Raw genomic sequence first — 234,453 nt, forward strand, 5'->3', positions numbered from 1 at the left:
TCTTTGTGACAATGAATGTAATTATAGTCATTAACATGATTACATTTGCAGTCTCTTATTGTTAGCCCTTATAATTCATTTATAATGTTAAAATATTATTAAAAAACCCTGAGTAGAGTTCCAATTTGCATGATTCCATTACTGTACAGATGAAGTACATGGCACATTGAATTAGTTTCTTCATGACTGTTCTTGAGTTTTTCAAATAGCCTGTAATTTTCATTAAAAAATGTTTCGATGACTGTTTTCTTGGTCTGTTTTCATTTATGTCTACATACTGTATTTCTGAAAATTTGCTTCATTTCGTAGATTTGAATAATGAATTAATAAAATATTGCATGGTATCACGATCCTCCTTGGTATCATGAAACTTCAGCTGGTATGTGAAATACCTTCCACTTCTTAATAACAGGCTTCACTGTGCTAAAAAATTTTTGTATCCATCTCCTGCCTTGTGCCTGTCCACCACTTTATACCAGGAGATCTTTTGACAGTACCTTGCCACACATAGTTGTTCATTTGTTACAGTACCATGGACTGAAATGCTCCAGGAAAGCTCTCCTTTCCTAATTTAGTTAATCAAAATTATTTTTTTCCCAAGTTCATCAAACAACTGTGGTAAGTCGGAATCATTCAACAATCATGGTGAGTAATGGCTTCTTCTCATGTTATTGTCACTTGCACTGCTTGCCACATGTATAGTATAGTCTTCTCTGTCAGCGGTGAGGGATTCACATGTGATAAATACAGGGAAATAGTTAGGCTGACAGAGAAGATTTCAGAACTAGAGGCACACATCCAAACTTTAATTGAGGGTAGTAAGAATGTTAGGGCTTTTGATGTGACTAGCTTAGCGAGTTCTGTATATTGTTCGGTGCTGGTTGCAGAACTCCCACAGCAGGGCGACAGGGTGACTGTGAGGCGTGTTTTGTCCCGCATCGTCTCGCACAGCTCTTCTGTTCTGATCAAAACATTAAACAGGTTCTCCCCACTCAGTGATGCACCCACTGAGAAACCTGATGAAAGTGCCCTGTTTATTGGTGAGTTAGATAACTGTTAGCGTTATAACAACATAGTGTAAGTGTAACTGTAATTCAGTGCTGCAACAAAGACTACATGATGCTTTTATTTTTATTCTTTTGAACCAAGATGTTTATGTTATAAGCTTTACAATATATAGTATTACATCTCCATGTAAATGTTACATTCAAAGCTTTCCACATTAGCTACCAGATATTGATATGAAAAAAGAAAGAGAAAAATATTAAATTATATATATATAACAATAAAATTAAATACATAATATTAAATAAAGCAGAACAGTAAACAGAGAACAGTTCGGAAAACCTTTGTCCTGTTCGTCTTACCAATATCCCCCACAGAGGGAAGAGAGAGAATAATAATAACGTAATAAATAATAATGTCATTGACATGTTTTATGCAGACTTTCCATAGGCACAATTCAATTCAATTCACATTAATTGTCACAACACATTTTCTGCATTATATTTAGAACCTTTTATATTCATATTCATATCATATTAATGATTTTTATACAGTATCATCCCCTAAAACTACCATCACAGTAAACAATCTAAAGATCATGTCGTATAATTGATCTTTTTCAAAGCTGTATAATTATTATTATTATTTATTTTATTTTATTTCTGTACACCTACCACCACACAATACAATTCTGCATGTGCTTACATTTTTTATTAAATTTAGTTTTTAAGCGATCTGGATTATGACTACTATTTCATCATAAACCACATTTACCTTGTTATATTAGTGTAATATACATGCCACTGTACAAATTTGTATTCTGATAAATCATAAACAAGCACACATATACATAAACATATCAAGTTAAAAAGAGACATCTCTATTTTAAAGAATATGAAAATAAATAAATAAATAAAATATATAATTATATATGACGGCATGTTACTATCATGCTACTAAAGAAAAACATTCATTTTAAACAAGTATTCACCATTTAAGTTTATTGAACTTATAAAACACATCATAGTAACAAACATGTTACTAAAGCAAAGCAAATCATTTATCATACAGTCGTGGCCAAAAATATTGGGCCCTTTGGTAAATATGATCAAAAAAGGCTGTGAAAATTCATCTGCATTGTTAATCTTTTTGGTATTTTATTTAAAAAAATCACAAAAATATATCCTTTCATTGGATAATAAGAATTTAAAATGGGGGGAAATATCATTATGAAAAAAATGTTTTACTCTAATACACATTGGCCACAATTAATGGCCCCCTTTTATTCAGTACTTTTTGAAACCTCCATTTGCTTTCTCCTATAATGCCTGATGAGGTTAGAGAACACCTGACAAGAGATCAGAGACCATTCCTTCATCCAGAATCACTCCAGACCCTTTAGATTCCCAGCTCCATGTTGGTGCTTCTTCTCTTCAGTTCACTCCTCTCATTTTCCATAGGGTTCAGGTCGGAGGACTGGAATGGCTATAGCAGAAGCTTGGTTTTGAGCTCAGTGACCCATTTCTGTGTTGTTTTTGAGGTTTGTGTTTGGGTTATTGTACGGTTGGAATATCTAAACATGGCCCATTATAGGATTTCTAACAGAGTCAGTCATTTACAGATTTTTTATCTGTTGGTATTTGATAGAATCCATGATGCCATGTATCTAAACAAGATGTCCAGGACCTCCAGCAGAAATATAGGCCCACAACATCAAAAATACAGCAGTATATTTTATGTACACAAATGGGGTACTTTTTGTCTCTGTGTTCACCAAACCCATTTTGAGTGTTTGCTCATTTTTTTGTTTCATCTGATCATAGAAGCCATTTCCATTTAAAGTTCCAGTCATGGCTGATAACTGAATATGCTTTAGTTTTATTTTGAATGAGCTAGGAGAATTTTTCTTGTAACCCTCCCAAACAACATGTGTTGATGTAGGTTCTGTTTGACAATTTTTTAAAAGGTTTTCTGAACCAGAGACTAAACTATTTTCTGCAATTCTCCAGCTGTGACCCTTGGAGAGTCTTTAGCTACTCAAACTCTCCTTCTCACCGCACATTAGGATGATATAGACACACGTCCTCTTACAGGCAGTTTTGTAACATTTTCTGTTGATTGGAAACTCTTAATTATTGCCCTGATAGTGGAAATGGGAATTTTCACTGCTCTAGCTCTTTTCTTAAAGCTTCTTCACCAATTTGTGAAGCTCAATTATCTTTTGCTGCACATCAGAAATATATTCTTTGGTTTTTCTCATTGTGATTAAGGAAATTTGGGCTTTGTTTTCCCTGCTACATGTAGATCTGCATCTTGCTTGAAAAATGTGTCTATATTTGTACTTTGAATATAGAGAGAGCACTTATTGTTCGTACTTAATACGACTATTTTTTGTTATTTATTGTTTATTTCTATGTTAAATTTCTGAAAAATGTTCACCGACGTGACGTCTCTGTTCCCTCCTTCAGGGTTACATACCTAACCGAGACGTTCAGTTAGGAGGTCAAACGTTCTAGAAGCTCATAATTCATGTACAGTTCTAAGGTCTGAAGAGACTCACATGAAATCATACAGGAGAGAAGCCAGTCAGTTGAACAAAACCTTTTACAGAGCTTACTGTTGTGTTTTTACTGCATATGATAATTCATACTCAGAAAGTAGAACTGAAATTAAATATTTATTACAAGATGATTAGTTAAATAATTTTTTCCAGTCATGTATTTGGTCATTGAGAATTATTTTTTTTTAAATGTGTGAAAATCTTGTCTTGTCTCGTGTCTTGAGTTAAGTGTCGGCATTAATGATAATCAAACAACAAAAGACGAGGAGAAAAATCATTCCCTGCTCTTGACAGAATGGCATTTGTAGCTTTTATAAGAATTTATATAGTGTAAATTGATCCCTACCATCACATTTACATCTATACAAACAATAAATAAATTACTACTACTATGAAAGAGCACATTCACTTGATTCTACTCTCAAAATGCACCAGATTTATACATTTAAATTTAAACATTATATTTTAACTTGCTGCATTGAAAATTTTCCATTGAGTTCAATAAAATACCTTTTAACATTGGCACTTTAGTTGTTTAACACACTGAAATTTTTCAGAGCAGCGCTTAATTTAGAGGCTCCATTTTTTTAAGGTTATTATAAACATTGCCATTATATTCAGAAATAAATAAATAAATGTAAAATGGAAATTGTTTAATGTAAACGCAACCAAACAGCTCATGTCACACTCCACCATCTAACTGGAGACCTTTTTGATCTTTGGAGGCAAAAATCTTTTTGATTTACTGCATTAAAATCTTCAGTTTGCTCCAGTAAATTACATGAACTGAATGTCTTTTAACATTTGCACATTTTTGTAGAAGCAACTGAACATTTTCAAATGCGGGGACCTTAAATTTTATTTTGTTTCCATAATGTAAATGATAAAAATTAAACTTTCATATATTTCAACAATCAAGATATAATTTTGAGGTTTGACCTCCACATGTGTATCAGTGTCAGGTTTTGTATGGACAGCACTTCAATAAAATACTTTTTAACATTGCCAGTTTAGTTGTTTACCACACTGACATTTTTCAGCTTAGCACTTAATTTAGGGACTCCATTTTTATTATCAACATTGCCATTACATTCAGAAATAGCCAGAATATGCTCAGATCAAAATGTTGCTTGACACCCTTTAAAGACACATATGCTGACTTGCTGCATTGAAAAGGATTTTGTTAAAAAAAAAAACACTGAAAAAGAAACATAACTACAGCATTTTGAATGAAATGAAGTCAAACTTTATTTAAAGTCCACACACACTCCTAAACTGATGGTTTGTCACTTGCTTCTGCTGCACTCCTGACAACGGAAATGGTTTTCCAAGTGATAAACTATCAAGTTTGTCACCTAGAAAAAGCAGTGCCACAGGCTGATTGCCTGCGCTTGCCACGCTGCATTGAAGGCAGTCATTTCTGCAAAAGGATTCCCGACCAAGTATTAGATTTAGTGTCATAACTGAACATAATTATTTTGACAGGTTGATTGTTTTTTGTATTAAAAACACTTTTGCTTTTATTGGTCGGATGAACTATGCTAATTTTTTGAGATAGGAATTTTGGGGTTTTTCTGTTTTTAATTTTATACATTACATCTATGGAAATAAATACACTTTTAATCACAAAATGCTATATTTTTTGAGAAGGACCTGTATATGCGACCTTGCGCATTGAAAAGGATTTCCTGTTAAAAAAAAAAAACACTGAAAAGAACATAACTACGCACTTGCTTTTGCACTCCTGACAACGGTCAATGGTTTTCACAAGTGCTATCATAAACTATCAAGTTTGTCACCTAGAAAATCTTTACTTGTAATTTGCAACGCTTATGATGTCTCCAGAGGCTTGTTTTAGTATACATAGCAAAGCAAAACTTGCAAGGCAGATAGTCAGTTGCTGTTGACACATATGTTGCTTGTCTTTTTGGAATGATCTCCCCTTTTCCAGAGGATAGGACTGAACTATTATGATGGTAGTTTCCCATGTTCCTTACTTTTGTTAAAAAAAGATTACGCATGGTTGAGCCTTGCTTACATGACAGTGCCTTTGCAACTTCATCCTCTCTGGAATGTTTCTGTATCAGATGTCTTGTGATTTTTGCATAAGGCTTCTGACAGTAAAGACAGAAATTCTTTTTGTCATAGATGCGTTGATATGGCGTGTTTGAGGATACTTTCACTTTGATCATATTTTGTTGTTGAGATGCACAACCGTGGGCACATTCATCCATTCCCATCCTAGCCTTTGTAAGCGGTTTTCCTTGGATGGCTACCTTCTCTTGTGCTTGTTTTGTTTTGCTTTCCTTTTCTTCTTCTTCTTTGTCTTCTTCTTCCTCTGACATTTCCAGCAAAAGGTATACCTGTTGTTCTGTGTTGTTCTGCAATACATAAACATTACTTAAATTAATTTTCAATTAATAACAGTGCTATAATCTCTGTATTATTCAAAACCCCTGGGTATGTAAATAAACCCCTAATTACCATTTCACACTCAGATAATTCCTCTTCAGTGTGGGAATATGAATCTGTCACATCACTGCAAAGATTCTCTGGGATGTCCATCTCATCTTGTGCTTGAGAAAAGCAATTATCTATATGGGCTCTGTCCTGTAAATGAATAACAGTGTATGAATCCATGTAACACACCTGATTTAAGGTCTACTTTTTGTCTGACCCGTGTTTAACAATGCTATGCCTGGTGCTTAGAATAAACTGCCTATGGATACTTACTTTATTTCCATTCTTATTGCTGTAGCTCTTTGTGGTTCCAATTTGGTCAGACTGGTGATCGAAACCTGTAAATTCACACCAATATTTATATCCAGTAATTTAATGATTATTGTAAACTCTACAATACGTCTTTGCACATACTTTTGACTGCCTGAAGGCATTCCTCAATAGTAGGACGCTCTTCCGTTGATTTGCACAGCATTCTGCTTAAGAATTTTTTTTGTCTTTCATCACATTGAAGAGTGAAGTTACTCATTCTGACATTTAGAGATAGACCAATTGGATCCTTGGCGTAGGGTGTAGTTGTCTGATAAGGGTGTTGCCCATCCGTCAGGATGTAATGGACCAAGCATCCTGCTACCTATAAAATAGAAGATGAATTTATAACAATGTCTAGTCATGGCCACCTAACTAAACTGTATAACTGTATGGTGTAGAATTAATAAAATTAATTGTAATAATATTGTTATGAATGCTGATAATGACATGCAGGACAATTCAACAAGTGCTCTTTTTTGTAAAACTGATTTTAATTAGTCCTTTAATTAATCATTTTATTAATCATAGTTGTTACAGACTAAAATATTATCATTGCATACATTAAACCTGTTGACTTGCACCCCCTTTATTACCCAAACCCAGACCCAAATAAAAAAGATGTAATTCATAAAGTCTTTGGTCTTTTATTGTGAAGTGTTACACATAAAACTTAGAGGGTAACATTTAAAGGGTCCAGAATAATGCATTAGTTAAGTATTGATTAATAATTATCTTGTTCACAGTTAATCATTAATTAAGCAGGAAAACACTAGTAATTAATGATTAACTTAAGGATCCAGAATTGTGCATTAGTTAAGAATATTTATTGCTTAATAATTATTGCTTAACTAATGCATTATTTTGGATTACTAATACATTATTACCTTAAAATAAAGTGTTTCCCCTCTAAGTTTCACTTTACAATAAGTCAATTTTTATTTATAGAGCACAACATTAACACAACCATCATTGATCCGAAGTGCTTTACAATAAAAGGTTACTTAAAAAGCAATAGATATCAAAAATTAAAAGGGGTAAAAATTAAATATAAAATAAAATATGTATATATACACATAAAAAAAAAAAAAAACCTACATCAAAAGTACCGTACACAGCATCACTCAAATACAAGGGTGTAAAAATGAGGTTTGATTTAAAAACACAGAGCGATGGACAAACTGTTCCAAAGTTTAGGGGCAGCAACAGCAAAAACTCTATCACCTTTGGATTTACAGCAAGAACGATGGACAGATTAAAGAAGCTGGTTACAAGATCTTAATGACCTAGTGGTTGTATATGGCTGGATAAGATCACAGATATGATCCGGGGCTGACTTTTGCAATGCCTTGTATACACAAAGAAGGACCTTAAAATCAACTCTGATGCCATTTGTTAACATTAGGTTAATGCATTAACTAACATTAACTAACAATGAGCAATACATTTGTTAAAATATTTATTAAGCTTTGTTAACATTAGTTAATAAAAATACAACTGTTTATTGTTTGTTAATGTTAGCTCAGCTCCATTAAATAATATTTACTAATACATTATTAAAATCAAACATTGTATTTGTTAATTATGAAAGTAATGCTTACTAACATTAATAAACACTTTAAAAGTAATTTTCATGTTAACTAATGTAGTTAACTAATGTTAACCAATGACACCTTATGGAAAAGTGGTACTGTTTTATGAAATATTGTAAAGAACATTCCAACGCTGATTTTTTTTCTCACATATTCAAAGCTTCTATTTAATCAATTGTCCCTATTGTTTTGTAGTGCAAACTACATGCTCTCTCTCCCCCCTCAAACATTCACACCTCTAACAGGATAAACACACCTAACCAGCATTTTAGTTTAGCACATCATTAAATCATGCCATATATATATAGTATATACTAATGGCCAAAGTTTGGGATCAGTAAGATTATTTTAATGTTTTTAAAAGGAAAAGCTGAAATTTCAGCATCATTACTCCAGTCTTCAGTGTCATATGATCCTTCAGAAAAAAAAAAAAAATAATATGCTGATTTGATGTTTTATTATGATCAATTATTACTGGTACTCAGTCATGTTGAAAACATTTTTTTCCTGCTTCATAGACTTGTGGAAACTGTGATATATTGTACTTTTTAGCATTATTTAATGAAAATAAAGTTCAAAATTACAACATTTATTTAATAGTGTGTGTGTGTGTGTGTGTGTGTTGTGTGTTAATGTGTGTGTGGTGTGTGTGTGTGTGTGTGTGTGTGTGTGTGTGTGTGTGTGTGTGTGTGTGTGTGTGTGTGTGTGTGTGTAGCTATTGCTACAAATATACCTGTGCATCTTATGAATGGTTTTGTGGTCCAGGGTCATATGACCCTATCATATATATATGTCTTTACTTTTACTCTTGAACAATTTAATGTGAACATGATGAATACAAGCTTTTTAGTGGTACTTTTGAATACTACTGCATCACAGTTTCCACATAAATATGAAGCAGCCCAACGGTTTCCAATGCTGATAATAATAATAAATGTTTCTTGAGCATCAAATCAGCATATCAGAATGATTTCTGAAGATCATTTGACACTGAAGACTGGAGTAATGATGCTGAAAATTCAGCTTTACATCACTGGAATAAATTAATTTAAACTACATTCAATAAGAAATATGTTACTTTAAATTGTAATAATATTTCACAATTTTATAGTTTTCACTGTATTTTAAAAAAAAAATAAATGCAGCTTTGGTGAGCAGAATATTCTTCTTTTAAAAACATTTAAAATTGTACTGATCCCAAACTTTTGAGTGGTAATGCATGCATTTAACATTGTTTGTAACAAGTTTGCCAAGTTAATTACATTATTTTACATTAAAACTCAAAGTAAATTTGATCTACTAGAAATAAATAACAATTCAGTGCACTGGGGTCTTCTTGCAGGTTAACAAGTTTTACATTTTCAACCCTGACTTACCTGGATATCTGATTCTCTCTTGTATTTGTATTGCATGCCCCCAACATCTTCATAACTTGACCAAGAAAGAGATCCAGCTATTTGTGAGCGCAATGTGATTTGTGCCAGATCCAGTTTTATGCTTGTTCCAAAGTCTGCTATGTACAGTTTATTGTTGATATCTGTAAAGAAGTAAACATTTTTGTAAAAATTAGCACTTCCAGTTATCTTATCATGTATTTTAAATGGATTTTATTTATCTTTTAAATGCATATTACAGGGTAATCATATCCATGGCTAATCCACAGATTGTTCTTACCGAACAAAATGTTTTCAGGCTTCAGGTTTCTGTGCAAAATTCCATGTGAATGCAGTTCCTGAAGTCCGTGCAATAACTCCTGGCAGATCTCCAGTCTTCGATGCTTTGTCAGCCCTTTTCTCTCGGGAAAATCTTTGTTTTCAATCAGCTCCATTAGACTGTATTCACAAAGAGGAGAGACAAAATAGGCAAAGTATGTGTCTCCAACACCGCAATGGGTTTCAAAAGATGTTCTGCTTTAAAATTTTCTGAACACAGGAAATTAGCCATTTCCATTTCATTTTTGGAAATATGTTTGGCAACTCGTTTCACTGCAACTTTGCAGTTGTGAAAGAGTCCTGGGAAAATCTCAGCAGCATTGCATCCATTCGCAATCTTCATTTCTGTGTTGATAACAAGGTCATCAATTTTCATTATGTCAGGCTTTAGGTCAAGGTTTTCAAATGAATTCTTCCATCTTGATTCCTGTAAAAGGCATAAAAGCATTATGTAAATACAATTTTAATCATGTCAATCATGTCATGTTTTCACTTATAAAGTCAAATGAAGAAAGAAACCTCTATAAATTTACCTTGATCTCTCTGCACAAGGAAGTAATGGTTTCCTGAAAATCATTACATACATGTCAATATGTTGAGTATGGCAACATTATTTTATCAATAATAAAAAAAAAAAAACAAAATAAAAAAATTTGACTTGTTTTCTGGGTGTGAGGTTTCCTCCTCGCTTCATGAAATAACTCAGAAATATTAGTTAAAAATATCGAAATAGAAATTTACATACATGTCTCAGTGGGCAGTCAGGATCTTCATAGTCAAACATAATTTCATCTCCTGCATTGATTTTTGTGGTCGCAAATGCACACAAATGTGGCCTTTTCTGTTCATCAACTATCTGTTGGTCACAAACACATACACACACACAAATCAGCTTTTTAATTGTCACATATTCTGTACTAATATCAAATAATACTCTATTTAATATGGGGCTGTATGTTTAAATTAGTATAAGAATATAATACAAAGTCAAACTTACGATTTTGATTTTGCTGTTTGGCTTGATGTGATCATCATTTATGAATCTTCCAAGTCTTTCTGTGTCTTTACTGCCATCAACACTGCATGGAGAGAATATTTTAACAAAAAAAAAAAGTAATAATAATAACATATATATATATATAAAAAAAAAAAAGTAATAATAATAACATATATATATATATATAATATATATATATATATTCTAAAAGGAAAAAAAACAAAATATCTCACCAGTAAAAATGTCCCTGGAAGTATTTGGAATAGTGATATTTGGAAAGAGCCTCTCCTTCAGATCCAGCCATGTGTCTTCCAGCATACTCAAGCAGGAATTCTCCTGGCTCAATGTTTTTTCTGGCTATTACTCCATAACCTAATAAAGAGAGTATAAGTGAGAATACATAAATTTATTATACAAGTTTAATATGCGTCCCAGTTGTCTCTGAGTTCCAATGATTATCAATATTAAATATTTTATCAAGTATGATTACCAGTACATTACAGTCTTTATAATTGTGCATCAAAATAAATATACACTAAATATTCAAGTCACTGATTATCTATAATTTCTGTTGTTAAACAAGACCAGCGATTTTTTTCACACTGCACACTATGAACAAGTAATAACAATGCACAGTATCCTTCTTGAAATTCATAAGCTACTATGCTAAGTTTTTCATTAAGAATCTTAAATGATAACTTACCTTTCTCTTGACTCACAATTTTTTTCTGAAATATGTCTTTATCTTTCCCAGATGCAATGAATTTCAAAGCTTCCTTTTCAGGACAGACTCTTCTGGGTCTCATTTTCCTGTGAAATATTCAAGATTTTTTTTTATTTTTATTTTTTCCCAACAATTGGAAAACACTCTTGAGCAGAAAATAAAACTGCTTAGCAATCCACAGTTTACCGCCCCATCTGAAGAAGTACAAACTGAACTCAAGCAACTTAGGACTCAATTAGATTGTATCATAAACAAAAAAAACAAAGTTCTGTATACAGCAACTCAAATATGATGAGTTTCACCTCAGCAATAAAGCAGGCAAGTATTTGGCAAACATGTTACAATACAAAAAAGACAAATCACTTATCCCATCTATTCTGGACACTTCAGGCAAAACTATGCAGGATCCTCAAAAAAATCAATAACTCTTTTCACCATTTCTACAGTTCTTTGTACACTAACGGCACCCAACCTCTACAATCTGAAATTGACTCTTTTCTTAACAATCTGGACCTTCCCTCATTAACCACAGAACAAGCTAACTTTTTAGAACAATCCATCACCCCTGAAGAACTTATCAAAGCCTTACAAAGCATGCAACACAATAAATCACCTGGACCCCGCGGACTACCGGCAGAATTCTACAAACACTTTTGGGACATCTTATCTCCAACTTTTAACAAATTACTCACAGAAATCCAAACTACATGTACCATTCCCACACATATGAACACAGCGCTCATTACTGTTTTTTTGAAACCCAATAAGGACCCAACACATCCCTCTAGTTACCGCCCACTTTCATTAATCAACACTGATCTGAAAATTATCACAAAGACTCTAACTACCAGGGAAACAGTTTTGCATTCACTAATTCACCCAGACCAGACAAGCTTCATCAAAAATAGAAATGCAAAAGACAATATCCGCAGACTTTTTAATCTCATCAGCATTGCACAAGGACAGTCACAAAAAACTATAGTTGCATCACTAGATGGTTTTATTGAATTAGGCAAGTTATAATGTAAATTTTTATTCATATTCATTATTATGTTTGTTTTTGGATAGTAATTCATTAATTTGGTATCATCTATATACACTTCTCCAAGGGCCGCAGTCATCACAAATGGGATCACTTCACCAAGCTTCACTCTGCACCAAGGAACCAGACAGGGATGCCCACTCTCTCCATCCCTCTTTGCCATATTCATCGAACCACTCGCAGCAGCAATACGCAAAAACAATAAAATTAAAGGAATCCAAGTCAACAACTCTCAACACAAAATTAGTCTATATGCAGATGATTTACTATTATACTTACAAACTCCATCCCAATCACTTAACAAAGCATTCAATGTCATCAACAAATTCTCAAAAGTCTCTCACTACAAAATCAACTGGAATAAAAATCAACTCTACTTCCGCTATTAGGAGACGATGTGGACTCTGCAGCTCATGACCCCTCCCTTCCCCTCAACATGGGTAACATCAAGTATTTAGGCATATCAATTTCCCCCAAGCTGTCAGAGCTATACAACCTCAACTATGCCTCACTCCTCAAGAAAATAGAAGATGATTATAAACGATGGAACAAGCTCCCACTCACACTCATAGGCCGTATAGCAACAATCAAAATGAAGATACTCCCCCAGATCAATTACCTATTTTCAATGATCCCAATTACCCCGACAGACTATTGGTTCAAAAAAATAAATTCCCTCACCACTCACTTCTACTGGAAAAATAAAAAAACAAGGATAGCACTTACAACACTTCAAAACGCAAAACACTTAGGCGGACTTGAAGCACCAAATTTCATGCACTATTACCTGGCAAACCAATTACAATACCTATATAAATGGACTCAACAACAGACACATTCCGATCCATGGCTTGATCTTGAGCAATACTTGTGCTCCCCCAACTCAATCGCAGACCTCCCCTTTCTACCACAGTCAATCAAAAAACTAGACTTCTATCATAACTTTACAATAGCAACAACTCTGTCAGCCTGGTGGAAAACTAATAAAATCACCAAATCACCCCAAGCTCCAAGTAGGTTTACCCCAATCTGGCACAACCCTGACCTCCGTCTTTACAATAAACCAATCCACTTCCCCAAATGGCAACAAAATGACATCACCCACCTTCACCACGTATTTGAAAATCATAAATTTATGTCATTCCCCTCAATTGTCCAGAAATTCGGGATTTGGGAGAAACCAATTTCTCCACTACCAACAGCTTAAATTTTTAATTCAAAGTAAAATAACTCTAACTAACACCCTACAGCCTTCTAAAATAAGTTATAAGTTATTAGAGATAGGCAACCACCCAAGAAAACTTATATCTAAACTCTACAGCCTCATCACTTCATCTAACCCCACAATAACCCTGCCCAAGGGGAAGTGGGAAAGTGACCTCATACTATCCTCCGACCCAGATTTCTGGACGCAGATCTGCAGGAACACCTTTTCTATGACCACCAACACCAATTTACAACTCATACAATATAAAAACCATCCACAGAATCCACATCACTCAGAGTAAACTATTTAAAATGAAATTATCTGACACAGACATTTGCTCACAGTGTACCTCTGGGAGCACAGACACCTATCTCCACGCAACCTGGCTCTGCCAGCCTGTTCACTCTCTTGGGACGAACATTAACCAACACACTATCTTCGATCCTGGACTGCAGAGTCCCACTGTCTCCTGCACTTTGTCTCCTGGGAGACACTTCAGAAACCTCTATCCCTTCCAAATACAAAACCCCAGTTCTTGTCTCTCTAGCAATCGCTAAAAAAATAATCTTTCAAAACTGGAAATCAAAATCTTCTTGTCATTTTTCCCATTGGACTAACTTAATCACAGAATTCATTTTGACAGAAGAAACCATAGCTCATAAAAAGAACAATATATCTGCCTTTAAAAAAACCTGGAATCCTCTCATAACCTTTCTACAAATTCAACAGCTGATGTAAACCATGCTTTCCCACTCACCCCCTCTCCACCCCTCCCCTCCAACCATCCTTACCCCCCCCCCCTCCAATATATCTGCCTTAATAACACCTAACAGTCACACACTTACAGACATACCAATCTCACACTTATAACTCTTTCTCTGTCTGTCTGTCTGTCTGTCTATCTGTCTATCTGGCCGTGTGTCTGTCTGACCGTCTGTCTGTGTACCTCCCTGTCTCCCTGTTACGGCTTGTCACTCTTTATTATTTACAAATATATGATCTGTCTTATTTTGTTAAAAAAATCAAGATTTTTTTTTAGGGTACACTGCTTTTGCCAAGATGAAAAACAATATTTAAGAAACAACCATAAAAAAATAAATAAATAAAAAACAATAAATGAACAAATAAATACAGTAAAATAAATATATAAAAACAAATAAATAAGGAATAAAAACAGTATAAATAATTTATAAAATAATACATTAATTTTTTTTTTATGAGTGATTGTTTTTGTTTTTATAGGATTTTAATATTATCAGAATATAAATTCAGAATATGTAATTTACCTTTTCAGTCTTGAATGGAGAAAAAAAGTGAGATGAGAAATGGCCTTAGTAGGCTTTTTTGTATGTGGTATCTTGTAGGTAGATAAATATCCAATATAGGAATCTCAGAAAAGCAGTTTGTCCTCCAAAGTTGTAGTCTTTTATTTGGCAAAAAAAATGTAATATTTCAATGAAGATTCTGTCAGGAACCCAGAATATATATACAACCCTACCCAGCTATCAGGACCGTGATTGGATAAGACTCAGTTAGCCCCCATTACTGTTGGTACAGTCATGCAAATTGCAGTAGGATCAAATAGGGGCTTAACAATATGGGTAACTGATTGGTTTTAAATTTGGTTATACTTGGAAACATTTCAACTGGCATTAAATAATTACACACTTTTGCTGGTTGCATTCTGTCAAAACACAAACTTATAATTATTGGCAGATGAAACATAACAAATATTGAGAAAGAGAACTTAAATAAAAACATAAGACATAGTGTGAGTCGTCAGGTAGCAATAAAATGCATAAGAGAAGTGATAAAATATAAACTATTTTCCAACACCGTTGGCCATGAAAACTGAGTGAATGTTGCTTTGATGGCAGATAATAGCAAAAACAGAACAGACAATAACAGAGAGAAGACACAACTGGGACAAGGCAAATAGTCAATCTGCCTTCAAGGCAATGTAACAATTAAAATAAACAATTGAAATGTTAAATGTTTGTTTGTATACTTTGCAAAACAACACAGATGCATCAATAAATTGGTCCACCTCTGAGAAATAAGTGACTTGGGTATAAATCCTGCTTATCTAACCTTGCATGGGGGATGAGTTATTTTTAGGAAATAGAGTAATCTGTGGATTTGACAGCTGAATCATAGACTGAAACTACATATAACTATGAAGGAATCTTATCCTCAGTTAGCTTGTGAAGCTTATAGACATAGAAAGACACAGTACTGGTATATTGGGCTGGTTTGTACGTTTCTGTAAAATCAGCATAGAAAAGCATATTGCCAGCATATTGCCTAACTTACCTTTTCAGTCTTGAATGGAAAAAAGTGAGATGAGAAATGGCCTTAGTAGGCTTTTTTGTATGTGGTATCTTGTAGGTAGATAAATCTCCAATGTAGGAATCTTGAAAAGCAGTTTGTCCTCCAAAGTTGTAGTCTTTTATTAGACAAAACATATATATACATTTCAATGAAGATTCTGTTAGGAACCCAGAATATATATACAACCCTACCCAGCTATCTGGACCGTGATTGGATAAGACTCGTAATTGGATAAGACAGCAATCAGTTAGCCCCCATTACTGTTGGTACAGTCATGCAAATTGCAGTAGGATCAAATAGGGGCTTAACAATATGGGTAACTGATTGGTTTTAAATTTGGTTATACTTGGAAACATTTCAACTGGCATTAAATAATTACACACTTTTGCTGGTTGCTTTCTGTCAAAACACAAACTTATAATTGTGGCAGATGAAACATAATAAATATTGAGAAAGAAAACTTAAGTAAAAACATAAGACATAGTGTGACTCGTCAGGTAGAGATGCAATGCATAAGAGAAGTGATAAAATAAAAACAATTTCCCAACACTGTTGGCCATGCAAACTGAATGAATGTTGCTTTGATGGCAGATAATAGCAAAAACAGGACAGACAATAACAAAGAGAAGAAACAACTGACGCAAGGCACTTAGTCAATCTGCCTTCAAGGCAATGTAACAATTCAAGTAAACAATTGAAATGTTAAATGTTTGTTTGTATACTTGCAAAACAACACAGATGCATAAATAAATTGGAAGATGGCAGCTTCTTAATTTTATTTTCACTCAGAGATTGGATGGTTTATTAGTAAAATCTCTTGAATTTAGCCATCTTTGTTGCTTTATATGTCATTGGTGACAATTCAAAAATTAAAAAAAAAAAACTTTCTTGAAAAACTTTCTTCAAAGTATTGAAATATTCCAAATATAAGAAATATTGAAGATTTTATCACATCTTTTGAGATTTTTGTTTTTAACAAAATTATCTTTTGGTTTCCTTATTTTTATGGCCCTGAATGGTTCAGAGATCTCAGTGTGGCTCCATGATCAAGTTGATCTCTATACATTTTCAGTGGTCAAATACCAAATGTAGTGAGTCTGCATGCAGCCAATACTTTTTCTTTAAAAGCAGAATATCTGAAGAATTAATAATATTTAAAACAATTTTTAGTGGTCAAAAACTATATGTATGTCATTCTGCATACAGCTGGTTCTTACTATATTTAAAGGGAATGTCTAAAGAATGAATAATGTTGAAACTAGACTAGAAAGTAGCTTATTTCCCTGTATCAAAACTATTGCATATAACACACCTGTCTGAGTGCCATAAATGGTCAAGTTGAAGTAAATTAACTTGCTTTCAATAATCTGTTCATGGGATTCTATATTTGAATCAGTTTTAGGGATATTGGAAATAAGGAATTTTGGTCATTTTAACAGCTCCTAAAGATACAAAGAGTTCAAATATACAACACTGTAACTACATGTTTCCACATTGAGATCCCAATATCTCTGGAAGTAAACCATATACAGCCTTAAAGTTTATTAAGAACCAGGATCCTAAATTATTATAGATGTCTTTAATACTTCTTGAATTACATGCATTCAAACTTGTGGTATATATTCACTCTTCACTGTTAAAATTATTGACCCGCAATCGTTACCTTAAACTGTTAACACTTTAATCAGTCAATATTGGCAATATTTGGCAATATTTACCAGATGCATTGAAGGGTTCTACAAAATATTTTAGGCATTATACATACCACTGCATAGTATTTCAATTATAAAACAAGACAGAATCTTAGATATCGTATAAGTGATTTATTTGAGCACTAGAAAAATACAATAAGAATATGTTTTGAGTAATAACAAGAAATAATAAGAAAAATAAAAAGTAACTATGTATTCCAAGCACATCCTGTGTTTGCTAGACATACAGTAATTACACTGATAGTTACTGATACAGTCAGTAATCACATGTTGATGGCCGGTCATACAGATGGTAATCATACAGATGGCCGGCCATACAGTCAATAATCACACTCTATTCATAAGACCGCATTCACACTGATAGCTGTCATACAGATAGTAATCACACACTGATGTGCACTCATACAGATGGTAATCATGCAGATATAGCCACATTCCCCACAAAATACACAAACATATATGAAAAATGTTGAAAAAGAAGAAGAAAGAATTATTTGTACAAAAACCCAACCGCTAAGTTCCGCCCCCATCAGATGACAGGTGCATCACAGCGCACATCACGAGCCATGACAAGAGAGCACCAGAATTCAAATAAACAATATTCCGCTTATCTTTTACTTTTTTTTTTTTTTTTTTTTTTTTTTTGGTGGATGGTCTCATTATCTTTGTGACACTGTATGCTACAAAACCATGTTTTTTTTGAGCGCAAGTTAAAATTTACTCAGAGTAAAAATTACTTAGTTACATTTTAACAGTGGGGTTGAGGTTTAATTGGGGTAGGAATTGGTGTCAAACTCAGTTCCAGGAGGGCCACAGTCCTGCACAGTTTAGATATAACCTTAATTAAACACACCTGATCCAGCTAATCTAGTCATTTAGGCATTTTTGAAAACTACATGATATGTGTGCTGGAGCAGGCTTAGAACTAAACTCTGCAGGGCTACGGCCCTCCAGGAACTGAGTTTGACACCCCTGGGATAGGCCTATTAATCTCAAACTAGTTGTTTTTAATGAAATGAATCAGTTATTTAGAATAATAAGACTTTTGGGCTGTTACCAGGCAAATCAGTATCAACAAACTCATCTTTTCAATGCAGAGGAAATGCAGAAGCTTCATCGGAAGTGGCATTTAGATGTATTTACACAGTGTTTAGTGCAGGACAAGAATGCAATTAACCTGCAGTTACAAATGCATGAATAATGTTTTGATATACAAGACATAAAATGTTGAATACTCATTTGAAATTATAATAAATTAATTATTTAAAAAAATCAAAAGATACTTTAAATGTGAAATTAAAATGGCCAGTATGTGTCAGCAAGTCACTGTTAATAAGTGAGTCATTGCGACTGAACCGAATCATTTAAACGGTTGATTCATTCAGGAACGCAACACTGTCATGTTGCTCAGAGATGCAAAACTGTGCTTTGGTGGCAGTTTGGAATTATTTTTTGAAATAGAGCAAAAACAGGCAAAATGGTGTCTAAAACGCAAGTCTCTTAATTAACTTATTTACTGACCTGTTGTAAAAAATATATATATAATGTAATCATGATGATTTTTTTTTAGTTAAATTATTTAATTACCTGTTTTTGTGATTTTTATTTAATGTAATCATGATGATTTTATATATGACTATATGACTTATCTTCAATTTTGTGATCATTCTAAATGCATTTTACAAGACTGAATCACACAGTGAAAGAACGCACTATAAATGCACGCGCACATCATTAAAACAACAATTATGATATTATCGCAGATGATATATATCCCACACTCCGCACCACTGTCTTTTTGGCTAATTTGTGAAAAACCTCTTGCTAAAATGTCAAAGCTTCATTTTAACCACCAGTGCAACGATGCAATTATTTAGCTTACCTCTACATGCTTGCGAAGGGTTGATGTCTTGTCGGATTTTATAAGCTGCTAGTTTGGTCTCCCTAGGCAAGCACAGCTTACACTGCATAATAGAGCATGAATATTGCCAGCGGTTCAGTTCATTTCCTTCGAGTTCAACTTCAGCAGAATATGACGGGGTTTCGTTTTCAGCGGTGTCTGCACCATAACGCCTATTTTGTCCGTCTACATCTTTCTTGTGATTTTAGCGCCAGTTTGTTCTCCTGCCCATTATTTGCTGCAGTAGTTTCCAGTTGTTTCCAGGGTTTGTTTTTTTTTTTTTTTTTTTTTTTTATTTTTGTTATTGTTTTTAATGTTTAGCGAAGTACAATACTTCAAACAAAATATACTTAAGTAAAAGTAAAATTACAGATTTAAAAAATTACTTTAAAAAGTAGAAGTACACAAAAAAGTTACTCAATTACAGTAACGCGAGTAAATGTAATTCGTTACTTTCCACCTCTGATTATATTAATACTTATTAGAAGTAAATGAACAATACCTATCCATGCTTTAAAACTGGCTTTCAAAAATTCACTACAAGTATATATTACATTTATATGTTGTTGTTTTTTTTCAGTTTATTATTTTATTGCAAATGTTCAATTCAATGGCAGTATTTACCAGTGCCAGCTAAGGTACAAGCAACACATTTTACATATTTGGAGGTGGAGGAGGTTGATTGTAATTTGCATTACTGTGTCATCAGTAACTGGGCAATGATGGCTTATCTAGAAACCAGTCGCTTTGCAGATAGCTGGAGGAAGTTGTGATATATAATCACAGAACATTCACTCATTTTTAAAGTGAATCTGTCTGTTAGAACTTTCCTTTTTTGAAGGGGGAACATATCCTAAAACGTGAGGTAAGTTCTAAATTTTGTAATCAGTTATTCTACAAATGTTGCAACTACTGTCTTTCCTTTTTTTTAAGAAAAGTCAAGTCAACAGTTCACATTGTTCACTCTAAACAAGAATTTCACTTAATCAGAAAATTCAGTCCTCAAAAAAGGTATGCTGCTACTCAATATATTTTGAATATAAAATGTTTTGAATGCAATACATTTATGATTCTTGTTGATTGTGGCAATCTCATTTCAAAACAAGTAAAACTCTCAGTGTTAATGTATATTCATTTGAATATCTTTCAATTTTAAATTCAATTTGACTTTCATTTCAGGGATCAGCTTTAACGTTTAAACCAGTGAGTTTTGGCTGTCCATGTTAAAGACTGGCAATTTAACAATAAAATAAACATCATATAAACATACATTTTTCAGCAGTTATGGAACTTCCAAAGATTTGAGCCATAATTAATAATTTGTATTGTCATTTTTCTATCAGCTGCATGCAGAATCTGGATCGTTGGCGACAGTTACATTCGACGAGGTGAAAAGCGAGCAAGGGAAACCATGGGCACCAATCTTGGTGTGGCCTCCCAGGTCCAGTGGTTTGGCAGAGGAGGCATGTGTTGGGGTGACCTCCTTCCCTTCTTCCAACAGTGTCTTAAAGGAAGAACTGCTCCAGATGTGCTTGTGATTCACTGTGTGGGCAATCACCTTGGACATGTGAAAAGTGTGCTGCTTCTTAAAGCAATCAAAGGGGACCTACGTGACCTCCACAGACAGTTTCCCCAAATGAAGATTATGCTTTCTTCAATCAACCAGAGGCGCCACTGGAGGTATGCACCCATAGGAAAGGTGGACAAAGTCAGGAAGTTTGTGAACAATGTGATGGCCAAGTTTGCTCAGTGTGTTAATGGGAGCATTGTCCATTATCCACACATAGTGTTTGACAAGCCTGAGATATATTTAAATGATGAGGTTCATTTAAGCCCTAAGGGAAATTGTATTTTTTAACTGATATTATCCAGTGTCTGAGAGACCATAGACCATAAGCCTGATGCTGGATTGGTGCATGTTATGGGAAAGAAGGTCTCCTGTTTTTTTTTTTCTTTTTTTTTTTTTTTCTAAAAATGTAAAAAATGCTGAATGCTTTGACCATAGTATATTTTGAGCTTGCTATGTCAGTGTTGTAATTTTACATCACTGGGTCTAAGGGTCAGCAAAATTTGCCTGTGCACCTTGAATATTACATGGATTAATTCTTCTCAGCTGTTCCATGTGGGGAAAAAAATAGTAACAGAAACACAGAACATTGTTTTCATCATTCACAAGTTTTAAAGTTTTCTTTTTTACAATTTTGAGTTTCAACCCAAATTTAATGATAATAAAATAATATCAAGTATAATTAAGGACTATTTGTATCATTTCATTTATAAAATACACTTAAATGGACCTGCTTTCTTTTCTGGGCTTTGCTTGTATGTCCAAATATCTGTTTGCTGCAAGAAGGCCAGGTGATAATGCTCTGGAATGTGGATGCATTAGTGCATTAGCATATAAGTAGAGGGCACAATAAACTTGCCAGGCAGTACTGTGTGAATTGTGGAATGTGGGAATTCTTTTAGTTTTGTTGGTGTAAACTAAAGTGTAAGTTTGGTTCAGTGATGTTCAATAATATTTTTCACTTGCACAAAATCAGTTAATTTAGATGTTTCCATGTTTCCATGTTCCGTGTTAGGTCACCATTTTGTTCACTATTGCATGGTCATTTCTACGCAGGCTAAACTGTACATGCTAAACGAAAACTGCAACAGGTCTGAACCCGAACTGTACTACTAACTTAAAACGATTAAGAACACTACAATTAAAGCCTGTTAAATCGTTGATGCAACTTATAACAATTACATTTTCTGAACAAGGAATTTCGTTTTATTTTTGCGTGGCTTAACAGTTTTGAGTAAACTGTTCTATTTAAATTCTTAATTTTAAGTTTACTGAGTGACGTCACGCTGTTGCTCTAATCGACGTTCAGAAGAATCCATTCAACATGATGGATAATTTTTAGGAAATGCTGTTTTTACACAGAGCTGTAAAAAAGCACTTTCCCTAGTGCTTTTGAATGCGCATTTTGAATTCAATTTTAGCGTCACTGCTTATAGTATATTGTTAACGTCAAAGAAGGGCACTAATGTTAACGTTAGCCGGCATTTTGTCAGTAAACGCAGTCCTAACGTACGTTTTGAATGTCGCTGGTGTTAACTGCGATGTTTAGGGCTGCATTTCTCAAAAGCATTATGAGCTGATTATAAGTTGATTGTTGAGACCATTTGGTGGCAAATGTTTCTACGCTCACCTTAGCCATACAATGTTTTTTTTTTTTTTGAGAAATGCCCTGGTAAATGTGTTTTTTTTTTTTTTTTTTTTTGGTCTGTTTTTAAACAACTAGCTTCTAAGAGTATTAATCCAAAATTAGGTTTAAGCTAATACACAGACATGAATTTTGCAATGTATTAAATTTACAAAAGCAATCTACAAACTTGTAGTAAACCTTTACAAAACTTTCTTAAACTTGAAAACCCTTAGGCCGTGCCACATTAGACGGCACCTTGGGCAAATAGCCCGGCCTAGGATGTAGGATGGCTTTGATGTCACCTGGAGCAAACTCCAGGCACCAGTTAGATATAGAGAGCACCTGGAGATCTCCTACCCTCCTCAGACAGGTAATGGCCAACAAGAAAGCAACCTTTAGGGAAAGGTTCTTGGCCTCAGCCGACTCCAGCGGTTCGAAGGGGGCCTCAACCAACCCTTTGAGAACCACCGCCAGGTCCCAAGAGGGAACCCTGGTACGAGCCGCAGGTCTCATCCTCCAAGCCCCACGGAGGAAACGTACGACCAAGCTCTCTTCCACATAGATAGGGAACGAAGGCATCTGCGCGTAACCCTGATCATGCGAAACGGGTTTCCCCTCAGGGAGAACCCCTTGGTCTTCAACCACCACTTCAAGGGCCTCATGTGCAGGAGACCGAATGGAATGATATTGGATGCTGCTGCCATGAGACCTAACACTCTCTGAAAATGTTTTTCAGTGATGGCCTGGCCTAGCTTTATCCTGGTCACCGTGGCCAGGATGGATTCGATCCGTGCAGGAGACAACTGTGTCCGCATCGTGACCGAATCCCACACCACTCCCAGGAACATGGTTCTCTGGGCTGGTGCCAGCACACTCTTTTTCGTGTTGAGTCTCAACCCCAGGCTCTGGATGTGGGCAAGGACAACATCTCGATGCCGAACTGCCAGCTCTTGTGACTGGGCTAGAATCAGCTAGTCGTCAATGTAATTGAGGACCCTGTGAAAATGATGAAGCGGTGCTAGAGCTGCATTAATTTTTTTTGTTGTTGTAGGGGAGAGAGTTAGGCCGAATGGAAGAACCCGATATTGGTACGCCTCGCCCCCGAAAACGAACCTCAGGAACTTCCAGTAAGATGGAAGGATGGAAATGTGGAAGTATGCGTCCTTCAGATCTATCGTGACAAACCAATCCTCGGATTGAATTTGGTTCACGATGATGGGAATAGTGAGCATCTTGAACCTGAATCTCCTCAGAGACCGATTCAAGTGCCTAAGATCTATTATTGTACGCAACCCCCCCATCCTTCTTGGGAACTACGAAGTAGCGGCTGTAGAACTCGTTGTGTAAATCGGGAAAGAACGGTAAACCCCGATGATGAGGTTACTCTCTGTGCTGCAGGAAACGCTCGTACAACTTGCTTTTAATAAGCGTTTCCTGCCTCTCATGTGGCCAACTGATATTAAGACGGGCCACCACACGAGAGATAACCTCTACCAGCTCCTCATATGCGGGGGCATGGGGTGGCGAGTCATCCCCAAAATCCCCGCCCTCGATGCTGAGCACGTCGTCTTCCTCGGAAGCAGACAGCTCAAGCATCGGGCTCTCCACCCGTGCGGAAGAAGCCACGGGGTGGGCTTCCACGTGAAGGGGGAGAGCATTGGAACTGGCGGATGAATCGCGAGAGTGTGCCTCGGCAGTCTCGGGATCCTCCGCCAAATCCATCTGCGAGCCCCATGAAGAGCGTTGCCTGGCCATCCTCATTGAAAATGACCAGGCGGGAGCGCAGCACACGGATTGGTAATCTCTCACAATCCTCGAAAGCAGCTCCCTCGAGAGCTGCCTGTGTGTGCTGCGCTCCCAAACAGTGTACACACATATATGATGTGTGTCTCCACCCGTAATATAACATGTGCAGGGATGCACACACCTCATGTAACTGCTTGAGCTCGCCATGCTTATAATATATGCTTGTGACTGAGACAATACAACACCAAATAAGACAGACAAGAGACAGAGAGCACTTTGCTGAAGAACAAAAGCTATCTCTGTTGTGTGCCAGCGTCCTTTTGTAGCTTCCGCTTATGCCGTCACACATTACGTCATGAAACAACACCAATCAGGATTGGCTTAGTTTCATTCATACTTCAGAGGCGCTACGCTGAGGGGCATTTCCCCAAAGTGTCAATCGACGCAGTTCAAGGTTCCCTCGAAGAGGAACTAGGAAACAAACCGTGAGGCCCAGGAATTCCAATTACTTGGGAAAATAAGATAAGAATGGTGAAACTGCGGTAAACAAATTTAAACAGAAAGAATGAGCAAAGTCATGGAAACTGTATGGAAAAATTGTACTTGTTTCTTAGCGTAACGCAATGAAAAACTTTGTGGTGTACAGTTCACTACGGCGTGATGAGGCCTAGCGCCCATTAAACACACTGATAAAGTCAAGAAATCTTGCAGTTTTAGGCGAAAGAGTTAGAACAAGCATTTGTGTATGTGTTGTTAGGCTATATTATTCTCATTGTCATTATAAAGATTGGTATGTTTATATTCATTTCAACGTATTTCAGAACACTGTTGCAGATTTTGTCTTAGTAACATACAATACAATATTTTATGAAAAGATAACGCTATGGCCTGTTTGAGTAACACTCTAGTCTCTGACACTTTTACTGTCGAGTTTTCACCGCTTACAGGCACCCAACTAACCGAAACCTGTAATTCTATCATACACTGTAAAAAAATTTCCGGGATTTCACAGCATGCAACTGTAATATTTCACAGTAAATTACATTATTACGACTTTACAGGTTTTTACTGTGATATTCACAGTATAATACAGTATTCGGGAATTTTACTGTCAAAATAATGTAGGCGGAGCAGTTACAGGACAATACTGTGAATTCCGTCCCGCCTCTGCGCACCGTGTCTCTGACTGAGTTCTCTCATCTCCTCCATGTTCTCATCCGAGTCCAACGGATTCAGCGGTAAGTGCTGAAACATCAAATTAAATACTTTTTTTTTATATGATAGTGCATGTAATTTAAAAGTATTAACCAATTAGAGTTAGTTGTAGATTCTGTTGTCACATTGTTCGCAGTCAGCTTGTGTACACAAGATTTTGATTTTGTGGTTGACTTTTGTATGGGTACAAATATGTGATCTGAATGCTTCTATTTGAAAATCACATTTGGATAAAACCATCTGATAATGTAAATAAATTTGTATATTTAATCTGTTCACTGAAAATAAATTTACAATTTTTATTGTGATTTGTAAAAGATCCATTATTGTGTGCAAGGACATTTTAGTTAGCGTGATCGAACTGATTATGGACCATGGACCGACCGTGGACCGCCAGCAAACAGTAATTATAAACCAGCGGCTCGTCCGCGGACCGCTGTCAGAAAAGTGGCGGCTGCTGCTGGTGGTCCGCTGGGATAATGATGAGCCAAACGCCGGTGAACTGTGGCCGGCGTCCGCTGGCGGGCCACTAGTAGCCCATTGGTCTTATGTTAGCTGGGGGTTAGGTTTGAGCGTGCCAATTTTTTAAACCGTAAAAAGACGTTTGTTGCAGTAATTGTACTGTATTAAGTTTGTAGCTAACTGTAAGACATAAGCTAAGTAACCGGGTCATAATTTCTGGAAAAACATTGCTGTAGAGTGATGATTGTTCTGACTTTGATACTAATGATGTATTCATTTCATTTAAAGGATCTAAATGTACACATAAGGGTTGCCCCACTGCCTGAAGTCAACATAAATTCAGACCTGCTATCACTTCAGAATTGAATCATTTGGCTTTGAAAAAATGTTTTTTAAAAGGCCTATATTTGCAACTGTCTTGGTTTTAAAACAGAAAATTAATGGTCTATTATAAGAATGACAGATTTGTAATATCAAAACTGTTAAGTGATTAGTTATGTAACATTATGAATTATACAGCTTAGCAACTGTATTTACTTTTTACCCATAGGCTCAGCATTTAGAATTTATTCACCTTATTTTAAAAATAAAAATAATAAAAAAAAAAAAATATTAAAAAAATATTGACTTCCACACTCATCTGCTTCCAGCTATTTTTAGCTGTAAGCAGCATGTTTTGCTGCTTGAACTTGCAAATTGGTGTTGTCTTACCATATTATTTTAATGTATTATCTACATTATGAACACACTGGTTTGTAGTGCAAACAGTTTTTACATTTACTTGTTATTCTTCTCGTTATTTCCCTACAGTGGCTAATGAACCAGACGCTCGCAGATTCACAGAAAACGGCTTATGTCAGCATTGAAAAATAAGGTGGATTGCAATTATTTTAAGTAGTCATCTAAAACTCAGTAGTTAGAGTATGCCACCACATTACTCTTTTCACTCTAATTTCTTAAATAAGTAAATAAATCTTGATTTCTTTCCTGGACAGTAGGTAACAGTAACAATTTGTTTTTGTTTTAGGTGACACAGTGAAGTTGAGGGCATGGATGCTGACATTGGAGGGTCAAGCTGATTTCATCACTGGTCTGGTTGCCATTTTTGCTTGTTTTTGATTTAGGTTGTACAGTGTTGTTGATGTCAGTATGTGTTGTGTGTTGGAGAATAAGCATTTTTTAAAAGGATCCCGATCCTCCTTTCCTCTGCAAAAAGTACATATAAAATGATGAACACTGTTGTGTGCAAATGCTCTGCCTGGATAAATCAAGAAGCATGATCATCTGAACCTCTTTGCTGGAAAGTTTAGACAGGATTTATTAAACTGCAAAATAAATTTGTAAAATTGATTGTTTTGTATTTATTTGAATTGAACATATCTTTCCAGTGTTATAGGTTATTGATGGGTTAAAAGATCAAATTTAAAAATTACAGTATTTTATAATAAATTAACAATACATTATAAATTAAAAGTTTTTAATTAACAATACATTTTATAGTGAATTAAAAGCATATTACTGGCTACTGATTTGCATTACTATTTCAGTTTACACCGTAATTCTACAGCAGAATACTGCTAAATTGCAGTAATCTAATGGCATTAACTTCACAGCTAAATCAGTAATTCTACAGGAGCGTACTGCCAAATCACAGTATGGAATAAATACTGTGAAGTCACAGTATACAGCTGTCAATTCACAATTATTTAGTGTGAAAATGATACAGTAATTTACTGTGAAAGTAATGTAACTAGTTTACAGATATTTACTGTGAATTTACATAATGTAAATTACTGTGAAAGTCATGCAACTAGTAGCCAGTAATTTACTGTGAATTTACGGTCAGTGTTTTTACAGTGTAGAATAAAACAGTCAAAAGCATCCCGCATCTCGCTTAAATTAAGTACTTATCAACAGTGGTTTATTTATTGACATACTGTTTAGAGATGCATACAAAGAAAATAGCGCATCCATGACATCCATGACTTGTAATGTGTCATTTTGTACGTACTAGTTGTAACAGAGACTCACTTTTCATGTTGAAGCCTAGTGTTTTGCTGCTGTTCATTAATTCATGTAAACACACATTGCATGTTTAAAGACTGTACAAAAACAACCAAACAAAAATGAATACAGTAAGTAGAAAAAAGGTATTTACAGAGCTATATTGAAACTTACACCATAGTTTAGAAGAGCGGATTTCAGTATACTGATACATATTTCTGATGGGCAAATATTACCTTTTCAAGGGTATGTAGTTTAATGTTATGGTTCTTAATTGCGATCACATTACAACAAGATGACATAGTCCTTCTACCAAATCCGCCAAAAGTGTACAAACAGAAAAATGTAGCACTTGGTAGATGCTTATGCTAATAACCGATGGGGTATACACATAGACCTATGCTTTAATGTCAAGCGGAAATGTTGAAAGAAATTAGTAAGATGAGTGAGATGAGAACATTGTCGTCATCTTATGAGGAGGTGTTATTATTGTGTTGTTGTAAAGGAAAAGAAGGAAGTTTTTTGAAGCGTTTTTTATAAATATATATAAATGATTGATAGCGGGTTTAATTTTTATCTGAGCGTTATTTTCTTAGTGTTTGAGTTACATAGGGGTTTTGTGTGCACAAAATTCCTTTATTTTTTGTGTCTATCCTTTTCAAGAGTGTAAAACTTTAACAACCTCAAAGTTTACTGAATTTCTAGTTTTGAGCGCAATGGTGAGATGTGTTTCAGTTGAAAGTGTAAATCTGCACAAAAAAAAAAATAATAATATGCTAGATTTACTTAAAAATATACTGCATAATTTTTTGTGCCCCTTTTCTTAAGTAAATTTCATATGGAATTTTAAGCAGTGTTACCTTAAAATCTTTAGTCGGCAATATTTAAATATTTGAGTATCCCAATGAACAAATTTATTAGTTGGTGTAACACAATATTTTAAGTAGATTTTATCAATACATTTAAGTTTTTTCTACAATAAAAGTCTTGCTTAACCCATTATAAAATGTAAACTAATTTAGATTGATAATTTTAAGTTTTTGTATTTTACAAATACCTAGGTACTACTCAATACTTAAATTAGTTATATATTACAATGAGTGGAAGACATGACAGACAACTGGTGAATATTAAATGACTTCATTCATTGCAAAGACACTTGAGCAAGTTGTGTTCAACCAACTCTCTGTGTTTGAACAACCTCCTGGACAGCAACCAATCTGGCTTCAAAAGCGGCTACTCAACTGAGACTGCCCTGCTCTCGGTTACTGAAGCCCTGCGACTGGCAAGAGCAGCTTCCAAATCCTCAGTACTCATCTTGTTGGATCTGTCTGCTGCTTTTGACACAGTTAATCACCAGATTCTACTGTCCACCCCCATAAAGATGGGCATCTCTTGAAGCGCACTCCTGTGGTTTAAGTCCTACCTCTCAGATAGATCCTTCAGGGTGTCTTGGAGGGGTGAAGTTTCTAAGTCACAACTTCTTGCTACTGGGGCTCCTCAAGGCTCAGTACTTTGACCACTTCTCTTCTCCATCTACATGACGTCATTTGGATCGATCATTCAGCATGGCTTTTCCTATCACTGCTATGCTGATGACACTCAACTCTACTTCTCATTCCGATCCGGCGGTAGCTGCTCGCATTGCAGCCTGTCTGAGTGACATTTCTAGCTGGATGAATGACCATCACCTTCAGCTCAACCTTACTAAGACAGAACTGCTGGTGGTTCCAGCTAACCCATTGTTTCATCACAACTACTCTATACAGCTGGGTTCCTCAACCATAACTCCTTCCAGGACAGCCAGAAACCTAGGAGTTGTGATGGATGATCAGTTAAGCTTCACCGACCATATTGCTACAACGACCCGGTCCTGCAGATTTGCCTTATACAACATTAGGAAGATTAGACCCTTCCTGTCAGAGCAAGCCACCCAACTTCTTGTCCAAGCTCTTGTTCTCTCCAGACTGGACTATTGTAATGCTCTCCTGGCAGGCCTTCCTGCATGTACTATCAAGCCTCTACAACTGATCCAGAATGCAGCAGCAAGGGTTATCTTCAATGAGCCAAAAAAAGCTCACGTTACTCCTCTCTTCATCAGGTTACACTGGCTACCAGTAGCCGCACGCATCAGATTCAAGGTACTAATGCTTTCCTACAAGACGACCACTGGCACGTCACCAATATACCTAAACTCACTAGTTCAAACTTATGCACCCTCCAGAAGCTTGCGTTCTGCAAGTGAACGGTGCCTTGTGGTGCCATCCCAAAAAGGTTCAAAATCACTCTCACGGACCTTTTCCTGGACTGTGCCCAGCTGGTGGAATGACCTCCCAATTTCAATTCGAACAGCCGAGTCTTTACTCATTTTCAAATCTTTTTCACCAGCACTTGAACAACTAATACTAGCACTTACCTTTTCTTGTCAATCCTATTCTTGAAAAAAATAAAATAAAAAAAACAGCTACAGGTTCTGTGCTAGACTAACTGAGACTTGTCATAGCACTTGTATACTGTTGTTGTTCTCTTGTTGGTCTGATTGCTTCTATTGTTCTCATTTGTAAGTCGCTTTGAATAAAAGTGTCTGCTGAATGATTAATGTAAATGTAAATGTAAATGACTTATTTTTTTTTTACAAATACAACTTAAAATCTCTTAAAACATTTTTAAAAATGACAATACAGATACAGTAAATATACAGATTACTGAACAGTAAGTATCAATATGCTTTTTTTATATTTGTGGTGTTGTATGTTTATGTGTGTGTGTGTTTGTGTGTGAGTGGTATAAAGTGGAGTATGTTGTTTACACAATGTTTGTAGTGTTGTATGTGTGTGTGTTTGAGTGCAGTGAAGTGCTGAGTATGTAATGTGTGGTGTTGTATGCTTGTTGACTTGCATGTGTGAGTTTTGAAATGTTCTGTGGCATTAAAAATGCATTACAGTTTGTATCAATTGCTAACACACAGTTCATGAAACAATTCACCATTTTCTCACAACTATAAACACAATCCTAAACTACACACCAACTTGTGCAAACTTCAAACTTCCAGGTCAAAATCAAAACAGTTTGGTCGAAAACATGTTCTCTTTTGTCAGACTCAAACTTTGGCCACAGGTGATACACAAACCTGCCAAATACACAAACTACTTTGCCTAGAGAACACTAGTGAGATCAATTAAACACTGTTACGAAAACCTCCTTTTGGGAAATAAGAATCCTAAATAGATCCTAATATATCCTAAATATTTAAATGATAGATGATATGGATAGTAAAGATACTTTTATCATAAAATATATAAAATATAATTACAGCCGTTAGCTGTATAGGTGATAATTTTTTGCTTTTAAAAATAAACTTTTTTGCTTTTAAAAAGAGGTATTTTTGAACAGCTAAACAGAGGCCCTGCAAAATGTCTTTTCCACTCTGTTTCTGAAAATAGCATAGATATGTGTAAGGTAGCAGACCATAGCAGAAGTCAAATAATTACGATTTCACGGGTAGATTTGGTCCATTAGTGAAAACACCATTTGTGTTTACACACACTTTTTAAATAAAGCATAATATAGCCTAATGGCATTATAGGGCTCAGTTCTCGAAATACATACAAGCGTGTGAAACATCTCTAGGATGCATGGGTCCACAGAGGCATCTGCCCGAACCATCTTTAAGGACTGAATACAATCGAAGGTCTTTCTCTGAAAATATTTTTCTAAAAGATACATTACAGTTTTTTTCAACTGCTTACACACAAAATTATTACTTGTCACACAATTTCTAAAACCTGACACTTAAACACCAGAACCACACACTAAATCTGCAAAACCATACACTAATTTTTGGCCTTTTACTCAGTTTTCAATTTCATTAAACACTTTTTGCAAAACACAACACACAATTTTCTATTCAACACACAAAAATCTGACAGGAAGTTTCTTGATTTCCTTTTATAAACACAACCAATCAAAATGCCACACTAATTCATCAGCGCCTCACACTTGCAAACACTTGTTGCTTTACTTAACAACAACCAATCATAACTTAAGTAGTGGCCTATAAATAGGCTAAAGGTCAAGTAATAGCTTTTGGACAATGGATGCAAACAATGCAGACAGAGTAAGAGGAGTTGGAGGGAGAGCCAGAGGACGAGTTCGACTAAGAGGAGTTGGAATGGGAGCAAGGGGAGGAAGAGGACGAGTCAGAAATGGAGAAGGAAAAGGGACAAGAAGAGTGGTCTCAAATGAGATTAGGGCTACAGTAGTCGATCATGTGATAAACCATGGTTTAACAATGAGAGAGGCTGGACTGAGAGTCCAGCCTAATTTGAGTAGATTTACTGTGGCGGGTATAATTCGAACCTTTAGAAATGAGAACATGTATGTAACAATCTAATGTAATGTACACATGTTCTAATGTACACATAATAGCTTTTTTACCATAACAAACAGTAGGCCTATACTATAATAAATATATTTTACTGTAGTACCCTTGCATTCATTTACTACAGTGCATTGCATTGGTCACAGTTTGGTAAGGTATCAAACTGTACAATAAAATAGCCAACTTTCAGACAATCTGACCATATTGTTAAATATTATATATATTGTTACAGTTTATGGCACACACTTACTGTTCCTGAATCTTTTACAGAGTGGAAAGGCAAAGGATTCATGGTGGGCGAGGTAACATGTTCTCTGAAGTGCAGGAGACGGCTATTGTGAATTTGGTTTTGGCCAATAATGCTATTACAATCCGTGAAATACGCAACCATATCCTTAATGATGCCACAGTTTTTGCGAACATAAATGCTGTGAGTGCCTCAACAATACACCGCGTCCTCTAGAAAAATCAAATGAGAATAAAACAGCTGTACAGGGTCCCTTTTGAAAGGAACTGTGACAGAGAATCTTCGACATGACTTTGTGAATGTATGCATTTCTCCAATATATCAGACTTGCACCTACAAAACCAGGCTACTCGGTTGTGCATATACTGATCTACATATTCATTTGTCTTTTACAGAGAGTTTTGGAGATGGATGCCCATGCCATTGTCCATGAATACATTTATGTGGATGAGGTGGGCTTTACAGTTTTTCTCGATTGCTTACACACTATAAGCAGGCTTTTGAGCTAAAATTTTAAGACCATAACGCCATTTTTCAGAAAGCACACCCATTTTGCTGAACTATAAACACTATTCCCCTGCTTTAACACATGAGTCAGATTTGGTGAACTCTTACTGCAAAACTCCACACACAAATCCCTACATTTCTCAGTGCTTACACCATGTGGTCATTTAGAAAGCACTAGCATTTAATATTGTTCACTCAAGTCAGCATAACTTGAGCTCAATTAGCACACAGATACCCACGTGGAAACACTAAGAGTCAAAATTTATCACACACCAAATCAGAACCTTCAATAGATAGATAAAAGAGCCCCATTCAGTTCATTCAGTTTTGGAACAATGGATCCAGAGAGATGTGATTGAAAAGGTCAAGGACACCAGAGAGGAGGAGGAGGAGGAAGAGGATGAGCATGAGCAGTAAGGATTGAAGGAAGAGGTGAAGGAAGAGGAAGAGGATGAGGATGAGGGGTAAGGAGACAAGGAGCCTCAGATGAAATTTGTGCCACTAGTTGACCATGTCCTTGTCCATGGTATTACTATGAGGGAGGTTGGGCAATGAGTTCAGCCAAACTTAAGCTGCTTCACCATTGCCTCGATCATAAGAACATTCAGGGAGGAAAACAGGTAGATGTACCTCAGTGTACTCTACTGTAACTTTTGAGAGCTGTACTCTGTTACAACACATGCATCAAATTGCCTTACATACAGATAGAGTTTCTGTCTGCTTCCATTTTGTAAGAAGTACTTTTGTAAAATCAGTACTTCTATTTGTGTAGGACACAGGGATGATGGAATGGAAGAAGCCTGACTAGACATTACAGTTGATGTGTGACAGGGGTGGATCAGTCATGTGAGAGGATTTTACCCCCGCTGCCTGGCTAGGGCCAGTATAGCCTGTGATGTCTGTCCCAGACCAAAGATGTGATGCTGGGGCAGAATTTTTTGTTGTTGTTGTTGTTGTTTGGTTCATTGTACTGTACAGTACATTAAGGAATAGAAAACGTGCAAATGTATACACGTTCATCATGTGAAATGTTCCTTGAGGGGGAGAACCACAAGCAAGAACTTATTACTGGTTTTTGGTTTTGGTTTTTGTAGTATTGTTTTGAATTTATCTCACCAGGATGTAAGACTATGTTGTAGTGTGTGTGTTTTTGAGGGCTTGTGTGAGATGTCTGAGGGCAAAGTTTGTTTTTTCAGCAAGAGTGAATGGTTTTGAGTGTAGAGCTTCATTTTGAACTGAAAATAGGTTGTTAGGGTAATTGGGTGAGACGTTATGGATTTGTGTTTACTGTTTTGAGAATATGAGGCATAGTTTCAAGAAATGTGTTTAAGCAATCGAGAAAAACTGTAAAAGAAGAGAGTGGTGTGTTTTATAAGTTCAATAAACTTAAATGTTGAATACTTTTTTTAAATGAATGAATTGCTTTAGTAACATGATGTCATATATAATTATTTATTTCCATATTCTTTAACCTCTGGAGTCGGAGTGGGTTTTGGGGCACTGGAGATATTTTGGCATGCCCTGACATTTGTGTTCCCCTTCAGGAACTCGAGCTGCATCTGAAAACGCTATGGGAACGCCCTTCAGCGTGACCAGCTCTGAATAACATGTGTAATCAGTCCAATGAATGGGCGTGACGTCATAGGCGGGTGACGTAGTGATCAGGAAGCTATAAAAGCACGTGAGGTGAAACGAGCATCAGATTTCTGTCATTCAGTGAAGCTCTGTGTGTGTGTCAGTAACCATTACATGTCTGTCAGTCTTATTTACTGTTGATTGTTATACAAAAGTTGCACAACCACAACATGGCTAAAAAGGCTGATAGCAAGACAAAACATTTGGGCAAAGTAGATCGCATTTCAAGCTGTGTGTTCCTCCCTGCTCACGCTACATCACGAGCGAGGATACACACAGTTTGTGCGTGGTCTGCTTGGGAGTGGTTCTCGAGGGAGCTGACTGTCCACATTGTGAGCGTCTTCCCCTGTGACACTTCGCTCTTGGAGGGCTCTCACGGTGCTGGCCCCGCTTCCGCCGAGGCAGAGCGGCAGCTGCACTTGTGGGGTTTGCAGTTGGATCTGGTAGAGGGAATGGAGACGGGCGAGTACCTATCTTCTTCCTCAACTGCGAGATCCAGCGCCCGCTCTCTGGGATCGGAAGGACGCTTCGGCGCTACTCCCCCCTGGGAAGCGGACACGACGCTCCTCCTATCTGCCTCTGAGGAGGTGGATGTTGAGAGTGTCGATGATTTGCCCTCTCGGTCACCACAGTGTGAGGAGTTGTTGGAGGTGGTAACTCACGCTGAGGCCAAATTAAACATTGATTGGCCCAACGAGAAAAAAGCCTAACCGCAGAAGAGCAAATTAGATGAACGGTTTTTATGATCTCGGCCAACACCTCCACGCCGGAGCCTGCCTTTTTCCCCGATCTCCACACTGAGGTGTGGAGATCGTGGGCGAAACCATTCTCGGCCCGTTTATTTGTCCCCGCCTCTAATTATAATGGAAATGTGGCAGAGTTAGATGAGCATGGTTACAGATCAATGCCCTGGGTAGAACAGACGCTCGCAAGCTATCTGTCTCCCGATGCGGCATTATCATTAAAGGCTCCGGTCTTGCCCTCCAAGCCGCTGCAAACTACTTCAGCGCTGGTTGGCAAGGGGTACGCGGCAGCAGGTCAGGCTGATGCATGTCTGCATACGATGGCTGTGTTACTGGCATACCAGGCTGATCTGCTAAAAGAGCTAGATGAAGGCGAGGAAGTTATAGAGGAAAATATTTCTGAGCTGAGGAAAACTGCTGATTTAGCCCTCCGCGGCACCAAGGAGACCGCCCGCGTGATTGGCAGTCCATGGCAGCTCTGGTGGCAGCAGAAAGACATCTATGGTTGACCCTGTTGGATTTAAAAGAGAAAGACAGGGTCTTCCTTATGGACACCCCGCTTGTGCCTTCCCTTCTGGTCGTCATCAATTCCGTCGTCGACAGATACCAGGAGGCTCGTAAACAGGTGGCGGCGTTCCAGTGGTTCATCCCTCGCCATTCTCTAGCTCAGGGGGCTGCTGGGTGGGAGCAGCCCTGTCCGTGTACCAGCTCCTCATACAGGGAGGTGCAAAAAGTGATCATCGCCTCTCGTGCTTACTTTATAGTTCCAAAGAAGGATGGGGAGTTCTGTCCGATTTTAGATCTGCGTCAGTTAAACCGCTCAGTCATGAGACTGAAGTTCAAGATGCTCACCTTTTATGCAGGACGTGTCTCAGATCAGGTCCGAGGACTGGTTTGTCACGATAGATCTAAAAGATGCTTACTTTCATATCTCCAGGGGCGAAGCTTACCAGTATCGAGTTCTTCCTTTTGGCCTAGCACTCTCACCCCAAACTTTCACGAAATGTGTGGATGCTGCTCTGGCTCCACTGCGACTCCAGGGCATCCACATACTAAATTATATCGACGATTGGTTGATTTGGGCTCAATCAGAGCAGATGGTGGTTTGACATCGAGATGTCGTTCTCGCCCATATGAGAAAGTTGGGGTTAAGATTAAACGCCAAGAAAAGTGTGCTTTCTCCATTACAGAGGACCACTTATCTGGGCGTCGTGTGGGATTCACCACAATGCAGGCACGTCTGTCCCCTGCTCGTATCGAGTCGATCCTCACATCAGTCAGAAGTGTCAGAGAAGGCCAGTCACTCACTGTCAAGCAGTTTCAGAAACTATTGGGGTTAATGGCAGCTGCGTCCAACGTTTTACCTCTTGGCCTGCTGTACATGAGACCCCTACAGTGGTGACTCAAGACCAAGGGGTTCTCCCCGAGGGGAAACCCACTTCGCATGATCAAGGTCATGCGGCTATGCCTACGTGCCTTAGACATGTGGAGGAAGCCTTGGTTCTTGTCTCAGGGCCCGGTGCTGGGAGCTCCTTGTCGCCGTGTAACGCTAGCGACAGACGCGTCCCTCACCGGTTGGGGTGCGGTCATGAGTGGCCACCCTGCCCGCGGTCTGTAGAGTGGTCGCCATCTGACATGGCATAACAGCTGTCTAGAGATGCTAGCAGTATTTCGAGCATTGAATCATTTTCTCCCAGACCACCATGTGTTGGTGCGCACTGACAACACAGCGGTGGTCTCTTACATCAACCACCAAGGAGGTCTGCGTTCGTGACCCCTGTACAAGCTGGCGCGCCAGATCCTTGTGTGGTCCCAGGGCAAACTCCTTTCGATAAGAGCAGTACATATTCCTGGGCATATGAATATGGGAGCAGACATCCTGTCGAGGCAGGGGCCAAGGCCCGGGGAATGGAGGCTTCACCCAGAGGTGGTGAAGCAGATATGGACTATATTTGGTCAGGCTCAGGTGGATCTGTTTGTGACTCAGATGACATCGCACTCTCCCCTTTGGATCCTCTAGTTCATCCAGCTACTCTGGGACTGGACGCTATGGTACAGACTTGGCCAAGGATTCCCCCGATCGCTCTGCTCCCGGGAGTTCTGGCAAGAGTATGCCGGGACAGGGTCCGTCTTTTATTAGTAGCCCCATTCTGGCCGGGCTGAGCATGGTTCTCAGATCTGATCTCACTCCTCGACGGCTGTCCATGGGAGATTCCCATCAGGAGGGATCTCCTCTCACAGGTCGAGGGCACGATATTCCACCCCCACCCGGAGCTATGGAAGTTATGGGTGTGGCCCCTGAGGGGGCACATCTCATAGCTTCTAGTCTCTCAACCAAGGTTTTTGAGACCATCCTCCAATCCAGAGCTCCCTCAACGAGGAAACTGTATGCCTTGAAGTTAAAACTTTTTATTTTTTGTTGTGGTGTTTGTCAATTTGACCCAGTCAACTGCCCAGTTGGTACAATGCTGGAATTCCTGCAGTCCCGTTTCTCCGCAGGGTTGACTCACTCCATCCTGAAGGTCTACGTGGCGGCCATTGCGGCCTACCACGCCCCTCTCGGTGACCATTCAGTGAGCAGACACCCCCTAGTTTCACATTTCCTCCGTGGTGCGCTGAAGCTGAGGCCTCTGGTACGTTCTCGTGTCCCCACGTGGGACCTGGTTGTGGTGCTAGAAGCACTTTGTAAGCCTCCCTATGAGCCTATTGAAGAAATCGCTGATCGCTATCTCATGATTAAGACTGCCTTTCTTTTAGCTATTAGTTATCTAAAGAGAGTTGGGAATCTTCAGCCCCTCTCAGTGGCCCCTTCCTATTTAGACTTTGCGCCCGGCATGGCCAAAGTGTTTCTCTACCCTTGAGCGGGGTATATCCTGAAGGTTCCCTCAGTTATCCCACAGCCTATCGTACTGCAGGCCTTCAGTCCTCCTCCCTTCAGGGAACCAGACCAGCAGAAGCTAAACTGTATGTGCCCAGTCCAAGCACTGGACGCATACGTCCACAGAGCTGCCATGTGGAGAAAGGCAGACCAACTGCTTGTATGCTATGGTCCCCCTAAGAGAGGTCTTCCAGCCACAAAACAGACCCTTAGTCGGTGGATAGTGGATGCAATTACTACTGCCTATGAGTCCTCTGATCTCCCCTCACCATTGGGAGTCAAGGCTCACTCAACCCGCCTCCAAGGCCTTCTTGTCAGGTGTGTTCATGCAGGACATCTGCAACGCAGCTGGATGGTCCACGCCCCTCACATACATCAGATTTTATGGTTTAGATCTGCGAGCCACTTCCGGCTCTTCTGTTATCTTGTCTTAGCTGTGCTCCTTGTATACACTCTAGGCAGGGACTTGCAAGTCTGGCGACGTGGGCATTCTCATTCCCATAGCGTTTTCGGATGCAGCTCGAGTTCCTGAATGGGAACGTCCCAGGTTACGTATGTAACCATGGTTCCCCGAAGGGAACGAGACGCTGCGTCTCAAGGCCATACTTCCGGCATCCCTGCCAGAGTTCGCTTAATTCCTAGAAGCTGACACTCGTTCCACCTCACGTACTTTTATAGCTTCCTGGTCACTGCATCACCCGCCTATGACGTCACGCCCATTCATTGGACTGATTACACATGTTATTCAGAGCTGATCATGCTGAGGGGCGTTCCCATGGAGTTTTCGGACGCAGCGTCTCGGACCTGGGATGTTTTCCAGTATCTTAAACGTATTAATGGCTAAAGTCTGAATATACTGTATTCGGCATGAACGGGGCTACAAAAATATGTGAGCAGCATGAATGTACATGTCTGTGATTTTGAGAAAGCAGTGTTTATGCATGGTTAGTAAAAAAAAACTAAACTAAATAAAATGTGTTTAAAATGTGTTTTATAAGTTCAATAAACATAAGTAAATGTTGAATACATGATTAAAATATACGATAAATGATTTGCTTTGCTTTAGTAACATGTTTGTTACTATGATGTGTTTTATAAGTTCAATAAACTTTAATGGTGAATACTTATTTTAAACGAATGTTTTTCTTTAGAATCATGATAGTAACATGCTGTCATATATAATTATATATTTTATTTATTTATTTTCATATTCTTTAAAATAGAGATAAGACTTTTTTTAACTTGATATGTTTATGTATATGTGTGCTTCTTTATGATTTATCAGAATACAAAATTGTATAGTGGCATGTACTATATTACACTGATATAACAAGGTAAATGTGGTTTATGATGAAATTTCTTGAGTATTCATAATCCAGATCACTTAAAAACAAAATTTAATTTAAAATGTAAGCACATGCAGAATTTTATTGTGTGGTGGTAGGTGTACAGTAAAAAATAAATAATTATACAGCTTTTGAAATAGATCAGTTATACTACATGATCTTTAGAATGTTTACTGTGATGGTAGGTTTAGGGTTAGGGTTAGGGTTAGGGTTAGATGATACTGTATAAAAATCATTAATATGAAATAAATATGAATATAAATGGTTCTAAATATAATGTAGAATATGTGTTGCGACAATTAATGTGAATTGAATAGTTCCTATGGAAAGTCTGCATAAAACATGTCAATGACATTTCCGGACATGTCTGGGTCCCCAATAGCCCATATCATTCGGATGATTAAAACTAGTGTAAAAGAGAGAGAGAGAGAGAGGGGGTATTGGGAAAAAGAGAGACAGAAACTCTCAAAGAAAGAATTGTTCTTTCAACCTAAACCAAGCACAATTTTGGGGAATATTTCATTCATGGAGCGACCATTCCTGTGTTAGGAGGAAGACTTTGTCTCGCAGAAAAAAATGTAAGGGTAATTTTATTTATTTATTATTTTATTTTCAATTTATTAAATCAAGATTAAAGATCCATCTCTTTAACCTGGCATACACATAACACACAATCACTTTTCCTTAATTCAAATCCATTAAAGGATTTTTAGGCTGCATTAATTAGGTCAACCAGAAATGGGAACTCTTCCCATAAGACCCACTGTACTTGTTACATCGTAAGAAGAATGGTATCTAGAGACGACCTGAATGTCAGCAGAGACCATGTCAACTAGACTGAGCCTGGTTTCTCCCAAGGTTTTTTCTCCATTTATGTCACCAATGGATTTTCGGTTCATGCACTGTCCCTTTTGGCTTGCTTAGTTGGGGACACTGTTTCTGGCAACACTGTTGACTTGACTGCACAGACACTACTGGAAGAGAACCGAGCGATGACATCACTGAATCAACAATGAACTGACTTTAACTGATAAACTGACTGTTTTATATTGTCCTCTTGCATTTTTAGCACACATTTTTCCTGCACGGTTAAGCTGCTTTGAAAATCTCTATTGTATAAAGCACTATATAAAAAAAAGTTAAAGTTCAAATGGCTTTGTGTGCCATTGAGAAGGTGATTAGCTAAAACTCAGTGATTCTGTTTTTTTTGTTGTTGTTGTTGTTGTTGTTGTTGTTGTTGTTGTTTTATGACATGGTGTTATAGCTTTCACTTGGATGTTATAAGTTGCACTGAGTAAATAAAGCTGGATAAAACAAACACTATGTCTGTCTTCATTTCAGGCTGCAAAGCAACAAAATGTGGTTGTGGCTGATTCTTTTCTATACCCACAGTACATAGAAAATATACACTTACAATATAAAGAAATAACAATATACAGATTTACACAATATACATGTCACAAATCAGGGGCACAGAGAGAGGTTAGTGAAAAGACAGTGTTTATTGAATGAACAGGTTAAATGGATGAATGGTAGAAGAGAGTCACAGCAGTAGGAACTGTCCTGGGCAATATTGGGTTGGTTGACTGTGAGATGAGAGAAAGGAGAGTAGGATAGGAGGACAACGAGGGAGAAAAACAGGAGGATCATCTGAGGTTCTGGAGACAGTAAGCACAGGTTAGTTTGCAAGAGGTCTGGAAACAGTTCAGTGAGGTGAACGGTACACCGGATGCCAAAGTACTGAAGTGATGGTGGCTTTATACTGAGGAGGGTTATCAAGTGCAAGTGATCAGTACTCCGGCGATTGGGATTGGAGTGATTGGGACCAGGTGACGGTGATGATGGAGGTGGCTGTGACGGTGATTCCCTGACAATACACAGTATACACTATATACATAGAGTTATGTCTTCCTTGGCGGGAAGTGAATAGCATATTCACCATCTTTCACAGCATTGATCAGCTGTCCGCTACTGAAATTTGCATTTGCACGCACTACATAGTTAACCATGAATTCAAGATCAAAGCCTGAGTTGACAGAGAAAGTTAATGATTATTGCCATGGTACCACTGGTACAGCCCCCTGCGGTGCTGTGTCATCTGACCTACTCCAGGGGCGCTGTTTGGACCTTTTTATTGCGCCACAAGCCCCAGTGTTGATATTAACTGAAATTGACTATGTATCAGAATGGAAGTTGCTAAGACTGTAATTTATGAATTGGGAATCGAGTACAGAGCAGACATGACATGGCACTGACCAGACAAGGGTACAGTTTGTATACTAAAGATCACATGTAGTACATTGTGTACATGTTCAGCTAATGACAATTTTCAGAAACACCTAATGGTAATTGCTAATTTGCAAGTGAATTTCCTAAATTTAGCTTCAACTAAAACTTGAAGGGCAAGAACTTTATGCTTGTGCTTTAGCTCTGATGTGTAGAATAAAAATAACACTTTCAATCCCACAGAATGTATGAGTTTCCCAAACCACAATGATGAGATTTTCATTCTCAGGTTCCTTGTTGCCTTTGGCGATGATGAAAAAAGGAGCTCATTTTGAGTGGTGTTTTATAACAGTGAATATTGCACAGCATCCGACAGAAATACACAGCATGCTGAAAAAAACTCAAGCAGGCTGGGCATTTTTTATAGAAGAGTTAATAAATAATCACGCTAAAATATACCTTGTCAAATAAATAACAAAAACAGAGGACTCCTGCAGCAATGCATGATGCTGGAAAAAAATAAGTGCAGTAGAGCAGTACCTAATATGAAGTCCTTTTAACGCTTTATCACACCCTTAAAGGGGGTAAAATAAAATGACTAGACTCATTCAACTGTAAAAAAAATGGTACAGTAAGAAGTGCTCATATATCAGCTTTAATGCACCCTATATGGCTGTGAATCTGTGCCACAAACTGGTGCAATAAGCAGCTCTATATGAAATGTAAAATATGGTACGTTCAAAATATTGCTACAGTAAAATGTACACAAAATTTTCATTTCATCAAAGCAGTACCTCTAACAGCTAAGAAGCTTCTCTGTGTGCTTAAATACCCTCTCGCCAAGAAACTTTGCTACAGAATGCCACAAGACATCCAACTTGGAAACTTGGGGCAGATCAATCAACCCTGACCTCAGCATGAAGCATCATTTTGTTTAGATAACATTCTTCAGAAAATCTTCTATTATGTTTCCACAAAATAAAGAAAGTTATACATGTTTGAACCAACATTAGGGTTAGCAAAGGAAACAGAAATAAAATTTTTAGGTGAACTATACCTTTTTCCACTTACATTCACCTTTTTCAAAACAAGTGAAAGCTTTATAAAAATCACTAATGTATTTTATGACTACTGATGGATTTTATGCCATAGAATAAAACGTGAATATAAAAATACAAATTGAGCAGCACCATGGAAATAGATGACTTAAGGAAGCATTCTGTTTTTTTAAGTGGAGGTTCATTCAACAATTAGTAACAAACACACACAGATAAACTTGTTTCCAGCACTGCTGTTTGCAACTGAAACGTTTGCAACTGAAAGCTATATGACATTTCTCAGTAGCAAGGTAGTAGTGTTACTGTTTTTGAAGCAGGTACATTTACAGCTTGCTGCTGAACACTGTTGAGATACACAGACTCAGTTTACTCACAGCAAAGTTCTTTTTCGTTATTTGCTTAGGGGAAATGTTAATTTTCTACTATAGAGCAGCTCCCCAGTGTGTTTGTGCTTTTACTCGCATCTGACCTTGCACTGCTTCATGAAGCTTTAAAAACTCTGCAAAACATCATGGATTTTGGATTGCAATGAGAAGATATGTTATGCTGCTGAGTAGGGATGCACCAATACCAATACTGGTACCGGTATCGGGCCCGATACTGAGCTCTTGTAGTCGTACTCGTACTCGTACTCGTTAAAATGCCCCAATACCAAATGCCAATACCACACAGCATGTGATAAGTGCCATATTCAGACAAAGATAAAACCGACAACAGAAAAACAGACAGCAGAATGGAGTTATTAGAAATTAAGGAAGTCTACTAAGTATATGTATGCAATGAATATAATGTTAAACATTCTGATAAAGCACACTAAGTGAATTGAGCATGTGTATGCAATGAATATAATGTTAAACATTTTGATAAAGCACACTAAGTGAATTGAGCATGCAGTTCGGTCAGATATGTCAAAAACAAGTAAGTAAAACAATGCACAAGTAACTTAATGGTGGGGAGGGAGAGAGATAGAAAGAGAGACAATGCACAAGTAACTTAATGGGAGAGAGAGAGATAGAGAGAGGGAGAGAGAGAGAGAGAGATCACCCACACTTCTGTTGTGTGATCTTTGACGTTCACTCACTTTGCACACGCATCATTTGGATTAAAGCTAAATCTTAAAAATAAGAGCATTTATAGGGGCATTCACTATAAACATAATTTATTTTCAATCTTAAGCATACACGACTTTCTGGCGAAAGTGAATCTAGCAGCCTGTGTGAAATGCACTAGACTGTTACTGCTTGTCCCTCTCATTCTGCACCAGTACAAATACATGCACACGTTGTGCATGTTTTGCTAGCTTGAGTGGTTCTGCATTATATGACTGGCTTTGAAATATAAATCGCAGCACGTTTCAGATAAAAAAAACTAGCAGGTGCAGGACCCTATAGTTCATGTATGTAAGTGAGGATAGCAAAATAAAGTAAACTGTGACAAATCATATCCAAAAATTCTTCATACAGTGGACTACCAGTAAAACAGATACAAATTTGGGCTTTAAATGCCACTGTTGAAAAAAAAAAAATTCATTTTAATTGAAGGTTTGCATGAACCTAGATGACAGCATGCCCAGGAGACTACAGGCTGTCATTGAGGCTAAGGGTGACCCTACTAAGTATCGATTGTTGTGTAAATACTGTCATACTAACAGCTGTATGAATATTTTTTGGTTGATTGTAATCCATTACATACATTTCTACCAAAGTTAGCTAACATTATCAAGCTGAATTTGTTCTGACACAGTTTAAACGTACAGTATGGAATTTTTGGCCACCAGGGGTCACTCAATCAAAATAATAACAAAAGACGTACTTTGATGACGTCGGGAAAGAGCGTGGGCTCATGGGAGTTGTTGTTACTGTCAATGACAACCAGCCATGTAGCATCTCCAGCAGAAAACATGTTCACTGATGAGGTAATACATAATACAGAGTAAACGAGTGAACCAGCAATACGATGTTCATTGGAACACGCGCTCTGTCGCTCCCCACATTCCTCACTCATTCTAACTTAGTATTTTGACTATCACGTCTTTTCGAACTGAGAGATATATGAATTATGAGACCCCTATCAAATCAATATTCCATCTAGCTAGTAGTAATATATGTTAAAACACGGTCGCCTTTCATTAATAATTATAATTACGTTTATACTATGATATCGAACAAGATAGTGAACTGCATTTGAAGCTACTTTATCCAGCTAGATATAGAACAAATGTGGATTTACATTATACTACACATGAGAGCTAGTCCGTCTGCGTTTTACACAAGACATCATCGTTTCACAAAATATATGGATAGATTTAGTTAGCTGAATGGATGCATACCTGTTTATTAGAATGCAAGTGAGTTCGGCATCTCTTTGTAGATTCAGCTTGTCACGAAGCTCTCTCCATCTTGGAAATGCAACTCCAATATTTACCTTTGTCTTGTTTCTTCTCTTGTCCCAAAAACCTTCTCGGGTCATTTATTTCACCCGTTTGTTTGCGCTTCACAGAACGTGCAGGCAAAGCATAATCATGATCCATAACTAACGTAAGTGATTGATTGAGGTATAAATACTAATATAAACAATATAGATATAAAATATAATAATCTCGATCAAGGCTAGCTACTACTTTTTCTTCCTTGTCTGTTCTTTGCTTCTGTTGGCTCTGTGTTCACCTTTGTATTTGGCGGTTCCGCCGTGTTCTGCAGGAAGTTAGAGAAACTAGAGAGGTCAAAGGTTATATGACGCCATAGATGGGCGACAAAACGGAAATAAAGAAACGTGCCGTGTCTTCTAATTAAACTATAATTTTCTCCGGATTTGAAAGTTCGTGGAAACTGTCAAGATAATGTAAGTACACAACTAAAAAAAATATATAACATATATATAGTGATTTCTGCTATTTTTAAAGCAGAGAAATTACATATTGTGCCTTTAACTCTGAGTTCTTGTCATACTTTATTACCATCTTCTAAACTATAGAGAATAATATGTGATAATGTGAGAAATGTTAAAGGTGCCTGAATAAATTTAGTTTTGACTGTTTCTATTTATGGTTTTAATTTATCTTTTTGTTTTTATATATATTCTTTTGGTTTCTGTACCCAATATTTTAAAAATTTACAAAAGCAATAAAAATATTGGTATCGGTACTTGGTATCGGCCAGTACCAAAAATAAAAGTATCGGTATCGGGTGAGTACTGGAAAAAGTGGTATCGGTGCATCCCTACTGCTGAGTGAATAACACCAAATGCTACCTTATTGAATTATCAGATCTATATTTAAAAAGGCATGATGTCACTGCTGCATGCATGTGGAGACTACTCAACATGCAGTTTGCTAAGGAAACAAGTGTGTGCTGTGTACAGAGGGCACTGGAGAGAGAGACAGAGATTTAAAGTGAGGTGGACAAACAAGAAATTTATGAAAGTGTTTTCTTCTTCTTTATCTTCTTCTTCTTCTTCTTCTTCTTCTTCTTTTCCAACATCTTTAGTTCTTGCCCCACTCTTTGAAATAATGCTGTGTACCGCCTCCAGCAGAAATCCATTCATCTCCATCATGTTTTCCTCTTTTGTTAAGCCATTCTCTTCCATACAAAACATCCACTGTGATAAAGTACAGCAGTCCAGGTCTGGAAATAAACAAACCAGTGTGTACCTAAAAAAAAAAAAAAAGAAAAAGTGCAGTCTTACCTAGGACTCACTTCTCAATACAGTTTATTCTTTTAAAACATTCATTTTGTTCTCAAAGTTCTGCTTTTATATATAATGCAATATAGCAATATATATATTATGGTATTCATGAGGTTAAACAGTTTGTTTTTAAAAGGTTTTTCATTGTAGAGGGTTTCTTGCAGAAGCTGACATTTTTATCCATAGATTTTTTTAAATAATGAGGATTATTAGTAGTTTTTTGTCATAAAAACAATGTGAAGTTTTGAGTGTATTTTAGCACAAGATATAGAGCAAAAAAGTTTTATGGGATGTTTTATAAAGTATATGGTTGTTTATGGATGTGAATTAGTTAAGTGCTTGCAAAAGAGGTAAGTTGTGATAGTCTCAGCAGGTTGGGTGGAGATTGGCTGCTTGTTCTACCACAGAGGAACAAAGAGAGTGAAGGTTTTGGAGCATATAACATATTGAGGTAAGAGGGTTTATGTCCGGTGGCTGAAGGCCAATGTCAATGCCTCGAATACAGGAAGCCAGTGGACTGAGACCAATAGAGGTACGACATGGGCCTTGTTTGGTTGATTAAAAGACCAGATTATGTCTAATTATGTAGAAAGATTATTTGAAGACTTTTTTTTGCCATTTGCAATAAAGTAGGAAGTAGAGTGCAATTAATGTCTGATACATGCATAAACATACCAATAAAATTTTCATCTCATTTATGCTTCATTAAGTTTTTATGATTTACCAAACCCTTCCCTCTACACATACTCATGTACCTCTAACCACACCAGTCCAAAGCTATTAGATATACAAAGGAAGATGGCTGAGATATGTGAGGTGTGTCAGTGCCAAGGCTGACTTTGATGATAAATGTCTGAGGAACAAGTGTTGGAGGTTGTCTTTAGATTAAATAGGTATCTAAATAACAATGGAGAAAGCACAACGGCCATATTTATGTTGTCCTATTCCCAAGAGCGACCGTATCCGTCCAGTAATGGCTGCTAAATCAAGGCCCATAAATCCATATGATGTGACACGGCCCTGGAAAGGTGATGGCCAGTGTGTGGCCCATGCATTTCATTGACTTACACTTTAATAGGAAAACTCAGGGATCTTAGGGGCCGGAGAAGACAACAGCAATGGCATAAAACCTCAGGGAGTGTGAATACAGAGGAGACACATTATTGAGGGCTGATATCAACCAAAGTCATATTTAAATCATTTATTCCAATTTATTCCATATAAAAGCTTAGTCTGGTCTTTAGCTGAGAAAACTGAGTGACTACTGTATAATGCGAAAGAGGAGAAAGAATGCTGTTCAGTGGGTGTAATTTGCTCAATTCACAATGATACATGTAGTGTAGTAAAGCAATCAGCATGCAACCGACATCCACATAGATGCAGTTAGAGTTTGTCTTTGCTGTTTTGCTTTTATATATCTATTGGCAATTAAATAATACAAGCGTTCTCAACCAAACATTACAAAAGTTAATTGCCTTTTTAGCTAATTTATGGTTCCTAAACATATTCTTGGACTTATTTTTCAGAAACAAATTGTATTTGTTGCTTTCGCCCATACAAAGCATTCAATTTTGTGGTTGTCAAATGAATTATGTTTTGGAAAACTGCAATTTGAGAGCTAGTCATCATCCTGTACTACTCAACCGTCCCTTGTTTAGTATATACATTCTTCAAATCATTTATCTGTAAGACAGGTTGAAAGCTATCTTGGGTCTCCTTTCCAGGAAATGATCATCAATGTACAGTAGATGAGGTAAAAATCCCTGGTGTGTTATTAACCTGTGCGATAGCATTAGCATTTTCATTCAGTAACCAGTTGTAGCAGGAATAGTTTGAAGGAAATATATTCTGCTATTTTTATATTTCCCCCTAGTGGTCTCAGTTAGAACTACAGTGAATAACAGGACCAGTGTCGGGAAAGTGAATTACTTTTTTAGTTAAATTAAGTTTCCTCAATATACTCATGTTTTAGAAACAAATAGGGTTTATTTTATTATTTATGGTTATGCGTTGAATTGTTGGAAAACTGGAATATGAGAGCTAGTAACCGGTTCCGAAATATTTAATCCTTAGTTGCTTAGATATAGCCTTTAAAACATTTCTCCATAATTGGAAAATATCTTTACCTGCTTTTCCACCAAATGTTCATCTATGTAGCCTAGCACATTGTTTCAGCATGCATTAGCATTTCAATTCAGTAACGTGCTTTAAACAGGTGGATGGAGGGGACTGCTGTGCAAAATTCCCTGTACTTGATCAATGCAACATCAAGTAATCATAAGCCTGATTCATAAGCCTGCCATAAACATAACCTCATATCCTTCACTTAATCAGACTGTGGAAAGACATTTCATTTAGAAAGCCTTAAAGTAAAGGTCATCATTAATGTCAGAGAACTGATGTCTTGTTTGTGCATGTGTCTGTCTCTCAGGAGAGGATTACCGGAAAACATTACTAGGTCTAAAGGGCTAAGCAGCAAATACTTATTCAATATTGTAAATTAAATTTCAGCATTGAAAAATGTAGCACAGGAATTGGATTTTTAATACATTGCCATAACACTGAGAAACTCAGGCCTAACTTCAGTCATTTAAATGAAAGTATATTTATGCCTAAACATGCATGAAAATGTCTTGCCTTCAAGAAGAGAAAGAAAAATACAGATAAAAGAGCAATCAATTATAGCGCATAATGAATAGTTAGTACAGAACTCATGAATAAAAAGTGAAAAATAATTTTGCCTTGTGCCATAAACATGGTGATTTGCATATCCTCTTTTTCTGATGCCAGTTAGCCCAATGAGAGTGTCTGAGTTTGGCATCCGTTACAGTCTGTCAGTACAAATGTGTCAGTTGGCAGTGCCCAAGTGGCACGGTCGACACTCCCGCTGCCCTCTGACAATCCTGGCATCCTTCGTCTCAGCTCCCCAGGGCCCAGCTGTGTGTCAGTCGGCCTGTTTTCTGTTGTGTTACCCAAAATTCCATGCCAATATTTCTCAGGCTGTGCGTGCCTGAGATAATCAGCATGTTTCCACTGAATATTTCATTAATGGCTTTAGTAGAGCTCTTTTTTTGCCTCCTGAATACATTTGATTGTGTAATTTGGTACAAAAATATAATTATTCTTTCCCATAAACAAATTAATAATGTACTAATGGACAACAGCAATTTTGTTCAGAGAAAAAGCTTTTACATATCCTCTCACAAGCTTCATTCCTGTTTCAGGTTTAAATGACTAAATGAATAACCTTCTGGCTTCAAAGTCACCACTATAAATCAAAAACCAAAGCCTGTATTGGAACAAAACCAGTAAATGGACTGCATGTCATGTTGGCTAAATTAATTTGTCCTTTACCCACTATACTGTACATCTTTTCTTATTTGTAAGTCGCTCTGGATAAAAGCTGAATGACATGTAAATGACAAACACGTTTGATCCTCAGACTTCATGAGCGGTGCTTTTTGTTTGTTTGTTTTTCAATTTTACATGAAAACCTGTCCACTGAATCCTAAAATGTTGGGAATTTAACTTTTTCTTTTCACTTTTAATTAAGATCCACTGCCATAACCAATTGTATATTTAAAGCTTAGGATGTCTTTTGCCTTTGTCAAAGACTAAAATGAATAAAAACAAAATACTGGGGGAAAGAACATTGAAAGCCCTCTTCTGACCAAACCCAAAGTGGGACATTTTCATTTTGCATTTCAATTTTAGTTTCTTAATCAGTCAATCAAATTAAAAAATAAAACAAAATAATACATATCATGTTCACTTGCTAAATCAATTGTAATTAATAAATGATAGTTATTTAGAATAAAAATAAGAAAATATCATACATCAATGTATTGTTTGTGCTTTGGACATGAATAAAACCAAATTGTGTGGCTTTTTAGATTAGAGCTGTGCTGTTACTTTTTAATTTAATTTTATTATTATTAGTTGTTGTATTTATTTGAGTTTCCGATTAAGATTATGTTCACTCAGTTTAAATCAACCTCTCAAATCAGATCAGATCATTACACTGTAAGAGCAGTAAAACACCACTGAAGCACTAAAGAGCTGTGTGAAATATAACTGTCATCTGTTCAAGCTAACAGCTCATTTACAAAACAGATTAAAGTAGTTGGGACTGTTTAATGATGTTCATGTGAGGTATGTACACATAAAAAGAAAAGTTTTAAAATAATAGTTCACCCAAAATTAAAATATGCTGAATATTTACTCACCCTCAGGCCATCCAAGACGTAGAGGAGTTTGTTTGTGATGTTTTTATTAGCTGTTCTGACTCATTCTGATGGCACCCTCACTGCAAAGGCTCTGTTGGTGAGCAAGTGATGTAATGCTACATTTCTTAAAATCTGTTCTGATAAATAGCAAATTTTATTTCTGGATGAACTATTCTTTGAAAAAAGTGCAAACATAAAAAAGAGGATTACATCTTCCTCTGTGCAGTTGGTGCTCAGGGTAAAGTGTACTTGTGGGGTGTCAACGTGCTAATTAGATACAAGTTAACTCTTGGGACAGGCCTGTTGCTTCAGGCCTTTAAAATAATAATAATTGTATTTATTTTTAGGAAGATAAGAAATATGTCTAAAATGTTCTGGCACAAATGTTACAATTTCTTCTGAATATCCAAATGACTTCCCATGATCTTTGTGGGAAAGTCTGGTTAAAGCTACAGCTAATGAAGTACTAACATACGAACACGCAAATGGAGAGGACAGATACATTTTCTACCCATAGGGCAGGTCAGGCTGCACTCTACCTTATAAGATACTAGTGTGTGCTTTCAAACAGATGAATACATTTTAGAAATAACCATGACGGATAAACATTTGAGGGCAATTCCACCTTGGAAACTTCTTTCTGAAGGTACGCTCACTATGAAGCTAACAATCAATAGGTTTCTATTGATACATTATTTCGAAAGTTCAGTCTTTCTGGCTGTGGTCAGTGATGTCATGCTATCATTAAACAAATGCAGACACACCTTCAGTAAGGTTAGTTCACCAGCTCTTAGTACAGAGATGAGCCTGTGGCAGCTGTAGACAAGTTATCACCCGGAGCCTTATGTCTGATCAAAGTCAGGGGGATCGAGTGAGTATGGTATATAAAGTCAGATGAGCAAAAAGAGAACATATTCCTTGAGATGTCCTTTTAGAAAATCTTAAAAGGCCAAATGATGCACAGACAGGCAACTACTGAACTATGGGAAATCTTGCTTAAAATGCATATTATACTTGCCTATGAAAATTAATATCATAAAAAGAACACTACTATATGATGTTTTATTAACAATGTTCAGGAGGAGCACGATCAGATAATCAATCAGTCTGGCCCAGCTGGAGCTCATCAGCTAATCAAGCACAATACGGGTATATATATACAGCCAACTTACCTCTTTTCCATTACAGTTTTCCAGCATTCGGTTTTGCTCCTTTGGCCGTAATATCACAGACTCAACTTTTTCTGTACAATGACGAGACCCATACTGGGGATTTTTCGTATCCTCCTTCGCAACCGGCCAGACCTAGGCTCACTCCTTTTCCACCAGTCACTGCCGCCAAGCACCAGGCTTCATCGCAGCCGCTGCTCTGCTCGACCAGCCACACACTCTCCACAATGCCGAGGCTTAAGCTCCCCTCCACTGGCGAGACTTCCAACTTCTTCCCTGATATCCTCGTATCATTCGGCCATACCAATATCTCATCCGATCAGAAAGTGGATAGTGTTGAAAGCCTGAAGCAAACGCTGATTTATTCAGACGAACCATTGCGGAGGGTAAATAAAGTGGATCTGTACAATCTATTCATCACCCCGCAAATTAGCCAAGTCTGCCAATAGATCGAGCAAAGGTCCCAAACTAGCCTCGCTATTCACCACCATCGTCCAGCACAAGACCCGGCTCTCCTCGAGCTCTGGCCTCAAATGAGCCTGCGCCGTGCCCCAGTTCTCACCGCAGCAAAACCTCACTCGCTTCCCGCTTCAGCTTTACTTTTCACCGTGGCTCTTCCAGCCAAGTGCAGCATGTAGCCAGGCCTCCAGCTCTTGTAAACCAGGCTTAACAGCCACTAGCGCGAGGCTGCCTCCACTAGCGGCACACGCCGTGTTGCAAATCAAGTTTTTACGTAAAGATGCTAAAGGTAGGTTGTTTGTTGCTAAAAGTTTTTTAAACGATATGGTAACATTATGGATGTTGATGTCATTTTTGTAAAACTGCGTAGAACACACAATGAAATTACTCACATTCTCTGTATAAATTTTCACTAGCATTTTACCTGTATTTTAAATCACACATTGTACTCAGATCAGATGAAAAAGACTGTTGTTTTTAAGTCGACTTTTGTGATGAAAGTCAAGTCGAAGTCGACTAGTCGCTGATGACGTCATTAATGAACAAATAAGTCTGGAGCTGTGACAAACCTGTTGTGCACAGTTATGGCATATGACACAGCGCTGCCCACATGGCTATTGCTCCTATAATAGCTCATTTTAATCAGTTCTTTTGCCTTTGGGTCGTTTTATTTCTCACAGCTTTCTGCTCGTTCTAAATCAGTTATAGATAAAGTAGCACAGTAAAGATTACATTTATATGAATGCATTAGTGAGACCAATTGCATGTGTGAATTAATTCTACATTGCAGCGTCCCTCTAGTAGTAGTGACACTGTGGGATTTAGTTAAGAAATGCTTGAACTTTTCAGATTCTAAGCTATTTTGAGAAATCACAGAACAGTGTTGACAGTACATGTCCACGCTGAATGATTCTGTGCGTGGGCAACGTACAAGCTACTGTCTGTAACCTATGTATGTGCGTTTCAGTGCAGCAGCGCATTAGATTAGAACAGCGATTAACTTACCTGTACAATGAGCTGTTTAGATTGTGCGTCTCCTGTTCAATTTCAAGCATCCAGTAATATAATCACACATGTCTTGTGGAGCTTTCAGAGTATACGTTTATTTGTCATTTTAACTGTTGGAAACGAAGTGTAAATGTGGAAGTCCTTCAAAGATTTATTCTCTTGTCGTGCCCTCTATAGGACCAGCGACTAGTCGAAGTCAAGCTTAATGCGTCTAATGGACTAGTCCATTAGTCTGTGCAATCCCTAGTGCAAATGTAACCCCTCTCTCCTGGGTTCTCACCGCCACACCTCGTCCTTGCTCCGAGTGGGCCTCAAACCCATGTCTCCGGCATGGGAGGCGGACGCATTAACAAGGAGGCTAAATGACTGCAGCTACTAGCGTCAGTCGCTAGTGCATCTGTTGAGATCAGGGGAGTGAGGTTTACCTGCACACACCTACTCTCTGGCCTCCGTTACACAAACTAACAACTAAGGCGTATCATAAAGAAACTATTAAAAAACATTATTGAACAAGTGTAACTAGCAACCTAATTTGCATGCATTGTGCATACTGCTAGGCTCCTTTCTCCAAGTGTCTACCAGCTGATGTGCGACTTGGCTGGCTAGCTGTTTCAATAGCGGAAAAGCATGTCTTTTTGTCATTTTATCACTTATCAAAGTTTTCACTTCTAACCTCTCTTTCTTTTCAGTGGTCTCCAGGTCCCGTAACACACGCTAACGTGAGGCTGCTTCTGCTAGCTTCAGCATTTTCCCCCAAATATCACAAGCCAATGTGGCCTACAGCTACAGCCCCTGAAACAAGCGCAAAGCTGCTTACGCTCGCAACACATGCCCTCACATCTCAGTCTTTTCCTCCTGTTACTTCTAATCCTTTTCCTTTTCAGCAGCTTCCAGCTCCCATGAGGCTGCCTCTGCTAGCTGTGCAGGCTGCACAGGCTCTTCAGGATGTCAAAAAAACACCCCCTCCCTGTGGCCTACAGCAGCTGAAGGAAGCGTGAGGCTGTCTCCGCTTGCAACTCAGGCCCAAACAACTCAGGCTTTTCCTTCCATTTCTAATGACCACTAGCCTCCAGCATCCATAGCAGACACTAGCCCAGAGGCTGATTTAAATGTCAGGCTGCCTCTGCTGACAATTGCAGCCCATGCTCTTCTTCCTCATAGCTCCCTAATTCATTTAAAATTATGTTGTCTTCCAGATTAAGTTCCGGCTCCCCTCGAACTTCAAGATGCAGCAGCCCGTCAGCAAGTTTAGGCCGCGCTAAGGAGTCGGCTGCTCCTCATACTGCATTGCCTCACTCCTCTTCTCAACCAATCACGGTGGCACTTTCAGCTACAGTGCCGCACGCAATGTCGCCCCACTGGCGTGGCTCCCTAAACTCCTATCCTTCCCACTCCCTTTCTTCTACCTCTGGCGGCAGATGTTAACATGAGGCTGCCTCCGCTAGCCACTCAAGCTCAGCCACCTTACTCTTCTCCTTCCTCTACTCCTTTTCCCCATCAATGGCCAGCAGCCCCCGCTGCAGACATCCAAGCAGTGCATCATCAGCCAGCAATGCAAGCTTACTGGCCTCCTCCCTCATTTCCTTCTACCTCTTCCTTCGTGCTTCCCTAAGCACCAGAGGCTAATCCATGCATGGGGCTGCCTCTGCAAAGGTTACGGCCCCTCCTTATCTTCCTTCCATCCCTTCTCTCCAATCTGAAACCCAGTACACTTCATTCACAGCAGTCCGACTACCTACCCCACCGAATGCTGCAGCTCAGGTACCACCCACTGTGCCTAATGCCATCAAGTCTCAGATTCTCGCAGAAATTCAGAAGCACTGGCTCTGGAGGCAGACTCATTGCCAACCCAAGTACCTCAATATTCGCTACTCGTATTCCCATAACACATTCCTTAAAACCTTTCAACGCATCACTCAGTTCGATCCTCTGAGCAGTTTCACTCAGAACCACCAATCTCAACTAACTGCTTGGAGATGCTTCAAATCTTTCCACCTCTCATACAACCTTCCATTTCATGATTTCTCCCTCCTCATGATCACATCTTTCGTTTCTACCTTAACACCTGGAGGCAGAACGAGAGAAGAAGAATAAGAAAGAATGGAGAGGAAAGAAGGAGAAAAAAAGCCCTCCATGCCCAGTCCAAAGGTTATCTAAGCGGCATCCAATTATTCACTTAATGTACGGCGACCCCCAATTCTCAAACATCTCTTTTTATCAAAGGAATTCAGCGCTCTCATCCTCCAAGCCCAGACACTAGACAACCAATAACCTTAGACATTGTTTCTAAATGCATCCACATTCTCCGCACAGGGTACCACTCATTTCATACCGCTTGTACACTCGATGCAATGTTCATACTGCCTTTTTTGGTTTCCTGAGATGCCCTGAATTCACTATAACTTCCAAATTCAACCCCAAATTCCATCCAACCGTCTCCGACCTTTCCGTGCTCGACAATGAAACCATTTCCTATTTTATCAAACAAAGCAAATCAGATCAGGAAAAAAGAGATCACTACGTCTATATTTTCAACCTCCCGTCACCAATCCAACCATATCAGGCCCCTTTTTTCATACCTCTAATTTAGAAGCTCTCAGTCTACATCCCCTCTCGAACCCCTTTTGTCGATGCTCGTAACCACCCCATCACACATTTTTGGTTTCATAAACATCTAAAACTCACCCTCGTCCAAGCAGGTATACCCACAGAAAGATTTTCCAGCCACTCCTTCCAAATCGGGGCAGCAATGACAGCAGCTCAAAAAGGCCTCTCACAGCGACAGATCCAAAATCTCGGTCGATGGTCATCGGACGCCTTCAAGTGCCCCGCTTAATTTGATACTGCCGCTGCAGTGCCCCGCTCATATGATACTGCCGCCACAGTGCCCTGCTCATCTGATACTGCCATCGCAGTGCCCTGCTTTGTGATGTGACACCCTTTGCGCGCACACCACTTTTTTTCACAGCACGCATATTTTTGGGGGGCTACTCACAAGTTTCTGTCTGGCTGCTGTCTCATACCATTAGTTTCTTTTGGGGAGTTCTCTGGGTTCGGGCTCTATCCTGAGCTCGGAGCCCTCCCTTCAGACGGCACGTCAAATATGCTACTAATTGCTCTACCATATTATATGTTAGTGCAAACTCGTGAATCACTAATTTTAATCATTATTAAAGCAACACTCTAAAAAAATTGGGTTTTTCAGTGTTCTTTACACATATTAATAGTTTTATTTAGAACCAATTATTCTGAAGGGTCGTTTTATTCTAAATAATTATGTTAAAAGTTTAGGGACCATTATTTCACACCCTTTTTTTTTTTTTTTAATCTGTCAAAGAATCCTTTCAAATCCACCTCATTATTGATTTCCTTGAGTGTAATTTACATTTTTTTGGGTGAAATATTTTCTTTAATAGAGCACCTGGCCAAACTGTAGGTTTATCAGAGCAACCAAATGAGTTGCAAAGGATGGAAGACTGAAATATGGATAAACGAATTAGAGAGACAAAGAGAAAAATAAAGGGAACTTTTAGAGAGAGGAACAGATTTCTTCTTGGCAAACATGGTTGCCAAGATATCACACTACAGTAGTGCTTCTTACTGCTATGTGTTGAAATAACATGCATTCAGTAAATGGTGTGCATATGAGGCAAAAAAATAAAGTAAATTTTCTTTTGGACAAAAATAATTTTAAAGTATATTCCCTCCAGTAAGAATAATTCATAGTCATGTTAACTGACTGCCCCCAAATCCATTTTTATGGATTAATACAAATATAAACTAATTCTGAAATAATCCATCATATAATATAGAAAAGTCTATCTACATTCTACTTTTCAAGGCTGATACAAAACAAGCTCAGGCATCTACATGGATACAGATCACCTTTACAGCAAGAGTGTCCAATCCTGCTCCTGAAGGGCCAATGGCCCGCAGAGTTTAGCTCCAACTAGCCCAAAAACACCTGCCTAGAAATTTACAGGCTTTACACATTTACATAGTTCACAATTTGAGGGGACAGCCAGCCATGTCCAAAACCATAGTCGATCAAATGATTATCTTTCATGCAATGTAAACTGAGAAGTTTTTCAATATAGCTAATGACCATGTCTATTATGAAGCCATATGATTGATGTGACTGAAGAATAGAACAAAATTGAATTTAAATTAATTAAAAAATAAAAATAAAATTGTGCTTAACAGCCACCAGTCCCTGCATGCTTTTATTGTATGAAAAAGAGCAGCTTGGACATTCTGCTTAATTTTTCCTTTTATCATATGGGTCGGAAATAACATGATGACAGATTTTTCATTTTTAGTTGAAAATCCTAATCCTTTAAATTGTGAACAGAACAAAAAAACTGCAATGTGTTGCAAAGTAAACAGTCCCCACTTGATGGCTTCACCTGACCAGCCTGCAGTCAATGTGCAATTCTTGAATTCCTCTTTTATGCTGCATTTGGAATATTGAACATTCAGCGCTTGCTATCAAAGTACAAGCCTCAAGTCTCCAATCCACTTAATACCCTTGTGCCTGGCTTTGACATTTTCACTGATAAACAAAAAGCTTTGTTCTTTCTATTCTAAGCTTGTCAAAGCCTGAAATATTCCTTTTCAAAGAGGAGTGGCAATCAAAGTGTAGTACAGGAAGGTGATAAATTGATTGAACTGATATCTAGGCTTATGGCAGAGTGCAAGACCAGCATAGGACATGATGCCAAAGACTGGGTTGTGGCGACAGATTCTGGGTCCATATTCCTCGTATTCCTTCTTAGAGTGGCAGACTTGGAGGAACTCAGGCTATAATAAAAGAAAATGTACAAATATATTAATAATAATTTTTTTGACATAATTAAATATATTAGCTTTACCGCAGAAGCCAACATCGATCCACCAAACCACTTGGCATATCGCTGCATGTGATGAGATATCCTGCACCTACATGGGCTTGGGCTAAAAGGAGAATCAGATGTACAAAAAAGAAGCAAAACAAAAAAGACAGTAAACCTACCGAAATGCGAAGTGTATTAATGCTTATAGTATGTTATGTCAACTCCCAACTAATTCCAATACACACAACAATACACACAAATATTAGTTAATTTAATCATTTTTTAAATAATGTGATGGAAGGACCATGGATCAGTCTTCCATCACCACCACTGTATTTTATTGTGTTTTTCCTGTTATTATGTATTGTTGGTTTTAATAATATTTATTTAAAGTTCACATTTTATTTCCATGTTTTAGCAGAGTGGCCGTGGCCTTTTAACCTGAAGGGGAGTACTTATTTTATCTATTAATGGAAATGTTTATGTGCAAATCTATGATTTGTCTTATCTGTCCAGTTTTTTTTAATGGAACTATACTATATATATATATAATATATATATATATATATTATATATATATATATTGTTCTTAAGTCATTTATTGAATAGAATGCATAAGGCCAGAGTTAGTTTTTATGAAAACAGTGCATTCCAATTATTGATGCACAAAAAATGTGTGTGCATACAAGGCCACTGTCTCTAGTATGTATGAGAGCTAGTGGACAGGTTGTGTTTTGAGATCAAATAAAAAAGGTTATTAATAGGATTTTATGGAGGGGAGTTAGGACTGTGCAGTTTTTGTTTTTATTAATAACCTTTGATCAGGGTTTCTGTGGGTCTTGAAAAGGTCTTAAAATGCCCTGATTCACCCTTCCACAAATTAAGGTCTTAAAAAGCTTTTAAATCAGAGCAGAAAGTTTTAAATTCATGGCATTAAAGTCATGGCATTAAATGTTGCATGAATAACTAAAAATTAATATCTTACTCTGTTTTTTGTATCTAAACATTTCATCTAAACATCCTTAAATTAAGATAGATTTACTTGATATTCAAAACAAAAATAAACAACGTGTTTTCCCTTTTAATTAAGTTGATTTTTCTGAGCCTATTGGCAGATATTTGTTCTTGTTTTAATGACTCCTTAGATATTTTTATTTTGAGAACATATTGACGTACTGCGTTCCCTTCCATTTTTATTTACCCTTAAATTTCTTTACTTGGTCTAAAAAGGTCTTTAAAAAGTCTTGCATTGACCTTTAAAAAACCCTGCAGAAACCCTGTTTGTTTTAATTATGCTCTTGACACTGATTTTATTTGCACATTTTCCACATCTGTTTTTAATAAACCGCTATCATGTCCTTGTTCCATCCGAGTGGGATTCTCCCTTCGACCACTCGGATGCTTATAAGAATAACAGTGGAATATTTTTTTACAGTTTCAGAAAACTAAACGAATATGTCTCTCACCTCATCTGGCATCTTATTTGTTTGTTGAGTGATTTTGTTTTTGTGTTTTGTTGTGTGATGTTTTTATATATGTGTGTGATGCTGTAGTTTTTGGGGAGTATTTTTGAGAATTTTTTGAAGGGGTCTGTGTTGTTTTTTGTGTGTGAGCGTGAGGTGAGAAATTCTGAGATAGTAATGAGATCAGACCTTTATTCTGCCACCGCTGAGCTCCTCACTCCCGCTGAAGCCTGCGGTCTAAGTCCCGAAACATATTGGAGCCAACTGACTGGACTATGTTCTAATGCACACACCAACACACACACACACAATTCTGAAATATATGCCTTTTCATTATGTTCACCCAAAAGAACCATCTCTGAAATGAAAATAAACATCCCCGGGGAAAATGCAATACAGAAACAAGAAATACATTTAAAATTTGTCCACTTATTAAATAAATCTTCCAGTCTGCAGAATGTTTTAATAAGAAATTAAATCAGAATATTGCATTTTTCACTTACACTTCTGCAATAAACTAGTTACATTTTCGGTTAAGGCCAGCAGAGTTGCATGCTAGAAATAAATGACCATGGGCTGACTGAGGTCAGCGTATAACAGGATATCTGCAGGAGGAGTGTGTTTCATTACAGGGCTGAGGGATCAATCCTTACCTAACGAACTTGAGGAGATTTATCCTGCTTCTTGGATGGGAAATACCCGTTTCATCTAGAAAATTAAAGGTTGGCTTTTTCCATCTTTACTGATGATGAGTTTAAAGAGTGGATCTATTCCCTCTATTCTTTGGCAATATCAAGGCATTTAAGTTTCTTTACTATTTAATGCTGTTCAAAGGTGGAATAAATACACTGACGCTGCAATTTCAACTGCATAATTTTATACTAGCAGTTGAGGTGGGTCAGAGAAGGCCTAATTTAGTGTTGCTTTCATGCAGCGAATTTTGAGCAGGCACAAAGCAACCTTTACTCAGCTGTGCCTTAATACATTTTGTTTAAATTTTGTAAGGTCCTTTGCATGACCATCTATGTTTAAAGATGTGAGAAACAATCTTTCTAGGGACATATGAATGTCTTTTTCCCCCTCATGTATAATGAAAGCTCTGTGACAGTATGCAGTTTTTACAGTTCACAAATTTCACTTGTTGATATCTGCACAATCAATCCATGTACGCAATTCTACGCCAAGTACAAACCTATTTCCTATCCTTATGAAAGAGAACCGAGCCAATTAGAGTATATGAAAGTTGTGTGTCGTTGCACCAACACATTCTACAGGCAAACCCTAGGTCTTTCTCCTCCAAAGACCTCTTCACTTTTCTCCACCTAATCAATCCTTGATGAATACATTCACTGTTTTTAATCACTGAATGTCAGGCTTCAGAAGTAAAATGGCTTGAGAACAAAGTTTCATGTTTTATTTCTATAGCCATCCAAGACAATAAATACAACTGAAAACCTCCCCCTTGCCCGTGCTGGGAGAAATAAAGGTATTAAGGTTTGAACACATTATAAGAGTTGTTATTGTGTGTGTGCCAATGTAATTTTGAAGGTCGTGACATACAGCCAAGTATGGTAACCCATACTCGGAATTGGTGCTCTGCATTTAACCCATCCAAGTGCACACACACAGCAGTGAACACACACCCGGAGCAGTGGGCAGCTATATATCCAGTACCTGGGGAGCAACTGGGGGTTCAGTGTCAGGGAGATAAACACTTGTTTGCAGCAAAAAAATAGCACTTTCTATGTAAAATATGTCAATAAGCACCAATTCCAATTCCTTCAGTATAGTACACAGTGAAGCTTTCTTGATAGGAATCATTTCAGTGCACTGAATTTTTCAAGATACTATTTATTCAGTCAGGCTGTGAGTTGTGAGATATAGAAATGGATACTGAGGTTATTTTGTTCATCCCATTTGAAGGGATCAGTTAAATCTCTCTATTCTAGACAGTGGAAAGTAATTGTGAACTCAGTGGATAAACACTGACCCCTGCTGGACAAATAAAAGAACTGAGCCCATTCAATTTTGCTCTCAACAGTGAAGTCTGAACATTGTATTGTACAGGGCAGTGCTAACAAACTTACTGAAAACCCAGAAGTTGTGCTGATATATAGCTATAGGATAAAGCAATGTGATTTCTCTTAATGTAATGCAAATTTACCATGATACGAGTATAAATGCTCACTGGAGTTTAACACTCCTTTTCACTTAAGTTGAATAATCCTGAACAATCAAATAAAAATAAAGGGGTAAATTTACAATCCCCTCATCTTACATTACATAATGGTAATAGGAAATTATAGTTGTCTAAATCCACTGTATCTATTTTGGTATTAAAGGGATAGTTCATCCTTTACTCACCCTCATGTCATTCCAAAACTGTATTACATTCTTTCTTCTGTGGAACATAAAGAAGATACTTGAGAAATGTCATGTGGTCACCAAAATCAAAGTCAAACCAATGGTCACCAATATTCTGCTAAATAACTTCTTTTTTGTTCTGCACAAGAAAGAAACGCACAGATAACCTCATTTGAGCAAAGGATAGTGTTTCATAAACATTTCATGTTTGCACTTTGCTAGAATTATTTGCACTGTCAACTTATTAGAACCTGTAGAAATGTTGCTATAAGTACTACATTTTCTGTATCCTAAGTTAATTTAAAGCTGGACCCTCTTACTCACTTCTACATCCTTTGGGAAGCCTGAAGAACTTTGTCTTCATTCAACTTTTGGTCAACTGACTGAACGTAAACTTTGACTCCTGGTTAACACTCAAGATATCATTTATTAAAGCTGTGTTCATTTATGAAGATTATCAGGATGAACAAAATGTGTATGAATCATACACTTTTGTTGGTTTAAGGGCTTCTTGGTTTTTTTTTGTGTGAGGGAGGGTTGGCTTGGCTTGCAAATACATGTAATTGTCATATTGTTATTGATTTGGACCTTGTAAAGTGGTCTTCTGACATCGATAGGGCTGTTCTGAATGACTTCATCCACTACATCTGAGATGGGCTGCATGAAGTCTGGGTTGGCAAACTACAGAGTGAAAAGACCTTTTACTACAGAGTTTCCAAAGGTCATTCTGGGTATACATGTTGAATAATTCAGAGAGTGTGGTCTTTTTACCTCAGGGTGAAAAAATATCTCTGGTCCCAGAAAACGCTCATATCCAACATCTATTTGAAAATCATTTTTGCTGAAAGCATTGATTCCCTTGCATTTTATATCCATTTGCCAGGGTCCGCGTCATATTTGCTGAATTCCTTCACTATGTCTGGACATATGTAGCAATACCTTTCCTGAAAAAAATTAATAAATAAAAAATGCAATGATTAATGTAGGTAGTGTGGTATGTGAGTTGGATTTGCATATGAAGCATGCAGCAAGCATGACACTCTTGAGTTTCTTTTTAATCTAAAGGCTCATAGAACAACCTAGAGTATATAGAAAAAAACAAAAAATGGATGGCTAAGTTAGGGATAATGCACAGTCTTTTGGCTATTATAAAACACATCCAGATATGATAATCAGAACCTGAACACTGACTATACATTATCCCAGTTAGCCAACACATAATAAACACTGACATCAAATATTTATTTGAGTTGAAATTATTTCATCTTGCATGTATAGATTAGCAGAAAAAAAATAGATAGCTTTGAAATATGTTTACTCTACATTTTTTACAAAAAAGGATTTGATTACTCAATGTCACAATCCACCAATCAGAATGAAGCATTCCAGAGAAAGGAATATCATCTCTGCTGATGCTCACTTTAACAGCTTTTGCAGTCTCCAGTGACTGTTCTGGAGGAATGCCGATCTCTCTCTCTTAGCAGCTGTTGAATGATGTGAGTGATGTCTCTGCCTGCTATAGGGATGTGCTTTATACAGCTGCCAATCACATAACCTTCTGCCTGGCAAATAAAAAAGAAACAGACATCAACCATCTAAACTGTTGAGGAAAGCTCTAGCAACATTTATTTACAGATCTCACTTAATCTAATTCAATAAAAAGTGTGCGTTTTTGACTCATAAGTCTACTTTTTGAGGGCAGTGTATGCAAATGTTGTTTACCACTGGTATGGCATGAGTAACCCCATCACCACTATCAATCACGATTCCTGTTAGAGTTCGTTCTCCAACCTGTCTTGAAGTCCATGATGCGGCCAATGCCAAAATAGCCTGAAAAATGGCCACACGGGTAAATAAGTTGTTTTTTCCAACATATATCATGCAGAATGCAGGAATGTGTCTAGTGAATGATTTCCTAAGTTTACCTTGGGTAGATAAAGCATCGCAATTCAAAAAAAAATCAAAATATAAAAATATATAATATGAGAAATTGAAGAAATTTAAAATCTGATGAATTATGAACCCCTCTTGTGCTAAAAAAAAAAAAAAGTATAATTTGACCCAAATTAATGTATATTAATGTTCAAAATTAGCACAAAATAAAATTGTTTCCTTAAAGGTTTTTTTTTTTTTTTTTTTTTTACTTATTTAGATACTCAAGTATCTTATCGCTAAACGGGTAGCACTATTTGCATTTGGTGTAAATAGACTTTCCTGTTTTTTGTCTGCTCTCAAGGGTTTCTTACACTTATTTTCCATGTTGCAACAGACTGGAAATTGGAATCCTAGAAACTAACAACCAAAACCTTATTGACTTTTTGATGTGAAACTCAAATAGATTAAGAAACAGCAAATTCTCCCAGGTTGATTCAGAAGACGAGTCTTCAATTTCAAGTAAACCTCAAGTCTTAAATTTCATAGGTACTCATGTATTTCATATTTTAGTCTTTGACAAGCCACAGTAAACGTTTTCTTTATTTTCGTTTTCAATTTGACCCCATAACAATCCATGTAACAAATTTTACAGCCTTTTCAAAAGCATCTATATGTCAAAACTTTGCATGTACTGTACATTCATGAATACCCTAGAAATTAGAAAAAGTCAAGACCTTTCAAAAATAATTAAATTGTTTAATCCGTTTTTCAATGGAGTGTTGGTCAAATTTACCAGCAGCCCATTAAATTTGATTTAAATGTAAATTATTTGGCAGGCTAATATATTATATATTATTGTTCTTTCAAACACAGTTTTCTTTGTTTATGTCATCTGAGTTGACATATTTAAACATAAAAGTTTACCTGAACAGCAATATATAGTCCTGGGACGTTGAACGTTTCAAACATGATCTCAGCTAAGTATTCCCAGTTCTCTGGGGTATTTAGAGGAGGTTCTGTCTGAGGAGAAAATATTGCACTGCAACATCAGAATAAACAGACATAAAAGGTCTGCAGAATAAATGAAATGTGGTCTTTTGTAATGTAAAATATCAGGTGCATCTAAAGGAGCAGCGAGACAAAGGCACACATACAGAAGACACACTGGAAACACCCTGTTTGTGACATGAAAACACCGGTGAACTCTGGTATAGACAAAGCAGCATAATCTGTCATTATGCAAACAATAAATATTTGAATGGTAGCTTCAAATATGTATGGGCTTCCTCTGTTTCTCAGTGGGAATAGGTTTCACAAATCACTTTAAATTACTGTGCCAAACACTCCATAATCTCATCTTTAAGGTCTTAGAATGTACAGTTGACATACCATCAAGAAGTTGTGGTCCTCTGGTTCAGCTCTGAGATATTTAAATATGACCTGCTTCATGAACTTCTCCATGAGGTTTCTATATTATGGTCATGTTTGTTGGTGCCATGTATGATGTTGTTAAATGAATTTTTTATATGTATTTTTTTATTTCTATGTTGTTTGTTAATGTTGTCTGCTCTGCCCGACCAAACACACTTTTCAATAGGTAATCTCAAAGAAAAAGAACTTATGAAACATGATCATATGCAACAGTTATGAAATATGATGCCATCAGGCATATTAAAATGCATATTTTGGTAAGTGTGAGGCATATACTCTTCATATACACACATTTTAAGTGTTCTTTTTCCAATGTTCTTTTGGCCTTTTGATCTGTGTTCTCCAAAAACAAACTTCATGTTTTTGAAACAGGTTCTCTTGCACAATCTCCATTGAGTTTACATCATCTATTCTTCTTTATGATGTAAAAAAGATGGTCTGTCCCTGATGATCAAAGGCAACCCAACAGTATGATGCTATCACCCCTTGTGAAAAAGAAGTGTGCTTATAGTACTGGAAGTGTGCTTGTTGTTTACTTAAAGTTCTCTTGTTGTTGTTATTAAATTATATTGATATTGTTGGAAATTTTAGTGAAATTAAGGGGAGTTTAATTTAATTTATGTGTAGTGTACTTTCATTAAGTACACTATTAAAGGTTTACATTAAAGTGAATTTTAAATCATGTTTGATTAACATACTACAGCACATGGAAAGTTTTATTCTTTTATTGTTTTACTTTTAATTTTTTTTTAATTCATGTTCGATTGAAGCTGCTTTTAAACAATCTGTATTGTGTATATAGCACTATATAAATAAAGTTGACGTTTTCACAAGGGACCGTCAAACTCTGCTGCTGGTATGTTTCTAATACTCAACAATGATTTTAAAAAGCTCTATCACTAAATCTCTCCTCACACTGCAAGCTGAGCAATGGTTTCTTTTGTGCCTATCTTCCATACAGCTCAATATCATGTCAAGCCCTTGATATGGTTGACCCGGTGCCCCTTCACTCTGTTCTCAGTTATTGAACCCTGTAACTCCTTCAGAGTGATCCTTCAAGTCTCCTTGTTCAAGCTGGGGTTTAAAAGACAGCCTTTTCTAGGCAGCGTCTGAGTAGTTGTAGCTTTACACTTCATTATAACTGAACCACTGCTGCCCCATGACATTTCCAAACACTTTTGTACATTTCATGAAATCGTTGGACAAGTACAGTTTTTTTTTTCTTCTTGTACTGATGTACAGAATTTCCAGTTTTAACAGGACGTTTGGCATAAATATTGACATGATCGTCCCATTTACTACTTGCTAAGAAGTTTCTAATTTTATACTCAAAAACTGAATATAATCTGTACACCTAAAGGAGTACACTAGCATTTTCATATATCTGGGCCTAAGCCTTAACAAATATGCTTCCAGAGGTATAGACTGTACAGTGCCTATAAGCTTCAAATAACAGACTGGTAGGATTGATCAAAACTGATCACTATGGTTACACAATTGGTCTTATCGACAGCTCCATCTCCAAAGAAGAAATCAAGGTCATCCACCCCTTTCATGAGACAATAACTCTTCTTTTGATTTCGATCTCTGGCTGTGTCTTTTTATTTCATTGCATTAAATGAAATGACTACAATAAGATGATTTTTTTATTGTTGTTATTTTAATACGCAAAGCACATTCATATAAAATATGCTCAACATACATCTGAATATTTATCAGTTTCCTTTTACAAAAGCAACAATCAATAAGTGTTATGGAAGTATGCGTCTTGATAACAGGCTCAGAGCCTACAGTATATTGAGGTTACAGCAGTGTAAACTGAGAGTTTTATAATAGCTTTAAATAGTGCTTCCCTAAGGCAGAGTTTAATTAATTTTGTGATCCAAATATTATATCCTGTATTCTCTGATCTGCCCTGCTGTGCATTAACAACTACAACTGGCAGGCATGACGAACTGGGGCTCTGTGTTTCCTGCATAACCAATCTTGGTGTACCTGAAGAAGAAGACCAGTATATCATCATCATGAATGATATGAATGAACCAGAATGACTGTGCTACAGTCTATTTGTTTATAATTTTTCAATCAGTAATTCCACTGAGTACAAGGTCTGTCCATTCATCAAATAATGGCTGTGGTAGTTTATTAGCTATAGTGCACCTGATTAATGTTTCAACATGGCAGCCAAATAATCGAGACCAACATACAGTAGTTCAGATGAAAACTTAAATAATACCAAAAACCATAACAGGAATATTGCTATACGCTCAGAACTTACAGCCTCTTTATTTTTTATATGCAGATACTAGATGTTAACATTGTCAAGATACTAATTCTGCATTAGTTTTTACTAGTATTACAGGACTGAATTCATCAGACAGCTCAGGACAGATTCATGTATCCATATTTGTGAATTTATGCACCTGGCCCTAATCATAACAAATTACAGCCCTTTAGAAGCATTTTAATAAAGTTCAGGAATAGTAGCCTATAGAAATTTGGTATGTTTTCTACCTCAAACACATGCTTTCATTGCAATCATATAACGACATATCTGTTATCTGTCACAGATAGGCTAATAATAAAATGATAAATAATGATACTGAGGCAAAGCATTTAGTCAAGTTATAGTCTGCAACAGCAAATACACACAATATTTGGTTTAAAGATTGTTATCAACTTAATATCAAGTCTGTCCAGCAGAAATTAAACAGGAGGAGTGTGAACACACAAACACATCCGCATGTCACAACAGTAACGACGTCATCTACACCATGTGTCGTTCACAGGGTTGTCACGTGTACCTTTATTGCGCTGAGAATTATCCCTTGATTATGGCTTGCACTATAATTTTGTGTAACTAATTTCTGAGTCAAAGGGAAGGCAAAAAAATAGAAACATGCTGGATCCCCTCGTGCTGTCTCTCCATGGTCCACAGGGCTGAAAGCGAAATTTCGAATCCTACTATGGTAAAGGCGAGAAGGCGAGTTAATTAATATTCATAAGCCTAGTCTTCGCTAAACAAAGGCGGCCAGACACGTCACGACTTAGTTAATAATTATGAGCCAAGCCTTCTCCGACACAGATATGAAACGTTCGCTACTGGAAGGTTACTAAACATTGCGTAATCAATATTCATGACTTAAATAATTGCCATAGTAGGCTCCGTCACTTCATGAGCTGGCAAAATGCCTGCAAACACACTATAGAGCGCGTGGAACTCATTGCTTATCACTGTTTACTTTCTTGACCTCTTACTTATGATTCAGCTTTAATGGCATACGTACCTAGATCTGTAAATTGTTTTGTGTTGATTTGGTCCAAGATTATGGTGAATCGATTTAGAAATAGCTCACATTACTAACTTACTATATCTTGGCATAGGCTATACATGAAATATGTTATTAATGAACGTTGGAAAATTTTGGGATAGGGACTCTATTGATTATTATTATTATTAGCAGCAGCAGTAGTAGTAGTAAGATTGTTTGTTTATTTTGTCACTGCTTTTATTGTGTCTATTGTTGATTTGGCAATATTGTATGTGAAATAAACAAACAAACAAATAAACAAGCAAGCTGAAATCGAGATACCAAAGTCAATTAATTCCCTTTATAGGGTAAACTCTAGATGGCAGTCGGTCCTAATTTTACATTAGCCTTTATAATTTATTTAGAATGAGTTGGAAACATTTTTAGTCCTTGTGATGCTGTATAAATTTATTTATAATTTCTTATTATTGATAGCTGCTCTTTGTTTTTGGTATTATTTCATGATGTTATGCACAATTATGTTTATTAGTAAATAATTCTATGTCTCACTTTTAAGAGTTTTACATTAATGCACACTGTGTTCTTCAGACCAGTGTCAGAAATTAAAGTTTGTAAAAAAATAAAAAAAAAATAAAAGGACATATCATTATGCATTGCTATTTTCTTTAATTGCATTTCTGTTAATTAGATAATTCTAATATTTAAAAAAAAAAATTGTATAAAAAATTGTATAACAGCATATTATATTATAGAACCATCTATTTTATAAGACTAACAGATTCAAATTTTAATTTGTTCCATATGCGATTAAGGTGCTTAATTTAAATAGGAAGAGGTAGAATTTTTTTTTTTTTAATTTTTATAACTTCCCAATGTGCTATTAATGTTGTGTATGTGTTTGTCTTGTATGTGGTGTTATCATGCTGCAGAATAAATTGCACCTACGGGGGACAATAAAGTTTTTACAATTACTATTACAATTACAATTACAAAAAAAAAATTGTGTTTTCATCAAAACATGTACGATCTGTTTAACAATACTAATCACTACGAATAGAATAGAATATTATGAATCAATATGATATCAAATTTTATAGTCTCAGAAAGAGCCTGGTGTAATTAGTCGAGTAATTGCATTGTTTTCCCCCTACTATAATTTCTTCATGTGATTTAAGTGGCTAATATACTTGGCATTTAACATGATATTCAAGAAGAAAAGTAAACGACTAGCTGCACACACTTCACAACTCCATCTCTAAATAAATTATCTCATATTCTGTATTATATACGCCAAATACAAAATGAAAATGTAAATATAAATACATGTGTTGTGGTTTCAAAATGCGCTTGTTGAACAATGTAGGACTTTTGTTTTGGAGTGTAGTAGAACGCTTATTTACCAGAAAATTTAATTCTGAAATAACTGCACTAAAACCAAAGAAATGACAGCATGAGTTAGAATGGCTGAGAATGGTGCACAGGTACATCTGACAAATCATTTCACACTAAAGCTTTAAGTAAACTTACAATTGATTACAATTACAAACTTACTTGATACATTTAAACGTATGCATTATGACCTGCCAAAAGCCATGGACTATTCCTGAAGATTTAAAATAGTTTCATTCAGATGATCGTTACAGTTTTTAAATGAATCTTAGTTGATGTGGAAGCACAAATCGAGGTTCAGGCATTTTCATGCATTAAATTTGAAAGGAATTGTGATAGTAATGGCATGCCACTTGATATACCTTGCTTGCAGTAAACATCAGTGTCTGTGCTTTTCTAGTTGGTAAGCAGACTTGAAGGGCGACAGTCTTTGAGGGACACTGAACCCAGTATATTTCCTGTTGACGGTGGTCCAGGTCAAGGTGAAGTAAAATCAAACTGACCATTCATTTAAAGTGAAAGTGACGTGACATACAGCCAAGTATGGTGACCCATACTCAGAATTTGTGCTCTGCTTTTAACCCATCCAAAGTGCACACACACAGCAGTGAACACACACACACACACCGTGAACACACACCTGGAGCAGTGGGCAGCCATTTATGCTGCAGTGCCCAGGGAGCAGTTGGGGGTTCAGTGCCTTGCTCAAGGGCACCTCAGTCTGGTATTGAAGGTGGAGAGAGCGCTGTACATTCATTCACCTACAATTCCTGCCGGCCCGAGACTCAAACTCACAATCCTTGGATTGCAAGTCCAACACTCTAACCGTTAGGCCACAACTTCCCCGTATTAAACATACTGTCTTTAAGTTGTTTTCACACTAGTTTGGAGATTCAGTGTGAAAATATATTTATGATTACAAATTTTAATGTTACATGTGATTAATCACAAAAATCTGTGATTTTTTTTTTTAATTAATTTTTTAATCAATGAATAGACCTAATGGTTAGACATATTTGTTAACAGCAATTGAAATGTCCACCATGTTCTTTTTACACAATTTTATACAAATACATTTTGTCAGTTAGAAAAGATGCAACACTCACTCTTAAAGAAATCCAACTTTATTGGTTAAAATCACCCAGGCCTTCATGATGAATTTAAAAGTTAATGACCAAACGTGCAGATTAAATATTGGAAACTTGGATTAAAACTTGGATAACATTAAATTATAATTTTTCATCGAATTAGACATTGATAATTTATCACCCCAATCCCTTTCGTCCGTCGCGTATATCCGCCATGTTTGTAGTTTTTAACATTTTTTTAATGCGTGTTTGTAGTTCTAATCGAATCCTCGTCCACCGTGCAATGGGCAATATTAGCCGTTAAGGCTGATTTTTAGTTGTAGACCATCCGGGAATCTTTGGCATACTTTTTTAAACATACTATGATTTGGGACATATTAATTCTATTTTAGAATGCTATTTAGGACGCATAGCATGTGAATTGGTCTATCAAATGATAGAAAAATTAATTAGAAATTTGAGGTATAAATACTAATTTTGACGTGGCAGTTGAAACGATTACTGATGTGATATAATTTGTATGAACTGGCGGGGTGGGGGGAGAGTAAATGTGAACGTTATGGTTAATACATAGACCTACTGGGAAAAAAAACCCTACACTTACAACAGTCTTTGATTTTCATTGCATTTTAATTTTACTTTGTAAAATTGATCTGTACACATCTGTTTACCTAGCCAATAGTATATGGGGGAGTGTCTCAGAAAACTTTTTTGTAAACAAAAATTTCTGCAGTAGTATTTGGTGCCACTACTGATGTAAAAATAACACGGTTAAGCTTTAAATTCACATATAAATTCACAATTGACATAGTGATGACATATATATTTGTAGGCCAACCCAGAAGTTAGCATCACCCTGGTTCCCTCAACAAAAACCCAACAGGATTTTTCTGCCTGAAATTTGAAGCCTAAATACTGTCTGCAGAAATAAAAAGGCTATAAACAAACTACACCACAGTCGCATCGTATCGCCATCGCTAAGCTTCCGACAACTCTTTTAGTCTTTATTTAAAAACATTTTCCCTGAAAGTTTCGGTTAGAATAGTTTGCACAGGTGCAATTATAACCACAGACCTTATTTCAGGCATTTAACCAATAACCCAAAAAACAAAACATGGACTTCAGGAATCAAAAGTGCTAAAATGCAGCACTCTATTAAAGTCTAAGTCTCAATTCAGTTCTGCATCCATACAGGTGACATCATGGAGTTTCATGGCTTGGAGGGTACAGGTATGACAGAAACCTTGAACCAACTCATCAGCCGCTGCATGTCCAGAGTCTGGAGGTGGTGGTGGTCTTCATTGACACGGACTACCACCTTGACATGCTACGCTTAGTGAGCGTTCTGGAGGGACGTTTGGCCAAAGACTCTAAGGAGGGTGTCGGCTCTGAAAACAAATCGAGGAGAGGGTGCGTTTATGTCTGCGCAGGCTGTCTGTAGTGCACTGTAACAGCTCAGTACAGATCCTCCTAACCCTGCACTACCTAGAAAACACTTTCTCCAGCCAGCCCTCCCTTGGCCTGCTGGTCATCGACAGCATCTCTTGACATGCTATACGCTAAGTGAGCGTTCTGGAGGGACGTTTGGCCAAAGACTCTTCCTTCTACTGGGTGTGTGGTTTGATTTTGTGGAAAAACTACGGCATTGTGGTCTTCGCAACCACTCATGCCATAATGAGGAACTATGGATCTGATCCAGGGGTGTCAGAAGTGCCCAGCTCATCATCATCATCATCATCTCGCAGGTGGAGGTCAGCTGATAGTGCTACAGACTTTGACAAGCCCTACCTGTGCAAAGCATGGCAGAGAATAGTAACTCACAGGATGCTGTTCACTAAAAGTCATGTGTCAAAGGAGCACAAGCAGGTTTTCTCCACAGCATGTACCAGCATAATGATCAAAGGTGTCAAAAGATGCTTGTTTCATGTCATGGAGGATGGTATTACATTTTTATGTGACAAGTGAGCATGTACTGAAATTCTCAGTACAGGACATATTTGCTTTTGGGTTGTCACACAATACTTGGCAGACAAAAAAAAAAAAAATCTTACAATTTCCAATTAATGTCTGTCAGTGTGATGTTTTTTTTTTTAATTAAATAAATAATTGCTATGGACCATTAATACAGAAAACTATGTTGATCTATGGTGTAGTTGTTAGATTAATGGCTAATGAAGACCTTGCTGTACTCACTTTCCTTGGGGAAAAGAAAACAACAACAAAAAAACTTTTTGTCAAGTCACTCTTTTATGTACCACTTTATGCAATAGAGATTTTCAAAGTAGCTTCACAGTAATAAACAGGAAAATAACTGAACCAGTGATGTTAACTTCATATATGAGACAATAGTGATTGAAATGACAATAGTGTCATTTATTCACTTCAGTTCAATAACAGTAAAGTTCATCAATTATAAAAACAACTTCAATTCAGTGTTATAAGCAACTCCAAGACAATAATTATGTTATTCAGCTTGTCAATTCAATAACAATATCAATGTTGCAAAATATATCAATTATGAAACAAATCTGATTCAGCTGTAAAGCTGCTTTACAAAAGACAATTGTGTCATTATTCAGTTCAACTGAGTTTAAGGCTTGTTCTCATCTGATAGTGTTGGTGCCATCAATAATATTACTGAATATTATGTGTTTTTAAATATGTGTGTGTGTTTGTGTGTGTATATATATATAAACTATTATATTTTATATTTTTTTTACATTAACGATGTAATCAATATTCAATATTTAGAATGAAGTTATTGTTTTTAAGCATTTTAAATTTATTCCAAAATAAAAGCTCAAAGCAGTAACAATTTAAACTATATTGTATTTGTGAACTTATGTTCAGCTATTCTTTTAAATAGTTAACTCTTAACTATTTTTTAATTTTTTGGATCATCAGTCATCAAAGCTCAGTAAATATTGGTCACAAACACAGAGATTTACTTTAAATTTCACCAAGCCAATTACTCACTAAAAACTCCCACACAGGGGATTTCAGAAGTTAGGGGGACAGAAATGTGAGTGTTATTATTAATATATATTTGTATTTTTATTTGACTGACAGTTTCTATTATTATTATTATTATTATTATTTCTTCTCATCTCTTAATTGCTGCTGGACAATAACCAATAATTTGTATTCTATAATATTCTATAACTATAATGATTTATATATTACACTTTAACTTTTTTTGCCATTTTTTATAACAGAATAAAGCAGAAAAAAATATATATTTTAAAGGCTACTTTAGTAAATGATTTCAGTTTGCACTGAATTATTCATATACTTTATTTATTACTTCGAGATGACTTGAAAAAAAAAAGTTTCTACTTTTTATTCAGCTCAGCTACAGCGATAGCCAACACCTTTGTCCATATTAGGGATTTCCTGGCGTAAGTTATTACTTCTGTGAGTCCGTTTTGGACTTTCTGCGCAAGAGAGCCCTCCGGCTTCAAGTATGAATGAAACATACATTGCATGAGAGTGTTAGGCGCTCCATAATGTTCACATCGCTTCATTTTGGAGAATGTAGTAGTGTTGGTTACTCCAAAAATGTAATTTATTACTCGTTACTCCTTTCAAAAATAATACTATTATTACTATCTGGCAACAGTTATTAGTAACACTACTAGTTACATTACTTTTCCTTCACGCCACACAGAAGTAATTGTGTATCTTCCCCACAAAATTATTTTAAAATATTACTAACAATATATTTCTGCCTCATCATTTGACCAAAATCTACATTGGAACACAGTCAGAAGTTTTACAAACACTCAATGGTGATTGATTTTGACTTTTAAAGGGGTCATATGATGTCAGTCATATGATGACCTCAAGCATGTGACGGAAATGTTACGCCCCTTACTGTGGTGCGTGTCCCAGCACGACCAGACAAAACTAATAAAACCCATTACAAACAAGGCATTTGTTGCATCCAGTGGGGACATACAGTAATTACGGATTATAATGACAATACCAGAGGTTCTCAATTCCAGTCCTTGCACCCCCCAGCTCTGCATATTTTGCATGTCTCTCTTTAAAGGCCCAGATATACTTCAAACAAAGTTTGTTTTCATTCTTTATTTGGGGGCAAAAATAAGTTAGAAAAGGCTGAGCGAGGTACACTGTTTTTGAACATTCCGACGCCCCCGCACTGCTGGAGGCGGGGTGTAGATTAATATAAACGTGTCACGACGCTCACATGTATGCCCTAAACACAACAATGATGAAATGATGAAGTGTAGGCAATCTAGGTGCGACGGGAAGTCAGAATATTATAGACAAAAGAATAATGATTAGCAGCAGTTCACAGTCAAGTATCATGTTTGCAATACAAAAGAACCTATTTCCATAATCAGTCCTTTATGGGAAGTATGGATGTCTCATAGTCTGAAAACTTTAGCATGATGTGGAAAAAAATATTTTAGTCAGTTTGTTACTTTATTTTATTAGTGTTCATTTTTTTTTATTAAACTGGATAAGTTGTTATACCTTTTTATATTTTATGTGGTGTCATGATTTACTTTTGATAAAAAAAACGAAGGCTTATTATTGTATGTTTGTTTGGCATTTCATTTATTGTATACCCTTTAAATTCGCTTATTAAAAGAAAAACAACAGCAGCAATATGGTGTAACATTTATTTGAAACACATGTATTTGGTACTTGCTACCTTATGTCTTTACTCTTTCCTTTCATTCTTTTCATAGCTTTGGAAAACTTGTCTCGGATGTTTCTCTGCATCACTTTTTGCATAACTCCAGGTCGTCAACACCAAGCTTTGTTGCAATTTCTTTCTAGGAATTAAACATTTTCACTGAATCTTTAAAGTATGTCCGTGAGCAATCTTACAGGTGCGGATATATCTGTGCCAGCTCAGCTATTCGACACATTGTATTTATGTTGCTAGGAGATGTTGTTCTCTTGCCTGACCTCAGTTGAATGAGATACGAACCAAAAAAAAAATGCACGTCAAAGAAGGTGGAGTTTCAGAACACACCCACCGATTAGTAACCGCCAAGGACCAACGGAAGTTTAAAGGTGTTTAGGAGCCAAAACGAACTCCCCCAGAGGGTTCGCTTTGGTCAGCTGTTTCGAACTGCCAAAACAAACTCAAAACGAACTTCGTTTTGGCGTGATTTTGTTCAAAATGACGTAATATCAGTTCATTCTTTGATTTCGTTTTAAGTATATTGGGGCCTTAACACCCCTGATTCAGATAACCAGCTTGTTAAAAGGGAGCTCCGTGCATGAACTGTGTTACGATTGACATGGTGTTCATTGCTCCCTACTCCCTGAGAATTCTGAACATTCATTCACGGATGTGCGCTGCACAACATCTTCACACACGGAGAAGTGTGACATCATATACCTCTGTAAATAAATACAATTTAAATTCACGTCTCGTACACTTCAATGCACTTTGAATGGAACATATTGGTTCGCTTTGAACTGGAATCATGGGGCACTTATGTTCAAATAGAACAAACGTCTGAAGCAATAAGAGAAACATACAAAATATGAAGAGCAGGGGGGCGCGAGAACTGGAATTGAGAACCGCTGACTTATACTGTCTTTTTACGCATTGCTTTGCATCGCGCCGTGTAAACATAACACCATGTCTGCATTTGTGATCAAAGAAACGACAAACAACAAGCTCTACTCTACACTGCTCAAAACTTGCATTTGAATCGTCAGTGGGAAATTCATTAAATATGTAAACGTACTTAGAGACTGTGAGTCAGAACAGCCGGCATTGTAGTCTACTCTCCTAGGATCAGGAAACAGTCCTCCAAAAAATGTGCTGGACACATCTGAACATTTGGTTTGAACTGTTCTGGAACAGTGTTGTAAATACAACTTAACCACTGATTTCTAGTTGTGTTCTCTTTTGGAAGGCCAAATAAAGTATTTTCACTTTCACAAGGAAACACAGCATCTCCACAACATGGCGCCGATGGCAACAGCGAGAATAAAAGTTACGCCTTCTTTCTTTGTGTGAACGTGGGTGGAGTTTTTGAATTCTTTCTAAGTCGTGACGTAGACATGTGGGGGCATGTTTAAACGAGGTGTTTTAGGAGGGCGTGGTTGACTCTTAACTTTTATAAAGAATATCTCTTTGGATTTGAGACCCAGATAGCAAAAACGCTTGGGCCAAATGTGGCTGACAGCTGTCACATTTGGCCTAGGTATTGCATGGCTGAGCACCTATAGGCCAAACTTTAACCGTATATGTTTTGCTATCGATTTAGAATTGGAGGTAATTTTCTTTTGGATGACAGTTTTTTTGAGTTATATGGTCCAGATTATAGCACATAACTGAGAGCCATATGTGGCTTGACTATGGACCATTTAATATTTTAACTTATTTGTCATTTTGTTAACATTTGGCTTTTATTTGGAAAAACACATATAAACTGCTGGCAGGTTAGTGGCAGTCCACATCTCAGCCCATTCAACAATACTATTGGTTGCTTTGTGTCTTCCCTTATTCCAATTGGTGGATTACTGAAATGAGATTACTGAGATTTACTGAGATTTTTAATTACAGTAATATCATTTATATTGGGATCAGTGGGATGTGGGTGCAAAAGCCATGCTGTAATGCCAGTGTAAAGTAATGCCACAACTTGCACATCTGTGTTCAGATCACTTTTTCTCATGACGAAATCAGTCTAATGGCAATAATTCTATCCTCTGAATGTAAGCTTTTCCATACTGAAAGCTTTCCTGATGCACTGGTGACTTCATGTGCCTGCACGAGTCGTGAAAATTATGAAAATAAATCTAGGGAATTTTTGGATTGTTGGATTTCAGATCAGTAGGAGTTGAGGCATCAAACGTAATTAAGTAACTTTAATCTTATTAGTATCTTATTAGTAAATAGTTACACTACTAGTTACTGCAAAAATAATATTATTACAGTAACTAGTTACTGCCCAACACTGAGTATATTACTGTATATGTAGGCCTGTATGGAATATCAAATATATATTGAGAAGCAAATCAGCATATTAGATTTCTGAAGAATCATATAACTTTATATGAATTCATCTATAACACTGAAGATTGGGGTTTTCATCACAGGAATAAATTACATTTTAAAATATGTTAAAATAGTTTGAATAATTTAAAAACAGCTATTTTAAATTGATATAATATTTCACGATATTACTGTTTTTGTTGTATTATTGAGCAAATAAATGAAGCCTTGTTGAGCAGAAGAGACTTAAAAAGTCTTACTGATCCCAAACTTTTGACCAGTAGTGTATGCATATATCTTTGTATGTATATATACAGTACAGGTGTGTGTATAGAACTAAGTTTAAAAAAAAGCACTGTTGACACAACTTTAGCTATTATGTAATTAACATCTTGTAATGCATAATATTTTATTATTTCAACAATAAAACAACAGCCAAAATTTTATATGCAGATATATACAGCCAGTGACCAGAGAACAGAGAGAGAGACTAATAGAAGAAGAAACGGACAAAGGTGGACCTTAAGCACATCTTTTATCGCAAAGACACCAGGAAAAACTGAACTAAAAACTAAGCACATGCAAGTATGTACGGGTGCAAGTATTGCAGCCTGTGTACTTCAGATTTAAGAATATTCCGCAGTCATGTAAAAAAAAAAACTCAGCACACAGCAAACTATAGTTATGCTTGTGGAAATAAGCAATGTCCTGCTTCCAAAATTTGCCATTTAGATCCCACATGCACATGAAACACATACATTGTAAGCCAGAGAATAAAAAACAAACTCAGTTCAGAGGCACTCTTGCTTACAAAATTGAAGGATGTTCATTTGTGGCAGATAATTTCTCAGCTAGAGATTTACTGCCCCTATGATAATGGCTGTAAATATTCCAAAGTCAGATCATTCTTTTCTGCACATATTTCAAGGAAACATACACAAGAAATTATCAGTGGTACTCCTGAGTACAATCTTTGTCCTTCAACAACAGATGATCATGAAGAGGAGGAATATGTAGCACCATACAGTATACTCTTGAAGGATTTCAGTATATTCATACCTCTGGTTTGGCAGACCTCTTTGCAAAGTTGAAAGGCAAGCTTTTAGAACTGAATATTCCACAAACAAAAATAGATTAAATAATTCATAGTCTCAGTAAAGAGGACCTCTTAACTCTATACAATGAGACCACTGCACTGAGATCAGACAAAAAAAAAAAAAAAAAAAAAAAACTTTTACAAGCAGCATTTTGATTACACTGAACCAGTACAGATTTATCTGGGAACTGATACTGATGGCAAGGAGCGCCAATATGTTCCTATCAAGGAGATTTTGCAAACCCTCCTCAGACAATCCAGTGTTAAAGAACAATGCAGCCAAGCAAGATGTGTCAACAGTGATGACATGGTTTTGGAGGATGTAATTTTTTCTCTTAAAAACCATTTCTTCATTGTCTCTCATCCTTTACCAGGATGCTTTTGAAGTTACAAATCCACTTGGCTCAGGGGAATAAAAAAAAAAACTAAAAAAAAAATCTTAGCAGTGTACATGAGTCTTGGTGAGTTAAAGTCACACAACCACTCCCTATTAGATCCCTTGCAGTTGGTCCTACTGACTTGAGAAGGTGTTTTCAAATATTATCACAGTTGGCATTAGAAAGGCATCTTTAATTTCCATTTGTGCCGATAAGCTTGAGAAGTATACATTTTTGCAGATACACTCTTAAAAAAAGGTTCTTAAATGGTTCTTTGGCAGGGTGTATGGTTCCATGAAGAACCTTTAAAATCCAAAGAACCTTTCCATTGCACAAAAGGCTCTTTGTAGCACAGAAAGATTATTTAGACTAATGGTTCTTCACATTCATCTTGTTGTAAATATTTTTGTTTCTGGAAAGTGAGATCAAGTGAGCTAAATTGTCCTGTTTGGTCCAGAACTCATTCCAGGCTAATTTTCTATTATTAGTGTAATAAAAAGTATTAATTTTGAGTTTTGAGTGTTGTGGTGTTTATTCATTAAAAAAGACCAGTAGATCCTTTTATATCTGTTATCTATTTTAATGATATAAATTTTTTAACGACTCAAAACAATTATTAGGCTTTGTAATTTAAGTTTAATATAAAAAATAATGCAATCATGTTTTAAAATGAAATAAAAAGGCAGAGTGACACAAAATCTTAAAATATAAAAGTGCCACTTTGTCCCACTATCCATTTTGCACCTATATTAATTGGAACTACAAAATGGGTTTCAAATTCACAATTTAATAAAGATTTAATGTGATTTTAAGTTGTTTACATAGTGTTCTAATTGTAGAGGTTTATTTATGCAAATGCTGCGTGACTTTGACATGCTGTAATGTGAATACTGGAGTCTCATTCAAACGCTGGAGGCCTTGAGCGGAGGAAGTTGCCATGGAAACGGGGCGACAACACCAACTGACAAACTTCCCTCGCAGCTGTTTTCACTTCTTTCAGGTGAGTTTAGTCCCTAAAATCACACAAATATCACATACAAGTGTTCCAGACACTTTCTAACATGTAACTGACACGTTTCTGATGAATATTTACTTAACAGAAACCTTTGAAAGGGTCCGTTAGCATCTCAACTGTTTTCAGGCTAGGTAAGCTGTTAACTCTTTAGCTTGAGCTCTTTTTAATGAAAGTTTGGGCATTTGATCATATCTTTATATGTAGATGAAAGGTTTTGATTGCTTTGTAAAGGGTGTGCTGTCAGTTTGGCAATGGTTTATTGAAACTTATTTAGCCTAAAATATGCGCTGTACTGTTAATCGGTGAACTCACTTACAAGGAGCACCAATTAACTGAATCTTACGTTCTCAGAAAATCTCAGAAAATTAGAATATTACTAAAGACCAATACAAAGAAAGGATTTTTAAAAATCTTGGCCAACTGAAAAGTATGAACATGAAAAGTATGAGCATGTACAGCACTCAATACTTAGTTGGGGCTACTTTTGCCTGAATTACTGCAGCAATGCGGCATGGAGTCGATCAGTCTGTGGCACTGCTCAGGTGTTATGAGAGCCCAGGTTGCTCTTATAGTGGCCTTCAGCTCTTCTGCATTCTTGGGTCTGGCATATCGCATCTTCCTCTTCACAATACCCCATAGATTTTCTATGGGGTTAAGGTCAGCAAGTTTGCTGGCCAATTAAGATCAGGGATACCATGGTCCTTAAACCAGGTACTGGAAGCTTTGGCACTGTGTGCAGGTGCCAAGTCCTGTTGGAAAATTAAATCTGCATCTCCATAAAGTTGGTCAGCAGCAGGAAGCATGAAGTACTCTAAAACTTATTGGTATATGGCTGCGTTAACCTTGGACCTCAGAAAACACAGTGGACCAACACCAGCAGATGACATGGCACCCCAAACCATCACTGACTGGGGAAACTTTAAACTGGACCTCAAGCAACGTGGATTGTGTGCCTCTCCTCTCTTCCTCCAGACTCTGGGACCCTGATTTCCAAAGGAGATGCTAAATTTATATTCATCAGAGAACATAATTTTGGACCACTCAGCAGCAGTCCAGTCCTTTTTGTCTTCAGACGCTTCTGACGCTGTCTGTTGTTAAAGAGTGGCTTGACACAAGGAATGCGATAGCTGAAACCCATCTCTTGCATACGTCTGTGCGTAGTGGTTCTTGAAGCACTGACTCCATCTGCAGTCCACTCTTTGTGAATCTCCCCCACATTTTTGAATGGGTTTTGTTTCATAATCCTCTCCAGGGTGCGGTTATCCCTATTGCTTGTACACTTTTTTCTACTACATCTTTTCCTTCCCTTCATCTCTCTATTAATGTGCTTGGACACAGAGCTCTGTGATCAGCCAGCCTTTTTGCAATGACCTTTGGCGTTTTAAAAGCCTTTGCAGTTGTTTTGAGTTAATTAGCTGATTAGAGTGTGGCACCAGGTGTCTTCAATATTGAACCTTTTCACAATATTCTAATTTTCTGAGATACTGAATTTGGGATTTTCCTTAGTTGTCAGTTATAATTACCAAAATTAAAAGAAATAAACATTTGAAATATATCAGTCTGTGTGTAATGAATGAATATAATATACAAGTTTCACTTTTTGAATGGAATTAGTGAAATAAATCAACTTTTTGATGATATTCCAATTATATGACCAGCACCTGGATATATATATATATATATATATATATATATATATATATATATATATATATATATATATATATATATATATATACAGTACAGGTCAAAAGTTTGGAAACGATTACTATTTTTAATGTTTTCGAAAGAAGTCTCTTCTGCTCATCAAGCCTGCATTTATTTGATCAAAAATACAGAAAAAAAGTAATATTGTGAAATATTATTACAACTTAAAATAATAGTTTTCTATTTGAATATACTTTTAAAAAATAATTTATTTCCTGTGATGCAAAGCTGAATTTTCAGCATCATTACTCCAGCCTTCAGTGTCACATGTAACATCCAGTCTATCACATGATCCTTTAGAAATCATCTCTAATATTCTGATTTATTATGAGTGTTGGAAACAGTTCTGCTGTCTAATATATTTGATGAATAAAAGGTTAAGAAGAACTGCATTTTATTCAAAAAAAAAAAAAAATTCTAATAATATAAATATTATTTACTTTTTCTTTTTTTTTTATTTTTTTTATAAATTTTTGATGTATTTGATTATTGATTTTTTTTGGTTTTATTTGAGAAAAGAATTAATGAAATTACTGACCCCAAATTACTGACCAGTAGTGTATATTGTTGTTACAAAAAAAAGTATCACATGTTATGAAAAAATATTAAGCAGCAGAACTGTTTCAAACTTTGATAACTTAGAATGATTTATAAAGGATCATGTGATAATGATCCTAAAAATTCAGCTTTGCATCACAGAAATAAATGATAATTTAAAGTATAATACATTGAACATCAATTATTTTAAATTGTAATAATATATCACAATATTACATTTGTTTTCTGTATTTTTGATCAAATAAATGCAGGCTTGATGAGCAGAAGAAACTTATTTCAAAAACATTAAAAATAGTAATGTTTCCACACTTTTGACCTGTACTGTATATATATATATATATATATATATATATATATATGTATATATATATATATATATATATATATATATATATATATAATATATAAATTATTTTACTTTCTGGATTTCACTTCTGCTCTGGCTTGCTTCCTTTAAAATAAACCTGCCTGTATACTAAATATTGTTGGCTCTGTGATAAATGGCATGTTATGTTTCTAGATTCTTCTATGATGATGGCAGTTCAGCAGAGTTGGAGGAGACCTTCTCCTAGGCGCTATGACCAATATGACTAGTAAGTAAATCCTCAAACATTCTGTTCAAAAGTTAGAGATTATTATGATTTTTTAAATGTTTTGTTGAACATGTTTTTAAGTCTTCTGCTCACTGCATTTATTTGACTAAAACAGAAATATTGTAAAATATTTTTACAATTTAAAATACCTAAAATTACCTTCAGAAATCATTGTAATATGCTGATTTGCAGCTCAAGAAACATTTCTCTTTATTACCAATGTTGAAAACAGTTTTGCTGCTTAACATTTTTATGGAAACAATACCATTCAAACATTTGTGGTAAGAAAAGAGAGAAATTAATAAATTTGTGGTAAAAAAAGAGAGAAATTAATACTTTTATTAATCAAGGGTGCATTACATTTATTAGAAGTAACAGTGAAGACATTTATAATGTCGGAAAAGATTTCTATTTACAAAATTGTTTAACAAATTTAATTAATGCTGTTCATTGTTTCTTTCTATCTTTCTATTCATCAATGAATCCTGAAAAAGGTATCACCATTTCTACAAGAAATCCAACCTTTTTTGCACATAATATGTGCCTACATGCTAATATTTATTTTATTTGTTTAATCCAAATACAAAATTCCGGTATATATAGGCCACGATATAACGCAAATCAGCCCAAAAATACAGAGATATGAATTTTTGCTCAAATCGCCCAGCCCATATACACTGGAGTTTTCTTCTTTTTTTAAATAGCATTAAAAAAAAAAACAAAAAAAAAAAAAAAAAAAAAAAACTAAATAGCAAAAATTAACTAAACAGTTACGGTAAACGGTAAAAAACAGTAAAATGTAAACAGTAAAACTGTTTACCCCCACTCCAATCTCAATGCCCCCCACCCCCAAAGCTGATGGTACTCAAAAAAAAAAAAATTCCAAGGTTGGCAGGTCTGTGTTTGTACTGGGCTACCTACTTCCATGTTTGTGTCATGATCTATTTGAAGGAGTTGTTTCCCATGACTTTGCATTGTATATTGATCATCTAGTGAAACAAGAAAAACAGTTCACATATGTTCAACTAAATAGATCCACCATAACAATTTAAATACTTTGGAAGTGAAAGTCTCAACAAACTTTGTGAGGTTAAGGCTGATGGCAAAAGGCTTAGTGGCTCTGCAGCACAAAACTGGTGTCTGTTGCTATTGTTGCCATTGTTAGTGGGCAGTAGGATAAAGAATCCAATGGGCAGGCAAGTTTGGTAGCTGTGTGTCTTCAATTAGAGATGGTCGAACTCATTTGTGCTCCCAAAATCCACCACTAGCAGGTCGTTTACTTTAAGACAATCACAGAAGACTATACCAATTTGAGATGCAGCCTCTTCCCTAACCATCCACTGAAGCCAAAACATCATTTACTCATCCTGCACTTTGGCCCTCTTATTCATTTGTGAACTCTCAGATTTGAGAGTAAACATTCATATTTTAAGGAATGTGCCAGAAAACACCACAATGTTCTTTATCTTTGTAAAACTCTGGCAGAAAGGCATCAGTTACTTTCAGCTTACATTTGCAGTGGCTTAGTGTTTCCGCCTACAATCCAAGCTGTTGGTGAAGTCAATGAATATGATGAGCAGCTTTATTGTGGTATTTAAGAGGCTGTAAGGGCAGCTGGCTTTTCTAAGGAAACTATGTCTGAAGTGTTAGCAACGGTGTGCAAAGGGACAAAGTACAGCAAAGGTCTTGTTGTTGCACTGAACACCAACGATCAAGACTTTCATTTTGGAAATATATCAGTGATTCTTATCAGTCATTCACAAGTGCACTTTGTGGTTGACATGCTTCAGTCAGTGCTTTTGATTGATCTTGGACTTCATTGCCCTGCATCATGCAATATGTTTTTTGTTGTTGTTGTTTTTGAAATCCCTAAAGATTAGGGCTGTCACGATATCATATTTTTTACTACACAATTATTGGTAACGATATATCGCGATATCTGTAGAAGTCCATACTGTATATGGTTAGACGAGCCCTTCATAAAGCAAACAAAAAAAGCCCCGCAAATGAATAAAATAATGGGTTATGAAGACACCTAATATTTAATAGTGACTTGTTAATTGCATTAATATTATCATACTTTCAATGAAACATTTGCATTGGATCTTTATTTATGCATGTGTTGGCCTGAGTTTTTGTTGCATTTACAATGTTATGAGTGAAACATCTCGAAATTGGAGTCAACCAACTTATTTGTTTTAAAACTGTCCATAGAGCTTATGCGACGCCATATAGACGATACAGAATGGCATTAACATCTGATCCTAACTGCACTATATTTACCATTTTAGAATTACATTATTGCCAATTTGAATAATAATTAAGCATTTACTTAAAAGTCCCTTACTTATAATCAGTGATTGAATAGATTATTTTATAATGTCTTAAATGGTTGCTATTAAATTAACATATTAAATTAATTAAATTGATATTCAAGGATGAATTAAAACAAAAGTAACAGTGAAGACATTTGTAATGTTGAAAAGCTCTCTATTCGGCTAAATGCTGTTCATATTAAAATGATTTCTGAAGGATCATGTGACACTGAAGACTGAAGTAATGATGCTAAAAATTCTTACCATTTGTTATGACCCTGTCTAGGGTAAGGCCGCAAGAACCACAGAGTAAAAGCACAACTTCAGGGGTGAGCAAAGGCCAAAACAACAAACAAACACCAAGTCAGCTCCTAACAGAGAATACTAAATTCCCTAACAAAAGAAAAACTAAATAAAAATACAAAATGCTACCCTAACTCCCTATCTAATGAAAAACATATATTTGCAAAAGAAAAATGGCACTCATCCCCTACAGCTTCCAAGTGTGAAAAGAGAGTATTTACAATACTTTACAAAATATACAAAATGGAAAATGAGATTGACAACACCTTATCAACTCAAAATCCACACTGCACACAATAGGCAGATCAACAGGACAGCTAAGAGCATCAACACCCTGTAGCAAACACACAACAGCACATGTACAATGGAACAACAGGAAATCACAAGTTAAGCAGAGCTCCCTCCTCAGGCACAGCAGATCCTTTTATTACTGCTCCTTGGTCCCATTAGATCTGGAGATCACTTTGGTAGGATCCAACCCTGTGAGCGAGAGAGAGAAAACAAGAAATCGAGAGAACCAGCAAAGCAAGACACACACTACATGTCTCAAGACGTAACACATTTTTAAAATATATTCAATTAGAATACAGAGAGTCCCCACAAGGATAGTAAACCAGACATGTGTGTGTGTGTGTGTGTGTGTGTGTGTGTCTGTGTGTTTGTTTGTGTGTGTGTGTGTGTGTGTGTCTGTGTGTGTCTTTAATTAAGAAATGTAATTCTATGAATTACATCAATTTAATTTTGGTGGTGTTTGGTAGAGTCACTTAACACTAATGTACTAATCGTAAGTGTGTGCAGTAGTTTACTGGTACTTAATGTTATGGATTTGAACAAATCCACAATTCTTAAGTTATTATACACACACACACACACACACACACACACATATAAACAACTTTACAAAACCTGTCAATTTTACAGTTTAATACTGTTAAATTGTACAAAATTGTAATAAAATAAAATAAATAGAATAAATCCAACAGCCAATAAATCCTTTTCTGATAAATTAGCATTAGCTAAGCTCTGTAGCTAAACTACCATAATAACACCGGTGGTAAAGAGAAAGACACATGAAGAATTAAACTTTATCTCCAAAAGCTTTTCCACATGCTGAGCTAAAAGGTGCACGTTAACATGAATCATAGTTATTTCAATGAAAAACCATCAGATTTAAAGTGGCACACAGGGAATTCTGGGAAAGTCAATTAAAAATTTTTCATTGTTAACTGTTAGATGACTTGTTCTTTTTACTTCCAAAAACTGTACATCTAACAGTGTTTTACTGTAAAATTACGTTCAGTGTCTCCATGGATCTATTAGAGCTCCTCATCATATATTATAGTGTTTCTGTAAGGGGGCATTCGAATAGCATCCGGGGGCGCTGAGGTGTTCCTAAATACATGCTTTTAAAATACATATTATAAATAAAATATATAATATACACCATCATTCAAAGGATCAGTAAAAACTTTATACAACAATGCAGTAAAAACAGTAAATCTACCATTTGAAAGAACTGCTTTCTATCTGAATATATTTTAACATGTATTTTTCCTGTCATGCTATAGCTCCATTGCTCCAGCTTTCAGTGTCACATGATCCTTCAGAAATCATGCTGATTCAAGAAACATTTCTTCTTATTATTATATCTGTTATGTAATAGCTGAAAATGGTTATGCTGCTCAATAATTGTGTGGGTTTTTTTTTCTCGATGAACAGATTGATGTAAATATAAATATGAAAATAGAAATGTGAATTATTTGAAATTATTTAAAATAGAAATCTTTATTAACATGATATATGTTTTAACTGTCATTTTTTATTGGCTATGTACAATGCTAGACAAGACCCATAACATCATATGACACACTGCACTTACTGACATAGAAGAAGAAGAAAAAAAAAAAAAACAAGATTTGAAATTCAATGGACTTATGACTAAAGATATAAATCAGGACAATAATTTTCTTTGAAGTATTTTAAAGCAAACTTTGGAATATTCTCACAAAATCTAAGAAATATAGCAAAGTTGGTTTTATTACATTTCTTTCATTTACATGTCAGGTGTAAATGTGATATTTAACCACCAAAATCACCACGTACAGTCCGAAAACAGTGAATTCAATATGTTTTAAAAACAGGGTACTTTCTGTTACTAAGGGATAAATATTATTATTTTTCACTGAAATCCTATTGAAAACATCCACCCAAAATTCAGAGGTAAATCACAGCAGTAAAAAGGGTGTTTATAAGCTCCTGGAAAGGAAGAACAAACGGAAATCTATTCTGTATAAATTCTCCTGTGAATATATTCTAAACAGGATGTTTAGTCTCTTTAGCCTTTGGGGTAACAGGGTCAGTGTCAGACAGAGTGTGAAAAAAACCTCAACATCGCCAAAACACTGGAAATCACCAACTTAAAACTCAGTAAATTAATGATCTTATAGTTGTCAAATAATTTAATGTAAAAAAAGTACTTTAATGCCTTTTTTGATCAATTTAATGGATGACTGAATTAAAGTATGTAATTTCTTAAAATCATAAAATGAACCCCCTCCCCCCAACAAGACCACCCACATAATACTTTCACACCAATAATAAAACAAGTGTCTCATCAAACTGAAGCCCTGTACATCCTCTCATTAACCAGTGGGGTGCTTTTCTCTGTGAACTCAGTGAATACTACACAATTTGCATTTAGCTTTAGGACTTCATCAGCTTACAAAAAAGAATAATTAGGCCACAAAATGGGTTGTTTTTACATTGGAACATCTGGGGGGATGGGGGAACTTTATTCTACTTTAAAGTGGCTTGAATTGGCTTTTGTCATGCCAGGTAGATGCACATTTACTCAGCACAGACTGAACTGGCTATATTTCTGTAATGTGTTTAATACTGTGCAAAAGCAAAGGTCCTAATTTTTGTTTTCACTTACTTAAGTTGACTAAGTGTAATTAATAGCCCTAACCCTTCGCATATTTAGCAATAGTCCATATGTTTGTTTATTTTAAGCCTCAACCCCTAATTTCATTATTCAGTGTAGAATAAAGAATATATATTTTTTAGATTGTATAGCCCAAATCTAATAAGCGGCAATACATTTTTAATAATCTTGATCTTGAATAGATGTGTAGTTTAGTTAACATGTTTATTTAATTTTTTATTATTGTTATTTTTACTTTTAGAATTTGCATATTAGAGGCAGAAAATGGTAATCAATAAAGATTATGTATTTAAAAAAATGTTAGCCAAGAAAAATCCCTGAAGTGTTTGTTATTGAAAAGAATCAATTTTGTTGTTAAACACTGAGGACACCCTTTTGTATCCAGTCCCATGCACAAGCTCTCACACACACACACACACAGCATGGCTTATTCAGTGAGTGGTAAAGAGGAAACGTCTCGAAGCAGAGCGATGAAAGCATCAGTGAGACACTGTCTTTCAGACACTGGTGCTTCTTTCAGGCCAAGAAGCTCATTTCCTCTTGCACCTGGACTGCTTTGGACATCTTCCCTAGAATCCTTGACCTTAATGAACCTCTTTTTTATAAAAAAAAGAAAAAAAGAAAGAAAACAGAATTACCCATGTACTTATGAAACACTGCTTTTATGTGTTTTATTCCTTTATCTTTGGTTTATTTTCTATTATCAATGAAAGTTGTAAATAACTGAGATGGAATAGTGTGCATTTATTTTTTGAATTTGACTACATTGCTTGTAGGAATATTGTTTAATTATAAGTAAAGCATGAATAAAATGAACTAAATAGGAAATTGGTGAGCTTGTGATAATTACTACCTCATCCAAAATCATGTAAATGTTTTGTGTCTTTTTTCCCCCTTTCCCCATAATATTCTTCAACATATAGATATTTTAGTGTGACTACTTTGTTGTTGTATGCTTTTATTTACTTTCATGTATTCAGAATAGTGTATACACGTATAATGTAATAGTGGTTGCGTCATGGAAATTAAAAAAAAAAATGTATGCAGACTATTAACAAAGAGAAACTAAAAAGTTTACTTTGTATTAAAAAAGCAAACAAACATTATATGTTATTTAGTAATGTGGGGTGTTCTAAAATGCTAAAGAAATTGCATTTAAGAAATGTAGTGTAAGAGCTAAAAATATTTGCGGAAAGATGATGAAAGAGTCTGAGTTAAGTAATACTGCCTTTGTATGCCGATAGGCGACATGGACTCAATCCAGCTCAATATCCAGAGTCAACTTCCGCGTTTTACCATCCACCGCTGACGACTGAGAAGACTTTTTACCTTGAGTATGTCCCTATGTATCGCTCCGCAGGGTCAGTGAGACTTTTTAAAAACATCTCCATGTAGTTTTAAAACGAAATAACCTCTATCTTTAGCACATCGCACACCATATGTTCGGTTTATCGATGTTCTGTACGAGTTGTGCGCAATTTAAAACAGTAAGACTGTCATAAATGTTAAATTGGGTCTATTTGTCTGTTACAGTGACAGGCAGTGTTTCGGTCTCTCTTAAACATGGCCACCATGATGGAGTAAACGCTACAACTTTAAAATTCATATAATCGAGGAAAACTATGCTTCTTTCACCCAAATGAGGAATGTTTCGACCTGAAATATCGTACCAAACGCCAAATCCACATGAGAGCTTTGGGAAAAGTTTCTTCTTGGATTACATTCTGAATTAAGTTGGCTGGAAGCTGGAAAGGAAAAAAAGAGAATTGCATCAATTCCGTAAGCACTGGCTACTCTTCATCATTTCACACGCTTTCCAGCGTATTCATTTGTTTATATGTTTGGCGCTTTAGTTTATGTTTTGATGAAAGGTGCGATATTTTGATGTTTGAAGTGAAATGCAAGTGTTGTTTTGGTTTTCATCGGAAAGTGGCGATAGTTGCAGCCTGTGCGACTGTGAAGAGTAACATTGAAACATTGTAATGACAGATTGTTATAAAGTCTGAGAGCGCGCATATCATTCCGCGGCTTTACGTCTTTAATTTAATCGAGCTCTTTAACTAATGACAGATAACTCAATAACCTTCAGAATTAACGAAAGTAATGTATTTCGTATGGCACCTTAAATGACAACGAGGAAGTAACGAGAAAATATCTATCTGGGTTATAAAGTAAGTTAGTATGCTGTTGTTTTCAGTCCAGAAGAGTAAGTGTGACACCGACGTTTTGCTGGCAGAAAGTTGTTTTGTTTTCACATGGGTCCAGCCATCTTACTCGAGTCAAGATAAGAGCTACTAATCCAACTAGTTTCCCTCAACTTAGACTTTATCCCCAGGGCTAACCTGCTGCTTTAATATGTTGATTGTATAACTAGGGATTCTCACTTCCTTAGCTGTGAGAGTTATAATGAAGTTAATACGAAGTGCCATGCTTTTCCAGCTGTAAGGTTTAGCTGACATGACATGTCAAGCATTGACAGTAGTGACGTCGACGTCCATAACTACAATTTTCTTTTTCATGGATAATCGTTGAACATAGTTTTTATGAGCTCATATTTGTTAAGGGACTGTATAGAATGTTTTGGTATTTTTTTCATTTTTAAAAAACAGTTTTGTCTCACTATAGAATCATTTACAGTGAGTGAACTGGAAGATTATTAAATTAATACGAATTAAATGATAAAAACTTAAAGAATTTATATTACGAGATACATCATTTGTAATATACACTTCTATTTATACATTCATACAGTTCATGCTTTGTATTTCTATGCATTGTAAATAAGGTTGTATTTGTCATCCACCCGAAGCAATTTTAAGGCTATGTTTGGTATGGCGTACTGTTTACTGTGCACAGTATTTATATTTTCTGTATGAAATGAAAACCTAGATGGCTACATTGTTGTATACTGCACTTTTTGGCATAGCATGAATAGGTGCAAAACTATGACCGAATGCCCCTTGCATTTCCAGTGTGATTATGTAATCTTTTCTTCACTCAATATTTGACCAGACTACCTAGTACCCAGAATTAACACACATTAAAACAAAACAAAACAGCAATAACAAGGAATACAAATGCAAACTAGCCTTTATTATTATGTTTATTTATATATTATATATTAAGATTATATCTGGACCCCACTTGCTGCCATATGGACACTAACTATTATAATAAATAGTACAAAAAATAGTAGGCAGTATGTAGCGCACAGTATTTAGAAAGCTATTTCCATTTTTAAGATGGCCTTTCAGCTGCTTTTGCAGCTCTGCTGAATGATTCTTCTAATAGTAGGAGACCAATTTTCACTTTAAGTGGTTTAATGAGACACAAGGGAATTGGTTGAGTTCAGTTACATCAATGGCAGCCTCTCCAGAGGAGTTCAGATCTGACTTATTCATCACAATCCACTTGTAGGGTTGGGCGATGTCTACTGTGAAACGTCGCGATGGATGATGACATCGGGAGGGCCATCTGCAAAAACATTGAAAACATTTATATTTTATTTAAAATTATGTAATTCATTTTGATTTTAGTACATATAATTAATTTTGATTTTTGCACGCTCTGCAACATCTGACCACTAAAGGCCCGGGTATACTTCACTTCCCATGTTCAGTTCCATCTCGTGCACAGCCCAACTATACAATCCACCACAGTGGCCTTACAGAATCTGCTCACATATAAATATTGCTTGGGAAAATGGACAAAAGTTGTGAATAACCTTTGTGTTTAAAAAGTTACTGCCAAATCAAAAAAAATGACCATCACATTTTCTGCAGTAACATTTGCAGCCAGTGTAGTTATCATGATGTTGTTTTTATAACAAGTCCTGCAGTACCTGGTTGTTGTCTGGTGTTACATGCATTCAGTGATCATTGACACCAGAAGCCCTCTGGTTTGGGCTACTTAATGTCCAGTCCCTTACTTGGGCCTGTACTGTTGAGTTTCAAGTTGCTCTTTCGTCACATTTATCTTGAGTGAGAAGTTACCGAGACTAGTATCTGGTGAAGGATTGATTTGCCCTAGCATGCTCAGTTTACTGTAATCTACCAGTGTTACCTGGAACGAAGTCTGAATTCACTAGAGCCATGTTTGCTGTGGCAAGAGTGCTGTCACTGTTTCTTATGGCTCTTTATTGTGTAATCCAACTATGCTGGTCGTTTTTTTTTTCAATCTTAAATAGTCAAAGTATTATTTAAAATATAAAGGCTTTGATGTTGCTGGCTTGTTTTATACACCACAATACATTATACAATATATTGTTTAATATACAATATGGTCCATGGTTTGGAATAGTTAAATAAAAATTTGTTATGTTTTTGAAAGACGCCTCTTAAAGCTAAATTTTTAACAGTCATTTCTCCAGTTTTTACTGACACGTGATCTTTCAGAATTCATTGTAATTTGCTGATTTGGTACTCAGTTATTAATAATATTCCTCGTTATTGATCATCAATAATAGTTAATTCTTGCTAAATAAAAGTATTAATTTATTTTTAAAAAAGTCACTTGTCCCAAACATTTGAATGGTCGTGCATCATTATTAAAAAAACAAACAAACAAACAAACAAACAAAAAAATCTTTTCAGCATTGATAATAATAATAAAGGATGTTTATTTAATGTGACATTGAGGACTGGGGTAATGTCTGCTGAAAATTCAGTTTTGCCATCATGGGAATACATTGCATTTGAACGTATATATTAAAAGAGAAAACTTATTTTAGATTGTAATAATATTTCACAATATTGGTGTTTTAATGCATTATCAATTAAATGTAGCCTTGTGAGCATAAGAGACTTCTTTTTTTTTTCAACAACATTAAAATAAAATAAATCTTTCCACATTTTTGACTGGTAGTGTAAATATTGATGAGTATTAGTTTTTACACAGCGGGGGTTTCCATTTTCAATGTGGGAATTTGTAGTGACCATTCTCTGCTGCAGTCCTCCATAAATTCTGATTGATAAAGCCGATAATCTGATTGCGACTGTATTAGGATAGGTGCATGTTATAGAAGTCTTGTCCTCCTCTTGTCACCCTGCAACTAGTCTACTGCTTGCTAAACTTCTGATGCATGAGACACAAAAGTGTAATCACTTCAGGAGTGTCAAAGTCATCATCGAATTGGTTGAATTCTACAGGATTTCTGGGAGACGTGTGTGACATGTTCTTTAAAGATCTGCCTGGAAACAGAAATGCCGTGGGGCCAAACCCCTTCACTAAAGAAGAAAGCATCGTGCTTACAACCTCGACAACGAGCGCTTATCAGGATCAACTAAACACTAAAGTTTCAAAAGTATGTGAAATATTTGACCATGTTCCTGTGGCTTAGTGGTAGAGCATTGCGTTAGCAGTGCAAAAGGTTGTGGGTTCAATTCCTAGGGAACGCACATACTGATAAAAATATGTATAGCCTGAATGCACTGTAAGTCGCTTTGAATAAAAGCGTCTGCTAAATGCAAAAAAAATTGTAAAGTTCACAGCATAGAATCTTTAAAATATGTCAGAGAGTTTTACACACCTGTCTGTTATTGTGGTGACATTTCCACGCCCCGAAACGTGATGCTGAATGAAACGAACTGTGATTGGTTGTTTGACATGTCGGTCAAACAGCCTCATGGCCTTGGCCAATGAAAGCTGCCATGGATTCCAGGCCTTCAGTCTGAAGGTATGGCTACGCGAGACTACCCTGCACCTGTCTAGTTCATGGATCTGATTTATGGACTGAAACAGAGGGTTATATCATTAACACTTAAATCATGACACATTTCCCAGCAAATATATAACAGAGTCCCATGTGGCTCTGTTGTGCATTTAATCATTGTAAAAAATTGATGCCACACTGTAGGCCCTATCAAAGCAGGAGATGAAGGAATTTTCTGGGCTCAATATAAGCTAAGGACATTTGGGGACACTTAATATCCAGCGATATCATCGACTTGTTTGCACAGATACTATTTAAACTGAACTGAGCTGGATGATGACATCACTGAATTTAATGATGAACTGCCTTTAACAGAAAATTGAGTGTTTACCATTGTCATTTTGCATTATTGACACACTTTTTTTCCCCTATTTAATACTGTAAAGTGCTTTGACACAATCTGTATTGTTAAAAGCACTTTATAAATAAAGGTGACTTGACTAAGCTCAATCAACAATATTCATTAACACAAAAATGTCTTTGGACTTGTCTCTCCTTTTCTTTCAACCAATCAATCATTCACTAACAAACAATGGAAAAAAGGGTTACACTGAGGCACCCGCAATGGAAATCAGAGGGACCAGTCAGTAAACTTTCAACTACTGTTTAAGAAGTAGAGAAAAGATGTAAACAACATTAATGTTAAAATGATTTTTGTGTAGAAAGATCAGTTTCTCATCTTTTCTGTGTAAAATTATATCCAATTTTACACCTTTTTTTGCCATGACAATGTGACTGTGTAAATCCTGTAACACTGTTAAATACAGTTTTAAACAAATTTAAAGCTCAAATAAACATATGTTAAGAAATATTTAAAAGCTTTCGTGAATTAATCTTCTCATTCCTTCCTTTGTACTTTTTGAAATGGTCCCCATTTACTTCCATTGTAACTGCCTTACTGTAACCTAAATTGTTGCTTCTTTTAAAAGAAAAGGAGAGAGAAGATGAAATGAATGTTTGTGGTAATCAATATTATGCATGAACCACAAATGCTGTCATTTGAGATTGACATGTATTGAACCAGTAATATTCTTTAAAGAAATAATTGAACACCTAACCATTCACACTTTCACTTATATGGACCACTTTCATTGTCCTTTTTAATGCTTGATGGTGTTAGACACTATCGACCTTTTATTATTATTATTGTTATTATTATTAAAACTAAATGCAGGTAAATATATACACACACACACACACACACACACACACAGGGCCTTAAACTAACATTTTGGCACACCTGCTAATGGCTGGTGACGTGATAAAATTTACCGGCCCAAAAATGTTTTTTTACCGGCCATGAAACTCTTTTTGCAAAAACAAGCAGTTATTACTACTACAATGACTAAACATATTTACAATGTTTTTTTTGTTTTTTTTAATTTGTCCTTTACTTACAAGAAAAAAACAACAACAAACAGATTTATTGATTTATCTTTTTTATTCTTTTTTTTTTTCTTTTCGTAGAGATTCTTGTCCTTTGCATGTTTTGGGTAAACGGAGCAGGCCATCGTGTTACACCTGTTTCACACATACTCTGTTTGAAGTGCGTTTATGGTGCATTTTTTTTCCACATCCATGTTAACAGATTAGAGCAGGGCTATTCAGTTTATTCAGATACCAATACATCTACTGGTGTCTCTTAAAGGGATACTCCATCCCAAAATGAAAATTTTGTCATTAATCACTTACCCCCATGTCGTTCCAAACCCGTAAAAGCTCTGTTTGTCTTCGGAACACAATTTAAGATATTTTGGATGAAAACCTGGAGGCTTGAGACTGTCCCATAGACTGCCAAGTAAATAACAGTGTCAAGGTCCATAAAAGGTACTTAAGTCGTCGTCATCAATCTGGGTTATATGAAGTGACGGGAACACTTTTTGTAAGCGAAGAAAACAAAAATAAGGATTTATTCAAAAATTCCTCTGTCAACGGTCTCCTCTGTGTCTCTCATTATCACCGTATACTCTTCTGTATCGTGGATGACACAGAAGAGCATATACAGCATACGGTGATATAGAAAAACAAAATTTTCATTTTCTCATCACTTATGACTGAACAGCTAATAACGAGGATCTTGCCTTTGGAAAAGATTATTATATTGGCTTACATCAGAAACAGCTAATCTCTTAAAAAACTGGCTGTTGTTCCCACTACATTGCATTGTTATAAAAAGTTTTACCCTCTAACTGTTGACTGACACTGGGGTTCAGATCAAATTAAGCAAACACCCCTCTCTGGTTCCAGTGCTTTTCCCGGGGAAAGTGACATTTTTCGTGTTCTCTACGACCATTTGTCACTCTTACTCATTTCCACCAGTAAGCATTGCTTTAATGTCTGTTTGCATTGATGCATCGATCGAGCTTGATGTAGTTGTGAACTTGTGAGAGTGTGGTATTTAATCATGACTGTTTTAATGAAAAAAAAAAAATTTGGAGTGTATTGTGTTGATGCTGTGTAAGACATTTATAAAGTCATAATTCCCAGAACTGTTGACACTTGTACATTGTACTGTTGATAGGTTATATAATGAAGACCTATCACAGAGAAATTAGACCATATTTAAATGGCCACCACAGTTTTATTTTAAGTGTGCTGTTTCAACACTGATGCTTTCCAGTATATATGTGTAATGATACAGCAGTGCCATGGTTTGTTTCATATCACAGTTTTGGAGCCACGGTTCCGTGTGGTTAGCTGTGGTGGTAGGGTTCATGCCATGACACCAGCAATGCTAAAGAATACTAGATTTACTTTTAACTTAATAATAATTATAATAATAATAATAATAATAATAATAACAATAATTGCTCTCTGTTAGTTTTAAACTTTAATTGTTATAACTGTTGCTTTGTAAATTGTTACCAAAAAATCTATTGCCTTAAAAAATTTAAATAATGCCTAAATAATGCAAACAAGTAATTGAACAACATTACTATAGGCTACATATAAAAAATGCACAAATGCACAAATTACAAGCATAGATAAATACAACAGAATATGTTACAAATAAAATAAGGCTGGTTGTATTCAAATACAGAAATGTAATACTTAGGGAAAAAAACACAGCAGAGTTTTCTCTGTATAAATTAAATATAGATTTTTAGCACAGCTTTTTTGTTGTTTGATGATCATTAATGACAGCAGCAGTATTTATAGGCCGCTGTCACTTTAAGACCTGATGCACGGATCCGATATAATGATACTCATTACATCCGATTTCTTTCTCAGCTGTTTTCATTCACTTGAGACATAACTGACTGCGTTTACCTAAATGATTGTTGAGATGGGTATTTTGTCATAATTTTATGTGTATGTGTCTGTTGAGAGGATTCAGTTCAGTGTTCGCGCACCGTCTGAAACATGTGTGCACGCTTCATGCGTGTGCGGCTGTGCGCTGAACAGCGCGTGAGTAATGAATCGATATCCCTTTCACCTTTTCTCTCTGGAATTGTTTAAAATTTGCTTGCCTGTGTAAATACGAACAAATGATAAACATACTCTATTATGGTTAAATTTCGCAATTGAAATTTAACCATAATTTCGCAATTAAAATCCGACATGTTTGCTGCATTAGTGCACGCCTCTATTTGATTGTGTTAGTCATTGTTCAGTAAATATTATTTGGCCTTTTCACTTATTCGGCTGAACACCGATGTAGCACTGCCACATAAGGAGAAGTTTATTTATAGCTTCAGTTACCAATAGAAATGTTCTGCCAGTTATATGTTTTTTGCTTTCTCCCTGTGTATTGTTTTCTCCCCGTGGTATTGCTGTGATTGACCCAGAACTCTAGTATTACGAGATTCAACTCGCGCCCCGTTGTCACGGGATGTGTCGTCATCCAAGCGGGAAGTGAGTAGCGTTTGTTTTTCGTTATGAGAGACCGGCATGCCGGGTTCGAGAGCGGCGTCGCTCACAAGTCTCTTTCTCCTTTCCCACGGCCGGAAGAATAGGTTTATCTAACGCCTGGGCTGTGTTTTTCCCTATGGGCTATTGGGACATCTTCTTGTGGAGTATTAATATTTTATTTTCCTTGTTTTTCTTTTTTTTTGTGTAATACTTGCCGTGAAGATCATTTAAATCGCCCGCACTGGGTGGATTAGAGCTTCCGGACTATAAAGACATTACTGGTGAGACTGATCTGAACTCTTTTTTTCAATCCTTTTTTGTATATATGACACAGCTGGGACATTGAGAGACTTTACACACACACACACACACACACACACACACACACACACACACACACACACACACACACACACACACTCACTCACTCACTGAAGAATTGTATTATTTTGTTCTGGGTGTACTTGCTGTTAATATTGTAGGTATAATACACTTTGCTTGGCTATTGATTTTTGGCTTGTGCGATCTCCTTGATACCCTCATTCGTCCTCCTCTTGTTTTATTTGTGCAGCTCCCACGCTTTGTGGGGAATTGTTACACCGAAAGAGATTTTTTTTTGTGCAATTTTTGACCAAATAATTTTGTTTGCTGAACATTCAGTGCATCCCTAATCCATTCATCATATCATCATGCAAAACTAAGAATTAGAATCATTGTAATGTGATGATCAAATATATGTGGTGGGTCGCGGGCGGAAAATCTGAATCGGCGGACTTGGGTGAAGTTTGAGCTCATCCATGCATCTCTACACTACCCTGACCTGGGTCGCCAGTAGCAAACAATGGAGTGCAGACAAACTAAGTAATTACACCATTCAGAAGCATTTAATCTGCAGTATATTTTCTGTAAAAAAAAAAGGGAAAAATTTCATATCAGCAGCATATTCGCTGATACCGATATATCGGCGACAGGTTCATATCGGCCGATAATATCAGCTAAACGATATATCGGTCGGGCAGCGTGCAGCTTGCTTGCAGAGCAAACTCAGCATGGATATTATGGATGTGAAGCTATTTGTGCATTTTGAGAGATTGGGAGAAGACCTGGTACCACTCAATCCCATTCACTCTGTTTGTGAAATTCCTTCTCACAGTTATAAAATGAATGATCTGCTCTGACAATCTGTTTGGATTCAAACTACATGCTATAGTGCATTAATGTTTGTAGGAATTTCCCACTTTATAATCGAGAAACCTGCAGGAATGTGTAGAATTATGCACAATGCCCACAATCCCGCAGCGAAATTCAGGCCCTGATTATTTTACACTATATCAAGCACAAGTGAACTTGAACTAAGTTGTGTAGTCAGAATGTGTAACTTCTTCTGCGGACACACTTTTTGTTACAACTAGTGTTGCTTTCGTCAACGAAATTATGACTAAATATCGTCATCAACGAACCTTTTTTTTTTTTTTTTTTCAAAAAAAAGTGTTTTCCGTCAAAAAGCACCTGATGGAGTTTGAACTTCACATTAAACTGCTTCTGTTTCATACAAAAGCCGACACAGACGTGCATGTTCGGCTAGAATTGCCCTGAACTCGTGCATGTTTGGATGCGGAGCTATGCGGAAAGTTACAAAAAATGCTGTGCACTTCGCCACGCGAATAGTTAACGCGCACTCAAAGCGAACATCCAGCAACACTGCGATGACCCAAGCGAACTTGAGGATGCGTCGAGTATAAATCAGCCTTGACACAGAGAAAGGGGCTGATGGCCGGCCAGCCGAGGTTCATCTTTGGGAGAAAAATTTGCAAATTATTATTATTATTATTTTTTTTTTTATTGTTTTTATTTATTTTATTTAAATTTATGTGTGTGTACTTCTAACATGTTCGGTTGGTAAAATAAATGTAAATTCAAATCAGAGAGTCTTACGTGTCTGGAATGGATGTATTCTTGAGTCTATAAGGTAACAAAAATATAATAAGATAACCTTGTTTGAAATGGGTTTGGCTAAAAGAAAATTTTGGTTTCATCTATACTTCTAGGTACTTGTACTATATTGACTGGGTTAAATACAATTGCATTACTAAAAAGAGACTAAAATACCATTTTCATTGACTAAAACTAGACTAAAATGTCATCAGTTTTCGTCGACTAAAACTAGACTAGACTAAAAAGAGTATGTGACTAAAACTAATAAAAACTAAAATGATAGCTTCACACAAAGACTAGACTAAGACTAAAATTAAAACAGGCCGCCAAAAACAACACTAGTTACAACACACTGAAAACGTCAGCTAAACCCTAAGAATTCACAACATTTTTTTATAGTAGTGCTCTCATTATAACATTATGTATATGACATTCCTAGTCATATTTATTAATGTTCTGCATTTCTGTTTTGAGCTGCACGCTGAAGATCACCAATACAATGAAGTACTTTGAAAGCGGGTTTTTATTCAGCGGGGATTAACTCATCAGATTTATCTCATATAGTATACACTTCGTTAATTATACTACATAACATTAATATTAAAACTTATATATGCACGGAATGAGCCAAATGCACAAGTGAATGTGTCTGTGCTACTCTGAATGTGTAACTACTGTTTTGAATGCATTCTTCATGGAACAACATGCAGAAACATGGCAACTAAACTCTAAAAACCCTAAAAGCATTTTATTATAAGTGTTCTCATTATAATGTTATGTATATGTCAATCCCAGTCATAGTTATTAATATTCTGCATTGTTGTTTGTGCTGCACACACTGCACACTGAAGTGGTAATCACCATAGTAGGCTGTTAAAAAAGTATAGCTCAACCAAATGCATCTTATATGAGATAAATAATATATACACAATATAACAAACTACTGCAACTTACACAGAGTGGCTGCAGAAGTGAACTTGACTGTGCTAGGCATGAAGATATAAAGGCCTCGTTTACACTGCCAGTTAAATGTGACCCAATTCCGATTTTTTGCTCATATGTGACACAGATCGGATCTGTTTTATGACAGTGTAAACAGGAAAAAAACGCATGCATTTGGATATTTCGAGATTGGTTTCAGGCCTCATTCATATGTGGAAATAAATCGGATACAAATCAGATATGTGAAAATGCGACTGTCATGTAAACAGGCAGATCGGATTTTCTGAGGCTTTGCTGACGTCTTATGTGACCCATGCTGGCAAAATGAGTGTAAATTCACACAGGCTATTTTGAGCTAAAAATGCTCCAGGTAGCAATTTGACATCTAAAATTATCTTTATTTGTACATTTTCTGAGAGGATTAACATTAGCTACCTTTTCTCCGCTCGCTTCTCGCACTGACAGTCATCCGAAGTGCGTGCATATAACGGCGCGCGATCCTGATAAATACACACATATACAGAATTACAGTATTTCAGTATTCACGCAAACATAATCTGTTCTGTCTTAAGTGAACGCTTGGGGAACTGTTGGGGAAAAACATGTGATATGTAACATTATATTAGATCCGTGCATTTCAGTATAGGATGTCATGTATCATAATGTTAATCTACCAATAAAAGAAAAGAGGGAACAACTCGCTGCACTTCATTGAACTGCTTTTGTAGTTTGAATAATCAATTTATTTGTAATGAACCCACTTAAGTTATTTTTTACATTCGATTATTTGTTTTTTGTACATGAATGCTTTAGTTTAGATATAAAATTATTAACTTAATTGATTTTTTTTTTCTTTCTAGGCTATTTGTTCTACCGGTTTTTTTTTTTTTTTTTTTTTTTTTTTTGTTTTTTTTGTTTTTTTTATTATTTAATATTATAAAAGATGAAATAAAAAACTGATTATAAATATAGTAATTAATAATAAGAAAAGATGGAGGACTTCACTCTATCGACTTCAAACAGGTGTGGCTCAGTCGTTTTTTGTCCAATTCCGACAAATCATAAATAATTTTGAAGGTCTTTTAATGGAGAATGTCCTTTTTTTAATTGCTCATTGTTTTGTCAGCACAGGTCACATTATTCTCAGGAGGAAACACATGTGGAGCCGGTAAATGACAACAACGCATGTGCAATGTTTCAGATGGCATAGCAAGTGAAAACACATGAATCAGATATGGGTCACAATTGAAAGAACGTGTAAACGGACAGCCAAAAAATCAGATATAGGCAACAAATCAGAATTGGCCTTTGTGGATGTATTCTTTTCCATAACAACGCTCTGAAACAAGGCTTATTCTTTTACAGTCATGGTTTCATTATAATTTTATTTAGCCTATAATGACAGATTTGTTCTGCACATGTTGCCCTTAATGGTGCCTTCCTTTTCAAAGTGATCATGACCGTATGTGTTTGATGTGTCTTAGCAGGGGGCGGGCTGGCCAAGATAGTATTGCGGTACACCCCGAATATTGCGGTATGCCACGTTATCGTGGGAAGTGTATCTTAGTTTTTCGGTTTGATTTGAATATCATTACACCCCTACTTTCCTGTAAAAAGGCTAGGTAAGTGGTGCTTGGCCGAAATCAGCTTTTGGCCTAGTACATTATAGAGGACAGATTTTGTTTCATGTTGGTGTACACATGTGTGATAACCTGCACATGTTTTTAGAAATTCAACCACATAGATGTTTTGGTACTTCACTGTAATCCCAAAGTCTAAAGCTGTCAAGTATATTATATTTTCCTTGTACGGCTGCAGTCTGAGAAAGATCCTGAAACACACCAGCTAACCCTAAAACAGACAATAGTTTACAGATGTTTTTCAGTGGCAGCAGAACTATGACTAAACTTTTGGGTGAAACTTGTTTACTTTTTTCATACTTTTATTACTTGTGGAAAAACTTTTAAATAAGTATAAAGAATGGCATTGGTTTTGTACATTTAATTTTTGTTTAACTTTATTAATAAAAATAATGTTGTTCAATTAGCATGTTTTTGTGTTTTGCTTTGGTACTGAAATTGGGGAACCGAGAACCGATGAAAAATTTTGGTACCATGACAACACTAGATACAAGGTAACAACTCACTGCATGATGCAGTCAATAAATGCAGTTATGTAGATAATGATAATTAAACTATATTTAACCAAGTGTCATTTTGTGCTGGTTTAGGACTGTCATTGATATATAACACTTGAAAAAACCAGTAGGTGGCGGCAAGTGCCTGTTATAATAAATGATTCATTGAATCCTTCAATAAAACAATTCGTTCAAATAGGCTGATAAAATTGGAATCAAATCAAGTGAATGTCTTTATGAATAAATAATTGAATCATTGATGAACTTAATTTTGGCATTTTGGCAATTCTGAGCTGTACGCAGGTGGCGTACGTTCTGTATCTGGTGGAGTAACCCTTCAGAATCAGGGAGAATCAGGAAAACAGCACCCTTGCTTATGTGATATTACATAATGTATCATAGAAATATAAAAAAATAAAAAAATAAAGATTTTTTTTCTTTTAATCTTAAAGTATAGGGACATTCTAACTGCATTTCAATAGGCTTTATCACGCAGTAAAATGTTTTGGACTGTCAAGACGTTTTTTTTTTTTTTTTTTTTTTTTTTTTAAGAAAGTCAGTGACATAACCTAATTAAAAGATGAAAACGTGTATGAGCTTCTGCACAACTTGTTGTTATTGAATTCTAATTGGCCAATCGCCCTTATTCAGTTCGTAAATGATTATACATAGAATAGAGAATATATATATATATACATATGTGTGTGTAAGTGTGTGTGTGTATATATGTATGTATGTATGTATGTATGTATTGTGTGTGTGTATATATGTATGTATGTATGCATGTATGTACTTTTTGAGTGTGAAATGTGTACCCTGAAAGAAGCATCAGAACTACAATAGGTGTTTGTTTATATATTTATGTATATGTATTATTTGTATGATAAGTTTTACATAATCAGCCCTCTACATTACGAGTAATTTGTGTGTATTTATTTATAATGTTAGTAAATTGTTAGTATTTTTTTTTGTTTTTTTTTGAGTTGTGTGATTTGTATGATTTTTGTGAGTTTATATTTTTACTTGCCGAACACTCCAAGCACTTCAGAGTTTCACTCTCCGTCAACTGATTTGTGATATTTTTCAGTTCATCTGAATGGATGCACAGCGCATCTGTATTTGACGTACCGTAAACTCTAGTGTGAAGGTGCACAACTCGCCGTCACTTTGTCTCACACACAGAGAGAGAGAGAGAGAGAGAGAGAGAGAGAGAATTGACACGCTACATGTAAATGCTATTCTTTGTTGTAATTTACTGTCAAAATAACAGCATTCCTTTGGAATTTTTCATTTTTTTATTTTTTGGCTTTTTTTAAGTGAGTGGTTTTAAGTAATTAGGAGGTGGTAATGTAATTGTGTGGTTCTCATTTGTTGTTGTTCCTGTTTTGATTTCAGCAAATCACTTCAAGCAAACGCACACAACCTGATTAATATTCATGAATCCAGATGCTTTCATACATGGTTATCAAGATTTAATTCTAATTACTAAAGTTCTATCATTAAATAATACTTGATTATCATATTATGATGTTTGACTGACTGATGTTAACTGATATAATATACTGATGTTGAATGTACTTTCGACGCACTGAACTGTCTTTGTTTGCACGTGATTAAATGAAACGAGACAAAATTGAACGTCTTCTATATGAATAGAGTGTGATTATTGACCTTAGCACGTGATTAAATGAAACGAGACAAAATTGAACGTCTTCTATATGAATAAGAGTGTGATTATTGACCTTACGGCGCATCATCGCCATCACCTGCTTTCAAATGGAGCGGCATTTATTAGACTGTTTTAGTTCACTGACAAGGTACGCAAATCGCGTTCATTATCGAAGATGATTCTTTACTGAATAGATACGCATGATCATATCATTCGATATATCGCCCAGCCCTATTCTATATGAATAGAGTGTGATTATTGACCTATAACTGGACATCAGCACGTCAGCACGTGATAATTGACTATATGAGCATCTATCAGTGTAAATGCTGTATTTCTAGCAATCTCAGGATGTACTGTAACTGGCATACATATTTAATTATTTTTTATTTATTTTCATTACTCAAATTATTCTTATTGTATTTTTCTAGTGCTCAAATAAATCACTTATACGATGTCTAAGATTCTGTCTGTTGTTTTATAATTGAAAAACTTTGCATTGGTATGTTTAATGACTAAAATAGTTTGCAGAACCCTTCAATACATTTGGTAAATATTTTTCCTCATTTTTCATGGTATCTTTAGATTTGAAATAGAAACTCATGAGACATGTGACTTCCAACCTATTACTTTTCTAGATTGCTCCAGGACTGATTTCATGTATTTTTATATGAAAAAAAAAACAAAAAAACAAAATCAGTGTGGTACAGTTTTTTTTTCAAGGCACTTCAGTGTCTATAACTTTTAATCTTTTTGAGTATTATCAACTCTGGATGATGAAAAGTAAAGACCAAAGGGTCTTCTTTCCAAAGACACCAAAATTGAGTGTGTAGCTCACTGAAGTAAGGAACTGTTGCAATTTTAAGTTACGTAGGGCATTTTCAGCTGTGAGTCCTACAATGGGGGGTGCTGGCTAACAGGTTAGAAAACACGCTCATTTCAATCAATCAATCAATCAATCAATCAATCAATAAAGACAGTTCACCCTAAAAAGAAAATTCTGACATCATTTATCCTCATGTCATTTCAAACCTGTATGACTTACTTTCTTTTGTGGAACAAAAAAGAAGGTATTTTGAAGACTGTTGGTAACCAAGCTGTTTTGGTGTATGAACAAAACATATTTAGATGTTTCATCATCTTTTATGTTTCATAGTTTATGTTAGGTCATTGTACCCTAAATATATAATAAATAGTATGTTGAATCAAATCAAATATTTCTTTCTAAAGCTTATTGTTATATATAATTTCACAATATTGGCTTTGAACTAACTTTTGAGGGTATTTTTATCGACAAGTTTAATTTGATGTCACCACATCATGGTGGGGCAGTTGTGGCCTGATGGTTAGAGAGTCGGACTTGTAACCCAAAGGTCGTGGGTTTGAGTCTTGGTACTGGCAGGGATTGGGTGGGGGGGGGGGGGGTATGGGTTAAATGCAGAGCACAAATTTAGAGTAAATTTAGATTTCACTTTTCACTTTCACTTTAATGTAATTACCTAATTAAACATTTTAGTCAATTGACAGCCCTCTAAGCCTGGCAGGGATTGGGTGGGGGTGGGGGGGTATGGGGGGGCTGTTCACATGTCATGTCTAAATACACGTGGAAAACGCCAGCTGCGCCATTTTCTCCTTTCCAAAGTGCTCAGGATCTTGTGCTCCTGTGGAGCAAAAATTGTATTTAATTTATTTAACAATGGATACCCATGTACAGCTATGATCAGCTGTTCCTCCATCTTGTCTGAGCTTTGTTACAGAAAGGGTGAAGCTGATTGGTTGCTGCTTGTTGTCTAGCTGTGTAGTAGCGCAAAAAAATGAGCGTGTCACAGCACATGAGCATCACGACCGTGTCGCTTCTATCATGAGCGCACTTGCCACATGTCTACATTTGAAATAACAAACTTGAGCGTGCAAAAAACGCAACGTGAATGGCCCCTATTACTATATGGTGTAGCAAACCTAATTAATACATTTGAATCTAGATTGCTAAAATGTTTCCAACATACTTCACCTTTGCTTTACAAAGACTGTGTATTGCGATACTCTCACTCTCATTTATTTGTTTTTTTTCTCCTCCATTGCTTTCAGATACTTTACTGCTGCACTTGTGTGCGCTCTCTAAATTGTCTGGGTGCTTCACTGCCCTTGCAGTTGACTTGCACCTCTTTTGTTCAGGCAGCGTGATAAAAAAATATTTAGAAAATAGATTTTTACCATCTGTGAATTGATTTGAATTAATACAAGAAAGAATCATTCAAATGTAAATATATTTTTTACACCACCTCTATGATATTGATGATATTTGTTCAGAAAAAGTGTAGAGGCCTGTCTGCTGGGCTTAGGGGTGGGCGATCTGACAATATTAAAGACATCTACAATCTACTTTTTCATACGTGGTGACGTATTTGAAAAACAATTCAATGTGAGCTAACAGTAGTAGCTTGGTTAGGGAAATTTTAGTTTCAGTGTCAATTTAAATAAAACGATCGTTGAGCTGGATGCCATTCCTTTCATTTAAAGATGTGAACTGTCCTTAAAAGCTTAATGCCCAGATCAGTCAAATAATGGAATGTATATTCTACTGAAAAACAGTAATAGGCACAACGTCTTCAAATCAAACCAGACTTTTATTTTGATGGGTTGCTGTGAATACCTTTACAGTTCTCTGTATGTGATATGACGGTAGTTTTACCGAAATCAAACGGTCAAATGCTCAAGAAGAGACTCTCAGAGCAGTTCTGGAGATATTGTTCATGTGTTTACCTCATTTAGTGAGACGGCAGACGAGCGTCACGTGCGCTTCAATATGCGTGTAGTAAATGAAACCGCACGTCTGTGCCATTCATTAACAGGGACATGCACAACATGCAGGATTCATATTTAAATCGACTTGTGGCTTAATATTTACAGATACTTGTCCATTTCGCAATGTGATTTAAGTGTAATGACCTACTTTTGATTAATTTATTCAAAATTTGACAAATTCTGTGACATTCCGCATTAAACTTTGAATTCCATTTTTATGACTGGATTCTGCGATTCTGGAAATCATAGGGCCCTACATTCTATATGCACTAAATCAGACCTATATGCATAAAATAAACACAATATTACAACATACAATTGCACAAAAGGCTGTAAATGCACAAGCAAACTTAAAGTGCCCCGTTTGAGGTAAAAAAGTCTCCCTGTGGTTCAACAACAGACACTAGAGCCCTGCATTTCAGCCCGAGCCCGACGGACCCCAACTTTTTTACGCCCCTCGAGCCGGGCTTCGGGATAAATTTCACGTCATAGTTCAGACACGGGCTGGGCCTCCCGCCTGTTTTAGACTTCTCCTTACTTTTATATTTTAGACATCCATCAATTAGTGATGAAACAAAATTGGCGCACTGGTGCAAACAACACGAGACCGTGCTACCGCGAGTGTCAAGAGCGGCTGGACGGTGTTTAGTGTCCCTCAGCAGCAGTGGTTTGTGCTGTCAGCCCAGCTGAACAGTTCTTCGTTCAAATACACGCAATAGGCTTTGTTGATTTTTGGTGTTTAGTGTCCCTCAGCAGCAGTGGTTTGTGCTGTCAGCCCACCAGATGGGGGCAGTATGCCTCAATAAAGTGAATTGGTCTACTCTAGAGTAACAAACGAGAAACGGCATAGTCTCTATGCTCCGCCCCTACCTTCACAACAACCCTAGAGCCATAGCCGAAGCCTAAAGGACGTTTTGCCTCCAGAGGAACGTTGGGTGATGTCAAGTGATTTTGAAACATGACATCTTCAAGCTACTCCCCTTCACCTTTACCAGTGAATATGTTTCATATTCGTTTTGTTCATATTACATTTTGAGTTGTATACACATTATTTGAATTAAATTAATTTGACAGACAGCATTCTGTCAACATCATTGGTCAACATCAGACAGCTGATGTTGACCAAGCTAGCGCCAACCAACGTAACCAGAGCTGCCAACTCTCAAGCATTCACCGTGAGACACACGCAATTGACTCTTTTCACACGCTTTCAAAAACTTGACCGCTCTGAATATAGTGAGTGAGTGCGCGCGCGGCCGGGGCGCTCTCTCTCTCGGGTTCATTATCATCGAAGACATTTCAAGCTTCTTAGGTAATGTTACATTTTAGCATCAGCTTGGTAGAGACGGGCTTTGGTAGATAACAGGTGAAAACCGGATCGGATCTGTGGGTAAGTTATAGCTAGCTAATTATCAAACGCAGCTACGGTTAGCCATCGCTAACATTAGAACAGCCTTCGATACATTTCTATGTTATAACTTCCCGAAAAAAATACGCAAACATATAAAACAAACTTCTAGCGAAATACTAACAGCATCTTACTTACCAATCCAAAAGAAATGTTGCAAGTTCGGAATCGAACCTCATTTCTTTCAAGTCCATCAGTTGTCTCCAGCGATGGAAAGCAGTGCCGATGTTTACTCTGTTTCGGCTCCTTTTCTTATCGGATTTGATTTGTGATTCCGAACGCGGTTGTGTTCCTTGTAGCGGGTGGTGGTGGTAGGTGTCTCTTGCCCAGGGCTTCAGCAATCCTTCCGCTCTCTTCCCTGAACTGAAACGAAGTAGTGGGCTGTACTTTCCACGCGATTGACATCAGGGTTCAAGTACGCCCACAAGCCGTGCCTGAGTTATTAGTGTATTGCAGGTTGGTTGGTGGTTATGTTGCCCGCATACCGCCTCCCATGGCCGGAAACTGGTATTACGACACCTGTCGGGCCGTGGCTAGTAATGCTAATGCTAATTAAGGTTGATATCTCTGCAGCACTATAACTTGACGTTTTTTTAATGACATCATCGCCCTTATTTCTTCTCATTCTTTTGATGCGTGTAGGTCATTTTTTGGATATTTTTACCTCAAATTTTACACATGGCACCTCAATAGGTACCACAAAGTAATTACCATAAATGTGACAGGGGGAAATAGTAAGGAGATATTTGAATTATTTACTAAAAAACTAGTGTTTTCTGAGTCTGTGTCGCAAGGATGAAGTTGCTAATCCTGACTGGCCATCTCCTCAGACGCCCCTTTAGAGAGAAGTGCATCTTTATGGATTATGATTATCATGAAAGAGTGTTTGTTTTCAATTTGTTTTATTTTAAGTAGTCATTTAAAGCTTTCTATAGATATATTTATCATCTCTGTGAGCCATGTTTTCACTGAGTTTCGGTTCATTTTTGTACTCCTGTGAAAGATGAGACGCAGAAAGTGCATCGTGTTTGTTTTCTTTATTTTATAAAAGCACAACGTTTTGTTGATATTGTGAGTGCACACAAATAAAAGACCCTTTGCCGTTATGAATTATATATTACTCTTACCTTTATGTGCAAAAATGACGGCATATCCACTGAAAAAATGCAAGTGATCTCGCTGGCGTCTCCATGTCCTGAAGCGTCTCCGCACAAACTATTGGATATAGGGCACATTTATCTGGGTCTAATGTTTAAACATTGTTATATGCTTGAACTGTTTTATATCTATAGATTTTATTTTAGGCAAGTCGTGATAATTTTAGAAGGCTAAATTGATCAAACATAGACTCACTGTCTAACACTGGCCACTTGGTCGTTACTTTAAAAAAAAAAAAAAAGCTAAAACTTATATTTAACAAACAAAAAATGCTCCAAACGTTTTTCTAAATTAACTTAAAAAAATGAAACAAAATATAATCACTTTGCTATTACATACAAAACCAAACTATTTTAATAGCTGAGACAGTAGTATAAGCTGTTTAGGGACTGTTTAGCTGTTCGAATCAGACACTAGAGCATCCATTCATTCAGACACAGTGGAAGATCTGATAAGAATCAGTGTAGAGGGGCCAAGTCTGGAAGATTTTGATGCTAGAGAGAGTCTAACCAGCTGGTTTAGCCAATGCCAAAGATCAAGAAGGCCAAACTACAGGAGTTGGCCATCCGAGGGGCATGTGACTGCAATGGAGGATAGTCCATAATACATTGAGCCATGAGATGTTCAGTTTGAAGCCCTTTAAACAATTAATTTAGATTTTCTTTTTATTTCATTTATCTTGAGATGTTTTAAGTTTAAATTTCAGCTCAGTAAAGCACCAACACTTTTTCAGTAATTTACCTTTCTTGTAGAATTGTGCTTAAAATAAAGAACTTTATGTTGACAAGATTGTTAGATAATCATTTACAAGTCAATATTGCCTATATGGACAGCGATTTAAAAAAAAAAAAAAAAGGTGAACTTGTAAAACTGCGGTGTTAAATGCAATGCGGTCGAAAATTTGGGTGCACCGACCTAACTTTTGTGGTGGTGCACCTAATAAAAAAAAAGTTAGGTGCACCAGTGCAACCAGTGCAAAATGTTAGTCTAGAGCCCTGCATAATAGGGGCACTTTAACTGTGCTGGTCATGAAGGTGCAATTTTTGAAGTGATTCCAATAATATTTCAAGCAATTAAAAACCATAATTGCGAACAGTGCGCATCTGAAGTGTCTCTGCAGGAAATAATGCATTATTTATCGGCTTTAATATATCTGCAAAATTTTCTTATCGGTTCGATAATGATAACATTAAAATTAACATTAACACCGTAACGATATGGTGGCCGATGTATCGTGCAATCCTAGTTTTTGGTCCGCTGAGTCTGCATTTGATGATAAGAAACTAAACAAAAGCAACAAATAACTTCAGTGTGAAGTGCCAACATTGAGATGTAGCTGAAGTCTATGTAAGTAATAAATAAATCAATTATCAAAAAAATTGTTAAATGCAGCCCTACAGTATTTGCTCTAGAGGTTACTCCCTGTTTACAATATGGAGGTCTAGGCCTCCCGAATGGCCCCCATCAGAAAGACTTGAAGTGTTTGTTGTTGTCATTCTGTCTTTCTTGTGTAGATTAACAGCACTGTTTCCTCTAAGCCTGTAGAATACTGAAGTCACCCACTGCAGAATTGATGTCACTCGCCTAGTCTTGTTTTTATACAGCCAAGCCAGTACTGGCTCAGATAAGAGTGCAAGGCGAACTGAATCATAGCATGGCATCTCTCATCTGATTGGCTGGAATTCTCCAAACAGCCTCAGTGAGAGGGGTCCTGTGCATGACCGGAGCCTCTCAGATTCCCAAGGGATCATGAGAGAGGGGGAACAGAGCATAAACAACCCTTTTCATCACATTTTTCATCACATACTTGATAATATTGCTGTGCTGATACCAAACATATTTGTTGTTATGCTTTTAATTGAATTTTTACAGGAACCCAAAAAAAAAAAAAAAAAAATTAAAATAAAAAAACAACTGAAACCAAAAATAAATTATATTTAACAATCAATTAATTAAACACATATATTTAATAATGAGCGCTAGGGCTATTGCAATAACCACAACATTGTAATATCGCGATACTGACAAGAAACTGCCAAGCAACCGCGATGTTTACTTTTTTTCATAAGGCAATGCCCTTTTTGTTTAACAGTTAATTGATGTGTATTGAATATTCAGTAAGTTAATAATCAAAACAAGAGTGAAGAAAGTATTATTTTTATATCAACTAGCTCTTTTTACCTCATTCAGACTTTGTGATCTATACAGAGGTTCTGTAGATTTGCACTAATAGACAGAGAGAGAGAGAGAGAGAGAGAGACCGACTGAGTAGATATGATTACCTGTGTCTGTCCTTCATCAGGTCAAGTCATATATTTGTGATAAAAATCAGTTTGCCATCAGCTGAAGAAAGCGATATCTTTATCATAGCATCCATTCAGCATTTAAGGGGATTTCCATGACTGGTGCCAGTGCTGTTCAGTGCATTGAATCAGTGGCAATGTTCACTATGAAGTGAAACATCAGCTTCAGTATAATCCAGGTAATGTGTTGATTGTCGATTGAGCTTTGTAAAGTAGCACTCAAAGTTAAATTAATTTCAACAGCTTCTTTGAATTATGAATGAATCACAATTTTAAATGTATTAGCTGACTGACTCATAAAGACAGTCCCTTGCCGCCACCTCATAGCATAACAATGTAACTGCTATGGAGTTCTTTATTGAAGATGAATCGCCTTTGATCTCTGTACTCATACTGCTGAAATGTCAACAACAATGTTGAAAAGTGCTTGTCCAGTCAGATTTGAGAATTGGAACTTACTATTATACATATTACTATGCGTACACCAATGAGCTTAATTAGACAGTAAAAAAAAAAAAAAAAAAAAAAATTTTTTTTTATATAAAAAATTGCTAATATCACACATTGATATATTGAGAAAGTTAAGATAAGAATAAGTTAGGATATGGATTAATAAGGATTTGGGGTAAGGAATATTGCTTTATGTCAAATAAAATAAATTACACAAAGTTTAAATAAAGTAAAAATTAGCAAACACTGTGGAACCAATTACATAAGAAACAAATGTGTAAAAAAACTTCCAATATCACCTTAGATAAACTGCAAAAGTCAACAGGATTTTTAAAATATAAAATATTGCCAAACAGGCGCTTTTGCACTTCATTTCAAAATTAATTCATCCGCCATCATCTTGTCTGTCTCACCTCACTATTTTTGTCAGACAGCTCGACTCACTCTCTTCAAATAAATGATATCTTATCTGTGCAACTGTCGTTAGGCATGCTGCATTGAGCAGCCGTGTTTAATTTTTTAATTGTAGTGTCTGTTGTTTTATTGAACAAAATGATTTTTATTACTATAAAAAATCAAAACAGCGGTGGGGGTCGGTGCCGTGGTGGGCAAGTGACGTAACTGGTGTTGCAGCTTAACAACGGTATCACAGTCAGCACCTCCATATATATATATATATGTATGTATATACATATACCCACCACATATACATATACATATATATATATACTATATATATACATATAGCCTGTAATCCTGTAATAATAAATAATATTATATATATATATATATATATATATATATATATATATATATAATATATTATATATATATATATATATATACATACATACACAATACCGTTCATGAAATAATGTTTTCTATTTTAATATACTTTAAAATATCATTTATTTCTGTGTTGCAAAGCTGAATTTAAATCAGCCATTACTCCAGTATAAAGTGTCACATGATCCTTCAGAAATCATTCCAATATGATGATTTATTATTAGAATTATCAATGTTGGCAACAGTTGCACTGCCAAATATTTTTTTGGAAACTGCGATACTTTTTTCAGGATTCTTTGATGAATAAAAAGTTAAAAAGAACAGCATTTATTCAAAATTGAAGTCTTTTCTAACAATATAAATCTTTTCTATCACTTCTTATCAATTTGAATGAATATCAATATTCAATGCTGAATGAAAGTTTTAATTTCTTTCAAAAAAAGAAAGAATAAAAATTTACTGACGCCCAAACTTTTGAATGGTAGTGTATATTGTAAATATATTCTAATAATATATTTTCTTTACTATCACTTTTTATCAATTTAACACATCCTTGCTGAATAAAAGTATTGATTTTATTTAAAAAAAGGAAAGAAAAGAAAAATTACTGACCCCAAATTACTGACCAGTAGTGCATATTGTTATTACAAAATATTTATATTTTAAAAACATAGCTTTTTTTAAAAATTTTTATTTTTTACTTTTTATTCATCAAAGTATCCTAAAAAAGTATCACATGTTCTGAAAAAATATAAAGCAGCAGAACTGTTTCCAAGTTTGATAATGAATCATCATATTAGAATGATTTCTAAAGGATCATGTGATAATGATCCTAAAAATTCAGCTTTGCATCACAGAAATAAATGATAATTTAAAGTATAATAAATTTAAAAACAATTATTTTAAATTTGTAATAATTTTATCACAATATTATTATTTTTTTTTCTGTATTTTTGACCAAATAAATGCAGGCTTGATGAGCAGAAAGAAACTTCTTTTCGAAAAACATTAAAAATAGTAAAGTTTCCAAACTTTTGACCTGTACTGTGTGTGTGTGTGGTGTGTGTGTGTATATATATATATATATATAGATATATATATATATATATATACATACATACATATATATATATACATACATACATACATACATACATATATACATATATATATATATATACACACATATATATATATATATATATATACACTATATACACACACTCACACACACACACACACCACACACACACACACACACACACACACACACACACACTAAGGGTGGGATGGTTCGAGAAAAAAAAGCGAAACTTTCGGTTCACACACAGCACACGCTAGGACCGCGGTTCAACTTAAATCTGACATTGCATCTGTAATATGGTTTCTTATAAATAACACGTAAAAAAACAGGGTTTGGCTAATGTATGTTTCTGTTGATGGATGTGCATTCTGGCTTCCCAGTACATTACAACAACAGCCAAACCTGGACAAAACATTCACTCTTGTTCAGTGCGAATGCTGTATGCTGGAATATGAGCAGTCATTTATTTTCTTTATCACCTGGGCACGCAGGAGAGACCTGAAAAGCACACGTTGATTTCTGTGCTGAAACTAAACTCATTTAAGTTTTGCCAGTTTAAACATTTAAGAGCCAGAGGACGCGAGCTCATGTGAGCAGTGAGAAGCTGTGCATGCGCTCATCCGAAGTGTGCAAACCCACACGTGAATATTAAGCTCTCTCTGAAGTATTGCCTGCATCTCAGAACACAAGCAAATATTAAGCTCTCTCTGAAGTATTGTATTTGAATAGACAAATTCACACAAAAATTGTCAAAATGTCCATCTTGGTAAGTGTCCTATAGCAGACATAGCCGGCTGAACGTACTGTATCAGTGCACTGGATCAGTGCATTCTCTTAAAGTGACAGCACTTTCTTAATATTAATCGAACAGCAACAACAAATAAATCACTCACTGCTTTTGATTGGATAGCTTTTGTAACTTAAATAAAGATTAATCTTTAATTTATACAGTCAAATATGCAATGCTGTATTACATTTGATTACTTTATTCAATTTCTGTACCTAAAAACTAATGCTAGACCTACTAAAAAAACTGAAAGTTACTATCTTTACTCTTTTGTATATATTTGTGCTGTTGCTTGTAGTTAGAATATTCTTATTTTCTTTCTTTTTATTTGAAAGTATAGTTTTTCCATAAACACAGCACATACCGAAGCATACCTCTAAAATTGTGATACAAACCGAACCGTGAAAAAGTTGAACCGTTCCTAATATACACACTCACACAGACGGTACTCAACCAAGAGGAGCTTTTTTCTTCTTCTTTATTTTTTATTTTTTTATACCACTGCTGTTGTGTCTGCAAAATGCATTTGCAGCTTTTGACCGCTGAGTTGCGTTTTAACCACACTTGACTTCAAGTTATCAGGCTAATGTATCAAAGCACATTTTCGCAAGTACAGTAGCAGTCAGCTTTTCCTCTGGCTTTATAATGTTTCACTTGATTATACATTTAGTCAGGAATTATAGTTTGGAAAAAGTCTAGCAAAATGTGTACAAGTTATGTGAAAACTAATACAAGTAATGTTAGGTTAATAAAAAAAGACTTACTCATGTTTATGATCTCTGCTGGATCAAGCCGCTGCATCAATAATCCAAAGGTAATCCAAAGCTTCTTGAGGTGAATTCTGTCTTATTTGTCACAGTGAGTCTTTTCTGAGTTGGATTCTGTCTTATTCAGCACAAAGCGAAAAGTAAAATTTAAAAAACTTCCTGCTTTGTTTGCTGTGATGTGGGTGTTTACCCGCCGCGAGCTTCACGTGGACCATTATAATATCTATAGTAGGGCTGGGCGATATATCGCATGTGATTGTCACGCGCATTTCGTCAGTAAAGCCAGTTCCCTGATTAGCGCTAAATCGTCATCACCTGCTTTCAAATGCGGCAGCATTTAATAGACAGAGCCGTAGATCACTGACAAGCTACGCAATATCACGTTCATTATCGAAGGCGATTCATCTGCGATAATGTACGCGATATTGCGTAGCTTGTCAGTGATCTATGGCTCTGTCTATTAAATGCCGCTCCATTTGAAAGCAGGTGATGGCGATTTAGTGCTAATCATGGAACCAGATTTACTGACTAGATGCGCATGATCATATCATTAGATATGTTGCACAGCCCTAATCTATAGTGCACTCAGCGCGTGGGCGTGGTCGCATTAGATATAATGAAGGGAGACATGAAAGACTGGATATTGCGTTGGTTTCATATGGATTTCTTTATCACAGAATATTTGTTTTAGATAAGACTTGCTTAGTTTAAAAGTAGACATGTCAAGCTTTCTATAGATATATCTCTCATGTCTCTGTGTTGAGTATTCACTGAGTTACAGTTCATTTTAATGATGTGTTTCTAAATGAAGATCACTGCAGACCAAGGCTGCAGATAACGCACCCGGTTTTTTTTTCGTTGTTTTATAAATGCATAAAGTTTTGTTATTATGTGTGTATACAAATAAAAGTAGACCCTTTACAGATTCGATTGATGTATTGCTCTTATCTGTATGATTAAAACTGAAAGTGTAATTAGTTTTTTTTCGGTGTTATCAGCAGAAAATGCCACAAAACGTGTATCCGCGTTTGTCGACCCCAGAGGGTTAAATATGTAAACGTACTTACAGACTGTGAGTCAGAACAGCCGGCACTGTAGTCTACGTTCCCAGGATCAGGAAACAGTCTGCAATAAAATGCACTGCACGCATCTGAATATTTAGTTTGAACTGTTCTGGAACAGTGTTGTAAATACAACTTAACCACAGATTTCTAGCCGTGTCCTCTTTTGAAAGGCCAAACAAAGTATTTTCGCTTTCGCAACGAAACACACAGCATATTCACAACATGGCAGCAGCAGTGGAGCAACAATATTGCCTTCTTTCTTTGCGTGAACATTTCGGCGGCCTTATGCAAATCTTCCAACATTGTGATGTAGACGTGGGGGCGTGTTTAAATTAGGAGTTTTAGGAGGGCGTGGACGAGTCTTAACTTTTATAAAGAATATCTCTTTGGGTTTTGAGACTTTAGTCTTTGCAACTTTAGGGATCTTATCTATTCACAAACAGCTTGTAACACTTGATATCGCATCATATGACTCCTTTAAATAGCTAATAAGCTCTAAACATTGAATGTGTTTCCTGAGGAAAGTGCAACGTTACATGACATTGTATACAGTTTGTTTTATTGACATCTTTCCACTTTTGAAACACTGATTGAGTTATTACTTAACATAAGTAAGTGCACCTAATATCTGAGAGAACTGATGGACCTGAGTGAAGCCCTAAAGGCCTGTTTACATCAAGGGCAATAACTATAATGATGACTATGACTCAGCTTTCAATTTATATGAGAGCAAGCAAGTCCACAGCACATCTCCAATAATAATGACACAGAGGAATCACTTTCAAAATATATATTTTAAATTATTATTTATTTATTTATTGTTGTTGATGAATGACGGGTACAATGATATCCAGTCAGAAACCACCAAACCCTTTAAAGAGCTTGACCATTTAAAGTGGCAGGCGACGTAACTGCAGCGCATGCTTATATTAATCAGAACGTTATTGTGTGTGGGTGCAGACTCTAATATAGTTAATGTGAACTGGTCTCAAGTCTAAAGCGCAAAGTATAATTTAGTTTTTGCACTTATGCAAGCCCAAAGTATAGAAAGGCTGTCCATGCTCCACGACGGCCCACACACTGTGCACATAATGGAATTTGCTGATATCCACGCTCACATGCAGGCTGATTTTTGTGTCCATTTAAAACAGCAAGGGTACAAGGTAAATGCTGAGACCGAACGAGTCCACTAGCTGACACTGCGCATGTCTAATAATTATAGTGTTATACAGTAATGCAGTAAATTAAAGCCTTTAAGTTATTTTTAGTGTCTCTTATCTTTGACTGGTGTAGTGTTATATTTGTCAAATAACTTGGTTAGATATGTTCGGAATGTTAAAATAATGTCAAGCTGGAGTGCACTGCACAGCAGATTAAAATTGAACATCTCTGAGACATCGAAAACATATGAGCAAAATTAGAATTGAAATTGAATTGAATTGAGACAGCACAGACTATATATTTAAGTATATCACACAAGACCATATCTTTTCTTTCATAAATTGTATTAATTGTGTAGCCCAGAAATGTAGCTTAAAATTGAAATATTTGTCTTTCAAATGCCGACATATAAACCGTTGAATGACTTCCGTTTCCTTTAGCGCAGAGAGTGTGTGTGGGTTTGCTGTCAGGCTGTTGCGGTCAGGTAGAGAAGGGGCCCTGTGACACCGACAGTGAAAGCAGCATTCAAATAAGGAGCATTGCAGGCCTCTCTGCTGGGCGCAGGGGTTTTCCTCCCTCATTTTCCTCCTCTGTCCTCAGCATGACTGTGCTGAATAAAATCTCTAAATTAATTTGAGCAGTGCTCCATGGAGAGCAGAGGCATCACACTGAGTAGAATCTCTCCCCAGTGTTCATCCACACACAGCTGTGCTCACGATCATCAGCTATGAGTCAACAGCACTGCTCTCCTCTCCTGAAATTCACCTCTCAGTGCTGGAGAGAGTGCTGCACTAAGGCACAGGGTTGGGCAGGATATAATATCCAGTGGTAGAAATCTTTCAGCCGGTAGAAATTTTGCCGGATCATTTTTTTCTGGAATAGATGTGTCCATGTAAGATGTTAAACGCAAGTAAACATAGGCCTACGTATCATGGCACTGATTGAGAAAACACTTGGATTCAAGTGTTTACGTGCTTATTTTTAGTTATTTATTTGTTTTCTGTTGACCTACTCCCAACAAAATTTTAATGTGGATCAAATTTTAATGTGAACGTGTCTGAGCTGTTTTAACTGAAAGAAACTTGTACTGTCATATCTTTAAATATATCAGTGCCATTGTTTTGTCTCAAGATGCATACCGGAAAGGTTTTTTTTTTTTTTTTTATAAGGAATGTTTATAAAAGACACTTAAATGTCTTTATTGAACTATGGCCTAAACCCTGACTGTGAAACCAGGCCATAATGTCCCCTACTGATTGATTTGATTAACTGATTGATTGCATGATTCACACCCCTGTACTGATTTGTCGATCAATTGGACTGATTTAATAATAAATAAAAATCTTTATGAATTTGATACATTTCACTGTACATTGTTTTTTTTTTTTTTTTTTTTTTGCATGTAGTCTGCACAAAGAGTGATATAGAAATTAGTAATGGCTTTTATTGGCAATTATTTTGTGGCATCTCATCACATATTACAGACTTTGGTCAGAGTTAGGTTACATCATTGTCTATACAGTGGGTACTGGTTAAGGTACTGTACCTGTGATACTGGTTCTTGGCTTCATTTGCATGTCTAGTGAATATTAATGAGGGCTAACGGTCATTGAGCAGGTATATTTGCATGAATCCCAGTTCTGTTTGTCTGTTCCACTGGTGGAATTCAATAAACTGTGTAGATAAAATGAGCAAAAAAAAATAAAATAAAAACTATAGTCTATAGGGTATGCGTGTATTTCTTCATGTTTGCAAGCTTGTATTTTTGTTAGAGAATTACTACTTAATTTATACATGAAAAATGTTTGTAGGGTATGCGTGTATTTCTTCATGTTTGCAAGCTTGTATTTTTGTTAGAGAATTACTAATTAATTTATTCATGAAAAATGTTTGTTACTTAAAAAATTTTTTTATTAATGAATTATTTTTTTTATATATATATATATATATATATATATATGTATATGTATATGTGTGTATATGTATATGTGTGTATATATTAGGGATGTAACGATTCACTCAACTCACGATTCGATTCACGATTTTGATTTCACGATTCGATTCGATTCACGATTTTTATTTTTAATAATGTGTCCTTTTATTATTGCTTGGACAAAATGCTGTACATTTCTTTGTGAAATTATAATATAACTATAATATACTAATATAGCACTTGCATATTATTGCTCTTTTGTTGGTTTTGATTGCTTCTATTGTCCTCATTTGTACGTAGCTTTGGATAAAAGCATCTGCTAAATGACAAAATTTAAATAGAATGTAAATGTAAATAACAAAACTAAAGTGACACTTTTTCAAACAAGCCCCAAATCAAATAAAAAGGTAACAAATAAAATAAATCTCTTCATATAAACAAAATAAGGCTTTGTCTGTGCTCTTTTCATTTGAAATCAGAGGCAACCACTGCATTTTAATCATGATCCAAACAAAGTTGCTGCATACATGCAACATGAGCAGTTTAAAATTTAAATTAGAAGCAAAATTAAAAATTTGGAAGCAAAAACAGAATGGTTTGACTTCAGTTTTGTGAAACAATACATAAAATATCTGCATGAAACAGAAACAGCTGACCGAATGAGATGCAGATTCACTCTCTGCCAGCAGGTGGCGCTTAAAGCGTTTCCTTGGTTTCTGCTGTAAACGAAGCAGCGCTGCACTTGAAGTTTAATATGCATTATACAGAGCCAAGATGAAAAGAAAAAATACCATCTAAACTTTTCTAAAGACAGTAAGTTCCCCTCAGACATACATTCATATAAACTCCTACACCTAAATGATTTGCAATTTGTTTAGCATCTAAACCGATTTGAATCGTCACATATTTAAATCGATTTTCAACCGGCTCGCAGTTAATCGTTACATCCCTAGTATATATATATATATATATATATATATATATATATATATATATATATATATATATATATATATATATGTGTATGTCTAAATCGTCTATATTTTGGGTCTACTTTGTGGATTAATGTCTTGTTATGCAGTAATGATATTTTTCAGTTTGATGAATGTAAACTGTGCTTTACCAGTGTTTTCCAAGTAATCAGGTTTACTTTATATATTTTTTTTATTAATTTATTTATTGTCATGAGAAAAGTTGAAAGATTTTAGCTTTGTGCAAATCTTTTAAGTTGTTTCTGTCAGACCAGTGTAATGTATGAATTTGTTTGTGTCTGTATTCAGAATGTCATCAGAGGATAAGAGTCTGGAGCCCTCTGAGCAAGGACCATCTCCTCCCCTGAGCAGTGCTGGGGCCACGCCCTCAGGGAGCCCGGCCCCCTCAGAAAGACGCCCACGGGGCCGGCCACGCAAGGATGCTTCCTCTGGTACACCCAAGTCCAAAACAAAGTAAGTGCATCTCCTGTTCTCATGTGAAGGTGTTCGGATATGATGACACACCTCGATAGATGACTTTGTGTCTGCTTTGCATTTTACTTTGTGTTGTTTAAAGGAGGAGAAATGTTATAACTTTGACAAATTACTGACTAATCTACTGAAAGTTGATTATATTAAAGGGCTTAATGAATGAAACCACTGACACTTACGCATAGATAATTTCAGGTTTATGAGTCATATGTTATTTAGTACTTTGTGATATGCCACAGATTGGCAGAACTGAAGGTTATCTTTTGCCCAGAAATCAGACTGAATCAATAAAGCTTAACTCACGATCGTTCAAGCTTAACTGAAAGATTGTGATATTTATGGTCATTTAAGAGGCTAGTTAATACTATCAAGTGATTATGATGACCTGATTATCTTTCCTCCCCCCTGCCATCCCCACCCCTCCCCCTCTTTTTTAGTATTAAAGTCTTCCAGCCAATTTTCCAGCTTATCTTCTGAACTCCCCTTTGCACATTTAAACTATTCATTAAGCACAGTGAATTATTTAATCACCTTTTTATTAAGAAACTTTTGGATAAATCATGTGATTAGGGTCAGATAAATATTAAGGCTCATTCATTCATATATATATATATATATATATATATATATATATATATATATATATATATATATTTATTTATTTAGAGTACTAATGTTTATGGGTGTCTTAATTTCTTCATTTTCAAACATTAAACCATTAAACTGTTATTTGGGCTTGGAATCTCAGAAAGCGTCTCATTACAAGTGTGATAAGATGGTTGTCACATGTTGTATTCCCAAATGCATGTTATAAGTGACCCAAACTCAGAGCAAATGCTACTCTACACAAGCTCCATCTCTGCATTTACTGCAAACAGAGCTGTTCATTCTGAGATGCCGCAAACACTGTTGGATCATAAGCTGCTCACATGTGTTCACTGTGAAACATGCAGCGCATATTGTTATTAAATTAAACAGTAGACTTTGCGATTTGACAGTAATACTACGCCATATTGTGATTTTGGTTTTATTTTGATTAATCATGCCTTTCCAGTATATATGTATGTGTGTGTTGAGAGGACTGTATTCTGGTGAAGTATTCTGCTGCACCTGGAAGAGGCTTTCAAGTGTGACGATGTGCATTAGTGTGGAAGAGCTCTGTGAGGCACACAAGGAGATGCTGCTCTAGAAGGACGACATTTTCTTTTGCCAAGTTGATTTTGGCTCCATAATAAATCTGCTCTCAAATAGCATGGGGTGAAAAAGGGAAAATTTTAAACTGGCTGTATTTCGAATGACACCGTGTCTACACCAGACATGAGCGGCGTGACTCAACAAATCTAGATTGCTTTCATTATAATCAACAGAGCCGGCTACTGGATATGGCTGATGTGGCACATCATCAGTTTATTGATGCCCACGTCCTTTTTTGATATCCTCCACAGCTAATCTGACACTTTATTCCCCCTTTTAAAACTTTGCGTGTTATTACCCAATAGTTCACTGAAAAAACATCATTGCTCCAAATGTCACTCCAAAAGTCTGATTATAAAGGAGAAAATGCAGTTACATTTAATAGGGACAGTCTTTCAAGCTGCTAAAAAGGACACAAAAGCTTTACATCGTAAAAGTCGTCCATATGAGCCCAAGTCTTCTGAAGCCATACAATAGCTTTGTGGGAGAAACAGACAGAAGAGTTGATTTATTTATATTTAAATTAGATTTAAAAACTTCTGCTTTGCTTTGTTGACTGTTCTATAGAGGTTGAGTGGTACATGGTCATGCAGACACCATGGAGATGTCTATCATCAAAGTGATTGATTCTTAAATAACTGCTCATGAAGTAGCCTACAGGTTCAGGTTCACTATGTTTGTTAATGATATGAGAATTATTTTTTTTTTTTTGATTTAATTAGTTTGGCGTTGATTTTATTATTATATTCTTATATTACATTATACTTTTATTTCTTTAAGGGTAGTATAGTCAGGGTGTTTGGTGAGTATCAAGCCTGATGGGAATATGGGGCCTCCACTTTGAGATCAAGTGTTGGCTGTCAAATAAACAGTGCAGATATAGGGCAGATTAGTGAGGTACCTGATACTGCAGGTAAAGCCCTCTGTGGACCTACACACAATGTTCACACCATGAATGTTGTGTCTCAATGGACAAAACACACTCAGTTGAGATCTCAGTTTTAAAGTGACTGTACAGTTGTCTGAACTGGCTGAAAAGAAAGCCTTTTGTTTAAAGGGGAAGTGTCTGTTTTCTGCTGCTTAGCAAGAAGACTGGTTTCAAAGTTATGACCGCTTTTATACGTTTCCCCAAAAAACTTTACCTTTCTGACAAATCGTAATCATAAGTTTCTATCTGACATTTTTGTCAAAATTGAGTTATTCACATTCTTATTCTGTGACTTAAACTTATTTACATTATTTGATTTTTTTTTTTTTTTTTTTTACATTTTAGGACTTTTTATTTAGAAAACAAAAAGGTTATATCTACAAAGTCAAACTCTAACTTGGTTCTATAAGGTTCTATCTGTGAGCCAATCAGCACTTTGAAGATAGATAGGTTAGATATATAACTAACTTGAACTTGAAGAGGGAAAAAAAACCATCCTAAATTATGATATAAATCTCATAGAAATAATTAAATTTAACTTTCTCATATATGTTGACACGTTGTTACAACACAAATTTTATGTTTTAAGACAAATTATAAGTAAATTGTTTGTGTTTCTTGAAAATCATTGCTTCAATTAATGTTTTGCAAGATTTATTTATATATATATTTTTGAATTAGAAGGTGCAGTCTGCATTTGACCTGTTCCAAATTAACTATTTACAAATTTGAGAGGATTCTGATATTTTGAGCATTTAGGGTTTCTGTCACTTTCATGTGTGAAAGATAATTGTTCCCCATATCATTTTTTGCTATATGAAAGGCAAAAACTTTGAAGCTCCGTATCTCAAAACCACTCAGAATGCAATGGTAATGTGATAAAATACTACGTGTTCCAGTTTAAAGGGACAGGTCCAAAAATGAAAATTCTACTCATGACTCATAAATTACTCATGTTGTTCTAAAACAAAAATGACTTTATTTTGCAGATCTCAAAGTTGTTGGTAAATTGGTAACCAAATAGTTTTGGTTTCCATTTACTTCCATTGTATGGACCACATTTTTCTCAAATTATCTAGCACAGAAGAAAGTCATACAAGTATAATACAAAGAAGGATATGTAGGTGAGTAAATAATGACAGAATTTTCACTTTTGATTATAATTACAACAATAATAATTAGGCCTACTGTTATTTGTTGGTTGATTCCTAAAAAAGTAAACGCGGATCTAGATAGTTGAGCTGAACTGTTGCATTTGGACTCAAATGCTTCTCCATGCTTGATTGTGAAGATCAGTCTGTGAATCATTGGGTTACCACTAAGAGCTTGTCTGACTTCCCACAGTTTGTTCACTGACCATGTCTCTGTCATGTCTAAGTTAGTGGTTCTTTACCAGAATAAGCTGCTACGTTGGTCAAATGAGATGCTATTCTGAAAGCTTGTATTTGATGTATCAGATAAAAATAAGAATGCCTTAATTCCATATGCACACGCTGTCTGAAAGACAGTTTCTGTGCTTACATACCTGAAACATGCACACATAAAGCCGCTGGTCACTCATCGTGCAAGTGCTGAATTGAGTTCTTTTTTGTGTCTTATTGTGCTTGACTGATTAAATAGACAGTGCTTGTGCCAAAATGCTTGTCTTTATGAGTATCCTTGTAAAGTTGGTTATGTCTTAAGGGAACAAAGACATTTGGGGGAAAATCAGATGTGTGTCAATATAGTGAATCTGTGCATTAGGTCTTAAAGTGACTGCAATTCTGTACTTTACTTTTTTAAATTTCTGTCAACTTTCATTTTTACTCCACTACATTTCCTAATTAAAATATATAATTTTACTCTGATACATTTCCCAGAAGCATGCATTACTTATGCATAGGGCTGGGTTTCAGGTTCGATAATTTTTAGGCACTGACCGAATTGCCTCAATATCATTGAGTATCAAAAAACGTCTTTTCATTCAGTACCAAATTTTAATACCTCTGGGGTTAATCTCATCAATGTCAGAGAGCCAATATGCCATTAGGTGTGTTCGATAAGAAGAGGCACGGCGCAGATCAATCAGTGTTTGATAACTATGGGGTTAATATTGTCGTTTTCAGTGAGTTTATATGCGGTTTTGTGTTATCTCCAATAAACGACAGACCAGAAGTCATTAATTTCCAATGGAGAGTAGTGCGGGAGCTGCGTTTAGTTCCGATCATATGCAGATGTCAGTTCATACTACACGACCGAAAGCACGTGTTACGTGAAGATTCATGCACACTTAAGTATCATGCTACATAAGACAATAAATAAGATTTATATTCCGCTTTTACTCAAAACTCACTTTAAACCACCATTGAGTGTTTGTAATAACTTCCGATTGCCGTCTAATGTGTGTTTTGGCCATGTAATGTTGCTGAAATTAAATATGTTATTGCCTCTGAGTCAGAGCAGCGATCAAGGAAGACAGAGCACAGGCAGACAGCACTGGAAGCTGCTAATGCTCATCAGTAAATCAGTAGAAAATGAATAGAAATGATGATTCTGAGCTATGCATTTTAAAATGAACGCGCTAGTGTAAATGTAGCCTAACAGATGTGTAAACTGAAGACTATTTAAGCTTTATTAAAACTATTTGCACTGATTTATTGTGTTGGTTACATTTTATTCCTTTATGTAGAGTCTTTGTGTCTGTATAAACATCAACAAGCTGAAAAATATATATATTTTTTTAAGATAATGTAATCTTGTTAAAATTGATTTCATAAAATTGGTATTGAAAAAAGTAACGTTCATGAGCCGGTATCGAAGTCGATGTATCGGTATCAGTATCGATATCGAAAATCTTTAAATGATACCCAGCTCTACTTATGCAAGATAAAGTCGGAAGAACACAGACTGCAAGAAAGCAGTTTTAACGAATCAGTAGTCTGGCTCTTGCAAGTTAGACTCCTAAAAACACCTTTGGTTGTGTAAACAATAGGGCTGAAACGATTAGTCGACATTATCGACAACATCGACAATAAAAAAAAAAAAATGTTGACAAATATTTCTATTGTCGAGTAGTCGTTTGATCTCATATGACCTAATGTAAGATCCTGCAATAACGCAGTTTGACCAGTGTGGCACTGTAGCGCAAGACAGTAATTCGGCTCTCCTGATGCAATTCAAGAGAATAAGTCACAGCGCTTCAGTTCAGAGCAAACACTGCTGAACATGAGGCTGCTGAGCGGCATTTGGATGAATATGCAAATATATACTGCGAACTTTCCTCTCAATAACAAAATAAACACATCAAAAACTGATAAACATGTTTATTTATAATACTTTTATGCAGTAGATAGCCTTAAATCAAGCAGCTTTACAGTATTAAACATGAAAAACAGTGTCAGTGATTGTAATGATAAAATCTTTTTATTTTTGGGGAAAAACATTTCATTAAAGTTATAGTTTGGTTTGCAGAGATTAAAGCTTGATCTATCTTAGGACTATTTTGATTATCATAACCCTATAAGGTATTTTAAGAGAGATTATGTTGTGAGTAAAATAGTTTATCCAAAAATAAAACGTCATATCACTTACCTTTATTTTGTTTCTTATCCATATGATTTACAAAAAGAGATTTTAGGCAGAATGATGTGTCATTCAGCTACTTTTTCATATAGCTAATTAAATGGTGAATAAGAGAGTTTCTCTGCCATCTCATTTTGTGTGCCAAATATATTTATTTGTATAAATTAATTGTATAACTGTCATTACATAATGACTTTCAAAACTGAAGTGATAACCTTAATTTATTTGTTAGAATATGTATAACTCAATATTTAAACTAATTTCAAAAGCTGAATGATAAATAAATGTCTACAGATTAATCAGTGAAATAATCCATGATTAATGGATTAGTTGATTAATCGTTCAAAATAATCGTTAGATTAATTGATTACCAAAATAATCGTTTGTTGCAGCTCTAGTCTGTTCCTTGAAGACCCGCTTCGGTGGTGCTGCGTGATGTCCAGGCGCTTTCTGAAATTCTGTTGGCTTGCTTTTCGTTATCTCTACATCTTTTCAAGTGCAGGAATATGTTTCCATCACCCTGTTTTAATGCAGATTTTGAAGTATCGAATGAGAAACGAGTGATGGAAACGCCAAATTTCAAATAAAAATCCCTTAATTTGCAAAAAAGTTTTAATGCTCACTTGAGGTGGTTTTTGACTTGTGCGAAAAAGGATTCATGTGAATAATGGGAAATGGAAATGCATTTTGCGAATAAATTCCTCTAAGCGCATATAAAAAAAACTTTGCGCTATGAGGCGGGATAACTTGACTAGCAGCGGACTGATCTCGTTCCACCGCATCCGAAATGTTGTTATGGTCGTTCTGAAATGCCTTAGCAAAGTCTGTCATCAAAGTATTTCTGTATAATGTCTTACACGACTGCGTTCCCATACAGCAGCATGCATCCGCCTCTGAAAGCAATGACATCATTTATTGTGTTTCGTCTGCTAAAGTAATTTATCATATATGAAAATGATTATATTCAGTTCTCCTAGTTTTCTTACTGATATTTAGTGCCAGTTTAACAGGAAGTGATGATTTTGTTCTCTTTGATGCGTTGGATGGAAGCAGTGCTTGTTTCTAAATGTTTTATGTGATATTACAATTTAGCGCATAAGTTAAATTAGCAACTTTGGATGGAAACCCTAATCGCCTCAGGTCCTGTCTTTCTTTTTGTTCGTTTTGTTTTTAGATGATATAGCCTACATGACGAAGTACTGTATGTTTTTAGAAGCCGTTTTAATGCTATTCCTTGATAAAATTCCCTATTGTTTTTGACTTGTGTTTTAATATGTTGACTAACGTTATATGAAGATGAAGAATTCTGTCAGGCTATTGATTGAGTTTTCATTGTTCTGCATTTCGAGGTTGAGTGTGCGCTCTTCTATTTTTATTTTTTTTTTTAAACGACTGCCTTAAATTAAATGATGATAACGTGAGGCAAGAGTACGGCATAATTGTGAACTATTTTTAGCAGAATTCATTGAGGAATTTGTCAGTGTGATTCATAGATTAAGTATTTCAAATGTAGGCTATTATATACACACACGCACTGCGTTTTATAATTTTTTTTCTTACCATCTTTTGGGGGTTTCTTGCTTTTAGACTAGTCGACTAGTCGGATACAAAACTTCTGTTTAAACGACAGTCAAATTAGTCGTCGTGCACATCCCTAGTAAATACATCTAAATGCCACGTCAGGTGCAAATTCCAGAAATGTTTTCTTATATTTGAATGAAAGAGACTAAGTTCAGGATGAAGTGCCTCTTATGCTAACCCAGGGATACAAAATGGAAGGAGTTAAAACTGAACACATGTATAAATATTCTTTTTAATAATTAATTTTACTCCTTTTCCATTTTGCATTTACTTGTACTTTTACTTTCAATGCTTAATTATGTTTAATATTTTAAAAAATATATTTTTCATACTTAAATACAATAAATATCACATACTTTAAAACTTTTACTCAAGAAATATTCTAAACGGTGACTTTAACTTCTGCCAAAGTCATTTTCTGTAAAGATGTACTGTATGTACTTTGACTTAAGTGTGGCTTTCAGGTGCTTCAACCAGCACTGGTGACAAGAATTATTACATACTGAGCTGACTTCCTGTTAAATAGTTTTTTGCTTGTCAGGCATTTTTTCTTGATTGAAAAGGAAGAACAGGGCTGTTGCTAGTGGGGTGAAAGGTGGTGACGATTATAGGGGCCCAACTGACTGGCTGAGACCAGCCTAAAAAGATGCTCGGGACATCAGATGTGCCATTGCTGTGCGTTGTCATGAAAGCTTATCATTTTCACTTGTTTTTAAGCCTTGCCAATTTAAATATTCAAAAAAGTTTAAAGCATTCAATGAGAAGACATGGAAAAAATCAACTGAGAACAGCGCACCGAGCCTTCCCTCACGTCCCCCTGTGCCTTAACGAACAAATACAAATGGCCAGTTTAAACATGCAAACACAAAAAGCTGCAAAAAAGCCCAATTTAGCACCGCGGCGCACATGCAGAGAGAAGTGTCTCACAGTGCTTGAACCACAAATTGAGTTTTGCCTCTTCTTGCTCTTGAACTGACAAATACATACACAATGATGTCTAAATACCCGTACTGGAGAGTAAAAAAAAAAAAAAACGTTGATTATGTGTAAAGTGAATGTAAACAGTTGAGAGAGAAATCGGATGTGTATCATTATATTGGATGCATATCTCTTAAAGTGACTGCGCCTAATTTACTAGTTGCTGTCAGTGTCCTTAAAGTTAATCCAATAAAATGAAAGAGAGAAATTCACCCACTGCTCTTAACTGAATTGCTCTGCAGTTTTAACAACCATTAATCTATATTTAATTTATACAGTGAAGACAATGCAATGCTATTTTACATTTGATTGACAAATAAATAGTTTTTTTATATTTTTTTAAGGGGGGACCGGGTTTAAAATGTGAAGGGGGGACGCGAAACCCAGCTACGGCCCTTAGGAAGAATATTGTTGCTTTGCTGTTAGAAATAATGACATTTATTTAGAAATAATCAAGTCATATTTTCAACAGAAATAAACACAAGAAAGAATCATATTTCATCTTGAATGAGTTATCTTACTCAGTATTTCACAATTGGCATGCTTTTGCTAAATAAATAAATTCTCAAGTTCTACTACCTTAATCTCATAGTTTAACTTAAAGTTGGATGTAACTGAACTTAGAGTTTACAGTGTACTGTTATTATGACAATATCTTCAGCCATATTCTTATTCATAAATCCAGTCCACAGCTATATGTTCAGTTGTCCTGTCAACCTTTTGGATGTTGCTGACATCTAGAAGATGACTGGATTGTTTATAAACTGAATATATGTGATGCTACAGATTTGTTCTTGTCTGCCATTTAAAAACCACTTCATCTCTAAATCTTATTAAGACAAAATCTGTAGAGGACTTCTGTTTCTTCTGCATTGTATTAGGCAGAAATTGTAGGAAATTATGTGGAACGTTTTAAAAAAATTTTAATGAACTAAAATACAAGGGTTGGGGGATTCCAAATGGTGAGTGTTTGAATTCTTGGGGAATCTATTTCTGGAATTCTCTGGTCACAGATTATGTGTGTTCCTGCCTGACTTGAGTCTGTTGTTGACATCACTTCCTGTATGTTTACCAGGAGGTTGACTGTTGTACCGTGAATAAGGAATTGTTTTTTTCCACCTACGATGATATTTTGTGGGCTTCTGCTCCCCTCTCAGACTCCTCAGAGACTGTTTTTAATGCTGGAAGCTTTACTTCAGTACGTCTAGAAGTCTGAACCATTTAGGCATAAGCACAAGGTGAGGAAACAGTTAAGGTGTCTGTGGAGAGACAGCAGTGCTGTTAGGAGGGGGGTGTGCCGTGTTTTAGCCAGTCAGTCCAGCCCGGGTTTTAGGCTCCTCCTTTCTGTGCTGGAACTACTTGCACTGTAAGCTTTTTTTCCCCCTCTCTGCTTCCCATTTGCTCTCTCTTTCTGGCACTCTCTCACTTATGCTCGTACACTCTCTCGTGCTTTCTCCTGCTGTTCACCAGTGTGCTGTGACTGTGGCCATGAGTTCTTGGGGGAAGGAAATTTCAAATTAATAATCATGCCATTTTAACTTTTTCATATACAGGAATAATTCAACGTGGCAAAAAAAAAATTCTTATTGATATCCGAATCGTATGGGGGTGGGTGGGGGGTTCTTTTATTTAGCATTTTTCAAGCTAAAGGAGTAGTTCACTTTCAGAATGAAAATTCTGTCATCATTTACTCACCCTCTAAATGTTCCAAACCTTCAACGGAAGAAAAAGAAACTCATACAGGTTTGGAACAAGTGGAGGGTGAGTAAATGGTGAGCTGCTACTTTAATCTTTATTTTATTATTATTATTATTATTATTATTATTTACAGAGTATTTTGTAGAGTTTGATGAATTTTACCAATAAAGATAAATCACATGGACCACACTTAACTGATACTTTTTAAAATGGATATACGTAATAAAAAAGTACTGAACCAAGAAAACACTGTGTACATACACACAAACATGTACTGTATATATAAACGTACACAAACACACACACACACACACACACACACCTTGTAGGGACTCTTCATAGGCGTAATGGTTTTTCTACTGTACAAACTGTATTTTCTATCACCCCACACCTAAACCTAACCCTCACAGGAAACTTTCTGCATTTTTAGATTTTCAAAAAAAAAAAAAAAAAAATCATTCTGTTTTGATTTTATAAGCTTTAAAAATAAATACATAAATAAAATATCACAGCTATATGTTTTTTTGAGCACTTTATTTCATGAACATTTACATTAGTGATAAATGTGTGTATAGGAAATAAGGAAGGATTTGTTTAATATTTTTATTTATTTATTTTTTTAACAGAGTTTACTCAGTTTGTTTACCCTGTGATCCTTTGAATTTCTGACAGTCTGTGCTTTTGGTCCTGTGTTTTATATATTACCAGACTAGTATAGAGCTCTGTAAATGCCATGAGCACAATCCCTCCGTGCCTCTCAGCACTGCTTAACGGCTGTTTATTTATCTTCAGGTTACTCATTACCCCAAATCCCATCACTTGTTTACCTTGTTACCCCTGATGATAAAGTACACGTAAAATCCATTTAGTATGACCCTGCTAGCAAAACAGGAAACTCCTGAGGCCTTGACTTGATGTATTATGAAGATCTTTCTCAATGTGAACAACGTTAGCCTCTAATTTTCATTATTTGATTAAAACTCATATGTATATGTTAAGGAAAAAGAGATCAGACCCCCTGACAATTCTGAGTGTAATCTGCAGCAAAGAGTATGTGCACATTTACATTCACTTGCCCTGGTTACACAATACACTGTGTATGCCCTAGGCATGTGTACATGTAAAATAACATCAGATAGCCTAGAGCACATTATTCTTTGCTGATAAATTAAAACATCTATTTTAGCACTTGGAGTTGCAATTATTACAGCTTTTCTCTAAACTTCTCACTGCGGAGCTGAAGATGTCTGCTAGTAAGTTTTCTTCTACAAGGCAAAATATGTGTGCACAGGTGTATTGAAGTTTACCATCATTTTATTTAAAGGTTATAACATTGGACGTTTTGGTTCCAAAACTGGGTGACAGCCTTTGGCTGTCCTGCTCTTTAGATATCTAGATAGTTTTCTATCTAGATTATTTTTATTTTTTTCCTTTTGCATTTCCTGTCACACATCAGCAAGTGGTGACTGGTATTTATTTGCTTTTAATAGTAATTGGTAATGCAACATTAACATTTCACTTAACACTTCCACATGGATCAGCGCTGACCCTTATCATCATAGCATGTGTAGCAAGACTTGACTAATTTGGCCAGGGAAAGTGTTTTTTTGGAAATATACAATATACTGTACCACAGCAGTAGACTATAGTTTATTGCAATTTATTTAAAGGATTATTAGGAACACCTGTTCAATTTCTCATTAATGCAATTATCTAATCAACCAATCACATGGCAGTTGCTTCAATGCATTTAGGGGTGTGGTCCTGGTCAAGACAATCTCCTGAACTCCAAACATCCAGTATGCGGCAGTCCTGTAGGCGAAAATGCCTTGTTGATGCTAGAGGTCAGAGGAGAATGGGCCGACTGATTCAAGCTGATAGAAGAGCGAACTTTGACTGAAATAACCACTCGTTACAACCGAGGTATGCAGCAAAGCATTTGTGAAGCCACAACACGCACAACCTTGAGGCGGATGGGCTACCCCCCGGGTACCACTCATCTCCACTACAAATAGGAAAAAGAGGCTACAATTTGCACGAGCTCACCAAAATTGGACAGTTGAAGACTGGAAAAATGTTGCCTGATCTGATGAGTCTTGATTTCTGTTGAGACATTCAGATGGTAGAGTCAGAATTTGGCGTTAACAGAATGAGAACATGGATCCATCATGCCTTGTTACCACTGTGCAGGCTGGTGGTGGTGGTGTAATGGTGTGGGGGATGTTCTTGGCACACTTTAGGCCCCTTAGTGCCAATTGGGCATCATTTAAATGCCACGGCCTACCTGAGCATTGTTTCTGACCATGTCCATCCCTTTATGACCACCATGTACCCATCCTCTGATGGCTACTTCCAGCAGGATAATGCACCATGTCACAAAGCTCGAATCATTTCAAATTGGTTTCTTGAACATGACAATGAGTTCACTGTACTAAAATGGCCCCTACAGTCACCAGATCTCAACCCAATAGAGCATCTTTGGGATGTGGTGGAACGGGAGCCTTGTGCCCTGGATGTGCATCCCACAAATCCCCATCAACTGCAAGATGCTATCAATATGGGCCAACATTTCTAAAGAATGCTTTCAGCACCTTGTTGAATCAATGCCACGTAGAATTAAGGCAGTTCTGAAGGTGTAAGGGGGTCAAACTCAGTATTAGTATGGTGTTCCTAATAATCCTTTAGGTGAGTGTGTGTGTATATATATGTATGTAGTTAATGGGTCATGAAATCCCCCTTTAGTACCAGTCATTTCCATGTCAGTTTTGCAAAACAGTCAAGAAATGCTTGAGCAAATGTTGTTCCATTTGTGGGTTTATTTTACGTATTACAGGTTACATATGAATTTCTGTAGGGTTTTATGACGACATATTTTACAGCATATCATGTAAAATCAAATTTATAGAATCTACTCAATAAAACTGAGGTCACAATTTGCACTTAATTTGTCTGGGTAGCTTTCATCCCATATGTTGTGCAAATGCTCCCTAAATTTAACAGCTGACATAAATGAATTACGGTAAAGTCTACATAACATTTGTCAATACATAGCACAACCAATCGCTTATAAAAAGTGAGTAACATGAACTCTTGATTGTTATTGTGCGATTAAAACAGCAGTAGACTAGCATAATGTATAATGAACAAGTAAAAAGTTCACTTCACTGATTTTAGCTTATTGCTTATTTTGCTTGAGTGGAGCAACATACATTTAAATGTAGCATGTAGCCACCCACAACCAAACCATAAGCTCCACTCTTCAGGGGTGGTAAATAAAAAAACTTCAACATAACAGAAACTTTTTAAAATGTTAAACATAACTGAACATTAAACAAACATATATTAATTATCACTTAATTAAAAAAAAAATCACATTTTAATTTCAAAGCATGCTGAGAACTAAAAATCCACTGCCCAGTTTCAGTTAATGATGGAAAAATGATTCGGGTAGTTTCAACAAATTAAGTAGAAACTAAATGAAAAGTAAATTTAAGAAGCAGCAACAATTTTGCAGTGTACTTTTTCTTTCAACATTTGCAAGCTGACATTCACTGGTTATCCAGCATTTCACTCTGGTGTTAAAGGCTAAATGGCATTAGGGAAGTTGGCTAGCCTTCAGCTGTTGTGTCGCTGGGCAAGATATCGCATGTAATGCGAATCTTTTGAGAGACGCATTATAGAGGAGTGGGTTGTTGACCTGGATTAAACCTGTCTCAAACACAGCACAATAGCCTGCATTTTCAATGATGTAGGTCACTGATCAGAGCGCTGGGCGCCAGGCTTGCAGGCAGCAGCAGTAACTGTCTCCATCCAGAAACCTTAGCCTGGAAATGTGATGCCTATTATTCTACCCATGCTGCATTGTGCTTGGGGAGATCAGTAGTTTTTCAAGTCCCACAATTATTTGGGTTTCATCAGTGTTTTCAGATAACTGGACTGTATTTTGCCATATTTATCGTAAACTTGTTTTGCATGCAGTTTGTATGGCTTCAGCCACATTTAGTGTGAGCTTTCTTGACTTGTCCTGTAGGCTGTATGTTAAAATTTGAATGCGTGAGAAGCTTAAGGTCTGTAGATCTTAGTTCTCTGAGAACCACGGGATCCTTTCAGAAAAAAGTGCCATGGTAACCAGTTCATGGTTGTCCTTGTGTGGATCAAAAAACTCCAAAAAGGGTTTTATAACGTTGTTCAAGTTGAAAGACAAAATCACACACATAAAGTATGCCCAAAGTACCATTGTATTGATATTAAAATATGAAGATGTATTAATGGTAATTATACAAAGTCTTTCATACAATTGTGTCAAAATATTGGCATACTATTAGATACTTTCCATATATAGGGAAATCAATAGGGACTGAAACTCTTAAAAATGTAAATGTTATTATTTTTTATGTCTTTTTCCTCATATTGTCAGTTGAAAAGACGTGCTTAACCTTCATACTTTGGAATAGTTCACCTAAAAATTGAAAGTCTTCTGAAGTTACACAATGACTTTATTTCAAGACCAGATTTTATTTACATATAAGTATTGATCAGTGCACATACATAGAGCTTATCTATTATGGTGAAGAGAAACTCACAAACCTTGTGTGTAAAACACGTTTAAACCTCTGTTTACATTATTTGATGTGCTGTATGTATGTTCTTTCATAAGCAGTAATATGTGGATAAGTTTAACTTTAATGAATCCTCCTATTATAACCAACAAAGTGTAGATAAGAGATTCATTATGCAGTATACTGTAGCTTCTTTTATCAAGAATGTAAAAGTGAGTTAGCTTCATTAAAAATGTAGTGATTCAGAGCTTCAGTGATTATAAATGGATAATTTTTTATATAATCCTTTTACAGTTTAAATAAGTTTTGTTTTTCATGTTGCAAAGAGGACCAAAGTTTTAGGAGTGACGACTGGATTGAAATGTGGTAGTAAATCCACTAAATTATAGTTCCATGTGTGAGTCACTGACAAAATTGCATTGCGATGTAATCAGTTCAAGGAGCTAATTCTGCAGTGTGTTTGTGTGTTGATTCTCATACACCGCTATGATGACAGCACCACTAACAGTGAACAGTGACATGATGACAGCAACATGGCTCTGGAGGGTAAACTTGCTAATGCTGTTATTTTTTTCTGGAAACACAAATCTAGTTGAAATGAAATGTTTCTTATATTATACAAGACATGGGTATGCTGATGTCGTTAAATGGGAAGTTAATTTGACATCTACTGTAAAAAGAAGGCAGCACACATTGAAAAGACTTTTTTATACACCTTAAGGTTCACTAACTTCACTTTTAAACAAAATAAATAATGGATGTACTCAAAACTTGTCTACAAGGGCTCTCCAAAGAGCTTGTATGTTTAGTGTGCTGTGTGTAGAGTTTTTTTTTTTTCACCTTCTGATCGCGTCTGTTGTAGGGAACTAGATTTTGTAACCATAGTGACGAGCAGCCGAGCACTTGCTGCAGGCTACACTGAGCCTCCATTGGCTGCTACATGTGTGTTGACATGTTGGTTACTGCTGGTGGGGGAAGGGTGGAGACTCACACACTGACCCGCTCTGTCATGAAGATCACTAACCCATATATCAGCACTCATCCTGTGAGTAAAAGAGTTTGTACAGCACTGATAACCCAGTGTTAGGCAATTTTTGACTTTTGAAGTTGAAGTGCTTGTTTGAAAGTGAAAATGCTGTTTAAACCCACTGCCAAATGCTGCACATTTTTTTTCTCTTTCTCTCTCTCTTTTTTTTTTGCCACACACACACAAAAGAACAACAACAACAACAAAAAAACATTCAAATGAAAAACAAAGAATATATATATATATATATATATATATATAGATTCTGTATATATATATATATTCCGTATATATATATATATATATATATATATATATATATATATATATATATATATATATATATATATTCTATATATATATATATATATATATAATATATATATATATATATATATATATATATCTATATATTTATATATATATATATATATATATATATATATATATATATATATATATAATATATATATATATATATATTCTGTATGTATATATATGTATATATATATATATATATATACATATATATATACTGTATTTATATATACTGTATTTAAAGCCTTTTCTACTGTATTTAAACTAGTTTCTACTTTGCACACTGATCTAAAAACAGTTTAGTGGTTTGTTTATGATGGATAAGGTTAAGATCATTAGTACAAGATAATCTGCAGAAAACACTGTATGGAGTGCTGTATGTGTGTTTCTAGAAACAGCATGGTCCAGCTGTTTTGCAATATTAGTAATATTGTCTTATTTGCGTTGCAGGTCTCGTAATCGATGTTGTGCACAGGCCGATGATGAGGACAGCATGGATGCCATTGATGTCACACCAACTCCAGACATTGACATCACATTGGAGATGGGTGAGATTTCTTTTCCCCTGAGTTTGCTGTGCCAGTTCTGTATCTACGACACTATAGCAAATGTTTAAGTTTGCAAATCACTAAACATGCATTGTCAATTCTGAATTATTAATAATGAGTTGTTGATTATTCTTATTAAGTGGATTGAAATTTTGATTTTTTTCCTGAACCTTTAACACCCTGCAGGAGATCAAATGACTTGGCACTGAAAAAATAATACAAAGACAGTTAATAACAAACAACACAAACCCTGTTTTTAAGATGTGTTTTTGTCAATCCGATCACAAGTGGACAATTCTAAATACAGTTGTAAACAGGGTCTGAAAAACTATCAGTTTGCTTTGGTAAGGTAGATGCTCATGTGGTCAAAAAATAACACTTCCTCTCTATCTACTGACCTAATTTCTTGAAACATAACGGGATGTGTTGTTAAGTGCAAGTGTATGTGTTATAGTCCAATTTGCAAACAAATGGCTTGATCGAACAGACTCACAAATCGGTCATGAATTCATGAGTCATGTTTGTGTATGTCAGTATTGTGGCTTAAATCAGTGGAATAACTTAAGGGTTGCTCATATGACAATAATTAAAGATACATATTAAAAAATGTTTTCTGGATAGTTTATTCTTTTTCTTATGACTAGTATATAGTTTGGTACATGTATTGTTTGCACTACTTCATAAACAATATTTTGTGTAATTCCACGTTCGTGCATTTTGGTGTGAAGTGTATAGTGTACAACTTGATAGATGTTCTTTGGTGCATTGATGTTTATTCAAATATTGATTTCAGACTGTTGCAGTTATGTGATTCCAGGGAAATCTTGTGTGAACAGAAATTTCCTTAATTCCCTTTGAGCATTTGTCACTATATCTTTTTTGTAGGTAATTAATAAAAAAGGAGCACACCCAATCCCCCTCCTGCCCTTTTGCACTTTTCAGTTATCTTCTTAGGTGTTAGTATGTGAGATGGCAGATGATAAATGCTCATTAAAAGCTTTTAACATCTTTGTTGCATTTAGTAAGCGAGCACTCACACTTTATTCTGGCACACAGCTTGCCTCTCACCTCAAGCTCATGCTATTTTATCTGTGGTCTGACTCCATCACTGGCTGATAGCATATGAAACATCAGAAAAGCACTTTAGGTGTCACTGCTGCAGTTTTTCAAACAAACGTTTTCTGGTAACCAGTCATAGTGTCTTACAGCTGGTGGACAACTAAAATGGGTAATACTGCCGCGTGTTAACTGCAAGTCAGTTTGCGTGTGAAAGTTATTCACAAAACTACCGCCAGGTGGTGCAAAGGCACGGGTTGCAAACTGACCGTAATAGTAAAATTTTGGTTTGTAAATGGAGATGAAATGGGTAATGACCGTAATAGTAATAACATTAAAGGGATAGTTTCACCCAAAAATGAAAATTATGTAACATACTTAAAAACCATGTTAAAAAATTTCCGTTCATCTTCTGAACACAATTTAAGATATTTTAGATTTAGTCCGAGAGCTTTATATCCCTCCATTGCAGAATGTATGTAATATGGTAAAAGGTAAATAAAAACATCTTCAAAGTCGGAGAGATGAGGCACTTCTTACTGAGAGAGACAAAGAAACTGGCAAAAGAGACGCGCATCTGCCAATGACATAACAAAAAACTTTTGTTCGTGAACTATCCCTTTAATATAGCCTATGCTGCTTTGTACTATTTTCAAAGCTGCAGTCGTTTTGGCAATACAAATGTAAAAATATATTGCAGTAATAAGAATCCCGAGACATCGCGTAGGCCTAATTATGTTTAGTTTCATTATCGGCAATTTCAGCCTTACTGACATGACATTCGCAGTCAAAACCTGAAATATAAATTCTCACAGAATGTATTCATTACCAATATATTGAACCATCTCTTTGTTTTTTTTAAAAATCCCAAACAGAGTCCAGACATCAGAAAAGTATCCATCTATGAACGTGTTTTATAGGCTATTTTAGATACCAATATACTGAACCTTCTTTTTGTTTTGTGAAAAAAAAGTGTTTGGCAGACAACATTTTGTAGATTTTCTGTGATTTACAATGGAAAATATATCTGCAGAATGGAGAAGGGTTGACCACTCTCAAAACATAAAATATCAATTTGATTTAAATTTTTCGTTTTTGTGTTTCAGAGGAAAAATCAATGTTAAGGCATGTCTCCGTTACGGACCGTTCTGAAAGCAGAATTTATACAAACGCGTATAAAATGCTTTAAAAACTTTAACAGAGATGTCTAGAGGGGATTTTATAGGTCTGCCCCCCACGCTAGATTTTTCTAGTTACTAGTAGTCGTTAATTTAAGTCATTATTCAACTAATCACGTTCATATTAAATTAACACAGTCTAATACATAATGAGCCTTAGCTAATATATTCCGCGCTCAAGCACACACATTATTTGCCACAAAGCACAGGCAGAGGTAGCCCAATAATTGTAAAAAAGGAGACATTTTAATTATTTATTAATAAACAAATGTTTTCTTGTCGGCTGCAAGAGGAAAATCACGGTGCTGACTCTCATCTTCACTGGATGCGCATAATCAGGGTGTATTTGCTTTCGTTTTAAATTGGTTCGTTTAAAAGAAGACATTTCAAGCTTTCTGTAGATATATTTCTCATGTATGTAAATCACACAGTTTTAAGTTATTTCATTATCAGGAAAAAAGGGAAAAAAAGAAGAAAAAAAAAAGATCGCGAGGGTAGCTTCCCTGTCATGCATGCGCATCAATAATTTTTTCCGCACAAACACTTGAATTGAATAGAGCACATTTAGTAGGGTACAGTATTTTAGGATTCACATTAAAATTTCTTTCAAGTCTACAACCGAGACAGATGCAGTTATAACCTGTAAATTAAAGGCTATTTGATGTTTTAAAATGATCTAACGGCTGTTGCCGCTCCAATTCGTTGATTTTGATTGTTTTAATAAATCTCTTTTACATGAAATAATAAAGATACAAAGCAGGTTATGTTATTATTGTACAAATACTTATAAAATGCTATAGACTGCGAATAAGATTGCAGTTTCACATTTTTCATATGCATTAAAATGTTAATTATTATTTTACATGCAATGATACAAAATAAAACCAAAAAAGATTTGTAATGAAGAAAAAATATGTAGACAAATAAGAATAAATGTTGTGCGTTGCACTCAGCTTCATGTGTGCCAGGCAAATCTTGCACTCTGATATTTTAAGGAATAGAATACACTCCTGCATTTAAATGCGGCTGGAATTAGTTTTTTGTTTTTTTTTTTTTGAGTTTTACTTAAATTGTATGAAAGCAAGTAAAGAAGGCTCCCTTTAAAATCACTGAAGTTGTCAGTTAATGAAGCTCTTTTTAACATCTTGTGCACTTTGTTGATTATAATGGGAGAACTTGAGTTTAAACATGAGGACATTTTATTAATCCATCCATTCTTTTCAGTTTCAATGATTTAGCTAAATTGTGGCCAGGTTTAATTTATTTGTTTCATGTTTTTTCTTTCTACCACAGCGGTGGCGCATGACTTCCCTTTTCTGGGTGTTCATGTGTCTAATGTCTAAATGCAGTAACTACTTTGTCTTGCAAACTGGGCTTTTAACTATTGACATAAACTTAGGTCCACTGACTGAACATGTACGTTTTGTCAATAAAATAAAAATATATGTCACATTATTTAAATTAATTTTGTTCCACATGCTAAATACAGTACTTGACAAAAGTTTTGGAAACATAATTTTTTAAATGTCTCTTATGTTCACCGAGCTCCATTTATATGAGATAAAAAAATTAAATAAAATAAAAAACTAACAACCATGATACTGTGAAAAATAATAGTACATTTTTTAATATTTGAATATATTTTAAATAATTGAATACATTTTAAAATTTTATTTATTCCTGTGATGCAAAGTGATGTTTTCAGTTGTAACTTTTTTCAATGGATTGAGAATTTATACTATCTTATACTTTTATTACAGTTAGGATGAGACCACAAATTATTGAATGATAATTTAAGGAAAAAAAACAAAAAACAAGCGCAATTCAGAGCCAAATAAAATGCTTTATTTAATAGGTTTATGGGCTTCAGATTTGATCGTGCCATTTGGAGAAAGCTCTTGTCAGTTTTAAGTGCAATATGCATTTAGCAGTCTGTGAATGATCCCTGTTTGCATTGTCCAAGGTTGAGGCTACTATTTTTGTATTCTCCATCATCATGACTGTCTCTATTTTGTGCACTCCATTAATTTGTGACATTGGCACATTAGTGTTTCCTGTTCTTGTATGAGGGTGGTCTAAGCTGTGACCCTTCTCCGACTCAGACTCCATAACGATCATGGCACATGACATCTTTTTTGACATCTTGAGAGCAGTCATTTCCTGCTAATCATTACACTTAAATATTCCTGCTCTGGGCTGTAGGGTTTTCAAAAGGAGATAGGGTGAACATGGTTGAACAGAATTATTACTTGATATATACAGTACAGTGGGGAAAATATTTATTTGATCCCCTTCTGATTTTGTAAGTTTGCCCACTTACAAAGAAATTAAGGGCCTGTAATTTTTATGAAAAAAAAAAAAAAAACCTTATATAAAGATTAGAAACTGATTTGCATTTCGGTGAGTGAAATAAGTATTTTATCCCCTACCAACCAGCAAGAATTCTGGCTCCCACAGATTGGTTATGTGCCCATGTGGAACACAGATTAGTCCTGTCACTTTAAGAAGTTACTCCTAATGTCAGCTCGTTAGGTGTATAAGACACCTGTCCACACAATCTGTATCTTCCATTCCAACCTGTCCTACCACCATGGGCAAAACCAAAGATCTGGCAAAGGATGTCAGAGACAAGATTGTAGATCTGCACAGGGCTTGGATGGGATGCAAGACCACCAGCAAGAAGCTTGGTAAGAAGGACACAACTGTTGGTGCGATTATTCGGAAATGAAAGAAATACAAAATAACCATCAATCTGCATTGGTCTGGAGCTCCGTGCAAGATCTAGCCTCATGGGGTAAGGATGATCATGAGAGAGGTGAAGGATCAGCCCAGAACTACACAAGAGGAGCTTATTAATGATTTTAAGGCACTTGGGACCACAGTCATAAAGCAAACCATTGGTAAGACACTTCGCCGCAATGGACTGAAATCCTTCACCGCCCGCTAGGTCCCCCTGCTCAAAAAGGCACATGTACAGGCCCATTTAAAGTTTGCCAGTGAACATCTAAATGATTCAGAGAAGACTTGGGAGAAAGTGCTGTGGTCCGATGAGACCAAAAAGCACTGTCCTTCGGATGAGACGTTAAACCGAGGTCCTGACTCTCTGCGGTCATTAAAAATCCCAGGATGTCTTTTGAAAAGAGAAAAGGTGTGACCTCGACATCCTGGCCAAATTCACCCATTGGCCTCTGACCATCATGGCCTCCTTACAATCCCCATATCTACTGATTGGCTTCGACTTGCCGTGTTTGGAGGGAGACATATTCTGTAAAATCCTGGACGAGAACCTCCTTCCCTCAGCCAGAACACTAAAGATGGGTCACGGATGGGTCTTCCAGCATGCTAATGACCCAAAACATACCACCAAGGCAACAAAGGAGTGGCTCAAGAAGAAGCACATTAAGGTTATGGAGTGGCCGAGCCAGTCTCCAGACCTCAATCCTATAGAAAAACTGTGAGGGAGCTGAAAGATTTAGAGAGAATCTGTAAAGAGGAGTGGACCAAAATATATTATTATATTATATTATATTATATTATATTATATTATATTATATTATATTATATTATATTATATTATATTATATTATATTATATTATATTATATTAATTATATTATATTATATTATATTATATTATATTATTATATATGTGTTTTTTCTGGATTTTTTTGGTTGGTATTCTGTGTTTATACATTAAAATAAACCTACCATAAAATTACAGACCCTTTATTTTTTTGTAAGTGGGCAAACTTACAAAATCAGCAGTGGATGAAATAAATATTTTCCCCACTGTATATATATATTTTTCTTTCTCTTGTAACAAATGCCTGTTTTGAATAAGTTGTAGTGATGTAGAGGTGTGTCTATACAGTAAGAAACAGCACAGAAATAAAGATGCTGCACATGCTTCAGTGACACAAGATATTTATTTATAGATATGTATTATTAATGTCGGAACAACAAAAAAACTGTCCAAAGGGGATGACACAGAGTCAGAATAACCCTCACTCTATCAACCCAAAAGTGCAAAAATGTAGTTCAATCAGGACCACTCTGTTTGATTAAGGTTATTGTAGAGGTCCTGAACATTATTTTGGCGGCAGGCTTTGCTCTGAAGGGTTCAGATTCTGAGCTGTCCACAAACAAACATCACTGAGGTTTGAAACTCCTGAAGCCTAATGCAATTACCAGAATTTTTATATGCAACAGATATAAAATTCCATGCAGAAATGATACAGGTCTGTAAATGAGATTGGACAAGATTAAGCAATGATTGGCTGATAGATGATTTCCATGGACAAGACGCTAAGTGATCGTGTGCCTGTATAAGGAGGAGTTGGGGACCGAGGAGGGTAAGTGCATGACAGTGTGACAGACTAAGGCAAGTGTGAGTACGGATTAACTTGTATATCTTATTTCATTTGTAGTGGGAGGAGTCAGCTGCCTGAACCACTCTGTTTGATTAAGATTATTGTAGAGGTTCTGAACATTATTTTGGTGGCAGATTTGCTCTGAAGGGTTCAGATTCTGAGTCCACAAGCAGAAACCCCCAACACAATGACATAGTATGTTCAATTCTAAGATCAACGGTTGGTAGAGGTGGTGTGCTTTGATATTTAAAGGGAGTAGCTCCATACCCTGCCTCTGTCCCTCCATCAGCGACCACTGTGCTCACAACTTAGATAAACTGCTGCACTCCTTCAATCAGCTGTCCTCGCACCATCAGTGAAACATTTGTCTGTGCATCTCCCACACTCATGAGCCCTTTTCACACTGTGATTCCGGAAAATACACGGGTAATGTGTCCCAGTAATTGTTCCCGGGTCGCTAGATTTGGCCCCTTTCACACTGCCAGTAATATCCCGGAATCTGTGCGTGCGTTCACACACAACCCTTAAAGGTCCCGTAATGACACGTGACATCAGGATGTGACGTGTAATGTACGTGTTGAAAACGCTAGGCACGTTAACTTTCACTTAAGCTGGCGAACGATCTCAGCTTCAGCGTGGATAGTGAGGAGCTAACTGATCTCTGCTTCATTACAGTTTGCTCATATTTTTTCATCGCAAACTATGATCTGTTTTGATTAATTACAGTTTGATAGTGTTTTATGATAGCGTGCGTCATCACTACGACACACCCTTTACGGCATTGGTTCTGGCTTTTGTTCACACAGAGCTCGTTCCGGGACTGAACTCGGCAATGTTACTAGGTCCCCAACCCAGGATCGATCACAGAATCAATCCCGAGACGTGTTTGCGTTCACACAGAAGGCGATCCGGCAATTTTCCAGGACCAACGTGCAGTGTGAAAGGGGCTATGTATCAGTCTTTGTCTAGGCCCTGCTGATTCTCTATCCAGTCTTAACTTTGGATGCTCTCTTGTCTCAGCACAGCAGAGAAAGCACATTTCAGTTAGAATCAGGAATGCTGTTCTCTGGTAAGCGGTTGGTGAGGGCACTAACAGAAGTCTGATGTACAGTCCATGACAGGGAAGAATGAAGAATGCTCAGTTTATTATCTCCATGCCGTGATCTGCCTGAACTACGTTTGAGCTCCATTTGTCACTCAAACTAGATTTCTGGCTCTAAATATTTCTTACGAAATGACATTTTTAGTGTATAATTCCAAAGCCCAAGCTTCAATTTAATCATTGCTGTTAATTGTCCATTGTTCTCTGTTATTTTTTTTATTTTTATTTTTTTTATCCATCAATAAAATCTACTAATGTAAATAAAAATTTAAAATAATGACACTTGATCATTATTTTTTGGTGATAAAACTTCTTAGGAAATACTGCTGTCTGTCTGCATGTATCTTTTTGAAAGCCCAAATTTTACTTCATCTTAGTACTTGGAAGCCAGCGTATGGGTACAGTCGAACACGTAGCCTTTAAAAGTATACTCCACTTGATAGCAAATGCAGGCATTCGACACATGCACTCTAGAAAGCTTCATCTTTGTCCAGTGTCTGATGTATTTTTATCCAGAAATAACAAGCAGATCCGCCGCAAGTTTGTGCAGCACTGTCAGAATACATGCAATGCGTGCGTGTATTAGTAAACATAACTTTCTGCAGTTTATTTACTAACTGTTTAAAGACATTTTGCAATTTCAATCATCATACAGTAAACCAGCAACAATCACCCCTTCCTCTTCTCATTGGAGTTTTAAATGCTTCCACACTGCTGACGTGTGCTGCATTATAAAGAGTGCACGCCTCTCACTCTACGCTGGTTGTTATTTGATAATGTCATATCATTGTTCGGTACAGTTTATTCTGTCTTTTCGCATATTCTGTTGCCGAACATTCGGTGCATCCCTATGTGTCATAGTTTCCGTATCTACTGTGGTGTGCCTTAAGTTAACTTAACTAATGCTATATTTAGTCTCACATATCAATTTTAATATTCATTAGGATCTGTTTGGATTTAACCCACTTTATTTCATAATTAAATATTTTCCTAATTTGAGATCAAATTATATTACATATTAATAAATTATATTTATTGACACTTTTATCAGTAAATGGTATTTCTCTCTATATATAGCTATATTGGTAAACATTTTGAAGCAATAAATCTTTTATTCTCTTCAAAAAATAATACTAATAATAATAATTGGATTTTTTTGGTCTGCTATATATGAATTTATTTATTTTTTCTTTCCTTTTGATTTTTATTCATTCATTTATTTATTTAGATCATCATGATTACTAGCATGCCACTGATGCTGTCAGTAAAACTTGCCTTTGAAGTAATGTGCCTTTTTAAATATATTTTCTAGCTTTATATAGGGTGATGTAAAGTGCAAAAACTTTCATAATAAACGGAGTTTGTATTGATGACCAATAACTGACTAAAGATCTGAACATTGTGTATCTTGAGGTAGCCTTTTACATCATGCAAAATCATTTTTACTTTGTTGTCCCTGGTTTCTTATGTCTACTGACATGCATGCTGTTTTGAGCAATGGAAAAACAATGTTCTGCAATTTTAACAAGTGCTGTGTGGGCAAGTCTGCCATGAGATGAGCCATTTTCATCCCTTTAAAGGTTGATCTAAAGGTCACGGCTCCCATTGTCGTGGCTTTTGTGATGCAGCTTTTTTTTTTTTTTTTTTTTTTTTTTGTATTGTTGTCCAGGAGAATAAAGTGTCAGTATCCACAGGGGAAAGAAAAGAAAATTTTGAGGTGTAGTATTAAAGGGGATGTTGTTGCAGATATACTCTGCCAATTCAGAAATTTAGGGTCTGTAAGGATTATTATTATTATTTTTTTTCATAGAAATCAATACTTTTATTTAGGAAGTATGCATTGGATTGATCAAAAAGTAACTATGGCTGTAAAGTTACAGTAAAGTTTTGTATAATGTTATAAACTATTGAAAATTTCTATTCATCGGAGAACCCTGAACACAGTTGAGAACTGCTGTCTTATGTTTCCTCGTCTTCCTCATGGGTCATTGTACTTGCCGTCTGCTAGCTCTTCTTGTACTGCATTAATGTAGCACCAGCAGATGACATCTTTACAGATATGAACGTCACAGTGCTGAAAGACAACATTCTTCACTCATGCGTCTGTTTCCACCGATCCAATGGGTGTATAAAAATGTTTCCCAGAAAACCAGCTTGCGTTTCTGGTTATGTAGAAACACTTATTGATAAATATATATATTTTTTGTGTGTGTGTTTGAGTTTAAATATGATTCATAGTGTATTTGTACATTCTATAATTTATCAAATCAAATTTGTGTCTAAGATTGTGTGTAGCTCCTCTGTGTCCTTCAGTACCAGTTTATTTCAAACATCTTAAGTAAGCCAAGGGAGTGGGTTTTAAACATAAAAAAGTTATATTTATCAACAGAAATGTCTGTTTACCAATTCCTGAGTGTGACGTAGGTTAAATTACCAATTCCTGAGTGTGTCTTTCAATAAAATTATGAATTATATATATTAGATCTTATATATATATATATATATATATATATAATATATATATATATATATATATCTATATATATATATATATATATATAGGTATATGTTATTATAATATATGTAAATGTGTATGTATGTATGTATTATGATGTTTAGATGTATGGATTATGATCTATATATATTATGTATGTATCGTGTATGTATATATATATGTATGTATATATAATAGCTGTATGTATATATGTGATATATGTATGTATTATATATATATATATGTATATATGTATGTATATATATATATGTAATATATATGTAAAACTGGGTACAATGAGGTGACATTATTCTACTCACCTTTCAACCATCAATCATTAAAAGGAAATTTAAAGGTGTAAAAGTAATAACCAATTTCTTTCAACATACCATGAATAAATTAGTACTGTAGTAATATACAGTATGTCTTTATTATGTGTAACATATGTTGCCATAATCAAAACTGTTCATTAATATTAACAATCAGTGATAATATTTCAGTGATTTCTGTAATTTAACAGATAAGAATTATTGTATTTACCTGCTTTAGAAAACATTTCAGTAAACACTGATAATAGGGATTAGAAGAGAAAAGGGTAGACGGTTACATTTGAAAACAAGGCTGGAGAGAGATTCCTGTGCTGCCTTTACATGCTGTCGGAATTATCTTGAATATGAGTTTCCTAGTTAGTAATTGGACATGAACAGCCATTTAAGTTGTATTTTTAAATGGGAAAATTTGAGATGATTTGATTTTAAACATGGCGGAGGAGGGGAGAAGCTGTATTTATTTAATGTTTTGTTTTTTTTGTTTTTTTTTTTAAGTATATATTGATTTTTTCTTGCATTTTTATTTATGTTTTTTTTTGTATATAAATATTTGATGCATATTGTATGTACTGAACACAACAAAGATAGTACTTATTTGACTGATATTTAGGAATAGCGCAGTGAATGTTTCTGTGGTTACCAATGAATGGCTCACTATCTTATTCGAAACCTGTTGAAAATTGACAAAATATTTTTTTTTGCTTTAATTAGTAGTAGTGTGTAACAACAACACATACATAATAGTGTGTTGTTGCCTTGTCCAAGAGACACTGTTTCACAGATCTAATATACTCTATCTATACTGATTTGGATGTGTTTTGGTTTAAATTTGTTTGTTTACTTTTTTTTCATAACATAATGTGTATTTGCCAGTTGATGCAAGAGTTGGCTTTCTGTGCACACACTTGAGCTCAGAAAACCGTATATCAGAAGTTTAAACTGATAAGACTTCAAATGCATGCAAAGAATAAACTTTTTCATGATGATGAAGAACTGCAACATCATGTGAGTGAGACAGGAATGTTTGTTGTTGTCGTAGTAATCCAGGCATGAGCTGTCAATGCATGTAGCCTTTTCTGGAAAGGGGGTGGGGATCAGCAGCTTATCTGCATTTAAAGAAACACACAAAAAAAACTTTTTATTTTTAATTTTTTTTTTTTTTTTTTTTTTTTTTTTTCAGCCAAAAGGGGCATTTACAGCATGATATAATAAATGATCTGTGGGGTATACCACAATAGAAGTGATGATCAAAAAATATAATAATCAAAAAACAACCATTGACCTGCAACTGAATGCACTTCAACACAATAGTAATGATCTCTTCATGATAGAAGTTCATGGACATTGTAATCATTCACAAAAACTATGATAAAATTGTGACTGTCCTGTATGAATTCATAGATGTGGTGGAGCCAGAAACGGATGATGATTTCCCTGAGCCACTGGATCTCAGCCCCAGAGATGAGAGGCCTCTGTCCCTGCTCTTCCAGCGCTCTGTGTCAGAAGACTCTGCTGGCTCCTCTGCCTCCACCACCAGAAAAGCCAAAACTAGGTTGGTCTCAAACAGACACACACCCCCCCACACACACACACACTCTTTGCTTACTCAAAGCTGCCAGTATGTGTACATTTAAAGGTTGAGCAGCAAGTTTTTAATGTCACCCTTAAGAGAGTGAGAGAGTTCACACAAACACAGTGTGCTGATGAAAAATATTTGGACAAAAGAAATTGTACAAGGGAGGGTCAATAGGGTCTTAGAAAACAAAGAGGAAGTGTACTGTTTGTCAGGTCAACAAAAGCCTCTAGTTGCCTGTGTGTTTGTGCTAGTGGCGTGCAGTGGTGAAAAAAGTCCTCACGCTTTTCATGTTCCAGTTACACTTAATGTACATTTTTTTCAGTTTAAATAAACATTACTTATGCAATCAGGAAAGCAATAACCATTTTTTTAAGACATTCATAATTTAATTAAAGCAAATTATATGTCTTATCAAGATACATATGTTACATTTAAAATTTATTCCAAAATAATAAGAATGTAATAAAAATATTCATATTTCATGTATATTTTGGTTGTAACCTGATGTTTTACTTTTTTATTAGTCAACTTATTTTAGGATCATCATTCATCAAAGCTTGGTAAACACTGCAGTTGTCATGAGGGTCATGGCGAAAGTGATTTGTGTATGCAAATGTGTTCCCTGCACCGTTGGAAAACACATTACCGGTCAAAAGTTGTTTCTTTGAACCAGAATTTGAGCACCAAATCAAGCCTATTAAAATGATTTCTGAAGGATCATGTGACACTGAAGACTGGCGTAATGGCTGCTGAGTATTGCATTGCAATTGAATAGCATCTTTGCCATCACAGGAATAAATACAATTTTACATGATACAAAAAATTGAAAATTAAAAATGTAATATTATTTCTAGGGCTGCCCCCTTATAGCCGACTAACCATTAGTCAACGAGAAGAGGCTAAGTCGATATAAATTGTATCAGTCGCAGAAAAAAAAAAATTCCACAGGAAGTGGCGAAGTCGCATAGTCCATGATGGACAGATTATTAACAGCTGGGTTATGTGGTAATTACAGTGTAATAGTTCATCAGGAAGTTGATTTCGTTCATTGACCGCAAATGTGTCTTATCTAAAACATATAAGTAATAGCATCATTACATGGCTGCTTGCTGTAACGTTAGTGTGCACTATTTAAGTGTTTGTGTGGAGTGTGGAAGCTGAATAGTTGCACTCTCACTGCATGACAGTTAACTTGGAGGCGCCAGTGCGATCATTTGCGTTTAACTTAAAATATTCTGTCATTTTTGCTCATACAGAGTAATATGTCTTTCAAATTTGTAAAAGGTTTACTTTTATCAGTGTGCACTCACAATAACAACAAAACGTTGTGCTTTTGTAAAATAATGAAAGAGAACAGGGTGCGCTTTCTGCTATCTAGATCTGTGAATTTGAGCGTATAAAAAAAAACAAAAAAAAACAAACTGTGCTTGCCTCACAGACATGAAAAATATATCTATAGAATGCGAAATATCTACTTTTAAATGAACCAATTCAGATGGAAAACAAATACTTTCAAATCCATATGAAATATGCACGCCCACCGTGGAGATGACGAGTCAGTGTCATCGACTTCATCACTGTAGCCGAAAATACAGAAAATATTAGTTTATCAATTAATTATTATAATACCAAGGCAGTCTTCTTGCTGTTTTTTCCCTTGCGCATTCATAATCATCACATCTGCCGGTGTACTGTCGCAAGGTTTATGTGTTGATAAACCTTTTGAGTTTGAGTGCTGATAGGCTATAGGCAATAAAAGGCTAATTTGTATGTATTATATGGTTTATTAATATAAACTTGCCATTAATCGACTAATTGCTAAAAATATACAGATAACGATTTTTGCTGATTCCGATTTTTTTTCGAAGAACTATCATTGACAGCATATACAAACAAAAATCTACTTCTCTTCAATGCAAATTTTATTTTCATAAAAGAAAACACAAGTAAAAAGTCAATAATAAAATAAAAACAAATAAACAAATTGAAAACAGCAGCACAAATAAATGCAATAGAATAAAGAGAACTATGAAACTAAGTTTTTCAGGTTAAGTAAGTTTTTATTCAGATAAGAAATACTAAAGAAAATAAAGTAATCAAATGTAAGGAATATTGGACAGCTGTCCCTTTAAGAGTTTATCCACGGACCTAATATACTGTTACACAACATGCGTTCTCTTTCTCAACTATTTAACGTTCCAAAACTGACTGTGTTTAACTGCATAGTCATCCTATGCAGCATAGTAAATCCACTGTAATAAATCAGTGGTGGTGCACGCGCTTTTGGTGTAAGCGCGAAACCTGCCAGAATTACTATAATAATGCACAGAACAAGCACTATTTAACCGGTGCGAATGAGACGTGTGAGAGAGAAGGGATCGGTGGAGAGAAAAAAAGCGAGAATGTGCAGCTTATTGCAGGCATTATTGCCTGTGCCGCTGGTAACAAAATGGATCGGCTTGAAATCGGAAAAAAGTGAGACTGATCGCCGGTCACCAATCCAGGCCGATCATGAGGAAAATTGGCTGATTCCGATCCCTGGCCGATCGATCGGTGCATCTCTAGTTTTATTTTGTGAATTATATGTGACGAGAGAAAAAGATGTGATGTCTAATTGGTAAATGATTTGCTTGTTGAGGTTGTTCATTTTATAGAATTGCAAATTCTTTGTTAATTAGTCTGGGTAGAACTTGATTGGTCGATTGGTGTGAATCATGGACTTAATTGGTCACACACTTCCTCACTGGATGACTTAGTTTTCAGTTGTGTCAGACATCATAACATACAATTCAGTTTAAAACATACACATATCATTGTTGAAAATCCCAAGAAGCCGAATCCTGTTGCAAACCCTGGCACACACACACACGTTTTTATTTTTTTTTTGTACACTCTGAGTGAATGTGAGGGAGTTGGGTGAGGGAACCACTGAAGCACTGCTACTGTCATTAGTAAAGGGAGGGGGTGAGAAGAACGCTCTCTTTTGGATTCCCAATTAGCACAGATTGTGCACTCGCTAATGTGCAGCACCATTTGGAAAATGTGCGAGAGGAGAGAGACCCCCTTCAGCCAGTACTGCATGTGCATCACATCTCCCACTGACAGCAGCACTCAAGGGCCGCACAATGAACAGATAAAGAGTGTTTGAGAAAATAAATGAACTCTAATGAGAATGTGCTGACAGTTATGACATTTCAGTAAGATTTCCCATAATCACAATGTTTGGGAGCAAAATATTGTCAGCAAATACTAGTAAATATAAAAACCCAAGCTGAAAAGCCCAATAACAGAAAACAAACAAACAAACACACACACACACACACACACACACACACACACACACACACACACACACACACACACACACAAATCATGACTGTTCAGACTGGTGATGCAATTTCAGTGCAGCTCGGATGCTAATTGTTTCTCAGGGTGACACTGTGAGAGCTTTTGCATCCAGACAGTAATTAATTTTGGGTTATTTTGTTTCTTTTAGGTAATGTTGATATTTCAAATCACCAAAACAAACACGCCCCTACCCCAAAAGGGTCTCGCCCCTATTTTAATAGCTCCGCCCCACACATACGTACGCAACCCAGGCAACTATTATGACGGAATTTGCTGTATTATTATCTGCTGTATTAAACATATTAGCTTACTTTTCGGACACACTTTGGGAGCTGACGCTTGAAACAAACAGTGGAGGACAAGGGAACGGTAAAGTCGGCCCGACTCCGTTTTCTAAAGCGTTTTTGAAAAAATGCATACCCCACCTTTAATTTACTAGAGAATGCGGCAGTTGTGTAATTTTTCATTGCATAGTTTTGTTAGCAATACAACAAAAGTGAAAATTCTGTACCTACTGCGCCAAAATCCAAAAATAGCTTTAAATACTGTTTAATAAATTGACAACTGTTTGCATAGAAAAATTTGATGTTTTTCATGTAATATTGACTTTAAACAAACAATTTTACATAGCAGGGTTTCCCATAGAGAGGTGTGCGAGTTGGTGAAAACGTAATAATTGAACCAAGGCTCTTTGAGATATTTAATATAACATATTTACAAATTTAATCACAGCATTTGCTATCACATTATAATGTTAAGCCGAATCGCAATATATATTTTATTATGTTGTTTCATGCAGCACTAGCTTTCAGCCGGTGTTTGAACAAAGATGGCAGTTGTAGGTTGATTAGGAGCTCTTGTCATTTGACTGATTTGTAGTGTGATTTCATTGACGGAGCCATCCAAGAACATTATATCCTCTTCTGTAATCCTCTTAGAGTTTGGTCTCCCAGTCTGTGGTATGGACTGAAAACCCATTACTAGTCAGATTGTTGCACAAATAGTACAGTGAGGATTGGATGAGGAACCGCTTAATGACTTGGAGCAAAACACTACCCAAGTACTTGAATGCAACAGCTTCTGGCAATGAAAGGTCAAAATAAATTTTCTTTGGCATACAAAATGTGTCAATGGAGTTGCACATTGCATTCTTATCATTGCACTTTAAGTATGCAAAATGGAAGCATGCACTTGCAATGCTGGCCAGGTATTCACATCTACATTTGTGTACTTAAGAATTTTTACTTGGGTTATGTTTCTGATCAAAACGTTAAAAGTCTGAAAAGTAATTTCTCTTATCTCTTCTCTTGGCTCTCTCAGAGAAAAGCTTTGTGCCTTGCTACTGTGGAGAAAAGAGTCTCTTGGGTCAGGGTGAGTTGAAACTGTTTGGACCCACGCCTGGTTACGTCCCCCTGCATATCCGGAACCGCCGTGGCAGCTCTGAGAAGGATGACGATTACCATGACGACGACAATGATTTTGATGACAGTGACAACAACCACAGCCCAGGGCATCGTGGGAGTGGCCTGAAAAAGTGAGTTGTTACTGCGGTTGTCTGGTGAAGGTTCTCCAAAGATGTTTTAAATAAAAAAAAATAAAAAAAAGATTGCAATAAAAATGCAAATATATGCACATTCATTGATTTCGTCACATTTTCTCAAGCATCTCACGCCATGAGTGATATATGTCAGGTTAGGACTCAATTCAACTGTTACAATATCTGCTGATTACAATCACCAATACCGATCTTTTTGAAGCCTTCTTTTTATCATGTAGAAGTATTTATAGTGATGCTCCAATCAGGATTTTTACAGATATTCATTCAGGGCCTGAATTAAATTAAAACAAAAACTCTTTTAAATGTTAAACATAACAGCATTAAATACTTATATGTCTTTCCCTTCACAAAAAAAAAAAAAAAATGCATAAAATAATCAATCAATCAGTCAAACTTCCCAAAGTGATTATCAGCCACTAGCGATCAGTAGCCGGTCAATCGGACTGCTTCTAGCATTTAGTACCAATCTGTTGTGAAAACAGTTAAAAAAAAAAAAAAAAAAATTACAGTTTGGCTTATTGCATTGTTTGTACATAAGTGGCATGCGGGATGATAAAGGACAGGTTGTGGTATTCTTTGTGGAAGTGGCTTGTTACAGTTGTGAAGTGTTTGATTGACGTGGCTGTAAGCTGTGATGTGTAATAAGGTTTTGCAGAGGTGAGAGTGGAGAAGGGTTTGCAGGTTTTGTTTGCTGTGGGGACTAAAAGCCCCTTGTTTAAAAAGCAGTGACCCCGCAGAGCTGAAATAATGCTGAGTGCTGTTCTAGACACCATCTCATTAAGATGTCCAGTGTAATTACTCATACTAATCAAAAACAATGAGTGCGTAAACTAGGTTCATCTTTGTAATGGTGAGGTACAGTATGAATTTTTCACAATCTTAAAATTGATTTTTAAATTCATTAAGCATAATACTCTTCAAAAAAAAACACAAAAAAGTGTTGCTTCAAAATGAAAGTTCAAAATGTTTATTTTTGATGTACAGTAATTAAAAAGCAAACTTGTTGAAGGAAAACATGAAGTGTAATCATTTATGGTGTTTCAGACCTGTATTACTTTCTTTGATCAAGCTAAAATAATTATTATATGATTAGTAAAACTCACTTTCACTGTGTGGAAAAGAGCAGCCTAAGAATGCAAGTTATTGGTTTAGAATGACATGAGTGGCTAAATGACTGATTTTTTTTTTTTTGTATTTTGGAGTTAAATAGTAAGACCAAATTATGACACCCCCCCCCCCTTTCTGATGGAGAGGAATGGAGTGCTTTGACCCAAATACTCTGGGAGTTGCTAATGAATCCGAAACCACAAATCAATTTGGGTCAATTAATTTGGTGCCAGAATTGCCTGATGATTAGTTACTAGATGGAGGGTTAAAGGAGAAATCTATAAGGGAGAAGTCCACCGACAGCCTTTTATAGTGCTCCTCGTGACCTGTTGTTGTCAAAAGTTCCTGTCTGCAGCCACCCACAGGCTCATTGGATGAGTGCCTAATTTGCTCAGCTCTTCTCAACCAATCAGACAGCTCCCCGAGGAATAGTGACGTAATGCTCTCTGTGCAGTCTCTGGCAGCCTGCCAACAGGCGGTGGATTGTTGTGTTGGAGGCATCTGATTGGTCGGTCTGAGCTGGAACTGTGCCAGTTATAGACAGGGGAGTGAAACAATAACAGCTTAAAAGAGCGAAAGAGGACCATTGCATATAATTTAAGGTGGAGCAGACATGTAAAGCATTGCTGTTAGTTTGTTAGTGTACCTTGAGGCATTGCAGACATTAAAAAATGACTGACACGGACTCCACTTTTCAAAATGTAGGCTAACACTTTATTTTGGTGACCCTCTTTAGGCATTCTACTAACTTGAGAAACTTTGCAACTTAGTAGAATGTAACATAATAGTGGGATGTCTAAAGTGGACTGTTGAAATAAAGTGTAACTCAAAATTTAATGCTCCAAAACTTGTGAGTGGTGTAGGCAACTAAAAAAAAATATAGCTTTCCTGCTATGTAGCCGTTTTTTTTTTTTTTTTTTTTTCATAGCCTATAGGCTATTCGTTATGAAAAAAATCGTAATCAAGAATAGCTTTTTGTAGTTTAAAAAAAAATTATAACGAATTTTAAGAAAAAGTTAAAAGTAAAGAAAATAAAAGAATAAAAATAATTTGTGATTAGGGATTAGGAACCGCAGGGTACCTCACAATACCATACTGTCTGCTGCCTCCCCCCTTATTATCAGCATCACCCCGTCCCTTAAAGTTTTCTCTCTTTATTCAAGTCCAAACTGATAGAAAACAGCACAAAAGTTCTGTAAATCAAATTTAACATGTTAAGTAAATTAATCATTTTATTCTTGGACTTATTAAAAGCATACACATTTCTTTGTGTGTAAACCAACACATTTAACTGCTTATCAACTTTATAAAGGAGCTTATATATATATATATATATATTTCTGCCGACTGCAAACAGCGACTGAGCCCAACTGGAACAGACCCATCTGACTTGGCACGATCTGTTTACTTTCAAGATCAAATTGCATTCATAATCGGCATGACAGTCATATAGTGTGTTCTCAGCTTAAATAAAAATAAAATAAAGCACCAACCATTGCCAACAGGGCTACTTTTACATTTATGTATTTAGCAGACACTTTTATTAAAAGTGACCTGCAATAAAAAAAGGGAACAAAAGCAGTTTGTCACAGTGCCAATAATAAATTTGAAATATACAATGTCAGGTTTATTAGGCAGCTAGACTACGAAGCAAGCTTGCTTGCTTTTTTGTGTGTGTGTGTGTGTGTGTGTGTGTGTGTATGTGTGCGTGGGTGTGGGGTAGTTTGTGGTTGCAGAAGAGGTGCGTCTTCAGCTTGTTCTTGAAAGTTGTGATGGTCTCAGCAGTTTGGATGGAGGTTGGCAGCGCTTTCCACCAGAGAGGGGCTGAGAGGGTGAAGGTTTTGAGAGTGACTTTGTGTCTCATTGTGAAGAAACAACATGGTGTCACTCGTTCAGAGACCTTTGCTGGCAGGATGGAGCATACGCTTGTAGGCATCAATTGTGATAGGGAGGTGCAGTTCTAGAGGCAGTCCTGAAAGCGAATGTCAAAATCTAGAATTTGAAAGCTGATTAAACATAACTCTTTCAAGAGTTTTTGACAGAAAAGGAAAAGAGACTGGTCTGTTGGATTTAGTTTTGTTTTTTGAGAAGTGGGGTTACCAGAGCCTGTTTAAATGTGGTGGGAAACTTCCAGTAGTGAGGGATACACTGTTTGACATTAGCATGTTGCTAAGCTAATAACCTTAGGCATACTTCTAAGAGTAAAAATATGCAGCATAATCAGACATTGGGTAAAGCAGTCATTTTTAGCACATTGCACATGTTTTATCAATGCATTTTAGTATTGTATAAAATATTTTAATGAGTGTTTCTTTCAGGCTGTATTGGGTCAATTTCTTGTCTTGTCAGTAAAGAATGCATGTGATGCTGCCTTGAAATTTTTAAGACTTCCTTTTGCTGCCTGATATTTGGAAAGGTCAGTACCTATGATGCCTTAACATTTTCGGATCTTCAATAGGAGAATGACTCCTCTAAGTGTATTCCTTTCTTTTGAAATGTTGAAAAACACAAAATCCAAAACTCACAAATCCCAAGTCAACAAAATGAACCAAAGACTTTAATGGAATTCTTTCAGAGATTTATCAGAGTTCTTAACAATGACCCTAATGTCACTCCTCTTTGGTACGAGTCTTTTTAAAAAGGAAGTTGCACACCAAACGGTATATTTATATATATATGCAGATGTTCGGGACAGAAGAGGGATCGCATACAGTAGTCTTTCATCCTGTCCCCGCTGCAACCCACTTCTGGCTGGCCCTCTTCAAACCGGCTCCCTTTTTAAATGTTAATTCCTTTTTTTTCCGCTTCTCTGAGTCTCTGTAGCTCACTCTCTCAGCGCCACATCCAAGCAGCGAGTCATTCCAGCCCCCCACCCCCTTTCCGGCTCTCTTTCTCTGTCTCTTTCATACTTTGCTTCTAAACAGCCAGTCCTTGTGTTGCAGCCAAGTATGATAACCCCATACCTCGCCACTGCAGACAGGGCTTCATGGATGTTGTAGTTGCACCGTAGGCCTTTTTGAAACATAACTCAGATGCTGACATCCAGAAATAAATTGCCAAGTGATTGTAATCTCACAGAGGATATGGCAACATTGCTGTCACCTTCAAATATTCTTTTGTGACTCTTTCAGTGTCTTTACAGATTAAACCTAATGTGTCCGTTTGCTTCTTTCCTCAGGGTCAGCTCTCCAGACAGCGGCCTGCACTCAACCTCTGCTCCTGGTAGTACAGACCCCGCTGCTGAGGAGCCTGGCCAGAAGTTCTGGGATGAACTGGGCCAAATTGGCCTTCCCCATGATATTAACGTTGCGTCTTTATTCGACCCCACTGGTAGGTAACCCTAATTTAGCGACACCTTTTGCATCTTTAGTGGCTGATGGTGTTTATTTTTCTGTTGCATCTGCAGGCCAGTGTTGTGCTCACCTGCGCTGTGCAGCCTGGTCCGAGGGGGTATGCCGTGGGGAGGGACAGTCGCTGCTGTATGTGGACAAAGCAATTGACTCAGGGAGCACAGAGGTGAGTGACACCCACACTACTGTGTTTGAATGTCTTGTTGGTAGATTTGTTTGTGCTTTCAACTTTGAAATGGTTGTTCCATCAACTTGTACACTTGTTCGACTGACATGCCAGCCCCCAATCTGGCCCTTTTCCATGCGTTTCACCAGTGAAAAGGTCATTCTGTTTTGTAAACCTGCTGACCTCCAGCCAGTTACATTGGAGGAAGAGGGGTGGCATAATTTCCTCACCAAATACACTTTTCAAAAAAGAAGCTGAAATGCAAAACAAAACTAGAGCTCTTTCAATACAATTAAACAATTGTATCATGAGATTTAAAGATGACATTTATCAGTGTCAGTTCATTCATGTTTAAAGATTAACTTTAAGTGAATACTAGATGACTGCTGCTGCACAGTTTGGCACAAAAAAGTGATTTCATATCAAAATTACTGTAAAATAATAATTTAGCAATGAGATAAGTAAAAATAAATAAATAAAAAGATGACTTACTCTTATTGACTTGATCTACATTTCAAGTAAATAAAGATTGCAGTGAAATTTGTTTATGGGCGGGTTAAATTAATTTTTAATAAGATGGCTTTATTTTTTTGTGTTGATCTGTGTTTTGAATTGGCAGAGCTGCACTGAGCCCTCGATCTAGCATCATTTTAGTGGCAAATGATTATTAGTGGGGTTAAGTGGGCCCGTGTTTGTGCCAGTTTTTTATATTTTTGAATGCAGTGGCAAACTTGAGCCATAACTTTCCCTGAGAGTAGTTTTTGTGGAGGAATGACAGATGCGCTCACTGTTGATTAAGTATTCAGAGTTAATCATGAATGGGGTTATTATTGGCAGTGGAAGAGACTGGAGAGGTTGTGTCGCTCCCCTGGCCTTTAAAATATTTTCTAATTAGGAGCAGAGCAGTTCAGAACTGCCATAGCCATCTCTTGTGCAACTCCACTAATTAACACAATGCAATGTGGCAGACACAAGGGCACACGGAACCCGGGCAGGGAAGGCACATTAGGAGTAATTAATTTTTCAGATTCTTTTCACTTGGGATCTGATTCTTGAGGAAAAACACACGGCATCCTTCCAAATGTGTGGTTATACTACTGTACATGAAATGCAGTTGGGATCTATCAAAATTCCAACAATCCAAATAGAAACGTAAGCTTTTAGTGTGATCGTCCATGTTTTCTATGAGATGAGCCATAACTGTCCTATTGTTTTGGACTGTCAGACTGTCCTATTGTTTTGGTGAATCTGCCTCTGGCACTCACTAATCTGGTATGTCTTGAAAACTTTTCTCTGCTTTTCTGCAACAGAAACTAATAATGTTGTTCAAAAAATTGATGAATTCAATCTACATCACACTAGGTTTTCCCTATATGTGAGTGCCATAGTGACCCTCTGTAGTTTACACGTTTAGCAGCTTTATCGCCTGCACGTAAAGCCTGCACGAAGCTGTTCAGTAATCCAGCAGACTTTGGCTTAATGTTCTGTTACTGTTTGACAGACAGAGAACAATTTATTACTGGGGTGGCCGAGGTCTTTCAGGGTAGACCTGGTCTTCTAAACACCAAGCCCAGTTGATTTGCTGTATGTAGCTCACAGCCAGCCAGTATGCTCTTAGCACTGCGGTTGCAATTTGGTTGGAATATGCTTGCTGGTTTGTAGATGTTATATTTTGCATTTTATAATTTTTCTTTAAATAACTTGGGCGACAGGTTGAATGGTTGATCTTGACAAATGTAGTCAATAATATTACATAGAAACTGAGAAAGGGTCCAAATGATGTTGTTTCGTTAGTGTCACAAGTAACGTTACTTAACATTGTGGAAGAATACAGCATTATTTTTTGTCATTTAAAGTTAGGTTAATTATTTGTTTAAAAAAAAATAGCATATATAATAGCTCTCAAAACAAAGTGCATGATATTTATTGTTAGAATTCTTATGGGTCACCAATTTGTACCCCATTTGAGGAAAGTGCCAACTGCCGGAAGGCATTGCCAAGATGGCTGAGTTGCTCCAGTAAGGACTTTGTTGTGATGTAGGTTTGTCCTGGCAGTGAGACTCGCTGAGCTGTGAAATAGTAAAGGTCAGAGGGCTGAGGATGGCCTGAACTGCACACAGTCCTTTCCACCAGATCATCTTCCTCTGACTTTATTTGCATGTATAATCTGGAAATTACTACATCATTCATTCATCTTACAACCCATAATACGATTTTGTCTGCACTCATAAGTGAATGCAATAGATTACAAAGACTTTTTTTTTTTTTTTTTTTTTTTTTTTAAATCATGCACAATAAAACCAAGAACATGCTTTTACATAGTAAATTAGGTTAATTTTGTAATGTGTTGTTGACTTGACAGTTGAGAAATGAGTTGCAAATGTGCATAAACAACTTCCAGGATTAAGTTCTATTTAGGGTCATGTTTGTAAACCATTTTAAATGCTATAAACAGAATCACTGCATAAATGCAGTCCACATACTGACTGACCGAGACACAGACCAGCCGACATTGTGCACAGTACAGCACACTCATCCAACACTTTACTGCATCTTTCATCACTGGCCTGCTCCGTTTGGAATGCTGCCATTATGCCTCTTTGCATATAGGATTTCAAGGAGGGAATGCTGTTCTACTTTATAATAGTGTCCTTGGAGTCTTGGCAGCAATAACGTATCAGCTGTAGCTTTTTCACCCCATGAAGGAGATGTCTGAGGGGATGGTTTCTGTTTGATACATTATTTGAGTCATGACATAGAGTGATGAGATACTCAGCACCCACCTAGCCCTGAGAGTGGACAGTATGGCCATAGAGCTCTATATGGCTGTCCTTCAGAGTTATTCAGAAAAGAACATTGTGGGTAGAGGCTGCTGTCAGCCCCGGTGGGCTCACCGCCTGGGCGATAATTGCTTAAAGCTCAGTGTTAAAAGGTATTTGCATATTGTTGCACTTTGGCTTTAGGCCAAAGGTTTTTAAAGAATGAGAGCGCTAGAGATACTGCTGACCACAGACATTTTTAGTTTAAGGCCATTTTCTCAGGCCCAGGCATCCTCTATTATTCAAAGTGTGAGTGCTTTTTTCCATGGTGGAGATTTAAATGTCTGGCCAGTTTTCAAGTCCTTATTTTGAATGACATTTGCCTTGATGCTGAATGCTATACTGGATGTATCGTAAAGGTTGAGGTAAAAAAAAAAACATGCTGAAAGAGGGGGAGGTATGTAATGGTAATGAGCAAATGGACCTGTGAGAGGAACAGCATGTTATGATGACCTTTCTGTTCAAGGTTTATAGTTTTGTCCCACTCTTGTTTCAAAAGGGTGTTATAAGAGCGATTAACAGATTGAAAATTTTCAGCATTTATGTACTAAAGCATTTTTGCTATTACATCAAAAACAATTATTCATTTTATTTTTTCAAATATCATTTTAAAAGCCTGATGTTAATATAAATAACATGCAATTAAAAGATAATGTGTTTTTCAAAGAAGTACATTTCTTTTTAAAGTTATTACTCAAGGGTGTCTAAAAAAAAGGTAAAAAAAAATGTGTTGAAAGTAGAAAATAAAGAGCGGTCACATACATTATATTATGTATTATATTTATGTTCTGAGTACTTTGAGGACAACAGTCTTATTGGTCATTGACCTATGCTGAGATTAAAAAAAAAAAAAAAAAAAAACATAGAAGTGTTTCATCACAGTTTAAATTTTCACATGTACTGTGTTAAGGTGTTTAGAGGGATGTGTTGTTTTGGTTTAAAATCTTCAAGGTCACACCAAATATGTGTGAATACACCTTAATGGAGACTTGATTTCTCACTGAAAATAAGCTGTTTGCTATGCATGGTTCAGTACTTGTTTGTGCCACACTTCATCCCGTGTCTCTGGATGTATAAATATTATATTTATACAAACTGAGTGTTGGCCATTTTAACAGAAAAGAACATGCAAATGAATGCATTATATTAATCATCCAGGGTCAGCCATTAACAGTGTTTTTTTGTTGTTGTTGTTGTTGTTGTTTTTTTGATAGACAGAACTGTTAAACAAAGGCAGTAAAGCTCTTGCTAATCTGTGCTAATAAATAATTTGACAGAACTGTTAAACAAAGCAATCAGATGGTATATGAAAAGGTATTATAGCATTTACCTGGTCTATTTTTAGCAGTAGAAAGGAAAATGCTGACCGCGTATGTTTGCTTTTGACATTGGTGGGGACATAAACCTAAGTACACCCCCCCCCCCCCCCCCCCCACCCCCCCCCACTGTAAAAAAACGCTGTAGTACTTTTACAGTTGTGATTCGGCAAATACACATTTTTAATTTCAAACAAGTCTTTAAATAGCTAATAAATTTTTAATTCCACAAATCTGGCAACGCTGCTGAATCCAGCTGTTAGGTCTCATAAAGTGGGCATTTTGTAGCCTGCATATAAACTTGTGTACTATCTGTGTAACGGTTTGTGGATATTTGTGTGGATATTCACTGTGTACTATAAGTAAAATTAGCAATATCTTAAATGTATTTGAGAAAATATGATTCCCAGTGGACACAGTATGTTTGTGTGTTTTTTGTTTTTTTTATGAATTGAACTGGTTACATATATATATTTATATACAGTATATTATATATATATAATATATATATATATATATAATAATATAAATATACATATATCTGATATATATATACATATGTATATATGTATATGTTTCTGTATTAACATAGTGCTGTGCATACTGTAAGCGCCTTGGAGCATCCATAAAGTGCTGTGAGGAGAGCTGTGGGCGTTCCTTTCATTACCCCTGTGCAGCTGCTGCCGGAACCTTCCAGGACATAAAGGCATACACCCTCCTGTGCCCGGATCACATCCAACAAGCCCTTGTCCGATGTGAGTTTCTCTGCTCCGCACGTTCCCTGTTGCTAATTCTTTCCGAATATATGCGAATTATATTTATATATATATAAATATATATAATTTAAACAGCCATATAAATGATAAAGTTTTAATCTATGTTTTAAGACAAAAACAGTAAGCAAACGGTTATGCTCATGACAGCCCAATGGACCCATTTATATCATATCTGTACATATCATAAATTACTGCACATAAGATATACCTTGTGTAGTTGGAGACACATTATATATGAACTCTTCCTTTCAGTTAAAGATACGGTGAACTGTCTGGTGTGTGATAGTTCTGGAGACTTGCTCGATCAGCTCTTCTGCTGCACTTGTGGCCAGCATTACCATGGGGCCTGTCTGGACATCACTGTCACCCCACTGAAGAGGGCCGGCTGGCAGTGTCCTGAGTGCAAAGTCTGCCTCACATGCAAGTGAGTATCCAGCTCACCTGGACATTAATTACCTAACACAGTTGAGTAATTAAGTTCAGACCTCTTTCCCTCTCTGTTTTTCTCTTTCCCTTTCCCTTCTCTGTTTTACTTTATTTAAATCCACAAATCTTCAAGTCAGTGCAGAAAATGTGAAAGTGTATTCTATTTGAGCCTTTAAAAAAATATTTTGTTAAAATGTGTTAGTCATAGGAATACTGCATGATCTCATTAGACATTTTACATTAGACATGTTTCCTCTGTCAAGCTAAGTTTAATAAAGCCGAAGTTGTTTTGCATTTGCCAGCCTCATATTGTTGTTTAAATGGTATGGCAGTTGAGTTTCTATGTCAGTATCTATGTCATGGACAAAAACAAGGCTATCCTTAGGGAATTTTATTTTGAGCTATTTTTTCATCCCGGCCACACATTAACTATGACTGCTGGGAGATTCATTTCATCTGATGTCAGACACCTTTAATGTGTGTTCAAGCTGAATACGGTAGGTCGTAGAACCTGGACCTCTTGAGGACAGTGGAGTAAAAAAGCAGTGCAGTCAAAATGGATTGTGTTTTATTAACTCTGAATCCTTCAATGTGATGTGCTGCTTGGCTGAGAGAGTGATGTTGGGTATCAGATACAGTAGGGCTGGGAGAGGCAGAACATGCATCCATTTCGATCAGGGAGTGTGAAAATGGCTATAATGGCTGGGCAAAGTTGTAAATATCAGATGATGTTCTCATTTAATCTGGATTTGCATTGGCTGAAAATATAGGCCTGGAAATGGGTAAATCTTCTGAACGTCACCCTCATCTCCTCTCAACTCTGTAAATCTCACTTTCTCCCCTCTGATTTACCACTTAGACACGTTTGGGCTCTGAAAAGCCAGAGTGTAAGTGTTATTAATCATGGGGAGAATATAATGGGGTTTTTGTTTGCCTGGGTAAGTGTAGAATAAGGTTGTATTGGGCTGAGGGGGGGGTGGCTGTGGTTGTCTTTTTCAATGTGTTGAATATTGTTGTTTTGTGATGTGTTGTTGTGGTAGTGTTTGACCAATATTGATTTTTAAATTTTCTGCAAAAATGTGGGAATTTAATAAACACTTCAGTAAAACTCACTAAATTAACATTGTTTGGGCCAAACATTCTTTTAGATTTTGAAAAACAATCTGAAACAATGAGGAGCTAACACTTCTGTTAATAAGCTATTTAATTGATTAATCATCTATCCTAAGATGGTCTCTAAATGGATCATGACAGTTAATTTGATTAAGCCCCTTGAAGCCCCTACAAACTTGAATACCGTAATAACGATAGGAGATAGAAATGGAAGAGAGCTCATTAGTTAAACAACTGCTTTTGATGTTGCTCAGTGATTTATTGTTGCACATTTTGGCAGACAATAAGCATGAAGCTTTCAGTGTAAAGACAGAAGTACCACACAGCAAAGACAACACGGATTTGACATTGACTAAGTTTGCAAAGTGCTTTATTTTTTACATTTTTAAATAAAAAAACGAGGGGATTTTAGCACTTAAAGTGATACCCCACCCCAAAATGAACATTTTGTCATTAATCACTTACCCCCATGTCGTTCCAAACCCGTAAAAGTTTTTTTTTTTTTCTCTCTCTCATTTTGGGAACACAATTTAAGATATTTTGGATGAAAACCGGGAGGCTTGTGACTGTCCCATAGACTGCCAAGTAAAATACACTGTCAAGGTCCAGAAAAGTATGAAAAACATCATCAGAACAGTCCATCTGCCATTAGTGGTTCAACCATAACGTTGTGATGCGACGACAATACTTTTTGTATGCGAATAAAACAAAAGAAAAAAAAAAATTATATTATAAAAATAATGATATAATAATAAAAATAATGACTTTATTCAACAATTTGTCTCCTCTGTGTCACTCCACATAAGCGTAGTGCCATTTTGGCAAATCTGAGCTGTACACAGGCAGCGTACGCTTCTTCTGTGTCAGCCGCACCACAAGGATACGTTTTCTATGTATATTTATGGTTTGATTTGAAAGAAAACAGCGAATCCTGTGTCACGGCTGAGGTCCTAAGAGGCCAAGGATTATTATTTTTCTTTCTTGTTTTCTTGGATCTCAACATAACGAAAGTAACATCTTAATTTTCACCTGATCTTCGTGAAATAACAAAAGTTGTTCTCTGAGTTACACAACTGCGCCAACAAGTGGCAGTATAGAACTGAAAACTGATGAGGTGTTGTATACTGTTTATCCACTTTTACTGTACGCGTTTGGTGATGAGGTTTTTTTTTGATTGGTATGGTTTTTGTATTTTATCGCTATAATTTGTGCAGTATTATTCATTACTGACATTTAATTAACTTAATGTTAAATGCTTGAATCAATATGATTATTTAGCTTGAAAGTGTATTTGTTATAGTTGTATTCTTACTGCAAGATGCATGATTCATCACAATTTCACTATCACAATAGCATTCGGTGTGATACTAAACTTACTGCTTATTAAAACCAATGATGACGTCACTGTGTAGTATTCTGTTTGCACCTATATCTTTATTTGTGCATCTTTGAAGTACATGATTTTTAGTTAAAAAGCGTGGATTATGTTGAGTTTATCTAGGACGCACTTTAATGACATTTTTATTAATCTTTATCGTTAATCATTAAATGTACTGTATATTGATAAGAAAAGTGATTTATGTAAAAATGTGTAGAATTTAATTTAGTGATTAACAGTGATTGATACAAAATCAACAGTGATTGAGCATCCTATATATATATATATATATATATATATATATATATATATATATATATATATATATATATATATATATATATATATATATATATTATAGACGTTATTACTAAGCAAAGCAAATTTACTGAAATAGCCTGTCCACAACATACAGTAGCACATGGTTTATCTGTCGATCAGATGCACGTCAAAGTTGTTTTCGTTACTATAGCAACAGTAGACTTCCGATGCATTGTGTTTTAAAAATCAAACAACCATTGTGAAAAACAACTTTCTTTATGTCAAGATCACAGAAAATAAGTTGTGATAACGAGAAATAAACTTTTCAGTTTTTTATTTCAAGATCACCAAATAAAGTCACGAAATATGAAAAAAAAAATTTGTTATGTCGAGATCACAAGATAATTAAGTCGTGATCATTAGAAAACAAGAAAGAAAAATCATCATAATCCATGGCCTCTTAGGACTTCCATAGTATCTGAAATCTATCTTAAATCTTTTTTTTACCATCTGGTTTGTAGGAACCCAGGGGATGACAGCAAGATGCTGGTGTGTGACACGTGTGATAAAGGCTATCATACCTTCTGCCTGCAGCCCATCGTGGAAACCATACCCACCAATGGCTGGAGGTGCAAGGTAAGCTTGACTTTGTGTATGGACTACAAACAGCATTGTGACAGTGATGCTGGCCTGCTGTGAGTACAGTGACTTTCATTCCCACTTTGAGCCTGTAACACACATACACACACCTCTTTCTTTTCGGTGTGTTTTTGGTCTGTGGGATTGAAGAGTGTGTTGGTTTTCATCTCAGGTTGATTTAATCACCATGATGAATTCATTACCTCCAAAACACTTTAGTTTAATTATTCCTAATGTGCATGCTGTGCTAGGTTTTGATGCACCACTTCTTAAAGACTGCGTGAGTGAGTTGTAGAATAGATGTTCATCTTGACTGTAGAAGTTTTGTATTTTTCCACAAACCAATTCACTCCCAGATGCATCAGAATATAACAAACTTTGATTTGAATAAAAAAATGGTCTTAATTGAATCAGAGGGTGTAGTAAAAAACTAAAAGTCAAGACTGATAAGTGTAAACAGCTCAGTGCAATTTAAGTATTTCTGAAAATATTCCAGTTGTAAGAGACTGTAAGGAAACAGTCTCATACATAACATACACTTCTTACAGTTTGGATACCCACTTAAGATTGTCAAAGGCCCTATGAAGTGTCCTTTGAGGCAACAAATGGTCCATGAGCAATCTTTGGGTATACCATCTAAGGATGAGACCACACCATACTTTCCTAAAATGTGTTTGTAGTCAGATTGTTAGTAGACCCCTAAATATCCTGCGTATGTGAAAGAATAGAAAAGCTGAACCAAATTACACACAGGTCCCTTTCAGACTGCTCCCATCACTTTGTGGAGGTGGCGAAGAAGCCCCACCTGTCATCCAGGATTCAGCACAGGAGTCTGTCCATCATCAGAGGCTTGGAAAGGCTTGGATTTCTTGCTAAGGGTCTGTGGGTGGTCATTAGAGCTGATACTTGCCCCTCTTCAGCAGGCTGAAACGCTGCTCTTGATGAGCTTGAAGTGCCTTTTATTTGTGTATTTTGTTTAATTGACATGGAATTTTCTGGTGCTTTGCTCCTATTGAGTGCTGACACAGACTGATGAACATGATTTTGAGGATTTATAGAGGCATAATTATGTTGGAGCTCAATTCAAATTGATTAAAGAGAGCCTATAAAGTTTGTAGTTCGCAGCTGTTGTTAGGTTCAAGTGTCATTGTTCAGATGTGAATTGTCAAATTTTATTTTTTTTTTTTCTTAACAATTTTTAACATTCGTTATAATACTTGAAGCAGTTGGTCTCTGCAGTACAGCAACAATTCTGGCTTATTTGAACAATGCACTAGTAGAATTTGCGATGCTGTTTATATCACTGTTCAGATTAGACAGTATATTTATGTGTATTTGCTATCTGTTGGCATGACTGCTTTACTTTATATAGGTTAGTGTGAAAATACAGAGTGAGACATGTCCGAAAACAAATCAAGATGAGGAAGAAATGTTAGCCACAGCGTGAGATTTTGTCAGATTGAGATTTTTTTTTTAATGTCAAGTTCTAAAGGAAAGGAGAAAACAATCAAATGAGATTAGTAAATAATACTAGTGCCAAACTTTGGAAAGGTAGTATATTTATATTTTAACCAATATATCTGTTTGAAAACCACTTGTTGATATTTTGCCGATATTTGTTTTTTTTTTTAATTATAATTAGGCTATTTATTTGTTAGGTCTTTTTTGGTGGCTTTTACAGTAACATTTATAGCATAATTTATGAATTTGATCTTGAGAAGCATTGAATCATTAGATAGATTAGATAGCTTCGATATTTGACCACTGTTTATTATAATACGTGGTTACAGTCAGGGCCGTCCTTAGGGGGGTGCAGCTGGTGCGATCGCAATATGTGTTTACATGACAAATAATACATATATAAACTACACATAATGCATTTATGCATCATTATATACAAAATCAACAATACGATGTTAATACAAACAAATACAAAATGAGTTTTGAGCAGAAGCATTGTATTAATCTCACACTGTCATGTGTAGTTTTCATTATGAAATAGACATTCTGAAAAGCACTGCATGGATCAGTGCACCTGAACCAGTATCACACATCCCAGACAGTGTCTCTATTGTCACACAAGTGGGAGCGCTGTCCATTTATGATTTTATTGTTGTCATGTTACAGCATTTTTCTTGGCAGTGTTTTAAATATAGTGAGTTTACTGTCATCATTTTGTATAACCGTGCATTAGATGATGTTGCAGTGAGTTGTGTGTTGTTTTGCAGAACTGCCGAACGTGTGCTCAGTGTGGCGTGAGGCCTAATGGCCAGTGGTCATCTAATGGTGTAATGTGTGAAGGATGTCAACAGCAGCATGATTCAGCACTGGTCTGCCTCACCTGTGGGCAGAATCAGGCCTCTGGCCACCCTCTGGACAAACACTCTTGCTGCACTTGTAAGAGGTAGGAAATGACCTCTTCATCTATGACAAGATCACACAGTCTCAAGAGACCTGTTGCTTTAATGAAACTGTTTCTGCATAATAACAGTATGAAACATATTTGCATTAAAATGTTATTTTTATTAAGGAAATAGTATTAATACTACTACAGAGCTTGAAGATATAATCCCTGACATGTAAACGCTGCTATATGGGGAAGGAATGTTTCACATCATAGCTGTTCCTATATTGTGTATTTTAGCATGTCTGTGTTGACCAACTAGAGCTATCTGTTTTAGAATTATTCCGCCGCTTGTTATCCAAACAATAACCGTCAACTAAGAAGATTTGAAAATTTAATTAGTATTAATCAAATAACAGAATGGACGAGTGTCTGTGACCAGTTAAAAGTTTCTGAGAACAAAGAAAAACTGAATAAAATAATATAAATAGAATAAATAGGTCTACACTAAATATTTTTCACTTAAATAATTAACAAATTAAGACGACAAAACGAAAACACATGCTGAGTCCTTTTATGCGCTTTGAAGAACCACATGTTTTTTCTTCAGACACAAAAATAAATAGCAGGCCTACCTCAGAGCACAACTTTTTTTTAGTTTTTTTTAATTAACGTGTCGATGTCCTGTGGGGGCATAGTCTTGAGCGCAGCCTGTTCTGTGACAAAAAAAAAAAAACACCGGTTTCTGCAGCGTTGAGCTTTGTAGCCAATCACAGATGGATCTGTTGATTTCATAAACACAATGGCCAATCAGAGTTGTATTTACTCACTGCTCATAAAGAGTTTTGTTCAGTGTTTCTGAGTTGTGCATGCTCGCGAATCCTCTCATTAGAACAAACAATATATACACACAATTTAAATAAGAGGTTAATTGTGCAGTAGTTTAGACCTTCACTGAATATAACGGAACTTGGTGAGATCGCGAAAAAAAAAAAGACATGAGTGACATGAGCTTTTTAATGAATTAAAAGAGGGAGTGCTCTTTGTGCGCTTTCTATGATATAACCCACTCAGAATTTGAATACATTCACTCACAGATTCACTCTCTGATAACCATTTATCCAATTTTGGCTATATTAATAGATAATAACAGATAATAACAGTAACAGATAATAACAGTTTCCAGTCAGATTTCTCAAATCCTGGAAATTCCTCTAAGGTTCAGGTTATCAATTAGTAAATAAAACAATGTTGGGTTTAGGCAAAAGCTGTTACCTTGATTAATGCATTGATGGTTGTTTATTGTGTGTTTCTCTATCAGATGGGTTCATGTGGACTGTGACAGGCAGGAGGGTGCTGACCCTGACACCCAGATGCAGGATGGGTACACCTGTAGTGTGTGTAAACACGTGGAGGAGGAGAGCAGGCACAATCAGCCTGTGAGCAGCCAGGAGGCTTCGTTCACTGACCCAGAGCCAGCTGAGGGTGAGTACACATCTCTCTGCACTTGATACACTTCTGATGGGTTTGTTGTCCATGCAGTTGGCAGTATTGTAGAGTTCTGGAGGCTGGACATACTGTGCCACACAAAGACCCTGTTTACACCTGCATCTGTGTCCGGTGGTCAGCTGGGACAGATTGCAGTTTACACCTGGCTTTAACCTGCATATCAAATTCATCTCCTGTCACCACTTGTTATCAGATTTTGAAGAGAAGTTCTTACTTTACAGTATTGCTATAGCACAAAAAGTATAAAAAAAAAAACGGAAGCTATTATCTCAATCAAATGACAATGTTTACACAAAAGATAAAATGTGGTTGTGTATGTTTTTGACTACCTTCAGATTGATACGATTTATCAGATCACGTTTGCACCTGTATTTAGTGCTAACCACTTGCTCATAACAGTCAAAATTATTTTAATACACAATTAAACATGCATATACACATGTATAATAAAATTGTTTTGTATTTGGTTTAGTATTTGCTCTTTCTTTCTTTCTTTCTTTCTTTCTTACTTTCTTTCTTTCTTTCTTTCTTTCTTTCTTACTTTCTTTTTCTTTCTTTCTTAACCACTCATGTGATGAGAAATTAATTCAGCAAGAGTGTAGATTCTTTTTTTTTCATTATTCTTCCTTTTTTTAATTATTATCATATATTTGAATTTATTTTACAAATTACAAGTCAGTTCTTCCATGGAATAAGTATATTCAAGTTAAATGTTAAAAAATCTGCTCTCCATGTAAGAAGTTTTTAGCTTATAGTATTTTCCTGCTATGTTGAGGTTTATTTTTGCTGTTTACTTTGTCGACTGCTGCTCTGTGAGTGTTGTTGGTCAGTTCTTGTGATGTTAAGCACTCTTCGTGACTGTTACAGAGGGTGTTGCATTGAGTGTGACAAAGATGTAATGCTTGAGCCTCTCTGCTGTCACAGATTGTAATTACAGTGTGTTTGTCAGTTCCGCCAGACACCTGAGTGTGTGAGCAGGTTGAGAAATGCCACTGCCACATCCTTAATACATCTTTCATAATATGCACTAAATGAGCCCTAAAATCTCTCTAGAACAATGTGAAGTCAGCATGAAATGAAAATGACCTCGTTTACAGTTGACATGTTATCCAAAAGGGAAAAAGTGCTTGTCATTGTAATCTTGACTGTCCACCAATCTACTTATTTTGTCAATTCACTTTTTCTTATTCTTTTTCACCTGGCAATAAATCACATTACAGAAGTAAAATGGTTTGCAGATGCCATTTCATGTTGACTTTATGGCCAGCTTTTGAGTCCACCACAGAGAATTGGGTAAGGCATATTTACCAGCTACCAGCTTCCTGTGCTCAGAGACCCAGCTGGTGACGTATCATCAAGACCCTGGAAGCTAAAAGAAAATCTTATTTTCTTTGGGCCCTTTATTAGGAATTGTAATGAGAATGGACTCTTCCTGTAGCCTGATGGCTAAGAAATGAATTTCCCGTGTGCCTTTGCAGTGGTTACAATTGCAGCTTATTACCAATGATATTTTTTCTTCCCGTGGGCCTGTGGTGGGGAGTTGATATATGTTGGCATGTGGTTGGCAGAAAAGGATACAATCAGACCCGGTTGTAAGAGCTCTTTGTAAAGCCAGTCATGCCAGCAGCAATGCACTGGGCCACTGCCAGCAGCTAGAGGAAGCAATCATCCCATTGTTGGGCCCCAAGAGAGACGGCTCTAATCAAGACAGAGACGCCCACCTGTTAACCAACCCTACCACACCCCCACTTCCTGATAAACACACATTGAGTGCACACATGCACACACACATACTAGGGTTGTCACCACACCAGAATTTTCACAGGTCAGCATTACTAGTGAAATTTATTTCTATTTCTGTTCCTAGAGACTATAATTATTATAGTATGCATAACAAGTACATACTAGTATTTTTTGTCTCTGCTGGCTTGAATATAATTGGCTTGACCACTGAGACAAAACTTAAATACCGGATATAAGTTAATGTAGAGTTAATGTAGTAGTGTTTTTTTTTCTTTCAACGTAGTTAATTGGTTCTGTGTTAACTACAGTTGTGGTTCATAGTTTAGTTTTTAACGCAATTAACACAACCTCCCTGAAATATGACATATGAACATCATCTTACATTTTACAAGGTGTTTTTAGACTTGTCCCAAATAGCACAAGTGCAAATGTGATATTGATTTTATACAACAGTTCAATAATGAAAACTTTATAATGTGTTATATTTTAGTCAGTGTTGTCTGTTTTTGCTCAGTTTTGCTAATGCAAATATTACCTATTAAAGCCACAGCAGAACTGTTGTGCGTTTCCATGCAACACATACTTTCTGACTGAATCAGTGGTTTAAATGAAGAATGAATCAATGATTCAATGGCCCATTCATAAAGAGAGCCATTTTCTTCATTCTTGAATGAATAAACTCAATGGCTTTCTCATTAAGACATTTACCGCCACCTACTGGCAGTTTTAGTTAGAGTATCATTTCATAAAAAAATATAATAATAATAAATAAAATAATAAAAAAAAAGTAGATCAGTCTTGCATTAACCTTATTGACCCCCCTCCCCCCCCTCCCCATACAGTAGAAGTCCTGCATGCCTACTGCAGGTGTCATGTACTGCAGGTGTCTGAAAAGGAGTTCATTTGGAGTGGTCATATACAAACCAAAATATAAAAAAAAAATTAAAAATAATCCAGTGTTGCCCAGAGGCATTGGGTCATTCATGACAATTCAAAATGCAGGAAACTGGCAATGAGAATATGCATACTTTTACTTCTGAAAGTCTCAGCGCTGGACTTGCCAGAAGCTGCAAGTCCAATGATTAATGATGCTTTACTTCATGTCTTAATCCAAATTACGTCTGGTAAACATTGACCCATCGACTAATTGGGTACTGTTGTGGATGGCTGGTTAACTATTAAACAGCGGTAATCTTGTAGGCCCTAGTGTTGTTTTGGCATTAAAGTAACAGTAATTTTGACATCTTTAGTACATTTATAGGTAGGTAATTATAGAAGCTATTTGGTCTTATTGGCTGCATGTTAGAGGGAGGGGGTATTTTCCCAGCGGTGCAGTAAAATGACTCCTCCACCAATCTAAAGGTTTTTTGTTGCCATGGATGCGTGATGCCATCAGTGATTCATCCTGACACGGCTGAAAAGAACCACAGTCACGCTTACTCACATGACCCAGTGCACAAACAACACAATCACCTGAGCTGGTGCACAGATGGCTGATTGTAGCTGCTGCATAGCTGCTTTGAGATCTGCTTCTATCATGATGTTATGAAGTGTTAATCTGTTAGGCTGGAGGCTAGAGCCTGTCTGATGTCATCCCACATCGGGAATGGTAAATCCTTGAAGTTTATCTGCTTTGCTCCCAGGCAGTGTGCAACGCTGGCAGTTGACACTGTCAGGTGAGTATTGATGAGTGAAGTCAGTGCGAGAGCTTATGGGAATTTGCAAAGCCTGAGGCGCACCCGATCAGCAATAATAGATGTTTGAAACCCAGCATCAGCGTGCAGAATCAGAATCAGCATACTTGCTCTGCTCTCTGGAGTAAGAATGTGTCAGTATCTTGTTTTGAGCTCCGCTTCTTCCTTGTCTGTCCAGTCGGACTGCAGTCATTGCACATCAATGCCTCGTGACCTCAGCGGCCTTTCCTCTTGTTTGAACTCTAGATGTCCACTGAGGTACCCCAAGGCCTGTTTACATGCTGCCTCTACTGAGCCTCTAAACCTCTGTCTTCTCCCAGTGGCAAAACAACATTTTTGAGGGCCACAATATAGAACAGCCTTTAAAACATTACTGCTTTTATATGTTGTTTTAAGGTTGTCACAATATTCAAAAAATGAAATATCGATGTCCTTCATTTTTGAAAGTCTTTTAACTGCAGGAGACACAAGGGGATGTATTTATGCATCTATGTAGGTATGTGGATTGTTAGGTGTAGGTTGTGTAGTCTGGGGAAGGAGAAGATTATTCTCTAGACTGTGACTTGTCCGCCTGGGTTAAAAATAGCTAAGAGCTCTAAACCAATGAGGCTTTCATCTTTCCTGTGCTGCTAGTGGAATGTAAGTGTAGAGACGTTATCAGGACACCGCAACCAACCTCACTTCTCTTTAGCACTCTGAATGATGGCTGCTCTGTCCTGAGTCTTTGATGGCTCTACGCTCTTTCTTACACCTCAGGTTAGATTCAGATTAAGGGTTTACATTGTCAACGCAAGATGGTCATATAAAATAAGATTTTCTTGCTGTTTTAAAATAAAGTAGTTTGATATGCTATGTAATAAAATACTATATAATTCATTTTAAGTTTCTCCCCAGGCAATTAATAGAAACTAAACTACAAAAACGTATTTAGAAATTGTCATGTCTGTGACATCACAGCCATGAGCACATTTACACATCAACACTTATTCATATAAGTCTTCTCGGCTAAGCAACAGTGCGCCGTGATCTGTTTTTTTTTTTTCTTTTTGTTTTCTTTTGTTGTTGGAATCCAGTAAATACATTAAAAAGTGGGTTCTCATTCATTTAATCTACAGCTTAACAATTTTGTTCGTTTTTGTGGAAATGTATGTTTTGAAGTTTGAAATCCTGCATATGTAGGCGTTAGAACACTGTTTGTTTTTTGCTCTAACAGTTATTCTGGATTCTTGTGTATGAGTGATTAATGAAGAGTGCAGAGCATGGCTCGTGTTTGTTTATTCATTTATGTGTGCCTTGTAAGAGACAATCTCAGCAGTGTCTTACAAGAGCAGGGCTTGTAAATATGTTGTCATGGTGATGACTGGCACAATGGGCTGAAGTATTCCTGTTCCCTGTTCAGAGTGAGGGAAGCGTACATGTATGGTGGAGGAGGGGGCGAATAGAGCACCGTTGAATTCGATATGTAATATATAGAAAATACAGATTATTAATAGTAGAACATAAGATGTAATTTTTTTAGTTGCTCTTTTAGTACTCTGAGCAATCATGCTATTTTGATTGTGACCAAATTATGAATTATGCATTTAGCTGCAATTTAGGATTGAAAAATGGTTGTTCTGTCAAAGCAAAGCAGTTTATCCGATTAATGGTGTGAGTGGTCACTTTGAATATACTGTTACTGTAATTTTCATGTTCTGTCTGAACATCTGTCCAGATGCCTGATTTTTGTTGTGATGAAGTTGTTTAAGAAGGAACCTCTGGATATAAATGGTATCTAAATGGTCGCTGGTTTGATCTCTGTCAATCAATCATTGTTGTGCCCTTTGAGTAATACACTAAACCCTAGGTTGCATCAGGACATCTGAACACGTAATATGTTTGCGGTGCTGTTCTGTGGCATAAGTCACATAAAAGTCACCAAAAAAGTATACTGACTATTTATATGCATGGTGATAAAGATTCTAGGCTACATGCTGTTTCATTATTTCGAGCAGTTTACCAGCCGGTGGTCAAGTGTTCTGTGTGTCAGATTCTTTGGTGCATGTTGTGATGCAGTTTGAGGAAACATAATTGGAGTTCTGACAACCAAACACAAGCAATATATTATAATTCAGGAAATCAGTGAGACAGTGGCAATAGTGTCCAAGATAAAGACAATTTTCAACAAAAAATCTAATTGGTGTAAAAAATAATAATGTTTGACAACCAAACCGAAGCAATATATTATATATTATTGTGTGTGTGTGTGTGTATATATATGTATATATATATATGTATATGTCATATATATATATATATAATATAGTATGAATTTCACTTTAACCTTTTATAAAGTATTTTTGAATAAATGGAAAAAAATGAATGTCATTTCATTGATCCTTGTGGATGTTCAGAAAAATAAATAGTTAGGAAAGTTGTTTCCTTCTGCAACTCAACATTTCTCTTTCCTATCCAGATGTCTTCATGGGTGTTGAGGAAGTAAAAGAGGCTGAGGAGGAAGTGGCGTTGGAGCCAGAGGCCAGTACTAGTCCACTTCTTACAGTGCCAGAAGAGTTCCTGTCATGTAAGTTTTTCTTTTACTCAGATAATCTTGTCCATAACATGTGCGTAATGATTTGTAGTAATGTGTTTTTTAGCCACAAATGCTTAAGAAGTGTTTTTTTTTTTTTTACAGGAGTGTTTTTTTACCTGCCCAAGAGATCCAGGTGACTGTCACTCTGACAGAGGGTTCCGAGCCTCCTCCGTGCGCCTCCACTTTAGTGGGTGTACCCTCCCTCTCTTTTCAGGCCTCTTCCACAAATGAAGACCATAACCAGGAGCACAGTTTCATTGGTGCTTTGGAAATGGGGAAGGAAACGGAGGATAAACTGCCTGATACTACAGAGGATGAACCTGAAGCGGATGTTTCAAAAGCTCTTCCTGCTTTGCCTACCAAAGAAACTTCCCCCAAACACTCTCGGGCACAAGAGGAAGAACCCATGGATGTCTGTCCCTCAGACCCCTCCAGTATGAAGGATAAAAGAATGACGAGTGTCCCAGAAGCCCAGAGTGTTGTTGAAGAAGTTGAGCAGGGACAGAAGCAAGACAAACAACAGCACGAAGAGGAGAAGGTGGCAGATCCTGAGGTCACTTGTATTTTACCTGAGCCGGATAGTGTCCCACTGGTTGCAGAGTGCAGTCCTACTGTGGAAATGGACACTACACCAGTCAGCGACCACAGTTTCTCCAGTTTCAGCTCTCCCATTGAGGATAAGAGTCTCATCTTGAAGCATTCCCCGGGACTGTCCTCAGAGGGCTCAACAAGTTGACCCAGTCCCCATTTTCCACTGAAGCCTCGCCGAGGGAGACATCTCAAAGCCAGACACCTACCCATGTCCTGAATCTGTCTGGATACAGCCCCAGTGTTTCCAACACCACCTTCTTCCCACTTACGCCCAAGATAGGTATGGGAAAGCCAGCCATTTCAAAGAGGAAGTTCTCTCCAGGAAGGCCAAGGGTAAAGCAGGTAAAACTCTTGGTTTTTGGCCTTCCTTTCTTGCTGCTTGGCTCCTGGTTTTCCTTCGATCTCTTTAGGACACTGATTCTGTCTGTGATCCACAGTTTTCAGCCACACAGTAATTACTCCTTTGCTCTCCATGTTCCTTCGTCACATTGATTAGTGCCAGAGCATAGCGTGTATTAATTAACATGGAAAGGCTCTTACTGTGCTCTCTCTGGCTCAGTCTCTGCTTCACTCACTCATTCTTTTTCCCGCTATCTCTCCTGCCTCCAAGTCCCCCCATTCCTCCCGCTGCCTTTCTCAAATACATCACTCACAGTATCCCGGGAGAGAGGGGGATGGGAGTTGGCTCCAGAATCAGGGGTTTATGCTAGTGGAACATAAAGGAGTCTTTTTGGAGGTGTGTAATTCGGATAACTGCTCACTGAGCTGGAAAGCACAGCACAAACCCATTTCCCCTTTGAGCTCTGGAGCAGGGAGGATGCTAAAAACTCCTTTTTAGGGCCTTCTAACTTGTCACAAGTCTAAATTAATACTGGCATTGCGGTGTCTTTGTGCCCAGTAGAGTAAACTTTAAGCTAAACTTTAAGTAAAGTACAATTAAGTTAAGCATTCTTCGAAACATTGATTAGAGGGTGCTCTTTCCCATCTCACTGGTGCTCACCTTGGCATCTCACTTTGGGAATGCTTTCATCGTCATTGATCTGATTGGCAGATCATTCCACAGCTCCCAGCAGGGCTTAAGCCCGATATATTGTTTATGTGAATATGCAAATTCAGGTATGTAAATAAGAGCCAAGCTATTGTACATAAGAGTTAGTCCACCTAAAAATGAGAATTCTGTCATTAGTTACTTACCCTCATATCGTTCCAAACCCTTAAAACTTCCGTTCATCTTCTAAACACAAATAAAGATACTTTTAATGAAAGATTTATTTTTGAATGAAGAAAGATTTCTCTTCCTCTATTTGAAAATCCCTGCAACCACAACTTTGATGTCTCAAAGTGTTCATAAAGACATAGAGTTTACTCCAAGTTCTTCTGTCTGTTTATGTGATGAGCAGATTCAGTTTATGCACTTTGACGCACATGCATAGACCATGCCAAATATGGTAAACGGAATATCACTGATTCTTGCTTGACAGTTTTTTTTCTCGCATCTTGTTGTGGCTGAAACGAGTATGTTTGTGTTCCCTCCAAGAACCAATGAGGTTTGTTTCTCGTGCGTCTTGAAAGTTTGAGTTTTCATGTTTACCATGTTTGAGCTCTATGCATATGTTGTTTTGCATTTATAGTATGTTAATGAAAGCCTTAATTAATTTTTTTTTTTTTTTTTCAAATCAATAGATTATGTCTCTTCCCCCCCCCAAAAAAGGTTGGATTAAACCACTTGATTCATATGGAAATTAAAAATATCTTATGTTTTTAGTTTCTATGGCTCTGGTTGTTTTTCTCTCTGGAGTGTGCACCATCTGGACACAGTGTAATTTGAAGGGTGGGCAGCTCTCATTGGCTCAAACTGACATTTCTGGTTTGATGTGTATAAGTGCGTTCATGAGTATGTGCACACCCCTGTGTTATCATGTGTGTGCGTATGAGAGAGATTTTTTAGATTTTGTTTTGTTGTGCAAATGAAGTAACTCCCGCTGACTCTCTTCCGAGACGATCAGGCATGCTTTACGCTCTCAATTTTGTAGAAGTTTCAGAGTCTTGTAGGGATTAGTTTGAGGTTTCATTTGGCTATATGTATCTCTTGTTAAAGTGTCTCTTGGATGCCTACCCAATAAGCTAAAAGTGTTCACCTCTCCATTTATTTTACATTTGTACCATATTTGTCCATTTTGAAAAGCCTCAGGGCTGGAAATTCAATACAAAGACATGCTTCTTCCTCAACATACTCTTACTGAACTAACTGTCAGCATGGCTGTCAATAAGCAATCACCAATATTAACACAATGATTTTTACTGGCTTTGTCAGATTTTATTTTATTTTATTTATTTTTGATGTCTTTATTCACTGGCATGATGGCATGATGATATATTTGTTTGTTTCTCAGTTGCCTCCCTCCACTCACTCTTTAACTCATGTTTCAGGAGAGCTATTCTTTTCTTTTCATTTCTTTCTTTTTAATCCTTGATAACAATTTGTGGGTCTTGTGCCTAAGGAATGGTCATTTGTTTCATTAAGTACTTTTGTTTTATTAGGAAGCAATGTTCTGAGTTCAATACAAGTTGTGTCCAATTCACATCAAGAATTTGCTGATTACCACAGAAAATAATGTTAGATAAAAAAAAAAAAATGTGATGGAAATGGTATACAGTGTCTGCGTTGCCCAGTTTTATTAAAGTTAAAAAAGTTCTTATTTTTAATTTTGCAATATTGTGGGACAATATTATTGTGTCTGGTAATCATCAGTGTATCACCCTGTTGTCCATAAACAATAAGTTGTATTGGAGCTCAGACATTCATGTAAAGTAGTATTTTGGGACAAAATGATACATGACAGAAAAAAAAAAAACAACCCATGGCTGTTATTTATTATTTACAATTTAGAAATTATTTTCATTTTGTACAACCAAAAAAGGCCTTGCGGTGATTGTGTTATGCTTTGTAATTATACTGCCTAACCCTCATTAGCTCGTTAAACAGGCTAAATGCTCTCCATGACGCTTTGTGTTTTATGAAATTCTCTGTTTATCTCAAAGAGCTGCTTGTTGTCATGCTGACACGATCACAGTTGTTTTGTACAAACAAATAAACAAGGTTGTTTCCGTGGAGGCGTAATGACCATTTTATAATTAGGATCCTCATGTGTTTTCTTTGTAAGGTTTGTAAGGTAATTTAGTAGACTTCCCAACAAATTGAAACTCACTCAAAGCAAATACTAACAGCTGCTTTTCTTAAGACACAAAATATAATTACGTAATGTCACTGTCATGTTTCAGAAATTTGTCCCAAACATAAAGGGATACTCCACCCCAAAATGAAAATTTTGTCATTAATCACTTACCCCCATGTCGTTCCAAACCCATAAAAGCTCAGTTCGTCTTCGGAACACAATTTAAGATATTTTGGATGAAAACCTGGAGACTGTCCCATAGACTGCCAAGTCTTTGTGTGTGTCGGGGTTTATAAAAGGTATGAAAGTCGTCATCGTCAGAATACTCCATCTGCCATCACACGTGCAATCTGGGTTATATGAAGCGATGGGAACACTTTTTGTAATTGAAGAAAACAAAAATAGCGGGATGATACAGAAAAGCGTACGCAGCATACAGTGATATGGAGAGACACAGAGGAGACCGTTGACAAAGGAATTGTTGAATAAAGTCATTATTTTTGTTTTCTTCATGGTTGAATTTTGGTTTTTTTGAGCAGCAGTTTTGTTGGAGGTTGGGTTTTTTTGAGGTTGTTTTTATTACTTTCCATTTGGCAATCTATGGGACAGTCAAAGGCCTCCCGGTTTTCATCCAAAATATCTTAAATTGTGAGCTTTTACAGGTTTGGAACTACATGGGGGTAAGTTATTAATGACAAAATTTTCATTTTGGGCTGGAGTATCCCTTAAATTTTTCACTGTATTGGCTTGATATGATGCATTTGTTTAAAGGTATTGCATTCATTTGACATGCTGTGTTCTTGTTGCTGGCTTTCACATTTATTTTGCTGCATTTTGTCGCCCCTCATCACCAATATACCCTCCCCCCCTCCGTCTCTTCTCCGCCGCTTTACCTCAGGGTGCATGGAGTAACCGTAGCGCAATGAGCTCGCCCTCCTGGTCTCCAGAGCTCTCGGACGCCTGGGACAGCCCTAAGACCAGGCCGATGCACGGGCTGCCCATCTGGACCATGAGATTGGTAAATGAGGGGAGGGTGTTGAAGGGTTTGAGCCCTGAAGGGGACAGAGCTTTTAAGGTGGGTGTGGGTAATAAAGCATCAGCTAGTTTAGTCTAGAAAGTAAGCTCAAAAATGGTGCAGGAATTATGGGTGAGTATACCTTAGATGACTCTGTGGTTGTTGTTGCTCAAAAACTTGTAGCATTCAGGCCTTGATATTATGTTATTCATCTAGTTCATGATAAAATGTGTCATGCTTCTGACATTTTTATGCAAACACTTTTTCAAGCACATTCATTTTTAGTGGCAGATTGGTTTAGTAGTTCATTTAGTGGTTATTCAACAGTATAAACGTCCACTGCACCCAAAAAATTTGGCCACTGGGCAATCTCAACTAAAAACATAGATTTTTACAAAGCTCGTTGCTCTGACAAGCATGATTTGTTTTGAGTGTCTGTTTGTAACACTCCAAAGATAAAGGAAAATTTGAAATCGCATCATATGACCCCTTTAAAAACTTAACACTCATGGCGTGAGATTCTTAAAAACAATATGATATGAGGGTTGAAATAATGTACACAATTGACTATAAACGTCCATGGTCATGATTCATTCGTGCCTTTTACTCAGAAAAAAATGTCATGTTTTCATAATGTTATAATCATATGCTCATATAAACAAGGTCATGCAACCAGGAAAAACAATAATAACCAGTATTATAATAATGTTTAATCCCCTCACGATTCACTAAATAGACAAACTCAAGCCTCATCCCACATTATTGATTACTGAATATTCCGTTTAACTCTGAAATGCATCATATTGCAAAGGTTAATTATTTGATTAACTGTCTTATGTTATTATCCATTGCACATTTCCATGTTCACATTATACATTAATAAATGTTTCATATGATAGCATGTTCATATGACAAACCCTGGACATCTCTCCAAATACACGTGCATGAGACACCAGAGTTGCATCCTTTCCATTGCAGCAGTATCTCATCAGAATTGCTGTTCTTCTCTGTGGCTGCACTCGAGCAGATTTAGAGGAGTGCCTTCCTTAACCCTCGTCTATTTTTTCCCTCTCCATAATTCATTTCTGCACAAATTAGACTCAGACTGTAAGGGCGACGGAGTACGCCAAGCTTCCTTAGGCAATCTCTCTAAATGAAGTTGACGTCTCCTGTCTGAGTAGTGCAGCTTGGCTACAGTGAGGTAATTACCTGGGAGGAAGTGGGAATTGGGCCAGAGCTTCAGCCTCAATGCAAACGCAATGTGACACCATCAGAAGAAGGGCGAGTTGGCAGAAGCCTGGCCTGAAATGTGATCTGTAAGTCAGTGTAGTGTTCAGGAAGTTGGGCTGAACCTCAGAGGGTCAGGTCTTGGGATGGATGGATGATTTTGTATCAAAAACACAGATGCAACGGGTTTGGTGCCTTCCAGAAAGTTTTCCACCATGTCAAGCTGGGTTATAGCTGGGTCCCTGAAATTATTTCTCCTAAACAGCAAAAGCATTTTCAGTGAAATCATTCAAACAATAGTACCATGTGCTATTAGAGAATAATATTTGTGGGTTTTTAATCTGAGCTGCGTGATATAGGGAATTTCAGTGGAATTTCAGGGAATTTCAATGAATGAAAACAACTTTTTCTTTTTTTTTTTCTTTGCAGTGTGTTTGTTAGTGAGTGTTTGTTTTTTTTTTTTTTGATGGTGTTGTGTTATTAATTTTTTTTTTTTTATTTATTTAGTAAATATATTGTTGATGATAATCCATTGATGACTTTAATAATTGAACATTAAAATTATATATTTTAACAACATTTTTAAAACTTGAGTGCAAGGAAGGGTGATGCTGTTCTCTCTCTCTCTCTCTCTCTCTCTCTCTCTCTCTCTCTCTTCAGTGAACATTTCTGTGTGATGATACAAAACTTAAATCAGTGTTTGAAACACATAAAAAAATAATAATAATAATTTCTACATATAGATCAGACTTACCAGCTCTTTAACCATTTTTAGTGAGTTTTAAATCAGTGATGCCATTATAATACAGTGAGTCTGTAGAAAACTTAATGACCAGATATAAAGCACATTAAAGTCATCATGATATCACATGTTGGTTTATGGAGTGCATGGAGTATTCGGCCATTAATGCTATATATCACACTCAATTTTCCCAAAGTGTGCCTTCAAAGAAATAAAATAATATCCTTTCTCCCTGTCTCTGTCTGCTAGGGTCGTGGATCTGGCTTTCCTGGAAGGCGGCGACCCAGGGGAGCTAACCTCTCTGGGAGAGGTGGCAGGGGACGCTCCAGGCTAAAGATGGAGAGCAGCCCCCTGGTGACCCCTGGGGTATGAAGCCCCCACCTCTACAAGCATAAATAAAACAGCACTCAGATGTGCCTAATGCTCACATTAAAGCCTGGGAAATGCACTCACTGTCAGCAGAGCTTCAGCAGCAGTTCCCGGCCCAAATGGCCTTTTCAAAATAGCAAATGCTGACATTTTCCCCAACACAAGCGACTTGTGATTGAGCCTGTATGTACTTGGCTGCCAATATGATAAAATATGCAATTTTGTACTCAGCAGCTGTCCTGTAGTTTACACACACAATGAACATCTTAACTTTGTCAGCCAGTCTCATTACAAACCTATGCCACACTAAATTGTGACATAAATGCCTATTCACACTGAATTTTCACCATGACAAGCCTCTAAATTTAAACTGTCCATTTCTGTGAATCCCATTAAACCAACTAAACAAAGCAGCGTTACTTTTCTCCTCGTCTATAAGTTCATCTAGATGATATTAACAGATAATTAATGAAAAATATAATATAAATACAACATTCACATTGCACATGTAAGAAACATGACCCTGCATTGTGAGACCAGCACGGCAAGCTATTTTTACTTTTTTAATTAACAGCACTGCTATTTTTACTGTGCATTGCAAACTTAAAGTGAAAGATCACCAAAAACTGAAAATTGTCATTAATTACTCACCCTCATGTTATTCCAAACTGTTGAATTTGTTTACGTGTGAAAATAAATCTCAAGTTTTGCCTAATGGGTTTGGACATGATAATAATTAATTGATGAAAGAATTTTCCCTTTAAGACAAGCTGGGCCCAATGTATGCATTAGTTGAAAAAAAAAAAAAAAATCTGGTGCAGGCATAAAAACTGTACTTCTGTAATAGCCTAGCTAAATCCAGATAATTCAAGCAAGTTTATAGTCTACATTGGGATTTGGTTTCCTTGTAAATTAATTACCAATTATATCAAATTGTATCAATTAATTGAGTATAAATTGTCTATAGCTGTTTTCAATGCTAACCTTTTCGATCGCATGATTATTATTTTTTTTTCCAGAAACAACAATGATGTCATTAGACACAGTATAGTAATATGTTACAAACAGCTGGATGTGACCTGAGCAAATGTAAACCGATGTCTTGTGTTCTGTTACAGGTGAGCTTAATGGATTCTCCATATGTGGTAAAAGAAGAGGAGGAAAACTCCATGCACAACACTGTAGTCCTGTTCTCCGCCTCTGACTCCTTCACACTTAAACAAGTAAGTCTATGAAGTCAAAATAGAAGTGAACTTAAGGCAAAAGGAAACATTTTTGCTTTTTCGCTTAGTGGTTTCGTGTTTTTTGTCACATACAGTAGCCTCAAAAAGAATTTGCACACTTATCAACATCATCGAGCACTAAGGCTGCACATCTGTAGTTCAGTTTTACACGGTGATAACACTTGACACATGATCCTGCTCTTAAATATATGTGCCTTAGATGATTTTTATATAAGCATGGGTGTGAGAAAGAACTTCACAGGTGGATATCTGATCTCTCTTGTGTCTCCAGGACATGTGTGTGGTGTGTGGGAGCTTTGGTCAGGGTGCTGAGGGCAGACTGCTAGCCTGCTCCCAGTGCGGCCAGTGCTACCACCCCTTCTGCGTCAATATTAAGGTAAGACACCCACCCCCCCACCCCGATCAATCACAGCTGAACCTGTTCACCAGCACTGTTTATGAGCTGCTCTTATCTGGAGTGAAGGTTAATTGTGTGTGAGATAAGTGTGACAGGTCAGTGTGTGAGAGGACCTGGATGAAAGCAGCCCGAGGGTAATGAGTAAAATGTTAAGAGGATTATGAAGCAGACTATAAAGTCTGTGTCTTATGTTGATAGACTAAAGCAGAGATCTTTATCCCGGAAAGACAGCAGGGACAGAAGAATACATCAGGGTGCTTTCGGTATCTCTCAGCGCTTTGAGATATGCCAGAAACTTCCTGATCTTCATTTAATATAAGAGGCCCAGATGGATTCTACTGATTTTTCCCCCCTCATATTCCCAGAGCAGATTTTGAAATCTGCTGAGATTAATGTGGAGTTCTGTGCACGGAGATTCAGTGTGAGTCTGATTAAGAACAATTAAAGTAATAAACCTCAAGTGGCGGTGGTGCATTAAAGTGATTGTTGGTTGTGGAGAGTGGCTTTATTAAGTGTTTAATGGCAGCACCAGCAATATGATAAAAACACTAGAGTTCTATACGTGTATTATTAATAATAACCACCACAGTGATATAGTTTTGTTTATACTGACATTTATTGTCTTATTTACCCCTGCAAACTGCATCATTAAGGTTTAAGTACCCCTTCATCAAAACCAAACCAAAAATGTGTTCCTTAAAACTCATATTATACTTCATTTTCTTAAAAGGGGACCTAAATTTGATAAGATTTTCCCTACCAAAAAAAGTAATGAGGTTAAAGTATCCAACAGGCAAATGTCATGGCCAGGTGTCATGCATTCTGATATCTAAACCAAGCACCTGTGAAAGAGCGGTCTTCCTCTCATTCAGTCATCCAGTTGGTCTGTGCAAGCAGCTGACAGTTAACAATCACAGCTGCTGAAGATATCCCAGATAACAGAACAAGGACATTTATTTAAAGATAATTGATGAAAATGATTCTATTTACACGCCCTCATATTATTCTAAACCCATTTGACTTTCTTTTTTCCATTTAACACAAAAGGAAAAATGCTACTTTTTCATACAATAAAAGTGGATGAAGATTTATACTGTCAAACTTCAAAAATGCTATAAAAGTAGTCCATGCAAATAGTGTGCTATATTTCTGCATGTTGTTAAAACTGGTGCAGCACATATTAAGGAACCATATTGGAATGTGGGTAAGTCTAAATGAGATTTGAGAGCTGCAGCAGAGAATAACTTTTATTTGATTTAATTTATTCAAAAATCATATATATATATATATATATGACTTTGGGGTTTGACAGCCCCTGGTCACTATCTATTAAAAAAAGCACTAAAAAAGTTATTTATATTATTTTATAAGAACTGTTTTGTTAACTCAAACTTTGCGTGTTTAAATAGGTTATCAAGTTGTCATGTCAAGTTTTCCTTCATTAATATGCATCAAATGGTCCCTTTCCCCAGTAGAGTACAAATCAAGAGGTGGACTGGACATGTTTGTTAGTACAGGATGATGTGGTTGGATTAATTTATCACCACCCACATAAATTGATCTGTAAATGCCAGCAAATCCTTCTGACAAATACCTCTGACTCTAGAGACATCTTAAGGCTGTGATCTTTGTGTTTTTATATCCATCCAGATTATAGCCTGCTATATATATAACCCTCTATTGCCCTTTAGAGCTTGACCTGTGTCCTCTGACCTCAGGTGTGTGTGTGTTTTAGATCACAAAAGTGGTGTTGAGTAAAGGCTGGCGGTGTCTGGAGTGCACGGTGTGTGAGGCATGTGGGCAGGCCAGTGACCCCGGCCGCTTGCTGCTCTGTGATGACTGTGACATTAGCTACCACACATACTGTCTGGACCCACCACTGCAGAATGTACCCAAAGGCAGCTGGAAGTGCAAGTGGTATGTACACACACACACACACACACACAAACAGAAGTCTTCGCTAAAATTAGATGCAGCTTTGGACCGCAGCCCAGTTTGGTGCTTTCATAGCTCTGTCTTCATCTTTGTCATTTTTTTTTAACCATCAAGATTTTTTGCAAGCCCATATTAATTGCATAAATTAAAACATTGTTTTTTCTTGTTTGGATTGTAACTGAATGTGACCTGTCAGTTTAGAATATGCAGGTTGGAGAGGGAGATCTGTGTAGGGAGCTACAGTGGCCTCAAAATTTTTCACAAATGCTTAATAATAAAATTTTGAAAATAAATAAAATTAAAACACAAATTTTTAAATTAATGACTAGTAGACGGTCTTAAAACAGCCACATAAAAAATCCATAGCAATCCTTGTGTGTATCTAATGTGTGTGTACTGTGTATATTTATACACACACATACATGTATATATTTAAGATATATTTACACGTGTGTGTATGTATATGATATATTTCTTAAGCATATACATGTATGTGTGTGTATTTATATATACATATAAATATGCACAATACACACACACACATATATTACAGTATGTAAACATAAACTTTTATTTTGGATGCGAATAATTGTGATTAATTGATTTGACACCCCTAGTATAAATTGCTATGTGTCTATAAATTGCTGTTTGAAAATGTTATTTTTTTTATGAATGAATTTTATTTTTTTTATTTTTTTTAGTAAATATATTAATTTTAAGACTGTTTTAGCTCCATATTTGAGAGCTGAATTTTAGACTGCTTCTCATAGAAAGCTGTGATATGGCTTCAGAACACTTGTTAAAGTGTATTTAATTGTCCAAAAAATAATTCAGAATGTCAGCATGCAGAATCTTAATTATCCTAATGATCCCTTCAGTTTTTTTATGCAAAATATAGTTATTTGTTTCTCTTGTTTTTGGGGTGAAATACAACCTAGACATTTTCTTTACAGGTGCTATGAATTCATGAGTCTGTGACCATTCTCTCTCAGTTTCTTCCATTTATATCCCACTCTCTCAATGCTTTAGCATTATCTCTTTGTTAGATTCATATCTCTCTTTGCATACCTCTCTCTCATTTTATCTCTCTCTCTCTCTAGCCTTCTAACACTCTCTTGATCATTAGCAGCTGCTTTCAAACAAGATCTAAAGGGATTTTCTACATATTTGCTGTAAAGTCACATGTAATCCTCATTCAAACACAGCTTGGTTTGCAATGCATTGTGGTGCATTCAGTCAGAGCTTTACCTGGATTGGAGCCATTTAAATATTTATTTTTAAGGCAGCACAGTCGATGCTAAGCCATGTGCAAACAAGAGGTGTGTCCATTCACAGAAAGGTCACAATCTGAGTGTAAAATAATGGATTTAGTTGTTTATGAATAAAAGTGTATGTTTCTGGGATGAGGTGATTTACTCATGTATTTTATATCAGTAACTGCATTGTTCTCCATCAGGTGTGTATTGTGTACTCATTGTGGAGCTACGTCGCCTGGCCAGGGCTGTGAGTGGCAGAATAACTACACACAATGCGGTCCGTGTGCGAGTCTCACGGTGTGTCCCGCGTGTGCGCGCAGCTACAGAGAGGAAGAACTCATCCTACAGTGCCGGCAGTGTGACAGGTGGGTGGCACGCCATCATGCAAGATGCCATAATGGCAAAATAAAAGAGTATCCTGGGAAATGGCTCAGCAGTAGATTAGTACATGAATTAAACGCAGGTGTTGATGGGGGAAAATATTCATCACGTTAAGCATGTGATATTTGCTTGCTTTGTGACTTATTCTTATGGCTAACTGGTTGCGAATGTGGCCTAATCATGACGTTTGATGTGCAGGTGGGTTCATGCCTCATGTCAGGGGCTGAACTCTGATGAAGAGGTGGAGAGTGCAGCAGATGAGGGCTTTGACTGCTCTCTATGCAGAACACACACCATGTCCACGCCTGGTAAGAGCCACAAACTTCTGGAATGCTCACATATTCAGAAATCACATTTAATCAGCTTTTGTTTGTAGTTTGATTTGAGTTAGTAAATTGATTTCATGCCTCGTTCCGTTTGTTCAAACTACAAAGAACTAAACAGATTTGATTTGGATATGCCAAAAAAAAAAAATGCATGGCTGAACAAAAATGCCCTAATCGTAACCTCAGGTGAATACGCTTGATGAATGATCTTTTGTTGATTTCTGTATGATGTGCATGTTGATGCCCAATTTTTCAGTAACAGATGGACACTAGAGTGTTTTGGTCAATGAAACTTTGTTCCAGCAAAATTGTGGTTCATTAAAAAAAAGCAGATGGGCTGAATTTTAAATCAAGCTGCAACCTGTTCATGTGAATGAAGCAGCAGTTAATGTAATCTGCCTTTAATGGCTCCAGACTGTCCTCTTATCAATAAATAACCCAACAAATGACTGTGAATATGCAGTGTTAACTTGAAATAAGTCAAGCTTCCTTCTTGCTTATGTGTTGTTACAGGTGGCACAGTGGAAAAGCTCATGGACATCAACGAGCCTCCTGTAGTGGCACAGATTCTTACAAAAGTCAAGGAAAATGGTATTTATAAATACTTTTCATTTCACTTTGCTTCAACAATTTGCTATGTAGTTTGCTTAAATTGCTGAAGCGTCAGAGCAACAGTTTCAGTGGACTCAGTCATCATCGCTGTGTTCTGTTCTTGTTCTGTGCCAGAATTCCAACGGACCTACACTCAGGATGGCGTGTGTCTGACCGAGTCAGGCTTGTGTCAGCTCCAGAGTTTATGTGTCCAGACCGCACGACGCAGACGATCCAAACCCAAACTTAAGCTGAAAATCATCAATCAGAATAGTGTGGCCGTGCTGCAAACGCCCCCTGACCCCCAGCCTGAGCTCTTCAGAGATGGAGACTTGGACGACAGTAGAGGTAAAGAATGTGTTTGAGCTTAAAGGTGATGCTTCCACACCACTGGCCGAGTCAGTCCTAATGTGCTCAAAAAAACTCAAATTCTTTTCTCTACATGTTAAAATGGGATAAGAGAAAGTGTTTTAATGTGAAAACATTGCACGTATCATTTAAATTTAATTGTGTGCATATTGGCCACACTGCTCTGTAAAAAAAATTAAATAAATAAAAGAAGAAAGAAACATTTTGTCAGTCACTACAACTAGACCATTAGATTTTGTTTTCAGGGACCATTTCTGAATCAAATTGTTGTTCTTTTAGTATCCATTGATATTCAAAGTAATATTATGAGTTAGATTTAATTTGAATTAGATTTGTTGAAATATAGAAAACAGAGTCAAGGTATTGGAGAGAGAGAGAGAGAAATCGAGAAGAAGGTGAGCCATGTAATGACTTCGACTTGGAGAGAAAAGAGAGCCTTTGAAAACAGCAGTCAGCAAATTATACCTGCCTTGGCATTTCAGTGATCAGAGGCTGGGCGGCTCGAACTGAGTTAATGGCCAACCCCTCCATCGCAATGCCAGTCTGAGAGAGCAGGCGGGGGTAATGAGGAGGAATGGGGCCAACAGTTTAACCCCCTCACTGCCAGATATCATATATAAAATGGCAATTTACAATTTTAAACTAAAGGTCTTGAATAACTCCAGCTCCTGGGTTAAGACTTAAACGTATGATTCATATGATTTACACCCCATTAATTACAGGGCTTCAAAAATTCTGCACTTTATATAAAAGAAATAGAAAAACAATAGAAATTTTTGTTGAAGATTAAATTTCTCTTTTTCATCCTTTGTTAAAACCAAGTTGTTGTTTTTTGTAGTTTTTTGTGGAATGTGGCAAGAATTTTTTCAAAACAATCCTCTGCTGTTATTTTACTTCACCCGCCTTTACACCTTTCTTTGTTTTTGTCATGTTTATACAAGTCAGATGGCATTGAACGCACATGTGTGTGTTCTGTTTTTATTATGTGTGTGAATTCTGCGGTTAAAGTCAACTACTGAACCACACTGTCTAGTGAGTCGTGCACGCTGTTTTTTGTGTATGTATCTTTGTGCTGTTTCAAGAATATTCTGTCAGCATCTAGAGTGCTCTGTGTTGTTTGGCCGCATTGCAGAGGGCAACCCGATGGACTGTGATGGGAAATCTGACTCCAGCCCCGAGCGTGAGCACTGTGATGACCACCTGAAAGGGGTCGACGGCAGCGACAGCAACAAGAAGAGGAAGAGGAAGCCGTACAGACCCGGTGAGAGAGCGAGAGAGAGAAAGGTGCACTTATCGGAAAGGACAGCTCCACTGGACTGTGAAATAGTGCGGCTGCAAATTCTGGAACTTAAATAGCATCCCACAGTGCTCTTTGCTCTTTAAAGCTCCTTGTCGGGGAGTACTCCAGAAAGAACATTCTCTCAGAGCTTTTTTTCTAACTAAAGAAGCAATCTCTTTAAAGTCATGTCCTTTTTAAGCACTACCTTCCATTTCGTTCTTTTTATATATATAAATACCTACAGTATAGACTTTTTTTGTTTTTTTTAAAGAACCCCTGCATTTTTGGATAGGGATGAATACATGCAAATTACAAAAGTTTAAGTGCTCTTTATTTGGTTAGTCATGGATTTCATTGATTTTTTTCTTATTCTCGTATCCTCCCATTGAAGTATTTACACTATTTACAGTACATAAACCAACCTCATTCTGTGTCCATGTGGTGAACCGTGGTGGAGTGGGGATTGTTGGGTCAGACTCAGCCAATTTGGTACAACCAGAAATAGACTTACCTGAAATGGTTTCTCCAGGAGCGTAGCCAAGATGACTCACCCTCTCCTGGCCAAAAGCTAATACTTCATCTTGAATTATGGAGATGAATATCAAGATGTCACTGTCCTGATCCCACGTTATTAATTCCTGATTGCATTCATCACCTAGTTTAGGGGACCAGCAGCTGTTTTTTATGTTTTTAAGTGACACTATTTTAAGTTAAATTATATTGTGGTTCCCCATTTTCCCTCTTTAGGTATCGGTGGGTTTATGGTACGTCAGAGGAGCAAAGCAGGGCAGGGGAAAGCCAAGCATTCTCTCAGTCAGAAAGACTCCACAAGCTCGCTTATAGAGAACTTCACAGGAAAGGAAGGTATGGCCTGGAAATCTTAGGTTTGGATGTATATTTTTTTGGTGAATACTCTTAGTTGTTGCATCAAGTTTATCTTTTCTCCAGGTTGGAATGAACCAGACACTCCTGTGGATGGGACTCCCATTGTTAGCGAGCCACTGGAGAAAGTCAAGAAGAGATACAGGAAGAAGAAAACCAAACTCGAGGAGGCCTTCCCCTCGTACTTACAGGTCAATCTATAATATTTCTGGAATGCCTTTCCCCTTATTCTTAAATTTAGCTTGTTTTTACAAACTGAATCTAAATTTGTTTTTGGAAATCGAGAACACTCCACAGAGGTTGTCAGTAGAGCTTGTATTGAATCTGAAACATTATTTTTACCACAAGCCACTCCAGGGAATTAAACATGTAACAAGTATACTACATAAGTCACTTTAGATAAAAGTGTCTTCTAATTGCTAGTTCTTTCAATAAACATAAGCATCCCTATCAGGACCTTTCTATGCATCAGAGCTGAATGTGTTTGAACTGAAGAGTGAAACGTAATGGTCAGGGATTTTGTGCGCATGTGCAAGGATGACACATGCTCTTAAAAAAATCCATCATGCTCAACATGGAGATGCAGTGATGCATTAACTGTAACAGCTGTCACTTTAGGCGTTCCTATATGTCAAACCTGAAATTAGACGTAAAGGTCATCACCAGAGGAATGTCTTGAATCAATGATTTAAACTGCAGCACATTAGGCATTTAATGTTTTAACACAGCAGGGAGTCATCACATTGATAGTTTGATACTGTTAAGATATTCTGAAGTGCTACAAACCTGCTTTACCATTAAGCATTGTGGCAACCTTTTGACATTTAGAGCAGGAAATGTTCAGAAAGTACTGAAAAAAAAGACTGATTTTTCACCTGGTGGGTTACAAAACAGGCTGAAAAAATCAACATAAATTTACATTGAAGGATGGACCTGAGCCATATCTAGACAACAAAATATCATAGAAATCTGAATTAACCACTCAAATCACCCTAGAAAACCACCCATTTTGTGTCCAATTTTGCACAGGCAAACACAACTCATATTTTCTTGAGAATTTGGAAATCTAGTATTTATGGTTTTTTGTGTGCACTATTAACTTATATGTTACAGGAGGCATTTTTTGGGAAAGCACTTCTGGATAAAAGCAAACAGACCAAGTCAGCTCTGGAAACGGGGATTGTGGAGGAAGAAGCCAGTCATGCAGACAGCAAATCACAGAGCAGCAGCTTCCTGGACCCTTTATCTGACCCGCTTCTGAGTACCACTTCCACTCCCATCTCGTCTAAAGCAGGGCCACTGCGTATGTTCAGCTGCACCTTCATATTTAAAAATATATGTAGATGAATAGAGCTGAAGAATATATATCTGTACATTGATGTCTTCACACATATTTTCCAAATAGACGCACAGTGCTGTCCAGAGATATCTCCTACCTCCACTGTGAATTGCCTTTGTTTAGAGAAGAGTTAGTTTCTTCTGCTGTGATCAGACAGGTCACATTTTTCTGCTCTAGATTGCAGTGAATTCTGCAGAGAACTATAATGCACATTATCACAGTTCCTCCCGCTTTCCCATCCGCACACAATGAATGCATCACACAACCCAACAGCACTGCAGAATCCTACAGTGTTACTCCAGTGGTTTGCATTAGAGATGGTTTAGGTTCATGATTTGCCACAGGGACTAAAGAAGACAAACCATACCAATGAACTTTTTTTGCCCCCACCTGCTCATTTTGTGTTCTCTTCAGCCCTGATTTGCATACTCTTATAGGCTGAAGAGCTTGTTCAGACGCCTCATTCTTCACCATTTCTCCTTAACCTCAGTTCTGTCAACCCTCATTTACACCCAGCCCAGCAGACCTCTGCTCGTGGCCAACCTAACATGTTTTTAAAACCCAATTTGCCAGCACTTTTCTGAATTCCCTGTCAGAGCTTTCTGGGAGGATAGGAAGCTGGCAGTCACAGTGCAGTGTTTAGAAGGCCTGTGCGTATTCGTTTGGAGAGCAATCACAAAGCTATTTGAAGGCTTTCAGGGCCGCTTGTTTGTCCTTAGAGATTTGCATCTCTCATAGAGTGAAGCTCTGCAGATTCTTGCATTTAACCCTTTTATTGCATTTTAGTCTTGAAACAAGTGTTTGATTTGGGAATCTTACTATGCATATATCTTTATGCATTTAATGCACTTGAAATTATAAAGAATATTTCAGCCAACATTAGGAGTGGGTGGTATGACTAAAATCTTATACCACTTGACCGAGAATGTCATTTGAAAATCTTTTTATTTAGGAGGACGTCACCCCCAATGTTTAAGGTGCATACAGCAATATGAGCAATTTTATATTACTCTAACAATGTGGCTCTGTTCCAAAATCTAGTGAGCTGTCTCATGGTTTGCTTTAAACATAGGCAGCTACCTTTTAAGTCAGCTTCCTAACTGAAATGCAGCCTCATAACATGATGATGCATGATTTACAAAAATTTCACTGGAACACACAAAAAGAATCGAGATGCTTTCAGCTGCATAGCAGACACAAGTACTGGGTAATTTTTTTTTAAGTCTTTTATATCAAAAATATTCAGTATTAAGTGAAATAATTGTTTTCATAGCTATTTATTTTCTCTCACTTAATTTGTCATCTTGGATGGATTTTTGTTCACTGATCTTGTCGCTGTTCCTTTAACAATGAGACATTCAGTGCTGCCTTAGAATTTGACTTAATGGGTTGGATTGTAGCATTTGATGCTGGTCTTAAAGTCTACATTAAAACAGATGTTACAATTGTTTGTCTCCCCTATTGTGGAGTAGATCTAAGTGAAATGGCTTCTTGATTGATGTGTTTATGTGTCATAAAAGATATTGCAAGGAGATGGGGAAGTTAATGTTTTTGATAGCACGATTATGATGGCACATGCACAAATGAATTATTTATACTGCAATATTCCAAAAAAAAAAAAAAAAAAGCAATTCAGATTTCATGGTGACTTTAAAATGCAGCTTAAAAGGCAGCTTACTGGGTTTTGGGTCAGAGCTTCTCATGACATAGTAGTTTTGTTCAGGACCTTGTGTTTTTAAAATCCAAACCATGTCCAAATGACAGAAGTTGCACCCCTGTTATCAAGAAGATCTTCCAGTTGACACATTTCCACCAACACAGTATATGTCTTACCGCCCGGTCCTTGGTAACATTTAATTGGTGATTAGTGTGGATACTCGTGCTCAGAAACGCTTGTCTTCTTGATCTCTAGCCAATGTGGAGGATCCCTTAACCGAGCTGGTTCTACATTCAGATGATGATCTCCTGGGAATGCTGTCCGATGACCTGGTCAAGCCAGGCCCTGAATCAGGTAGACTCAGTCCGAAGATCTGTCCATAGGATAGTCTCCCCTCTCTCTTCACTCTGCAGATGCTCTAACAATCTCAGAAAGGATACTGAAGAACCGCATCTCCTTTTCTTTCACATTTTCACACTTGCATTTTGCATTTTTACCTGGTTTGCTATGTTTCTTTTTAATTGTTGTCTTAGCATCCTCCACCTTTTTCTTATTACTTTTTTTTTCCTGCATTTCTGTTTTATAATTATTTGGTTTTATCTGGTTTGGGTTCTTGTAGGTCTTGATATATGCCCTTTCCAGGTGGACAGTTCCCCCTCTCCATTCGGTAAGAGCCCTGTTGGCACAGCCTCTCTGGCTGTGGAAGTAAAGCTGCCCCCCTCTCCTGGCCTCTCGGCCCCCCAAACAGTCCCTCAGACTTTTTGTAGTGCCAGTTTCTGCATGATCCCTTTTCTGAAAAATGCACACACTCATCTTTGGCTTTCTGCATCTTTTTACTAACCATAAACAACACAAACTGCATGTTTTCTTGCACATGAATCTGTTGTGACACTGAGGTGAGAACTAAGCTGTCCTTAGATGGATGTTGGGTTTGGCCGCTACTGTACCTTAGTTTGGCATCTGTGATTGTTTGCAGTTTTTGACATTTTACTGAAGTGTCCTTGAATGTGTTGTGTGGAGTCCTTTTTCTTTTCTCAAGGGTCTAATTTAGTTGATAGTTTTATTTCTTTCTAATCGCCAGCTTTTTTGTTGGCAAGGACACATTCCCTTCTCTTTGTGGAATGGCCTTGCAGTGGAAAAACTAGTGGTTTGAGAGTGATGTAACTGCTTTAGTGTGAAAGCAAGATCCACAGGGTAACAAAAAATGTTTTCCCTTTAACGTATGGCATATAAACATGCAAAAAGTCCATTAAAACAGGTCTTTGTTTTATTTTTATGGCCGCGATACAAAGTTTGCAGAGTCGGTGGAAAGCTCATCCTATTGGTTTTCTTTATTTTACAAAGGCATAGCTTTGTTCTTATTGTGAGTATACATAATCAAAAGTAAGTAAAGATTCAAATGATGGCTTAATCCTATCTTTTCGACCGAAGATGACAGAATATATTTTTTTTTTTGCTGTGATAAGGATAATATCACATCTCAACTTTTAAACCTTGTAACAGACTTGCATTGCCCCTATAGACTTAATGAGTGCATGACTGTAGTGTAAACACAACTGATGCCACATATTCTGTTGATAGAGCTTAACCTGTTTTGAACCTGGAACAAGAACTTTTCAAGAAACCAGAGTAATTGTCTCTGCTGCATTTAGACTCTTTGATTTTGATGACAATATTTATTATGAGTAATCAGTTGCTTGCTTTTTAAATGATCAAGCTCTCATCTATTATAATAGGAAACGATATGCAATGATGAAAGAGCATCCATTTTTTTAAGATACTTTTTCACACTCAGTTGAGCAGAAAACACTAATTAGGTTCCCATTTTTTCTTGGAAAAATTAGTTAGTGGAGAGAGGATGAAAGAGAGAGCAAGAAACTTTTTTCCCTTATTTTGCCATGACATGAAATAACTCTCCTCACTCTTCCAGTTTTTAAACTTCCTTTTCTAAGCAAATACTCAGGCACAGTAGAAAATAAATTGCTTAGCAACTCTGATTTAGGCATTTACAGAATGACACCTCTGTTTTTTTGCAGATTTTTGCAAGTTGAGTTTTGTATTCAGTAGAGATAAGAAACTTAAGTTTGAGAGTAGCTGTTTAACTTTCTCTCTCTCCCAGCTGGTTTGGACATTGGCACTCTGCCGAATGATCAGTCAGCTCCTCCTCAACCTGGCCCTGCTCGAGGGTCTCGGCCACTACAGGAAGAACCTCTGGATGTAATACTGAGTCCTGAGCTGGACAAGATGGTTTCCGATGGTAAGAGTCATGGTTTACTTGCACTTTGCAAATTGAACATTTATTATTTTGTCTAAACAAACAATTCTCCTTTTTTGTTGTACTACTATGCTCACAACACAACATATATGAAATGTATTCACTATATGGACAAAAGTATTGGGAAATACCTCTTGACTATTGATTTTAGGTGTTTAAATCAGACCCATTGCCACACGTATATAAAATCCCCTAGTCTGCATTTACAAACATTTCTGAAAGAAATGGTTCTGAAGAGCTTAGTGAATTCGGTCGTGGTACTGTGATATAATGCCACATTTGCAGCAAGTCAGTTTTTGAAATTTCTTCCCTGCTAGATATTCCACAGTCAACTGTAAGTGGTATTACTGGAAAGTGGAAATGTTTAGGAACAGCAGTAACAGCCACAAAGTGGAAGTCCAAACATACATGATAGTGCAGACATACATAGGAATTACACAGAGATGAAATATGAAACTAATGTAAGAAAAACTGAAAATTAAATAATGCAATGTACTGTAATACAGAAGTAGAAATCCAGAAGGAAAAAAACAGAATTGTTTTAATGAATGTGCAGGTGTTCTTTACAAGTATACAGTTTATGTAGTTTTCAAATGAACAATTTTCAGATGCTAGATATAAATTTGTTAGTTATAATAGACAATGTATAGTTATGAAAGTTTTAATTGTTCAGTCTGAATATAGCCTGAATATTTCTGTGTGAAAAAAAAAAAAAAAAAAACCCCAACCTTGTCTTATTCTGGTGGTCGGTGCTTTGTAGCGCTGACCATATGGCAACAGATGAAATAGAGAGTGGGCTGGGTGTGAGGGGTCCAAAGTGATTTTCAGGAAATACAACCTCTGCTGGGCATTTTTAGCAGTGAAGTCTATGTGAGTGTAACACTTTAGCTCCTTAGAGATGATGGTGCCCAAGAAGCAGGCTTGTGAATCCCGCTCCACTTCATTAGTCCATCTTTTTACAGTCTTTAATACAGGTTTAGCTGATTTCAGCTTCTGCCTGTAGGTCGGTATAAGATGAACTAGCTGCCCATGAGAAAGAGTTATATGCATCCTTTATTGTGGTGTAACAGTAATACAATATATTACTGTCTCTGGTGGGACATGTAATGTGCTGTCTGTATTTTGGCAGTTCACAGGAAAGATTTGCTTTGTTTAAATCTACAAGAATGATTTAAAGAGAGTCTGGGGTACCTTTGCTCCATTTCAGTTATTTGTTCAACCAGCTGTTGAAGTGCTGCACTCTCACATGCTTCTGGAGGAACGTACATATTCATGAAAATGAAAGAGGAAAACTCCTGTGGCAAGTAGAAATGTTAACTGTTTATGAAGAGTGCCTCTAAATTAGGACAGCATATTTTTTTCAGCATTGTTACATCTGAACACCAACTTTCGCTGATGAAGAAACACAATCCACCACCTCTTGTTTATCCTGTTAACTCTGCGATACGATCCGCTCTGAACAGCTGGAAGCCCAGCAGATGCAGCGCATTGTCTGGAATACCTTCACTCAGCCAGGTTTCACTGAAGCACAGTACAGCCAAGTTTGAAAAGTCCTTGTTGATGCGGGTGAGAAGTTGTTGTTCATCCATTTTGTTAAGAAGGGAACAGACATTCGCAAGAATGCTTGGGATTTCAGTTTGAAAGCTGCGCTCGCGGAACTTAACCGACGCACTTCCCTCTGCTGCGTCTGTACGGGCATTTGAACAGCACAGCTGCACTTCCAACTAGAATGTCCAACAAAACGTCTGAATCATCAAAGACCAGAAAAATATTGTCTGGGTTGTGTGGCTTAATGTTAAGGAGTATGTCTGAAGAATTTTGGAGCTTAGTGCCATGACTGCCATTCGCGGCACCATCGGATAATGGTATGGGGCTATTTGTCAGGGTTTGGGTTAGGCCCCATACTCCCAGTGAAAGGAAATCTTAATGCTATGGGATAAACTGGAACGAAGATTGCGAGCCAGGCCTTGTTGCCCAATATCAGTGCTTGACCTCAAAAATGCTGTGCTGGATGAGTGGGCAAAAATTCCCACAGAAACCCACCCTAATCTTGTGGAAAGCCTTACTAGAAGAGTGGAAGCTGTTATAGCTAGAAAGAGGAGGGGTGGGTCTATGTACTTAAAATACAATAAAGTCCTTTTTAGTGTAATTGTCCTAATAATTTTGTCCATTTAGTTTGTGTTGTCTTTGCTTATATTGTATGTTACATTTGCATTACATTTTTAGTACAGGTATCTGATAATTTTGATATCTGGCCTAATCTGTATTAAATGATGAATATTTCTTGTTCCTTCCTTAGCAAACAAGTGGTTTTACCTTAGCAGTTTTTCAACCTTGTCAATTGTGATTTTTGTTTACTGTAGAATTAGATTTTCTGAATGTTGGATTTTGTTTAATAGCCTAGTTATATTTCCTTTTTTACAGGGGCCATTCTTAGCAAGTTCTACAAAATTCCAGGTTTGTTCTTTCTAAAATTTTTGACAATCTGCAACAGAGCAGATGTTTTAAATATTTAATTTTCCCAATTTGCTGAAATTTTTTGTCTCCCATTTAGAAAAGTGGGTAATATGTCTTGTTAGATATCTCAGAATCAGTTTATATTTATGCAATGTTAAAAATGTATAAGAAATAAAAATACATTGTTTCATGAAAATGCAGTGCATCAATTGTAACTTTTTAACAATATGCAATGTATGCATTGTGTTATGCATTAATTTCCTAGTTGGGAGTTGGTAAAAAGTCTTTATATATGAAAATCCTTCATTCTATTCATTCCATTTAGAACTGGAGAGTAAAGATGTCGAAGACTTATTCACTGCAGTGCTCAGTCCAAACGCCAGCCAGCCTCCTCAACATCCTCATCCACCCAACACTGCCCCCAATGCCTCAGCTACAGCAATGTCTCTCCAGAACCCAGGTATCAAGTTGTCTGCAATCTCCTCGAATATCTCCTCATATTAACAATCAAGTAAACCACACAGATGTGGTGTTTTTGTGTGCTTGTAACTTCAGTGTCACATGTAAAATGTACTGCTCATTTTAAAAGTGCATGTTTCTCCATGGTTCCATTTGCAGGAGATGTTGGTGGAATGTTCCCTCGCATGCCTATGATGAATGGCATGATGGGGCCAAACACCCACTTTCCTCCAAGCCCTGTGAATCCTGGAGCTGGAGTGTCTGGCACATTATCTTCAATTCACCGCATGCCTTTTCCAGAACATGTGAGGTGAGTGAATTCAGGTTCTGAGTAACACAGATTAGTACTGGCATTTCTGTTTTAAAAATCTATATAGTTTCAGTGAAACTTAATGGCTTGATGTGTTCACTACAGGGAGAAGAAATTCAGCCAGATAGGGGGTGATATGATTGGTCCCTGGGCTTCCCCTGTTCCCGTGCCTGGATCTGGCCCTCCACTAGTGGTGGAGACTGACACCATGTCCAATGCTCAGAGGAGCACGTTAAAGTGGGAGAAGGAAGAAACTCTTGGTGAAATGGCCACTGTGGCTCCTGTTCTTTACACCAATATGAACTTCCCAAACCTTCAAGATGATTTTCCAGGTGAACGGATTGTCCTAAATCACTACAAAAAGAATTGCGTACTTGAAATGGAGGCAAGTTATAGACCAACCATCTGACTTTTTTAACAGATTGGGCGACTAGAGTGAAGCAAATTGCAAAGTTATGGAGGAAAGCTAGTTCTCAGGAAAGGGCACCTTATGTGGTAAGAGACTATGTTAAGCCTCATAAATTCTAAAATTGGATGTTTATATACATATATGAAGATTTTGACTTTTTGCTTGGCTCTAACCCACTAGCAAAAGGCGAGAGACAACAGAGCAGCCCTTCGTATAAACAAAGTTCAGTTGTCTAATGACACAATGAAAACACAGCAACAGCAACAGCCAGCTGATCTCTTTGATCCCAGCATTCCCATCGACACGGAGCTGCTCTTCAAGGACCCACTCAAGCATAAGGAGTCTGAGCATGAACAAGAGTGGAAGTTCAGACAGGTGATTGGCAGCCCAAGGGATATTTCATTGCGAATGCTAGACTGTGAGATTGTGTTATTCAAATGGAGTGTCTAAACCTCTGATAAAATCTTTCACCTTGATGTTTAAAAAATGGGTTGATCAGCACAGTATAATCTTTAATCAGAATTAGTTTAATTTGTTAAATAGCTATTTGAATTCAGTTGAAACTAGGCCTTTGTTAGAGGATGTGAATTCAAATGGATGTAATCAGTAATTTTTTTTTATTTGTCAGAATGAAATACAATATGCCTTGGCTGGGCATATGAAAAAACTTTGCATCAACATAATAAGTAGAAGTTAGTGATGCTTTAAAGCATTAAATGGTAAATAAATAAAAAACTTTTACTTTTTATTATGCACATGCATGTCAGTGGTCATTGTAGCATTATTTTCAGTTTTCTGAAGTCTTCTTACATAATTTTACATTCAGTTTTTCTTTGTCATTGTAAACTGCAGTTTAAGAAACAGCAGGAAAATGTCTCAAAAAGCAAAGTCAATCAATAAACATTAAGTAGCCATAGTTGCAGGATGTTTTGAGAGGATAATTTCTTAGAATCCCAGTTTGAGGTACAGGTCTGGCACACATCTGCCAAGACCCAGTACCAACAAATATGAATGTAACTGTTCAGTTGAAAAAAAAATATCCAATACTGCTTTTCTTATTTCTTAAGTGATGTGGCTTAATTAACTAGTATCTTATTTTTTGTTGTTGTTGTTCATGGCAGCAAATGAGACAAAAGAGCAAACAACAGGCAAAAATTGAGGCCACGCAAAAGTTAGAACAGGTCAAAAATGAGCAGCAGCAACTTCAGAAACAGCAGCAACAGCAATTTAGTGGAGACAACTCTAAAAGTGGTAATCAGAGTCCAGTGACAACTCAGCCCACCAGTGGAGGTAATGATTCTCCTTTGCAAACATTAACCCCCAAGGATTGCTTTACAATGACTCAGATGCCTGGAACTGCAACATCGGTTGCATCAACAGATGATGTATTTGTGCGTCCTCAACCGCCACTCCCTTCCTCCACAGCAAAGACCCCTACCAAGGACACTCAGTACCCACAGGTTCCCTCATCTCAGCCTCAGTCTCCTCAAATGTTTTCACCTGAATCATCTGGATCCCGTCCTTCTTCTCCATGGGATCCGTATAGCAAAATGGTGGGAACCCCCAGGCCACCCCCATCTGGGTCAAGCACACCTTGCAGAGGTTCTGTGTCTGACATGCAAGAAAGGAGTCGGCCCTCACCAGCCCATGAATCCTTTGGGTCTCCAACATCTCTCAGCACCGACCCATATGCAAAGCCTCCAGACACACCTCGACCATCGGACCTGTTTGTGAAACCTATGTGTCCACCTAGACCAGGACCATTGTCTGAGCAACAAGGACGACATTTTATCAGTAATATCACACCTGGAGACAGTTTTTCCAGACCAGGCCTAAGATCGGAAGCATACCAGCGCATGGCCCATAGCCGCATGGTTCTTTCTGACCCATACTCTAGGCCACTGTTAACACCTATTCCAGGGAGTAATGAGTCAGGATCTGTTACAGTGTTCAAAACACCCATTCCTCCTTCCCAGTTACAGCAAGACTCATTCAGCATAGGGCAGCAAGGCATGAGAAGGGGGTCATCTGACACTTTATCCCAAGTTCAACACTCTGACCCCTATTCACATCAGCCTCTTACACCTCATCCATCAATGGGAGATGGTTTCAGTAATGAGGGCAGAATGATGCGTCCAGGACAAGGGAGTCCTTTTGCCCAACCCTTGCCCATGAGCAGACACACTCAACGAGATCTTTATTCACAGGCACCATCTACACCTAGACCAGACTACCTTCAGCAAATGCCTGATCCATATGCTCAGCCTCCTGGTACTCCAAGACCACATGATCCATATGCCCAGATGCCTGGTACCCCAAGACCACACTCTGATCCATATACATTGCCATCCACACCTAGAACTGCAACAATTGATCAGTTTTCTCAGTCACAACCTAATAGTTGCAGACAATCTCCGTCTCATGCTATCGATCCATATGCTCAGATGCCAGGAACTCCAAGACCTTCTTCCGGAGAGAGATACCCTAAATCTCCTAGTAGTCAGAGAACCACAGATCCCTTCTCACAGCCTTCTGGAACTCCTAGGCCAATCAAAAATGAAGCTTATGATCAGTGGCCAGGAACACAGAGACCAGTCCTCACTGACCCATATTCTCAACCCCCTGGAACTCCACATCCAGAAGCTGACCCAGAAGCCTTCCCTAGACAAAATCCCAGAGTAAACTTCATGTCCCATCAAACAGATCCACTTAACCATCAAGCACAAAGAATGCAGGACCCATTTGTTCGTCCCTGTGCTCCTGATTCTCAAACCCCAAAACATCCTGGGATTTCAGATGAAAGTCTCTCTCTACAACAGACAAACCCTAACCAGACACCTACTCATGATCCATTTGAACAAGCTCCTCTAACCCCATGTTCACAAACAGGGGAAAGACTGTCACATGATGTTCCAGTAAACACAGGCAACCCATCAGATACACAGAACACAATGCAACCACTGCTTGGAGAGACTGAAGAGAAAATGAAACAGGTTTGAAAACATATTTTGTTTTTCAGTTAGAGAACATTACCCTTTTTCTTTAATCTCTGCTCTATTTTTAGTAGCGTGTTATTGATTTTACACTGTTATTGTTCTTTTTTTAGCGCCAAAGATTACGGCAGTTAATTCTCAAACAGCAGCAGCAGAAAAGTGCAATCAGACAGGAAAAGGGACTCCAGGAGGCAACTCCTGCTGCTGCCCCTGGGACTCCAAGGCATTGGTCACAGGACGATTCTGGAACTCAGAATGATATTTTTGGTAGGCCTCCACCTCCGTATCCAGGTACTATGAGACCCGCACAAATTCATGCAGGACAAAGATTTCCTGGAACTTTCCTTGCCAATCAACGTGGGCCCATGCTTGATGAACCCCAGTGCTCCCGACTACCATTCCCCAGGGATCTAAACAACACTGGCATGAGTCAGCAAGGACAAAGGTAAGTGTTTTTCTTTCATCAATTGTACTGTCAAACTAGTAATTAGTTTTGTGTTTAAGTTCTCGTAAAACCTAATTCCTTCCAGATTTGGATCTCCTCCTGGAGCGCCATGCCAAGAACATTTCCTCAGGCCTCCTCACCAGATACAAGGTGGACCAATGGTTGACAGTATTCCACCACATATGAGACGACCTGTTGATTTTGTTAGGTCAATAGGCAGTAATCATCAATTGGGCCTACCCCAACATTTTCCACCCCGTGGCCTTCCAGTGCAACAGCATAATATAATGGGTCAACCATTTATTGAACTTTGTCACAGGGCTCCAGAGAACAGGGTCAGACTACCTTTTGGTCCACCTAATGCTTTGGACAATTCTAATCATTCCCAGAGACCCTCTAATGGCTTCATGTTAGGCCAAAATATGGCCTTTACAGGACATCAAGGTCCCAGAATTATGGACCCAATGCTGGGCCAGTCACAGCAAGGATCAGTCAATCAGTTACAGACTTCAGCTACTATGGATAATCTGCTTCACCATACAAATGCAGCACAACAGCAGACCCCCTTGCCTGCACCACTTAGCCATTCAATCAGTAGTGATTCAGTTACTCATGCCAAATCTGCAATACTTCCTGTCACAACCCCTGGTTCAACAGAGGAAATCCCATTGCCTTGTAGTGGTGTAGAGAAGCTAGAAACAGATGACTCTGCTGTCAAGGACCTTGATGACGTGGAGGTCAAAGACTTGGTTGATGAAGACCTGGACAACCTGAACCTAGATGCAGATGATGGCAAAGATATAGACTTAGAAACAAATGATCTTCATCTTGATGATCTTCTGAAATCTGGAAAGTTTGATCTTCTAGCTTATGCAGATCCTGAGCTGAACCTTGAGGACAAAAAAGATATGTTTAACGAAGAACTGGAGCTGAGTGATCACATAGAAGATGACCATGGGGATACCTCAGACCTTCAGAAAGCCTTGTCTGAAAAAAGAAATAACAGATGTGGAGATATGTCCTCAGCTCAACCTAAATCAGAGGGCATAAAGGGTCCTAGTGATGTCAAACATGAAAAGAGTTTGTCAAAAGAGGTCCAGGATCATTCTCAGTCTGAAAACATAAAAACTGAGGGCCAAGGTCTTGGAACCTCAGTGGATGAGCATCAGCCTATGAGTAGTAAAAGTGGTCAAGATGATGTCTCTAGACTTTTTGAGGAATCTTGTGCCGATGTGCATGCTGGATCTGCTCCAGTGCTGTCAAGTCTGTTGATCAAGGAAAAACTAGAGGACACTAGGAGTGAATCCATAATTTCTCCTATCCCGGGTGACCCCAATAGCCAGACTAATCTTGGCTCAAACATGAGTATGGTTATGCTGCAAGGACAACCCCAAGAACACAGGATAAACCCTGGAGTAACAATGGGGCACAGGATAGATCCAGCTCTAACCCAAGAGGCACTTTTAGGTAACGCAAATTTGATGCTGTCTGGGAACCAGCAGGGACCACTTCAAGGGTTTGGACCTTCAGAAGGACAACATGTGGATCTAAACCTGGTTGGTGGTCAGCATCCTGTTCCCCATCCTGTAAACCCCCAAACTCAACAGGGCATGTTCAATTCTGGGGCTACAGGGCAACAAGGGTCTCAAGCACAACAGAGTCAACAGAACAGGCCTCTTCTGTTAGATGAACAGCCCCTTCTTCTTCAAGAGCTACTGGATCAAGAGAGGCAGGAGCAACAACAGCAAAGGCAGATGCAGGCCATGATTCGGCAACGGTCTAGTGACCCTTTTTTCCCTAACATTGGTAAGCCTAAGTTCCACTTTGACTAATTGATAAATGAGGCTGTAGTACCTGTACATTGTCAATCAAATAGTTTAAATCTGACTAGTGGTTGACCGATATATCGCCAAGGCATTTTTCAAATATCTGCTTGGCCGATGTGTTCGAGGCTTGACTTTTATTTTGACGGTGTGCCTGACTTTTAATTTGACGGTGCTGAGAAAGGCAGCACCTGAGCAAACAGTGCTCACATTCTCCCTCTTGTTCACCTTCCTCCTTAACAGTTCTGTCTAATATGGATAGAAGTATTTCTAATAATCAGATAAAACGGTTAAACAAATGAATTAATGTATACAAAAAGTATTATAACGATTGCTTTTATATTATTAGTAATAGAAAGGCAAACATTATAATACTTTCTCGTTTGCCGTCATCATTAAGCAAATACACATTTATATCATTTAAACAAATCTTTGAATGTTAATGAACATTTAATTTCACACACCTTGCAAATTTAATCAAATCCAGCTGTGAGATCTTGTGAAGTGCGTTTTTATCCAGCATGATCGCGTGTTCTCTGTGTGACAGTCGGTCCGTGTGAATTAAATGCTTTAAACTTTAAACTCGTGATATATGCATTTGTCCACTATCATGTTCATGTCATTTTTACTGTGTGCTGTATGTAAAATGATAGTTACCCTGGCTTTATTTGAAAAATATAATTCCCAATGCACACAAACTTCCCAGAATACAGAGTGCCCTGTTGGTTACAGTGTTTACTTCCCTTTTAATTATATTTTTATTAAATATTTGTTTATTTGTGAAAAATGCTAATGCTGATTTGAATAAAATCTAAAATTATATCGGCTATCGGCCCCCACTGCTTTCCAGGATATCTGCATCGGCTGTCAAAAAACCAATATCGGTCGACGACTAAACCTGACTTTATGACTGGATAAATACTTAACTGTGTAATTTTCTCACTTATTTGAACATAATATCTTACATATCTAACATTACATACCAATGGTGAAAGAGCCAGTGTAATGCAAATATATATGAAAGGTCTGCACGAGGATATCGTCAACTTATATATATATATTTTCTAGGCTTCTGAAACTCAAGTACTTACAAATACTTGAAATATGAATATAACTATGATGTACAAATCACAATCCTGTAATTTCTGTGGTGATTTATATTACTTTTTAGACTTTGATGCCATTACTGACCCAATCATGAAGGCAAAGATGGTAGCTCTGAAGGGGATCAACAAAGTGATGGTACAGAACAGTATGGGTATGACACCCATGGTTATGAACAGGTAAACACTTTAGTATGTAAACTGGCTCCTCTAAGCAGCAACTGCAGTAGTACAAGTAGCACAGTAGTACAGGTTTATTACCCTGACTGATGACTAATTCTTTACTTGCATCTAAACACGGCTACATGCAATTTTCAGTGGTTCATTTCTTTGTATTGAATACTCTCCATGCTTTCTTTTGTGGCAGAATGCAACAAATTCCAGGATCACATGGCCCAGATACAGCTGGTTTTTCGCAACATTTTTTCGGACCAGTATGTCCACATTTTTATTTAGTCTTAAGACCTTTTCTCACCAGCATTAAACCTGTTCTAATGGCATATGCAATCATTTCTTTTTAGGATGGAAAGTTGCCACCACAGATTGCGAGACCCAGTCCCCCTAATTTTGGACCAGGATTTGTCAGTAAGTTTTATTATTATTATTATTATTATTATTATTATTATTATTATTATTATTATTATTATTATTATTATTATTATTCAGTATTTGCCAAGGAGTTTTTTTATCAGTAAATGTTATTTTGTCATTGTAAACATTGTAAAAGTAAATCAATTGAGGCTGGACATCCCATAAATCTTTTTTTTTTTTTTTTTTTCCAGATGATTCTCAGAGAAAACAATATGAGGAGTGGCTTCAGGAAACTCAACAGCTTCTTCAAATGCAACAGAAGTTTTTGGAGGACCAGATTGGGGCCCACAGAAAATCTAAAAAGGCCCTCTCTGCAAAACAGCGCACTGCGAAAAAAGCTGGACGGGAGTTCCCAGAGGAGGACGCAGAACAGCTGAAGCATGTGACTGAACAGCAAAGTGTGGTTCAGAAGCAATTGGAACAGGTAATATAGTTGTTTAAAGAAGTATAACTATTAAAATCATCCACCCAAATAGTTTAAGCCATGTTTTAATGTAGTAAAACTTATTTCTCTACTTGCCAATTGCTTTTTTTATTTTATTTTTTTTTATCCATTTGTCAGTTGAGTCAAGAGCAGTTCACTTTGGAAGAAACCAAACAACTTATGATTATATTTTTAGAGCCACCTCTGAAAGCAGACAAACTGTCAGTAAGACAAACTGTCATTGCACAGTAAAAAGACCGTGCCTTTATTAAAGCAGGAACCTGTCGATTTCTATTACACATTTAATCAGAGAAGGTGAGGCACAACTTTTAGCAGGTTGTAGCCAGTCAGCAACTGACTCTCCCACAGAAAGGCCAGAGCTGACTATTGAGAGGCAATGATGCATAGATTTGGAGAGTATGCTGTGTCGATATTCAAACTTATTTTGAAATATAACATAAAAAAATTTCTATACATTTTTTCCATTTAAAAGTGATTTAATTTGGAGTTGTTGTTTTATTTTATTATTATTATTATTACTAAATTGATAAGTTATTCCTTCATTTTATTTTCAGTGTCACTCCTAGTCTTTCATATAAAATATTGCAGGACTAATCTATGAACCATGATTTGCTACTTGCTGTTGTTTAATGATAGCAGATGATGTAAGGGGGAGGAATATACTCATTCTACAGTAGATATCATTTTTGGTAACAAATTTGTGTGTGCCTCTGTAAACATGATTATCAATTTTTTTTTTTGTGAAAGAATTTTCACTTTCAGTATTTCTCAATGTTTTGAAATCATCTCCAATTCACATCCCTCAGAGGAACTCAATTCCTGATTTATTATATGACATTACAACATTTTTCAGAATAACATAAACAGCATTTTATCTCATTTACACTTATTTCTCTCTCCATTTCTCATTTAGATACGGAAGCAACAAAAAGAACATGCTGAGCTCATTGAGGAATATCGTGTTAAGCAGCAACAACAGCAACAGCGCCTCCAACCTGGTGTGATGGGTCCAATGAAGGCCATGCCAGGAATCCAAGGACAGGGCCCTGGAATGATGCCTGTTGGACCCCAAATGGGCCAGCCTATGATGGGTTCTATGTTGCCCATGCAACAACCTCACTTTGGCAAGCCTACTCACATGCCCAATGTGCCAGGTTGGCATTCAGGTGCCACTGGACCAGTGGGTGGACCCAGGATGCCACCTCACCTGCCCCCTCAAATGCCACTTCCAAACCCCACCCAGCCTCTCCAGGCACAGCCACCTTCCCCTATGGTTCCAGGAGGTAAACCTGGGCAGCCTGGCACTGTAGCTGGAGATAATGGTGGAGGATCCAGCAGTAGTGCCCCTCATGTGAAGTTTGATGATAATAATCCATTTAGTGAAGGCTTCCAGGAGCGGGAGCGTCGAGAGCGCCTTCGAGAGCAGCAGGAGAAACAGCGAGTGCAGCTTATGCAGGAAGTGGAGAGACAAAGGGCATTGCAGAGGCTAGAGCTGGAGCAGCAGGGCTTGGGGCTTGTTCCCGACAACAGTGGGGGCAGTCTTGCCCAGATGCCCTTCTATAATTCTGACCTGTCACAGGAATTCATGCAGACACCCAGGCCTCAACAGCAATTGGGCCCGGTGTTCTCTCAGCAACGAAATATGCCATTAGACTTTGTGGGTCCAAGTCAAACCTATTTGCAAGGTGGCGAGCACAGATCTATGCCAGGGAATGGCTCCTTTGGCCCAGATATGGGTCCTAATTTTCAACCTAAGACCCCCATGATGCATGGTTTCTCCCTAGGTCAGCCACGTGCACCTGGGTTTGGAGGGCATGGAATGCCACCCCACAGTGGAAGTGAAGCTTCCTCGTTTAGTATGGATTCCACAACCCCTTTACCTCCTAATTTTCCTGGGTCAGGACAGTCCCTCATCCAGCTCTACTCCAACATCATCCCCGAGGAGAAGGGCAAAAAGAAAAGGAGTCGAAAGAAGAAGCTGGATGATGATGCAGATTCAGTCAAAACTCCTTCTACACCTCATTCTGACATAACTGCCCCACTTACGCCATGTGTATCAGACACCTCCTCCACCCCAGCACATAGTGCTGCCATCATGGGAGACCAGGACACTTCAGAGTTTTCCAACACTCTAAGTTCTATGACTGGCCTGCAACCATCCTCAGAGCTGGAGAACCCACTCTCTGGAGGTACTCCACTAGGGCAACAGTCCAGCGTGGGCTTGGAGGCAGAGCGAGGCCTCCTCCATGAAATCAAGCTGGAAAAGTTAGAAGCCAGTGTGTGCCAGAAGGCTGAGGTAGAGGCAGTGACTGGCCATAATGCAGGAGGAGCCAGTATAGTAAAGACAGAAGAGGGCAATGAGATAATCTCCCCCACCCCACCATCCCAGAGTCCATCTCAGACCACCAAAGTGGACACTGGGAATGAGTTACTCAAACACCTTCTAAAGAACAAGAGCACCCCTTCTCTTTCCTCAACACCTCATCAGATGCCCAAGGACAGTACACGGTCAGAGGATGAGGGGCTGACAGATAGCAAAGGCTCTTTAAGACTGGACAGCACAGATTCTTCGGTAAGAGCTTTATGGTTATCTCCCTACACAACCGGCTAAAAACAAGAAGCTAAAAATCATGATCTTGAACATGGAAACACTTTTGTAAATGTGGAGAAGAAATGGCATGAAACAACCCTGTAAAATGCAAATAAATTACTCACATATGTGACTAAATTGTCATGCTGGGTTTTTTATAATATATTATTTTAATGTTTTATTTTTTTGTATTGTTTGGAATATCATTTATTTCTGTGATGCAAATTTGAATTTCCATCAGCCATTACTCCAGTATAAAGTGTAACATAATCCTTAAGAAATCATTCTAATATGCTGATTTATTATTAAAATAATAAATTTTAGCAACATTTGTGCTGACAAATGTTTTTTTGGAAACTGCGATAATTTTTTTCAGGATTCTTTGATGAATAAAAAGTTAAAAAGAGCAGCATTTATTCAAAATATAAATCTTTTCTAACAATATAAATCTTTGCTATCACTTATTTATTTAACACATCCTCATTGAATAAAAGTTTTAATTTCTTCAAACAAAAAGATAGAATAAAAAAATGTACTAACCCCAAACTTTTGAACTGTAGTGTATATTGTTAGAAAAGATTTCTATTTTAAATAAATGCTCTTCTTTTTAACTTTTTCTTCATCAAAGAATCCTGAAAAAAAGTATCACAGGTTCCAAAAAATATGAAGCAGCACAGTTTCCAGCACTGATAATAAATCAGCATATTAGAATGATTTCTGAAGGATCACGTGACACTGAAGCCTGAAGTAATGATGCTGAAAATTCAGCTTTGCATAACAGGAATAAATAAGATTTTAATTTATATTAAAATAGAAAAATGTTTTTATTTTACATCGTAATAATATTTCACAATATTACATTTTTTTCCTGTATTTTGGATCAAATAAATGCAGCCTTAATTGAGCATCTTGATTAGAAACTCCTGTACAAAAACAAAAAAAAATTCATTAAAAATCTTTCTGATCCCAAACTTTTGAAGGGTAGTGTGTATGCGTGTGTGCATGCATGTGTAAATGTAAGATGTCAAAAAATTTGCAGTTTGCAAAGCACAGAATTGTGAAATTGTAAAGGTAGATTTGATTGATGTATATTAGCTTGTCCTGGTCTGTCTTTTCTTGGAGCTGAAAAAGAGTCGTTTATTTTCTATAGAGTGGCTTAAACAGCCATTTGACAGGCAATCCAGATTTGGAGCCTTCTGTGCCAGAGCAATGCAAAAGAAAACAGCGCAACAAGCGGACACCAAAGAATGGGCCTGAGAAACCACTGTCACGCTGGAAGAAGAGGAAGAAGAATGAAGAAGAGAGACAGGCAGTGTACACCAACGCAGACACAATGATGACTCAGCTCAAGCAGGTAAACACCCACTCTCAAGATCAACTTATGTTAAGGATCTTCTGTGTCAGAGATAACCGAAAATAAACAGTGCATTATTTATGATCATTATGAAGTGCTAGACTTAAATCTATACAATCTAGGCATATACATTTGATGTGTAATCTTGTTTATTATTATGGTCATCTGTGGAAAGTAGTTTAATTAGAGCTTATGCACTGTAGAATGCTTATGTTCATTCCCCACTTAGCTTATGACTGAACCCGGCATATTAACTAGATATTGGCATTGGTTGTGGACAGTATCATATGCATGTTTGTACAACACTTGTTTTTTTTTTTTTTTTTACTCAAATCATGTATCCTCCATTTTCATCCTTACAGCATCTGTCTATGCTTCCCCTCATGGAGCCTTTGATTGGGGTCAACTTTGCACATTTCCCCCCGTATGGCAGTGGGCAGCTGAATGGAGAGAACAGGCTCTCTGGATCTTTTGGAAGTGCATCACTGAATGGAGTCTCTGATTACTACTCGCAGCTCATCTATAAGGTTTGGCTCTTATGTCCTTCACTTCCTAATGTACTGGGGCTGTGTTGTGTAGACATGGTGCATTTGCAGATTTAATTTCTTTAACCAATATGTTTTTTTTTTTTTGCTTGTTTGGTCTTGTAGCAGAACAATCTTAGCAATCCTCCAACGCCTCCTGCCTCACTTCCCCCCACACCGCCACCTGTAGCCAAGCAGAAGTTGCTGAATGGTTTTGCCACAGCGGAAGAACTGACCAGGAAGGCAGAAGTTATGGGTAAGCATGATTGTATAAACTGCCTGAAATAATTTATGCACATTTTATAATATAGATGCTTGGTAAGTTTAGTAAGTTGAATATTCAGTAGTTTTGTATGCTTTAAATGTCAACTTCAATCATATTGTTTTAAAACAGATTTAGATAGAATAGACAATAAAATAATTTTCATGAAGGTAACCATGGGGAGGCCTAGGCTTGTCCAGCAATTTCTGAAGGTTAAGCACATCCTTTCACTGGATAAAATACAAAAACCATGCATACAAAGTCTTGATTTAGACCTTACTTGTAAAATGCTTATTATAGTCCATCATAGATAAGAAAATATGAAATGTTTTAAATCATAGATGTAATTTGTTATATAATAGTGTAGGTATTTTCTTATAGATTATAATTATACATTAGCTGTTTTAAAAATCCCATTTGTTTGTGATTATGTCTCAGTTTCTAAAAGCTTGGGTCAGAAGCAGCTCACTACTCCATTCAAAGCTGAAGATGACCTGTTGGGACACACCATTACTCAGGGCCCAAAGACTGTTGATGTTCCTGCTTCACTTCCCACTCCACCCCACAACAATCAGGAGGAACTTCGGTAGGTTTTCAGGGCTTTTTACACATTGTTTAGACTGTAGCCAAATGTTCGGCCAGTAACAAAGCCATATAGTTTATTGTGGCCTAGAACCCCACCTACCTTTTAAATAAGCATTCGTGCTCAAGCACATCTAGTTCCAATATCCATCAGATCCCTGGTCCATAGGTGAGCTGTCTAATCCTGAGACTACCCATTGTTGACCATAAAGTCTTGGTTTAGGTTAGTATGTATATAATGGCTCTGTGTGTCTTTAATAGGGGTCAGGAGCATTGTGTCGACAGAGACACTCCAGACAGTTACATCCCATCATCCTCTCCTGAGAGTGTCGTTGGCATGGAAATCAGCCGTTATCCAGATCTCTCTAGAGTTAAAGAGGAGCCGCCATCCCCTGCTGTCTCTCCAGTCATCCCCATAATTTGCAGCGCCAGTGGTAAAGGTAATCTGAAGAGACTAATAGGAAAGACTAATAAAAACCTAGTAAGCTACCTGCTGAGATAGCATTTTAAGACATTGAAATGCACACTTATGTGAAGGCTGTTTTAAAGCAATGATGGAGTAAGCAAAAATGAAAGATAATGGGGTGGCATCTGATTTCTGTATCTATCCATAGAAGATAAACATAACAGAGTCTAACAGTGCCCGTCTCTTTTTTTTTTTTAGCAATGCTGGTTTTGGAAGCATTTTTTTCCATTCATTTTTCCTATAGAAATTCTTAAAGAAGCCTTTGTTAAAGCGTTTTAAGTACAATTACAATTAAGTACAATTCTCTGATGCTTTGGGAATGGCAATACTTTATAATAAAATATAATAATCTTCATTTAAAGTTGTTGGTCATATCTATAGAAACAATATATTTTAGGTTAATTGAAAAATGTCTATATACAGATATTTAAATATTTTGAGAGCTTAGGAAGACAGGCTTGATTACCTCATTCATGGTGCTTCTTGAGAGTGGGAGCTAAAGATTTCTTTTGTTGCCGATTGGTGGAATATTCTGTACAGCATCATGGGTAATGTAGTTTTTACTACTAATTCAGTGATTAATTTTATTTTAAAAATAAGTCTAATTAATGTAAAACAGATGGGTTTAACTAAAGTATATACAATCGATTGAGAACCTCAAAGCTTACAACAGGTGTGTCTTTAAAGGTTTATCAATTGTTGTTAAAAATGTATTTCCCTATGGAGAAAATGAATAGAGGTTTTACTTCCAGAACCTGATTGCTGTGCTCTATCATCCTAAAATATCTGGATCACAACCATGCTAATGTTTTGTACAATAGCATAATTGCTTGTGTAATATTGCATGAATATTCAATGCAGTAAAATATTGTTTTAAAAAGTTAAGTCTAATTTACAACTTTGTTGTTTTGCCTCTAGGTTCTGAAGCCAGGCAGTGGGAAGTCAAGACAGAGCCACCAAGCAGTTTCTTTGCATCACAATTTGAACAGCTCTCTGCATGCTCACAAACTGACCTGGTATCTGTATCTGTTACCCTGAACCCAGTGGCAGCACAAGTGAGTGTCTGCAATTATATTATCCATTCTGTCGTGGTAATGCCTTGTTCAAAGCAAGAATGATTACATCTCACCTCTGTCCATATGTCTGCTGGTGTTCCAGAACATTCAAGGAGTTGTGTCAACACTGGCGAACATGCTTTGTGTGTCCATACCTGGGAACTTTGAGGTGATTCGCTCTCCAGGCCAAGAGCACCGCAGCTCAATAGACATGTTGAGTGGACTTAAGGTCCGCCCTCAAACTGCCCTGTTCCACCAACAACCTGGTATGAGGTTCCACAGACCACCAGGTGCCCCACTATCACACCAGACATACAGTGAGGGTGAGTATATGTAAAACAAGAAAGGCACTCATTTCAACCACATCAGCAGACAGACTAGATGCATTGATTTTGAGTAGTATCTCAGGGCTGCATTTTTCAGAAACATCTTGAAGTACTTGATGCTTAAGTACTTAAATGATACAAATGGTTTAGAGACCCTCAGTTTTGAGGCGCTATCTGTTGGGTTTATTGGCTGTTTTTAATGTTCATGTGTATTTTTAAATCGGAGCACATAGCCAGAAAGTTGCTTGAAGTTCTCAAGTTCTCTGTTTTGGATTTCAGATACATTTTCAAATACAGTTTAAAGACAGAAGTGAACTATAAATACGATTTATTGTGATTAACATTGGTGTACGACACACCCTTGCAGTCCCTGCGGTTATTCATCAGGACATTCTAAAAGGCATTCACAAATCACACAGTACGTGTTTTGGCTTTGAAAAACGCAGTGGAATTTGGAAAAAAATGCATGGTCCCTTTTTTTTTATTTAAACTTGACTTGAGCGCCACATTTTTAGGATGCCATGTCATGATCGAGACACTGCAAAAGACGACAGATGCAAGTGCAAAGGTAGTCCAGTTAAGTGGAAAAGCACGTGAAATACTCTTAACGTGGCTTGATGTTCTAAACAACAACCAGAGAAATCTATTTTCTCTCACATTTCACTTAATATAAACCAGGGGTGCCCAACCCCTGTTTGATTAGGGTTGGAGCTAAACTTTGCAGGACAGTCGATCGTCAGGAGCAGGGTTGGGCACCCCTGATATAAACAGTGTACTTCTATGGCATGGTAATCATAGTGGCTATTTTTACACTTAACGTGGCTTATATGCATTAAGGGAGTGATATTATGGGAGCCTATAATACAGCACACAAAGATTTACATTAAGCGTTTACCTCCCTCTGTAAAAAGTGATGTGCAGTTATGTTAAAGAGCTATTTCTACCTGTTCTTACCCCTAAATTTAGTTTTGTTGGTGTAACCTTATATATTTATAATGATAACAGTTTAAATAAATAAAATTCATTTAGAAGACACCACATGAAGCACATTTTTAGATTATCATTATGCTTTATGTGGCTTACTGCATTAACAAATTAAAGGATCAAATTCAATGTAGCTACACCTTGATGATGCAAACTGCTTTTGTACCCTTATCCACTGCTCCGCTTCTCTGACAATGACTTGTTTCAAATGGCAAACACTTTAGTGGTTCAGTACAATGGCGACTTGTCATCAGACTTTGCCTTGCAGTTGCTATTGTTCAGAAGTGCCCTGAAGTCCGAAATAAAGGAGATTGAGCGTGGCTCTATTGCAGATCTTGCGCAGCTGTTATTTATCAAACACCACTCTATCCAGCCCAGTGTCCCCGATGTTGCAACAGCTCTCAGGTTGTTTCTAACTTTACCTGTAACGGTTGCAACTGAAGAAAGTTCGTTCTCCAAATTGAAAGTCATCAAGACATTTATCCGGTGCACAATGTCACAAGAAAGACTGTCCAGATTAGCTTGTCTGAGTATTGAGAATGCCTGTGCGCAAAACACCAACATAGAGCACGAATGATTCGGTAGTTAATACTCAACAGTTGATATGTTAAGATGTATAGAAAGTTAGTTGTATGTTGCATATATAAGTATAGAGTTGTTCATTTAATTGTGTATGTTTTTCTCCTAGTTCTTATACTGTTAATTTCCTTACTGCTTTTATAATTTCTAGCGATGCTGATGCATCCCGGTGTTTGAACTGAGACGTGTTCTTAGCCTACGTGAATTTTATTGAGCTGACTGTTAAAATATGTAGACCGGGGGCCTATAACAAATGTTGGTGTATTATTTATTATTATTGATGGATCTCACTGCTATTGCTAAAATACAATCAAATCGGAGCTGCGGCACTTTTGCCTCCACGTTCATGGACTAAATATTTATTCCTGCAGGGATTTCAGTCACTACGCACATTATTCAATAATAACATCAAATGCATCAATGCTTATTCCGCCACATTAATTACTGTTAATTCAGTCATATAAGTGGGGGAAACAGACTCTGCAGTATGTTGCAGCAGGTCTACAATAAATTTCATACATGACATCACTGCTGGTGGGAGGGGCCATCACATTCTTTGTGGGGGGTATCACAGCTGTGCGGGACACCACTGATGAATAATTTGAAAGCGAGTGGTATATACTGTTTTACAGATTGGTTGAAATAAGTTCAACTTGTAGTAAGGGAAACAAAAATGTCTAGGGGTTGACCATCACTAACTTTTAAGATTACCTTTTTAAACTTTGGTTTGGTTAATCGATCTGAATATTTGAAGAAGAAAAAAAAACAGGGTGTGTGTGTGTGAAAGAGGTATACATATACTGCTTAAAACACCATTTTCATACTTAGATTAAAGATTAAGTACATCTGAAAGTAACAGCACATTAGGGTTAATAGACAGCAAATATTGTCAAAGCATACAAGCTTGATGGATGTTATCTGTCAGAAATCTCTACAATTTAAGTTTTCTGACAACTGCATGATTAGTAGGTTTGATATTTTTCTTTTATTCCAGGTTCAGTAATGGTCAGACCAGACTATCAGATGGGTGGGAGCAGTCCAGGGCCTAGACCACAGTGGTGCTCCCATTGCAGGGTGGTGGTTCTTGGAAATGGTGTTCGAAAGTCCATTAAAGACCTGCCAATAAATAAACAGGTATAAAACACAAAGTTGATGAAGAATCTCAAATTACCTAACCCAGTGGTTCCCAAACTGGGGGGCGTGGCAAGGCTGAGGGAAAGTGTACAGTCAGAAGATTATTTAGCAAAAGAAACCTCTGCAGGGTGATAAAGGCTACATTGCGTGATGCATGGTCCTGCTCTAAGCATGTAAGTTACAAGTTTGTGAAAATACTGCCAGTGCCAGGTAAACATAAAGCAGATGATGAATATACTTAAGATTCACAAAAACCAAAACAATGTGTCTACACCAGACGTGAGCAGCCGGACGTGACAAAAGCAAATATAACCCAGTGATGCTGTGGAGGTGGCGCGACGCGACACAAATCCATGACAGTAAACTGATGCCCCATTCTATTTCTGATGGATCATGAAAAAGACGCGACACAAATCCATGACAGTAAACCGATGCCCCATTCTATTTCTGATGGATAATTCAGCTTTAAACACAATACAGTATATGTTAAAACTGAGCACAGCAAATTCGGCATATTTGAATAACTTCTGCATAGGATTCAAGGGGGGGGGGGGGGGTGCTAAAAATATTTTCTGTACAAAAGGGGGGCCCGGCAGAAAAAGTTTGGGAACCACTGACCTAACCCATTCGACTATCATTTAAAGCATATGTATTCTAGTTTCTCATGGATGCCTTGTTAAGTCATTAGAACTAATATCACTACCTAAGGGCTTCGTGTTTGCTCAGTTGGTGTGGGTCTAGACTACATCCTCTGAACACAGCACTAAAGAAGGCTGAAGCCGAGGGCCACAGAGCACTTAAAAATGTGCAAACCCCTCAAAGTCCCTTAAGGAGGCACAGAATAGTGCTCCAATTATGCTAATCTTGTCCCTGATGGGAAGTGAAAATCCACCCTGCTGCAGTCACTGGGTTCACTGACAACCCCCAAGGGATTGTGTGTACCAAGACATGTTTTGTTAAAAGCTGTGAGATACCCAAGTTCAAAAACAGTTAAGCCCATTTCAGGTCATTTAAATCATGGGACACCTTTGATGTCTCCCACCCTTAGCCCCTCCCTTTCCTTTTATGGGTATGCAAATCTAATTCCTTATGGCATCAACAGAGGTTTGCAACATATGCAAGCTTTGATCTCTTGCCAGTGAGGGACTAAGATCTAATGATGATTTGCGACAGTAGATCGGAAATGGCATGCCCTGTTTCCACCTATTTTACAGCTTCTGCCTAAGGTGAGCCTGATCTTACAGATGTTCTTTCTACAGGGCTACAGAGGAGCTGAGGGGACCCTTGTCTTCTGCAGCCATAACTGCTTTGTTCTCTATTCAGCGGCCATTCAGACTAAATTGGTAGATGGCAAGGTAAGTAGAAACCACAAAAAATCAGGTTATCGACGGTTATCAAACTGCCTGAAACTACAACAGCAAGCTTGTGTTGTGCTTTCATACTGACATTGTGGGATCTGCTGCTGTAATTAGAAAGCCAAGTCATGTTATTTACTAAAGGAGTGTCATTGTTAATAATGTCCATAAAATCTTAAATGGTTATCGGGAGGCCAATGAGAAAAATGACAAACTCCATTAAATTGAACCTGCACAAAGTATTTTATCATCATTATTTTTAAAACAATGTCAAAAAGTTTAAATTGGCATAAACTTCATGAGACTTGGAGAGCACGAAATGGTCTCATCAATATTTTTAATATAACTGAAGTGCTACTGGTGCAGTTTTCAGTCTTATTGTCCAAAGAATGCAAACTCAAAATTCCTTTTTGTCTTTGATATCTCTTGCTCTCACAGTCAAACTTTCCTCCACCATCTGACTCCGAGGACAAGCAGAATCCTACTAAGGTGCTTCATCACTACAGTAACAATATATCAGATCTTGACGTGCACTGTTTGGCCCAGCTGCAGCATAAGCAGTCTCCACCCCCAACTCCGATGATATCCTTCCCCTCCATTACTTCTGAGACACTCAGAGGAGATAGCAAGTCTGATACTCTAAAGGTCACAGTCAAACTTAAGCCTCGGCCTCGAGCAGTACACAACAGTGGGGACGACCCTCGGTATTCATTTGGAAAACGTTTTAAGGCTCTACGTTGGAGAAAGTGGAGCATTCAAATTATGGTGCCTAAGGGTAACTACCACCTGCCGGAGGAGGAAGAGGTTGATGAACTACTGAAAAAACTGGGGATGTCTCTTAGGCCTGAGCCCATGCCCAGAGACTTGCGCCGCTGCTGCTTCTGCCACGAAGAAGGTGATGGGCGTACTGATGGGCCGGCCCGTCTGCTAAACCTTGATCTGGACTTATGGGTTCACCTTAACTGTGCCCTGTGGTCTACTGAAGTGTACGAGACCCAGGCTGGAGCTCTCATTAACGTAGAGCTGGCCCTGAGGCGAGGCCTATCGGTGCACTGTGTGTACTGTCAGCAAACCGGCGCCACGAGTGGCTGTCACCGCTTGCGTTGCACTAATGCATACCATTTTACTTGTGCTCTTAAAGCTCAGTGCATGTTCTTCAAAGACAAGACCATGCTGTGCCACCTCCACAGACCCCGAGGAACTGGCTCAATAGGAGTTGGGCTGGCAGGGACAGAGCATGAACTCCGCTGCTTTGCAGTGTTCCGTAGGGTCTACGTACAGAGGGACGATGCACGTCAGATCGCCAGCATCATCCGAAGGGGTGAGCGGGAACACACCTTCCGTGTAGGCAGCTTGGTATTCCACGCAGTTGGTCAGCTGCTCCCTCAGCAGATGCAGGCCTTCCACTCAATGTCTGCCATTTTTCCTGTGGGCTACGAAGCCAGTCGGATCTACTGGAGCATGCGTCATGGCAACCGTCGTTGCCACTATGTGTGTTCCATCGATGAGAAAGATGGCGAACCTGAGTTTATCATCCGTGTGGTGGAGCAGGGTTACGATGACTTGGTTCTTACTGGATCCTCACCAAAAGGTAATCAGTAGCACATAATGGCATTTACACTGGTAACCATCTGGTACCGATCTAGCTACAAGTGTGTGAACAACAATGAAAGTGTATAAACAACCATGCCTGAGAATAGAAATAATATTTTTCCACATGTCTGTTTTGGGGCAATATAGATGAGATGACCAGATATTTGAATCACATCAAAAAAAAAAAAAAAAAAATATATGTATATGTATATATATATATATATATATATATATATATATATATATATATATATATAGGATATATATATATATATATATATATATATATATATATGTATATATATATATATATATATATATATAATATATATATATATATATATATATATATATATATATATATATATATATATATATAATATATATATATATATATATATATATATATATATATATATATATGTATATATATGTATATATGTATATGTATATATGTATGATATGTATATATGTATGTATATATATATATATATATATATATATATATATATATATATATATATATATATATATATATATAAAATATCTGATTCTATTTGCACATTAAGCCTTGTAGTGTAAAATAAGTCATTGTCTGAGAAATCTCTATTGTGTTGAATTCTCCAGTTGTTTTGTTATAGGGGGGGGGATATTTTATAAGTTTTTTATTGTTTTGTTGTGGGTGTGTGTGGTATAGTTGTTGTGGAGGTGGTGGGGGAGAGGGGGTGTGAGAGGGTATCTGTGGATCTTTTCAATTTTTATGTGGGGGGAGGATCTGTTTGGACTGACTGTATCTGCTGTTACCAGGATTGTAGAATCTGTAAGTGAAAGTCAAATCATGCTTTTAACATGCATGCAAGGTAAAAAAAAAAAAAAAAAACTTTTGTTTTCTCAAAATATGCATTTAATATCAAACAATTCATTCAAAGCAGTTCTAAGATTTATTAGCAATTCTCTCTAGACCCCTCCTTTCCGTAAGCCTACTCTGCTCTGATTGGTCAGATGGCCAAGTCTGTCGTGATTGGTCTACCACATTGTGTGTGTGTGTGTGTGTGTGTGTGTGTGTGTGTGTGTGTGTGTGTTGGAAATGATACGCCCTTTGCAAAGTTCTGTATTTTGAACGCTCTATAAAAAATATAAACATCTATTATTTATCATACCTTCAGGTTTTGATTCAGTCAAGCCAGCTGCTCCAAATGAACTGGGTACTGAGTCATCTTTCAAGAGCAAGTGTTTTGTGAATCCCGCATTGAGCTCTCTGTGATTAGAGAAGCAGTCGTCAGTTAAATTACGGGAACACAAAAAAAGATTGGGGTGTATTGCTGTGAATTTTAACCACTGATTCTTTGCAGCCTCATCTTTCGGGAGTGGAAATAAAATGAATTTTCTTTCGATGGATGGATGGATTATTTGTAAACCTTCCTTTCTTAGTAATGGTATTGTAACATTAGTCTTTGCTTTTAGCTTCCTGGAGTTGAAGCATGTGAGAAGTACACGTTCCGTTATGGCCGTAACCCGCTGATGCAGCTGCCCTTGGCCATCAACCCTTCTGGATGTGCCCGCTCTGAACCAAAAGCTTGCACACATGTCAAGAGGTTCGTGTTAAGGTATTCTGTATAATTTAAACTTTTTTCGTCCATGTTTGTTTTGGATTTCCTGCATTCCCTTTGGTCTGTGAGTGAACATCCATTCATGTCCCGGTTTAGCCTGTGAGCTTGGTTTGCTGCGAGTTAACATTGCCTTCAATTAATCATTAAAAAATCCATTTTAATATAAAAAGAGAGAGACTAATTGATGAGAAGTGGTTTATTTTGAATTGCACATGGACAAAAAGTCATGCAATTCAGTGAAGTCAAGAACAGCTCCAGCTGATTCAGTGATTCAAACCACTAACTCTGAATCGTTCAGTCTTTTTAACTGATTTATTAAAAGAACCTGGCACATAACCCGAGTCATTTGTTTGTTAATCAGACTACATTGTACATGTTGTGTGTTTGCATACATGTGTTGTCTGTTTATTGTATTACTTCATGAGAATCTTTCTCATCACATTCAAATCAAACTGCTGGATAAATTAATTTATTTTTCTGTGGCATTGTAGATTCATTATATTTATTTTTTTTGTTTTTGATATTATAGCTCATGATATGTTTGTATTGAAAAAAGTAGTATATTAAAGTTTTTGATTAAATATCTTATTAATGTTTGAAAAAATTACTTAAAAATGGTTTCGAATGTGACCCAATATGAGTCAGTCCTGTTTGTTTTAAACAAAGCACCAATGCTTATGTTTCTGATGCAGGCCTCATACCCTCACCAGCAGTAGTTCCTCTAAGGCCCTGCAGAGCTCTGGGAACCCGGCTGAGATGGGTGTTGCCCCATACAGCAAGCAGTTTTTCTTTTCCAAGTCCTCTCAGTACCGTCGTATGAAGGCTGAGTGGAAGTCCAACGTCTACCTGGCTCGTTCACGCATACAGGTAAAAAGATCATTATGGCTGAGAGTTTAGAGAAAATGATGATCTCATGGGATTTAGTAGCAAAAAGATACAACGTTTGGAATAGCATGCTAACATAATTACTCATACTGTTTCTGCAGTGTGTATATTAGGGATGTCCCGATCAGGTTTTTTGTGCCCCCGATCCAATCCAAGTCATTGAATATTGAGTATCCGATACTTGGTACATTCCTAATGTTTGATGCACAATTCAAGGACATTAAAGTTATTCAAATCAATCCAATATATACAGAGTTGTACAGAGAGTAAAAGTAGTGTGTGTGTGTGTGTGTATAAGATACACTCTCTCTATGTATATATTTGCACATACTGTATAAAGACATTGGTAGAATATGGGACTATTGATGTAATACATGTATAGATATATAAGAAGCAGAACAATGGAAACATAAAGGTAAAAAAGTGGAGATATGGTTAGAAAGCATGAAGCTCGCAGTGTCAAAATGCTAGTCTGTCAGTCAAATCCGAAGTAAGACGCAACCCATAGCAACGCGTTATGGTAACGATATCTCAAATAGTCTGATGGCAGATAAAAGTAAACAATAAATAAATGAGTTATAGTTTCAAAAGTGAGCATCAAATATAACTGGTTTTCACGTGTCAGGCACGCACAGTTTTTCTTCTTTTCCTTTTAATGGCTTTTGGCAAATCTACTGGATGGCAGATACTGCCACCTACTCTACAACACTGGCATGACAGCTGACATAAAATAAAAATCGGGCTAAGGAAAGCCGATACGATCAGCAAAAAAAAAAAAAACCTTGATCATGAACATATATATAAACACACACACCCTATATATGTGTGTGGTTCCACCTTGACACAAACTTAAAAAAATAATTTGAGTTTTTGTATTATTTTAATTCAGGGTTTAGGGCTGTACGCTGCAAGGGACATTGAGAAAGACACCATGGTTATCGAATACATCGGTACCATCATTCGCAATGAAGTGGCAAACAGAAAAGAGAAGATGTACGAGGCACAGGTATGCATTATGATCAAACTGAATCTAAAATAATAAGTCATGCTGAACAAGTGCGTGCTATGTCCATGTGTTGTTAATTGATTTTTGGTTTTGGTTTTCAGAATCGTGGAGTCTACATGTTTCGCATCGATAGTGAGCATGTAATTGATGCGACTATTTCAGGAGGACCTGCAAGGTGGAAAATTAACTTAAATTTTTTTAACATGCCAGCAATGTTAGCTTTAGACGCTAAAGCCAGAAACATACACAAGTACAGCAAGTACGCAAACACAAACAATCATGCTTGGCCAAGGCTTTTCATGTCTGTAAGTGTTATAGCAAGTATATAGCTAGCTTTTAGTATCAACTTTAACTTGCTCAGAAACAAAAAGTTTGTCCACCATGAAAGTAGTTGACCTGAAAGAGAAAAGTCTTTGCAACAATGCTGAGAAAGCAGAGCATATGTGGATTATGCTACGAAGTGCTTTTTAATGCACAGCAGAATGCAACATCACACAAAACCAAGCTTGCATAGCTAATGACATATGCATTCACATGCTTTGGCCTCACTTGCTTAATCCATTCCATTCCTTTTATCCACCAGGTACATTAACCACTCCTGTGCACCCAACTGCATTGCTGAGGTTGTGACCTTTGAGAGAGATCACAAAATCATCATCAGCTCCAACCGCAGAATCCAGAGAGGCGAAGAGGTAAGACTAGTTTATCCCATCAGTCTTATCGGAATTTTGTTTAAATTTTTTTTTTGTAGTAAATTTTGGACATTTTACTTTATATAAGTGGCTTTGTTGTTAATTGTGAAATAATTTTGGTTAATTTGCAACTACATGTATACTTACTCAGAGTAGACTGTTAGGGTAGGTTTAGGGTTAGGGGTAGGGGTAGGTTTAGGGTTAGGATAAGTTGACAAAGAAAGTGTTAGAAGATATTAAGCAGACAGTCTACTAATACTCTACTAACTGCTAGTTGACGTAGTTGCAAAGTTACTTACTGTTAGTAGAATGTCTAAAGTGGACTATCGAAATAGTGTTACTGGAATTTTTTTCCCGCATCTATAAAATGCTTAATCCCAATGACATGGACATTTAACATTCTGGTAACTTTTTTTTTTTCTTTTCCAGTTGTGTTATGACTACAAGTTTGATCTGGAGGATGATCAGCATAAAATCCCCTGTCACTGTGGTGCAGTTAACTGCCGAAAATGGATGAACTGAAAGAAATCAGTGAAACAATTGACAATTCAACATATGCATTCCTTTTTATTATTATTTAGGCCCAAGAAACTACATCAATTCTAATTATATATATATATAAATATATATATATATATAATTATATATATATATAAATATATATAATGACAGACAAAAAAAACATTGTAAAGGCATGGTGTAGACCTCAGAGCTTTAGGGGCTTTTAAAGGCATAATAGTTTTGGTTCAGTGGCGGAAGAGTTGATATAGTTTATGATTGAGCACCTTCACCTAAAATAAAACAGGCTGCACACTGGTAACTCTGAATTGCAAAGACAATGTAAATGAAAATGTATTTTTTTCTGCATGAGAGACGAGACGATCCGCTCTGGCAGTTGGCGATTAAGTGGTAAACATGATTTTCAGGTGGGCTTAGGCTTGAAAGTGCTGGCCACAGCCTTATAAAGAGGCAGGTCCTCTGGGTAAAAAAGAAAAAAACTATATATCTATATACACAAATATGTACACTTATAGTTACAGAAATGTAGACACCACTGAACAAGGAATGTACTGAGAAGACTTCCTTAGGGATAAAGCTAAGGGAATTATTAACTTGCACTAAAACAGAAAGATACCGTTTAAATACTTGATTCCATGAGTCAGTTTATTTTTGCCTTTGTTTTGATTTCTGTAAAATAAGAGACAGCTTTTGTATTTATTATTGATCGAAGCTATTTTTTAAAGATATGGAAAAGCAGAGAGTCGAGCTGCTGGGAAAGCCTGCCGATTGGTCAGAAAACGTTACTTTATACGATGTGTAAATATCCGTCTATAAATGAACATTTTTAAATACTCGACCAAATGTTACCTTAACTTTATCATAGCTGTCTGGGTGAGCTTTTGCTTGTTTTCAACAAAATGAAATTGATTTAAAAAAAAAAAAGTATTTAAGAAGGATGTCAAGATATCATTTTGAGAGTGTATGTATTGTATATAATTGTACAGATTCTGTAAAAAAAAAAATTAATTCAGAGTATTTTTGTTGTATTTAGAATGCAGACTCGATATTGTCTAAAATGATCTGACCACTTGAAGAACTTTTTCCTTACTTTTGCTTTTTTGCCATTTTTATATATTTTCACAATCAGAACGAGCACCAATCATTCTGAGGTGATTGTGAAATCTTAACTCTGTTCATCAGATTAGTGTGCGCTGTGAATCCCATTTGAAGCCACCCATGATGCATTTGATAGATCTCAATAGCGATCACGAGCTGTTCTTAACGCTACACAGCATAGACTCACATTTAGAACTTCAGAGATGAAGTTCAATGCCTTTCACATTCAGAAAACTTAATGTGTAGACATTTAATGAAATGTTAAATATGCTTCTTTCTTGTTTACATTAAAGAATAAAAGATAACTTATTTTTGGTGTTGGTAAAAGTAAAAATCATGGTATGATGTCACAAACCCAATTAAATAATGAAATAATTCAAACCTGGTAGTAGCACTTTGCAGACCAGTTTGAAATGAAGTTTTTTTCATGTGCACAACTAATGTGGACTGCAATTGTTAGTATTCTTAAACAGTCCTGAGCTTGTAATATATGTGGCATGATGTATTTTTTCAATTTTCAGATAAATCAATTGTACATAATTTCTCAATGACTGGCTGTAATAAAATTTCTTTCTTGGATTTTTTTCCCCCTTCTTGTACAATATTCAGACATTTAACAGTTTTTTTTTTTTTTTTTTCCTTTTTCTTTGTCATGTATAGTAGTATCCGATGTTAAAATGAAGCTTTTCTTTTGAAGTATACAGTGTGTGGGTTTTGGAGTTTGTGGAATCAGATTTAGAAACATTTACAAAAACAAAATAAAATATTTTACGTCATATTCCTTTTCTTGTGTTCATTGTGTGGTTTAATCACAAAGAAAGTTATGCTCTAGATTACGGTTTATTCTGCACTTTTGAATGAACTTTTTTTTTTCATTTTTCTTTCTTTTTTATTAAATACTTTCTTAGCAAATAAAAAATTGAAAACACATATGCCAAAGAAAAGAGCCAGGGGTTCAAGGATGGCCAAACAATATATAGCAATTAAAATTCAGAAGAGAGAGATAATAATAATAATACTATAACATTACAAATAAATAAATGGAAAAAATTTAATCGATCACAGCAATAAACATAATATTTTCTACAAAACAAAAATGATACAAAAAGTGAGCATACATTCATAGTTTTAGTTGCCTATTTGTTACAGGAGGTAGACAAGGATTTAATATAGAACTTAATATTGTCTTGAAAGTAAAAAAAAAATGGTGGATAGCTTTCGTAATCTTGCATTTGTGATTAAAATATTTGGAAAGCAAAATAATTAGGTTGCAAAGAAAGTAAACATTTTCATATTGCTTCTCAAAAGTGAAAAATCTAAACAAAAAGTATTTAAAGTAAAGATCACATTCATTACGTATGACATTTACATTGAACTGGCAAATTTCTTGCCAAAGTTTTCTTGTATGAACACACTGCCAAAAAAGATGCAAGACCGTTTCTGGTTGTGAATCACATACTTAATTTGAATTTTCTTGTATGAACACAATGCCAAAAAAGATGCAGATGAATAAGCTTTAAAGTAATCTCTTTAACCTTATTTGTCAATAGATTCCTGTTATGAAGAGTCCAAACCTTTTTACACAAAATATTTTCCGCTAAATCCATTCCATTCTGAAACAGCATGAGGAATGGAAACATAATCATTAAGAAAAAGAAAGCCAATATTTCTGTTATTTTTCAATGTAGATGTAAAACATATTCTGCCTACATATGTGTCAACCGGGTCTGGAAGAATTATCTCAGAATTTGTTAAAACACTATTATAGCCCTTAAAGAGATACTCCATCCCAAAATGAAAATTTTGTCATTAATCTCTAACCCCCATGTTGTTCCAAACCCGTAAAAGCTCCACTATTATAGCCTTTTTTCATGTGATTGAAAGAAAACAGCGCATCCTTGTGGCACGGATGATACAGAAGAGCATACGGTGATATGGAGAGACACAGAGGAGACTGTTGACAAAGGAATTGTTGAATAAGGATAGTATCATCAGCCATTTGACTGATGATGATCTCACTTCCCATGACACTAACCCTTGCAAGGTGCTATTCTTAATGTTATTGGTTAATAACTGAGTAGTCAATATAAATAAAGATGGGGCAACCCTGAAGTATTCCCCGCTGCAGTTCAAATTTTGGAGAGGTGCCATACTTATGCTTAATAGAAGACTTACCATGGGCATATAGATTTTTAATTGCTTTAATGAACACATTTTAATGAACAAAGTTTTAAATATAAAATCATGTTCGATAGAATCAAAGGCTTTGTAAAAGTCCAGAAAAAGCATATAACTACCATCCCTCACTAACTCCGAATAGTCTAACAGATCAAGAACCAACTGTATATTATTTGTAATGTGTCTTTTTTTTTTTAGAAAGCCTGTTTCATCTATTATGTCCTCTAAAATAATTTTTAAATATTTTGCTAAGATTATAGCAATAATTTTATAATCACAATTTAAAAGACTAATCGGACGCCAATTATCAATCAGTAATCATAAGTCTTTTTTAGGCCTGTTTTTGATATTTTTTTAAGTTTGTGTTAGTGTTTTTGTAAGAGATTCCACCCTAATGCTTTCATATATAACTTTTAATAAAAAGGGTTTTGTAAATTTGTAGTAAAAGTTTTTTGGTAAGTTTGTATTTGAATTGCTATTTATTAACCTTTAAATATTGATTGATTCAAGAACCTCAGCTAATGTGATGGGACGATCACAAAAATCTTTATCAGGAGCACTAATACATTTAATATTTTCTATAGAGTCCATAAAGGATATAGTGTTGTCATAACAGAATCGACTCTGTATGGTAAGGTTTTGAGTGTACAAACAGCCGCAGAGTGTTGAGAAGCATGAGAACAAAAAATTTCATGTCCCCACTGGGATTTCCAAAAAGGCACATCCTCAGAGATGCTGTGAGTCTCTTGAAGAAAACAAAAATCTGTTTTACATTGTTTGGCAAATAAAAAAAAATGGCTTTCTGTTTTAAAGTGTTCCTTTTCCCCTGGCATTGAGTGAAGATATAGATAAAGTGAAGTGACGTGATTCTGACCCATACTCAGAATTTGTGCTTTGCATTTATCTTATCTAAGTGCGCACACACAATAGTGAACACACACACACGCCATGAACACACACCCAGAGCAGTGGGAAGGCATATTGCTGCGGCATCCGGGGAGCAGTTGGGGGTTCAGTACCTTGCTCAAGGGTCTCACCTCAGTCATGGTATTTAGGGTGAAAGAGAGAGCTGGTTATTCACTCCCCCAACCAACAATTCCTGCTGGACCTGAGACTCGAACCCACAATCTTCAGGTTACAAGTCTGACTCTCTAACCATTAGGTCATGACTGCCCCCAGAAGACATCACAATAACACAATCACAAAACAGAAGCTTAAAGACAGCTACTAACTGTGATGAGAACATAGCACCACATCAACTGTGACTGCTTTGGGCATAAACAGACAAAACATGACCTTTCGACTGATAGCATGAATATATGGCCCTGGTCAAAAGGAGACGAAGAAAGAAACAACTTGCACCTATTAAAAAAATATATATATTTTAAACAGAAAACCTAATGTCAAAGTTGAGGTCATTAAGCATGATGGAAAGATCTCCTTTTTCACCACAAAGGCATGACCAGCTACAAAGTAGGCAATCTTTCTTACCTTCCGTACCTCATCTACTAGCGATCACATCTTCCTCCTGCTTTCTTTGTCAGCCTGAAACTCAGAGAGGACTGTTTTCCCATTGATATGCTGAATATTTGGCTGCCGCCCATATTGCTGCTCTGTGTGTACGCAAGGAGAACTGGATGATTATACCACAGGTAGAATTTACTTTCTTTACGATGCACTGTCAATCATATTCAGAAGACGATCAGTGTGTTCTGGCAGTCATTTCTGACAAATGCAAATTACTTCTTTCCTCACATTTTACTCATTGATGTTTCTGGCATGCCATCTAATTTCAAATTCCAGCGTCTGGAGTACCATTCCAATTCAGTGATGCGTGATTCCAATAGGCTGATTACTCTCGGCTTATTGAAGTCATTATATTGGATTACTCTCTTATTGGATTACTCTTCTTCAACAGCAACTCTACCTGGGAAGCTTGATCTTCACCAAAGTCCCTTAAAGACAAGTCATTTCACTTGGTGGCCATCTTTGAAATGCCTCTCGGGCATGCAAGCGCAGCTTCTATTTCTTTGAATTTTTGGGGGTTTCGGTGGGTGGGTTTTGTTCTTTGTATTTTTAAATCTCAATCTTCAGCAGAAGAGAAAATTGAATTGTTGACACTTTAGCAAGACGTGAATTGTAGTTCTATTTCCTTTCGGTACAGACCACAAGATGCACTGCAGAATAACAAAGA

The 234,453-nt window shown here is 36.7% G+C and overlaps 3 protein-coding genes, 1 long non-coding RNA gene and 1 pseudogene across 4 annotated transcripts; 3 read left to right on the forward strand and 2 right to left on the reverse strand.

The window, feature by feature from the left end:
- Positions 1 to 5,364: 5,364 nt before the first annotated feature.
- Positions 5,365 to 10,218, reverse strand: LOC122135447 (serine/threonine-protein kinase OSR1-like). Its single transcript, XM_042714890.1, has 7 exons — positions 10,172 to 10,218; positions 9,601 to 10,065; positions 9,303 to 9,463; positions 6,440 to 6,659; positions 6,299 to 6,363; positions 6,050 to 6,175; positions 5,365 to 5,946 (listed from the first exon to the last, which is right to left on the reverse strand). The coding sequence occupies exons 2-7, from the start codon at positions 9,752 to 9,754 to the stop codon at positions 5,365 to 5,367; spliced, it is 1,308 nt and encodes a 435-aa protein (XP_042570824.1). The 5' UTR covers positions 9,755 to 10,065; positions 10,172 to 10,218.
- Positions 10,219 to 57,999: 47,781 nt separating this feature from the next.
- Positions 58,000 to 65,744, reverse strand: actr3b (actin related protein 3B). Its single transcript, XM_042714129.1, is given in 9 exon segments — positions 58,000 to 58,539; positions 62,987 to 63,079; positions 63,170 to 63,267; positions 63,270 to 63,342; positions 63,819 to 63,876; positions 63,878 to 63,960; positions 64,121 to 64,228; positions 65,198 to 65,293; positions 65,663 to 65,744. Coding segments are annotated over 9 exon segments (867 nt in total). The 5' UTR covers positions 65,735 to 65,744; the 3' UTR covers positions 58,000 to 58,353.
- A 2,794-nt stretch (positions 65,745 to 68,538) lies between these two features.
- Positions 68,539 to 73,418, forward strand: xrcc2 (X-ray repair complementing defective repair in Chinese hamster cells 2). The gene is given in 6 exon segments (XM_042714128.1): positions 68,539 to 68,644; positions 68,646 to 68,673; positions 70,766 to 70,847; positions 72,648 to 72,725; positions 72,728 to 72,850; positions 72,853 to 73,418. Coding segments are annotated over 6 exon segments (918 nt in total). The 5' UTR covers positions 68,539 to 68,603.
- A 7,416-nt stretch (positions 73,419 to 80,834) lies between these two features.
- LOC122135494 lies at positions 80,835 to 83,764 on the forward strand. Its single transcript, XR_006153539.1, has 3 exons — positions 80,835 to 80,917; positions 81,018 to 81,063; positions 83,718 to 83,764. It is a non-coding gene; the product is annotated as an uncharacterized LOC122135494 (long non-coding RNA).
- Positions 83,765 to 90,712: 6,948 nt separating this feature from the next.
- Positions 90,713 to 230,857, forward strand: LOC109050390 (annotated as a pseudogene).
- The last annotated feature ends 3,596 nt before the right edge of the window (positions 230,858 to 234,453 follow it).

The sequence above is a fragment of the Cyprinus carpio genome, chromosome A24, assembly GCF_018340385.1.
Source record: "Cyprinus carpio isolate SPL01 chromosome A24, ASM1834038v1, whole genome shotgun sequence".
Classification (NCBI taxonomy): domain Eukaryota; kingdom Metazoa; phylum Chordata; class Actinopteri; order Cypriniformes; family Cyprinidae; genus Cyprinus; species Cyprinus carpio.

What these genes read in the sequence shown, in the direction of transcription:
- LOC122135447 (XM_042714890.1), bottom strand. Translation starts at nt 9,754, where the DNA reads ATGGAGCTGATTGAAAACAAAGATTTTCCCGAGAGAAAAGGGCTGACA. An exon ending in AGAGAGAATCAGATATCCAG is followed by an intron (nt 6,660 to 9,302) that starts GTAAGTCAGGGT and finishes TCTATTTTATAG; the next exon opens with GTAGCAGGATGCTTGGTCCA. An exon ending in GCAATAAGAATGGAAATAAA is followed by an intron (nt 6,176 to 6,298) that starts GTAAGTATCCAT and finishes ATTCATTTACAG; the next exon opens with GACAGAGCCCATATAGATAA.